Source organism: Vitis vinifera, chromosome 19 (genome assembly GCF_030704535.1).
Source record: "Vitis vinifera cultivar Pinot Noir 40024 chromosome 19, ASM3070453v1".
NCBI classification, from domain to species: domain Eukaryota; kingdom Viridiplantae; phylum Streptophyta; class Magnoliopsida; order Vitales; family Vitaceae; genus Vitis; species Vitis vinifera.
The window spans coordinates 26688880-26967101 of NC_081823.1; the positions used below are offsets into that span (position 1 = coordinate 26688880).

Sequence of the window (278222 nt, forward strand, 5' to 3'; positions counted from 1 at the left end):
AATATCCAGAGAAGGTGGAACAAGAAAGTCAGCCGGACAGAATTCCGGATATGAGATATCCGGAGAAGATGGAACGTCGCAAGGGTGACCGTTTGCGTGTGCATGGTGTAGGTACCCATCCGGAGCAACTCCATCTGGATTCCCCAAGAGGACACACGGTGTGCTCCCCTATTCGAACTCCCTTAGGGAGAAGCACACGACACTCGCGATCATCACACCCGGACGATAGCATATCCTATCCGGATATGTTGTCCGGATCATTGACTAAAGTGCACAAGCCTTGCTACGTCATTCCGACAGCCTGCCACAGCCCACGTTCCGCCGCCCTCCGATAGTGTGTCCGGATGCCCATACTCCTTGCATTCCGGATTTGCTTATGGCAAAGGACTTCAAAGCTTCGGTTCTTCATGTTTCTGAGCTTTCCATTGCTTTGCCATGGATTCCAAAGAACTCTCCTCAATCTCGGATTGCTTTGGTGATCAAAAAGCTATCAAAACACCAAAACTTAACACAATTTGATTAGAATTGATTGCAAGGGTCCTTAATATGTTAATTGGGTTAAAAAGTGATAACTACTACTCAAAAGTGTTTAAAAGAGTTAATTACAAGCTATGAAATAGCACTTTTTGAGTAGTAATCAACCATTCATGTCACTAATTCTTTGCAGGAAATGACAAACAAAAGGAGGTCGTCAAAGCATGAAGAATGTGTGTGTATGGGTGATGGAAGCAAAGTGAAAATAGAATTTTTTTGACATGATAAAGCTAAGATTGACCACATAAAGTTTTTTGTTGTTACACAATGTTGCTTACATACCCTTACTTAGGAGGAATCTGATTTTTGTATTTATTTTAGATAGACAAGGTTACATTTTCCACTTTGGAGGATAAAAAGTGGATATATTTAGCAATTCAGTTCTAATTGGCAATGTTGTTTTGTTTGGCAATCTTTATAGTCTCAGTTTGCATCATGGTCCTTTATGTGATTCATCTTCTATTAATTCTTTTGTTGGTTGCAAGCATGCTAGAATGAATTTAAGTTCTTCCATGTTGTGGCACAAACGCCTAAGTCATATTTCCAGGCAAAGATTAAAGAGATTGGTTAGAGATGGTGTGCTTTTTAATCTTGATTTCTCAGAATTCGAGACTTATGTTGTTTGCTTAAAGGGGAAGATAACAGCTAAGACCAGAAATGAGAAGATTCGTAGGTGTGGAAGTACTTTAGACTTGATCCACAGAGATATATGTGGTCCTTTGACACCAACTGCTTTAGGGGGTTATAAATATTTCATCACTTTTATTGATGATTTCTCTAGATATGGTTATGTTGAACTAATCCATGAGAAATTTGACTCCCTAAATGTGTTTAAGGCCTTCAAGGCTAAGAGGGAGTTGCGGTTAGGAAAACACATTAAAGTTGTGAAGTCTGATAGAGGTGGTAAGTATTATGGGAGATATGATGAGATTGGATGGAATCCTAGACCATTCGCTAACTTTCTGTTGGAATGCAGCATTGATGCTAGATATACAATGTCAGGCACTCCTCAACGGAATGGGGTTGCAGAAATGAGGAATCGCAAATTGTTGGATATGGTAAGGTGCATGTTGTTTAATTCCTTCTTACTAGAATTTCTATGAGGTGAAGCCTTAAGGACTGCAACATATATTTTGAATCAAGTGCCCAGTAAGTTTGTGTCTAAGACACCTTATGAGCTATGGTCATAAAAGAAACCAAGTCTTCGCCATTTTCATGTTTGGGGATGTAAGGTTGAGGTTAGGCCATATAACCCACAGTCAAAGAAACTAGATCCTAAAACCATTAGTGGTTTCTTCGTTGGTTATTGCATTGGATCAAGGGGCTCCGGATTTTATTGTCCATCTCATACCACCAGGATCATTGAGTAAGACAAGATTGTATACTTTGAAGATGGAGTTAATGCTTATCCCAATTTTGTGCCTCGTGAGATACCTTTTGGAAAAGATCATGTTATAATTTTTTTTCCCACAACTCATGTTCCAGATGTGGATGTTCCTATTATCCAACAGTCGGCCAAATCAAGGAGAGCATAGTGATCAAGTGGAACCTGGCATTCTTGTTGATGGTACTATTGTTGATGGGATTCCTTTGAGAAGATCATAAAGGGTTCGTAGGCCGGCTATTTCAGATGATTACATGATTTATTTGTAGGAGTATGAATATGATGGTTATGATGCTTCTGATCTAGTCACTTATCAAAAATCAATTCAGTATCCTCAATTCACTTCTTGGAAAGAAGTCATGGACGATGAAATGAACTCTATGTATATGAATGGTGTTTGGAATTTGGTCGAATTGCCACATGGTTGTAAACCAGTTGGATGCAAGTGGGTCTTTAAGACCAAATGTGATTCTAGCAGGCAAATAGAGAGATATAAAGCTAGACTTGTGGTTAAAGGATATAGTCAAATAGAAGGAATTGATTTTAAAGAAACATTCTCACCTGTGTCGACCAATGACTCTTTTAGAGTGATTATGGTCATAGTAGCTCATTTTGATTTGGAGCTACATCAGATGGATGTCAAGACAGCTTTCTTGAATGGTGATCTAGATGAGGACGTGTATATGGAGTAATCTACTGGTTTTGCAGAAGTTGGAAAGGAAGATTTAGTTTTCAAGCTCAATAAGTCAATTTATGGTCTTAGATATGCTTCAAGGCGGTGGTATCTTGATAGGATTATCACCCAAAATGGTTTTAAAGAGAATACAGTTAACAGATGCATATATTTGAGGGTCAGTGGGAATAGTTACATATTTCTTGTTTTATATGTTGATGATATACTACTCGCATCAAATGATTATAACTTGTTGATTGAGACAAAGCACATGTTGTCAACCCATTTTGACATGAAGGATCTTGGTGACGTTTCTTATGTTTTGGTCATAAAGATATTCTTCATGATAGGGCTAATGAGGTGCTTAAATTGTCTCAAAGAACCTATATTGAGAAAATATTGAAGAGGTTCAATATGCACAACTGTAATTCTACTAGAGCACCAATTGTGAAGGGTGGTGAGTTTTCAAAGGCTTAGTGTCCTCAAAATGATGATGAGAGAGAGGAAATGAGAATCATTCCTTTTTCATCTTTGGTTGGCAGTCTTATGTATGCTCAAGTATGTAAACGCTCTGATATTGCTTTTGTTGTGGCCATGTTGGGAAGGTACTTGAGCAATCATGGGAGTCAACATTGGAAAGCTGCTAAGAAGGTCCTTAGGTATTTGCAAGGAACTAAAGACTTAATGTTGACATATCAGCGCATCAACATACTTGATGTAGTTGGGTTTTGTGATACTGATTTTGATGACTGCATAGATGATAAGAAATCCACTACATGCTATATTTTTGTGATGGCAAGAGGAATTGTATCTTGGAAAAGTGTCAAGCAGACACTTACAGCATCCTCAACTATGGAGGTAGAGTATGTGGCATGTTATGAGGCTTGTTGTCATGCTATATGGATGCGGAATTTTATTTCAGCTTTGGGAGTTGTTGACTCCATTTCTAGACCACTGAAATTATTTTGTGATAATTCCACAACTGTTTGCTTTCTCTAAGAACACTAGGAGTACTTCTCGCTTCAAGCATATTGATGTAAAGTTCTATTTTGTTAAGGAGAAAGTGGCAAAGTCTCTTATTGATATTGAGCACATGTCCACAAAAGGTATGTTGGCGGATCCACCAACAAAAGGCTTACCCATAGTTGTGTTTCATGAACATGTATCTCAAATGGGGTTGTTGGGAGCCTAAGTTGCATTAAGTTAGTGGGAGCCATTTTTGGTATTGTAATATTATGCTACTATTGGAAGGATTGCTATTATTATATTTCCCTATGAATCAAGCAATGAAGCATGTATGATTGCTTTTGATTATTTGTTTTGATGAGATTATATGGGACATTGATTTATGATTATGTAGTCCAAGTGGGATAATTGTTGGAATTTTTTATGTGTGGACTTACATAATCAATGTGATAATGTCATAAATCAATGTTATTTTATTTTTGCATTGTGGTCCATAATGAGACTAGACACATTGTGGACCCCGCATTTCGGCTCATGCGCTTCCACTCGATGGTGAGCTCGATTTTTATTTTAAAAAATGGTTTTATTTATTTAGAAAATGACTTGGACTCACCACTTATTTTTGTTTTATTTTTAAAGGGTAAACAAAATAAGAAAGAAAACCTTAAGTGTAACTCCTTATTTTGGAAAAAGGTGGTCTGTAAAAAACTGGATCAAGGCTCGAGGGTCAGGTTACTTATTGGGTAGGTACGGTAAAGACCGTAGCACCCCTCTAAGTCCCTATAAAAATGGGTCTCTACTAATAAAATGAAGCAATCATGACAATTGGTGAGTAAATCAATGAATACTCAGAACGATCATGCACATATGAGAATCAGAACATGCATAGAGAATGACTAGAGTGAGAGTGGGTGCATACCTGGGCAACGAGCCACCATGCGCTATCAAGAGAAGAGGTTAGTGCACAATAACGATCACAAGCTATGTCACACATGCCACTAAACCCAGTAATAAATCATCAGATATTACAATTCAATCAAATTGATTTTCAAAGGAAACATCCAATAATGTTGGACCCTCACCAAAGCCCATTTATTCTTGCATGAATTAATTCAATAAATCCCATCACTTGGAATTATGGAATTGAATTGATGCTTATTTTAAAACATTTTAAAAATCAGGGAGGTTATGAAAATTGCATGCCATAAAGAAAAAATATGGCATCAACATTTTATTAAAAATTGGACTTTTAAGACCTAAAAACTCTAATGATGAAAGATGGGGAAGTTGGGATTATTTAAAGAAAATCAGAATTTGAAAAAAAAAAATTTACAAAATGGGGTTTGGCAAAATTATTTTTCAATATCAAAGATAAAAAAAAAACATGAGAGTGAGAGGTGACCAAAGGTAGCCATGCAAACCATGTAAATTAGAAGTACGTAGTAGTGGGCCCAAGGTAAAATGATGGTTTGAGAGGACTGAAAAATTGAGTAGAGGAAATAAACCCCAACACAACATGCTCAACACTCATTCCAAGCAGCTGTTGTATTGTGAGGCCAGTTTTCTGAGCTTCAGTAAGATCCACATTGTGCTCCACTTTACCCCCTGAGAAACCCTTAATAATGCCACCCAAAATCCCAGAGGTTTTATCCTGTTTTTTCTTCTGATTTGGAGATGCCAACAACAGCATCAGCATCCTCTACAAGGACTTTATTATGTAGACAAGGCAAACACTCCGGAATCCTGAAGTCATTTTCAGAGGCCAAAAGAAAAATGAAAGCAATTTCACAGCCATTTACCAGAATAATCTGCCCCCTATCTGTAGAACTGATTGCCTTGTCCATCTTAGCCTTGAAATTCCATCTTATAATTGACATTAGAGAGTATTCTCCCACCACTTCAAGTTTTGGCAAAGACCTTATTTCAATATCTCCACTCTGATATAATAAAACCAGTCCACTCTCTTTCTCATCTTTCTTGAAGGTTGTAGTCCAACGACATGGTTTTACAAGGTTGACTTTTTGAATAGAAACATTATCCCCCTGAATCACAAACTTTAAAGAGTACAAGTACAATGCATCCTCACAACATAGTAAAACAAGTAAGCCCATTAAGCTCTACTCAGAATATCTGGCTCTAATAGGGCTGTGGAGCTCAACTTCCAATGGCTTTGCAGGTTCACTTTTAGCCTCAGAATTTCGAGGTGAGTTCAATGTATTTTTTTCACCAGACACTTTGGATATGGAAGTGTTACCCTATGGAAATTGCAGTAGACTCTTATGGGTGTGTCAATTAAGAGCTGATCATGCTACCAGTGGTCCCATCTATAACAACAATATGAGCATCCTTGGTCAAAAACAATATGATCCCATTTCCAGTATCATTTGAACTTTTGAGTTCTGAGTCCTTTGGACTGTTTATTAAGTAGGGACTATCTGAAAATGTTTTTACTGCAAGAGAAATTAGAGGAGAACTTGTGCCGGCTATATAGCTTGTATGAAACAAAACCGATAAGGAATTATTGTCAAGCACAGTGACCTGGCCACATTCAAATCCTACAACCAGTCTAGCTCCAGAAATCGAAAATTGTAGGTGGCATATAGGAGAATTAAGGAGGGAAAATAAAGTTGTGCATTAAGGTTCATTCTCTTGATGCAACTTGTGGACTTCATGTTCAGTTTCTATGACAAAATGCAAATTTGTGTCATCTGAACTCCCAAGTAGCTTATATAGATGAATTAGACCACATTCATTGCCAATGGCTAAGCTTAAGTTGAGGGAGCAAAAATCCAATGCTGATACTGATGCGCCTACACCAGCAACTTCGATACCTTTCACCTCATATTTGAAAGCAAAAACAAGTGACAAGGCTAAGTATGTGGCATCCCAAATTCGAACAGATCCATCTTGATAACCTGCTATATACATTCTCTCAAGCCCATTATCTGCAGCAAAGGAAAGTTTGCAGGGAAGGCCACCAGTCAGAGGCCACTTCCTACTTCCCACTACCGCTGCCATTACCAGCCGGGAAATCCGCCCCGAACAACTCCACCGACTGTTTAGAATATCACCTATTTGTGTTTTCTACAGCTAAGGTTCCACATCTTCGATGCCTCATTGCCTAATTCATCTGAAAAGGCCATCGCATTCTAGCGGCACCATTAAGTCTTGAAATGTCAATGTATGGGACTTATACGCTCACGAATGTAAATCAGGTTCAAAATGTCCTTTTCTGGCAATTCGTCAAACAAGTCTGCATATATCAATCGTTATTCAACTTCTTGCATGCATTTTCAAAGTCCCGTTCCTGCAATATTCATCCAGGTCAAACCCATTATTGTTGGTATATGTTAGTGTCTCTTCCCATATCTCGGATGTTTCTGGGCATAAAGAAGATGGTAACATTGAACAAATGATGATTATCATCTTCTTCATCTTCAAGTTGTATATTCAGTATACCAGGATGATCACTATAATATTTAATACATGCGTTCAACAGGGGCACTCATTTCTCTTCATACCGTGACATGCATATATTCTTGTACCATCGCTCTGAAGATGCAAAAATGAAGGGGCCACATCTGAACTGGGTTTCCATGCAGAGTGATGAAGGATGGGTCTGAAAGGTGCATATCATGTAGAAATCTCTTATTGATCTAAAATGATGGGTGTGGAATTTATGAGGAATGGAAATGCCGGAATGAACGTGCGCGTGAAGCTCCGTATACGTGAGGAGATAGAAAACAAATAGGTGGAGAGGTAATGGTGGAACTGGCAATGGAAGGTGATGAAAGAAAGTGGGTTCGGTTATGGAGCCAGCTATAACATTGGGTATGATGGATGGGTAAATGAAATGAGTATGATAGGTATTGAAAAAAAATGGGTATGAAGAATATGGATGCCATTGATAGAATGGGTAGGAGAAGGAAAAGATTAATGGGTACAAAAATGGAAGGGATAAGTGGGATGTAGGAGATATACCAAAGGAGCTCCAGTTTCAAAGCCTGGTCTAGCCAAAATAACAACGATGCCAGATGGTGGACCCACTCATATACTCATAGCATCCAACTCCACACAAGCCACAGAAGTCAACTCCATTAGCTATTGTGCTGCCACGCAATCAATAGCGAGGACATAAGCCATTCTCCAGGTAACTAGTATCTCGTGGAACTAAAAGGAGTGAAGGAATTTCCTTCCTACATTGCCGTTCTCAGTCAAACAATCACCCCATCCTCAAAAAGAACTAGGCATTCTCCCGTCGATGTCCCTGCTATGTGACCATTATAGACAAAGGAGAGGACTACATCATTAATCCCTTCTAAAGTTGTTATAGTTGCCACTACACCATCGAAATGATGAGGGTCAAACATCCCTTGAAAACGCTCTTACATTCCCTTCATTTTGGCCTTCATTTCCACAACAAATAGAACTTTAAGGTTTGCAGCACCAAACAGTCAGAAGAAGGAGACGCCTCAACAGTAAGATTACTTAGTCTGAGGTACCTTATGCCATATCTAGGATGAAGCGACCTCTTCCATGGGAGGATAGAATACCATTCTTCGACAGTAACAAAACCCATTCAGTGAATACTTCTAACCCTCATGTCATTTCCCCACATCTCTTAGCGAAGCTTAGGCTGCTCTGTCAGCAACATATTTTTCCCATCTCCACTTGATGATACTAATTCTGTTTACCCACAATAAATGAGAACTCAATACCACAGCGTGACCAACTCATGAATGCAGATCTTCATACCCCCCAAACTGAGAACACGTTTCTCACGATGCCTTACCTTTTCATACAAATATAGGAAATCTGGTGTATGCCATGGATGGGTGCCAGGAACAGGGGAAGATAACCAAAAACAGAGCACAAATGGTAGAAACAAAGAGAAATCATACAAGGTACGTTTCATATTGTTATCAACAGACCTTGATGAGGGTAAGTGAAATCAAATAAATATTAAACAAGAACTGAAGCATGACTGCAGACACCTCATGAGGAAACTGAATAAAGCTAACCCAAAATAGAGTGCAAGATCTAGCAGAGGAAGAGAAAAGAAACATATTAACTAAAACACATGTGAAATCCATAATAATCATACCTGAAAGTTTTCCTCTCATGCCAAGTCGACAAGAAATCAGCAAGCCATCCTTCTTCTTCCTCTCCAAGATCTTTCCCTTCTTCTCATTCCCAGCTCGTCTTCCCCTCTCAAGCTAAAAGAATATCCTCACTCCAAAAAAATCTATGTCTGCAACCTCAAAATCACACTCGGCCTCTCTCTGGCTTGCTACCCAAGCTGGCCTCCAAAAATCTCTCTCTGAAAAAACCCCCCTCAAAAAAATATCTCCAAAACTAGTAGCAAAAGCCCCACACACCCTGCAGTTAGCTACGTTCCCCTCTAATGGAAAAACGCTCTTGCAGATTCCACTTTTACAGGTGTCTCCCTCTAGTTGGCTCATTCAAACCACTACCTGATTCTATGAGGATCAATGGGGAAACAACACGTGGCTTCTTGAGATTGTGACACCTGTCAAAATTGAGCTGCAGAAAGGTGAAAAAAAATGAGCCCCAAAATGGGTGTCTACACACATACTATTGCTTGATTTTTTATGGGCTCACCCTAAAAAGAAAAAGGCTCATTAAACCCGGATTTTCATACCATCACGGACTGAGCATATTCTTGGACACCAGTGGAGCACGAAAATGGTTTTCCATGGCATTAATCAAGGTAAGTGAGAAAACAAATGCTATGTTTAGTTAAGAAAAACACCCAAAATGAGGGGTGAATTGGGTTTTTAAAATCTTTTCAATCATAACAAATTTAAACAAAATATAAGCAAAGTAAAGAGATAGAGTTTAGAGAATTCAAACTCGGGTTTATATTGGTTCGGCACTTCCTTGCCTACGTCCACTCTCCTCAACCTCCTAACCGAGTGAGGGTTCCACTAACTTGAAGCTTCAACCAAACTTCCAATCTTCTTACACTTGGATTCCGGTTCCAATAGGCTCTTACACAACTTCTTCAAGATTCAACCCTCTTGAAGGCTTTAACACTTAGATTGTTATAAGATATAATCACTCAACCTAGCTTAAAGAAGGCTCATATACAAGACAAAGATGGGATGACAAACAAGAGTGCACTAAAGGATATGCAAGTGGTGATTTAATGCACAATGAAAGAAATGAGAGTTTTTTTATCAAGAACAGGTAGGTAGGCTTTGAATGCAAGTGTTCTCTTATTAATAAATGAAGTAGAGCTCTCAATTTATAGGTTTCTAAGCTCAGGAGTCAAAAACAGCAAAAGGCAACCTCGTCCGATCGAGCTAGGGGTCGACCGGTTCACTAGCCGTTGGAGCATTTAATGCATGACAGGTTACCGTTGCCTCAATCGGACCTCGACTGGTCCTCGACCGGTAAGAGAAATACCTCAACCGGGAAGAGAAGCCTACTGGGAGAGAGAGAATATTTTTTACCTCTCTCGATCGAACGACCACAACCGATCGATCGGTTCCTCAACCGGTTGACCGGTTTGGCCATAGCCTCGATCGGTTGAGCGTTTTTTGTCCCGAAAAACCTATTTTTTTATTCCTTTCTTTTCTAACACTTAGACAAGGTCTTTAGGAAAATTATTAAGTCAATTTTGAAACATTTTGCCTAAGGTAAATTAGTTAAAAACTCGGGTTTTAATGAAATCGACGTTTTAAATAATAAACCGAGTTTTCTAAGATGCATGAAACGTATGAAAATCCTAAGTGCACTCATGCATTCATCTTACATTAGTTTCCTATGATCACAAGTCTTCCAAGCGTCTCGATCTTGTATCCATTTGATCCTTTGATGAATTTTTAAGTTTATACCCGTGATTCTTAAACGTTAAACCAATTAGTCACTTAACCATGGTTTGTTATCATCAAAACTCGATTAGGAGAACCCTTGGGCTAACAATAAGCATTTCATTTATTGTTATTTAATGCATGTTTTAATGTCTACATGTGATCCTATGTCATTTAAAATTTCATCAAGGGTTACTCTTGGATACCGTACCATAGCATAGAGCAATCATCAATGAGAAAGTGTCTTGTGTTCAATAAGGTTTCATTGCTTGTAACTTCAGGTTGTCATATTTAGATTGCTGCATGTAGCTAATAAAGAACGAAAATGAGAAATTAGTTTTATTCTCATTCATTAATGTATTTTTTATGTTGATACACATATTTATCACATATTTTTTATGTATGTTATATATGAAGGTTTAAATTTATTAATGGTTCTTTTATTTTTAAAATGACTTCTACAATAAAATTAGAAGAAATTTCTAATTTAAAATCTTAAAACTTAGATAAATTTAAAATAATGATTTTTCTAATTTGAAAACCCTAATATTGTAGTAAATTAGCGAGAATTATGCATCTTTCATATTCAAACCCTAGGCACCCATGTGCTACAAAAAGGGTGTCAAAGTTACCATTTGAATTTTATAATATTGTCAAAATAGGGTATAAATTTAACTCTAATATTGATCGAAAAGTTAAATCATGGTATCGAATTGTACTACCAAAAAAATATTGTTAATCAAAGATGTTATGTGTATTCTCTAATTTCACTAAGTCTCCTTACTTTATGCTATGATTCTATCACATTATACATTAATTTCATTGTTTTGTATCGTAATTTATTTCTTTATACCTTAATATTTATACTTTTGATTTCAAATGTTTGCATCCTCGTTGAACAATCCAAATTCAAGGTTTGGATATGATAATGAATTGATATCATAGATTTTTCCTATTCAAAATAATATAATCAAGCTAAATTATTAATGATACATTTTGTCACTAACAAAAATAATATTATTGAATAAAATATTTTAAAATTTTATGGTACAAATGAAAAGCACAACTTTATATTTTATTTTTCAAAAAAAACTAATAATTAAATTCATCACTTAAATTTGTCACCTCTTTTAATTTTACTACTTGCAATATATGTCATATTGTTTATAATTGAAAAAAACAAAAAAAAAAAAAGGGTTTTAATTTTTTAAAGAACCAAGGAGGATGAATTGAAGAGCTTGTGATTTGCAGAGAGCTGAAGCCCCAGGGCGAAGATGTCGGTGCTGTGGGAGAAGAGCGAGACATGGAGATGGATTGTGAGGAAGTCGAGAGACTCCAAGCCATTTTTCTTGGCCTTCGCCACCATATGCGGAGTAGTGCCTGGTGTGATTGGATACTGCGTCATGCAATTCACCAACTCCCGCAATCCAGAGCTCGAAGCCCAACTCCGCAGCAATGCTCGCCCCGATTCCCTCGTATGTTTCAGTTTCATCCCTTCTTTTTTTTTCTTTTTTCTTTTTTTCTTATTAGGGTTTAGTGCTTTTGTTCTTCCATTTATTGATATTTTGGTGGGTATGAATTACGATAAAGTTTTTTGCTTTTCTCTCCACAACCCAATTTCAGGATTCTATGCATCGGATTATTTGTGGCTTTTGGGCTTCTGATTCTGGGGTTTCAGATTATTGATTGTTTTCGTGATATGATTAAGCGCAACTTTCGATTAGAGTTTGTTTCTTTACTTGTTTGAGGATTCTACACATCAATTTCTTTGTAGTTTTAGCTCCTGACTCTGGGGTTTAAGGTTATTGATTATTGATTTATTTTCGTGGTATGATTTGAGTCTAGAGGAGTTTGTTGAGGTCGAAGCTCCAGTTATCGATAAGAGTTCGTGTTTTTACTTATTTGGGGATTCTACTGATCAATTTCTTTGTGGGCTTTAGGCTTCTGATTCTGGGGGATTTGGATTGTTATTTTCATGATATGATTATTGAAATGTGTTGAAATCAGAGGTCCAGTATTCAACCGGAGAGTTCATATTTTTGCCCATTCGAGAAATACGTCAATTTCTTTATGGGTTTAGGCTTGTAACACTGGGGATTTAAACTTGTTTACTAATTTTATGATATGATAATTGAAATCTGTTCATGTCAAAAGTCCTGAGTTGGTGGGGCGGGTGCATATTTTTACTTGTTTGGGAATTCTATACATCAGTTTTAGGCGCCTAATCCTGGGGTTTGAGATTGTTCATTATTTTCACCATATGATCATAGAAACTTGTTTAAAACAAAGCTCTACTATTCAAGCAGAGGATTCATATTTGTTCTCCATCACTTCATATTTGTTATTCAAGCGGAGGATTGTTCATCATGGAGAAACCAGTACAAATACTGCTTGTTTTCCTGGATTTTCACTTGCTTTCAGTCTCTAAAGCCCCAAAGCAAAGGAATTTGAAGTGATGGAGAAGATCCAGGAGATGGTTTCACAAAGGGGAAGTTGCTGGTTTGGAGTTGAATCGAAATCCTTTGAGATTTCAGTGGAGCTAGTCAAGGGGAAGACAGTAGGCTAGATAGTGGAGAGGGGTCGGGGTTTTCCGCTTGGATTAGATTTGGTATGAAGGGGCTAGCTCAGATGCTGGAAGGGGTAGAAGCTTTGTTGTGAAGGGAGGTCTAGAAAGTTCTTCATGATGGGGTGGAATGAAGGAGGAAGGGGCTACAAGCTAGACCTTCATAGCAACAAGGCAGGGAGATTCCTGTTGTGCTTTGTGTTGTCTTTAGAGAAGAAAAGGTTCTCCTTAATTTTTCCTAAGGGATGACATTGGGCGGGCGGGGGGGGATGTTGTGGGTGGAAGACCCTTGCCTCAAATTCAAGGGGCATTGGTGTTGTTCCGAAGCATAGGTGTCCTTTGGTGGAAAGTGGAGGAGGAGGAGCTTCCCTAAAGGGTGGGTTTTTTGCAAAAGTGGTGAATAGAGGAAAAAGGGAATTAGGTGAGGTAGTCTGGATTCAAGGTGTGTTGGATTTGTGGAGTCCTAATGTAGGTTGTTTAAGGGATGAGGCTTGTGTCACGGAGCTCTAGGTGAGGGCATTATGGTTACCTTTGCATTTGTGGGGAGAAGAGTTCTTTAAGAGGTTCGATGATGCTTGTGGAGGTTTTGTGGTAGTTGATAAAGAGATGAAAGAAAGGTGTTTTCTGCAATGGGCTAGGATTCTTGTGAAATCCAACAGGAGGAGAGTTCCACATAAATTGCAAGTAGTGGTTGGTGCAGATGTCTTTGAGGTCCAACTATGGTGGGAGATTATACCTGGGTTGCCAATGGTGGTCCCCAAGGAAAAGTGTAGAGATCCAGAGGTCAGGGATGATAGCAAGGGTCTTTCACAAGTGGGTGGAAGAATAGGATAGGAAGAAGAGAAACGTGTAGAAAAGGTTTTACAAGTGTCTCTTATGGAGTCTAGTCTCCCTGCACACTCAACGGTGGTGACGAAAATCTCTGGGCATGGCGGCAACAACGGTTTGTCGGCCGTGGTGGGAACGATGCCCTCATTGTGCCTTGAGGAGGTTTTTGATGGAATATGAGGCCCTTCGACTTCTAAAGACGAGGGATTCTCCAAGTCAAAAGAGGTCATTGCGTGAGTGGCCAATCTTCTTCTTGTTTTGCAAAACGGTTTTTGTTGGGTCGGCCCATAGCTGTTAAGTTAAAGCCTAGTTTCTCTGGTGGGTTGACTAAAGATGGATCAAGGGTTCTCTCTCTTAGACTTCTTGAGAGAAGTCTTCAACTCTCTTAGTCTAGAAGAGAGAAAGGGAGCGATGACGAGGCTTGTGCAAATCCCCTAATTTGTGAGGGGTTTCAAGGTTCAAAGGAAAGGTTTTCGAGGGTTGAAGATGCTCTATTGGTGAAAGTAGCAAGGTTTGGAGGTAGAAGAGACTATTTTCTAAGGGGAAGGTTGTCTCCTTCTCCTTCTTCGGAGGTTCCTAGTGGGGCTTTAGGAGAGGGTTTTTGTTCGCTAAAAAGTAATGTTCAAGGATGGTTCCTTGCAAGAGTTTCCACATAACATTGCGGAAGGCCCCTTTTGTAAAGATGTTGTTAGATTTGAGGATTCAGACTCTTCCAAGGTGAAGTAAAGTAGCCACTCCACAAGGAAGGTGCGTCCTTCAGATGGTCTCTTTAATAAGATGACCAATTTCAGTAACTTTGTGGGGATGCCAATGGTAGGTTTTGAAAAGGAGATCATCTCCTTGTTAAGGAAAATGGATACAAGGAGAGGACATAGTGTCAAGGCGTCAGGGGAGAAGAGGAAGCCAAACACATCTTCCCGTTTTGACAAGGAGATCCAAAAGTTGGAGTGCCTAGCTAACTGCAACAAGTCTCCTAAGTCAGTTAGGGGCAAGGGGAGGAGCTTCGGGGATCAAGCTATTGTTTAGTGAGGATTTCAAGATGAGTCATTACTTGGGGTGGTAAGTAGGAGGGCTTGAGAGATGGCTAGGTAAATCTATTTTATTGGGGTGTTAGGGGTGGCTGGGGTGTTTAGGGGTGGGTTTGGATAGTTTTCCTCATTGTTCTCTCTGTTTTTCTACTATGGCACATTTTGTATACTACATGTGTACATTGTTGTGCCCTTTCTTAGGGCTTTTAATATATTCTTGCAATTTACCTATAAAAAAAATGATTAATTTTCTTAACTAATTTGTATCTACATACTTTGTTTGCTTTGCTCTATGTTGAGAGAGTGTTTTATCATAAATTAGAGTGAATTGTAAGATTTGAAACATTAGATTGGGTTTTCTTTAGCAGGAGGTTTTAAGGGCTCCCAACACTATTTCAAGGTAAAGCACTTTCTCTGTTGAGATATAATTTTTTGTTACATGGGTTTGTATGCTTAGTCACCTTTTCTTTTCATCCAATCCAGGATCTGAAATCTTGCATGATTTTGTTTGTGAAAGTTTGTTCCATACAAGCTATTTTTGGTAGAGGTCTTTTTGAGGTTGAGTATATTTTCATATTCCAATCCCAAATCCTGCATGCAACGGTATATAAAGTTTTTCATGCAAGATCACTTAAATCTTGTTTATCATCATACGTTATCCTTTTAGACAGGAGCTTAGTGTCACGGACTTAGTCGTTCACTAAGCTCGTGCGGCACTTAGACAAGTCAAGACGCTTGATCTTGCTAAGTCAGCCTTGCTCCCAATACTTAGCTCACCCGGCTAAGACACTCGCGACTCAAAAGCTTAAGAAGCTTGGTAGGCAACTCCTTAAAGAATGGAAGCTTTCTATTACTCAAAGAAGCCTTACAAGTGCTTAGATGCTCACTTGCTTGGTTAGGAAGTGATTTTGGGTGGTGTCTTGGCCAAATGAGGCCCTCACCTATTTATAGGCACCAAGGGAACTCTCTAGAACCTTGGAGGGTTCCCTTACAAATCAAGAATATTCTAGAACATCCTACCCTATTCTATGTACAACCCTATGTACAAGAGATTCCTAGAAGTCTCTAGAAAGCCTTGGACTCCTCCCATGCCTTCCACCATAGTGTAGAGATGTGTGGACATCTCTAGGCATTTCTAGAACCTTCCACACTCTTCCCACCAATGACTTAGTGTAGATGGCTCCAGGAGTCTCCAGAAGCTTCCCTCCTCCTATATAAGCCCATGGGGAGGGTCATTTGAAACATCCTGTGACACTCTCCCCCACCGATGCCGTCGACGTCCTCGTCGTTGCCTCATTCTGAAACCTCTCGATGTGTTTCCAGAATTTTCTCAAGGCATCCGCATGTTCCCAGCTTACCCGCCTCTTAGGTAGTCCTTTCCATCGGACTAGATACTCTATCACAGGAGGGACCCCTTGTCTCCTGGTGACCCGTTCAGCCAGGATATTCTTCACCTCCTTCTCCCGTGAGGCTCCAGATGGATGCAGACCCGTGCGCTTTCGATGCTTAGAGTGCTGCTTCCTCTTACCCATTGAGTTCACCTTTCCCTTGGTGACCTCTTCCATGTGGGTGCGGGCTACCTCAGCTCGCTCCCCTTTTTCCTCCTTTACTTGCACCCCTGCTAGTAAGGAGGTCTCAGGCGTACTAGGCTTCGGGTTGAATTGGAGGGCACCTAGTAGCTGCATTGAGCCCATATGTGCTTCGTCCTCCTGCTCCCTCTCCTCGATCATGGCACTGAGCGCCTTCCTCTTTGGACAATCCCGTGCCCAATGTGGTCCGTCACATAGGAAGCATTTGATTTTAGGCGTAAACTCCTTCCTTTCCGCCTTATCCCTTCCTTCCCGGACGTTAGACGTCTTGCCTGATCCCTTTTTAGGAGCATTGTGGTCCCTTGGAACCTCGTCTCCCCCACCCATGGCGTGGCTATCCTCCAAAGACTCGACCTTGGAGGAGTCTCCTCTCTTATAATCCGTTAAAGATTCTGCTACTGCCATAGCAGTGGCTAAGTCTTGAACACCTCGGCGCCTTAATTCCTGCTCGGCCCACCCTTGCAGGTTATCCATGAAGTTGAATAGCAGCTCCTCTTGAGTCATGTTAGGAATCTCAAGCATGAGCGAAGAGAATTCCTTGACGTAGTCGCGTATTGAGCTTGTGTGCTTAAGACGCCGCATGTTTTTCCTAGCCAGGTAAGCCACGTCCTCGGGGTAGAACTGCTTTTTGATCTCCCTCTTGAAATCCTCCCATGTCTCTATGGTGCAAATGCCTTTCTCCATATCGGCAAACCTTCGACGCCACCATAGAGTAGCTGTGTCAGTAAGGTAGAGAGTTGCAGTTCTTACCTTAGCCGCCTCATCCGTCAATGCGATAGCCTCAAAGTATCGCTCCATATGCCATAAGAAGTTATCCAACTCCTTGGCATCCCGATTGCCACTAAACCTATGTGGCTTCGGCACCTCCACCCTAGATGCCTCCTGTGTGGCCATGACCCGTGCCGACACAGCAGCCTTGTAGATGGCCAACTCCTGCCTCACCTCCTGGTCTCGGGCCTCCATGCGCGCAGCCAAGGCCTCCATCCTTGACTCCATGCTAGCAAGCATGCTTAAGACCTTTCCTTGGAAGGACACAAACTCCTCGTGCGACACTGGTTGAACCTGTGAGATTAGCACCCCCTCGCGAAGGTCTTGGATCTGCTCCCTTAGATCCTCTAAGCCCTTCTCCATGCCTTGCTCGATCAAGTCCAACCCCTCCCGAGTGTCTGCCATGGCTAGCTCCACCTTGGCTAACCTTGCCTCCATGTTGGCTAAGGCGTCACGAGACTTATCCTTCCTGCCCCTGCCCCGTGCAGTAGGCTCGGTCTCCCTCCCACAGGTTTGCTCACTAGTCTCCTCCACGTTGGAACCCGACATGCTTCCTTTGCTATGCCCACCTCGTAACCGCGCTCTGATACCACTTGTCACGGACTTAGTCGTTCACTAAGCTCGTGCGGCACTTAGACAAGTCAAGACGCTTGATCTTGCTAAGTCAGCCTTGCTCCCAATACTTAGCTCACCCGGCTAAGACACTCGCGACTCAAAAGCTTAAGAAGCTTGGTAGGCAACTCCTTAAAGAATGGAAGCTTTCTATTACTCAAAGAAGCCTTACAAGTGCTTAGATGCTCACTTGCTTGGTTAGGAAGTGATTTTGGGTGGTGTCTTGGCCAAATGAGGCCCTCACCTATTTATAGGCACCAAGGGAACTCTCTAGAACCTTGGAGGGTTCCCTTACAAATCAAGAATATTCTAGAACATCCTACCCTATTCTATGTACAACCCTATGTACAAGAGATTCCTAGAAGTCTCTAGAAAGCCTTGGACTCCTCCCATGCCTTCCACCATAGTGTAGAGATGTGTGGACATCTCTAGGCATTTCTAGAACCTTCCACACTCTTCCCACCAATGACTTAGTGTAGATGGCTCCAGGAGTCTCCAGAAGCTTCCCTCCTCCTATATAAGCCCATGGGGAGGGTCATTTGAAACATCCTGTGACATTAGGCTATGTTTGGCAGTTGTTGTCAACATCAGTTTTTTGCTTTTAAAAAAAAACATATTTGACTATAAATTATACCCAAAACGAGTTTTTGAGAATTGTTCTAAAAATAGGGTGTTTTCTAAGAACATATTTTAGTTATTTTCAATTGTTTTTTTGAGGTTGTTTTCAAAAATATTTAGAAACATAAAAAACACGTTGAGAACATTCCAAGTTTTCAAACAACCTTTTGTTCTAAAAACCTATAGAGAATTGTTTTTGAAAACTATTCTCAAAAATTGTTTTTTGATAAATGCTTTCGAAAAAGTTCCTAAACAAGCCCTTATTGTTTCTATTATGGGAACAACTTCTTGTTTGTTGCTGCATATGATGTGTAAATTTCATTTGGATTGTCAATTAGCATGAAGTTTGAGGCTATGTACTTAAGAACTGTTTTATTTAGGTCAAAACTCACCTTAATGTGCTTAAATGGACTGATCAATATATAATCAAATTTATGAGCTGGATACTGTGACCAACACCACCATTTGAAATTTGAAAAAATGAGAGGGCGTTCAAAAATACTGAAAAAACGGATTAAGCTATCAAACAATCTTTTATGTTTTATTTCTAAGAATGGGTGAAGGTGTATATAGGAGATTGCCCTTTGTCCATGTTGGACTTTATTGATTGGTTGAGTTCTAGGTAGGTTTTTTGCGTTTACTGTGATATCATGGGGCCTTTTTACGCCCTTGTATACATTGTGAATACATTAGTGAGTCCTTTTGTTTAGTGCTCTTTCATTTAATGAATATATTGCTTTTGTCGATCAAAAAAATAGTGGGGCGAACCCCAGTTCACTGCAACTGAATTCTTGGCCAAGAGCAACAACCGATGGGAGGCTGCAGGGGAGCCTGAGTGCTGTTGTACCCACTCACTTTCCTTGGGCAAAGTTCCAGTTCAGGCAGCTTAAAAAGATATGCAGAGTCTGATGAACCTACTCAATAAAATGCACCAAAACTCAACCAGAACTTACACCAAGTAAATGAATGCCTAAATGATATACAAATGCTTGAAAGATACCTTCAAAAACATCTGCAAGAACACTTGCACAGGGGTTTTTAAGAAGAGGAAATTCATGAGGATCATGCCCTACTGAAACTCTAGCTCAACATTTGTTCTTCAACTTTAGGAGCAACCAGTAGTCAAATTCATGGAAGACATTATAATACTCATGAAAACTTCATAAGTTGTAAAGCCATGTGACGTTGGATAAGGGTTTGATGCAAAGGTAGGGCCTGGTAGAGGGGTGGTTACCTAGGAGCAGAAGATTCATAAATGTCTGCTACATTGTCCATGCACAACACTTGGTCAGATCTTACATATTCCATTTATGAGATGTATCTTCCATAGTAGAGATGTAACAGTCAAATTACACATGTTCTGTACTTCCCTCTTCCTATCAAGTTCACAATGCTGAAAGAAAATCATGGGTGCTCTAAAAGTATTTCCACATTTCCTATTTTTCTTATTCTGTTTATTCTCCCATTCTCTCCTGAGGGCCACAAGAAATCTGTCAGCATAATTTCTTAGGGCTTATTCATCCCCAAACATCATCCTAATCTTCAGAATTGGACCTATACACTCTTCATCCACCTCAGGATGCCCCATAAGTTAATTTTTGTACCCACATGTGAAAGAGAGATAGACATGACTAAAAGAGTAGTCACTACATAAAATCACACTTGATAGATTGACATACAGTGCATCACCAAGAGTGTGTGGGAATCTGAGCTTTGAGTTCAGTATTAAGGTTATGCACTTTGTATTCGGGACTGGCCATTATCTCTGCATCAATCCCCCCCCTTGCTTGGGGGATTGGGAGCTCGAACCTGAGCGATAGCCCACTTCAGCTAAACACCAATAATATGCTTCAAATCAGAAGGGCTAAGAAAGCTCTGTCCATGGAAGCATTGGCTGGTGGCTCTTTTGCTATGTCATAAGTTGGTGGTGGGTTTGAATCAGGTTCCCCCCTATAGAGGGATTTCTTTGGTGCCAGAGAATGGGTTGGAGGTTTTGATGAAGGGGATAGGGCTGTACTTCTATCATCACGCTTGGTTCTCACTATGATTTGGATCATTTTGTGGAAAGAGGAATGGGGATCTTCAAGGACAGATGGCCAGGTAAATGTGTCTTGTAATACAAGATGAACAGGTGAAGTTTGTTTTGATAAGATTTTGTCTGTCTTCCCTTGGGACTTGGGTGATGAAGGAGTTTGTGTTTGATTAAAGAGGATCTGAAGACAGTGTCTTCCCATATGAGAAGAGTCAATCCAGTGGTGAGGATTGAACTTTGATGATGGTTCTCTTAGCAGCCCAGATCGAATAGGGATTGGGGGTAATTGTTGGGATCATCAAGGAGAGGTGATGCAGATGCTGTTATGATTGAATTGCATGCCCCCTGGAATAGAAGCAGCTTGGTGGTGGTGGCCTACCTTCTTTAGAGAACAATTCATGTACAGCATGTGGATGAGCAATATTGCTGTATTGTTCTCATCCCTTTTTTTCTGGTTTCTGAACAAATGCAGCTGTTTAGGAATTTGCTTCCTGTTTCCCTTTTTCTCCTGCAAATTTTGGATATATTTCATGAAGGGTGGATCAATATTTCTTCCTTGTATTGTTTGTTCATTCTGTTTTTTCTTTTTCTGTGTATGTGTGTTCTTTTTGTCTTTGTGCATCACCCTTTGAAAATTTGGAGCTCATGGGCCGCAAGTAGATGGAAGATAGCCCTTTTCTATCAGTCACTATACATTTACTGGGCTTTTATTGCAACTCTGCATCAGAGTTATATTAACTGTCTACTATGAAATGGGTTTCGATTTTGTGATGGTTCTCTTGAAGTTTTGTTTTCCCACAAACATTTTTGACAGTTTTGCTTGAATCGAATGGCAGATGATGGGGAAAGTAAATCAAGAGAGGCTGGCAGAATTTCTTGGGGAACTGCAGCGTAAAGAGGATACAAATGACCGGTATGTTGCTGCTCTGCGAGGAGAGACATTGACCAGAAAGCCCTATGAAAGGATCCAACCAATCCCAAAGCAAAGCAACATGGAAGCTAAGGAGCAGAAGAAGTAGATAAGTGGTCGGATCAACCAGTGATGAATACTCCCTGTGCAAATCTGTATCCTTTGACAGGAGAAAGGACTAAGAGAGGTTTCCCTCGTTTCTTATTCGATGCAATCAATATCCACAGGAAATTGTGGTTTTGACTACTTTGGAACTAGTATTTGTGTGTTTCAGGCATCATCAAAGACATGAACTTTGTTTCATTTTAGAATTCGTTCTTGTTCTTGTTGTATTTCCTTTTCTTCTATCAGATAAGCCACAGGCTTGGAATTCAGTTTCTTGTCTGGCTCCCATTCAGTTTCAGATATGCTGATGTATTATATCACACCAGGTTTTTGGTAGTAAATTCATGATCACGGGAAGTTTCAGCCACAAACGTATTCTTCATTGAGAAGCTGGAGGTTGCAACATGTACGTACAAACACATAACATGAATTGCGTGTCAATCGAACCCTTACAAAAAACATAAACACATCATCACAGATAATTTTCCAGTCACTAGCAGGTAGGTTAACACTATTTACATGGAAAATTACAGATTGGGGCACAAAGACACATGTGCATCACCAGCACTGAAAGAAAGATCGTCCCATGTACACTGTAGATAGATTTTTATTTGCCTGACTGCAATCACCCGGTGTATACCCTGAGGCGGTTTCTGATGGGCTCCCGACATATGGGGCAGTTTGACACTTTTGAAGCACATTCTCTGCAAGTCTGCAAATTGAATAATCGTTATTTAAATAATTGCAATGATATGTGAAGGTGAAGGATAGAGAACACAAAACGATAGTCTATATGCAGCTCACCATGTGCCCACAGCCAAAGGCCATGTCCTTTACACTGGTCAGGCAAATTGGGCAGGCCTGCATTGAAGAAGGTGAAGGATAGAAATCAGTGATCTAAGAGCTGGAATGAATTGAAAGTTCAGAATGGTTAAAAAAAATGGCCTTTATATTTAAAGGTACGGAAAACCTAAGCATTTTATCATTTATTACCTGGTTTCCTTCATCTCGTGTATTGCTTAGCTGACGAGATGGCATACGAGATGGCATGCGTGATGAGAGGTTGCTTGGCTGATGAGATGGCATTCCATAAGGCATTGCGTAAGGTGGAGGTGCATGGCGAGCGTAGGAAGCTGGAGGAGGGCGTGGAACCACCTTCTTTGCTTTCCCGGTTACCCGTCTTTGGTCCAACAGAATAATTTAAAATAAGAAAGCATGCAAAAACAGGTCGAATCAAATGTCATTCATGCAAAAGCTGCATCGTATTGGGAGCATTCAGAGGTGTGGAAAAAAAAAATCATTCCATGCTTCAGGAGTCATCGTTAAAAATACTAAAATTTTGAAACAGTTTTGCTGTATGAAAACCTGAAAATGATCCTCTACCCATACTAAAGGGAAAAAATTCATCTCAAATTATACGAGAAACCAATAATAATAATTCAATTTTAAAGTAATGGCAAGATGTAATCTAAAGATAAAACAAAAGTTTTCTGTACTCCCTACCCGAGAATACCAAATTCAACAGTTGCTTTGTACTGGATGGGGATCTCCATAAGAGCAGCAAGAGCAAAAGCTGTTTCTTTCTCTGAGGGACTTGCATTTTTCGACATAATTGCAGTGAAGTTGACAAACTGCAAACCAAAGAAAAGCATGTAACCAAAAACCCAAACATATATTTGAGTAAAACCTGATCGAATTCATTTTGCGCCACTGGTGCACCACCTGAAAATTATCAAATCCACGGGCAGGGATCTTGTCATCAAATTTCTTCATGTCATCCCAGGGCCCATCGCCAACCCCAACAAGAATGATGGATAGAGGATACGAACTGTTTACAATAAAAACATTAAAATAGGGACTGTCAGTTCAAGTTCTTTTCCAACTAAATGACTAATGATTAAATACAATTCCACATTGGCAGAGCCATTGTCTATTCAATACATGGTTTTGCTTCTAAGGTTATAGTTTTGCTTCAGAAGGATAACCTTAGAACAATGATTGCGAAACATTCAATAAAAACTGGAGGAAGTGAACTCTCTACATCATAATTTCTAAATTTAAGATGAAGAAAGCACACCACATCATTTAATTGTGCAGGTCATTTTAGATATCAATATAGTCTACCTCCTTTTCATGTTCTGATGCAATATCAGAACTTCATTGCATGTATGGTCCGGTAGTTAAAACCATTGAGGGAAAATGCAACCTTGCTTTAGTAACAGCATGAAACAAAATGAAAAAGCAAGAAAACTAAGATGCCAAAACAATAAACTACAATAATTCACAAGCAAACAGTGGAAAGGTGGGGCCTATATCCAAACCCTTTGGCTATGTTTGGTCCAAAAAAAAATTGAGGGAAAATGGAAGGAAAAGAAATAGAGAGGAAAAATAAAAAGAAAGAAAAATGAAGGAAAATAAAACATAGATTTAAAATTAATAAATTATTTTGATATACTCATTCAAACTTAGTTCTCTTATTTTTCATCTTCTATATAAAGATTAAATAATTTGGAAATGCATAAGTTTTTAGTTAATTTTGATTCTGTATTTTCCGTGGTAAACCAAAGATGAGAAAATCATTTTCTGTAGAATTTTTTTTTTCCTTAGTACTTTCCACAAACTAAACATAGCCTTGATGTCCATAATGTAAAGTACTACAAGTAGCAAAAAATTAGGTGACTTTACATGGCAAAAACACCCCCATATTTGGACTATGGACACTGCCCTGATCCATGACTGTACTCAACCCATCCACCTCCTTCTTCCACTACCCCAACCTATTACACACTTTCAATCTATTTCTGTCTCTTGTACTTAGTGCTCAGAGTGTTTGTTTACTCAGTAAATTTGTCAGGTTGCAGGAGACATCCAAGAAATATGTTGATAAGACACATTCCAGAAAGTAAGAATAGTGAATGACAACATGTCATTTCAAAGAGCAAAAGCCCCAGCCCACTTTTTACCCTATCCATCAGCCAAGAAAGCAGCTAAAAACCTCAACTAACACAACATGCAACAAAAACATGGAAAAAATCTGTGGCAAAAACTGGTCTTTCTGATGTCAAGCTAAAAGGTATAGATCAACATCAAAATAGAATTTGACAAAAGAGCATAAAATGTTGCTGAGCTTATCCAGTAGGCCTTACAACAATATTATTAAGAAAACAATTTCATTAGAGCCATAAACTTGAATTCAACACTACAGCCCTGATTGACACAGCTGTTTGAAAGCTTAAAAGTTCTTTCTGATCAAAAGACTTAAAATGTGCTAGTTGGCAACTAACACAATTCAAAACTGTAAGAGGTTGAAGGCCTAAAAGCAATTTCTAGTAAAGCTGGGAGTGAGATGCTTTGTGCAAAAGAGCTTCCTGGATAAATTTTCAGAATTCAAAATTTTTATATATTAAATAGAAAGCTTTTCTTTACAAACATCTTTTAGAGGCACTTTTTTTTGCCTTTTTTTTATAACAAGGATGAGAAATCCTTCCAAGACGTACACAATAGTCTATAAAGAGAAGGATTGAAAAGGAGGGTAAGTGTATACTAGTTCACAAGATCAAATCTAACTATAATTCACATAGGTATAAAATTTTCCACAAAAGAAACCATATATCTAGCTCCACGTTTAGCTAATGCATCTGCCACATGATTGCCTAAGTGAGGAGCCCGAGAAAAGGAACATCCTAACTCTAAAGAAATATCATTAATTTAGTGCAACCACCCATCAAACTTCCATGGTCCTCTTAAAGGGTCCTTAGTTGAAGAGTTCTCTCTTCCTAAAACTTCATACTTCACTCAAGTATATAGTAAATATTAGCACTCTAAAAATCTCTACATGACTCAAACTCTGTTCTTTAACATAAAACGCGGCCAGTCCAACATAATCCTCTGCATGCAATCAATTCAACATAAATCAAATAGGATAGGGAAGAACAACACTGAGAGTCAATTGAAGTCCACAACAACAAACAAAAATCCATCTATTTGTATGGCTGTACCTTGCAGTAACTATTGAGTTGATTGTTTTCTCTTCCTGTGGACTGAGTTCCTTATCGTTTGCATTGACGCTTCTTGTAACCTTCATGATACAAGAAATCATTTTGGCACAGAATGTGCATGTGTGTGGATGCAGGTATGTGTATGAATCCATGTTTGTTTATGTTCATGCACACATGATTTTGTGTATATGGAAAAGAGAGCTTCAGAAGAGACCTGGCCATCTGCAATGATAACCAAAACATGATATTGTCCACCACTTTTCTCCACAATATCTATGGCAGCCTCAACTACTGGGGCGTAAGAAGTTGGCCCTTCAACAAAGTTAAATATATCTATGAAGTTTCGACTGGCTTGAGATAAGAAAGCCACTATAAACATAATCAAACTATCCAAACCAGAAAACAGTCCACAGTTTTGTTGAGAAAAGGAAATAATTGACTGAATATGAAGAATAAAATCAAAGGAGAAAGAAACCAACCTGACAGCTGCAAGTTTGGAACTATCCTTTTATAGCAGGCCAAAACTTCTTCAAAGCCATGGCAAGGTGAACGATCATCATGGAAGCTGAACACCTCGCTATCATGGGTGGTAGCTAAAACAGGATATCAATCCACAGACTACTATAAGAATCATAAATTGATAAGGGCGAACAAGAAAAAATGAAGATATTAAGTTATGGAGGATCATGGCCTACCATCACCAAAGCCAAAACAAGGAATTAAGTTATCCTCGTCGAAAGGAGCCAAAGTCTTCCCAATAATAGAAATGGCCTTTTCATATGGATTAGGCGTATCACCAATGGCATGCAAACTCCGATTATTGAATGAGGCTTTGCCTTCAATAAAAACATCAATGCGGTGGCTTCCAATAAATGCACATTAAAGAAAACAATACATGCATATACGCATGCATATGTACATACATAAACAAATACATGCGTGTACATGTGGTATATGTGCCACATTTTAATTAATAAACTTCCAATGTCAATTCAATTCCACTGTCATGCCATCATAATGTGCATGAACAGTGTCACAGCATTGTTGACTCAAAATGCTAGTTAATGAGACAAAGAGAGAGAAGAATAAAAATAAAAAATAGAAGTGACTGCTATTTGTGTCATTCACAGACATTTTTAAGAAATTCAATCAAGTGCTTCCCACCCCCAAAGTAGCCTGTGTCAAGTATATACAATGCACTACACAAGATGGAAGATTGTTGATCTATAAGGTTTTAAGTGCAGATTGTAGTATATATAATACACTACCCTAAGTTAGCCTGGAAGTACAGTAAAGATAAAAAATTCTCAATCTATATGGTTTTAAGTGTGGATTGTAGTATCTTTTTCCCACATGGTAGGGTTCTTTTCACAAACCAAAACAAACACCCCCCTGACCCCCAACCCAACATACTTATCTAGATAAAAAATCTTAAATACAATAAGTATGACTAAACAATTCAAATGCTTCCCTGATAGTGTAGAATTAACAATCAATCCTATGAAACAAACAAACAAAGGATGGTGTTTTCTGCCCATTGATTGACATACCTGTCCATTCATTGCTTTTAGTGAAATCGATTCCAATAATAAGATTTGATGATTCCAAACCTGACTCCCTCAATGCATTTGTAACCTGTAATATAAAATAAAAATAAAAATATTTCAAAACTTATAGATATCCATTCCAAGTGAAAGCAAAAAAAATAATGGCATTTGCACATCTTCATCCATGCTATCTATATTATGATAGAAAGAGAAATGTCTCTTACTCCAATTGTTAGCTATTTTAATCTTTAGTTAGTGCATGTCATTGAGTCAGCCAAACCAACCAAGAAATATTTACTCCTACCTTATTTAAATGAAAATGTTTTTGTGACCATTTGCTAACCTATTTGTACTCGCATTTATTGCAGATCGCCCTCACCTAATTATCATGCTTTTGCAACCCAATTGCACTTCTTTTCTGAACCAAAGTGGAAGAAGGTCAAACACGAGGAGCTGAAGCATTATAGCACAATTGAACCAGGGAAATTGGTTGGCCTTCAAGAAAGAGACCAGTTGGTTGTAAATGGATCCAACACCATTATGTACAACAAATCTGACAACATGGAGAGGTACAAGGTCATGTAAATGAAAGAGTTTTACTCAAACCTAAGGAATTGATTACTGGCACCAGGTGATATATTTCCCTAGTAGAAAAGAGATCATCTCCTTGGAGTCTTTGTATATCTGGCACTAAATCTCGATCAATCCCTTTATTAGTTTGTTTTAAGAATGTTTTCTTACATAGCGAACTTGAAAAGGAAGAATATAGGGATATGCCTCCAAGGCCCCCTGAGGAAGGTGTGAAAGCCGAAGAAGAAATTTGAGGATTGGAACACACTTCAAGAGCATGGCTTGAAAAATATACTAAGGCAATATTTACTACTTAGATAGCAATTGCAAGCAATACATTACAGTTTATTTATCATGTATGATTAAAGGCAAGGTAAGTGTCCTCCAATGACCCTAGCAAGTGTTATGAGACTTGCAGGATAATTTATTTACCAAGTGTTAAGAGACTTGTGGGATAACTTATTTACCTTTGGCACACACATACTGACATAGAATGTGCAGTAAGAGTAACCACTGACTAGCTTGCCAACTTCAAAGCTCATGGTTCAGATTGTGTCCTATTCATGTTTTCTCCATAAAGTTGCAGGCTATTTGGTCAAACTTGAAGATGGCCGGGGTATTCAAATGGAGTTGAGGGCAAACTTTTATGGAAAAAATATGGGCCATTATCTCAAGAAAATCCAGAATTAAGAAACAAACTTTAAGCATAAAATTTTAACACCTAATCATTTATTTGCATTTCTGTTTGGAAAAGTATTCAAATAGTCTTGCACTTACATTACCATAAGTCTATGGCCAGTCAAATTAGCAGTTTACCCTCACTTCACTCCCTTAAGTGTTGATCTCCTTACAAACCCATTTGGTAAGGCCAAATTGGAGAGGAAGGAAAGTATTTGGATTTAAAAAGAATAAGAAAACAACTCCTTTCCCTTACTTGGAATGAAAGGAAACATTACAAAAGAGACTGATTGAGAGATTTTGAATTATAATTACCCTTTTCAATTTCACATAGATGGTTTGATTTTGAGGAAAAGAAAGGATTTTAAGGTGCAAATCTCTCAAAATGCTTTTGTTGAAGGAAGACAAATTTTGGATGTGATGATAATAGCCAATGAAACAATAGACTCAAGACTTAAGAATCAGTTGAAAGGCATAATATGCAAGATGGATATAGAAAAAGTAGATGACCATGTGAATTGGGCCTATTTGCTAGAAATCCTCATCAAAATGGGGTTTGGTCAAAAATGGATTGGTTGGATCAAACAGTGTATTTCTACTACGAGATTTTAGTGTTGGTGAATGGAACCCCCAATAGATTATTTCAAAGCTCTAAAGGTATGAGGCAAGGGAACCCTCTTACCCCTTATCTCTTTGTTTACCATGGAGGGGCTCAATTGTTTACTGAAGAGAGCTAAGGAGGAAGGTTACATTATGGGGTTTAAGTTAAGTCGTAGGGGAGGCAAAGGCAAGGAGGTGTCCCACCTATTATTTCTAGATGACGCTCTTTTTTTATTTGATAGGTAAAAAAAAAAAAAAAAAATTGAGTTAATTTCAATGGGCAATATTCCTAATCAAAAGGATTTGGTGGTTGAGTTGTTGTGTAGGAAAGGGAAGCTTCCTACTATGTATTTAGGCCTCCCCTTATGAGCTTCCTATAAATCAATGTCCTGTTGCCATTCAGTGGAGGAAAGAGTCTACAAGAGGTTGGCTATGTGGATAAGACAATATCTATCTTAAGGTGGGAGGCTTACCCTTATTAAAAGCACCTTATCCATAGTTGTGAAAGGCGCGCCTAGGCTCGGGGCGGCACAACGCCACCCTCTGGCGCCTCGCTTCACGAAGGCACCGCTTAGGCGCGCAAGGCGCGACGCGGTCGCTTGACTCGCTTCAAGCCAGGTACGCCCTCTGACCCCTTCTTCTTCTTCTTTGTCTTCTTCAGTCCGTCGGGTTGTAGAGGGCTAAGGCTAAGCCCTAATTTTTTTTTTTTACTTTGTGGGTCCAAAACAACGTCGTTTTGGCCTTTTTAATTTTAAAAAAACAGGCCAAAACGACACCGTTTTGGCCCTGTTTTCCTTTCCAGCCCCCTTTTCTGGTATTTTTCAACCCGACACTACTCCCAATCGTGCCCTAGCCTTAGCCGTGCAGTGGAGAAGTGAAGAAGAAGAAGAAGAAGAGGAAACATAAAGGGAAAATAGTCACGTACCTTCCAAGACCTTGGTATTTTTCTCTTTTCTTCATTTTTCTGCATTTTTTTCCATTCTTATCTCATAACTCTCATTGGCAATTTTTTTTTTAAATAAAAATATTGTATTTTGACATGAAAATTTTACTAAATAAAAATAAATAAACAAAAAACACTCATGCATATTTTTTGTAAATGTGATATGCATTTTTTTTTCAATTTTTTTTTTCTTAATTTAATAATAATTATTTTATTGTAGTATAGATAATTTGTTTGCAAGATGAATAATGAGAGTGAAACTCAAGTGGACTCTAGTGCAAGTGGAAGAAGAGATCTCAGATGGAAATATGCTCGTTTGATTAATGAAAAAGATTTGAACACCATCATATGCATTTTTTGTGATAAAGTAACCAAATGAGGCATATATAGACACAAACAACATCTTGTTGATGGATATAGAAATGCTAAAAAGTGTAGAAAATGTCCGGAATATGTTAGAGAAAAAATGGAAGAGTATATGAGTTCCAAGAAAAATCAAAAAGAGCAAATGAATATGGGGAGCGAAGATGTCAATGAAGATTTGTTTGGTTTAGAAGATGAAGATTTTGGTGAGGAGATTAATAGTAGAATGAATGTCACCAACATTTCTAGTGGAGGTAGTAACCGAGGAGGAAGTGGTGGTAGGATGTTTTCTTCAAAAAAAACCAAGACAAAAAGGTCCTATAGATCATTTTTTCACTCCTAATGCAGAGATGGTTGTTCAAAGTCGAAGAAGTGGGAAGATGAATCAAACTACCATCAATGACGCCTACAAAAAGGAAGCAAGAGAAAGCGTTTGTATGCTTATCACAAGGTGGATGTATGAGGCTGCTATTTCATTTAATGTAGTCACATATCCGAGTTTCCAACCAATGATTGAGGCTATTGGCCACTATGGTGTGGGTATGAAAGGACCAACTTTTCATGATGTAAGAGTTAGTAACCTTAAGAAAGAATTGGCTCTCACAAAAGATTTGATGAAAGATCATATGGCGGAATGGGAAAAAAAATGGATGTTCAATTATGTTGGATGGATGGACCGATAGGAAAGAGAGAACTTTGGTGAACTTTTTGGTTAATTGTTCAAAGGGAACCATGTTCATGCAATCCATTGATGCTTCTTCAATGATTAAAACAGGAGAAAAGATGTTTGTTGGTGAGGAGAATGTTATTCAAGTTATAACAGATAATCACTCAAGTTATGTGATGACAGGTAATAAATACTATTTGTTGAATTTTTATTTACTTTTAAAATTTGAATTATTTATCTTGAGAACTTATGTAAATTTAATATCTACAATGTCACAAAGGAAGGTTGTTAGAATTAAAGCGTCCACATTTGTATTGGACACTATGTGTTGCACATTGCCTTGACTTGATGTCGGAAGATATTGGAAAGCTACCAAACATCAAGAGGACATTGGAGAGGGTTATATCACTAAATAGGTATATTTATAATCGCTCAGGGCTACTCAACATGATAAGGCGGTTTACTAGACAAAGGGAATTGCTTAAGCCTGCTAAGACTTGGTTTGCAACTGCTTTCATCACATTATCGTGATTGCATGAACAAAAAAACAACTTGAGGAAGATGTTTACAAACTTAGATTGATCAGATAGTAAATGGGCAAAAGAGCAGAAGGGGAAAACTATAGTCAACATAGTTCTAATGCCTTCATTTTGGAACACTATTGTGTTTTACTTAAAGGTTTCGAGTCCCCTAGTTCGTGTGCTTCGTTTGGATGATGGTGGAAAAAAAGCTCCTATGGGATACAGCTATGAGGCCATGAATAGAACTAAGGATATAATTGTGAGAAGTTTTAATGGAAATGAAGAGAAGTACAAAGAAATCTTCAACATCATTGATAAGAGGTGGGAGATTCAGCTTCATCGGCCTTTGCATGTAGCAGGGTACTTTTTGAACCCGGAATTCTTCCATAATAAACCAGAAATAGAGCATGATGCAGAGACTATGAGTGATTTGTATAAATGCATCTTAAGGCTAACAAGAGACCCTGCTAAACAAGAAAAAGTTGTGGCCGAAGTGAGTTTGTACACAAATGCCCAAGGACTATTCGAGAATGAGTTAGCTGTTAAGACAAGGAAGACTAGAGCACCAGGTTAATTATTTAGTTTTGTTTATTTAAATGATTAGATTGTATTTTTGCTAAAATGGGTGAATTGTTTCACTAAATTGTTAATATCTATACTACAGCTGAATGGTGGGCTGCATATGGAGCTTCAGCTCCAAATTTGCAAAGGTTTGCAATAAAAGTCCTCAACTTAACATGCAGTGCATCAGGTTGTGAACGGAATTGGAGCATCTTTGAAAATGTAAGTGACCAAAATAATTACAAGTAATAGTCTAATAGAGTTTTGAATGTAACTTAAAAGTTAAAACTTTAAAATATATTTATGAGCTTATGAATTTTTGCAGATTCATAGCAAGAGGAGAAATAGGTTAAATCATCAACGCTTGAATGATTTGATATACATTAAGTATAATCGAGCCTTGAAGAAAAGATACAATGAACGTAACACCATTGACCGAATTTCTTTGAAAGATATAGATGATAGCAATGAATGGTTGATAGGAAGAATGGAAGATGAGGATTCTCATGGAGATGCACAAGATGATTTTGTATTTGATGATGATAATTTGACATGGGGTGATGTTGCTAGAGCTATTGGAGCTGAGGAGGCCAAGTTTGATACTAGAGCTAGAGCTAGAGCAAACTCAAGCATAATACCACCAACAAAGGGGATAGCTTCAAGTTTTAGAACTTTGCCTTCTCATTCACTAATAGATGAAGATGACGATGGAGACATGGTTGATTTAGCAGATGAAGAAGATGGGGAAGGCTACAAATGTGGTGATGGAAATGATGATGATGATGATTTTGTTGATTTAGAGGAGTGATGATTGCTTGTTGTGGACAAATTTGATATTTAAGTGGTTTTTAATGATGTTTTTGAATTGTGGACAAATTTCACGTTTTGGACTTTTGGTTTGGAAACTTTGGATTTGGATATGTATTAGGCTATTAGCAATATGGATTTGGATTTGTTTTTATGCTTGGAGTTCTTTATTTTTATGTTTTTTGTTGATTAATTTGAAGTTTTGGATGATATTTGGTGATTTATGTGTTTAGGACAAATAAATGATTGTTAAATTTGATTATTTTTTATAAGTAAACAAGAATTGCATTAGAAAAGGCTAATCGCCACAAAGCATACAGGGAGTATACAAGACGGCTATAGCCTCAAAAAGAGAAAAAGGACCATAAAGAACTACCTCCCCTCAAGTGGAAGCTATCCACTCCAAAAAACCTATAAGGGAGAAAGACTCCTCACCTAAATGCACTTTGGCCCAATTCCATAAATTACAAACAAAAGAACTCTTTAATCTCTGAATATTCACCACACCCCCCCTAAACGCTAACCTATTCCTCTCCTTCCAAACCGTCCAAAAAATACACAACGGAATGGATTTCCAAATCTTTTTCCTTTTCTTCCCTACAAATGAGCCCCTCCAGGAGATAAGAGTCTCCTTTACAGTTTCTGGGAGGACCCACTTGATATCTATCAACCCAAAAATAATTTCCCATAAGGCTCTAGTCACTATACAGTGTAAAAGAATATGATTTACATTCTCTTCATCACAACCACACAAAAAACAGCAATTTGGGAGTTGCACCCCTCTTATCTGGAGCCTGTCCAAAGTGAGCACCTTCCCCCATGTAGCCTCCCAGGCAAAAAAACAGACTTTAGTTGGCACCTTATCCACCCATATTCTCCTTGCGGGGAACTCAATGGCATTAGGCTTGTCCAACAGCCTGTAAGCTTCTTTAACCCTGTAACGACCATTTCTTCCTTGCCTCCATATAACTGAATCATCCTCCATGGAAGGCCTATGACCCCTTAAAGTAAGGAGCAGATCACCAACCATATCCATTTCCCAGTCATTGAAATCCCTCACAAAAACAAGATTCCAATCTCCTTGGCCCGAATGTTGGTCCCACATCTCCTCAATCGTGGCGTCTCTATGCACTGCAAGAACAAAAAGGTGGTGGAAACATTGGGACAACGGAGTTTCAGTACACCATCTGTCTTTCCAAAATTTAATTTTGGACCCCTTCCCAACTAGAAAAGCCAATTTTTCCCAGCACCATTCAGATTCCTTCATGATTTCCTTCCAGACCCCCACACCAGCCGCCCCACTAGCCTTCTTAGCCCTCCAACCATGTTCCTCTTGCCCATATTTTGTTGAAATCACTTGTTTCCAAAGGTTATCTTTTTCACAAGCAAACCTCCAAACCCACTTACCCAGCAAGGCTCTATTCAAAGTGGCTATTCTCCTCAATCCTAGCCCTCCATTGAATTTTTCTGAGCAGACCACATCCCATTTAACTAGGTGAACTTTTCCCTCCAAGTTTCCACCCCCCCATAGGAAATCTCTTTGGGTTTTCTCCACTCGTTTAGCAACAGAGTTGGGCATACGGAATATAGACATTTGGTAGATTGGCATACTAGCCAAGGTACTCTTTATAAGAGTGATCCTCCCCCCTTTAGAGATGTACTGTCTTTTCCAAAGCGCAAGTCTCCTCCTGACCTTCTCTTCCACTCCATCCCACATAGAAGAAGCCCTATTGGGGACTCCTAAAGGGAGGCCCAAGTACTGGGAGGGCAGAGACCCCACCCTACACCCTAGCTCAGCTGCCATCTCAAGAATCTCCTCCACTTCTCCAACTGGGATGATTTCGCTTTTGGCTAGATTAATACGAAGACCCGAAGCTGCTTCAAACCAAATGAGAATCCAGCTTAAGTGAGAAACTTGATCTTTATTCGCCTCACAAAACACAATTGTATCATCAGCAAAAAATAGGTGGGAGATATTCAATGAGGTTCTACTACCGCCCCGGATGTTGCACCCTGTAAGATAACCCCCCTCCACCGCTCTCCTGATAAGAACGTCCAGAATCTCCATTCCCATCACAAAGAGGTAAGGGGAGAGAGGATCCCCTTGACGAAGCCCTCTAGTGTTAGGGAAGAAACCAGCTGGCACTCCATTAACAAGAATAGAGAATTTAGCAGAAGACACACAGCTCCACATCCATCCCACCCACTTGGACCCAAAGCCCATTTTTTGAAGGACCTTCATTAGAAAGTTCCAATTGATGCTGTCATAAGCTTTTTCTATATCCAGTTTGCAAATAAGGCCCTTTTCTTTTCTCTTTTGCCACGAATCTATCACCTCATTAGCAATTAAAGATGCGTCCAAAATTTGTCTTCCCATAACAAAGGCATTTTGAGCAATGGAGACCACCTTACCAATCACTTTTTTGAGCCTATTAGCTAAAACTTTAGCCAATAGTTTATAGAGACCCCCCAACAGACTGATAGGTCTAAAATCACCCAGATCCTCCGCCCCGCTTTTCTTAGGAATCAACACCAAAAAGGTATTGTTGAGGCTCCTAACAAAGGAGTTATGCTCATGAAATTCCTTAAACATCTCCATGATCTCCTCTTTGGTAAAGTCCCAAACATTTTGCCAGAAGGCTACAGTAAAACCATCCGGGCCAGGGGCTTTATCCCCATTCATCTCCATCAACGCCGAATGAATCTCAATCTCTACAAAAGGGACTTCCAGACTCTCTGCTTCTTGCTGGCTGATACAACCCACCTGAATATTACCAATATCCGCTTGCCAATCCATATCTTCAGAAAGCAACTGCTGGAACGAATTCACAACTCCTTCTCTCACCTCTTGCTCCTCTACCAGCCACTCCCCATTAACCTTAATTCTGCCCATAATGTTGTTTCTTCTGTGAGCACTTGCCATTCTATGGAAGAACCCCGTGTTTCTATCCCCCTCCCTTAACCAAATCTCCCTTGAGTGCTGCCTCCAGTGGGCTTCCTCCAACAGGACCCATTTCTTAAATGAGTCTTTAGCATCCTTTTTTAAACCAGCCTCCTCCACAGTCAGATTTCTCTCACTTTCCACCCGATCCCAGAAGTCTACTTGGTCTAAGGCTGAAGCTTTATTGGTTTCCAGCCTCCCAAAAACCTCCTTGTTCCAAACTTTCAGTTTCTTTTTGATCTCCTTCATTTTAAAAGCCAATCTGTAGCTAGAACTGCCCCTGACATCAATCCCCTGCCACCATGTTCTCACCATGTCTTGAAACCCCTCAACCTTCAGCCACATATTTTCGAATCTAAATGGGGTTGGGCCTCTTCTAATTCCACCCCCCTCTAACACGATTGGGAAATGATCAGAAATTGGCCGGGACAACCTGACCTGAGTAACACCACTAAAGAGATCTAACCAACTGGAGGAAACTAAGAATCTGTCTAGTCTCGCCCAGGCCTGATTGTTAAGCCCCCCATTCCAGGTGAACCCTCCCCCCTGAAGAGGAAGGTCCACCAACTCTAAGTCCTCCACAGTCTCTGCAAATCTCCTCATGGCTGAACTAATTCTTCTTTGGCTGCTCCTTTCTTGCTGATACAGAATGATATTAAAATCCCCACCAAGACACCAGGGATCATCCCAACGACCTCTTATCGCCCCCAATTCCTCCCACATACCCTCCCTTTCCACTTTAGAAAACGGACCATACACTCCCGTAAAAACCCAAGTGGCCCCATTTTCTATAGTTTTGAATCTGCAAGACAACGTGAACAGACCCTCCTCCCAATCCAAAATATCCAAGACCCTCTTGTCCCAACATATCAAAATGCCACCCGCAGTCCCCTCCGCATTTAAGGCTCTCCAATCTATAAATCTTCCCGTGCCCAGACTTCTCACAATACCCTCCGACATCTCCTGAATCTTGGTTTCCTGAATACATAAAAGATCCACCCTCTGGTTCCTTATATAATTCTTAATAACTTTCCTCTTAGAGCTGTCATTTGCTCCCCTCACATTCCAGCTTATAATCTTCAGCTTCATTGGGCAACTATCAATTGATTCCCTTTGCCCTGTGATAAATCTTTCTGCTTATACCCCCCCTCATAGTTGACAGAGCATTCCAATCTCTTAAGCTCCCTTTCAAATTTGGACTTCTCCAAGAATTCTTTGCTGTGAATCTTTTCCCTCCTCTTTCTGATTTTAGTCAGAAAATTCAGTATCTCCCTTTCTAGTCCCTTCGTAGAGAAACCCAGGAACTGGCTGAATTTTGCTAAATCACACTCCTCCCATAGTTCCTCTTTCTCATTTTCATTGTCTTGAGATTCTGAAGCACCAACCTTCCCCTCCTTGTCCCTACCCTTGTCTCTGCTTTTGTTGGCCTCTCCCAACTTCCAGGGTCTATTGTCATTCTCACCATTCCCCTCATAGACTGTCAACCAGGTTGACTTATCCCCCCATGATTCCTCCTCTATTTCCCCTGGGCAATCAAAAGACCCCCCCACTGGAGCCCGATCAGAATTAGAAGAAGAAGGAAGAAATGTCCCCATAACCCCGTATCCTTGAGAATGCAGGACATACCTCTTTGCTTCTTCCTCAAGGGCTCGGTCAGTCAAGGAAAAGCCTGCCTCCCCCTGTTCCCTTCTAATCTCCTCTGGCACCCAGCACATCAATGGGTCCTCTGGGTTGATTATATTTCTGGAGTTAGAACGGCCCAAAAAAAGTGGACCATCCATTACCAAACCATCCATCCCAGCTGAAAAATGGCAGCCCAGATCAGCAGCCCAATTAGATGGGCCTGCCTCTGACTCACCAGCCTCCTTACTTTTTTCTTTTAATTTTCGGCCCAATGGCCCATTTAACTTAGCTAGCCCACCCTCCTTCTCCTGCTCGTTAAGGCCCATGGATAAGCCACATAAGGGCAGCCCATCCTTTATACCATCCACATAGACCCAGTCCCGGGGCATTGGACCATAGGTTTGGTTCCCAGACTTTAGGCCCGGCCCATTCTTCTGCAGCAGCCTCCCATCATCTGTCAGGAGCTGTCCCTCAATTCCCGCTTCTGTCACTTCCTTCCCCACTCGCTTCTCCGCGCGTGAGTGCATGTCACCCCTGATCTCGGTTCTCCTTCTGGTTTCCTCCACAGAAGGAAGCCTTCTCACCTCCGGCCTGATCTCCCACCACAGCGCCAACGTGTAAACCTCCTCCTCTGCCTCAATTTCTAGAATACTCGGTCTGAATTCGCCTCTCATCTTGACCAGTATCCTAGCCCATTGAATTTCCCCCATCGATCTTGTCCGCTCATCAATGTCAACAAAACCCCCACATTCCTCCCCTATTTTCTTCAAAATCGTCGGGCTCCATAACGACATTGGCAAACCAAAAATCTTAACCCATGCCTCCTGTGCTCTCTCCTTCTCTCCCCAACAACCCGACTTTGGGTTCCAAAAATCCAAACCTAAAAAAATTCCTCCCATTACTCTGCTTCCCGAAGAGGCAACTCGGTGAGCCTCTTTTATATCTTCAAACTCCAGCAATGCCCTACCTCGTTCCAGCTTGGCCATTCCTAGTTTACCTTTTAAACCCCAAGACCTTGCCCAAAGGCTTCCCATCCTCTCCAAATCTTCGTCTTCCTTCTTGTTTGATTTCCAGCTCGCGACGAGACAATGTTTCAGTTTCTGTAGATTTTCTGCCATCTCCTCCCTCGCAACCTTCATCTTGATTGCAGTTGCGCCCTTCTGATTTGTGCTCGTGACTGCTTCCACGTAAGATTTCGTCGGAGAGATTTTCCCGCCGGCCCTTACTACCTGCACCTCCATTCTTCTACCCACCATCTCCTCCATTTGTTGAATAATCTCCACCATAGTCGTCCATCCTCTTTTGGCCCTCCTTCCTCTCGGCAAGAAGATGCAGAAATGTTTTCGTTCCAGATCCACTACCCCCAGCCTTAAAAAGCCTCCTGATCTGTTGAAACCCCGCACCAAAGAGAATCTCTTGCCTCTTTCTCTCCACTCCTTTTCCCATCTCCCTTCTTCTTCATCTCGTATACAGTGGATTAGCCCCTCCTTGAAAAGCCCTAAGCTCTCCAGCCCTAAGCGAACCCAAGTCGAGACCCCCCGTTTCTTCTCCACGATGAGGATCTGACATCTTCCCTTTCTTCCGTCCAAGACGAGCTCGAAAGTCTTGGATTCAACCGTGAAACTTCGCTTTCGGCTCGCCTCGCCGGTCTCCTCATCGTCGCCGTCGCACGCGCCTTCACTCTCCCTCACGCCCCCCCTCTCTCTCGCGTCCTCTCTCTCTCTCTCTCCCATCGCTTTCACTTCATGGAACACATTGTTAAATTTGATTATATTATGTAAAAATATATATGTAAATTAGGGTGCGCCTCACTTCACTAAAGCCCGCGCCTTGCGCCTCAGGCTCCAAGACTACTTTGCGCTTTGGTGCACCTTGAGCCTTTTAAAACTATAACCTTATCTAGCCTACCCATTAATCAAATATCTGTTTTTTATCTTGCTTAAGAGGGTAAGCTTAAGGCTTGAGAAGATTCAAAGGCATTTCTTGCGAGGAGGGGGTTCTTTGGAGAATAAGCTACATCTTGTGAGATAGGATATCACTTATAGGGAGAAATGCTATGGAGGCCTTGGTATTGGAAAACTCCCAATTCTCAATAAGGCACTTCTAGAAAAGTGGTTGTGAGATTTGCCTCAAAGAATGGACCTCTTCAGAAGAGGGTTATTGTTAGGAAGTATGGGGAAGAAGAGGGAGGTTGGGTTTCTAGGGAAAATAGGGTAATTTTGGGGTTAGGGTTGTGGCAAGCCATCAAAAAAGGTTGAAACAACTTCAACGAAATAACCTCTTTAAATATGGGCAATGGTAGGAGGGTGAAGTTTTGGGAAGATATCTAGATTCTTGAAATAACCTCTTTCAATATGGGCAACAGCAAAAGGGTGAAATTTTGGAAAAATATCTAGTATAATCTTTTCCCCCTTTATATTCCATATCATTGACAAATGATGTTTGGCTAGTGGATGTGTAGGACCAACAAAGCGAGGAAGAGCTTTTGAATCCCCGTTTTTCAAGGAATTCAAATGATTGGGAGTTGGAGGGTTGAGGAGTTTCCCTCAAGGCTCCAAGGAAAGGCAGGAGAAGGAATGAAGACGATAGGTTGGAATGGATGGACGCTAAGAAAGATAAATTTATACTTAAATCCTTCTAATCATTTTTAGGGCAAGAACGAGCATATGCTTTCCCAATGATAGCTATTTAGAACCCCATGGTCCCAACAAAAGTAGGTTTCTTTGCATAGGAAGCTCCTTAAGGAAAGGTTTAACCAAGGACCAGTTGCAAAGAAGACATTGGTCTCTTGTGAACCAATGTTTTCTTTGTACGGAAGGGGATGAGTTAGTTGACCACATTCTCCTTCATTGTGCTTGTGCTCGAGGATTGTGGAATTTTTTTTTTTTTTTTTTTTCCTTATTTTGGGTGGCATGGTTGATGCCATGTTCAATAAAAGAGAGACCCTATTAGGGTGGCATAGCTCTTTCATGGGTAAAAAATGGAAGAAGGTTTAAAGGATTATCCTACCCCACGTTTTTTGGACTTTTTTTCTTTTTTTGATAAGTAAACATGGAATATATTAACACAAGGCAAAAAAGCCACATAGCATACAGGGAGTATACAAAGCGGCAAAGGCCTCACAACCAAAAAGAGACAAAAAACACACCAACCCTTAAATGGAGGCTAACCACTCCAAAAAGCCTATAAGGGAGCGCGGCTCCACTCCACTATACAATTTTGCCCAGCCCCACACATTACAAACAAAAAAAATTTTAAGTTTCTGAATAGCTAACTACCCCCCCCCCCCCCCCCTAAAAGCTAGTCTATTCCTCTCCTTCCAAACCGTCCAAAAAATTGGACATTATGGAAGAAGAGGAACTAAAAATCTTTCGAAAGAAAAGAAATGTCTAATCATGCCCTAAATTATCATTTCTTTGCACTGTTTTGTTATGGGTTGGGATGTACATTGATGGAGGCTCCTTAACCATGTTTGATTTTATAAAGTGGTTAAGGTCTTCATGAAGGGAAGGTTCCTTTTCATTGCCCTTTCTTTTGTGTTGCTTTCTTTGCTTGTACTCTAGTGCTCTTCAATCAGCACATTCAATATATTTATTTTACTTTAAAAAAAAGAAAGAAAGAAAGAAAGATTTTAAGGTGCAACTTCTAGACCACCTAAAAGCTCTTCATACCTATCAAAGCATTTTATAGTGCATTTACTTGCATACTAGGTGTTGCTCAGATCAACTCTTCGGAAGCCAAAACGAGTGTTTTTTAAGCCTGTAAGAGTTGTTTTTTGCATTTGGATGATTTTAATAAAACTTACCCCAAAAAGGTAAAACAGAAACAAAGACAAGGTTTCTTCTTCTAAAAGCACTATTTTAGCTTGTAAGGAAAGTTGTTTCATATTTAATAAACTTTCATCATATCCAGATTGTCTCTTTGAAATCACGACTTCATCTTTAGCTTCTAGCTTAAAGCACAAACAAAACTATGTCAAACAACACCTAAAGCATCACTTTCCTTTAAAGTTTGGGTTGGTGCCTTTGTATAAGATGTTTTATATAAGAGGTTTTAGAATTTAAATTTGTTTTACTATTAAACAAGGAAGCTCTTCTTCCCATAGGATCAAGGGACAAGAGCACTAATAATCAATTCAACGGAAATGGAGAAAAAAGAAAAATTAACCTTTATGTCCCTTTCCTTTCCCACCCTTGTACTAAAGAGAAATTACATGTGTTCATATTGAAGAAGGTTTACCAAAGCAATCAATTGGTACTTGATGTTAAATGCAATAAAAAATAAATAGCAAAACTAATCTCCAACTCCAAGTCATCAACCCCCCTTTTAAAATAATAGTTTTGGTGGAGAAATTCAAGCCCAAAATTTTTCAATAAAATTCAAGAAACACTAACAAAAGATTAAAGCTTTTAAAAATCTGGTTGTTAAATTTTAAATAAATTAAAGTACGTAGGACACACAACACGTACACATATATGACAACAAAAAATTTCAAAGCTTAAAAGAAAAAAAAAATTACAAAGGAAGTTTTGAAGATTGGGTGAAAATCTTGAGAATTGCATAGAATAAGACATTATTTGGATGCAGTTCCACCCTTTTTTTTCAAAGCCCAAAACATTAATAGTAAACAATATTTTCCTATTTACATAATGTTTTGTTTGGTTTCCAAAAAGTTTGAAAAAAATGAAATAAAATAGAGAGGAAAAGTATAAGACAATAAAATATTTGTAAAACTAATAAAAATTTTCTCTTGTTTTGGTTGTCCAATGAAAAGTTGAGGGAAAGAAAATTAAATCCTCAAATAATGCACTTTCCCCACCTTTTCTTGAAGAAAATAAGGAGAAAACTCTTTTAAAATTTTCTCTCATTTTTTTCTTAGTATTTTTTTTCCTTACCCTTTCCTTTTATATAGCATCCAAACATTATGTTCTTAGCATTTTTTTTTTCCTTCATATTTTCCACACTTTTTCCTTTTCTATAGCATCCAAACATTATGTTCTTAGCATTTTTTTTCCCTTGATACTTTCCAATGTAATTTACAAAAGTCTCTCAAAAGATAATTAATTTGAATTAAAGTTGGGGCAATTATTGAAGGGAACATGAGAATGACAGAAAGGAAAAGAACTGATTCGTTGCTTTCTATATGGTATTGACTTATTGACCTAGATCCAAAGTAGTGACCTAGATCCAAAGCACTGGGATAATATGCTATCTCTTCTTAGGGTAAAATGGTGGGTGGAGGTGGGGCTAAGATATTTCTAATAAATCAAAGAGCCAAGTTGCATTCATTTCAAAATTTCAAAATGCAAAGGGGACCACTGAAAGATCCCTCCTGCACTCATCCGAATTCCGCGTTGACGTCGCGACAACGCCCTTTATCTTCTCCCACAGTTTTTGGACACAAAACTCACTCTCAATTTATAATCTATCCGTCTAGACAGCTACATTTTGGATATTTTATCCCAAAGACCCTTGAGATTAGTGAACCAATTTGAATTATTTCATCTCCAAGAATCAATTTGAATTATTTTATTCCCACCCTAATAAGATCCAATCACAACCGTCGAAATGAAACTACAAGTTTCAAAGCTGAAAACCCTAGAGCCGAAGAAGAGGAAGAAGAAGAAGTAGTGACCTGTTCGATGGTGGAGAAGTTGTCAGGGATGAAGGAGTACTTGTTGGGCTTGGAAGCAGTGGAAGCAGCAGAAGAAGCGTGAGAAGCTCCTCCTTTCTCCTTTTCAGACGACATGGACCTGGCGGTTGTCGGATACCGCGCTGCCACTTCTGCTCTCCTCCGCTCTACCACAGAGTTGCTGCTGTCGCCGTTGATTCTGAAACTGCCATTGATGCTGCTAACGCTTCTGCTGTTTCCGCGACGCCTACGAAATCCAAAAAAATTACCCATTTCATCTTCTCTCCTGATGGCGATGGAGGGAGAGAGAAGATTGAAATCCAAGTAAAAATAGGAAGAAAAAGAAAGAAGATGGGGGATTGGGAAGGGGAAGGGAATGGAAGAGGGACTGTTACCGGGAATGTGCAATAGAGGATTATGCTGAGAGCATCCGACTCCAATTCGCAGAATCGCAGCCAGAGGGGCAAGGGATGCGTGGGAATCGTGTTAAGTTGAGATGCTTTGATTCTTTCCGTTGAGGTTCGGTTGGGCTGTGACCTGTCAATCTCTTTGGGAGAAATACCGGGTGGTCTATGATAAATTGATAATCAGTGGGAAGGGCACTGATCCCAGGAATTTTTAGATTACCATTTTACCCTGGAATATGTTTTGTATATTATCTATAAATGAATGTAAGATTCTCGACGATGTGGGCCGCATGATAAGTGCAGATAATCAATAATATATTTCTCAGGCCACAAAATGTTACTGTTCATTGAAAAATAATTTTTAATATCTCATAAATAAAAATTATATCTTAAGGTTATTATATCATTTTATATATAAAATATATATTTATAAATTTTGTTATCATAATAAAATGAATAATTATTTTTCACAACCACTTATCAATTGAATAATATATAAATATTCAATTGAATAACAAATAACTAATAAATAAAATAACTCGCAACTATTCATTGGGTGATATAGCAAGTGAAAAAATTAAATAAAAATAAATTAAATTATGTTATAACATATTATAATGATAATGTATTTATATTATAAGTATAATGTATTTATGTTGTAACTATATTTCATTACAAAAGTAATATTCTAAAAATGATTATTCATACTCTGTTGGTATTAATACATCGTATCAATATATTAATAACATTTATCCAGTTCATTGAAATTATTTAATAATTTTTGTATATAAAAAAAATAAATTAGTATTTCATTTGGTTTTACAAATGATTTATAATATAAATATGTAATGAAATATGGTACGATCATATAAAATTATCATTTTTATAAAAAAATTTCAAAACTTTTCAAATTAGGTTTTATTGTAATGTATTGTGTATTTATATTGTAATTATAACACATTTTTGTTGTATCTATATTTTATAATAAAAGTATTAATCTTGAAGACCACTTTTTATACATTATTAATATTCAACATATCAAATATATTAACATCTTCTACTCGGTACTTGAGAAAAAAAAAATTATATATGAAAATTAAGAAAAAGAAAACACTATGCAAAGGAAAAAAAATAGAAAAATCATATAAATTTTTAAAAATTATTTTATTATAAAAATAGAAAATGATTAAATATTATTTATCATCTTCTTATTCTTTTTAGTTCGAATAAAAAATTAAATATTTTATCTTCCTTGAATTTAATATAAAAACATAATTTATCAATTTAAAATTATATATATATATATATATATATATGAAAAATCATCATTTTTATTATATAATTATGAAACTTTTTTTAAAATTAAAATTAAAAATTAGAATAAAAAAATGTAAAAAAAAAAAAAAACACACACACAATAAAATAATATTTTGAAAATATTTTTTAAAAGTATTTTTGTTTTAAATAGTAAATTTAAATAACAAATTATACTATCATTATATATAATAATTATAATGGTAGGGGTTAAACCCAAAAAAATTGATCTAAAATTTGAATATTAATAATTACACATCATAAATGTCTTAACAAACCAAATGAGGTGCTTTAAATGTTTGGAATTTTAAAAGTTTTTGTTGAAGGATAATTTTGGTATTTAAGAATGTTATTATTCTCCCTAAAAATTATCAAAAGACTACCCTTTCTAGTAATTATCACATCTAACCCACCTTTTTCCGATAATTCTCTCAATCATTTTTCCCCTCGGTTTCAAGATATTTAAATATGACAAAACTATCTCATACATCCCTCCACCCAATAGAGGACAATGATTTTTTTAAGAATTAATGGGTTAAAACTTAAAAAATGAAATGATACCCAAATTTATGAATTTAACTTTTCTCCTGTTTTTATTTGAAAAATAATTCATTTTTCCTCTTTTTTTAGGTATTTTAAAATTTATCGTCTCTTTTCCTTGGTGCTTTTGCTCATATTTTTTTAATCATATTTAAAAATAATAAAATTATTTTTTTAATGCATTTCAAGGACCCCACAGGTGGGTCTAGGATTAACTTTTAAATATGGTATGAACAAGAAAGTTTGATAGGTTTAAACTTGGATATTTATGTCCGGAATCAATTGCTGGTTCTGATCACTTAAGTCAAAAGCAATATGGTGGGTGTAGCATGGTGGTTGAGGTCAAGTCATCCAAACGTGATAATTAACGTGGAAGGTGGGATTTTGACCAAAAAATAATACCATACTTTATAAAATATGATAATTTAAAAACCATTTTCAAATCCACAACATTTAAAAAAAAATTAAAATTAATAATAAATTGTCTTCTAAAAAGATACTTTTAAATTTGATTTCTTTCCATTGTTATAATTTAAAAATATTTTAGAAAATTATCATAGGTTTTCAAAATTCTATAGATGGTGTATTGGGTTCAGGGTAGTTTATAATTGTTGACCATGGTTTCTAACCTGTACCTAATATTTGTTTGATTTGTGGCTTACCCCAAGTGTGGGGTCATAGTTGTAGTCCTTAATGTTAATCTAGGGAGATTTTGCTTGGGTAGTAGAGCTAAACAAGGAGGTTGAAAGGTGGTTCATTAATTCTTTATGTAGTGGTTTTTCTTTGAGAAACAATTTGAATACAATGAAAAGCACTTTGAAGATAAGAAAAGGAATGGTTGTTAACTCAGGGGAAAATCAAAGAAGAAAAAAGTTCAAAGGATTGTGGTTCTAAGGTAAGTTTCACCCTTTGCATGGAATGCATACTTGACTTCGATGAGAGCTTTTAAAAAGAAGTATTATTTGGTAAATATTTAATAAAATTCCTTATAAATATATGATCCCTCTCATGTAGATATCGTTTGTTCTTGATCTAATAAACCTCTGTAGATTTAAAATGCAATTATATGTTTAATATGTTTAATTTTCTTGTGATGAAGGCTAGATCTTCATCTTATTCACTTTTATTCTTCTCTTCATTTTCTTCCTCAATGGTGGAAGCTTTGAGGATTACGTTTTTCTTTTTCTTGTCTTCTACCTTTTGATGACTATTCATGGTGATATCATGAGTCATCAATGACCCAAGCAATCCCTCCAAAGGTAACTTAGTCAAGTCCTTTGCTTCTTAAATGATGGTGAAAATTGGTGGTCGATAAAAAAAACTAGTCACATAAGAAAACAAGTCTCATTTCTTTATACTTAAATGCCACATTTTGCACCTTCAATGGTCCATATTTCATACACACATCAAGTATTGAGATTGGAAATTCGATATGATACTAAGTTAGTACCTTAAAATTTTTTATAAAATAATAGGGAGAAAATTTAATTTGATACAAGAAATGAAGTCTTAACGTCTTTGGAACAATTTTGTGTCCATATGCACAACCAAAATATGGTGAATTGAGGCAAATCTTACTACCGATGAGAAGGTTCCCGCATATTCTCTACCTTCTTTCTAATTATAACCTTTTGTCATGAGTCAAACCTTATACCTCTCTATCAAGTCATTCGTCTGGCATTTAACCTTGAAAACACGCTTGTTCCTAATAGGTTTACACACCCATATGGAAGTTCAACTTGCTCCTCACAAACTCCATTTCACAAAAGACACACGACATCATCTAGATTAATTTCTTCCAAAATTTTTTTTCTAAATCTCCTGATTTTTAAGTTAATTTTAAAATTATTTTAAGGCTACTGATTGCATGAAAAAAAAAAATTCTAGATATTCACTAGAATTTCTAGAATTATTAGAAGGCTTCATATTTTAAATGATTTTTGAAGTGTTTTAATTATTATAATAAATAATTTTGAAGCATTGAAAATAAAGAAAATTCAATTTCTTATCATTTTGTTTCTAAAAATTTTTGCTCAAATTCAAAATTTATGTATGATGTCATATTTGTTTTTTTTATTTTTTTATTTTTTCCAGTTTTTTACTTTATAAAAAATCATGTAAAATTATTTCTTGGCTCAATTTTTTAGATCAATATTTTTTTTCTAGAATTTGTAATCTTACACTTTTTAGATCAATTTATGAAATTAATTGTCATGCTTATCAAAAATTAAATAGAGGATAAGTTTTAGTTATTTATTTATTATGCAACAAATTTAGGTTTAAAATTAATAATGATTTGGTGTGGTTTAAGAGATCATGGGGAATTTTCTTGTACTTTCGATTTCATGGCCTAGGAAATTATTGATTTTGCTTGTAAGTTTCAAACTACAATAATCTTGAATGTGTATCATAACAATTACCTTATTTTGTGCATTGTCTAGAAAATGATATCAAAATATATTGATCTTAACAAAGAGAAGAAATTGGATAATGATAATTTTGACATATGGCATTGCAAAATCCAATATCTCTTAGAAAGAGGTCTTAGAAATCTTAACATAATCAATGAATGAATCCAAGCAAGGGAATACCAATCAACCCTATTGAGATATTGAGGCCCATCAAAATTGATGCAAGAAAGATTGTTGCACATGCTTTACAAGCTAATCAACATGCATAATAGCTTGATAGATTTATTTGATGCCATACTAAAGAAATATGAAATGCTTTTAGAGAGAAGTTTGATTCTTGGAAGAAACGTCCTAATTGTACTATGAAATAGCATCTAAGGATGATGTCAACTATGAACTGTGAACTGATAAGAACTAGGATTATGAATTGTGGATTGTGATAACAACTGTAAGCTAGATGGTTATTCATTCATCTCTTGATTGGATTATGGATTCAAGAGCAATCAAGCACATAGCAAGAGATCGAGTAGGCTTTGTGAAGTATCATTAGATACTAGTTGGAAACAAAAGAATCTTTGTGGGAAATGAAGTGAGTATACCAATACAAGGCATAGGTACCCGATGAGACCTTAAACTTGACATCCTCGTAGACTTATTTAAGTTTAGATGGATGGATTTTTAAAAATTAAACCCTCACTAGTATTTGTTGTTAGGACTCTTTATTTTGAATCTAACATACTTTGGATATGTTTCAAGGTAAATCTAATGACCTTTGAAACGTAACATAGAATTTTCAATTTTTAGTAATGATATTGCACAATGTTGGCACCTTAACACTCCATAATGCTTTGTATGATATCAAGATTCAGTGAAACTCACTATTAGTTGTAACATTGATTAAGATAAGCTCTAGGTTCATCTTTGAGAATGATGATGGTATGATATTTTTTGAGACAACCTTTTAGGGTAGTAACCCATGTAATGAATGATTTTATTATTTTGGATATTTATTCAAATAATAGTAATGGTTCATTTTCCCTTTGATTTCTACAATTGACTTTTTAAAATGGATATGCCAAGTTTAGCCATATCAAGCATGAAATAATGAATAGGTGAGTTTGAGAAGGCTTATTAAGCCAACTCGTTGACAATGACTTGCCTTTATGTGAAGATTTCTTGGTAAGACAATTTAAAAGGAAACCCTTTGGAAATGGCCTTTATGTTACCCTTTCACTTGTAGCTAGTACACTTTAATATATGTGGCCTAATGAATGTGAGGTCTAAGCATGGTGCCTACTATTTCATGACTTTTATAGATGACTATACATGTTATAGTTTTGATAAGAACCCTGGATTTCTAAACCCTCGATTGTATAGGTATATGCAATCTACCCTAGGCTTCTCTAGAAAGCAATTTAAGTAAAAACATGGCTTTAGAAACCATTTAGATAAACAAAACTAGAGAAAAAACAACTCATACCTAGATCTAAATATTCTCATATCAAATCGATGAGCCTGAAAAAATTTGGAGGTCTTGTACACTTAAGATCTTTGGCCTAATGGCTCTAACTTGATCTTGGCACTTCAAATGTGGGTCTTTGGAAATGGATGAGACTATAACTCTCTTCTCTCTTTTTGAAGGTGGAAGATGACTCACTAAAAAGTCATTAGAAAACCTTAAACCCTAAAAAGATATTTATAGGGTTTTTTAACTAGGCTTAAGTTGACACAAATTAGGTTTTAATTGATTAATTGACCATATAAAGTCATCTAATTAATAAATTAACCCAATCAAGATACCTTGTTCACTATCCTTAGTGCAACCTTACATAATTATCAAAATACCTTTATGGATAAAAGTGAACCTAGAGTCAATCCAACCCTCATAAGTTATGCCATCAAAATATATGAGCTCGAGCGAGGACCACTAAGACCCAGAGGAGTATTGGTTCTCTCATAATCCAATTTTGAAGTTGATTCAATATTCTTTTATAGAGAATCAACTGGACTTCAGTATCCTATATAAATAACAACGAGATGAAGCTCGAGTTTGTTACCTACTATCCACTGAATGCAAACTTCATATGAATTGGTGTTCATAATATAACAAGGTAGTGTTATAACCCATCAATATTACCTTTACAATCCTTGAGTTATAGATCTTACTTATTATATGATCAATTAGCATACTCTAGTTCCAATGAGTATATTTCAAATTTTCACTAAAGAAAATGTTATGACAATAGTCTTTTGGATTACATGTCCTTTAGATCACCTAAGAGGACACATTGTCTCAATCCAAATGAGATATGTTACCTTTATTAAGAATACCTTTTGCCACTAGTCTTTATCAATAGTAACCTGATCCATAAGGATATATGGTCACCTTAGAGTCTTACCCATAGTTAAAGTCTCTTATTGACTTTAGTACAAACTTAATATATTCTCGAGGTTAGGAGTAATTCATGCAGTATAGCAGCTTAGCAAATCATGACAATCGATAGTTTTACGTCATGATTCACCATATGTTTTATCCAATGTGTAATCATGCATACACACTAGTATACTCATCATGAGAAACTCATCTCAACAGACAAGACAAGTCATCCCTCCAATTATGAGGTAGTGTACTACAATTTCAACTAGATTACTCAAATTCATAAACTAATTGTGAACAACTTATCAACTTACAAAAAACTCATGACTTGTATACTTTATGTAACTCCTAATTAATGCACCTAAGTTATGTACAATGTAAAATATATGAGCGCATATGCTCACATAACCAATTAATGCATAAGGATAAAAAGAAACTAAGAGATATAAATAAATAAATTTATAAATGAATCTCAATTTATTACATCATGTCATACTTTTTGGAGCTCAACCCCAACAAGTTTTGTCCATTTGATATCTCCTATGTTAAAAGCATTAGATTGTTTCAAACATTTCATGAGTTTTGTATAAAATCAAAATAGACAAACAATAAAAACATCAAGAACAAACCATAGGCATGAGTATCTATTTAAGAGTTTTAGAGAACTTTATGATGAAAAAAAAATTCCAAAGGCCTTTTACGATTCCAAGGACTTTACAACAAAATGGTAGAACAAAAAGAAAACAAAATAGTGTGGTAGGAATGAGGAACCACACACTCTTGGAAATGGTATGATCTATGGTTTGCAAGTTTGACTTTTAATATCCTTCTTAAGGATGCTTTGGTGACTACTGGCTACATTTTGAATTGGGTGCCCTTCAAGTCAATTACTTTTACTCCATATGAGTGGTGGATAGGTAGGAAGTCTAACCTAACTCACATGTAGCCTTGAAGTTGGTGGGTTATGTTCACACCAGTTCCTATATTCATGGGAAGATAAAACCTAGGATCTATAGTTGCATCTTAATTTATTAGATATTTTGATAAGTATAAAGGGTACTTAATTCTTTGTAAACAAACAGATGACAATGTGATTGAGATTGAGTCACATGATGTAGACTTCTTAGAGAATAATTTCCCATAAGGGGGATTTGTCTGATACTACTCAATTAAGGGATACACTTCGAATCCTACTAATGATGTCAAGAGTGACATGCCACAGAGTGGACATGGACTACTAGATACTAATATAAAAAGTATACTATTGCATAGAAGCAAAAATGAAGCTTTTTGTCAATGTCGCTTTGAGATTGAGAGGGTTTCATGTATAGTCTGCATGATAATGATGAGCCAATGAGCTTCTAGGAAGCTTTCTTATTCCTTGGTAGGTCGGATATCTAAGACTATTTCACGCTACTTGTTATCTTGGTCATTGGTACTTTAAATTGGTGAAAAAAAGTCTAAGGTAGAAACCCTAAGATCCTTTTTAGATTCAAGATGCATTTTGTTTGGGAGTAGAAAGTTATAACAATTGTTTGAGATAGGTAATGTCATTGTGGGATTGTAGAAGGTTCAAGACAAGAGTCCAGATAAGGAAATTATGTTTGTAAAATAGGACATCCTTAGAGATGTAAATGGTTTGAGACTCAAGATCATAGTTTTTAATTTTGTAACCCTTCTACCCAAATGAATACCTTTAAATATATTAGACTTAGATTGACCATCAAACTTATGCCTTTGAGGAGAGAAATTGTGGCCAAAACAAAGACATTCAAAAACTTTAAGATGAGAATAAGAGGGTTGAGTTCCCAAAGGCATTTCATGAGGAGTTATGTCATTTAAGATGAGAAATTATTATTATTATTATTATTATTATTATTATTATTATTATTATTATAAGGTTCCATGTGTTTTAAAGAGCTCTTATTAATCTTTGAATTGAAATTCAACACTATTATCAATTCAAGCACTCTCAATAGGAGAAGTTGAATGTAGTTCTTTAGGAGCAAGAATAAGAGAATTGTTGATTTGGATATTTTTTACTCTTGTTGTGCATATTAGTAACGAAAGCAAATAAATTTTTCACAAGTGACGAACTTTCAAATTAATTATGTTTAATAAAAAAGCACTCAAGTTTAATGAGTAAAAATAATTAACAATTATTAAAAAATAATAAGCACCAAAATTATTAAGAATAACAAAACTTCCCCAAATATCACAATGGATTAACTCAAAAGGAGAAATGGTTTTATAATTGTTAAAAGGAAAAGAAAATTTGACACGTTTTCCTATAGGGCATACAAAACAAAGTATCTTACTAGAAAAAGAAATTTTATAATCAATATTAGAAATGAACTTTGACCAACTGATTGAATAATGTCCTAAGAGCCAATGCCAAATATTAAAAAGTAAGCATTGCAATAGCATAAAAGTTGGTGTGATAATGCAAGTAGTTTAGACCATTACAACATTTACCCACTTTCATCGTTTTCTTCATGTTGAGGTCTTGAAAAATGTAACAATAAGAGAAAAAAGTTACATAACAATTAAGGGCTTTCATGATCAATGAAATTGATACCAAATTAAATTTAAAGGATACGATGAGATAAACATTATCAAAATAAAGTAATGAGTTAATGGTTGGAACATTAATTTATGTTATGAGTATATTAGAGTCATCTACAATTTGTATTTTGAAATGAGGCATGCTAGAAGATGTGGATTGTAGCAAATGAGGTGAAGAGCACATGTCATTTATGCTTCTACTACCATGGTCTACACATCATTATTAAAAGAGTTAAGTGTTGTACTTACAAAATTAGTTGAAAGATCTATTATACCTCGGTATAAGATAAGTAAAATGTGAGCATATTGTTCTTGGGTTATTTGTGATTAGAAGTTGATGAGAATTATGGCTATTTCTCATATGTCATGGTAAGACTATGATGTTGCGACTAAGAATTATTACATGAACTATTGTTTGGGATGTGCTAGATATTCATGCAACTTGTAACATTTGTTAATAGCATGTCCCTTTTGTCATAATGATTGCAACATGTTTGATTATAATTCCTTTGTTCTTTTTTATGTGATGGTTAGTTTGTCCTATATTTAATATAAGGAGAAGTCTAGACATTTTATCAACTATTATTTTATGTTGTTGCTAGTGTTGACCCTTCATGCAAGTTTGGGATAAAAGTTGAGATCTCTTAAAAATTAAACACTAATTTGAGAGAGAAATCAGCCACATATCAATGAGAAAAATAATATTAAGTAGAAAATCATGCTATTAGTTGACTTGCCCTCATGTAGCCTAATATACTTAACCCTCAAAACAAAAGCTATCCTACCAATGATGAAAAACACAAAAAAAAAAAAAAAAAAACAACAACAACAACCAAAACGGCTATTTCGTGCCTCATATTTTGGTAGGTTTCATGCAACAAGAAGGAGATTTGTGAAGAAAATAAAAACAAATGAGGGAATGAAAAAAAAGTGGAGTGTTTTTATCTTTTCGTAAGTCAATTGAAAAGCTAGTAGGTGACTTAGGTTGTTATTTGATAAGAAGTAGAAGTAGGCAATTACAACTTAATAACTTAAAGTGACTTAATAACTTAATTTAAATTATTAAGTAAATAAATATCTTTGGTAAAATAACTTAATGGTATGAATTAAAGTTAAAAACAACTTTAAGTAATAAATAAAAATAATTAATTTATTGATCTTAAGTCAACATCTTCATTTTACCTTTTTATTCTCATTTGTCTTAATTACCTCCACGATCTCTTTTATTATTCCATAACCTCAATTGTTACTTGACATATTTTGCTCTAATTATAATTTGAGAATAAATATGTCAATTTAATGATTTAAAATAAATTTTAAATTAATTTTATCAAACAACTTTAATACTTAAAAGTAATAATTAAATAATAAGTTTTAAGTCAATAACTTAAATATAATTTAATTTAAAATCAATTTAAATTATTAAGTAATAAGTATTAAGTTTTACTGAACACCCCCTAAGTTATTTACATTGTAAACATTTAAACAATTTATTTTCTACATCTATACAATTTCAATTTTTTCTTTCTCATTTATTTGTTACATTTAGACAATTTATTTATTGCCTATTTAGATAAAGTTTACAATGCGATGAAGAAAAAAGTTGTTTTTTGAACTCAATAAAAATACTTACCAAATTAGTTACTAGAAAATCAAATATGATTTTCTAATTTTGATTATAAAAACTAATATTTTAAGAATAATATCGACCATTGAATAGAAAAGTTTAATGGTCAGACCAACAATTGAACTGTAGTCTAATAAATGACATCATAAATATATAATTTATATGTTATTGAAATTAAAAATAATTATAAGAAATAAAAAAGATGAATTCTACCAAAATTTTATCAACATCTCTTCTATTTTTTTTTGAGTTTTTTCACAAACTTTTTTACTTGTAAAAGTCACCATATATAATATCTATAACACAATATAAGATTTTGCACCTTCATCAATATAAATCAACATAATATTTACCAAAATATATATTGAGATATGGTATCTTTTAGCAAATGCTAGACAAATTACAACAAAACCACCACATCAACCCTGTTGTTGTATAATGATCATCAACAATGCCCAATTGGCTACTCCTTTCAATGTGGCGCAGTGAGGAACTAATGTTTACAAATCTTTCTACATCATACCATATTTTCTCATCATCAATTACCAAGGCATGCCAAAAGAAATGGATGATCAAACAGAATAAAGATAATAAAATAATAATATTATTTCATAATCATTAAACAATTGTATAAATACAATGCTGCAACTCTATAATTGCTCTGCATTGATAGAATTTTTTTAATCATCATCTAATTTTTGCCTTTGAATAAGTTGATGACGACTACAACAATACGAACAAATGCATGCATTACTTTCTCTGGAGAGAATACAAATCACTATACTAGTAATCAAAAGCTAAATCTCAGTAAAAATCATTAGTTGTTGGGCTTGAGAAAGTTCATTCCTATGTACTCCTTTTTCTTGACCACTAGAAACATGAAATGTGGATAAAAGTTTAGTAGAATCAACATTCAAGCATATAATATTTTAAGATGAGGGTTTTTAATAAAATCCTCACACTAAAGCTAAACAATAAACATTAACAATAAAGATATTGATTTTGGAATAATAAATTGAGAAACGAGAACACCATTTTTCAATCAATCCTTGGTCAACAATGAATCAAAGAACATCAAAATAATAATAAGGCATCATTAGTTATCCTCCAATCTCCAACTTCTACATTAATCGTTGATCATTAACTCAATTGCATGAAGAATAAGCCATTAACAAGAAACCAAGAATTAGAGATTTTGAAACACAGACCAAGCAAAGGGGTGAAGTGGTGAAAAAAAAACTAATTTGAAATGACATCGTTTGTCTTTAAGCAACATCAAAACTATGTCATTTTGATTGAAATTTTTTTGAAATGCTATACATAGCATTGGATTGTCTCGTTCTTGAAGAATTGTCCAGTTTAAATAGTTTATTAGTCCAATTGTGGATTCAAGTAGTTTGAGACTAGTTCAACTTGAAAACAACTCAAACAAGCCACCTAGATTGAAAAGTTTGTTGGAAGACGATTGGACCACTAAGTTCGGTTTAGTTTTTAAAACATAACTAAAAACAAAAATTAATGAAAAATAATAAAAAAAATACTTTCAAATGATAATACCAAATCAAAGTCTTTATTCTCTATAAATATTTTTGTATGATAAACTAACAATAAAAGATCAAAGTTTGGTAAAAAAAATTTCAGGTTTGAGTCGCTTTATAGAATAACTAATTTTCACTAACTTGGTGAAAATTCTAGGTCATTGGTCTATGTATTGGTCTCACTTATGGCCCTTATGCTCATAGGACTATATTGCATGAGTGTTTAAAAGAGGAATTGAGTGAAGTTATTTCAATTTTTAATTGAAAACACTAGGGTCATCACAAGAGCATATTCAAAATTTAGATGAGTTAACTCAATGGCTAAGATCCCCATCAAATTCCCACAAAAAATCTTTTATAATTTCATTGATTGGGCCATCGGTCTAGATATAGGACCCAATGACAACTAGATGGATGCCATGCAATAAACCTTGTCTTCTTTCTTTCACAAACCTTCTTGTGAGTAGGACTCCAAAAACCACAATGATGACATAGATTGAAAAGACAAGACCCCATGTTTGTCTTTCTATATGGACTGAGATGGTGCGACCTTTTCAGAAGATTGGAACAGTTGAAGCATGACTCAACTCCACATTAGGAATATGAAACCTTCCATTCTATTCTTTTGTATTTCAATCATGTTTGGTGTCCTTTGCCCATATAAGGGCATATCGTGTGTATGCCAATAGAGGGCAATTTGGAAGAATAACCCTCCAATGAGTCTTATTATATTTTAGGATTCTTGTTTGTATCAATTTGCTTATTCTCCATACAGTTCTTCTCATCGTAAGATATTTATATGTCAAACTATTTATCCTCCATGGTGTTTTATTTTGTTAAATTTTGTGTTTTTTCTTTGTTGATCTTAGACTGCTACCACCCTTAGGTATTGGTTTCTTGCTAGATCTTTATACATATGTTAATATTCATACACAATTTTTTTTTTTTTTACTTTGGTAATATTTTTTTTAAAAGATACTTAAAATTGATTTAATTGAATGGGAAAGAAATAAATTTTATTTAATGTATTTGGGATTTCAAAGCAAGTCGAAAAAATTATCATTTATATTAGAAATTTGCTTATATTACTCTAACATGATAAAACAAAAAGACTATGTTCGGTTGACAGGATAAGATAAAATATGATATGTCTATTTAAGGATATTATATCTTATTGAATAAAAAATATTTATTCTAGACATCTAATAATATAAAATCTTGTAAACATGATTTTCAATAAATATGATATACATCATCATTGGATAGGATATGATTTTCAATGAGATATGATATTATTAAATTAACATATCTTATAAATAAGATATTTTAAGATAGTATATCCAATGTGATATATTATATTTATATAATTTGTAAAATAAATAAAATTAATATAAAATATATATTATTTTTATTGTTTAAATATGATTTATAATAATTTTTTATTATTATAATTTATAACAATTTTTTATTTATTTTATAAAACGAGTATATAAAAAAATAAAAAATTTGATAAAAAATAAATTTATGATATATGAGATTAGCCCATATTTTAACATGAAATTAATATATTCTATGTGGAAAGGGTAAAAAAAAAAAGTAGATAACTTATGCTATCCTATCATTAATCAAATATAAATGTAATATTTTTTCTTTTATTTTGTCGTTATATTTCGTAAATTTGGGAAAGGGGAAAAAATTATATATATTCAGGAACGCGTATGGCACGTGCTATTCCTCAGGCCGAGTGGAACTGAAGGCCAAAAGGCTAGAACGATCAAATTTAACGTCCGAGGAAATTGGGGGCCTCTTTGTTTTCTCGAGAAAATTTGGAGAGAAAGAGCGAGAAAGGGGAGAAACCCAAAACCTTCCATACTTTAACCCTAGAATCCACCAACGGTCGCTTGTAGCGCAGTTCCACAATCGGAGCGATATCTGGAGAAGCTGTGGTTGGGAGAAATGGGGCAGCCATCGGTGCCACCACCTCTAACACCGCCGGCGCCACCGCTGATGGGAGGCGGAGGTGGTGGAGGATGCCAAGTCCGGTGCGCGGGATGCCGCATGATCTTGACGGTGGGAGCCGGGCTGACGGAGTTCGTGTGCCCTACGTGCCAATTGCCGCAGATGTTGCCGCCAGAGCTGGTGAGCAGAACCCACCTCCCGCCGGTGCCGGCTCACGGCATCGATCCTACCAAGATCCAGCTTCCCTGCGCTCACTGCAAGGCGATACTTAATGTTCCGCATGGTCTCTCTAGGTTTGCATGTCCGCAGTGTGGGATTGACCTCGCCGTCGATGTTTCTAAGCTCAAGCAGTTCTTCCCTCCACGCCCTCCTCCCGAGGAAGTGAATGAGGTCTCCGTTACTCTCTTTCTCTGTTTAATTTGTTGCCTTTGGAACTCCCTAACGCGGTGTTTGATTGCCTTGGTTGCCTATAAATCATATAAAATGAAATACAATTTGGAATTATGGTTTAGGGCTATTGAATTTTGCATCTTATGGCATGAACTTCATTGGCAACATTGTGCAAAAGCAATGCCAATGGAGTCTTAGCTGGAGTTTTTGGTGATTTGGTGTTGGCTATTTGTTGCTGTTATAAATCGATTTTGTAACAGAATGGAGGTTGACAAGTGTCCAAGGATGCTATGGAGCTTGGAGAAAAGCATAATGCGGAAGCCTTCCATAAATAGTTTCCTGCCTACATCTTTTTCTCCAACTCAGTCACATTTTATGAGGCCCAAGAGGGGAGATGATTATGCCTAGTACGGAGGGATATGAGTGGCCTAAAGTCAAGTAGTACCATTTCGTAAAAGTAAAAATGAAAATGAAAGGACCCTTGGTCAATTGATGGACTGTAAATGAATAGTTGAATTTATACTCACTCATAAAGGGTGGCAAGCATTAACTGATGCATTTATTTATTGACCTAACTAGAATTACATTGTAAATGATTTTGGACATGGCTGTAGTTAAACCAGTCCAATAGATAAATGAGTTTGGATATACTCATTCAACTTGTGTAAAAACCCTAGAATATAAAAGCAAAAAAGAGAGAAGAAGAATTTACATTAAAGCCTGGATTGTTGTTTTCTTGTCCAAATATCACTTGTCTCATAATGACAGTAATGGGACTGAATGGAATAGTTAGATGTCTCCAGGAACCTTTGCTAAACCTCATCCACTCCTGGTAAAATACCAAAAGTAAATACTCCCCAAAAAATAGCCTCAAACATATCATGCATGTCATTAATCTTCTCTTTCCTCCTCTCTCATGATATCAAAGGCTATCTTAGATAGCTTGAATCAACTGAAGATCATTTTTACAATCCATCCTATTAGTATTCCCAAAGAACTTCGGTTTCTCGCATTTGTTTTCCCTCTTATATCTCTTCTCTCCTAATATCATATTTGTATGAAGTGATTTTCTTGTGCATATAAATGTCCCAACAATTCTCTATGTATAATTTCTTAGTGTGGGTGAGAGTCTATATAGGTTATTGCTCAATGTCCCATTTAGACTTCATTGATTGGTTGAGCTCTAAGTAAAGAGAGAGTATTGTTTTTGGTCTCTCTTTGCTTTGTTTGGCCTTTTGTTGTCTTTCTATACACCATGTATACTTTTGTGTACCCTTTTTTGCTAGTTGCTTTTAATAGAATTGATCTTTGCCTATAAAAGGAAAAAAATAAATATCTTGTGCATTTTCACACCCAATGGAGGTACAACCTATGTGATATGACCTTCTCTATCTTGTGAGCAAGTAGTTTCTTACCATGGCTCAAATCACCACATGGATTGTTTGCACTTGTCGGAGAAAAGGTGGTTGTTGACATCAATCATCATAGTGTTCTTAGGTAATTTTTGCATTGTTCTTAGGTAATTTTTGCGTCTTTATCATTTATCACTATCTAGAGGTTCAACATTCAAAATGTAGTTAAATTTAATTACAACTTGAAGCACAATTGAAAGACTAAAAGTGTATGATTGAAATTACTATAGGGCGTATTGTATTTCTTTATCCTTAATTTAATACATTTGTTGTTTTTTGATAAAAAGAAATTATTATAGTGCATATTTGTTTAATACCTGAAACCTTAATATTAGGCTCTATCCAAAGTTGAGAAGGGCCATTAATGTATAATTGTTTTTTAACTATCTAGGAATTTATAATCCTCAAGCCTTACTTTGGCCTACCCTTAGGAGCTTCTTTTAATTCAATAAGGGTCTGAGACATGATGGAGGAGAGATATCAAAGAAGGCTAATTATGTGGAAGTGACAATATTTATCCCTAAGGGAGGGAGACTCACCTTGATCAGAAGTCCATTATGTAATCTTCTTGTTTATTTGATGTCTCTATTCGTTATCCCAAGAAAGCGAGTTTAAGATTGGAGTAGATCCAAAGAAACTTCTTTGGGATGGGGTTGAGTTTGGAAAAAATCCTCATATGGTAAATTAGTCTATGGTTTGCTTGGAAAAAAGTATGAGGGCCTTAACATTGGAAATCTCTTTGCTCTAAATAAGGTTTTCTTTGGCAAGTGGATTTGGAGATTCATAATTGAGAGGGATTCCCTATGGAAATGTGTTATAGCTTAAAAGTTTGAGAAAGAAGAAGGGGGATGGTGTTCAAGGGTTGTGAGAGATGGTTATGGGGTGGGTGTGGAAGGTAATTAGAATTGGGTGGAATCTATCAAGGGCAGTTCTCATTTAATGATTGACAATGAAAGAAGGAATGATAGATGGTGTGGACACTTATCTTTAGAGGAGACATTTTCGTCATTATTTTCTATAGCCACAACTAAGGATTTATGGTAGCAGAGGCTTGGAAGCAAGTTAGGTAAAGAGGTTGGTGGATCCCACACTTGTTAAGACAGTTCCATGATTAGGAGCTCGGAGGAGTGACAACAGTTTTTTAGAACCTGCATATGAGTTTGGTTAAGAGAGATGAGAATGATAGGGTGGGGTGAAAAAAGTCCAAGTGTGGCTAGTTCTCTGTCAAATCCTTGTATGACTCCTGAGTTTAAGGAAGAAGAAGGCCTTTTCCATAAGAATAGCGTGGAATTCCTAGGCTTGCATGGGAAGCAATATGAGGACTAATTTTGGCGATTGATCAACTTAAAAGAAAGGGAAGGATAATGTCAAGTAGATGCTATATGTCTAAAATAGAAGAAGAATCAATGGATCATTTGCTCCTACATTGCCCTAAAGTAAGTATCTTGTGACAACTGGCGTTCTCTCTGTTTGATATATGGTGGGTAATTCACTCTATAGTAAGAGGACCTCTATTGAGTTGACATGGATCTTTCATGGGAAAGAAATACAAAAAAGCTTGGAGGGTAACTCCTTTGTGTCTATTTTAGATGTTGTGGAAGGAAATGAACAAAAGAGTCTTTGAGGACTTGGAACAATCAAAACAAACAATTAAACTCTCTTTTATGAATACTTTTTTTGGAATGGGTTAGACTATATACATATAAATTTTGTTAGGTAAAGAAGAATTATATTATAAGTGCCTACCAAAAGGCGCAAAAAAGTATACATGGGTATACAAGGCGTCTAAGGCCAAAAGAAGTAGAGGGGGCACAAGAAACACCACTCTTGTCTTGTTCAGAGTTCGACTAATTAATAAAATCCATCAAAGGCAAGGAACATTCTCCTATGTGCACCTTAACCCATTCCTAAAAATTGTATATAAAGGATTGTTTAATTGCTTGATTTGTATTTTTGATGTTTTTGAAATCTCTCATGTTTCTCTTCTTCCATATAGTTCAAAATAAACATAAAGGAGTTGCTCTTTATACTTTCTTTCTCTTCTTCTCTACAATGAATCCATGCAAACTTAGAATGCGTCCCCCCCCCACCCCCCCAAAAAAAAATAAAACAAAAAAAAAAAGAAAAAAAGAATCCATGCCAGCTTAGAAGGACATTCTTGATTAAGGATAACATTAGCCATTCAACACCAAATAGAGCGTAAATTAATTGCCATAACATGGCTGCTTTGTAATAATGAAGAAGGATATGATCCGCTACTTCTTTGTCCCCTTTTTATACAAATAACACCTGCTTGACAACCTCTAACCTCTCCTTTTTAGGTGATTCAAAGTCAAAGTTCTTACCAAGAGGCTTCCTAACCAAACAGATTGACCGTCACTAGGACCTAAGGGCCACACATGCTAGATGGAAACTCCTCCATTCTATAACTTGTTAAGGTGGAATAAAAAGGATTTAATTGTAACTTGTAAGTTTTTCAGTCTTTGAAACTCGCCAAACCATGGTATCCTCTACATCCCTTCCAATCATCTGCCCTTGCAATCTCCTTAAAAGTGCCTTCACCTCTCCCAGCTCCTAGTCATTATTTTGTCTTATGAACAAAGGATTCTAACAACCTCCCTTGCCTCTTTGCTCCCACAATTAGTAAACTCAAGCATCTTTTGTAGAGGCCATAGAGAACAACTCAGGAAAGGCCTCTTCTAGGGACTTATCACCACACCACCCATCCAAAATTTCACCTTCCTACTACTTCCCAACTTAAACCTAACCCTTTTATTAAAGCCCCTCCCACCCACTTCTGAAAGCCTTCCATAACCATCCCTTAAAGCTCTTGAACATCAACACCCCCTTTTCTACCCCTTACTTCTCTATAATCACATGCTTCCAAAGGGAATATAATCAAATGCAAATCTCCAACACCACTTTCCAAGGAGTGCCTTGTTTAGAATTGATAAATTTCTTATGCCCAAATCCTCGCTCTTTTTCTCCATGCATGCTGTTAACCAGTTCATTAGATGAGGCCTTCTTTGAGGCTCACCTCCTCTTGTAGGAAGTCTCTTTGAATCTTTTTCAATCTTAAGCTCACCTTGCTTAGGATAACAAATAAAGACATGAAGCAAATTGGTAAGCTAGAAAGGGCGCTTGTAACCAAAAATCATTTTTCCTCCTTTTGACAAGTGCTATCTCTTTCACATAGCAAGTTCTTTCCACATAGCGAGTTGTTTTTGAAATCTTTCCTGCACTACATCCGAAACTTGTAATGATTTGAAGGGAGATCCCAAAAGGAGGCCTAAGTAGGTGGTGGGTAAGGAACAGATTCTGCAACCTAGCACCCTAGCTAGCTCCTCTGAATCAGTAACCTGTTCCATTGGGATCAACACACTCTTTTCTAAACTTTTCTATATTAATTTTTAAACTTGAGATTGCTTCAAACCACATGAAGCCCAAGTCAAGTACTCTATATGCTCCTTGTTGGAATCACAAAGAATATTATCAACAAAGAAATGATGGGACACTTCCATACCCTTTTCTCCTCTCCCACTAGTCCAAAACCCTTTATAAAACCTCATTCCTTAGCCTTTTTAGTATGTAGGAGACCATCTCCATTGCTGTAATGAAAAGATAAAGAGGAAAGAGGGTCGCTTGGTCTTAAGCCTCTAGAGCTCTGGAAGAAGCTTGCTGGGGTCCCCCATTAATCAAAACTGAGAAGCCAGCCAAAGAGATACATTACCTCATGCATCTTATCTACTTAGCACTAAATCACATTTTTTCCATAACTATTGGCAAAAAGTCCCAATTCACATGATCATAAGTCTTCACAATATCCATCTTAGAAATTATCCCACTCTCCAAACCTTTTAGCCTTGAGTTAAAGTTTTCATTTGCTATGATCATTGCATCTAAAATTTGTCTCCCTTCAGCAAACGCATGCTGAAAATTGGATACTACTTTTTCTACCACTTTATTTAGTTTATTAGCCAAGACAGTTAGGAGCTTGTAAAGTTCTCCCACCAAACTGATAGAGCATAAGTCTTTCAAACTTTTTGCTCCCCCTTTTAACCCATTGAACTTTGCAAAAAAAAAAAAAAAAAAAAAGCCATTACATTGTTCTTAACAAAGTCCCAATAAATGCCAAAGAAAAAACATCCAAACCTTGGGCTTTATCCTTTCTCAGGGTGGAAAGAGTTGGGAGAACCTCTTCCTCAGGGAAAGGTCTCTTAAGACCCTTTAATCTTTGCTGCCTAATGAGAAGAAAGACATCCCACTAATTCTCGATCTCTAATCCTTTGACTTGGGCAAAATATTCCGAAAAGCATTGATCACCCCTTCCTTTACCTCTACTTCCTTAGAAAGCCTTCCCTCGTTCACTTTATTTAAAGCCAAATAATTCCTTCTCTAGGCATTTGCCGATTTGTGAAAGAATTTAGATTTTTTATGTTCTTTCAACCACAATTCTCTTGATTTTTGCCTTAAGAGATCTCTTCCATTACTACCCACTTTGTGAACTCTTCCACAATAGCTCACTTGGCCTTGCTCTCCTCTTTTGAAAGACTCAATTTCCTTTCTTTTGCATCCCAGAATCCAATCTGGTTGAGAGTTGTAGCTTCATTAGTGGAAACATACCCCACCACCTCTCTATTCCAAACTTTCAAAATCGGCTTCAATGCCTAGAGTTTATTAGCTAGGATGTGGCTAAACCACTAAAATTGTAGCCTTCCCACTATCTTCTAACTTTTAAAACCTTCCACTTTCAACCACTTTTTCAAAACAAAAAAGCGTTTTTCCACTCCCTATCCCTCCTACATCTAATAAAATAGGGGCATGTTTAGAAGCAGGTTTAGGTAACACACTTTGGGTTAGACATTTGAAATGGCTCTCCCACACTTTTGAAGCAAGGAAATGATTCAGCCTAGTAGAGGACCGATTATTATGGCCTCCACATAAAGTAAAAAGCCCCCTGCAAGAGGAAGATCCCTCAATTGAAGCTCATAAATGATTTCCACAATATGCCTCCTTGCAGCTGAGTTTCTCAAGCAATTTTTCTCTTCCCTCGGGAATTTGATGACATTGAAATCCCCTCTAATACACCAGAGTTCACTCCACCTAATATTGCCTAGTTCTAACCACATCACCTCTCTTTCTCTATTAAAGACCGGCCCATACAGTCCAAAAAACACCTAAACAAAATTATCCTTGTAGTTCTTAAACTGATGTGAAAGAGAGAATGCCTTACTTCCATATCCAGAATTTTCAGCATCCTACAGTCCTAAAAAACTAGAATATGCCCTACTTGACCCTTAGCTTCCACATTGCCCCATTTCAAGAATCTGCAAGCAAACAAGGTCCACCCTCTGCGATCTGAGAGCTTTTCCCACTCCTACTCCCTTTTCCTAACGCCAAATCATAGTTGATAGAGCACTTTAGCTTGTGTAATTCCCTTTGAAATTTGGATCCAGGGCCAAATTGTATATATATGATCATTCCTTGACCATGATAGGCTCTATAGATTGACAGCTCAAAGTAAGGAGAGACAGTTTGCTTTTGTTCTTCTCTCTTCCTCTTGTGTGCCTCTTTTGGTGAAAAATTTATACATCTTCATTGTGCCATTTGCTTAGGCACTTTTAATATATATTTTCTCCTTTTGCCTACACCCCCTCGAAAGATAAAAAAAAAAAAGAAGAAAGAAAACTATCTAAGAATTATAGAAAAGCTTTGGGTCAATGCTAGGATCTTTGAGTCCACGAGGTCCGATGGATGGAGTCTAGGATAAGATTCTCTTTTCACCTCTTTATGTTGGTGTTGGTGACTAAAGAGTTCTTGGGACTCCTTTCAGCATTAATTTGATGGATTAGGCTGTATTTTTTTTGAGGAGCTATAGGAGAGCCTATACTGAGGTAATGAATTCCTCCCCTTTTAGGAAGGGCCCTAAACATAGATCACAACTTGGGTAGGTTTATTCAAGTTAAAAGTCAAAGTTGGACTGAATTTTTTGAGCTTATCCCAACTTAGCCTAACCCAATCTACAACTCCAAATGCCAAACTTGAGCTTATTTTAGGAGCTCAAATTAGGCTTGATTGGTTTCAAGATGATTTAGTGGTATAGGTTACACTAAAAGAGAAGCAAACTAGAGAGGAAAAAACATAGAGAGGGTTGGATGTGATTGCTTGACGATAAACAACAACACTCAATAGAGATGACAATCATGAATAGCAATGTTGATAACAAACAGTGGTGGTGCTGGTGATAGAAATGAGGTTGTTTGACAGTGCGGGTTTTGAGGGCTGAATGAGAAATAGAAAAACCTAAGAGAGAAGTAAGAACAACAAATGGTGCATACTATGTAGGGGGAGTGGAGAGATGAGTGACCATCTGTTTCTACATTGTCTATTTATTTTGGGGTTGTGGCACAAGCTATTCATATTGGCAGGGATGGTGTGTGTTCAGCCTAGGAGTTATTGTGACATGATGACTATCTCTTATATGGGTTTTGGGAATTCCACTAGAGGCAAGACCCTTTGGAGTATTGCTTGTCTCACTTTGATTTGGATTATGTGGCAAGAGAGGAATGCTAGGATCTTTGAGGACAAATGGAGGACTTAGAGATTTTATGGGATTTATTTCATTTCTTCACTTCTTTTTGGGCCTTTTGTATTGATGATTTTAAAGGCATTCCGATGAATGTCCTTAAGGTCAATTGGCATTTGGCATGTACACTGTGAAAAGAGAGAAAATGGAGAATCCCTAATTATTGTTATTGAAAAACTGTTAATAATACACATTGGACTTGGGTATATATATACATGTTAGTGGGACCCACAATACAATAAGGAAAGAAAAGGAAAAGGAAAAGTAAATAACCTAAATAACTGTACACTATCTAACACTCCCCCTCAAGCTGGAGCATATATGTTATATGCACCAAGCTTGTTACAAATGTATTTAATTCTAGGACCTCTGAGAAATTTAGTAAAAATATCTGCTAGTTGATCATTTGAATTAATAAAACTAGTCGCCACACATCCTGATGCGATCTTCTCTCTAATGAAGTGACAGTCAACTTCAATGTGTTTGGTCTTTTCATGGAAGACTGGATTGGATGCAATATGCAAAGCGGCTTGGTTGTCACAGATGAGCTTCATCTGTTTATCCTTTCCAAATCTCAACTCTCGAAGAAGATGTTTCAGCCATATGAGTTCACATGTTGCCAGAGCCATAGCTCGATACTCGGCTTCAGCACTAGATCTGGCCACTACATCTTGTTTCTTACTCTTCCAGGATATTAGGTTACCTCCAATAAAAACACAATACCCGGAAGTGGAACGTCTATCTGTGGGTGAGTCAGCCCAATCTGCATCTGTGTAACCAACAACCTGGGTATGACCTCTGTTCTCGTACAACACACCTTGGCCTGGTGTGCTTTTGATATATCGAAGAAATCAGTATGTTAGACTGTAAATCGGTATGTCATTCGTGTATAACCCTTTCGCCTGATTCCAAAATTTAAAGCATTTTTTGTAGGCCCAAAGATGAAGCAGAATCTTAGGATCAACTGATTGCGATAACACACTACATAACTGTGCATCTATCTTCCTCCATTGTACTCTGTCAACCTCAGGGATATTCGCCTCTTGCGTAACAAGGTGATCCTCATAACCTTGACCCATAAACCAAAGCTCCACAGAGGCAGATCAGGACAAATAATTTTCACTACCAACCAATTTCTCCGAAGTAATCATAGGAGATCCAGATATGATAGAGGAAAAAATGGAACTTTTAGTAGTCATATCTACTTATCTGGAGAACGAAATATATTTGGATTGAAGAGAGCCTTAATACGGCTTCAGATCGCGGCTGAAAGAAGAAAAACCGAGGATCCGCGGCTGTGAGAGACCAAATAGTAAAGAAAAACAAATGTGGCACTACTGGAAGGGTAGAAGAACACTTCCTAAGACACATGCAGGGCTCGGGGTGGAGAGGAAGTCACCGGAGGTCGCCGGAAAGGCTGTTTAGAGGGCCAACATAGACAAAAAACCCCAAAAAAATGCACTTGCAGGGCTCGGAAGGGACAAGCATAGATGGAGGGTGTCTAGACGGCGTCAGGAGAGGCTGGAGGTGGAAGCGCGTGGCCGGAAAGTGCTCCATGCACCCTCACGCGCCGGCGCGTGAGGTTCAGGACGCCGGAGAAGAAACACGCATGGCCGGCGTGTGGTTAAAAATCTCCCTCCGGTGCCTTGACAAAACTTGAAGATCTCCTCCTTGCGCACCTGATGGTATGGTCGGTGTCGGAAAAGGACTTCGTCGGAAAAAGGTCATCGAAAAAAGGTTGCCGGCGGTGAGGGTTTTTTGATGGCTATACGGTTGATCGGAAAGCTTTACGAGATGGGAAAGGTGATCGGAATGAAACACGGTCACTGAAAGATTTCCCAGAATGGATTCACGGATAAACAAAAAATAATTACGGTTTTTTTTTCTCCCTAGGCTCTGATACCATGTGAAAAGAAAGAAAAGGGAGAATCCCTAATTATTGTTATTAAAAAACTGTTAATAATACACATTGGACTTGGGTATATATATACATGTTAGTGAGACCTACAATACAATAAGGAAAGAAAAGGAGAAGGAAAAGTAAATAACCTAAATAACTGTACACTATCTAACATACACCACTAGGGTAGGGCCAATAATGAAAGGAGCCTAGCCCCTTTTTTATGAGGTGAATTCCTTGTACATTCTTTTGTAATATATCGTTTTTGTAAAAATCTCCTTGTATAGTGGAGGTTTTTAGTGTTTAGATTAGGTTTGTGTATTTGTAGGGAGGATTCCTTATCTTTCTCGTGAACTCTTTACATGTAATTAATACATCTCTTGTTTTTGATAAAAAAAAGTAATAACAACAAATGGTAATTAGTGAATGACAATGCTTATGGTGAGAACATGTTTTCCTTGTACAAGTACATAAACCAAGGTTGTGCCCTTTGTTATGGCACTCTATATATTTATTTCATTTTCTTATAGAAACGGTGGTGATCAAGATACATGACAATATAGAATGGTGAGTCTTTACTTGATTTCATTGATTGGTTGGGGTGTAAATAAGTTGGTGGTTTTTTGTGTTTTCCTTCTCTTTTTTAGCATTTTGGCCATGTATACTTCGTGTATGCTTTTAGGTGTATTTTTTTGGCTTTCTTAATACAATTGCATTTACTTATAAAAAAAAAATAGAGTGGTGAATGGCAATACAAAGGATATTGATAATGGTGGTGGAACTCAAAGAGAGGAGAGAGGAAAGAGAGTTCTTAGGGTTTTTTTTTTTTTTGCATAGATGTTTGTTGTCCATTTGCTAGTAAAGTAATGGTTGAAAATTATAACAAAGTAACGACTAAGGATTGGGTTGCACACATCCTCTTTCTGTGCTCCACTCAAATTGAGGCCAGTTTGTTTTTCTTTTTTTTTCCTTTTCTTTTCTTTTCCAACCAAAACCCAACTTGATGTAAAAGGAAACAAATTTTACAAATTCCACCTGAAAGTTGGACTGGGTCAGGGGGCTTGACTGAGTTTCAGCCCTACTTAAACTCAAGTTCAAGTGGGAATCATTAAAGATCACTAGGACATGTGGTTATCGTTTTTCTCCAAGTAGTTGTTATTAGACACATCTTCATATCAAAAGAAGCTCTTTGGTTGTAACTTTCCAGTTTAGCTTGGTCAGTGGGTCATTGGCAGTATGATCATTTGATTAGGGATATTTTACATTTCTGACATGGACTTTTGGCCTCTTTTAGTTGCCTAGATCGGCTAATCTGGAGGGAACTTTCTGTCTATAACTCTTTTAGGGAAAATAATTATCCTTCTGAGAGCTTATGTGGTTGTTGGTTGGTTTTCTTTTGATTTTCATTTGCTGTTATTGAGGTCTACTCATCCTTTCTTTTTTCAAGTGAAATGTCTTTTCTTATCAAAAAATGCACTTCTAGGAACATTTGACTCATAACGAAATAAAGGTTAAGGACTCATGGACAAGAATTAGAGCAGGGATCTTTGTTTGTACTGTGGATTAATTAGGGGTTACCAATGCCAAAGTATGCTTGGATATTAATTAAATTGGGAGGTACTAATGCCTTAACTTTTGGTACATTTGCAACATTAAATTTGTTTTATTGGTTACTCTTGCTATGCTGCAGTTGATTGTATGAATATTTACAACTCTTCATTGACAAGGAATTGAAAGTACATGTGAAGGATGGGCAATATTTGTAACTCTTGCTATGGATGTTTTCATTGGATTATTTTTTGGAGGAAGTTTCTAAAATGTAATTAATCCTACTGTCTTAATCCTTCCAATTCCCAGAAAAAAAGAAAAAGGAATCTAACTATAACTCTGTTAGTTTTGCTTTCTAAGTCCTAGCCTGAGTCACTGATACCTGTCAGGTAGCCATTGAAGTGGAGCGAGAAGAAGATGAAGGTGGTATGGTGGGAGAAACATTTACAGACTATGTGAGTGCTGTGCTTCTTTAAACTTCAAAGTTTTAAGCTTTGTTTTGGCCTTTTTTATATTCTTCTATCAACTTCAATTCTCTGCTTTGGTTTGTCAGCCGGATTAATGGAAAATTTCTTTCAGATGGCTCATGTATTTATGCTTGTTTGTGTTTAAATACAGCGCCCTCCCAAACTGTCTATTGGTCCTCCTCACCCGGATCATGTTGTTGAGACGTCTTCTTTATCTGCAGTGCAGCCACCGGAACCCACATATGATCTCAAAATCAAGGATGATCTGGAAAGTTCAAATGCCTTGTCATGCTTGCAAATTGAGACATTGGTCTATGCTTGTCAGGTTTCCTTTATAATTGAACTGAACTTATGGCCAATAACTGAGTATGCTCCTTCACTTGTGAGATAATTTTGTTTTCCATGGCAGAGACATCTTCATCACCTTCAGAGTGGTGCTAGAGCAGGATTCTTTATTGGAGATGGGGCTGGTGTGGGTAAAGGTCGAACAATTGCAGGGTTAATATGGGAGAATTGGCACCATGGGATGAGGAAAGCATTGTAAGTTTTAGGCTGATTACAGTCTCTGTATGCATGCACATCTTTTCATTGTATTTTATTTAATTAATTAATTATTGATTTTTGATTGTGTATGTTTTGTTTGACCAATTATTGTGTGATTAGGGCATTTGCTTCCAGGCATGAATTTGTCATATGTTGACTCATGTTTTGTAATGCTTTTTCACCTTCTCTGATGGCCTTACACAGGTGGATTTCTGTTGGTTCAGACTTGAAGTTTGATGCAAGAAGGGACTTGGATGACGTGGGTGCAACATCTGTTGAAGGTAAATACTTACATTTTAGTTAATTTGGCATAGATATGTTTGTTAAACATTTGTTTTATCATTTACAATCTATCCAGAAAATCGTTGAATTATAATAATTCTGATTAGACTTTGGCACTATACCAAAATTTTAAGAAATAGCTAGAGTTAATGTTTTAAAAGGTTAAAGATGATCTTGAGGCGTTTAGCCTAAATGAGGTGAGATGTAAGCCTCAAGGCAGAATGAGGCGTAAGCCTCAACTTAAATAAATAAATAATATACAATTAATGCATATCTTTTACTTATCAAAAAAAAAAAAAAAAAAAAAAACCCTCATAAAATCACAATAAAATTGAAAAATAAAAAGACAAAGTTCACACAATAAAAATAATTATTTGTCATTGTTAGTAGTTCTAATTTAATTCATTTTTCTCTCCTATAATTTATCTCTCTCATGGTTCTACCAAATAATTTTCAACATTATTGTTACTATCATTAGGATCCTCCGAGGAATATAATCATATGCAATTATTATATTATCCTCCCCATTGGTGTTAATACCAACCCATCCCTCTTCTTCATCCACCAATTGTATTGGTATCTTTTTTTATCTATCAATTATTAGATTATATGAGATCTAATACAAATTGAGATTTAATAATTAGGGGCCCAATACAAAATTCATGAAATCTATATCAGAAGTCCACAAAAGCATAGATGATAGAATCCATTAAAACTCATTGAATATTGAGACTTAGGTCTCTTATGAAATAAATACCAAAAGTCCATAAAGGTTAAAAACCCTTCAGATGGCCTCATTAGCCTTGAGGCTATAGCCTCAAAGCTATAAACCTCGGTAGGGTGAGGCTTAAGCTTCAGTTATCTTAATTAAGGCTATAGCCTCAAGGCTAATTTGTAGAGTGTCGCCTTGAGGTGTAAGCCTCTATAGCCTTTTAAAACATGGGCTAGAGGTCAGCCAAGAAAAAGGAAAAACAGTAAGAAAGAAAAGAAATAGAAGGATATTGCACAGATAGAGTAGAGTGCATGGAAACTCAGATTTAACTTTTGCTTATGAAATTTGAAGATTTAATCGAATAATCTTATGCCTTTTATTCTCACTGTTTCTTTCATGCTTGATATGTTGGGTGCTGCCAATCATAAGATGATCTATTACCTTTTGTTTTCAGTGCATGCTTTGAATAAGCTGCCTTACTAGAATAATCTTAGGCCTTTTATTCTTACTGTTTCTTTCCTGCTTGATATATTGGGTGCTGTGAATCATAAGATGATCTATTGCCTTTTGTTTGCAGTGCATGCTTTGAATAAGCTGCCTTATTCTAAGCTTGATTCAAAGTCTGTGGGAGTCAGGGAGGGAGTTGTTTTCTTGACCTATAGCAGTCTTATAGCATCTTCCGAAAAGGGTCGCTCTCGTCTGCAGCAACTTGTGCAGTGGTGTGGATCAGGATATGATGGACTTGTTATATTTGATGAGGTGCAATTTTATTTCTTTTGGAAATGATGAGTTTGATGTAATTTACTAGTTCCTTTCATAGTTCCATTTTCTTCATAGGTTATTATTATGTAATTGATGCAAGAGTTGTCCCATGGTTTCAATATCTTTTCCATGTTTTGCTGCTAACGGTCATGACTGCATTGTAGTGCCACAAAGCTAAGAATTTGGTACCTGAAGCTGGAGGGCAGCCAACACGAACAGGAGAGGCAGTTCTTGAACTCCAGGTTTGCTTTTTGGTGGTGAATTGTTGAGACATATTTTGCCTGTTGTTGAGATGCTTTTTTCTTTGTAGAGATTATGTTTCATCTTCTGATAGACAACAAAGAAATTAAAAGAAGGGAGAAATGTTGGGAGAGTAACTATAGAAAGGAAGAGCTAAAATGGAAAAAGGGAATAAAATACAATACCATGACTTAGGTTAAACCTAACTAGAGGAGGTTAAAAGTCCCATAAGTTCTTTATTTGCAATTGTCCCCCTCCCCCTCTCAGCAGCTACAAGTCATCTTCTTCATTGGTGGAATCTGGGACCTAATTATATTCCATCTGCACTCCCTAAGAAAGAGGTACAAATCTTTCATGAGATGGTTGATCATCTTAAATCCCAAATCATTAGGAGAAGTGAATCAATAATGCTGGAAGAATCTCCAAGAATATTTCAATCTATCCAATCTCAGGAGCTTTACTTCATTAGGACATGAAGAAGAGCTCTAACACTAGTGCATAGGAAGTATACAGCTAAGAAGAACGAAGAAACAAAAGGACAGTAGGGAAGGAAGTTTCAAAAGGAGAGTGAAGTTTTGGAAGGAGAGATGGTGTGGGGATGAGCCTTTGTGTTTATCTTTCCCATGTTTGTGTTCTTTTGCAGTATCGGAAGAGGCTTAGGTGGTGGATTTATGGGATTAGACAGATGAGGGGTCATTAAAATCCATGTTTTTTTATAGACATTTGAATGATTGGGAGCTGAATGTAGAGGAATGACAATGAATATTGAGGGGGAGGACAAGGTAGTGTGTATAGATTCATGGAATGATAATTTTTCTGTTTAGTCTTTTTATGCTGCCTTGGAATCAAGGGATTCGATTCCTTTTCCAATGAGTCTAATTTGGAATCCATGGGTACCATCTAAAGTAAGGTTCTTTGCATGAAAAACTAGTTGGGAAAAGTGTGGGCCCTATTAGAGAAAAGGTTGGTTCTTCGACAATAGATGCTTTCTTTATAAAGTTGAAGAAGAATCCATTCTTCGTTGTGCCAAGACAAGGACTCTTTAGCTATTGCTTTTCACTTTGTTTGGTGTTTATTAGGTGTAATCTACCATGTTTAGAGAAACTCTTTTAGGGTGGTATGGTCCCTTAGAGAGGGTTCCACTGTGCCTTTTCTAGACTATATGGAAAGAAATGAATCAATTGGATCAAGCCTTGAAAAGTTCTTTTCTTACAAACATGTTTTTGTGGATGAAGTTGTATGGAGATATAGGTGTTGTGCCTTTAATTAATTTTGTTAATTGGCTAGGTTTTTGCTAAGAGTGAGAGTTGTTTTCTCTGTTCTTTTTATTTTGGTTATGCCTTTTTACGCATGTTGTATAATCCTACGTACTTTGGCACATGGTTTCTTTATATATATATATATTAATTATCTTCATTTATCTTTATCTTTTTTTTTTGATAGGTAAAGAAAAGATCTATTGAAAAGAGACGCCAAAAGAGCGACTCAAGATATACAATACCTATACACCCACCACCAAATCGACCAAAAAGAACAAGAAAATAAGCGCCTGGTCGGGTCAAAAAACAACCTTAACTAGAGCCTAACCAATAAAAAAAACTAACTAAAGTTGGAGGGCGATCAATTATAAACAACTTTGCCTCTAACCAAAGAGAAAAAACAAAAAAGTATTTGAAGGATGTATAAGGATAAATACAAAAATGATGAGCATTCCTTCAAGGATGTGTAAGGAAAGGTTATAAAGTAACTATGTGTCAAACCTAACATGAACAAATCCAACCTTAGAAATAAAAATCAAGGTAGAAAAAATAGAAATATAACACACTCTAGGAGAAAGAAAGTTTACGACAACAGAGGCTAAATGCTTAGCTCCTTGTTTGGCTACTTAATTTGCGGCTTCGCTGAACAAGGAACCTAAGTGAGGGAACAACGCAACTCACTAACATCTATGATTTTGTGCATCCAATTGTCAAACTTCCATGATCCTCTTTCCTTATTAGTTACTTAAGATATAACAATAACTAAATTGCCTTCTACGATTAGGGTGGAAAGGCCTAAAGCTTTAGCTTGTAATAAACCCTTTAGCCATGCTAGTATCTCTGCCCTAATAGCCAACCCCAGTCTTGCTTGCTTATAGAAAACTCTTAACTTTGTACTAGAGTGATCTCTAATCATGTTGCTACATCTTTCACTGGGGTTACCCAAGGAATATCCATCAAAGTTTAACTTCACCGAGCCTAATGGAGGGGGTGACCAACCAAGTAACACTTTCTTCATTGACTTGTTTGAGAAACAAGCACTCTTCCGATCCAACATTAAGAGAAACAAAGGGATATATGCAAAAGGATTTGGTGATTAAGGCCTAAAGGGAAGAGTAAAAGTAAATCCAATCCCTAATGACATCCATAAATTTCCATCTATCTTGGAAAATCCATTCATTCCTCTCTAATTAGGTAAACCATATCAAGGATAAAACAACCATCTGTCACAGATTCTTTGCTTTTATAAGGCTTCCAAAGCCTTTAAAAGAGATTCCCATCATTTCTACTATACCTTTAGGAGGAACGCTTTTAAGATTGGCTAAACAAAACAATCTTTGCCAAAGAACTAGTGTAATGGGACGACAATGAACAAGTGATGATTTGTCGATTCATTATTTTTCAAAAACATTATACAATGATCTGAACTGAGAGCTTTGTAAGGTCTTCTTAATTAAAGCATGTCATTAGGATTAACACCCTTTCATTTGCCACAAACCAAGCAAAGGCCTTCACCTTTAGTGGAGTTTTTGAGTTTTAGATTAAATAGTAGGAGTAGAAGAGGTTACGACATGAGAAGAGGGAGCAACTGAGAGAGTTTTGTAAAATGAGCTGACAAAAAAAAGTATTGAGGATTTTATCTATAAAGGAAGATGATATGTACACATGACCCAAGGAATAGAGGAGGCTAGTCATTTCCTTATCTCCAAATCATAAAAGTTTTTATTAAAGTTGAAATTCTAAGGTGGACTGGTAGAAGATTAATCTATAGCATGAAAGATAATCTAATGACTTGGAACAAATTTGGAAATCGAAGCTTAAGAGGATTCTTGCCCAGCCAAGTATCCTCTTAGAGGTGATTTTTTTTTTGCTTTCTCCCACCAAGTACTGAGTGAATTTGTTTATAAAATCTTTCACTTTCCTATTAGAAAAAGGGAAAAAAAAAAGAAGAAGAAAAAGGAACCATATTTTTGCTAAGGTTTGTACCAAGAAGTTTAGTTTTCCTTCCATTTTCTCGAAGGTCAAAATAAGCTAGGAGGTCCTAACCATATGGGGAGTATGCATAGAACATTGACAACAAAAAGGAAAGCAAGAAAAAGAAAAAATCCCAAAGAAACACACACCCCTCCAACTTGGAAGGACCCATCTTATCAATGCAATCTAGAAAATGATGTCTACCACCTATCATACACTCATGTATTAACTTTCATTGATAATAAAACATTTTTTTTTTTTTTTACTTTATATGCGACCTCTAGAGATGTCAATCCAAGCGAGATGGGTTAGGGGGTGAGTGTTGTTCTCCTTTGATTTCTCATATGTTGTGTTTTGGGCATGTTTAATTTTCTACTTTGTTTAAATATTCATTAGTATTCATAGGCACATTTATAAGTTAAGATTCTAACATACCTATCCAAAAAAAAAAAAAAGCTAAGATTCTAACATATTGATCTCAGTTAATAAAGTTCACATATATTATCTGTGAGACCAAACCAGTCCTTTCTTGTCACATATTGAATTGTGTTTTAACCTTTCCAATCTCACACAAATCTCTTCTAAATACAAGTATATCATGCATGGTCAATACTACCATACCTGACTATGTATTCTTTGTGAGGATTGAGTGATTTGAGTGACCTTGATGTCAAAATATTGTGTGAATGGCCGAATACCTTGACCTTGAGTTTTGTATATTATATATAGACTTTACAAGGATGCTATACATGGAAAGCAAATAAAAGCAAATAAATTCCCGCATGATTCTACCCCTATACATGTAAACTATAATATGTCAAATAATGTATGCTAATTGTACAGAATAATAAATGGAGAAATAATGAAACAATTGTGGACTAAAATAAGGAAAGAAGTGTGGAGAGCAAAGTTGTCCTTTGACAACCCCTCTCAAATTGATGCAGGTTGATCAATAAGCATCAATTCGCTACTTAGCAAGCAATGTCGATGACGAGAGAGAGCCTTGGTGAAGATATTAGCAATTTGTAAGTCAGTGGAAATATGTGGAAGAGTGATAACACAAGCTTCAAAGGCTTCACAGATAGAGTGACAGTCCACTTCAATATGCTTTGTGCGCTCATGATAGACAGGATTGGCCGTGATCTGAATAACACTTGTATTATCAACATGTAGAGGTGTAGGATCGGTCTCAGAAAAATCTAACTTCGCAAGCAAACCTCGAAGCCAAATGATTTCAGAACAAGCAAGAGACATCGCCCGATACTCAGATTCCGTAGATGACTTAGAGACTCTGTCTTACTTCTTACTTTTCCAAGAGATCAATGCATCACCTAAGAACACACACCAACCAGTGATGGAGTGACGGGTATCCACACAACTAGCCTAATCAGCATCACTATAAGCAGCAAGGCGAGTAGAATTGCCTGTAGGGAAGAACAAGCCACGAGTAGAAGTGCCTTGAACATAGCGTACGATCCTACGGACAACAACCAAATGAAGATGAAGAGGAGTCTGAAGGAACTGGCTGACTTGCTGTACAACAAAAGAAATTTCCGGTTTAGTAATGGTGAGATAAACAAGGCTACCCACCAACTTCCTGAATAAACTGGGATCAACAAGTAAGTCGCCCTCCTCTTTGCGAAGCTTGACATTTAATTCCATGGGAGTATCAACAGAAGTAGCCCCTTGTAGACCAGTTGTAGCTACCAAGTCACTCGCATACTTATGTTGATTGAGGGAAATACTAGAGGGACTATGATGCACCTGAAGACCAAGAAAATATGTGAGAGACCCAAGATCTTTCATATAAAAGGACTCGGAGAGATGAGTTTTGAGTTGACTAAGTAAAGCAGAATCGGAACCAGTGATCACAATATCATCAACATAAACCAAAAGAACAACAATACATATGTCTGATTTCCGAAGAAACAAGGAAGTGCCATACTAGCTCTGGCTGAATGAAATTGTAATAAAGTGGTGCAGAATTTATCAAATTAGGCCCTCGGAGCCTGTTTGAGACCATAAAGAGAGTGGCGAAGCTTATACACATGTGAAGTCAGAGAGGGAAACAATCCCGGGGTGACTTCATATAAATACACTCTTTAAGATCCCCATGAAGAAAAACATTTTTTACATCCATTTGATGTAGTGGCCAATCACTGGAAGCAGCAAGAGCTAGAATCGTATGAACAATAGTCATTTTAGCCACCGGAGCAAAGGTCTCTTCATAATTGACACCATATTCCTGATTATTCCCAAGTGCAACAAGCCGAGCTTTGTAACGATCCAAACTTCCATAAGATCGGACCTTGACTGAGTAAACCCATTTGCAACCCAGAGGAACAATAGTGGGAGGGCAGGGCTCAATGTCCCCAAGTGTGATTGGCCTCTAGAGCGGCAATTTCTTCCTGCATAGCTTGTCGCTAACAATCATGCTTGGCAGCATGTGAGTAGCATGTGGGAATATCAAAATTGGACAATGCAGTAGTAAGGGCTGAAATAGAATTGTCAGAACTGGAAGAGGGAAATCCATACCTATTCAGAGGTACAGACACTCGAGGAGAGCGACGTACTAAAGGTGCTAGAGGTGCTGCAATTGACTGAATCTGGAGCGTGGTAAGATCAGATATCGGGTGAGCCACCGAAAGAGATTGTGGGTGGGAGCGTCTCGTATACACAATACTTGGTTGAAAGCGAGAACTGACTGGATGAAGATCTGAGAACTGCTGCTCAAAGGAGGGGAGGACCACAGTAGAAGAGGATACAGGAAAGAAATGTTGATTTTCAAAGAAAACAACTTTCCTAGAAATATGTGTACGATGTAATGTAGGATCATAGCAAACAAATCCCTTTTGACACATATTATATCCCAAGAAAGCACATCGAACAGATTGAGAAGATAATTTATGTGGCTCATGAGGAGGTAAATGAACAAAGCATACACAACCAAAAATACGAAGGTGATCATAACTAGGTTGCTTAGCAAATAAGCGGAAATAGGGAGACTCCATATGTAGGACTTGAGAAGGTAAACGATTAATCAAGTGGGTAGCAGTTTTCAGAGCCTCTACCCAAAGCATGGATGGAACAGAAGATTCTAACAAGAGAGTATGTACCACATGTAAGAAATGACGATTTTTGCGTTCGGCAACTCCATTTTATTGAGGAGTAGAGGGACATGAACGTTGATGAATAATACCCTTAGAAGCCAAGAATGCTTGAAACTTAGTAGACAAATACTCACCACCGGAATCTGTGCGTAATGTCTTAATAGAAGTAGAAAATTGATTGTCAACATACGCTAAAAACTCAGTGAAAGTACGAAAGACCTCAGATTTAGAGCGAAGAAAGTAGACTCAAGTAAATCTGCTATGATCATCAATGAAAATCATATAACATTTAAATTTCTCATGTGAACTAATCGGGGAAGGTCCCCAAACATCACTATGGATAAGATCAAAGCAGTGAGATGCTCTACTTGCATGCAAAGGGAAGGGAAGAGTTTTACTTTTACCAAGTTTGCAAGAATCACACTCAAGAGATAAAGAAGAACGATCCTTATTACCAGGTAAATCGGAGTTCAATACATGAGATAAGATCTGAGTATTGAGATGGCCTAAACAACGATGCCACACCATACTAAGATCTGAAACATTATTACAAGCAAAAGACTTAATAGAAGAAAGTGGAGAAAAATCTGGAACAGGTAAAAATAGTGGAAACAAGCTCCCCACTTTAGGTCCCTTCGCGATCGGCTCCTCCATTACCTGGTCCTGCACAACACAACCATTACCAGAAAAATTAACAGCACAATTGTTATCAACTAATTGGCCAACAGAAATAAGATTCGTGGAAAGTTGAGGAGCAAGAAACACATCAGTGAACTTAGAAGAGGCATCGCCGATAGCAGCTATGGGCAAAGGGCTGCCATTGGTAGTCTGAATGGAAGATTGACCAGCGTAGGGCCGAACATGACACAAAGCGGTGGGATTATTAGTCATGTGATTAGAGGCCCCTGAGTCCACGTACCAGAGTTTAGTAGCATTGTTACCTTGGAACCCCATTGTTGATAATGCTGAAATTAACATCCGTTGCACCATTTCTGGGGTGCAGTAATCTGTAGCAGGAGGTGCAGGAACATAGCACGCAGTTGAAGGAGAGTCGTGTGCTGCAAAAGTTGCTACAAGAGGGACAATAACCAAAGTCTGAAATGCTTGGGTCTGACGATTCTAGGGGCGAATACGACATTCTTTGATAATGTGACCCTTCTTCTTGCAATAAGAACAAAACTTCTTAGGACAAGTGGTAGCAATATGCCCATATTCCTTGCAGCAGAAACACTGCAAGTTTTTAGAATGCATAGGTGGTCCGCGTCCTTGGGCAGCATAAGCTACAGTTGCCGTCCCCGAACTGCCATGAGATTGCTCCAGAATAGCTTGAGTACTAAGGCGTTGCTCTTCGCGAAGTAACTCACCAAAACAAATATCAAGAGAGGGAACGGGAGATCTATTCAGTAAAGAGGAGCGGACAGATTCATATTCTGGACGTAGTTTCATAAGAAACTGATTACACCGGGTAGTCGCATGAATAGTCTGAATAGTTGAGAGAGCAACAATAAGAACATCCGCTGTAACCAAATCAGCATATTCATGCCAAAGAGTCAGAAATGCCGAGTAGTAGTCTTGGATGGAAAGATTACCATGTTGAAACATGACAATCGCATGTTCTAACTGAAAGCAATGAGCATCGTTATCCTGATGATAAACTTTCTTCAAGTAAGCCCATATAGATTGAGCAGAGCAATGGTCCCGCAAGTGGGTGACAATATGAGGCTCCACTGAACCAAGAAGCCAAGACATGATGCGTGCATCAAGCACAACCCATGAAGGAGAAGACCCAACATCCTAAGATTTGTCAAAAGGGGATGGTTTTTCAACATCCGTGCCATCAATATGACCCCAAAGGTCTTTTCCCTTGAGAAAAAGTTCAAACTGAAATGCCCAGGTAGAATAATTTGTGCCTGTAAACTTAACACACACAGGTGCAGAATCCATAGAAAATAAATAGAACCCAAGACAAAAAGATGGACAAAAAAAAAATCTAAGAAGAAAACTGACCCACGATAGCCACAAAAATACCGAGAAAAATGGTTGTGGTTGGGTGCAGCACGGATCAACACAGACTTGACCGAAAGACACCTCCGAAACCGAGAAGACAGAAAAGAACTTGAGGGAAGAAAAATTAGCAACCTTGCTCTGATACCATGTCAAAATATTATGTGAATGGCCGAATACCTTGGCCTTGAGTTTTGTATATTATATATAGACTTTACAAGGATGCTATACATGGAAAGTAAATAAATTCCCGCATGATTCTACCCCTATACATGTAAACTATAATCTGTCAAATAATGTATGCTAACTGTACAGAATAATAAATGGAGAAATAAGGAAACAATTGTGGGCTAAAATAAGGAAAGAAGTGTGGACAACAAAGCTGTCCTTTGACACTTGATACTATGTTAAGCTACTGATTTTCTTAAAAGCTTAAGATGTTAAGACATGGGCTCAAAATGTAAACCGGGCCAATGTATGGTCCTATACCCATGTGTGCAAAGGTAGATTAGTAGTTTTGAGTTATAATTAAGCAGGTGGAGGGATAAATTATAGGAAAGACTCGAACTCAAGACCTCTAATTAATCACGGCCTTGATAACATGTTAGAGAATAAAGAATAGGAGAAGAGGATCTGTTTGTTCTCTTCTTTTTGAGTAATTAGAGAGAAAGAACTATAATACCTAATTTTATATGCGCTTGTATCTTAATGCTCAAATTAATAATACCCTCACAAATAATGTTTATATATATATATTTGTGTCAGTGTGTAAGTTTTAGTAAATTCCTTAACTAGGAAGAAATTCACTTTTTAGAATAATAATTTTAATAATTGGAGGACCTTGAAAGACTCATTTGTTCTCTCACTTGTGCAAACTTGTCTCTATTCATCCTAGATGTGCGAGCTTGATCATTATCTTTTTTCATACCTATTTTTAAAAGTCCTTTCTTGTAGTCCTATCTAATCTATCAGACACGGTTCCTTTCTATTTAGCTCAATTTATTTGGAAATCTAAAGTCTTATTTAAGGTTAAGGTCTTTACTTGGCTTGTGGCATGCAAGAAGGTAAATATCAATGTTATGCTATAATTGAGAAAACGTTACAAAGCTTTTAGTCTTGACCATTGCATTTTGTGCATGGAAAGAGGAGAAACTACTAATCATCTTTTTTTACATTGTCTGTTGACTTAGGGGTTGTATCACAAACTATTTAAATTTGCTAGCTTAGACTGGGTTTCTTTTAAGAGTATGTGTGAAATGATGGCCATCTCATATAGAAGCACTAGTAGAGGCAAGAGGCAAGGTCCTTTGGCAAACTGTTTGTCTCACATTAACTTGGATTAAGTGGCGGGAAAGAAGTGTTAGGATTTTTTAGGACAAATGGACTACGTTAGAGACAATATGATATTTAATTCATTTCTAATCCTCTTTTTGGGCCTCTTAAACCACTACTATTAAAGGCACTTCTCAATTTTCTGCTGCTCGAATGGTATTCGGTGTGTAAATCAAAAGGTTTTGGATAGTAAGGAGAGGAGCATTGTTTGGGTTGCTATTAGAAGGAGATGTATTATCCTCAAAGAGAGATGAGATGCTCTATATTGTATATCGTTATGTGGTACCATACTGATGTATAGGTCTTCTTAGTATATTGGAGGAGTTCAATCATACTTTTTCTGAACAAATTTTTGTAAATAGGGGAGCATTGCTCATCCTTCTCATGTACTTCTTCCTTGGGGACACGGGCAGCTTCTTCTCATTCTCTTTGTGGGACTGGTCTTGGTTTGGAGGGTTGTGAGGTGGCTTTTGCCGTTGATTCTCTGGGAGAGGACAGCGGTCCCCTAAGGATGGTTTTGGTGAATGACACTTTGTTGGAGTTTGAAGAGGCTGGGGTGACCCCGATAGAAGTTGCAGCGGGTGAGATGGATAAGGAAGAGGGATCATGTCTTGGCTTGGTTTTGAGGGCAAAGGTGCCTATGGAGAATTGGTCCTCAAGCAACCTGGCAGTTTTCAGCTACTGGTTGGGCATGCTGATAGTGGGCTTTGAGGCTGAGACATTGGCTCTCCTCAGAAAAATGAAGGCTGGGAAAATAGTAAGACGTTGAAAGGATGGGAAGAGAAAGAAGAACTCTTCTTCTTCAAAATTGGAAGGGAATTAAAGAAACTGGAGTGTTTTGTGAATTACCAGGGACCAGAAGCTAAACGATGAGGGTGTGGATAGGGAGAGTGGGAAATCACTGCAGTGGGTAGAAGATGCCTTTTTTTTTTTCATCTTTTTGGAATGTTAGAGGGGCTTCTGCTATGTTTGGGTCACAGCAACCCTTTTGGTAGGCAGGCCTACCAGAAGGTCGTCTGGGGGTACTTTGTTTTCTCTAGGTCTGTTAAGCTTGAGGCTTGGTTCGGGGGGGCAGGTTGTTGCTGCCCTTTCCTTTGGCTTGCTGGAAGGTGCTTTTTGTATACTTCGTGTGTAGTTTGATGTGCCTCTTTCAAGTGCTTTTAATTTAATCACTCTTTTGACCTATCAAAAAAAAGTATTAATCCTTAGTCTCACCAGTAGTCCCACTGCTTAGTTAAACAACACAACTCTCCTTGCCACACCGAGCGGTCATTCCATGCCCAAGGGTTTCCTTAATTTAGGGTCTCGCAATGGTTACACAATGGCCTTGTTACTCTAGTTCAATCATTTTGTTGCTTTATGGAAATTTGATTTACATTGATTGAATTGGTCCAGAACTGCTGGTTTGAGCTTTATAAGACATCATTTATAGAAAACTGAATTGAGACAATAATTAAAGTAGGGGAAAAGAGACCTGTAAAACTCTCATCTGGCATAACTCTCTCTCTCTCTCTCTCTCTCCCCCCCACCCTCACCCCCCCCCCCCCCCCTCTTCCACACTTCCCAACCACATCCTGATTAAAACATGTATATTCTGGTACCAAATGTTTGTTCTCTTCCTATCAAACTAGTGGAATAACTTTGCACTTTTTTGTGGCAAAAGAGTGTACCATGGCTAGACTTGTTTTCTCCCAACTATTAATTTTCAAATTCTAACATGACAGGCTCGACTTCCTGATGCTCGTGTCATTTACTGCTCAGCAACTGGTGCCTCTGAACCACGCAACATGGGTTATATGATCCGGCTAGGTCTTTGGGGAGCTGGAACTTGTTTCTCTAATTTTCGGGAGTTTCTAGGTAAGATAGTTGTGTATTTTGCTTCTATCCTGCAATTCGTTTTCTAATTGAAGGAATAAATTGGTTTAGTTGCTTGGGTATATGAAAAGGGATAGTCTATCAAACTTGTTACTGTTATTGTTGTGTATTGCCCTTCTATCTTGCGATTTAGTTTTCTAATAGAAGGCATAAATTGGTTTAGTTGCTTGGGTATATGAAGAGGGAGTCTATGAAACTTGTTACTGAAAATACCTGCTGGAGGTAGTCACTTTTCTAATTTCCTTGAAACTTAGTAAAGGAATGAATATTCTTTCAGGTTAGGACTAAGAATCAATGTAGTAGTTTGTTGAGAGCCTTATTTTATTTTATTTTAATTTCAAAATAACTGAATTTGTTAGTTAAGGAAGAAACAAAACAACGAAGGATGGGGTATCCTTCAAAAAACAACAAAAAAGGAATGGAATGTTGCCTCAGGAGGTATTGTGATAATTTGGGATTCAAACAAAGTTCAAGTGCTTAGAGATGGTTTTAGGATCTTTTTTAGTATCTATTAAGTTGAGCTTTGATAAAGAGGGTTCTTTTTTGGGTAACTTTAGTTTATGGTCCAAATAATTCTAACAGGAGGAGGGACCTTTGGGTGGAGCTTCAAGATCTCTTTGGTCTAAACCTTCCGAAGTGGTGTGTAGGTGGGGATTTCAATGTCATAAGAACATCGGAGAAATTGGTGTTTCTAAGTTAACCGCTAGCATGAGGTGTTTCGATGAGTTAATAAGAGAAAGCAAGCGAATAGATCCCCCTCTTAGAAATGCAATTTTTACTTGGTCAAATATGCAAGCTTCTCCTGTTTGCAAAAGAGATTGGATAGATTCTTGTTCTCAAATGAGTTAGGATCAATTCTTCCCTCAAAGTCTTTAAGAAGTGCTGCTTGGCTAGACCGTCCCTTCTTTGAAGAGGTGTGTACGGCTGTTTTCCTACTAAACAAAGAGAAGGCCCCTAACCTAGATGGTTTTAGTGGTGTATCAGGAGTGTTGGGATGTGATAAAAGAGGACCTGTTGAGAGTGTTTTCAGAGTTCCATAGTAATGGGATAATAAATCAAAGTGCCAATGTCATTTTCATTGCCCTAGTGCCAAAAAAAAGTCAAAACAACTAAAATTTCAGATTTTGGACTTATTAGCTTAGTTGCAAATTTATACAAGATTATAGCTAATGTCTTATTAGGGGTGCTTAAGAAGAGTGTTTAATTTTTAATTTTTAAATTTTAATTTTTGATAAGTAAAGCAATTGTATTAAGAGTGCTAAAAAGTGCCTAAAGTATATATGATGTATATAAGACCAAAAAAAGGAGGGATAGACAAAAACCATCATCCTCGCTTCACTTACAACCCAACTAATCTATACAATCTAAAAGGGACAAAGAATTAGACTCTATGCCTAACCAACTCCAAAAACATGTACATAAATGAGGGTAAAATCGCATGGTTTGTAAGTTCAGAATCTTCAAAAGCTCTTTGATTTCTCTCCTTCCATAAAGTCCAACATAGATACAAAGGTGTAGCTTTCCAAGCCTTCTTCCTTTTCTTCCCAACAAAGGCTTCTCACCAACTAATGAGGACATCCTTGATTGAGAACGACATCACCCACTGAACATCAAATAAAGCCAAAATAAGGTGCCACAACATGCTTGCTTTAGGATAATGAATGAGAATATGGTTTGTTGACTCATCGTCACCCTTACACAAATAGCATCTTTTTGGAAGGCTCCACTTCCTCCTTTTTAGGTGATCCAGAGTTAGAATTTTTTCCCAAAAAGCTTCCTAAGCAAAGAAATTGACTTTCATCGGCACCCAAGGATTCCACACCAAGCTTGTGGGGAAACTCTATGGATAACAACCAGCTAAGGAGGATAGTAAGATTTGAGAGAAAAGCTTCCCCCTTTCGCCAACCGTCAAATTATAGCATCCTCCACTGACCGTGTGCCCTTGCAACCTTCTAAGCAAACCTTCCACCTCACCTAACTCCCAATCATTTGTTTGTCTAGAGAACATTGGGCTCCAACTGCCTCTCTCCCCATTTTGCTTCCACAACTAATCTACCCAAGCTTCTTTATTTTTTGATAGGATACCCAAGCTTCTTTATCAGTGGCAATTGAAAGCAACTCTGGGAATGTCACAGCTAAAGGTTCCTCCTCACACCACCTATCTTTCCAAAACCTCACCCTCCTGGTGTCTCCCACTTTAAAGCCAATCTTGTCATAAATCCCCTTCTACCCACAACTAACCGCCTTCCCTACAACCACCTGTTTCCAAAAGGAATCATTCTCAGAAGCAAATCTCCAACACCACTTCCCAAGAAAGCCTTATTTAGAAGAGATAAGTTCCTTACTTCCAAGGCACACCCACCCCCCCCCCCCCCCCCCTTTTTTTTTCAAAGCTAACAATTGACCATCTTACAAGATGAGGCCTTCTTTGGAGCTCTCCTCCCACCCCCCCAACCCCACCACCATAGGAAGTCCCTTTGAATCTTCTCCAATCTAAGATTCACCTTATGAGGGATCACAAATAAAGACATGAAATAGATTGGTGGACTAGATAAAGTGCTCTTTAATAAAATCAGTCTCCCTCCTTTTGACATGTACTGCTTTTTCCTCAAAGCAAGTCTTCTTTGAAATCTTTCTTCCACTGCATCCCAAGCATGAACAAACTTCCAGGGGAAGATCCAAATAAGTAGAAGGTAAAGAGCTCACTTTGCACCCCAACACGCTAGCCAAATCCTGTATATTAGAGTCCTCTCTAATTGGGATTAGCTCGCATTTGTCCATATTGATTTTTAAGCCATAGATCGCCTCAAACCACATGCACCCCCAACTTAAGGCCTCTAAATGCTCCTTGTTTGAGTAGCTGAAAATCAAAGTATCATCGACAAAAAGGAGGTGGGACACCGCCCTTCCCACTCCTCCTCTTCTACTAGCCCAGAAACCTTGAATGAAGCCTCCTTCCAAAGCCTTTTTCAATAAACTAGAAAGCGTCTCCATAGCCAAAATGAAAAGAAAGGGGGAAAGGGGGTCTCCTTGTCTTAGACCTTTAGAACTAGCAAAGAAGCCAATAGGAGTTCCATTAATCAGAATTGAATGGCGAACAGAGGAAATGCACCACCTCATCCACCTAACCCATTTGGCCCCAAAGCCCATTTTTTGCATGACTGCTAATAAGAACTTCCAATTCACATGGTCATAGGCCTTTTCAATGTCCCATTTGCAAATGAATCCCTTATCCGAGCTCTTAAGCCTTGAATCTAAGGCTTCATTAGTTATGAGGACTACATCTAAGATTTGTCTACCCTCCACAAAAGCATGTTGGGAATTTGACACAACTCTCTTAACCACTTTTTTCAACTTGTTAGCCAAGACTTTAGTTAGAAACTTATAAAGGCTCCCCACTAAGCTAGTAGGCCAAAAGTCCCTCAAATCCTTTGCACTCCCTTTCTTAGGAATGAACACAATAAAAGTGGCGTTCAGACTTCTCTCGAAGAGACCCGAATGATGAAATTCAGTGAAAAGACTCATCACTTCAAATTTTACAATGTCTCAACAAAATTAACAAAAGGCCATGGAGAACCCATCTAGGCCCAACGCCTTATCCCCCCACAAACTAGAAAGGGTAGCAAGGATCTCTTCTTTAGAAAAAGGATTCTCCAACGCCCTCACTTCTTCTCTGTCCATAACTGGAAAGGACAACTCATTGATGCTTGGTCTCCACTCATCAATCTCTGACAAAACTCTTCGGAAAGAGATTACCGCCTCTTCCTTTACCTCTTCTTCCCTTGTCAACCTTCTTCCATTTACTTTGATGGCAGCCAAATAGTTCCTCCTTCTCTAGCATTAGCCATCTTAGGGAAAAACCAAGAATTTTTATCACTTTCTTTCAGCCACAACTGTTGTGACTTCTACCTCCACGAAATCTCTTCCATACTTGCCCACTTACTGAAATCCTCCACAACTGTTCTTTTAGCCTCTGTAGGGGATAGTCCCAAATCACTTTCTTTAGCATCTCAATAACTAATCTGAGAGAGGGCAACCTCTTTGTTAGAGAAAACATTCCTAATCACCTCGTTGTTCCAGGTTTTGAGATCTTGCTTCAATGTCTTTAGCTTGCAGGCTAAGATGTGGCTAAACAAGCCACTAAAAGTTTAGCCTATCCACCATCTCCTCACCGGATCTTTGAACCACATGTTCTCAAAACGAAAGGGGGATTTACCATTCCTGATCCCTCATCCATCTAGAAGAATGGGGGCATGATCGAATGTAGGCCTAGGCAACAACTTTTGAGAAAGACCATTAAAGTGACTCTCCCATTCTTTTGAGACTAAGAAACAATCTAGCCTAGACGAGTAACTGTTGTTTGGGCCACCACACCATGTGAAACACCCCCCAGCTAAGGGTAAGTCCCTCAATAGGAGCTCTTCAATGACCTCCGAAAAATGCCTCATTGCAAAAGAGATTCTTAAGCTATTTCTCCTTTCTCTCTAACCACATTGAAATCTCCACCAATGCACCAAGGATCACTCCACAGCCTTCTGATGTTCCCAAGTTTTGCCGACAACTCCTCCCTATCAATATTGCTTACCGGCTCATACACCCTAGTGAACATCCAGATGAAATTGTCATCACAATTTTTAAACTTGCAGGAAAGAGAGTGCATGCCTAATTCCACTTCCAGAAGCTTCAAAACTATACTATCCCAAAAAACCAAAATTCCCCCAGAATGACCTCTAAAGTCCACACTTATCCAATTCGAGAATCTGCCAATTTTCTCACAAACAAATTCGTCATATGCTAAATCTTAGTTTCCTGCAAACAAACCAGGTCTGCCCACTGAGCTCTAATGAGAGCTCTCACCATTTTCTGCTTATCCCTAGCACTTAAACCCCTTACATTCTAAGAGAGGATTCTAATCTTCATCCCCACAGGTCACAAAATTCCCTAAAGAACTCCCACCCTTTTTTCTAGTCCCTAAATTTAAGTCATAATTGATGGAACACCAAAGATTGTGTAATTCTCTCTCAAATCTAGACCCTAGGGTTGAAGCTTTCTTTTTTCCCCGTTGAGAGCTTTTGCCCTTCTTCTTGGACTCCAGTCTTCACCAAAGGGCTAAAATTTCGCAAAAGCTTCAACCGACATTTCCACAAACCTACCAAAGGCTAACAACTTGCCAAAGGATTCCTTGGGAGGGTCCCTCTCACTCAAACCGCTAAATCTGGCTCCGCGATTGCTCCTTGCGCTGAAATCCACCTCCTCTAATGTCATTCTATCTATCTTAACGACACTTAAAGGCCCAGTGTCACAGGATGATTCAAATGAGCCTCCTCATGGGCTTATTTAGAGCCAGAAAGCTTTTGGAGACTCCTGGAGCCATCTACACTAAGCCATTGGAGGGAAGAGTGTAAAAGGTTCTAGAGATGTCCACACATCTCTACACTATGGTGGAAGGCATGAGAGGAGTTCAAGGCTTTCTAGAGAATTCTAGAGATCTCTTGTACATAGGGTTGTACATAGAATTGTGTAGGGTATTCGAGAATCTTCTTGATTTGTAAGGAACCCTCCAAGGTTCTAGAGAGTTCCATTGGTGCCTATAAATAGGTGAGGGCCTTGGCCAAGACACCACCCAAATCACTTCCTAACCAAGCAAGTGAGCTTCCAAGCATTGTATAGCTTCCTTTGAAAGCAATAAAGCTTCCATTCTTTAAGAGTTGCCTACTACGCCTTCTACAACTTCCGAGTCGCTAGCGTTTTAGCTTAGCAAGCTAAGCATTGGGAGTAAGGCTGACTTAGCAAGATCAAGTGTCTTGACTTGTCTAAGTGCCGCACAAGCTTAGGAAGAGACTAAGTGTGTGACACCAAGCTCCATTACCACTCCTCTCAAAGGAGTCCCACTCTTATCCTCCCATGAAACCAACATCCTTGAGGCTTCATCCAACGGGAGCGAGGGAATAGATAGAGAAGGAGTAGAAGAAGACGAGAGCTTAACACGCCTAAGAGAAGTAGAAAAGGGACGAACAGACTTGGAAATTGCAAGGCTTCTTCCACTAATGCTTCATCTATGATGATTATGCAAGTCGTAACTAGGTCTCTCTCCATCGACAGTGCACAAACTTCATTTTCATTCACCGTGCAATTGTGAGAGGAATCACCAGAATGAGGAAAGAGATCTCTCTCCCCTTGCAAACCAGAACAAGCCTTAGAGGAGCTAAGGATAGTTCTGCCTTTAGAGCCAATTTCACTGCTAGGCCGGCCTAAATCCTCTTTGTTTAAAGCCCTTCATGCTTCATCAAGGCCCAACATCCCTTTTTTCTTCGCCCAACATGGGTCTTAAGTGTTTGGCCCGCTCCCCCACCCTACCAACGGGCCAACCCAGGCCTGCTTTCTCATAAATAGACCCAGCTGCACCAACTTTCTGCAACGACTCAGAAAAAGTGGGCTATCTCACATCACTAGTGCTCCCAGCTCCATGGGAGGGTAAGACATATCCTTCTCCACTTTCCAACAAGTAAGAGTCCCAACCCACTCTCACCATTGTGCGTGAGGCAGCACCCACGTCGTCTCCAACATTTTGTTGCTATAATCTTTTGCTTTGCACCATAGCCACTAAAGTTCCCACCACAAAGGAATGGAAAAACACAAATTGCCTACCACAACTTGTACTCTACTCGGGAAGAACCCTTTTGATCTCACCAAGATTCTCACCCATTGTAGCTTGTAGCAATTGGAGGTTTCTTCATCCATCATTACAAACCCACCACAAGCATCCCCAACCTGCTTAAAAAATTCACCGTCCCACAAAAAAAGGGGTAGCCCTAAGATTCTTACCCGAACTTCATTCGTCTGCCCTTCTTTTAAGCATCCTACCTTAAGAGATCATTAAAAGAGCCAAATTGTTTTCCTCATGTACCAGCCACGTCTTTCTCTTAAAATCCACTCCGCCTCAAAACACACCTCAAACTTGAAGGGGATTAGGGTACCGCTCAAAAACGCAAGATGAAGTTCTCCCTTCACATGCCAGTAAGACTTGGCCCACGATCTTAAGGAAGGAATAGTAGGGAGCTCGCCATCACCCATTTGCCCACTAGGCAGAATCTCAAGTCTTTCACTTTGTTGAATTCTTCAATCCCTCCAACTTAGACCCAAACAACCTCAGCTACACCCCTCTTGTTGTTTCTAACTGCATTAGCAAACGAAATCTTTCCAACATAACCTTTATTTGAAACTCCTTGAACCGGGTTAGCATCCTCCAGAACTACTGAAAAAGAGTTTGTGGGTCTCACACCAAGGCTTCTAAGCTTACTAATTAGCAACGACCAACCCCTATAATGAAATAATCTTTCTATCTCAAGGAGCCTTCCTTGAGGGAAGACAAATTTTGGATGTGGTGCTGATACCCCATGAGGTAAAGGGAGGAAGGGGTGGTCTTGAAAATTGATTTTGAAAAGGCCTATGATCATGTGGATTGAGGTTTTTTGGACCATGTGCTTGAAAGGAAAGGTTTTAGCACAAAGTGGAGATCCTAGATAAGGGGTTGCTTGTTTTCAACAAGTTTTGAAGTCCTAGTTAGTGGAATTGCTAGAGCCCCATCACTACCCACCCCACCCTAACACACACACACACGGACACTCTCACTAGCGCATGAAGACACTTGCACTCCTTCCTTGACCTCCAGATTACTACAACCATGCTTTGGTACTACCGCAATCTTCCATGGTGGAAACTCCTATCATTTGTCACCTTAAAATCATGGTAAAAGTTTGTACTCTATATGATTCTAAATCAATTGCATGGGCAAGGTTCTTTACTCCTTGTTCCACATCCGTATGCCAATCCATGTCACTTAAGGCAGGCCTCAAGGGCTCCCTCTCCTTTTTGCTTAGCACAGATTGATATATAAGCTATTCGCCTTTGCAATGGAAGAGGAATGATAATTATAAGCTAAGTAGAAGTTAAATTGATAGGTAATTAGAGATGACTTTTAATTTTGTTATTCAAGAAGGAAAAAATGCCTTACAAACTTCTTTTTCTATTTGCAAGACAAGTGTTATTCAACGAACATCTACAAGAAATAAAAAAAAATATTAGTTGATCTATGGAAGACATCCCATCCTTTTTTGACAACAACCCTAAGTCTCTTACCTATAGGACCCATGCGCTCCTTAAAGGTCCACCCCTTCCAAGGTGCCAACTTATCAAACACCACTTTCCTAGATATATTTCTCTTGCACAAATCTCTAAGCATTTCCCCAGTAATGCTTGTGGTGGGGGGATCAACCTTTGGGTTCTCAATATCCAAGACTATTTAGAGTAGTCACGGATAAAAATAGTCTTATTTCTTCAATTCTCGGATCTACTCATCCCTTTTCATGGAACTTTAACTTTCGACGCAACCTATCCGATCCTAAGATATAAGATTTAGAAGGCCTCATGCGGTCACTTGATTGTCTACATGTGTCATTTTCGGTTCCAGATGCGAGATCCTGGTCTTTATCTTCTTCAGGGCTTTTTACAGTCAAATCTTTCTTTTTTGCCTTATCCCAATGTTCTGGTTCTCCTCCAGTTTTCCCTACTAAGTGTGTTTGGAAATCTCAAGTCCCTTTCAAAGTCAAGTCCTTTATCTGGTTGGTGGCACACAAGAAGGTTAATACTAATGACTTGCTACAACTGAGAAGACCCTACAAAGCTCTTGGTCCTGATATTTGTAAGTTGTGCATGAGGCATGGAGAATCAGCTGATCATCTTTTCCTACATTGTTATTTGACGATGGGGTTATGACACAGATTATTTCAGTTAGCCAAGATGGATTGGGTTCCCCCAAGGAGCATTTCTGACATGTTCATCAATTACAATAGCTTTGGTTTATTGAAGAGAGGGATAGTTTTGTGGCAAGATGCTTGTATAGTTGTAATTTGGGTTGTGTGGAGGGAAAGAAATGCGAGGATTTTTGAGGATAAAGCAAGGAATTCAGAGAATCTTTGGGATTTTATTCATTTCCTTGCTTCTCTTTGGGCTTTTTGTTCCAAGGTTTTTAAGGGGACTCCCCTTATTGTGTTACAACTTGATTGGCTAGCGGCGTGTAATTCCTTTGGGTTTGTCTAGTCTAGAGAGTTTGTTCGTTTTTACTTTATATTTTCTTGTTTTCGTATTCTTGTTGTTTAGTTTTCTTTGGTGGAAGGATTTCTCATCCTTCTCTTGTACTTTTTTTTTTATCAGAAACGAAGAAGAATATATTAATTGAAGAACAGATACATGAGAAAGAAAAGAAACAAAAGAAATAACAGAAACCAAGAGAAGGATGAGAGGTCCTTCCTACACAAATTGAACAAAGGAGAAAACTCCCAACAATAGAACTCTAAAAACAAAGAGAAACCCCAACAATCTTCAAACTTTTGAAGCGCAAACCACAATCCAGTTAAGTTGTAAAACATTTAGAGGAACTTGTCTAAAAGCTTCAGTACAAAAAGCCCATAGAGAAGAATAAAACCGAATCAAATCCCATAACATCTCTTCCGTTCTCCCTTTATCCTCAAAGATCCTATTGTTTCTCTCTTGCCACACGATCCAAATCAAAGTAAGGCAAGCAATTTGCCAAAGTGTCTTGCCTCTTAATGAGTTCCTCAAGCCTTTAAAAGTAATAACCAACATGTCCTCAAGACTCCTTGGAGGGACCCAAACCAACCCTGCTAGATTGAACAACCTGTACCAGATTCCAATGGTAACGGGACAATGAAGAAAAATGTGGTCAATTGACTCTCCATTTCCTTTGCAAAGAATGCACCATTGAGGACAAAGGGCTTTGTAGGGTCTTCTCAATTGCAACTTGTCATTGGTGTTTACCTTCCCATGTGCTACTAACCAAGCGAGGGCCTTAACCTTTGAAGGGACTTTTGAACTCCACAAGAACTTGGCCAGAAGGAACAATACAGGATTTGAGACTTTTGACAAGGCCAAGAAAAAAAATTTCACTGAAAACAATCCTGACAAAGACAAAGATCACGCTCTTGAATCTGCCAAAGAAGGAGAGAAAAACATAGAACTAAGGGAGGACATTAATTTCTGAAGGAGATCAATTTCTGAATCCGTAAGATTGCGGCGAAAGTTAAAATTCCAAGACACTGGAAAGGAATTGCCAAGGACATTTGAGACAGTGAGGTTTTTCACAGAAATAACTTTATAAAGATCAGCAAATTGAAAACACAAAGTTTGGTTACCCCACCAAAGATCTTCCCAGAAACGAATTCTCTCCCTATTGCCCACCACTAAGCGGACAAAAGGGGAAAACACCTGGAAAACTTGAGCAATAGCCTTCCAAGGACATCTGTGTGACCATCTAACCACCATGTTGGTGTCCCATGCATTAGGATGTGTCCCATATATACTCGCAATAACTTTATGCCAAAGACCACTCCTTTCTCTAGAGAACCTCCAAAGCCATTTCCCTAAGAGAGCAATATTTCTCATAGAAGTCTTCCCAAAGCCCAAACCTCCCAACTCCTTTGGTCTACTAACAACCTCCCATCTGATAAGATGATCTTTCTTCCCTTTCCCCGCCCCAGACCAAAGAAAATCCCTTTGCATCTTCTCAATCTTTGAAGCTATTGATACTGGGATTTTAAAGAGGGAGAGGAAGTAGCTAGGGATGTGAGACAGACAAAACTGAATTAAAGTAATCCTCCCTCCCAAAGACAAAAAGGCCTTTTTCCAACCATCCAGCCTCCTCAAAATTCTCTCAACCATCAGATCCCAAAAGCCTATTGTCTTTGGGTTCCCTCCCAATAGAAGGCCTAAATAAGACAAAGGCCACTCTGACACTCTACAATCCAAAACCGAGGCCAAACTAGACAACAACTCTTGCCTAGTGTTAATACCTGAAATGGTGTTTTTTTTTAAGTTGATTTTTAAACCAGATACTTGCCTAAAAACCAAAAGGATAATCTTAAGGTTTTGAAGATGTTCCATAGAGGCTTTAGAGAAAAAAATGGTGTCATCAGCAAACTATAACAAAGACACTCTAGTCCTATCCCTCCCCACAAAGAAACCCTCCGTTATCCCAATCTTCTCTGCTCTGATCATCAACCTACTTAGAACATCTGCCATTAGAGTATAAAGGAAAGGAGAAAGGGGGTTTCCTTGTCTCAAACCTCTAGAGGCCTTAACCCAACCCTTTTCATTCCCATTAACTAGGATTGCAAAACTTGATGAAGACAAACAACCCCTTATCCAAGATCTCCATTTCTGGCTGAACCCCTTCCTTTGTAGCACATGATCTAAAAAGCCCCAATCCACATGATCATAGGCCTTCTCAAAATCGATTTTGAAGACTACCCCTTCCTCCCTTGACTTTCTTTTCTCATCCACCACTTCATTGGCTATCAACACAGCATCCAAAACGTGTCTCCCTTCCACAAAGGCTCCTTGAGAGCCAGAGATTGTTTCATGAAGAACTTTGCGTAAACGCCCTGATAAGACCTTAGCAATTATCTTATATAAACTTGTAACCAAGCTGATAGGTCTATAATATGAGATTTTAAAAGTTTGGCTTTTCTTAGGCACCATAGCAATGAATGTCGCATTTGTGCTTTGATTTATTACCCCCTTGGTTTGGAACTCAAGAAACATCCTCATAAGATCCTCTTTTATCACATCCCAACACTCTTGATAAACTGCTATAGTAAAGCCATCAAGGCCAGGGGCCTTTTCCTTATTCAATTGGAAAACTGCCATTCGAACCTCCTCTTTAGAAAATGGCCTATCCAGCCAGATTGCACTCTCTCCAGAAATAGGGGCACAATCAATTTCTTCAATCCTCCAAGAATCACCTTCAGGTTTGTACTTCTTTTTTCTTTTAATATATTCCTTTGCCGTTTCCTATAAAAAAAAAAAAAAAAAAAGTAATGCCTTGTTAAGGACATTTTTTATCTCCTAACCCTATTTTCCACCAAAAAAACCAAATGGGTTTTGACCATTCTCCTCTCCTAATTGGAGGAAATATTTAGGGCTTTTCGAGACAGTCAAACAAAGGCAAGGATGGCAAACTACACCAAGCAAACTCATGAGGGTGCTTTTAGTAAGTGCTAACCTTCTTCCATTGGACATAAAATTTCTTTTCTAAGAAATAAGTCTCCTCTCAAACCATTCCATCAATGAATCCCACATTGTTATCAACTTGAGAGAAGCATCCAATAGTAGCCTCAAATAAGTGGAAAAGCTTTACAATGATGCAGCCAAATGTGGTTGTAAGGCCTCCAAATTCTCCACATCCTGCACTATAACAATCATACTTTTTAACATAATACAAGTATAAGTTCTTGCCAAAAAAATTTATGGGGCACATAGTAATGGGTGGGATGCTAACACTATAGTCAGGTGATCACATGGTTATCATTGGAAAGCTATTGCACAGATTTTTCCAGATACACTCGATTGGTGGTAGGAGATGGGACTAGAATTCGTTTCTGAGAAGGCTTGTGGTGTGGGGATCAACTTTTGTGTTCTAAATTCCTAGGTCTTTTTAGAATTGTCATAGTTAAAAACCTCACTATTTCATTAGTTCTTGGGTCCACTAATCCTTTCTCTTGGAATATAAACTTCCATCAAAATGTTTTAGATTTTGGGATAGAAGATCTTGAAAGACTCATATCCTCTCTTTCACATTTGCACTTATCTTCTTCTGGTCTTTATTTGAGAGCTTGGTCCTTATCTTTTTCAGGTTTATTTACAGTAATGTTCTTTTCAGTCTTGTCTAACCATATTGATCCAAATCCATCATTCCCTATTGATTTTGCTTGAAAATCACAAGCCTCATTTAAGGTCAAATCCTTTGCTTGGTTAGTGACACTCAAGAAGGTAAACACTAATGACATACTACAACTGAGAAGATCCTACAAAGCCTTCAGTTCTGATGTTTGTTTGTTTGTTGTGTATGGAGAGTGCAACGATGGATCATATCTTCTTATATCGTCCATTGAGTTTGGGGCTATGGCATAGGCTATTCAACATGACTCATATGGATTGGGTCCCTCTTAAGAGTATATGTGACTTGATGATTATCTCATATAAAGGATTGAGAAGTACTAGTAAAGGCAAGGTGTTGTGGCAGTTCACTTGTCTTGCTTTGATGTGGGTTGTGTGGCGAAAAAGAAATGCTGGGATTTTTTTAGAATAAGACGAGAACTTCAAAGGGTCTTTGGAACATAATTCATTTCTTATCCTCCTTTTGGGCCTCTTGCACCACGACTTTTTAAGGGTGTTCCCCTTAATTTGATCCAACTTGATTGGATGTTGGTATGTAGTTCCAAGTGTGTGGGCTAGCAAGGATAGATTATTTTTATATATTCCCACATGGTTTGTGGAACCTCATAGTTGTATAGATGTACTTGAACTTTGGAAGTTCCTACTTTATTTTTGTATAGTGTTTTGGAGGATCTCTCATACTTCTATTGTACTTATTTTTACTTACCTTGATATATTATATTGTTTTTTTTCTCACAAAAAATAATAATAATAATAATAATAAATAAATAAATAAATAGAACTGGAACTACTTCAAAGCAAGGGAATGCATTTGACATAAAGCAATTTGTTCGAAGATGCAACACTAAAAAATGAAAGCACTATCATCAAACCAAAAAAAAAAAAAAAAATGGAATATTCTCATTACCTAACCTCTGTTCCACCCACTTAGAAACCTTTGTTATAGTCACCACCCGTAGTGTTGGAAGTGGAACAACTTAACACCTGCATAACTAAGACAAAAATATAAGGGGGCCTTCTAAACTCCTTAGAGGTTGAGGATTTCCTACATTCTTGGATCGTGGAACCCATTTGAATGTGATGCTCATGCTAGACTCAAGCCTCTTAGCTCTCTTGTAATGATGATCAAACTCCAAGAACCTAAGGTGTTCTTTGAAGCATACTTAATGATTGTTAATTAGTTCCCTTCCACTATCGTCTTCACTTCCCCCATGGAATTAGCTTTTTTAAGGTCTTAAAGGAGAACAAGAACTTCTATCTCAATAGGATCACTCGAATACCTAGGCTTAGAGAAAGTGAACTTTGTTTCTCTCAAATGGTCCTTTAGAGTTCCTTTAATTCTCATTTGGCTTGGATTTCTTGTAAAGCAGTTGTTGAATTTAAATTAGTGCCACACTTTGGCCTATGCACTCCATTCTTTCAAATCCCTCATAGTATTCCTAAAAGGGTTCCTGTGAGTTCTTTTATCACCAAAACCAAAAGAGAAGCAAGGAATGTAATTTTATCCAAATATATATTCATAGTCACAGCTTTATTTGATGATTATAGAGTTTCCCATCCAAATAGAGCAAATCAAAGCCAAATAAATTCAGGCCACAATGGGCTCTTTATCATTCTTCATTTTGAATATCTCTTTGTTGTTTTTGGTTTACAGGGATTTGTGTCCTTTTGAATTCTAGCTTTCTTTGTTTACTACCTAGTATAATGGATTCCTCCTCTTTTTTCATGTGGCCCCTTTTAACATTAGTAACATTTTCTTCATTAATTATAAAATGATTTAAAATTTGCCTTTAATACTGATAATGTAGTTGAAGGCCTATCCAAAAAAAAAAAAAAAAATTGATAATATAGTCAAAGATGTCATATGTTTCAAAAATATTTTGGATGTGGGCAGAATATCTTAAGAAAGTTCATCTGTTTAAGAAAACCATTCAGATGGCGAGATAATGAAATACTGATACCCGATGCTGTGTCAATAAATGTTTTTGGGCTTTGCCTTTTAATATCATGAATCAAAATGTAGAACTCATTCTAATAGCACATGAAGAGTTGCTGATTCGTAGATTTGTGCCGTTTGCAGTCATGCTCTTCCACCCTAACAAAACATATGTTACATTCTGCATGTTTTAATTACTTAATTGACAGTGTCCATTGTAGCATTGGATTGAGTTGATGATCTTTATATTTTTTATGGTTTATTAATTGTTGAAATAATGCCAAAGTTAGGACTTTAATTTAGGAATAAAAAAGGAGAGATCATTTAGGATATTTCCTTATGATTTAGTTTCCTAATTTTAGGAGAGAATTAAGCTAGATTGATTTTTTCTTATTCAGTCATTTGTGTATATATATGTGTATGGTGTGTACCGATGAAGATCAATAAAGGAGTTCAGAAATTTCTTCATGGTATCAGAGCCAGTTTTCTGAAACCCTAATCCCTTCTGGTCATCTCTTATTCAGGCCATCACTCATTCCGGCCAAATCTCTCTGGCCATATCTCAATCCGATCATCTCTCTCTCTCTCTCTCTCTCTCATTCCGGTCATCAGTCCCTGTTCTCAGAGCCAAGGGAGAAAACGCTTTCCGGTCAGTCGAATCGTCGTCAGAAAACACTCACCGCCGGCAACTTTTCCGGCGAACTTTTCCGGCGACGGTTTTTTTCTACACCGCAAGGAGCACCTGGAGGAGATCTCCAATTTGTCCCAAAGCACCGGAACCAGAAACCCATCCACGCGTCGCCCACGCGCGTTTTTCCGGCCGGCGACTGCATCTCACGCGCCGGCGCGTGAGGGCGCGTGAGCCACTTTCCGGCGACGCGCTTCCTCCTCCAGGCTCGCCTGACGCCGACCAGCCACCCTTCCTACCTGTTTGTGCAATCCGAGCCCTGCACGTGCCTCTTTTGGGGTTCTTTTGCTTCCGCGGGCCCTCTGATCAGATTTTCCGGCGTCCTCCGGCTATTTTTTCTCAACTCCAATCCCTGCACGTGCCTTGGGAAGTGTTCTTCTACCTTTCCGGTCCATGACAAAATACGGAATGGCATCATCACAAGTATCCAGCGTCACGTCACCAGAATCAGGGGGCAGATCTGAAATTCCAAACCTTGGTGGAAATGATTCCTCTCCTATTCTCATCACAGGACACAAATTAAATGGCCATAACTATTTACAGTGGTCACAATCTGTGTTGCTGTTCATTTGCGGTAAAGGAAAGGATGAGTACCTCACTGGAGAAGCAGTCATGCCAGAAACTACAGAACCGGGTTTCAGGAAGTGGAAGATTGAAAACAGCATGATCATGTCATGGCTTATCAATTCCATGAACAATGACATAGGCGAAAATTTCTTGCTGTTTGGGACTGCAAAGGACATATGGGATGCAGCCAAAGAAACTTACTCAAGTTCTGAAAATACTTCAGAACTGTTTCAGGTTGAATCAGCTCTACATGACTTCCGTCAAGGAGAGCAGTCAGTTACTCAGTATTACAACACACTCACAAGGTATTGGCAGCAACTTGACTTATTTGAGACTCACTCATGGAAATGTTCGGATGATGCAGCAACATACAGGCAAATTGTGGAACAAAAGAGACTGTTCAAGTTCTTCCTAGGACTAAACAGGGAATTGGATGATGTTAGAGGCCGAATCATGGGCATTAAACCCCTGCCAAGTCTCAGGGAGGCTTTTTCAGAGGTTAGGCGTGAAGAAAGTAGAAAGAAAGTGATGATGGGATCAAAAGAGCAACCTGCCCCAACATTGGATGCCTTTGCCCTTGCTGCTCGGTCATTTAATAGTAGTGGTGGAGATCGTCAGAAACGGGATAGGCCTTGGTGTGATTATTGTAAGAAACCAGGCCATTATAAGGAGACTTGCTGGAAGCTTCATGGCAAACCTGCTGATTGGAAACCAAAGCCAAGGTTTGACAGAGATGGCAGAGCACACGTGGCTGCCAACTCTGAGAGCACATCTGTTCCCGAGCCGAGTCCATTCAACAAAGAGCAGATGGAGATGCTACAGAAATTATTAAGCCAAGTTGGCAGTGGCAGTACTACCGGTGTAGCCTTCACTGCTAATCGAGGAGGAATGAGGCCGTGGATAGTAGACACAGGTGCTTCTGATCACATGACAGGAGATGCTGCCATTCTTCAAAATTACAAGCCAAGTAATGGTCATTCATCCGTCCATATTGCTGATGGTTCAAAGTCAAAAATTGCCGGGACAGGTTCTATAAAACTTACTAAAGACTTATATCTTGACTCTGTCCTCCATGTTCCAAACTTGGATTGTAATCTTTTGTCCATTAGCAAATTGGCTCATGATCTCCAATGTGTTACTAAATTCTATCCAAACTTGTGTGTTTTTCAGGACTTGAAATCGGGGAAGATGATTGGCAGTGCTGAACTGTGTTCCGGGCTCTACCTCCTTTCATGTGGCCAATTCTCAAACCAAGTCTCTCAAGCAAGTTGCGTACAGTCTCAGAGTATGTCAGAGTCTTTCAATTCTGTGTCAAATTCTAAGGTCAATAAAGATAGTGAGATTATAATGTTACACTATCGCCTTGGTCATCCTAGCTTTGTTTACCTTGCAAAATTGTTTCCCAGATTATTTATCAATAAAAATCCAACATCTTATCACTGTGAAATTTGTCAGTTTGCAAAGCATACTCGAACAGTATATCCTCAAATCCCATACAAACCTTCGACTGTTTTCTCTCTAGTACATAGTGATGTGTGGGGTCCCTCCCGGATAAAAAATATTTCTGGCACTCGATGGTTTGTGACATTCGTTGATGATCATACTCGGGTAACATGGGTTTTCCTTATGAAAGAAAAGTCAGAGGTCGGGCACATTTTTCAAACCTTCAATCTTATGGTTCAAAATCAATTCAATTCCAAAATACAAGTCCTCAAGTCAGATAATGCAAAGGAATACTTTACTAGTAGTCTCAGTACTTATTTTCAAAATCATGGCATTATCCACATAAGTTCTTGCGTTGACACCCCACAACAAAATGGGGTGGCCGAACGCAAGAATAGACATCTCTTGGAGGTTGCTCGGTGCCTTATGTTTTCCTCTAATGTTTCAAACTATTTCTGGGGGGAAGCTATTCTCACAGCTACCTATTTGATTAACCGTATGCCATCCAGAGTGCTTACCTTTCAATCCCCACGTCAACTTTTCTTAAAACAGTTTCCTCACACCCATGCCGCCTCTTCTGATTTACCACTCAAAGTATTTGGTTGTACGGCATTCGTTCATGTGTATCCTCAAAATCGTAGCAAATTTGCTCCTCGAGCAAATAAGTGCATTTTTCTAGGGTATTCTCCAACCCAAAAAGGGTACAAATGCTATTCTCCAACCAACAAAAGATTTTACACCACCATGGACGTCTCTTTCTTTGAACATGTCTTCTTCTATCCCAAATCTCATGTTCAGGGGGAGAGCATGAATGAACATCAAGTTTGGGAGTCTTTTCTTGAGGGTGTACCTTCTTTTCACTCAGAGTCACCAAATCCTTCCCAATTCGCGCCCACTGAGTTGTCTACACCCATGCCGCCATCAGTTCAGCCAGCCCAGCACACAAATGTTCCTTCTCCCGTGACCATCCAGTCTCCCATGCCTATTCAACCTATAGCCCCACAACTTGCTAATGAGAACTTACAAGTTTACATCAGGAGGAGGAAAAGACAGGAATTAGAGCACGGATCACAGTCAACATGTGGCCAATATATTGACTCCAATTCAAGTCTTCCTGAAGAGAACATAGGTGAGGATAGGGCTGGAGAGGTGTTAATTCCCAGCATTGATGATTCTACTTTGCCAATTGCATTGAGGAAGGGTGTTAGGAGATGTACAGATCATCCAATTGGGAACTATGTTACGTATGAAGGGTTATCACCATCTTACAGAGCATTTGCTACTTCTCTTGATGATACTCAGGTTCCCAACACAATACAAGAGGCATTAAAAATTTCAGAATGGAAGAAGGCAGTACAAGATGAGATTGATGCACTTGAGAAGAATGGGACGTGGACTATCACAGATTTGCCGGTTGGGAAGAGGCCTGTGGGGTGCAAGTGGATTTTCACCATAAAATACAAAGCAGATGGATCAGTCGAAAGATTCAAGGCTCGTTTGGTAGCTAGAGGGTTTACACAATCCTATGGGATAGACTATCAGGAGACTTTTGCTCCTGTTGCAAAACTGAACACTATCAGGATCCTTCTCTCATTGGCTGTCAATCAAGATTGGTGCTTGCAACAACTGGACATAAAAAATGCGTTTCTAAATGGGGACCTAGAAGAGGAAGTCTACATGGAAATACCACCTGGTTTCGAAGAAAGTATGGCAAAGAATCAGGTTTGCAAACTCCAAAAATCATTGTACGGCCTTAAACAATCTCCTCGAGCCTGGTTTGATAGATTCACAAAAGCAGTCCTGAAGCTGGGCTACAAACAAGGTCAGGCTGATCATACTCTATTTGTCAAGAAGTCTCATGCCGGGAAATTGGCCATATTGATAGTCTATGTCGATGATATTATTCTATCTGGAAATGATATGGGGGAGTTACAGAATTTGAAGAAGTATTTGTCAGAAGAGTTTGAAGTTAAAGACCTTGGAAATTTGAAATATTTCCTTGGTATGGAAGTGGCTAGATCAAGGAAGGGAATCGTAGTCTCTCAAAGAAAATACATACTCGATCTTCTTAAGGAGACCGGTATGCTTGGATGCAAACCAATTGATACTCCTATGGATAGTCAGAAGAAACTTGGTATCGAGAAAGAAAGTACACCGGTAGACAGGGGGAGATATCAGCGGCTTGTCGGGCGCTTGATTTATCTCTCACACACTCGGCCAGATATTGGCTTTGCAGTGAGTGCTGTAAGTCAATTCATGCACAGCCCCACTGAGGAACACATGGAAGCAGTCTACAGGATTCTTAGATATTTAAAAATGACACCAGGGAAAGGCCTATTCTTCAGAAAGACAGAGAACCGTGACACTGAAGTATACTCAGATGCGGATTGGGCAGGAAACATCATTGACAGGCGGTCCACTTCCGGATATTGTTCTTTTGTCTGGGGAAATCTTGTTACCTGGAGGAGTAAGAAGCAATCAGTTGTAGCCAGAAGTAGTGCAGAAGCTGAGTACAGAGCTCTTGCACAGGGAATCTGTGAAGGGATTTGGATAAAAAGGGTTCTTAGTGAACTGGGACAAACGAGTTCATCTCCAATTCTGATGATGTGTGATAATCAGGCAGCTATAAGCATAGCAAAGAACCCCGTGCATCATGACAGGACCAAGCATGTTGAGATTGACAGACACTTTATCACAGAGAAAGTGACTAGTGAGACGGTCAAATTAAACTATGTTCCTACCAAGCACCAAACCGCAGACATCCTCACCAAAGCTTTACCTAGGCCTAACTTCGAAGACTTAACTTGCAAGCTGGGATTATATGATATATATTCTCCAGCTTGAGGGGGAGTGTTGAAATAATGCCAAAGTTAGGACTTTAATTTAGGAATAAAAAAGGAGAGATCATTTAGGATATTTCCTTATGATTTAGTTTCCTAATTTTAGGAGAGAATTAAGCTAGATTGATTTTTTCTTATTCAGTCATTTGTGTATATATATGTGTATGGTGTGTACCGATGAAGATCAATAAAGGAGTTCAGAAATTTCTTCATTAATGATGAAGGTGGATCCATTTTTCAATCTCATTTTGGTTTGTTTATCATACAATCCTTGTTTTCTTCCTCCCTCTCTTTTCTACTCTTTCTTCTACACTTGTTTCTTGTCTTCATGATTACTTTAGGTTAAGTGAAAATAAAAGTTTTATTTGCACAAAATGTTATATGCAGGTGCTCTAGATAAAGGGGGTGTTGGGGCACTGGAACTTGTTGCCATGGACATGAAAGCAAGGTTACGAGGTTTTGGAAATTTTCTTGTTTAACAATTTTTATAGTATATAATATGTGACTACTTCATGTTGTCTCATCTATCAGGGGTATGTATGTCTGTCGTACACTTAGCTATAAAGGGGCAGAGTTTGAAACTGTTGAAGCACCATTGGAAGGCCAGATGACGGTATGGAGCAGTCTTTTGCTTTGCTATTTAAGACACAAAGTTAGCTATTAAGTTCAGTACCCCCACTTCCAGGAATTATTTTGCTGTTATTAGTTTCATGAAAGGAATTATTTTGATGGCTTTGTTGTATATTTTTCTCTTTCCCCCTCTTTGGTACATATGGATGATTACTGGGATCTAATCCTTAACAGTTTCCCTAATTGGATTGGATTTGGATCAACCGCAATCTTATGTATAACCCAATCCATTTATGGTGATATTGACGTTTCTTTTCTGTTTAGACTACACTGCATACATAGAACTAAAATCAGTATAATTACTGCTAAAGGTTTGTGACTAATAGTATACTACTTACAATGTAGGAGGATTGTGGAGGTTCCATCTGCTAGAGGGCTACCTCAAGCTCAACTTTGATGGTTGTTTGCTAGGCTATCCTGAAAAACTAGGGACTCATGGTTTATTTAGAGATCATAAAAGACACAAGTTAGTGCCTTGTTCAAACCTGCAGGGGTGGGATTAACCATTGAGGTTGTGACCCCAGCTTGGTTGGAAGATGTACATATTGCCAACTCATTAGGCTTTTGCAACTTTATGTAGAAGGAGACTCCATGTTGGTGATAGCATGGTCATGTCATGGGAAGTGTGAGCCTTGGAAATCATATTCATGCTTGTGTAAATTTATGATTGGTTAGATGTTTAGGACATTCCCATATTGCAGATCTGTTGGCTAAGCAAGGAACTTACCAATTTGCAGCCTTTTGTTTTGATGGGCTAACTACTCCTGTTCATGTTTTGATTTGAGGTGGTCCTTTCTAAGGGTAACTCATGCTTTTCTATTGTATTCATTTCTTATGAGACAAATTGTTTGTTGATCCATAAGAATGTTAGTAGTAAACTTCTACCACAAGCTAGTTTTGGTGATCAAGGATCAAAATTTCCCAAAATTTCAAAATTTAGAAGGCTGAAATGAAAAATGCAGAAGAAATGTTTGTCCAAGCAAATTTCGCCATTATTTTCCCAATTTTTCAGGATTTCGCTTATTTTATGGGACTTTTCCAAATTTTCACCAAAATTTGGCAATTTTTTTTATGGTCAAAGCTCCAAAAATTATGTATTGGGAGGCTAGGATTTGAACCTAGTTCTCCTATATGAGAATGAAGGTTCTTTGCTAAGTGGGCAAGTTTGCCCTTAATAAGTTTATAGGTAAAATATATTTGGATGTATAGTTAAACTTTTTTTTTTTTTTTTATTAAAATAAAACTTTTATCAATAAATTTAGTTATTTTATTTTCAAATTCAATTTAACTAAGAGTTAAAAATATAAAAACCATCATATCTTAATTAGTTTTTCTTTATGCCTTTTGTATAATATTAAATATAAGAGAAATATAAACTCGTAAATTAAATTATAAATATTTTTCAACAAAAAATGAATTATATACATACAAACATGTAGGAAAAGTGAGTTGATCCCTGTTGGAGATGTTTCAAACTTGGAGGAGCTTGCTATGATTTTAGGTTGTAAGGTAGGTGTTCTTCCTACCACCTATTTAGCCCTATCATTGGGAGCCCCTCACAAGTCCTATAGGGTTTAGGAAGGAGTGGAAAAATGCTTTTAGAAAAGGCTTACTTTGTGGAAGAGACAATATTTTTCAAAGGGGGAAGACAAACTTTGATAAAGAGCACTTTGTCCAGATTACCAATTTATTTCATGTCTCTCCTCTTTGCTATCTTTAGTAGCCATGAGAGTGGAAAAGTTTCAGAGATATTTTTTATGGGGAAAAAGGTGAGAAAGGGGGGGGGGGGGGGGGTTTGACTCACAAGCCGCATTTGGTGAACTGGTATGTTTGTTGCATCGAAATATAAAAAAGGGGATTTGGGCATTAAAAACTTATCCATTCTTAATAAGGCTTTGTTGGGAAAATGGTCTTGGAGTTTTGTGAGTGAAAGGAAGCCCCTTGGGAAATGGTTAATTATAGGAAAGTATAGGCAAGAAGATGCTTGGGTGGTTGGCATTTGGGATGGTAGCTAGGGCCCTAGGCTTGTTAGATAGTTTCATGATTGGGAGCTTGAGGAGATGGATGTATTTTTTAGGAGATTGTATGATCACTCTATTAGGGTGGGCTTTGAGGATACTGAGGTGTGGTTGAAGTCAAAGAATAGTACTTTCTCTATTAAGCCTTTCTACTCCTCTTTGGCTAATAGCAGAGTGGAGCATTTCTCTCATGATGTAGTTTGGAATTCTTAGGTCCTAGTGAGAGTTGACTTTTTTGCTCAGGAACCTACATGGGCTAGGATTTTGACTCTAGATTAGCTCAAAAGGAGGGTTGGAGGATCCTTAATAGATGTTACATGTGTAAAGAAGATGAAAAAACGAGTGATCATACTCTCCTTAATTGCATGAAAGCACACAATTTGTGGTAGTTGGTTTTTGCTTTGTTCGGTGTACAATGGGTGATGCACTCTTTAGTTAGGGGATTTCTCTTAAGTTAGGGTGGTTCTTTTATTTGGGAAAAAAAAAAAAGCCTAGAAGGTTGCTCTGTTATGTGTGTTCTGGACCATATGGAGGGAGAGAAATAGGAGAACTTTCAATAATTATGAAAGCCTAGATCAAACAATTAAAAATTCTTTCTTGAACATTTTTTAGGATTGAGTTAAATTGTATATCAAGGATGGTTCTTTGTCAATATTAAGATTTGTGGATTGCTTAAACTCTTTGTAGGGTGTAATTGCTGGTTTTTGTGTCTTCGCGCTTCCTTTTGAATCGTATGGTTCCTTTGTATACATCGTGCATACCCTCTTTTATTAATACATTTTCTTTATCTATCTATCTATCTATCTATCTATCTATCTATCTATATATATATATATATATTCTTTTATATTCTTAAATACATTCAAACAAAGTATTTTAAATGTATTTTCAAGTTCTATAAAATTATCGTCGATTGTCACAAATTATATCATACATACATTGTTTTACTCAATAAAACAACTTCAGTATGTGTATTATTTTTGTTTTTTCATTTCTTGGAGTTTTTCCCTTCATTTCTATGAGTTGTAATCAATTTTTGTCACATCAATATATTTTTTTTCCAAATTTCCGTCTAATATTTCCAATATTTTCTGATATGTCCACAAAATTCAACCACTGATATTTCCCGCAATTTCCAATATTTTAATCCTTGGTGGTGGTGCGGCATGGGATTGAAACTAAATGAATTTGTTTCTTCTCTAGCTTAGGTTTTCTCTTAGGCACATTAGGAGAGTGTTACCATACAAAAGTCAACATTTCGTTGCCTCATATGGAGCTTACTTTTGCTGTGACGATTCTTGCTATATTTCTTTCTTTCTTTCTTTTTTTTTTTCGTTCACTTTTTTTTGTTTAATTTTGGGTATACATAGACCTTGTCAGAAAGGCACTGTTAGTGTTCATTTGTACCTTCTTTTTTTTTTTTTTTTGACAAATGCAGAGTTGTGAAAGTAAAAAAAAAAGAAAAAAAAAAGGGTAATATGATTGCTTGAAATACAAGAGTGCTGTCTGTGTGTACAACTTGCCTGTAGCAGCTGGAAAACTTATAAAGACAAGAAATTGTGTGTCATGAAATTGCCTTAATTGGTGTGGAACTCCCCAAGTTCCATATTTCTGTGAAGTTTTGAGGAGCTGCCTATAAGAATATTGAAACTATAGATTTCTTTAGAATTTTTCTACCAAAAGAGAGTTCTCATTGGACACTAATCTATGCTTTTCTTTCCATTGAATGTATCAAGGTTGAAGTTGAACTACTTAAAAATAGTAATGATTGATTTAATCATTGAACATATGGAGGGTTGCCTAACGTTGTTGAAGTTTGGAATTGTGAGTTCGCTCTAGGACCATCAATATGAATTGCATCTTTTGAATCCTGTTGCTCAGTCATTAGGGAGAAAGTTGTGTCAGTCATGTACATCATTTTTCTAAGTTAATGTCTACTGGATTAAATGTATATTTATTCTGTTGTCAAGGATATTTTTAATCCTACATTTGGATGTTCTAGCCTCAAGGCATAATTGACTTCCTGCCCTAACATATTTTCTGTTCCCTGTCCTTTGTAACTTTTTGAGGGATGTATGTTTATTTCAGAATCACATGGAACAGCTATTTCGAAATCGTCAAGAGGGTATACTTGAGAGCCACACACACACACACACACAGAGATATGTATACACACACACACACGTGCGCACACGCACACTTTTTTATTAATACTTTCTATTTCAACTTCTCTGCAGACTGCAATATGTTTGCAAATTTCTCATTTTCAATGGTATTCTACTCAGGAAATGTATAAAAGAGCAGCAGAGTTTTGGGCAGAGTTGCGGGTGGAGTTGCTATCAGCTAGTGCCTTTCTTACTGATGAGAAGCCTAATTCTAGTCAGGTGTGGCGGGTATACTGGGCAAGCCATCAGGTATATTATTTGTGGGATTGGTGGTAAATGCTTGCTCTTGCACCTCTTTTTATTTTGTTTTTTTCTTTTTTCCCAAAACAATTCTGGCATCTCTTATCTATTTTATTTATTTATTTACTATTTGCCTTTTGTTGTCTGTATGTATGATTGTAGCGTTTCTTTAGACACATGTGTATGTCAGCTAAGGTGCCTGCTGCTGTAAGGCTATCTAAGCAAGCTTTGATGGAAAATAAGTGTGTGGTCATTGGCCTCCAGAGTACTGGAGAGGCAAGAACAGAGGAAGCAGTCACCAAATATGTGGGTGCTTGATTTTGTGCTTTGTGGTGTATTCATTTCTACCTAAGCCCATGTGATTTGTATTGTTTAGCATTCTTGTGTCAATTTTCCTTTTTTATTTTTTGTTCTTTATTTCATCTTGTTTTGACTAGGGTCTTGAACTTGATGATTTTATCTCGGGACCTCGTGAGCTGTTGTTAAAATTTGTGGAAGAAAATTATCCTTTGCCTGAAAAGCCTGAATCACTCCCAGGTATATATATGGTACATTTCCTGGACTGTTTGTAATTTCATATCTTTTACCCCTAGAGGAGTCTTCACTTTCTAATCTCATTACAGGAGAGGAAAGTGTAAAGGAGCTTCAAAGAAAGAGGCACTCAGCAACACCTGGTGTTTCCCTTAAAGGGAGAGTTAGAAAAGTCGCCAAATGGAAACCTGCAAGTGATGGTGAAAGTGATGAAGATTTTGAACGTAAGCTTCTTGAAATTAGATAGTGAGGATCTGTTGCATTTATCAGTGCATGTCTATTTCCTTTGATGACATAGCTCTGTTTTTCTATCGATCATTTCCACTTTCATTCATCATACTTCATCTTCTTCAGTGTCTGATATTTTTAATGTCGTTCAGTTCTTTATTTGCCCTCCATTATTCTGTCTTCACAATTACATTTGGAGTCTTCTTAGGCGTCACTGAGCGTACTTTCACTTATTCAAAATGTCCTTGTTTGTTTGTGTATTCTTCCTTTTGGAGCACTGCTGCTGTCAATCAGCATGCTTCTTTTATGAGCTGGAATACCTACTTGTGAATGTGCAATTAGTTGTTTTATTTTATTTTAATTACTAAATTTTTGTCTGACCAATGCAGCTGATTCTGAACATGAATCTACTGAATCTGATGATGAATTTCAGATTTGTGAGATTTGCAATACTGAAGAGGTAATGCCTTCCATCGTCTTTAAATGGTTTGGGTACTAGCATTATCTTTACTATCTTCTGTATTCTTAAATGTAGGAACGGAAGAAATTGCTCCAATGTTCCTGTTGCGCCCAACTAGTCCACCCATCATGTTTGGTCCCACCTATGATTGAGTTAGTATCTGAGGAATGGTCATGCCACTTGTGCAAGGAAAAAACTGATGAATATCTTCAAGCAAGACATGCCTATGTAGCCGAACTGTTGAAGAGGTTTGTATTTCAAAATTTCGGTTTCTTTTATCCCTCTTTTTTCTTTATTGTTTGATTAAAAATAATTATTAAAAGCAGTAATACATATTTCCTAAACATGATATTAGGTATGAAGCAGCCATGGAGCGTAAGTCTAAGATTTTGGAGATAATTCGTTCTTTGGATCTTCCAAACAACCCCTTGGATGATATTATTGACCAGGTAGTGACCATGTGTGGCCTGCTCTGTGTGTATGTGCGGACAAAACAAAACATGAGTTTAGTCCTTATTGTTGGTAAAATATTTTGTCCATCCGATTTAAAAATCCCTTTCTTGTCCAGTGTTCATAAATATATGATGTTATTTGAATCTTTTGATTTTGTGTGGTTTACTTCATTTATCTGTGTCATCTCTTCAATGTGCTGTAACCATTGATGATCCTATCAAGGACAGTAACGGGGCTGTTTGGAGTGGGTTAGTAGATGAACATAGTGTAAACAATATATTTCATTTCCCCTCCTGTATTTGTTCTTTTATTAATATAATCTTCTTCGTTTCTGATAAAAAAAAAATATATTTCATTTCCCAAAAAAGGTAGGATGGGATGGAGTTGTTGGGGCAAAAAGTTTGATGTATATTGGAAACTTTACTGGTGATAGGTTCATATGTAATATGCACATCGTCCTCAGCACATGAACAAAGGGCCTTACTGCCTTTATATTTGGGTGTGAAGCCCCCCTTTCCTTCTCTTACTAGTATATGGAATTCTTTACATTGAATGCATGAAAGACACAATGTTGAATTGGGAAGAACGCAACATATAAGCATATAGCAAATAATGTTGTTCTAGTCAAAACTCAAAATGACAAGCCTTACGTACTTGTCTTTGGCTATTTATCTATTTTCCATGTCGGGGTTTTATGGGCTTCTCTACCTCTTTTTATTAAGAATCTTAAGTCCTTTAACTTTGCAAAGTTAGAAAAGTTACTTTTTGAGTATTTTATCAAGTGAATACATCATTTTCCTAGCTGTTTCAGTGCAGGACTATTAAAACCATTGTCCCAAAGCTGATGCAAGTTGGAGGCTAAAGTTTTATCAATCTCCATACTACGTGACATCATACCATTGCTGTTTGTTTAAATTGATTTAGTCTTTTAGGTGTTTTGCCATGTTTATGTCAAATGTATGCCTACTGTCATATTTTTCATAGAAGAAGAGAGAAGGGGGGGGGGGGGGGGGGGGGGGGGGGGTTGGTTGTTGAAATCTTACCTTGGCCTTATCATGCTCAAGCCACTATGCATGAATCATAACTGTGAGTTCTCAATCTTGCAGCAAGAATAATGTGTACTTTCCAAGGTAAGAATTTTTATAATGATTGATTATTGCTGTCCAATAATTTTATTTTATTTTTTGCCTCTCTTTTGGTGAGGTTTATGTCACCTATCATTAGACGAAACTTGTTAGACGTGACTCTTTCTGAGTGGGTATTATGTTTCTTCTAGTACATTTAAGATAATCAATGCAGGCTTTCACATTTACACAAGGTTGCCAATATTTCCCAAAAAATTGATATAAAATTGACATTTGCTTATGAAATTTTCCATTTTAATGTGTGTGAAATTTCACCTTTTAGATCAAAGAATTTTCCAGACATTCAAGAAAGTGCACATCTTTCATGCAGTGCATCGTTTGAATTTCTATTGGATAGGAAATGCTTGGGGAGTCAACCCTCTAATAAATCCTTACAGGAAAAATATCCTCCTAAGCCAAAGGTTTACTGAGTAAAGATTTATCCTCGTCTTTGGATCTTTTCTTATAAGGTTTGGGTTTCAATATCATACTCAATGACTTTACTTTTGTCAGTATGACATTAGATGCAAAATTTCAATCAAGATTTAATTGTCTCTACTTTTTATACTTTTGAGTCACACGTGTGTGTCTGGCTGCTTGTGTGATTCCAGAAGTCCTCACTGCAAGAGATCCTTGCATTGGCTCTTCTATCATAAAGGCATCCCTTCTTCTATGTGATGCGTAGTGTCGGAGTAGAATCGGATGTTTGTTGGAATAGAAGTTTTTGGTTAATTCCTGGCGGGGCTTCTTGTAAGTCTTGTGGAATCTAAAGCATAAGAGAGCATATGTTGTATATGTATGTCTGCGATTCTTTCAGAAAACACAAAAACATGGAGTTTCTTAGTTTTATGTGTTTGTATTTCAAGAACTGATTTTTTGTAAGTTTGTAATTGTGAATGTTCAGCCAGAAATGAATTGTATTTTGTGCTGTTGCCTCATATATTGTTGTTTGTACATGTTGCACACATTTACTTTTCCTTTTGTTTACACCATAATAGTTGGTTACTGAAGATCAATTTCAGATATCAAATGGACAGCTACTGCCGCATCTGATGATATTCTTCTTGCTGACCATACATGTAATATCTGCAGCTTGGAGGTCCAGATAATGTTGCAGAAATGACAGGGAGGCGAGGCATGCTTGTGAGGGCCTCAACTGGAAAAGGTGTTACTTATCAGGCACGAAACACGTGAGTTTGTGCAGGTTTTTTCTTTCTTTTTTTATTTTTATTTTTATTTTTTGTTATTTTTGTTTAATATTCAACTTAATCTTGTGGTAGCTGAATTTCTCTCTTATTTTTCTCTAGAAAGGAGGTGACTATGGAAATGGTCAATATGAATGAGAAGCAACTCTTCATGGATGGTAAAAAGTTTGTTGCTATCATATCCGAAGCTGGATCAGCTGGTGTTTCTTTGCAGGCAGATAGAAGAGCAGTAAATCAGGTATATTTAACGTATGAACCTTTTACATCTTCATGCCATTATTATTTCAGTGTCTTAAATTGGATGCTACAGGCTGTGATGGACTTTGGGGAACTTCCTGCCACCCTGAACCTCAAAGCCCTTTTGGGCCTTGGAAGAAAAAGGGGGGCCTTATTGCTTGTGTAATGCAGATGTCCCTATCAATGGGTTAACCTGCAAAAGTCCTATCTAACAACTTTGTTTTTTGTTTTTGTTGTTTGTTTGATTAAAAAAAAATCAAAGTTTAGTATAATAATATGATAAAATAGTAAAATACGAAATCAAAATTTTGTCAATGTGGTTTGACAAAATAAACTATTGCTCTTCAACTTGAAGATGTGGTAGTTCTCATCCCTTATTCCACTTTTGAGTTTTATTTATAGAAGACATCTTTCATGATTTATGCTGCTCTTTGACTAATTTTACCGCAGAATTTTCTAAAATTTCTTAGTAGTTCTTGAACTGGGTGCTCTTTTGGTTTTCTAACATGATGTTAAATTTTCTTATTAAAATTTTTTGATGCAATGTTTTATTCTTTTAATTTTAATTGACCTTTTGCATAAACAATTATTAAAACTATTGAAATAATATTTGATGAAATTTTTACCTTTTTATCTTTTTATCTAAAAAGAAAAAAAAAAAAACCTTCCTGAATTATTAAAGTTACTAAAACTTATGTTTGTAACATTTTATTTTTGTTATTTTTATTGGTTAAAATGGTGTTACGGAAGCTCTTCCTTACCAAAATGTTTTTCTGTTGCTTTTTAATTTGTGTGTTATCATGCATACAGTAAACAATAGCCATCAATATTTAAGTTTATATATTTAAAAGTTATAACGTAAATGAGAAAAATATTTTATCATAATATCATAAGAAATTGCCCGACCTCTCACAAACAATTTTCTGGCTCCGCTACTGTTCATGGCATTATAAGAACCAATTTGTAATTTACAGTGAACTGTTCAAATCTGTGTTGTGGAAGATCACATGCTTTTCAATTTGTCTCCTTTATTTTCACTACATAGCAGCTGACTTCTTTGTTTTTACTTTTTGTCTCCCTAATGCTAGAGAAGAAGGGTTCATTTGACTCTAGAGCTTCCCTGGAGTGCTGACCGAGCAATTCAACAGTTTGGAAGAACTCATAGATCAAATCAAGCTTCTGCACCTGAATACAGGTGGACTATTCATTATATTTATTAATGTTCCATATGTTCGAATTGTGGCTGGATTAATTGGGATTACCTTTTTCGTTATTTGAATTTGATTCATAATAAGTGTGCTCTCTTTAAGATAGTATTTCTAAGTCATGATTTTGCAACGCCATGTTGAATCAATATAAATTGTATGGTGGTATGAGGATGGTTGTAACCCATGGAGATCCTGTTAAATTCAATCATCTCATAGGAGAATTTCTTTTGTGGAACTCCATATTTTCTCCTTGTGTAAGTAATATGAATGTTATCACTAATAATTAACTGCCAATGGTTTTACAATAATTAATAGATTGCATGGAGCTTTTTATCAACTTTCTAAATCTTGTAGGTAAGATATATTTATTCTTGTGTATGTTTTTCAGGCTACTCTTTACCAATTTAGGTGGTGAACGCCGCTTTGCTTCTATTGTTGCAAAGAGATTAGAAACCTTAGGGGCCTTAACACAAGGAGATCGCCGGTAACTGGATTTCTATTTAGTTTTTTGGTTATATCAATGAGCTATTCTGAAGTGAATTGTATCATTATTCTCTTATCAGATTATTTCTTGATTGATTGTGTCTTACCTCATTATTGGATGTATTGCAGGGCAGGTCCATCATTGAGTGCTTACAACTATGATAGTGCCTATGGAAAAAGGGCCCTGATGGCGATGTATAGAGGAATCATGGAGCAGGTTTTGATAATCTTATTTGGATATAGTCATGTTCGCTCTAAATCATGCTTAATAAATTTTGTATGAACTAAAATTTAGTTTTCCAGGATTCTCTGCCAGTTGTACCTCCAGGATGTTCATCTGAAAAACCAGAGACAATCCAAGAGTTTATTATGAAGGCAAAAGCTGCTCTAGTGTCTGTAGGAATAGTTAGAGACTCAGTTCTAGGTAATATTTTGTCTTTTTTGGATTGTTGCCTAATTGAATTGAGTAGAATAAGGTGTTAATTATCTTTCATTTTTCTTATTTCTCTTAGCATTCTCAAAAATGATCCGTAATGTAACTTTCTTCTTTAATTTTAAGACATCTTAATGTAAGTTTTCGTTTTAGCTGTATTTCATAATCTTTCAACCATCAATCTTTAAGATGTTTGTGATAAATATTGGGTTTCTATTATTTTCTGTAGGTAACGGGAAGGATTCTGGAAAGTTGTCTGGCCGTATAGTTGATTCAGACATGCATGATGTTGGACGTTTTCTCAATCGACTCTTAGGATTGCCACCTGATATCCAGAATAGGTTGGTTTTTTGTTAATTAAAAAGTGATATCCTTGTTGCAGTCGTAGCATATTAAACGTCACTATTAAAATACAGGCTCTTTGAGTTATTCGTCAGCATCCTTGATCTTCTAGTTCAGAATGCACGTACTGAAGGGCATTTTGACTCGGGGATTGTTGACATGAAAGCTAATGTTATTGAACTACAAGGAACACCAAAGGTAATTTCTATGGCTAGGATCCTGTTGGCCTGATTTTATGCAAATATATTAACTTCTGTTCTTTTTTTTTTTCTCCTTTGTTTTTCTTTTGCTTTTTTTTCTTCAGACTGTTCATATTGATCCAATGTCTGGGGCATCTACTGTAATGTTTACTTTCACTATGGATCGTGGAATCACATGGGAGGTAATTTTCCTAGGGCACCGCTGCACTTTTTATAAGTAGTATATTTGGAAATAAGTTCACAATTGGTAATTACTTTATCCACATGTAGTCTGCAACTACTTTGCTTGATGAGAAGCAAAAAGATGGACTTGGTTCAGCCAGTGATGGATTTTATGAATCTAAGAGGGAATGGTTGGGAAGACGACACTTTCTTTTAGCATTTGAAGGGTATGATAGCTAGATTCTTTTCTATCCATATCTTTTTTATCATGATCTTCTCAAGTTATCTTACATTTCTATGATGGTCATAACTCTGGATAACAGACACAAGGTTACCTTATCTAATAAGAGACCTGCTGATTTGTTGGGGATTTTTTGCCTTCTGAGTTTTTTTTTTCTTGATGTTCTGGTGGTAGCTTTGTGCCTAGGCCTTGTGGCTTTGCTTTGATGGTTTTCTACTCATCTCTTGTATTGTTCTTTTTACCTCTGGTTTAGAAGGATAACTCATCCATCTTTTTAACTCTCTTTCATGTGATGAATAATGTTGATTCTGATTGGGGATATTGTTGGAAAACCGAAACTGATATGGAAAGAAATAACTTTGTAAAGCTATAAATTATTTATTAGTTGTCAATCTTTGTATTTTTAGGAAAGTAATTGTTAGGAGTTATTCTTTCCTTTTAATCAGTGATTTAGTTTCCTAATTTGAAGGATTTGTATATGCTGTAAACTCTATAAAAGAATAATCTCAATGAAAGAAAATTATTCCCGTGAAACCTTATTCTTCAACTTGGTATCAGAGCTAGCAATTTGCTTGCCGAAATCCTCCTTCTTCCTCTCTTTCAATCCCTGTTCTCTGAAACCATGTCAGATATTTCAAACGAGTCCACTACTGTTCCTCGACCTTCTCTGAACAATCCCATCATCACTAATTCTTCAAAAATCAGTCCTACCACCTTGGAATCTCACTCTGTCCAAATCACCACGATTCGCTTGAATGGTGACAACTTTCTGAGATGGTCTCAATCAGTTCGGATGTACATCAGAGGACGTGGAAAGATGGGCTACCTAACGGGTGAAAAGAAGGCTCCTGTAGTAGATGATCCGAACTATGCTATATGGGATGCTGAGAATTCCATGGTGATGACATGGCTTGTGAATTCTATGGAAGAAGACATTAGCTCTAATTACATGTGCTATCCAACAGCACAAGAGCTTTGGGAGAATGTAAATCAGATGTATTCTGATTTAGGGAATCGATCGTAGATCTTTGAATTAACCCTCAAACTTGATGAGATACGACAAGGGGAGGACAACGTCACAAAGTACTTCAACTCCTTGAAGCGGATCTGGCAAGACCTTGACCTCTTCAACACCTATGAGTGGAAATCTGCTGAGGATGGACTTTATCATAAGAAGACCATGGAAGACAATCGGATCTTCAAGTTCTTGGCTGGCCTTAATGTCGAGTTTGATGAGGTAAGGGGGAGAATCATTGGAAGACAATCCCTGCCTTCAATTGGTGAAGTTTTTTCAGAAGATAGAAGAGAAGAGAGTCGGAGGAATGTGATGCTGGGCAAGAAGGGACCTGGAGTTGCTATTGAAGGTTCAGCTTTGGTTACCACGGGTGGAGGTTATAATAAAGTTGTTGCGTTTCAGCGCAAATCAGATGAAAGACCACAGGTTTGGTGTGATTTTTGCAACAAACCTCGCCATACTCGTGAGAACTGTTGGAAAATCCATGGGAAACCTGCAAATTGGAAAGGAAAAACAAGTGACAAACCAGGCCGAGCCATTATTCCTACTGCTAATGAGGCTGAGACTAGCCCCTTCACCACTGAGCAAATGGAGCATCTTCTTGCACTGCTGAAATCCAACTTGACATCCGATACTTCTAGTGTTTCTTTGGCGCACACAGGTAATGAATTATATGCTCTATCTTGTTGTTTTAAATCTACTCCATGGATAATCGATTCTGGAGCATCCGACCACATGACCAATTCCTCAAACATGTTTGAATCCTATTCACCGTGTCCTGGAAATAAAAAGGTTCGGATAACTGATGGTAATTTCTCACCTATTGCAAGAAAAGGTCTAATAAAAATCTCTGAGGGAATAGATCTTAAATCTGTTCTCCATGTTCCTAAACTTACTTGTAATCTCTTGTCTGTTAGCAAATTATCTAGAAATTCTAATTGTTGTGTTATCTTCTATGAATCCCATTGTATTTTACAGGACCAGAGCTCGGGGAAGATGATTGGCAGTGCTAGGATGATCAATGGTCTCTATTATTTCGAGGATAATTTACCTAGTAATAAAATTGCTCAAGGACTAAGTAGTATTAGTTCTCTTTCTTTTCGTGATCAAATAATGGTTTGGCATTGCAAATTAGGCCATCCTAGTTTCTCTTATTTAAAACATTTATTTCTAGTGTTATTTCAAAAGGTTGATCCTTTATCATTTCAATGTGAAAGTTGTTTATTGGCAAAGAGCCAACGAAAAACTTATATTCCAAAACCCTACTATGCATCAAAACCATTTTATCTTTTTCATAGTGATGTTTGGGGACCTTCAAAAGTAACCACAATTTCAGGAAAAAAATGGTTTGTGACCTTTATAGATGACCATACATGTCTTTGTTGGGTATATTTAATGAGGGAAAAATCTAAAGTCGAAAGGATTTTTAAAGAATTTTATAGAATGATTGAAAACCAATTTCAAACAAAAATCAGTATTTTGAGATCTGATAATGGGACTGAGTACTTTAATAAAGTTTTGGAAACCTTTTCAAAACGAGAAAGGAATTTTACATCAATCCTCGTGTTCTGATACCCCTGAACAGAATGGAATAGATGAACGTAAAAATAAACACTTGTTAGAAGTAGCATGGGCTATGATGTTTTACATGAATATTCCAAAATACTTATGGGGGGATGCCATACTAACTGCTTCATATCTAATCAACAGGATGCCTACAAAATTTTTGCAGTATACCACTCCTTTGGAGTGCTTGAAAAAGGTATTTCCAGAATCTCGAATTAATTTTGAATTACCCTTGAAAATATTTGGTTGCACTGCATATGTACACATTCCAAAAAGGTCAAGATCTAAGTTAGACCCAAGAACAGAAAAATGTGTTTTTGTAGGATATACTCCTAATAAAAAGGGTTACAAATGTTTTAATCCCCTTACAAAACGTTTTTACACAACTATGGATGTTTCCTTTATGGAAAATGTCCCATATTTTACCAAAAATTTACTTCAGGGGGAGAAATTAGTGGAACCAAATTTTTGGGAAATTGTTGAACCTTTGCCTAGTGTAATTCTTGATATCTCTCTTGAAAAAGAAAATAAGGAAACTAAGCCTACTGAATACGAATCTGAAATTGGTCTATCAGAAGAAGAAATACTACGAATGATAAAAAATAGAAACAATCTTGAGTCTGTGGTTTATTCAAGGAAAAAAGTCCTTGGAAGAAGTAAAGACTAGCCGATCATCCCAACACATGGTCAACCGAAAGCCCTAAGCAATGGCTCTCTAAATGTCTCAAGTAACCCTCCTTCTATTCCTGCTCATATACATGCTTCTTCTTCTTCTGTTACTGATCTAAGTTTACCATCACACTTTGGTCCAAGTCCAAAAATATCTGCACCCGAACCCGGTTTAGGATTAGCCCCAATTGTTCCTGCACAGGACCTTGACCTTGATCTCCCTATTGCTCTTAAAAAGGGAACCCAAGCTTGCACTAAACATCCCATTGCCAAATATATCTCCTATAATAACCTTTCTGACAACTATAGAGCATTCACTACAAATATTTCAAAACTTGTGGTACCTAGAAATATTCAAGAAGCACTAGATGAACCGAGTTGGAAATTGGCAGTGTTTGAGGAAATGAATGCCTTAAAAAAGAATGGCACTTGGGAGGTTGTAGATTTACCAAGGGAAAAAAAAGTTGTAGGGTGCAAATGGGTGTTTACAATAAAGAGTAAAGCAGATGGAAGTGTTGAGAGATACAAAACCAGACTTGTGGCAAAGGGTTTTACTCAAACCTATGGGATAGACTACCAAGAGGCTTTCGCCCCCGTAGCTAAAATAAACTCGATTAGAGTTTTGTTGTCCCTTGTAGTAAATTCCAATTCGCCCTTACACCAATTGGATGTTAAAAATGTCTTTCTTAATGGAGACCTAGAGGATGAAGTGTTCATGAGTCCTCCACCAGGTTTTGAAGAAAGTTTTGGAGTTGGGAAAGTGTGCAAATTGAAGAGGTCCTTATACGGACTTAAGCAGTCGCCTAGAGCTTGGTTTGAGTGCTTTGGCAAAGTAATAAAGCATTATGGATATACTCAAAGTCAAGTTGATCACACGATGTTCTACAAACATTCAAATGAAGGTAAAGTAGCCATCTTAATTGTGTATGTTGACGATATTGTGTTAACTGGGGATGATTGCAATGAACTAGAGAAGCTGAAGGGGAAACTTGTTGAGGAATTTGAGATTAAGGACCTGGGAGCATTAAAATACTTTCTTGGGATGGAGTTTGCCAAGTCCAAAGAAGGTATCTTTGTAAATCAACGGAAGTATGTTCTTGATCTTCTTGATGAGACAGGTATGTTATGATGTAAGCCTACTGAAACACCTATAGAGCTGAATGTAAAACTGCAGCCTACAAAAGCCAAGAATGTGAAGGACCGGGATCGTTATCAGAGCATTCTCAGTGAGTATGGTTAGTCAGTTTATGCATGCGCCTGGACCAGAGCATTTTGAAGTTGTTTACAGGATTCTAAGGTATCTAAAGGGGACACCAGGTAGAGGTCTTCTGTTCAAGTCACGAGGACACCTACAAATTGAAACCTACACCGATGCAGACTGGGCTGGAAGCATAGTGGATCGAAGGTCCACCTTTGGGTACTGTTCATTTGTAGGTGGCAACTTGGTTACGTGGCGAAGTAAAAAACAGAACGTGGTTGCTAGAAGTAGTGCTGAAGCTGAGTTTAGAGCTGTAGCTCATGGTATTTGTGAGATTATGTGGATAAGAAGATTACTGGAAGAGTTAAAGATGACAGGTTCATCTCCTATGAAGTTGTATTGTGACAACAAGGCAGCAATTTTAGTAGCTCACAATCCGGTTCTCCATGACCGCACCAAACATGTGGAAGTGGACAAGCATTTCATTAAAAAGAAGATAGACAACGGATTGGTCTGTATGACCTATATCCCTACTGAGGAACAAGTGGCTGATGTCTTCACCAAAGGATTACACAAGAGGCAATTCGATTTTCTAGTTGGCAAGCTGGCTATGGAAGATATCTTTAAGCCAGCTTGAGGGGGAGTGTTGGAAAACCGAAATTGATATGGAAAGAAATAACTTTGTAAAGCTGTAAATTATTTATTAGTTGTCAATCTTTGTATTTTTAGGAAAGTAATTGTTAGGAGTTATTCTTTCCTTTTAATCAGTGATTTAGTTTCCTAATTTGAAGGATTTGTATATGCTATAAACTCTATAAAAGAATAATCTCAATGAAAGAAAATTATTCCCATGAAACCCTATTCTTCAACTGATATATATATAAACTTGCTGATATTATTTTTACCTATACTGAAGGTAACATGCTGAGTTTGACCATCAGAATTATTCAACTTTTATAATTTAATAAATTCCATCAAATATTTGTTTTTTTAATGACGAAGAAACCATTCATATTGAGATTTCTGACATGGTATACAAGCATACCATTCACTGAGTGCTGAAAGCATACAAGTATATTGAACCCTCCATTCCACATATTATGTTCTTTTTATTAGAAGCCTAGATTGTCTAATTAGATTGCAAGTCAATTGACTAAACAAGGAGCTACCCTCTGATTGGTTTTCTATTGGGTGTAAGCTTGGGTACTGGTTGGTTGTTATGGTTAGCAACTTCGCTTTGTTAGATCTTTGCTTTTCTTGAAGGATATCTCATCCTTATACTATATTACTTCCTTTCTAGCAAATGTTGTTGTATTGGTTGTGATCTGGATAGCAGTTTTGTGCAGTACTTTGTTGTGCTTGAAGGTTATCTTATCCTTCCTTGCATTATACTCTTCTTCTTTCAACCAACTGTTGTTTCTTGTCAAAATACGATTCATTGAACAGGGGAGTTCTCTGGAAAAAATGATCTTGCAATCTTCCCATTACCCTTTGCCAATCAAAAGAGGAAGTATCTAAGATTCTCCCATTTCATTTTCTTCTGTATCACCTAGAGCTTGTCAAAAATGTAAATCTTCTTCCAGAGCTTCAATACAGGGCCATAGGCTTTAATACTCTACTGGTTGGAAAACTTCCCTAGAGAAGAATGGATTTTGTCCAAATAATATGAAACTAGATGTGATTGACCAGTGGATCTGTCTTTCTCTTTAAAATTAGTTTATATTATAATTCAAATGGTGAATTGAGATTGATTTTAGATGGAAAAAAAATATCTTCTCCCAACAGTGCTGACATGTAAATGTTTTTATTGACAATGTTTAGTTGTTCTATGCTAGGATACAAGTGGTCAGAAACTCCAGAGGGTCAACTTTCTCTTTTCATTTTAAGGGAAGAGTTGTTGAACTGACTTAGCAAGTGCTGTTCTAAACATATATAGGGTTTAAACCCTCATATTGTAAATACAGAGGACTATGTACTCCTGGATTTTAAAATTAATGGCATATTTGAATGATAAATTCAACCATTGTGCTTGGGCCTTATTGGCTCTTCATTTCTTTTTCATGCCCTTTCATCTCTTTCATCTCTTTTTCTACTCCTCGTGTACTTGGGGTGCGGCCCCCTCTTTCATTAACTGCCAATTCATCTTAATGAACTCCTCTTTGCCCATCAAGAATAAATAATTTCAACCATCTCAGGGGCTATATAAATTGAGAATTTTTTTTATGTGGGCTGACAATTTGTTTTGTAAGAAAAATCTATCATGTGTGCTATTTGGAAATGAGACTGATATCTTTGTTATTGTTCTCCCATGTGCTTCTTTTGGCTTCAGCCTTGATCCTTTTCAATTTGTTATTGTATCCAAATGATGTTTTTTTCAGTATTGATATATTTTCAACTAGTGAAATCCCCTGTTGACTTTCTGTTTTATTGTTTTTATTGTTAAATGTGTTTCAGTTCTGCTTCTGGAATGTTTAAGATGGTTCGTCCTGCGGTTGGGGAGGCACTAAGGTATCGACAGTAGTAATATCGGACTTCCCCAAGCTTTGAAGCTTTAGCTTCTGTTCTGCCCAATTCATTTTCTTTTTTTTCTGTAGGGAAATGCCTCTAGCAGAACTTAAAAGCAAGTACAGAAGAGTTTCTTCCTTGGAGAAGGCTCGTAGTGGTTGGGAAAATGAATATGAAGTTTCATCTAAACAGGTGAAGTTTCTTGATCACCTAATTCTTCTACGATATAGTGATAAGCTTTGTAAATGGCTACTTCTATTTTTTGTTAGATTAGTGTATGACTAAATGAGGCATGTAGGTTACATAATTGGATATCTAATGATTCTTTGGTCATGCTGAATATCAAAGACAGTTGATTGCTCATTCATTACTTTTTAAGTGATCCAACACAGACAAACAAGTTGTACCTCAAACTGATATTATCAACTGATGTGGCTTATCTATTCTTCCTTAATTCAAAAGAAAATTACTGCTATTATCCTATTAATTTTTAAATTCTCTTGCCACATCAGTTTAGTACAAGTTAGTAAGAATAGTAATTCTCCATGTCTTCAGTCTTTTAAACTTGCATGGTAGTAAATATTTCATTTAAAGTGATCTGTGATAAATGTTTCATGTCCAATCTAGGCATTTGTTTGTATTGAATTCTCTGTTTACTGTAGCATATCTCTAATCGCAGCATTTATTCAGAATTAGCATGTTTATTTTCATTTTTTTCTTCTTTTTTTAATTCATGTGGTAAATATGCTTTTCTTTCTCCATTATTTCTTGTAATTGACAGGTTGGCTTCAGGTTGGTATTTTGGTAATGCAGAAAAATGAAATGCTTGTTTCTATGCAATCTGCTAAAAAAATTGTACTTAAGCTACTGCAAGAATCACTATTATGGGTTTTGTTTTTTCTAACAAACAATTCCATATGTTGTAGTATGGGCAAATATACCATTTTGCTGATTTTACCTTACCTTATATTTTCCCATAGCTTACAGTCATCTTGAACTGCAGTGCATGCATGGCCCCAATTGTAAGCTTGGTAACTTCTGTACGGTTGGTAGAAGGCTACAGGAAGTAAATGTTTTGGGTGGCCTCATTCTTCCGATTTGGGGAACTATTGAGAAGGCACTTTCTAAGCAGGTAATCTGACCTCATATGCAGCTTAATTCTCACTAAGATCATGACATAGAGTCCTTTCTAGGGAAATACTATAATCTGGATTCCTAAGACAATAATTGTTGGTTTTTCAAATAAACATGTGTTTCCAGAATATAGATCTGTGGTATCTCAATTTTAATATTATACTGCATACAAAATGTGTCATAAAAAGAAGTGGTCTTTATACAGTTCATATGATAATTTTTTATGTCATGGGTTTTGTTCCACTTTCTAATCATCTACTTGATGCTGAAAACTTTTATACTAATAGTCACTTCAGGACTTCTCTATTAATAGTATCAAGTTTGTCAACTTGCATTGTTTTTTTTCACTAATTCTAACTTTGAGCATATTTTATGAGATTATGTTGCAAGAATTTGAGCTGGTTAGCAGCCCTTGGAAGCATTTTTATGGTAATGTGCAATTAGGTAAACAGGAATAGTAGTGTCCTTTATATTGGGATTTATTAGCTTACTTTCGTTGACCAAATTGCTGTTCCAAGTTCCATTTAAGTTAAAAGAGCAGGTAGATCTGCTTTTGAACCCCGTTGGTTGATGAAAGCGGATCCTTGATAAATGTCACTGGAGAGTGTTGAGAATGACTCCTTATGGAAGAGGGTTTTGTTCAGTAAGTGTTGTGTTACTCAGGTTCAGGATTCAAGGATTTAGGCAAGTTTGAAGAGATCAAGTTATGGAAGAACTAATATGAGGGATTAGAAAGGTTTATTAGAAGGGAGGTTGGCTTGCCGTTGGCAATGATCTTTTTGGGTGAAAGACACCCTTTTAATTTGGATATATGGTGCTGTAATCATTGCAAATCAGAAAAGAAGTTTTAGTTTAAGGGTGAGATTTTGGTATAGAGGATAAGATGGTTTGACAGCATACAAGATGTGGCAATTTCTCATTAAGGTTTCTGTATTCTTCCTTTGCAATTGAAAGTTTAGAGGCGTTCCCTACAAGTTTGGTCTAGAATCATTGGGCCTTAGTGAGGGTGGGCTTTTTTTGCTTGGGAAGATATTGACATCAGAGGAGGATATTGACATTGGACCAGCTTAAAGGAGGGGATAAAGAATCCTGAATAGATGAAGAAACAATTAATCATATCCTCTTTTATTGTTCGAAAGAAGTCTCACTATGGTTCATTTTTGCTATATTTGGGATATGGGTGATGCACTCCATAGTAGAGAGGCCATTTTAAGCTAACATGAATCTTTTGTCAGGAATAAGAGGAAGAAAGCTTAGAAAACTGCTCCCTTGTACTTATTTTGGACTATCTAGAAAGAAAGAAAGAAATTAGAGAACTTTTGAAATCATTAAAAAAAGAGGCCAAGCTATCAAGCATTCTTTCATGTATACTTTTGTGTGTCTCTGTTTGGGGCTTTTAATATATTCTATCTTTGCCTATCAATAAAAAAAAGTTAGTCTGCTTTCAAGATATTTAAGGAATGCAATGGCTTTTTGAGGACACTTGGAAGATGCCAGAGATGATGTGGGATGAGTTTCATTTTTTTGTTTCTTTTTGGGCTTACTGTATCGACATTTTTAAACCCTTTCATCTGAGTGTAATTCAGCTTAGTAGGTTTTTGATTTGCACACCTTAGGGTAGGGTCTACAGGGTCAGAAGTTGTTACACTTGTATAGGCTTTCTGTACATTTTGTATTGCCCCTTGCATTGAGGAGGTTTACTTAGTTCTTTTTTATCAGGTCTGTATTTCATGAGGATTTCTCATCCTTCTCATGTTTTATTTATTCTTAATTAATACATATGTCTGTTTCTGATAAAAAAATATATATATATGCAATGGCTGGGCAAACAAAATATAGTTTGGAGGTTTTTTCAGTTTCCTGTGGTGTCAAGTAAGGAGTAACTGTTGTATATTTTGAGGTGTTTTTTCCCTGGTCGAGCAAAGAACAAAGAGGAAATGGCTGAGTAAAGACTTGTATAGTTAAGAAGTCTTTTAGGAGGAAGGGTGCAATTGCTTGGTATGTATTCTACAGATTGAACGTATTCAATTTTCTTTGGCGGAGCGAGGTCTGGTGCATTGTGATTCTTGGATTGTTGGCATAATGTGAAGTTTATGTTTGAGTCATCCCTCAGAATTATTCTCATTTAGTTTGATGTTTGAGTTATGGACATAATTTAGAGAGAATGTGAAGTGTATGCTTGAGTCATCCCTCAGAATTATCCTCATTTAGTTTGATGTTTGATATGGACATAATTTAGAGGGTATGTTTAGTTACCTCTCCATGAATTGGCAGGATTACTTTATTATTTTCCAGATTTAACTCTGATTTTTTGTTTTAGGCGTCATTGACATTCACTTTGTTTAATAGGTTTTTTTTTATCCTGAATAGGTAGAACAAAATTATTATTAACAGCACTTTGACAAAAAAGGGCACTCGAAAGTACACATGATGTACACAAAGATGATGGAGTAAAAGGAGAAAAAAAAACAGAAAAAGAAAAACCTTCCCTCCCTTGAACCCAATCAATCAATCAGATCTAATAAAGACATAGAATCCTCATCTAAGAACTTTTCTAATCTACAGCCAAAGAGTGCTCAGGAATGATCTTTATGGCCTGGTCCGTCTGATCACTATTTTCCAACAATTTGTAATTTCTCTCTTTCAAAATGATCCAGAACATGCACAAAGGAGTAGCACTCTGTCACACGTCTTCCCTGCAAAACTCCCATGCCAGCTTAAAAAAATCTCTCTTATTGAATTAGTATGGATAAATTAATTATTAAGAGCACATAACAAAAAGAAGCAAAACCCATGTATGGATTGATGTATACGGGCTGATTAAAGGCAAAAGGAAAGGAACATAGAATTAGGATCCTTAATCAAAATAACCAACACCAAAGCTACCTATAAAATCTAAGAAAGAAAAGTTAGTTGTTCCTATCTCCCCTTTAGAGTTTAGACCTTGAAAAAAAAGGTCTTTAGAAACACACTTTTCATACCAAAATGAACTGCTCCAAGGTTCCACAGTTGGCTATTTTCAAATCATGTTTAAAAAAAAAGGTCAGAAAAAGGGGTTAGCCTCCATACTATCATCTGCACCCACAACAGCACCTTGCCAACTAAGCCGAACATCTGTTAGACATGGTGAAAGACCCACAGCATGCTGAACAATGAAAACGCCAAAGACCTTAACAGCTGGCACTTTCAGTACATGTAAATATGATCTGTAGATTCAAAATCTTGTTTACAGAAACAGCACCTGTTAATCAAGGGCATCCTCTACTTATAAGCTGATCTCTCAATGCCTTTTCCATTAATAAGATGAGACTCCTTTTGGATTCTTTCTTGTTATAAAAAAATTTCCTATCCTTATTCATCATTCTTCTTGAGATCTTAACAGATCCCAAAGAGTAGAGCTCAATCACAAAACAATTATTTACGAGTTTCCAAGCTGGTACATCCATTTTTTCTGCAGGATTATTGCATTCAGTTTATAATAGTTTAAATTCTTCTTGTAAAGACTGAAAATTGGCCTTCCATTTTTGTTACCACTCATACACCTTCAATTTATGTAAGGTTGTCCTTCAACAATGATATCTGAAATATTATGTAACATCTGTACAGGCCCGCCAAAGCCATAAACGCCTCCGAGTCGTGCGTATAGAGACCACCACAGATAACCAGCGAATTGTAGGGCTTCTTGTCCCCAATGCAGCGGTTGAATCCGTCCTTCAAGGTTGACTCTCTCTCTTGCTCAATATGTTCATTAGCCTTTGTATTATTGCGTTGCTTTTATGGATTGTATTGTGGAGAGGAAAAAAAAAGAGTTGCAGCTATTAATCACTCAAAAAATTAAGAAAAAAGGGTTGAAGAAATGAACTCATGATTCTTCATATTCATTAATTTTCTTCATTTGATTGGGATCAGTAAGTAAAACCTTAGATAATGGCGTGAGGGGAAAAACAAATATTCTTCAAGCTGTTAGACATTGATCCAAATGTTTGTATTTTAGAATTCTTATGTTTGTCACCAATCTAATCTTGCCTTGATAACCCTTTTGGCAGATCTGGCATGGGTTCAAGATCTCGATCCTTGAGATGGGAGGATCCAATTTTTTGTCTTTTTGATTGAAGCAAAATGACTGATCAAACTTGTCAGTAAGTTGCCTCTATCGTCCCTGTCAAAAGGTGCAGGGCTTTTGAAGTTTGGAAAACAGTCCGCGGGGAACTGAAGCCAGCTTCATTTGGAAAATGGAAAAGAAAGAAAGTCTCTGCACATTGTAGTTACAGGGTGCAGTTTCATATTTATTGATATGTGATTTTTTGTCACTCCATTTTTTGGGCTTTATGTATTCTGTAAATTATCCAGGATAGGAAAAAGACTACAGTTTACTGGCTGCAGTCTTGGAAACTAATTTGTATCTTTTCACCCGGATATTGTAATCCAATTTATAACTGAAATGCAATGACTTTCTGCTCAAATCGTTTATTATTCGAAAACAGTACACAAAAGTACAGCACAAACACTCAAAACACCCAAAGAAAAAAAAAAACCCACATGGATCCACACAAAAAGCATTAATCCACTGCCCTCGTTTTAAATGTCGCAGATGAATGGAGCATCAGCATGGTGATCGCTGCAGTAGAGTCCAGGGCGCTGAGTGAAGCCCTGGCGCTTCAGCGTCTCCCTGGCCTTCAAAACAAGCTCCTGGTTCCGAATACTTCCGTCCGATTCTTCAATTATGGTTTGAATGGCGTTGCTCAGAGCCCCATAAGCTTCAGCAGAGTTTCCAGATGGGCTGGCATCCGCGGATGTCTGGTCAGTCTGGCAGCCGCTGATCAGAATCCCATTATCTGGCAGTGCCCTCTTCCCGGACCCTGCATAAACCTCTTGCTTGCTTCCCACTTCTGTCTCCAACGCAGGTTTCGCGTAGTCTTCGTTGTTTTCTTCAAGCTTTTGCTTCAGGAAATCCTGCGCCAGGCTCCCAACCATTCCCAAGAACCCTCCGCCCTCGCCTCCACCCTCGCCGCCTTGTTGGAGCTTGTTCATAACAACATTCATGAACTTCTTCACCTTGGGACTCGCATCTTCACCGAAAACATCAAAAAGCGTTGGCCTCAGTTTCCCGACATCAATGTCATCTTTACCAGTTTTCTGCTTGAGTATCTCGATAAGAGTTGAAAGCGGCAGAGATCTGCTCTTCACATAGCCGCGATCTCCGTACTCCGCATCCACTCCTCCCTCATCCACATCCTCCTCGTGGTGGCGGCGGCGGTGGTGGCGGTGGTGTTGCAAGGCCGAAGGCAGCTGAATTCCGCGAGATTCAATCGCACCTTGCACGGTTTGGTGCAGGAAGCTTTTGAATCCGAATCCAGATCCCGATTCTTGCTCTTGTTGCAGCCTGGTGCTCTCCCCGATCTGCTCTTTAGCCTCATCGATCAGGCCACCGCTGTGGCACGAATCCGACACTATCGTAATGCGGCAACCCTCCGGAACCTTGTCCACAAAAGACCTGAAATCGTCATCTGAAAACAAACCGTCACAGTCATTACTTTGGCTCCCAGAATTAGAGAAAACGATGAGATGAGAGGGAAATGAAAGAAGAATTTGTGATTTTGACCGGTAATAAGATTCATGTCAGTAGGGACGATGCACTCGTCGTAGCCGGTGTCGTCGTCCTCTCCGGTCTCGGCAGGGAGTCGAGTGCCGTGGCCGCTGTAGTGGACGAAGAGGATGTCGCCGGGCTGGGCAGATCGGATGAGATTAAGCAGGGCGCGGCGAATGTTCTTGCCGGTAGGCTGAACGCCATCGGGATCGGTGTCGATGAGGACGGTGATGTCGTCCTGGGAGAAGCCGAAGCGATTGACGAGGGAGTTGTACATTCGGTTGACATCGTTGATGCAGCCCTTGAGCTCAGCCTTGGTTCCCTGGTAATTGCATCCTATCAACACTGCCTTCTTCCCCATGATTTGCTGTGTGTTTCCCTCACTTTGTCCTCAAACGGTAGGGTATTCTGTCCTTTATTTTGTTTGGCCGGTCCCTGCGTGTCTAAATCGTGTCGAAAACTCTAAATTGAAAGGGGGTGGACCGGGTGGTGAGGATTGGGTGAGTACCCAACTATCTTTGAAAGAATATAGATGTGAATGTCGGCCATTAGAAAAGAGATTTTTCGGGGGGTCTCCCCTTTACTTTACTCTCATCAGCCCCCTTCAATCCTTTACAATTATTTCACATTTGGTTTCTTCCAAATTTCATCAATTTCTGCCCCACCGAATGCCACGTTTCTCTTATGAGAAAGATATGGTCCAAACTACCCCCCTAAATCGTGGCACAACTTTTTGTAAAAGTTATTTTTTAGCTTTTATAAAAAGAAATCCAACGTTTGGCATATGAAAAATACCTCTTTAAAAAAAAAAACAAAAAAACGACATGTTATACATATATGAAGAAAATATCTTTTTGTGTAATGAATACGCATGCCATTTGATCAATAATCAGACCCAACATAGCAGAAGCCAGCAGCTTCAATTATTCCAATGAAATTAAAATTTGAAATGCCAAAAAACAAGAGTAATTGCATGTATAAGACCCCATGATCAGTAAGGATTAACCAAATTGCAGTTCCCTCTTATTTCTCCATCTTTCTTCCCGGTAAGAACTTGGACATTGCCCAGCTTCACCATCGACACTGCAAACTGGTTCGTGAAAAGCTCCGGCTGAGTTGCCAATGCCTCAACAATCGGTGAAGTTCTTGAATCCCTATACAGTCCTTGATCCGTCGACAGCAACCCCATCTTCTTCCCTAGATTCTTGTAGTATTCTGTATCAAATTTCCTCGGAGTTGTACCATCTAGATCCACGTAGTTGTACCTCCTCCCACATTTCCCCTTCAGCACCCTCAGGTATGTGGCATTGAGTGAGGGATTGGGCTTGTATGTCCCATTAAAGTTGGAGAGCCTGTGTTGAATGGAATGGCAGGTGCTCCTGCCGATGGTGTGTGAGCCTGAGAGGATGACCAGATCCAGTATGTTCAAGCCTCGAGCTTGGAAGAATTGGATCAAGTCAGTGACGTTTTCGTGGCCCTGAGGAACCCTGTTGGCTTCTCTGGCAATGGAGACCTTCCCATCTTTCCTCCCGAAAGGGACTTCCCAGAACGGACCTCCAATGAGGACGGTGGCATCTCTTGCAGCAGCTGTGAGAATGTCCGCACATGAGACTCTTCCGGGACACCTCTTCTCAACCTCTGCTTTGATCTCCTCTATCACCTGGAATCCCCTCAGTGTCTTGCTGGCCTCAGCCCTCCTCTCACTCCCTGCATGATTTAGCAAAATCGATGCATCGCATCCCTGCAATGCATTTTATGGTTTCATCGAATCTTTTAGTTATACATTATTATTATTATTCCATTAGTGTCATGTTGTACTATTTTAATATACATTATCGCCCATTACTTAAGCTTTATATAATATATATTGTTAGCTAGATTAATTTGTAGAGATTGATTTTTTTCACAATGAAGATAGATGTTAGAGAGAGAGAAAGAAAAACTTACCCTAACGGCACAATCATGGAAGTGCAAGCGGATAATGCTAGCAGCCAAGGTGTAATCCTTCTTAACCCAAGCCCTAACCTTGTTTTGGATGATGCCTTCAACATCGGGGCATGTGTTGAGATAGTGAGTGAAAGAGAGTAAATCTTGAGGAGACGACACCTTTGGCGATGCTGTCTTTGGGGTCGCAAGTGCTCCGCTCTTGGCTAACCCATCCAAGTGAAGAACAACAAGGACAAGGACAAAGACAAAGGAAAAACACCACCTCATCGTCTTGAATTGGTGAGTGTTTGCTTCTGAAAAATGGTGATGAAAGCTGTTTCTGAGATGGGTTTTAATTTATAGAAGCAAAATACGTGAGAAGCACTCTCCATTACCAAAGGTGACATGCCACCATGTTGGAAATGGGGACATAATCAAAGTCAAAGAAACAAAGACTCATAATATTGTAAGATCACACCTTAGGAATATGGTGGTCTCGATCCGATAAATATTCTAAAATTTATTTTCTAGTCATATTATTAAAATTAATATACATATGGTCACATCTTTATTTAATTTCTTCTCCATTGGTTTCGACACTGGAAGAAGAATTAAAAAGTAAACCATGGGACTAGCATTTCTCCATGGGATGTGACTTGTGAGCAAGGAAGAAAATGTCGCGATATTTCGGCGATATATCGTGTATCGAAGGGTATCGACACGATATTTCATGGAGAAATATCGGTCGGCGATTTTCCCCGATATATCACATCGTCAACGCGGGTCAACGAAAGTCAAACCCGCCACAGTGCAGTCAACATGCTACAGTGTAGCTACAGTGCTCTCCCATTTGCTTGCTGCAGAGGGGATTTGAACCCCAAACCAAGAGGTTTGGGGTTCACCCGCGTTGCGATGCGATATATCGGGGAAAATCGCCGATTTATCGCTAAAATCGCCACTTAGGCTAACTTGCCCTTTAATATATAATATGCAATAATTTTATATATACTTAAACTCATTATATAAAGAAAATATTAAAAGAATATTTTAAAGAGCAAATTAATTATAATTATTTTATAATTAAATGAAAAATCTTTTAATTAATTACCAAAAATATAAAAATTATATAATCTTCTTCATAATGTTTTTAATATAATTAATAATTAATTAAATATTAAAAAATTATATATATATATCATAATTTATTTTATATTGTTTAACACAATTGAATTACATGAATCATATTTTAATACTAATATATATTTTAAAATTAGACATATTATAATTAAATATCATAATATTAGGTGTAATTTAATAATAAATGTACACTTATAAAATTCATATTTTTATCGATGCATACGATATTATTATCAAATATGATAAATCATGTTATACATATATCAAAATTTTCAATAAAATAACTTTAAAATGTTTATTATACTTCTAATTATATTATTATGATATTTTCCTTATATTTTCATGAGTTTTTAACAATTTTAAGCTTACCAATATATCCGTAAAATCGAAGTACCGATATATCCATGATTACCGATATTTTCATCCTTGCTTGTGAGGACCGCATTTATCTAAAAACCCACAAAAGTCCATGGCTAAACTCAAAAGGGCCTTTGGACTCCGGATTTAGAGATCTCCATGGTACTTGTGAATTTTCTATCATGACCTGTAAAGGAATATTCGTTTTTATAGAGATTATACACAGCTAGATAATAGGTTACAATCTATAATTTCATTTCATAATTACTTTCTGAAATGTACAAATGACACAAGACCAAACCACTCAAAGGGTAAAAGAAGGCTAAAACAAAAAAAGTCAAATACACAATAAGCCACACCTATTAATTTACACACACAAACATATTCACATGGAAGGAGGAGAGGTGCTCAACATATTGGTTTCTGATCACGCTTTGCAACACACGAAGCGACCAAGTCCTTTAGGAGCATGAGCTTCATCATCCCCAGAAATCTCAACCATGTTTTTCTGTGAATGCTTCATCAGAGCCTCATCTTTAGGCACTGTAACAATGAGTACCCCATCATGCATTGAAGCTTTTATCTCCTCAACCTTGGCATCTTCTGGAAGCCTGAACTGCCTGGAGAAACTGCCACAGCTCCTCTCTCTGCAGTGCCACTTTTCACCCTTCTCTTCTGGCTCTTCTTCTCTGCACCCACTAATGTGGAGCACCCTCCCTTGATGAACCTCCAGTTTCACCTCATTCTTTGTGAGACCTGGGAGATCCACCTGGAAGATGTGGGCTTGGGGAGTCTCTTTCCAGTCCATATGGACATACCCAGATGATGCAATCCCCAAGTTTTCAAAGAGGGATGAGAGCATGGACATTTTGGCTCTTTGGGGCTGTGTCTTGACTCTTGAACTCTTTGATATTCCTAGTGAATGATCGGCTCGAGTGTGTTAATGGATGTGGGTGGTGATAGATGGGTATTTATAGTTGGGCGAAACGGGGAGGAGTATGAGGGGAGTGGGTTCTTGAAAATTCTGGACTCGTGTTGTCTTTGCTGGTGCTCTTGAAAAGTAGGAGACCCTTGAGAAGAGTCCAGAATGATCCTGGAATAATTGTGCTGTGAAAAGAATCCAAGAAGTGGCCTCATTGTCCACCTCATGGGACCCAATCCATTTGCCGTATTGTCACCACAAAATTAATCGATCCTTCTCTTTGAAATTTGAATAATGTTGAGACAAGTAAATCAAGCAAAGACACAAAATAATGAAGTAACTAGTAAATCAAGCTTACCTTCAATTAAAAAATGAGATAAATTTGATGCTGGTTATAAATATCGATTTTTGTGAATATATCAATAATTTTATTTTATAAATATATTAAGATATATAAAAAAATATCAATATATATTTTGATATCAATGGAGTAAAAATTAATTAAATGATACACCGAATAGGTTTTGCGTTTTTCAACCTTTATAACATTCATGTTTTGATTCGTGATTTTCAACCTTTGAGAATAGATTGCAATTGAAATATTTGATTTATAATGGTCTTTGGAAAAAATGATATTAGATAGGCTTCATCTTCCTTTAGGGTAAGGTAGGTCTTGAAGTGTAGCTCATTCATTGGAAATGATGGACTAGTTTTTCTTTTACTTCTTTTGTTTTTAGATTTTAAGTAATAAACGTATTGTAATTTTGATTTTTCTCAAAATGAATTATATGCTATTTTTTTTTCTTTTTTTGTTTTTTGTGTTTCGATTGCTATTCATACTAATAATCGAGATATTGCATTGGTTTACGATGGGAGAGTTATGGGAGGAATCAAGTGTTGGTATTGTTCTAATTTTCTAATTTTTTTACTAAATTTTTGGGTAATTTTTTTATCCAATTTAAGTGGATTTTTACTCATGAATTGAAAGAGATACTTTTAATTGCCCTTTTTTATATATATATAATGTGGTACCATTGTTGGTTGTTTGGAAGCTCTTAAATTTCAAAATTACTTCTTGAGATTCACTCATCGCGTTTTTTTTCTTTTACCAATTTTATGCGCGGGATTGATTAAGTAGGTTAGATATGTCCAAATTCATTCAAAATAAATTTATAAAATTACAGGTTTATTAAGGAGCAAATTTTGTTGTCTTCTTGATTTTTGGAGATCATTTGTTTAGTGAGAAAAATGAAAATTTTAATTTAAAAATAAAAATATAAAGAGAAGACTATAAAAGTTATTATGCTTTTGAATTTTTAACTATTTGATTGGATGATTAGGCCACTATTTTTCTCAAGGAGTTTTGTTTGAGTGAACTAGGATTGGACCTATGTTATAATTGTTAATCTAACGTCATAAAATTTATCATATATCTATATATATAGATTATTACTTGTTTTATTTTATTTTATTTGAAATTATTTCAATATTTTTATGAATTTCAATTAACTTCTTTTTTATCCGATTTTTTTTTTTTCAAATTTTCCTTGGATATTTTTTTATCTTTTATAGAAACCAAATCTTAGTATGTTGGTAGTGTTATAGAAACCAAATCTAACTCAAACTTAAAATCAACCCAAACTTGAAAAAATGCAATTTCAAAATTACTGCTTGAAATTTACTCATTGTTTTGTGTGTGTGTGTTTTTTTTAACCAATGTGTGAGATTGATTAAGTAGGTTAGATATGTCCAAATTCATTCAAAATAATTTTATAAAATTATAGGCTCATTAAAGAGCAAATTTTGCGATCTTCATGATTTTTGGAGATCATTTGTTCTATGAGAAAAATAGAAAATTTAATTTTTAAAAAATAAAAATAAAGAGAAGACTACAAAAGTTATATATATATATATATATTATTTGTTTTATTATTATTATTATTGAAATTATTTTAATATTTCTATGAATTTTGATTAATTTCTTTTCTATTGATATTTTTTTTCAATTTTTCCTTTGATATTTTTTATCTTTTATAGAAACCAAACCTAACTCAAACTTAAAATCAACCCAAACTCAAAATGCACTCGATCCTAAAACCCTACCTTATTTTTATTTAATAATTAATTTATTATCTATCAGTCACTATATTTTGTTTTTGAGAATAACAGTGTATGCTTTTCACTCTATTTATGTGAAACCTGAAAAAATCATTCGAAACTGAATTGGGCCTTGTTTTTGCGTCCACTTGGGCCGGGCTTTGTCTGTTCACGGAGATTGGCCTGTGCTTTCCGCTTGCAGGGGCAGAACTGTGTCGTTGCATATCAAATCTTCCATTGCCGTCGATCAAGCCATCCACCACCCTCGCTGCCGCCGGTGAACGTTTTCTGTTTTCTTTGTGAGTCAATTAGGGGATTTTTTTGGTGATTGAAAATTGTGCTTTTCTTGATTTTTGCCGCAACCCAACAGTGGGCAAACCCAAAAGTGGTACAACCATTTCATGGTTTTTGAAAAATTTAAATGTCTGTTAATAAGTTATGGATTTATTCAAATTTTGTTTTCATATTTTCTCAGCAACCAAACGAGATTGAAACAATGTTGAGAAAATTATTTTAATCAATTCTTATAATTTGAGTTTGAAAGCGAGTTTTGGTGGTTCTTGATGTAGAGTTTTTCCGTTTCTGTCGCGATGGGGATAGATGCTGAAGAAGAGATTGAAATTGAAGAAAACGAAGAGATTGAAGAAGAGGAAGAGGAAGAAGAAGAGGTTGAAGAAGATGGGGTGTACACTTTGAGATTTGAAGATGGCATGAACCCCTTGGATTTTACCGAAAACGATGCTTCTGGACTCCAACCTTATGAGCAATTTGAGCGTCTAGAATACGAAGCTTTGGCTGAGAAAAAGAGAAAAGCACTTTCACAATGCCAATTGTGAGTTCCTTTCTTCAAATTTCTTAGTTGTTGCAGAAGACAAGTTGGTTCTGTTTAAATTTTAATGAATGAAAAATGATAAAAAGAAACTTTTATAAATAGTACTTTGTTCTTGACTTCTGGTTGATTGGGTTAGAGGCCTGACCCAATTTCAACCTTCTTATGGTTAGTTTAGCTGAACTGAGATTATCATACTTGACCTATTTTTGAAAAAGTGGAACTCCAAACAGTTCTGGGGGGTTCCAGGTTACCCAAGTAGTTCTTAGGGTTGCTTGATCTATTTATGAAAAAGTGGAACTCCAGACAGTTCTGGAGGGGTTCCAGGTTCCCCGATTCCCCGATTCCCCGAGTAGCTCTTAGGGTTGCTAGGAATTGCTACTACTACCACTACTGCTGTTATTATTATTATTATTATTATTATTATTATTATTGTTATTAGTATTATTATTATTATTATTGGTATTAGTATTAGTATTATTACTACTATTATTATTATTATTATTTGGGACTCATTTCTTTTCAATTTTCTTTGGCAGTGAAGGGTTGGCAAAGAAGGCCAGGCATGAAGATGATTCTCAGGCAATATTTGATGAAATAATGGAAACAATGAACCATCGCCGTCGAAGAAAGTCAAGGAAGGTATGCTATTTTCTGATGATTGATTTTGGACTTGTACTCCATTTAACAAAGCTTGAGAAGAAAAAACACCTAATTGTACAGCTCTTGGTATAGCTTTAGAGGTGATTCACTATTGCTAAAATTGAACATGGGCTTTTGTGTAAGCCTGATGTGCAACATTGCTTCTTTCTTTTATTTTCTTTCTATATACTGTCTAATGGGTGTGATGATGAATACAAGCCAAGTGCAATTAAGGAAAACAAAGGGAAATTTAAAGGAAAAGAAATGAAAAATAACTTACAAGTGAACTATGTATTTTTAGGTCTCTTGATTAGATCCTCTTAAAGAATAAAGAGCCTACCTCCCCAAAGTACTTCAATGTGCTAAGAAGCATGGTGCTCAAGTTGCAAGCAACTTAACCACGAATAAGGGATGACCTTTTTTTAGAAAGTTGCTTCTATCAGGAAATATGGTATACCTTTGGAAGGTTTCAGCTAAATTTGTTGGAACTCATATAGAGTTGGACCTTCTTAGGTAAATGGACCCTTTTCACAAATGTACCGGATGATGAGGCAAATTGTCTCCTTGGGTTCTCTAGATAAGCAACTACATAGCAAAGTGGAGAATTTAAAAGATGTCACAGCTGTCTAGCATGGTATAATGAAGAATGTTTGTTATTCTCTACCTAAGGCTTGACCATTGATGGATCACAAATTGTTGCATTCGTGTGATTGCCATTTCTGAATAAAATGTTCCCAAAAACGGTTCTAGTTCTTAATGCAATGTTGAAAGAGTTGGAACTATGATGGAACTTCTGATTTAAAAAAAAAAAAAGTGATTTTGCAATATAGGAATGCAGGACGGTATTTGATACAGCCCTAGTTTCTGGACTTAGGTGCTACCTTCATTGTTGACTATGACGCTTTATTTAGGACTTTTGATAACACACTATCATAATCACTGAAATTTCCATTTTTGTTGAAAATGGGGCTGGAAAATTTAGTTGCACTTTGCTAATTTATTGCTGAAAGATGAATGGGCTTTTGTGATTATCAACAGCTATTCAAAATCACAAATTTCCCCTTAATCGTTGAAGAGCTCCTTTGCTAGAAGTCTATCATTACGAGTTAGAATATAAATAGTGGGAGGACCAATACCTTTTTAATTGATTTTATAGATTGGGTGAGATTTGGTTGAGGGAGGGAGTAGTTTTTTGTATGACCCAACTTGTTTTGGAACTTCCTTTGTCCATTACTCAAAACAGACTACAAAACAGAGGTTTCTTCAAAATCAAAGAGAATGAGTGCACCTCCGAGGAGGGATAGTGATGTAGGACAACCCTAGGATGGTTGCCTACAGTCAAGTAGATGGACTAGGGTTTTTATTTTTAAGGTGTAAAGAGAGGAACAATGAATAAAGTTTATGGTAAAGAAATAAAAAATAAATAAAAAAATAGAGAGAAAGAAAATACGATGAATAAAAGATGGAAACCTTGTGTATTTCAAAGTGCTATTTTAGCACTTTTTGTTTATAATACACGCTTGCTTTACTCATAAAAAAAAATGGAAACCTTAGAATCTCACTAAGGCCTTCTAGAAGTCACTTATAAAAAAAATAAAAAATAAAAATCTAAGGCCTTCTAGAAGTCTTACCTAGAAGAAAATCAATGAAGTCTTACCATTAAGGATTGCAACACTTGCAAAAAAAAAAAAAAAAAAACATAATGTTATTAACATCAATAAATTCATTGCCTTGATTTACATCAATTAGCCTTATTTATAGGTTTCTCTAAGAAATTCAAAGTCTACTCGGATTCTAATAATCTATTATGACTCTAGTTCTTATTATAACATCCAAAGTCTAGGATTCTAATAACCTAATATAACTCTAATTCTAATCATATTATAACCTAACTAGCTAATTCTAATTTTACTCTAACAAATATTAATCCTAATTTAATTCCAATTAATATTAATCCTTTTTTAAGTTTATTTATGTCTTCTCTTTCCTCCTTTAATAAACTTTAAGAAACTTTCCCCCATCAACTACCTCGTGCTTGAAAAAACTCGGATTCAATGAGTTAGATGCTTCATGCAATTCATAGAGATCAGGGTTAAGCTTTTGAAAATCTATTGTTGCAATCCATGTATTTCAGAGTGTGGTTTGTCTTGCCATTTCACCAAAAAAAATTTGTATCCACCTTGTTGAGTAGACACAAGTTGATCGTTAAGAACATACTCAATCTCAAGATGTGGGCTAAGATTAGGTGGCAATTGAAGATCCAATTCTTCACTTGCCTCATTTTGATGACCATGGTAGACAAACTAATCTTCCATATTAAATATTGGACTAAAATGCAATTTTGAAGGAAGCTTTAATGAATATGCATTCTCACCCAACCACTTTAGTACCAAAAATGGAACCATTTTCTTAGCTTGAAGCTCTTGATATGTGCTCGAATGAAATTTTTCTAGACGCAAATGAACCCTTATTAGATCACCTTCTTGAAACTAAATATATCTTCTACCTGCTCTTGTTGCCTTTCCATTATTCTCATTGTTGATTTTGATTTTTTCTCGGATCTTTTCAAATTGATGCATGGTAAGCACCTTTTTTGGTTGTGCCTCCTATGACTTTTTAATTGGTGAAACTTCTTTCAATGGATGAAGGACCTTCTTACACCCCTTGTATATGAAGAGCATATGTATTTTCGTAATCGTTATGTTGAACTCTTCTATAAAAAAGCCAAGGTCTTCCAAGTAAAATATGACTTATTTTTATTCGTAAGACCTCACACCATACAGACTCTTCAAAGTCCTTACCAAAAAGGAAAGTGACCAAGCAGCAAAAACTTATCGGAATAGAGGTGTTATTAACCCATGTTATTCAGAATGGATTTGGATGTCTCTCTGTTTTAAGGTTTAGCTTCTCAACAAACTCTTGCGAAATTATGTTCAAACTGCTACTTCCATCAATGATCACGGTGCATAACCTTCCTCGGCAATAAATACATGTCTAGAAAATGTTATTAAGTCGCCGATCTTCTTCTCCTTTTACCTTTGGAATAGCTAATAAAGGTCGCACTACAAGACTATATCCTTCTGTCATACCATCATAGTAATCACATTCTTCACTAAGTTCATCCTCATTGTGGGTCTCTTCTTCCTTTGGGTAACTCTCCAATTCAGATTCTGGTTCTTCAACACAAAAGTGTAAACCTTTGCTTGAGCACACAACAACATAATGACCATGCCCACCACACTTAAAAGCATAAGGGAGTCACGTCTACTTTTCTATCTCCAATATTATTGAAGTTTTACCCTTATTATCATCTTTATTAGCCACATTTGAAGTTTGTTGATTGTTACCCCCACTACTCGCATGATTAGAAGTTCTGAAGCTTGATGTACTTAAAGATTTGCATGTTGTCCGATTGGAGAAAGTGCTCCCAATTTGTGAACTTAGATGTCTGGAAACTCGAAACTTGAGGTCTTCTTCTATTTTGAGGGTGTTAGCTAAGGGTTCTCCTAATCGCGTTTTGATGATAATAAACCATGGTTAAGTTGCTAATTGGTTTAAATTATAAACAATTTCAGGTATTAGTTTGGAAATTCATCAAAGAACCCAATGGATGCAAGATCAAGACAATTAGAAGACCTTTAATCATAAGAAACATATGTAAGATGAATGCATGGGTACATTTAGGTTTTTCATATCTTTTCATGCATCTTTAAAAACTCAGTTTATGCATTAAAGTTACATTTCCATCAAAACTCGAGTTTTATGAAATGAACCTTAAGCAAATCGTTTCAAAATTGACATATTAATTTACCTAAAGACTTTGCCTAAGTGTAGAAGAGAAAATAACAAAAAAAGATAGGTTTTCAGGCAAAAAATGGTGAACCGGTTGATACACTGGCCAATCGGCTCAACCAGCTAAGATATTGGTCGACTAGTTACACCTTCCCGGTTGAGGTCCGATTGAGAGATGCAAAAAATCTTCTCTCTCTTCCAATAGCCTTGCATTCTCGATCGAAGGATATGCCTTCCCGATCGAGGTCCGGTCAAGGATCGGTCGAGGCCTAACGATCACCTACCATGCATTTATTGCCCAATGGCTAGTCAACATGTTGACCCCTAGCTCGACCGATTGAGACTGCTTTTTGGCATTTATGACTCTAGAGGCTAGAAACTTATAAATTGAGAGCTCCACTTCATTTATGAGTAAGAGAACACCTGCATTTATTTGTTTACCTAATTGTTCTTGCCTCAAAGCCCTCATTCTTTCCTTAGTGCATTAAATCTCCATTTGCATATTCCTTAGTGCACCTTTGTGATTTTTCCTAGCATTTAAGTTGTATTTGAGCTAGGTTGAGAGATTTTAACTTGTTATTTGAGTTTTAGAAGCTTCAAGTGAGTAGAGATTTGAAGAGATTGTGTAAGAGCCCATTGGAGTTGAAATTCAAGTATAAAGGTGTTAGAAGCTTGGTTGAAGCTTCAAGTATAGTGGAACCCTTACTCGATTAAGAGCTTGAGGAGAGTGAACGTAGGCAAAGGGTACCGAACCACTATAAAATCTGAGTTTGCTTCTTCTAACCCTATCTCTTTATTTTTGTGCTTCCTTTGCTTGAATTTGTTATGTTTGAAAAATGATTTTTAAAACCCAATTAACCCCACTCTTAGGTGTTTTCCCTATTAAGATTAGCCTTTGTTTTCTCAAAGGGCTAGTTGATAAACATCATCTACGGTATAAGTGTGTATAGCTATCATCTCGTTGAATCTCCATTTGAAGTCCAGCTTTATAACGGGCTGCAAGTTGAGCATCACTTTCCTACACTTGATTTTGAATGCTCAATTCATGAAATTCTTTTGTATATTCTTCAACGGACTTGGTACCTTGTTTAAGGGAAAACAATTTTGTGTACATGAGTTGTTCATGATCAGTTAGGAGAAAGTGCTCCTTCATCTTCAACTTTATCTCGTCTTATGTGTCTATAGGTGGTTGGCTAATTCTATGAAGTTGATTCTCAATATTATGCCACCATAAATGTGCTGCTCCTTTCAACTTTGCCTTTAAAAAGCAAACTTTTCTATTTTCGGATATTGCATACCAATCAAAGTAATGTTCCATCAACATAATCCAATGAAGAAAAGTTGTTGGATTTAACTTCCCATAATATTTAGCAATTTTAAGGCGTACCTTTTTTGTCACATCATCATCTTGCTTAAAGAGTTTGCCTTTTCTTGGATTCCTCATGATAAAATTGCATTGTTTTTCATGTGATCTACTTGGTGATTGTCTAAATTGATGGCTTGCAGTTTCATCTTCATTTGATTGTTTTTCTTGACTTTTTTTTTAATGACTTCATGATCTCGTCAAGTTTACTATTTTGTTGTATTATAGCATCTTGATGGAATTGTTATGTGGCTGAAATTTCCTCTAAGCGTGTTGTAGCGACATCTTGATTGTTAGAAGCATTTTTGGAACTCATGCTTGCATAAGTTGCTCCACTCCTTAATCACATATGCCTTCAAGCCAAAAACTTTCGCTCTAATACCAAAACTGATGTAGGACAACCCTAAGATGGTTGCCTACACTCAAATGGGTGGGCTAGGGTTTTTATTTTTGGGTGTAAAGAGAGGAACAAGGAATGAAGTGGTAGAGAAAAATAAAATTAAAAAAATAGAGAGAAAGAAGATACAACGAATAAAAGATGGAAATCTTAGAATCTCATTAAGGTTTTCTAAGATTCTCACCTAAAAGAAAATCAATGAAGTCTCACCATTGAGGATTGCAACACTTGTAATAATATTATATATATATATATATATATATAATATTATTAACATCAATCAATTCATTACTTTGATTTACATCAATTAGCCTTTATTCATAGGCTTCTCTAAGAAATCCAAAGTCTACTAGGATTCTAATAATTTATTATGACTTTAATTCTTATTATAACATCCAAGGTCTATTAGGATTCTAATAACCCAATAAGACTCTAATTCTAATTGTATCATAACCTAACTAGTCAATTCTAATTTAACTCCAACAAATACTAATCCTAATTTCATTCCAATTAATATTAATCCTATTTAAAGTTTATTTATGTCTTTCCTTTCCTCCTTGAATGGACTTTAAAAGACTTTCCCTCATTAGGTAGCCTCAGCCCCAACCCACCCCCCTCCTTTTAAATGTCAAGCCTTAGTAGCCCACCTCTTCATTGAAGGAAAATCAAGAACAGGATAAAATTCTTGTCTTGGTACATTGAAGAAGAATGTGATCAATTAATTTTTCTTGGATATGTTTGTTGATTTTGATTGATTTATCTTTTTATTTTCAACTTCTTAGTGGATAATTAAACAGAAAAAAGAGAGAGTTTGCTTGAAAATCAACTTTTATAACAATATTTAAGGGTAATGAAAAAAAAGACAGGGATAAAGGAGAAAAGAAGGGGAGTTTTTTACCCAAGTTTTATTTGCTTTTGATTGATTTTTTTTTTTTTTTTCCTTTTATTATGTCGTATCCAAGTATTCATACCTGTAATTGGAATCCTTTTTAGCCGAATACTTAAATCCTAAAATTTGTAGGTGTGAAGAATAAGACAACTAGACACAACCACACTCAACACCCGCACTCCATCCCATGCAACATTGTTTGTACCCTGCAGTAAATCTAACCCCCCTTCTAATACTGTAGGTTGTCAGGAAGCACTTAATGCCATTTTTTGATTGCTGGTTAACACTCATATACATATATTTTGTTTATTAATATATTTTCTATTTAATCTATGCCACTTATTATTCTGTTCATGTTTTTTATGAAGCGTAAGAAATCAGGTAGACGAAAGGGATTGAAGAATAAACTTAGCCCTGAAGTCACAAGAAAGCTGGGTGAAGCTAATCTTCATTATGCTCATGGTCGTTATGAAGAGGTAATATGCTCAATCAATCACCATTTATATTTTTAGTACCAGAAAATTGGTTGGTTTAGCATGGGCTTCATTTATTTATTTATTTTTCTTTTTAACATTCAATCACTTAATGTGGTTATTCTTGGTTGATACCAATATAAGTTCTTGATGGACATGGTGTGATGTGCTGGCTGATCCATTCTAATTGAGCCATACTTTGGTTTGCCTCTTAGCTTTCATAGTTTTTCCTCTCCCTGCCTGTCACTTTTCTTTTTCTCACTACTGTTGTGATACAATTTTTCAGCTTGAAAAATGATGCTGCTGATGGGTGTGTACTTACCTTTATACTATAGTCCAGCTGCTCACCCCCTTTCATGTCTCTGCTTCATGTGATCTTTGAACGTTTTCTTGAGTTCTCAATCCCACCATTTAGGTGATCCAACTGAAAAGGAACACGTAGATCTTTGAGGACAAGCAAGGATCAGTGGAACAGAATTTGATTAGAAATCATTAGAGATTAGTATACTCTACTTTGATCAGGTTTTGTATGTGTATGAGGACCCCTCATCCTTCTCTTTTTATTATATCAATAAAATTTATCTTCGTTTCTGATAAAATAAAAAAATAAAATAAAAATAAATAAATCATTAGAGATTAAAGGATAGACATAATGGGTGTCTAAATTGTTTTAGGATGAGGTTGGGATAGGAATTGAATCTATTTAGCTTTACAGGAAGGTACTTTTATGCTTATTAGGCATGGGAACTAGGAATCACATTATGGAAGGGGATTTTTTTGTTATTTTCTCTTGGGCATCAATAGGGAGTAGAGACCCTTGGGGGCTTGATTATCGTATGAGGATTCTTGGGTTAGAGGCCCAGGTTGACCAATTATGAGCTTGATGGTTTTGATAAGAGGGATTTAGGACTTTGAGGAATTTGTTGGGGACTATTTCCTCACTTGATGTGATGTGAAGGTGATAGTTTTGTTGGTTGTTTTGTTGTTTTTCTGAGAAAGTATACCTTCCATTCATTTTAGGCAAGGATCATATGATGCACCACACGGAGCTTTTGTTAAGACAGTTTTTTTGTGATTGTTCTCAGGGTTAATGGAAACATCTTGAAATTTTCTTGTATGATGAGAATTTTATAGGCTTATTGCTGTAACACAACTACCATTTTTATCTATGAATTATGATGGTTACTTTCCTCATTTCTTTTGGTTAAAATTGCATTTTATCTTAGCTGCATCATGATTATCTTTATGAGCCATGGATGGATTTTAAAAGTAGCTTAAGATCCAACTTGTAAATCCTCTATTGTTGGGAGTTAGTTTCTGTTGCATTGCAGGTTGTGTAGTCCGATTCACAAGTTCAATCTTAGATTCTATCTTGAAATGGTTTTGCTGACTGTGCTCATTTATTTTGACTTTAGGCTATACTTGTTTTGAAAGAAGTGGTTCGGTTGGCTCCAAATTTACCTGATGCATATCACACATTTGGACTTGTCTATAATGCATTTGGAGATAAAAAAAGGGCCTTGAACTTCTACATGCTTGCTGCACATTTGACACCAAAAGATTCATCCCTCTGGAAACTGCTTGTTACCTGGTCCATGTAAGCTTTTTTCTGCAAAATTGTGGATGTCATCATTTCAGGTGTATATTCTCATGAAGTAGAACGCTTTCCGTTATACTTGTGGTTGTACTGAATTATAAAACTGATATATACAAAGTAATTATTTGCTTCTATAGAGATAGATTAAAAGATGCCTAACAGAGAGGTAGAGGGTGGTGAAGAACCTTGCATTTTCTATTCCGTCCCCAAGCAATCTAGAAAATAAAATAAAATAAAAACTTAACTTCATATTATCCGTTGACACTTTGAACATAACTTCTGAGGATTGGTCAAGTACCCAAGGTTTTCAAAAATCCTATTGTTGCCATCCCTCCAAATGGACCAGAACAACCACTAAAGAATTCATCCTCCACACCTTAGATGCCTTGTCTCCTAAAAACTGCTGTGCCTTATAAACAGATCTTTCTCTGATTGTGGAAGTACCTTACAAAACCCAATTGAAAAGAACAAAAGACACCACGTCATGAGCCTCTTTTTAATGGATGAAATTGTGGTTTGCCACTTTCTCCTCCCATTTGCACAAGTTGCACTATTACCCAAGGATTAATCTCTCCTCATCCGCTTATTAGTTGTCAAAATTTTCTTTAGCACTACTTCCTAAACACAATAAACGAAAAGACAACTTTTGAAGGAGCCTTTGAAGCCCATGTATTTTTCTTGGAAATATGACAACCCCAATGAGAGATGACGGTTTACGGAATAATTTAACAAAGAATATGCTTATTCATAGGACATTTCCACACCAACCTGTCTAAAGGTGCCTAAGCCACTTCTGACCAAAGCCTATCCTATCCAACATTGGATGAAGGAAATCCCAATTGGTTGGATTATGGGCTTTCTCTATATCTAGGTTGCAAGCCACTCCTATGAAAGCTTTCTTAGCCCCAATTAGTAGAAAACCTCTCCCCAAATCTCTTTTCCACTTGAAACTTGTGAATTTTAGATGAGGGATCCTTTCTCTTTCCCTCGCAACCTTGAAGGATTCCCTTCAGACCTTTTTTTTTTTTTTTTTTTTTGATAGGAAATGACAAAAGGATATATTGATAGAAAAAAAGAGTACAAGAGAAGGATGAGGAATCCTCCCACCAAAGAAAATTAAACTACAAGAATACAAAAACAAGAAAATACACAGTAAAAACAAACAAACTCTCTAGATTAGACCAACCCTTTGGAATTGCACACCGCTAACCAGTCAAGTTGTAACACATTAAGGGGAGTCCCCTTAAAAACCTTGGAACAGAAAGCCCAAAGAGAAGCAAGGAAATGAATAGAATCCCAAAAATACTCTGAATTCCTTACTTTATCCTCAAAAATCCTCACATTTCTTTCTCACCACACCACCCAAATTAAAGCGATGCTCGCAGCTTGCCACAAAACTATCCCTCTCTTAGATAAACCAAAACCATTATAATTGATGGACAACATGTCGAAGATGCTCCTCGGGGGAACCCAATCCATCTTGGCTAACTAAAATAATCTGTGCCACAACCCCATCATCAAAGAGCAATGTAGGAAAAGATGATCTGTTGATTCTCCATGCTTCATGCACATATTACAAATATCAGGACTAAGAGCTTTGTAGGGTCTTCTCAATTGTAGCAAGTCATTAGTATTTACCTTCTTGTGTGCCACTAACCAGACAAAGGACTTGAGAATTCCAAATGAACTTAGTAGGAAAAGCTGGAAGAGAACTAGAAAATTAGGATAAGGCTAGAAAGAAAGATTTGACTGAAAAAATCCCTGAAGAAGATAAAGGTCAGGATCTCGCATCTGAAACCGAAGGTGATAGATGCAAACCATCAAGTGACCGCATGAGGTCTTCTAAATCTTCTATCTCAGAATCGGAAAGGTTATGGCGGAAATTAAAGTTCCAAGAGAAAGGACGAGTAGAACCGAGAATTGAAGAAATAAGAATATTTTTATCCGAGACTACTCTAAATAATCCTGGATATTGGGATCCTAAAGGTTGGTCCCCCACCACAAATCTTCCCAGAACCGAATTCTTTCCTCATCTCCTACCACGAACCGAGTAAACTAGGAAAACTCCTGAAAGACTTGTGGAATAGCCTTCCAAGGACAACGATGTGACCATCTGACTATATTGTTAGCATCCCAACCATTAGAGAGTGATCCATAAATGCTTAAAATGACTTGATGCCATAGAACTGAACCCTCTCTAGGGTACCTCCAGAACCATTTCCCTAAGAGAGCGAGATTCCTTAGAGAAATCTTCCCAAATCCCAAACCCCCTTTTGCCTTCGGATTACACACTACATCCCAACTAATTAGATGATCTCTTTTACCTTCCCAATCCCTTACCATAAAAAATCCCTTTGCAATCTCTCAATTTTTTCAGTCACTGAAGCGGGTATCTTAAACAAGGAAAGGAAGTAACAAGGCATGTGGGTGAGGCAAGATTGGATAAGAGTTATCCTTCCTCCAAAAGATAAATAAGCCTTTTGCTACCCATCTAATCTTCTTGAGATCCTCTCGATCACTGGATCCCAAAAGCCACAAGCCTTGGGATTCCCTCCCAAAGGAAGACCCAGATAGAGTGTAGGCCAACCAGAAGCCTTGTAATCAAGCAACTCAACCAACCTAGAAAGATGATTCTGATCAAGATTGATGCCATAATTTTCCCTTCAGACCTATGATTACTGAGAACTTTTGTTGAAGATAGTGTATAAGCATGTCAACAATTTTTTGAATTTCATCACACATGTCTATCAATTTTTTAGTACATATCTATTCTCGTCAGTGCCTACTATACTGTTGGATGAAAATTAGATTAATTAACTGAAATTTTGGATCAATTTCTTAAATGCAGAGAGCAAGGAAATACTGGTCAAGCTAGGTACTGCCTTTCAAAAGCAATAACAGCAGATCCTGAAGATATATCACTCAGGTTCCATCGTGCCTCACTCTATGTTGAGCTTGGAGAGTATCAGAAAGCTGCTGAGTCATATGAACAAATATCACAACTCTTTCCTGAGAATGTTGAAGCACCAAAGACAGGGGCAAAGGTGTTACCTTTATGTTTGCTGTGAAGTGGACTTATGTTTTGATGTGTGCTAAATTAATTCAGTATAGCATAGGTTCTTTCCTATCATTTTTGGCTTACAAGGAAAAGTGATTTTTTGCCTGCCTTTTCAGCTTTACAAAAAATGTGGTCAGGTTGAACGTTCTGTCAGCATTCTGGAGGACTATATTAAAGATCATCCAACTAAAGCTGATTTAAGCATTGTTGATATGCTAGCTGCTGTATGCATGGAAAATAATGTGCATGATAGAGCTCTTCAGCACATTGAGCATGCACAATTGCTTTACTGTTCTGGGAAAGACTTGCCACTGCATCTAACAATCAAAGCAGGAATTTGCCACATTCATCTTGGAAATATTGAAAAGGCAGAGGTTGTTACATCTTTATTATAACAGCATTGATTTCTTATATTGATTTAAATCCACATATGCTGATTCATTTCCGTCCTGCTATGTGTTTTTTTGCATGACAAAATCTTCTAAGTCTGTTTGAATGTGCACGTCAATCTCAACCACAACCCCCCCCCCCCCAAACACACACACACCCAAAATCTAGAAATGTTGAGAACGTGAATCAGGCATATTTTTGTAAAAAAAAACAACAAAGAAAAGAAAAAGAAAAAGAAAAATAAGGCAAACTTGCTTTGTTACAATTCCGTAAAGGGATGATGAGTTGATAAGAAGCAAAGATTATTCAAATAACCTAAAGGAACCATGAAGACAGATGAGATATTCATATCTTGAAAAAACTTAAGAAAGAGGAGTGAAAAAATTTGTAGTTTAGTAAATCCAAAATAAAAACTAAGTAGCCAGCATACAAGTATAATTTGAACATGTAAAAGCCCTACTCAAAGAGGACTTGCTGGTTTTCTATGGTATATTTTGTGTGTATGGACTGCAATCTCTTGGTGCTTTAGTGTTTATTTGTATTTGCAATTAAAAAGCAATGGTTCTATCACGTTTCATTGTTCTTTTATTAGATTGTTCAAAAAAATTATATTCTAGTACTTTGTACCTTGGTATTAAGTATTAATGAAGACGTTATGGACACTTTTACTTTTCATGTGGGATTTAAACTAGTTTTACCTGTTACTGAAGATTTTCTAATGTTTTCTAGGCTCTCTTCAGTGTTTTGCAACGGGAAACATGTGATCATGCTGGCTTAATTTCTGAAGTTGCAGACTCATTTATGAGTCTTGAGCTTTATGATTTTGCATTGAAGTATTATCTGATGTTGGAGGGAAATGTTGGACGTGACAATGTAAGGGAAACTATTATATGTTTATTCTTCAGTTTGTTGAACAGTACAATATGATGCATCACAAAACAAAAATTCACATTTCTGTTTGATTTTTTGGATGCTTTATTTCTTATTGTCGGTTGAGACTTGAATGAGGTATACCTGTTGTAGTTGTTCATTTAAACATGTTGTACATGTCATACATTGAGATCGGTAATAATTTGTTGGCAGTATAATAGGATTCTATCTTTATTTTTCGATGTTCTAGTACTTACAATTCTGCACTATATAGGTTGCATTTTATCAGAGGACTTGATTGTTGATGGGTTATCTGAATATCTGTTTTAACAGTTGAAAAAAATGTCTATGCAACTTTCTGAATGTTTGTACTGTGCATACATGTATGTATGGTTAGGTAGGATACAGAAATGACACTCCCTATAGATAATGTTTGACTCCAATTATAAGAATTATTGCTGGTGCGCGTTTTTCACTTTTATGAAGTTCTATTTGACTGTTGACAAACTTTGTCATTGTAGTGGAGTTGCATATTTTGGAAGGATTCTCATCCTTCTTGATTTTTTGATTAATAACAAAAATCTAATGTGTTTCAGATTAAAAAAAAAAAAAACTTTGTCCCTGCAGTTATTGTTTTGTCTTTCTCTCTCTCATTCCCTTATCTGCTCTTTTGCTCTTTCTATATGGATCCAAGGGGTGTTTATAATATTCCCAATACTTTGAGTTTCACATAGTTCTGTATGTAGTTTCTTTTCTGAAAGCACTGAACGCCTATTATCTTGGATATATGATCTTGTAAATCACGACATTTTACCTATTTGCTTCTTTGGCCATTTAGCAATGCTTCTTTCCATTTCTTTTCACCAATTGTACAACTTCATTGGATCAGAGAAGAAAACATGAAGGTGAGAAGGTTTTCCATCCAAAGTACAAACAGGCCTGATTTGTGGAGAAAAAATAAAATGCCCCTGATAGGGACAAATGATGTAAACCCAAACAACTAGAACACCTAGGAAGTTAGAAATGCCCAAAGGTGAATGCCTATTTAGTCCCTTTCTTGGCCAAGAAGTGCACTTCTCTGTTTCCAGTTTTATCAATTCAAAGGAAGGACACTTGCACACAGTCAGTCCTATCAATGATCTGCCTGACAATGTGATAAAATCTCTTGAAAATTTTCCCTTAAATTTTCCCCATTCACTAAACTGAATCTTCCTGAATCATCATCTGCCTGATCCAAAATCTTCCATGTTGGTGTCACAACTCATAACTTGATTAGGAAGCTATGACTCTCCTCCTTTTTGGATTTTGTTGGGGTTACTACGATTGAATGACCTGCCCTTTCCAACCACAGCTGAATATCTTGGTTTTTTCTTTGTATTAGGGGGTGTAGGATGTTTGTTGTTGGGAGCCAGCTTTTCTCCAGGCTTCATTTTATTTTTATTATATTCTTGCTTTCAAAGGATTTCTCATCCTTTTGACTACTTTTTGTTACCTAATATAATATTATTAGTTTTTCATTTAAAGAAGGTTGCTTGTTAGTTTGAAACAAAGACCAGCCCCATAGAAATAATTCTGTAGGCCTGCCTCTCATCCCCATCAAGGAAGTCTTTGATTTATTGGTCAGGATTAAGTGAGGGACTAAGGCACTGAGTGAATAAGTGGAAAGCCAAACGGATGTGGCTCATAGCTGGGATGGTAGGCATGATTATTTAAAATTGAAAAGAAGATGTGTTCTTGGCTCTGAATGATGAGAGGAATCTGTGGCTGACCATATGTGAGATCTGACCTCCTAAGGACAAGATAGATATATTAAGCTTGCCATAGAGTCTCTTCTTGTGAGAAGCCTAACAGTGATTTGGATGGTATGATGGGAAGGAAACGCAAGGACACAAGTGGTGGGCTTCAAAGGAGATATGACATCTAATCTGTTTCTATTCATCTTTTTGGGCCTCTACCACTAAAGCTTTCAAGGGCACTCCTTTAAAATTATTCAGCTTGATTGGATTTCGATATGTATATCATAAGGGTTATATTAACATAAAAGAGATGTGCTTCTGATTTTGAGATCCTCGATGTAAGAGATGAAAGGGGGGCAGTGCTGGATTGGGGTAGAGTTCAAATCCTTCACAATCTCAGTAGAGGTTGTCAACGAGAGGGTGGACGGTAGAGTTCTGGAAAGAGACTGGTTTCTTTATTTGGATCAAGTTTGGGTAGAAGAGTCTTTCCCTTTTGCTGGAGGATGTGGAGGCGTGCTGCTTTGGGAAAGGGGAGAAGTCTTTTCGGAATGTCTGGAAGGAGGGGGGCAGGTGGTAGAAGATGGAACATCGTAGCAATGGAGCAGGATGGTTTTCCGGTGCTCAGTTTGCTCTATGAAGAAGTGGTTCACTGTGGTGATCTCCAAAGGTAGGGGGTTTCTGGGGGGATGGACAACTTTCACCAACAAGCTGCAAAGCCTAGGGGTGACTCCGCCATCGTCAGGCTCCAATCCTTGTCCAAAGGGTTTTGTTGGGGATGGTACCATGGTAGCACCATCCAATGGGAAATCTTTTGCAGAGATTTTGAGAAAGCCCAACATTGAAGTAAGCAACGCTGTTTGGCTGGAGTTAGGGGAAGAGGAAATTGGCAACAAGATCAAGGTTATGAAGAGATGTTTGGTGGGGAGATGGGGATAGACTTCAAACTATATTCTGAATATAAAGGTGCTTAAGAGATGGGTTATGTATGGTTAGAACTTGAAAATGGACTTACAGGTGGTTGAGTTGGGGGGAGACCTTCTTTTGTTTGATATTGAATCAGCTGCTGAGGCAGAGATGGTTCTTCAGTAGGGGGTGAGGAGTTATGAGCAGAAGGATTGTTGTTGATAAAGTGGAGCCCAGATGTTGGTTGTGTTAGGGTTGGTAATCGTGTAAATTAAGTTTGGGTGAGAGTAGTTGGATGACTGGTGCACTTTTGGGATAGGAATTTTTTTAAATTGCTGGGGACTCTTGTAGAGGCTTTATGGCAGTAGATGAAGATACTACAGAACAGCAAAATTTTTGGTGGGCAAGTGAAGTTGTAAAAACCAATGGGAGAAAGATGCCTGGATCAGTGCAGGTGGTAGTGGGATGCTGGAAAATTTCCATTCAATTACGGTGGGACGTGCCACCATGGGTGCAGCCGGTAGTTCTGGTGGTGGGAGCAGAAAGCCGGAGGTTAGGGAAAGAGTAGTTGGTCATCTGGCTTCATCCTGAATGTGTCATGCATAATACTAAGATTTGCACTATCTTCTTTTTGATAAGCACATGAGAAATAATATTATAAATAAGAGGAGATAATATATGAAGGACTTGCCCTCAATCTACTTTGGTTGTTATGCATAATTATGTAAAGTACTACTTTTTTTGGTGGATAATTATGTAAAGTACTATAATCCATCAGCCAGTTAGGTTGCCTCACAAAGATGAAGAACCATTATCCAGGTCTATCTGCAAATAGTTTTCCAAGTACAACGGAAAGCAGTTGTTGCATTTATATTTGAAAGGGGGACTCCGTCATCTTGAAAATTCTTAGAAGAATGCATCCCCTCAAAGTCTATTAGTAGGGATATACATCTATTGCTTCTTATTCTCAATTTCTCATCCATCTTTGGATTTTTGTGATGATGAATCTATAAATGTGTCTTAGATTTAAGACTATCCAGTTTTAATTAGACTATCCGGGGGATTGGCGCCCTCCTTAATCCGGGCTACAGTGCGATACGTTGCAAAATTTGAATGTTGATGCTTTGGAGGTTCCATTCACAGAAGAGGAGGTGCATGGCACGCTGGTGGGCTGTAGTGGGGATAAAGCTCTAGGGCTTGATGGCTTTACAATGACATTCTAGCAGTTTGCTTGGGACTTTGTGAAGGAGGAGGTGATGAGCTTCTTCGGGGAGTTCTATGAACATAGTAAATTTGTCAAAAGGCTAAATACAACTTTTTCTGGTTTTAATCCCAAAAAAGGTGGGGGTTGAAGATTTGAGGGATTTCAGGCCCATAAGCTTAGTGGGAAGCCTGTACAAGTGGTTGGCTAAGGTTTTAGCCAATAAACTTAAAAAGGTGGTTGGAAAGGTGGTTTCTAAGGCTCAAGGGGCTTTTGTGGAGGGTAGACAAATTCTAGATGCAGTGTTAATAGCTAATGAAGCCATTGACTCGGTTCTGAAGAATAATGAAAATGGGATCATGTGCAAACTTAACATAGAGAAGGCATATGACAATGTGGATTGGTCTTTTCTTCTCACAGTTATGTAGAAGATGGGTTTTGGGGAGAAATGGATAGGGTGGATTAAGTGGTGCATATCTACTCCAAGTTTCTCTATGATGGTTAATGGAACGCCCGAGGGATTCTTTCAAAACTCAAGGGGATTGAGGCAAGGTGATCCTCTCTCACCTTATCTCTTTGTGATTGCGATGGAGGTCTTTAGCTCTTTTCTTAAAAGGGTTGTGGAGGGAGGTTTTATGTCAGGCTATAAGGTGAAGGATAGGAACGAAGAAGGGGTTCAAATTTCCCACTTGTTGTTTGCTGATGACACCTTGGTGTTTTGCCAAGCTACTCAAGATCAACTGACTTACCTAAGTTGGTTACTCATGTGGTTTGAGGCCGTATCGGGGTTGAGAATTAACTTGGAGAAGAGTGAACTCATCCCAGTAGGAAAGGTAGAGAATATTGATGATCTTGCCTTCCTTTGGGTGCTCCGTTTAAGTCAATATCAGTGTGGGATGGAGTGGAAGAGCGTTTCCGTAAAAGATTAGCTATGTGGAAGAGACAATACTTATAAGGAGGGAGAGCAACTCTAATCCGAAGTACTTTGTCAAATCTGCCTATTTACTTTATGTCCTTGTTGAGATTACCAAGTTCGGTTAGACGAAGACTAGAGCAAATTCAAAGGGACTTCCTTTGGGGTGGTGGCAACCTAGAGCGAAAACCACATTTAGTAAGATGGAAGGTGGTATGCTTAAGTAAAAAGAAAGGGGGATTAGGGGTCAAATGTCTTTCAATTCTCAATAAGGCTCTCTTCTCCAAATGGAATCGGCGATACGCAAATGAGAGAGGCTTTGTGGAATCAAGTGGTTAGAGGAAAATATGAGGAAGATAGAGGGGGTTGGTGCTCTTGGGAAGTGAGAAAGGCGCATGGCGTGGGGCTTTGGAAAGGAATAAGGATGGACTGGGAGTTGGTGGGCACACAGATTTCCTTTAGTGTTGGCAATGGAAGGAGGGTGAGATTTTGGAGGGATAGATGGTGTGGGGATTCCCCTCTATGTGAGTCTTTTCCTTCCCTTTTTGCTTTGTCTGCTGAAAAGGAAGCTTGGGTGGCGGATGTTTGGGATCCCTTGGCTAAGGGTGGTAGGGGGGGTTGGAACCTCTGCTTTTCAAGAGCCCTAAATGATTGGGAGGTGGAGGAGGCGGAAATCTTTTTGAAGCGTCTTCACGGGAAGAGAGTACTTGAAGATGTAGATGATATGGTGGTTTGGAACGAATCAAAGAGCGGCAATTTCTCGGCCAAGTCTCTATACCTTGCTCTAGAAGTGGACTGCCCTGTTTTGTTTCCATCTAGCTATATTTGGGATGTGTGGGTACAACCTAAAATTAGTTTCTTTGCGTGGGAGGCTGCATGGGGTAAGGCTTTAACCCTAGATCTTGTTCAGAAAAGAGGATGGTCCTTGGCAAACAGATGCTTTATGTGTCTTGAGAATGAGGAGACCATAGACCATTTGCTTCTTCATTGTTAAAAAACAAGGGCCTTATGGGAGTTACTTTTTACCTTGGTTGGGGTGTCTTGGGTGTTGCCCTCTTCAATTAGAGAGACTCTTCTTAGTTGGCATGGTTCATTTGTGGGCAAAAAGTGCAGGAAGGTGTGGAGAGCTGCTCCTCCTCATATATTTTGGACGGTTTGGAAGGCGAGGAATAGATTGACATTCAAGGATGATGAGTTGTCAATCCAGAGATTGAAATATTCCTTTATCCTCTCTCTTTGGTCTGAGGTTAAGATGTTTATAGTCGAATGTCCTCAATCTATGGTTAATTTTATTGATTGGTTGGGATCCTTTTAAGGCTGTTTTTTTGGGCTAGTTGGTTTTTGGGTCTCTTTCTTTTTCTTTCTCCTTTTTGGTGGTGGGTGTATAGGTTTGTATACCTTGCATAGGTTTGTATACCTTGAGTTGCTTTTCTGGCGTCTCTTTATAAATGAATTTTTCTTTACTTATCAAAAAAAAAAAAAAAATTTCAGAAAATCTTGACTTTTGTTTGCTTTTCAAATGCCTAATGCCTACTTTAAGATATGTATCTGTCAGTGGGGAACTTCTTTCAGCTTTCTCACTTTTGAATGTGTCATGTTTTCCTTACACATGTTTGGTTGATCATACTTCTTTTTCCTATTATTAAATTTTTTTCAGACATTGATTTATTGTGGATTTCTGACCTGTTGTTGCATTGAGACCTTCTACAGGGCTTTTTACACCTCAAAATTGCTCAATGTTACTTATCCTTGAAAGAGAGAGTTCAAGCAATTCCTTTCTTCTATAAAGGTAAGATGAACATCTCTTGAGATGAAAGATTTTGACGGAATTGGATTTAATATGAACAATCACAAAGTAAAAACTTGTAGGAAATCTAATAATTCTTTTTTCTTTTTTTCTTTTTTTTTGTTGATAGGTGAAAGCAATTTTATGAAAAAAAAAAAAAGTATACACAATGTATACAAGAAACCAAAAACAAAAAGGTGCGGACACACAGGAAATCTAATAATTCTTAGTGGCCTCGTATTGTTTCTTTGAACTAGAGTTCCATTAAATCTCAATAAAAATTTTCGGTTCATAAATCAATTAATTGGATTTCTATGCTTGGTCTGGATTGAACAAAGATTGGTAATCTCATGAACAATTTGGTTTCCCTAGAAAGCCAAATCCCATAAGGGGGAGTTGTGAGAGAAAGACTACATTTTAGAAATGGAAAACACTTTGATACATGATAGGCTATTTAGTCAGGGGTAAGTAGAATGAAAGGGTTGGTTACTCCCCCAATGATCTCCAAAGCCCCATTCTGTCATGGGGTAGGGCAGTCTATCTAGTTCAGAATCTTTCTCCAAAGCCTCCCCTGATTTGGATTTTAGCTGGCCATGGCCTTTGGTGTGCAAACTAAATTCAACCCTACTTGATGGTCATCATTCCCTTCCACAGTTCCTCAGAATAAAGGAATCTCTATGGACATTCTTTAACCTACTCTTCGTAGAAACTGTTTATGAGAATCTTAGAAATGGAAAAGTGATAATTGGAGCTATAAGCTTAGCCAAGATTGGATTAGGATGATTCTAACTCCTTTAAGAGAATAATTTTCTGCAGGTTCCTAGCTGACCGATGGATACCTATTTTATATCAAGGGTAGATTAGGTGCAATAAAGAGGATTTTGGTGTCATCTTAGTTAGCAAGCCTTGGATGTTGGAGAAAATTTAGTGGAATGTGAAGGAAGGGAAGGTTTTGGTGATGTGCACTACATTTAGGGGAAACCTTTTGTGTTGGCATTGCTCATTCATGAGCTTGGAGGACCACTCCCTTATGCTAGTTTTGGATCTTATGGATGAAAAGAAATTGGAGGTCATTTAATGACGTTGGATAGTCAAGCCCAGTAATAAAATCTTATTTTATATCTATTTTTGGGGAATGGGTTAAAGTGTACATAGAGGATCATGGCATGTCGATGATAGACTTTGTAGATTGGCTAAACTTCAAGTAAGGAGGGAGAGCACTTTTTTTTTTTGTTTTCTTCCCTTTCCTTGGTTAGCCTTTAGATATGCTTCTTTGTGTACTTTGGTATGCCTCCTCTTAGGCTCTTCTACTATATTCTCTTATTTGCCTATCGATAAAAAAAAGAGGGGAAGGTGGCTTGCCTCAAATGGAGGTGGTTTCTAGTTTGAGGCAATAGTCTTGAGGTTATAGCTAAAATAGGGTATTTGAAATGCTTGTTGTAAAGTCAACCACATTGGAAAGCTTTATTACCACATGTGGGGAAGGGATTGCAGGTGTAGATGAAATCAATCAAAGTGGGGTAGTTCAATTCTTTGGAGGCTTTATTTTCACTCTTTAAGAGGGTGCTTTATGACTCTGGGATAAATATGTTGTATTGTTTTATTTTTTTACCAGAAACCTAATATCTTTTCTATTAATTGAAAAGAACAAGAAGGACAAGACCAATATCTGTGTTGTATTTGCAAATTAAATATTTCAAGTTGATAATTGTTTAGTTTTTGTCCTAGAGAGTCAACATAGAGTGGTGCTATAAAGTTCAGTAAACTCTTAACACTTGTTTGAGTCTTTTAATATTTGAGAATTGTGTTCACACTTTCATGATGTTGGATTTATATGCATGCTAGCCTAGTGGAATATAATATTAAATAATACATAATACAAATTTTTATGCTTTATAAATGCTCACCATTCACTAACTCCTTTAGGAGGGAGGTTGTCAGATTTGAGTGGATTCCTCCACCAGAAGGAAGTTTTAAGCTTGTTGGGCGTTCCTTCTGTAACCTTGATTAGATGGGTCTTACCAATCTTTAGCAGGATCATAGAGCTGGTACCATGCTTGCTTGAAGTCATCTTGGTTTGGGCTAGGCATTGAGGCTGAGAGTCTGGTTTAACTTAGAAGGTTGAAGAAGGCTGAATTGTTAGGCACCTCCAATATTTTAACAGAGGGTGATTTTGCACAGGTCTCTCATGGATGTCCCAGTATAAAAAGGTTCATGGAGGTATGGTCATTGGATGAGGAGGATTCTGGATCTCTCTAGAGAGATGTGTTGCTCTTTTTTTCTAGAGTATGTTGAGAAAATCAGGAAGCTGATAGGTTGGCCAAAAGAGGAGCTTCTATCCCCATCAAGTGTAGTGAGGACTTCTTTTTCTCCCTTGGTAGTCCTTGCAAACTTATGATTGTTATTCTTTTCCTAGTCTCTATATTCTTCTATAGTTTGCTTTTATGAAAGATTCCATTCTTGTATATGTATTGTTTTATATATTATTATTGCAGTTTTGGATAAAAAGGTGTTTTCATTGAAAATTCAGTTTCCTTTCTGTTTTGACTTGAAATTTCAGAAAATTATACCCAATGCTTAAGCTGACTAAAGTTTTGCTGCAGCATTAGATGTGCTTCAGGACAATATTGACGCCCGGTTAACTTTGGCTACCCTTCTCCTTGAAGGAGCTAAAGAAGATGAAGCCATTTTGTTGCTATCTCCTCCAAAAAATTTAGGTAGTTTCTATTTGATAATTGTTATCCCTTACTTTGTATTTGCATCCATGCAGAAAAGTATTCTGTTAACTTTCTTTTGGCTTATATTTCCAGAGTCTACAGTGGATCCAAATTCTGATGAATTTCAGCCATGGTGGCTTAATGGAAAAGTGAAATTGAAGCTTTCCCATATTTATAGATCTAAAGGGATGTCTGATGAATTTGTCGATGCAATATTCCCCTTAGTTCGAGAGTCATTGTTCGTTGAAACATTAAAGCAGAAGGTAACAGTGGGTCATTCAATTTCAGAAATTGTGTGTGTGTGTGTGTGTGTTTTAAAGCAGTTTTTAGGGGTGTGAATGTGAGTGAATTCTGATAAATGGCATACTTGTTATTAGTCATCCTTATGTGTTAATAAGATTTGGCTTCACAAACCCTTTATTTTATATATTCTAACTTTAAAGTAGGAATTTGTGTAATAGTGTTAGGTTTCCTAATTTTCTCTTCAGGGCTACCAAAGACCAAAACTATATCTAAAATATAAGGGCTTCTTTCTATAGATTAAGGACTTCTAGTCATCTTCTGCCATGTTTATAAGCCTGTGAATCCTTGTTACCTATTGTCTAGATTGGTTCATTGCTTTATGACTGAAGCTATATATAGACTTATAGAGTACATGGAGGCATACATGGGATGCTTGAAAGTAGGTGCAAAAAGGAATACAAATTAAAATATAAAAGTGCCCAACGACGGCCTGCAACAAAACTGAGGAGGGTGTGTCAGGCCATTTTAGTGCAAAAAAGGCCATTGATAAAATCTAAAATGCAAAGCCTCTAGTCTCCTCTTCCAATGGAAGTTCAGAAGAGGTCAACCTGCCTCTTTTCTGAATTTTCTGGGTGATTGGCATTGTGCCTAGCTTTATTTATCTCTACTTTTTTTATTTCTTTTGCAGCCTAGTTTTGATTCTTTTTGTATACTGCCTGTATACGGAGGATGCGCCCCCTGTTTTGGCGTATTCTTAATTCAATCTGCCTTTTCTATCAAAAAAGAAGAGTTCAAGCCAAAATGCAATCTCCTAATCACAAGAACTGAAAGGAAACAAAGGTGGTCTGCCAACTCCATAGAGCCTCTAGTCTCTTCTTCCAATGGAGGTTCAAGAGAGGTCAAGCCAAAATCTAATTTTCCAATCACGAGAACTGAAGGAAACAAAGGAGGTTTGCCATCTTCATATACTCCCCTTCTCTTTACAAATGTCCATAGTCATTTACCCTACAAGCCTTATTGAACATGCTTAGTATTCTCACCCAAGAACAGCATCCCACCCATTAGGATAACAATTAAACTCCTACCTGAACAATTGCAACTTCCTAACCCCCTCTAAGACTTCCCACAAGAAGTTTGTTGCAGTTCCTAAATCTGTTCCTGACCAACATCAGAATAGAAAAAAAGAAGATAAAAACCTCTTCCTAACCAACATGATGATAAAACCAAAGAGATAAAATAGACCCTGGACCTTGACTTATGAATCTCAAAATCAACCTGCAACCACATGGTCCACATCATTTATTTTACTGTATTTTATTTTTTTTACATTTGATGTTGCCATGCATCACCTTAACCAAGTCACTTGAACTTGAAACATAAATATTTGCCATTCTAACATGTTTAAAAAGTCACCCCTTTTGACACAATATGTGATCTCAACCTCCTGTTAATATATTTTTTACTAAAAATATTTTTAAGGGAAAACTGCCTCTTTTTTCAGGTTTTTGATAGTTCAGAAACATCCTCTATAGTTTCTAAAACATCCTTGATCTCTCTTTTAGTATGGTTATTTTAGTAGAAATCTTCATTCTTTTAGAGCATGATTTACATTTTGGGCTCAAATTCTAACAGCTTAAGTTTTTAGGAAAATTGGTCATTTAACATAGTATGAGAACTCTGGTTAATTGAAGATCTTGGTTTTAATTCCTGCTCCCATCATTTATCTCTCCAATTGTCTGTTATCACATAATTGTGATTTGTGTTTAGCTCTTAGCATCTATGCCTCCCATGTGCGGGTAATGGGCCCACACATGGCGGGAAGTGTTGAGCATGGTATGCGTTATGGGCCCAAATCTTAACCACTTAAGCTTTTAGGAAAATAGTTGTTCAACAATTTTATTTGACTAACTTGTTGATCTTTCTACTAGGAACAAGGAAATGACATTTTGGTTTATGACCAAAACGAATACTAAAAAAAGGTGTTTTATTTTCAACTTTTGGCTTCTTTGACATTCCTTGAGTTTCTTCAGGGATAAAAATGAACATATTGAAACAGAATTTATTGTGAGACGAAATTTTGGTGTTGTTTAAATAAAACTTAAAAGAGGCTATTTGCCTCTTTTTGGCAATTTTTAACCCACTATTTTCGCTTTTGAAAAAAGGCACAAATCACTTTTGCAAATAAATTGGATTCTAAATCTATAATACTATTTCCTTCACGGTTTTTTCAAAGTTCTAGGGGCTTAAGGTAAGGGGACCCGTTATCTCCGTATTTGTTTGTTCTAGCTATAGAGGCGTTTGGTTGCTTTATGGGAAAGGCAAGAGAGGGTGGCTATTTGACTGGTTTCAAAGTGTTAGGAAGAAATGGGGAGGGCTTGGAGATCTCCCATTTGTTGTTTGCAAATGACACTTTGGTTTTTTGTGAGGCCACCTCTTCCCAAATCACTCATTTGAGTTGGTTACTCATGTGGTTTGAGGCTATTTCGGGTTTGAAAATCAATTTAGATAAGAGTGAGCTTATTCCGGTTGGGAGGGTGTCAAATGTAGTGGAGTTGGCTTCTGTAATTGGTTGCAAAGTGGGTGTGCTCCCAGCCACTTATTTGGGCCTCCCTTTAGGAGCTGCCCATAACTCAATGGTGGCTTGGGATGGGATCGAAAAAAGGTTCAGAAAGAGGTTAGCATTATGGAAAAAGCAACATATTTCTAAAGGGGGAAGGCTAACTCTGGTCAAGAGCGGGCTAGCTAGCTTGCCAATCTACTTTATGTCACTATTCTGAATGTCGAGGAGAGTTCGCTTAAGGTTGGAGAAGATTCAAAGGGACTTTTTGCAGAGTGGTAGGGCTTTAGAGAGCAAGCCTCACATAGTGAAATGGGATATTGTCTGTTTAGACAAAAGAAAAGGAGACCTTGGAGTTAGACATCTTAACTCTCTAAATAAGGTTCTCCTTTGCAAATGGTTTTAGCTCTATGCTAAGAAGAGGGATGCCCTTTAGAGAGAAGTTATTTGTGGTAAATTTGGGGAATTGGAAGGGGGTTGGTACTCTAAGGAAGTGAGGGACAACTATGGAGTTGGGCTTTGGAAGGCTATAAGGATCTTGTGGGAGTTAGTCTATTCCAGAACTCTTTTTGTCGTGGGATGAGCCTTTATGTGTGTCCTTTCCCTCCTTGTTCGCTTTACCTAGCTCAAAAGAGGCGTGGGTGGCGGATCTATGGGTTCAATCTCCTGAGGGGGGTGGATGGAACCCGAGCTTCTCTAGACCTCTTAATGACTGGGAGATTGGAAAGGCGGGGTGCTTCTTGTCAAGGATTCAAGACAAGGTGGTGGTGGAGGAGAGGAAGGATGTGGCGTTTTGGGCGGACACGAAGAGTGGATCCTTTTTTGTTAAGTCCCTTTATTCTATCCTTGAGGAAGTAAGGGTAGACCTTTTCCCTACTAGAGTGGTGTGGAATGCTTAAGTTCCTCCTAAGGTCAGTTTTTTTGCTTGGGAGGCAACCTAGGGGAAAGTTTTGACTTTAGACCAATTGCAAAGGAAAGGGTGGTCTTTAGCCAATAAATGCTCCCTTTGGTATGTTAATGAGGAGACAATTGATCATATTCTCTTGCATTGTGGAAAGGCAAGGTTGTTATGGGAGCTCTTATTCTCTTTGTTCAAGGTGAGTTGGGTGATTCATTCTTCGGCTAGAGAGACCCTGTTAGGGTGGCATGACTCGTTTATTGGAAGAAAAAGGAAGAAAGTGTGGAGAGCAACGCCTTTGTGTCACTTTTGAACAATTTGGAAGGAGAGAAATAAAAGATCTTTTGAGAATGTGGAGCTTTTTGTTCAAAGACTGAAGTTTCTGTTTTTATGCAGCTTATTATCTTGGTCAAACTTGTTTGTAGAACATTCACCTATGTCCTTAGTTGATTTTATTGATTGCTTAGGGTCGGATTGAGGGAGGGAGTATTTTTGTTTTCCCTATCTTTAATGGTGCTTTTAGGTGGCCATTGTATACACCATGTGTACCTTAGTGCACCCTTTTTGGCATTTTTATACAATTTACACTTACCTATCAAAAAAAAATTGAATACCATCTATTAGAAACAATTTATTGTTAGAACCTGATGCTTCTGAGGTATTTTCATGATTGGAAGTTGGAGTTGATGAGTCCATTTTATCCACTCCACCATTTTTTGTGTTGGGTCCTTTAGATTGTTTAGCAGGTGTCCTTGAATAGTTGCTTCTTAGTGAAGGCTTTTTACAAATCATTGAGCTTTTGCCCAAATTTCTTTTATAGCTGAGAGGTGTGGCTTTCTAGTGCTCCATCCAAAGCTTGTTTGTTTGTTTGTTTGTGTGGGTGTGTTTTGGCTTTTTTGGGGTCTAGGAATTGGTGTGGGAGAAGATCCTATTGACAGACCATCTTATAAAAAGGGGTTGGTCTCTTGTTAATCATGTTTTTTGAAAATATAGGGAGGAATAGGTGAATTGCATTCTCTTCCACGAGGAATAGGTGACAGACCATCCTCTTTGTACTCTTCTCCCTATCTGGTGTGCATTGGGCATTGCCTTGTTTTATGAATGACACATTGTTCAGGTAGCATGGCAGCTTTATCAGGAAGGAATGGAAGAGGGTGTGGTAGATGAAACTTTGTGCTTATCTTGGTGTGTATGAAAACAGACTAGGAATCTTTTAGAATACTTTGGGGAGGGTCTTGGCCCTGCTTTATGGTTGTAACAGTTTTTCCTTTTTCCTCTAGTTTTGGAGCACCTCCTTTTTAACTCCTGCATACTAGGTTGTGTGCTCTTTTCATATGCACCTTCTATCTTAAAATACTATTCATACATTCCCTATCAGACAAAAAAAGATGCTGGATTTCTTCTCCATCCTAATAAGATACAGAATGGCCATCAGTTTTCTAAATGGGTTAGGGGAGAAAAAAAGAAAGAAAAATGATCCTAGGATTCAGGGTACTCCCTCTTTTGGAACAGAGATTCTATATGCAATGTCAATAACATGGAGAATAGGGTTAAGCACTGGGTAGGCCACGCAACCAGAGTAGACAAAAAGATGCATGCAGAGGTAGGCACATTTTGGCCATAGCCAGTGTGGATGTATAGTTAAATTATGTAGTGGAGCCTCCCAAAGAAGTTCAATCTGTCCCCAAGAGTGTGTTGAAGCTTAATCATTCAATTTGTCCCCAAGAGTGTGTTGAAGTTTTATTTTTATTTTTACTTTTTTGTTAATTCAGTTGTAAATCTCTTTCAAGTGGAGCTGTCTTTTTCCTAGTTTAGTACTTCAATTTAGCTAATATCTTCTCATGAGCACCTGAATCATTTCTTTTGGTGCTTCCTTATCTTATCAAATATTTAGTCTTTTTTTTATATTCCAAAAATGAATTCACTGCTAATTTTGTCACTGTTAGTCCTTCTGTTTTTCCATTTCAATGTCCTGAATGATGAATAGAAGGGACAAGGTAGGTGGCAGTAGTTATCCATGTGGTAGAAGCTATTATTGTGTTCCAAAAAAACTTTTAAAAGATGGAATTTTAGTGCCAATTCCAGCTTCATTTCCTGAAATCTTTTGTGGCTTCTTGTATAGTTGCTTTCAAAAACTTATCCTGGTGGAAGTTTCATGGATTTTAATGTTTGATGTAGGAAAAATGCCTAATTTACAGAACCGTAGAGTAACATTGCTTTGGAGTTATATTGCTTTGTTGTATGGGATAGGCATATTACTTTAAGAAATAATTATAAAAAATATACTATTTTTTTTCATGTTCATGAGAGGGATGAGGAATTCTCCCCACAAATACACAAACCTGATTTAAACACTAAAAACCTCTGTTATACAAGGAGATTTGTACAAAAAGATAGATCACAAAAGAATATACAAGGAATTCATCTCCTGAAAACCAGCTAGCCTCTCTCATTATTGGCTCAACCTTAACAGTGTACATTCCAACTGCCAACTGAGCCAAATGACATTCTAAGGAATGCCTTTAAAATCATTTATACAAGAGGCCCAAAAAAAAAGCAAAGAAATGAAATAAATCCCATAACATCTCTAACGCCCTCCATTTATCCTTAAAGATCTTGACATTTCTCTCTCGCCACACAATCCAAATCAAAGTGAGATAAACAATCTTCCAAAAGGTTTTGCCTCTAGTGGAATTCCCAAAACCCATATAAGAAATAGGCATCATTTCACAAAAACTCCTTTAACAACTATTTGACTTCCCCTTATTCCTATTGAGGGCAATTGTCAGCCCCTTAAGCTATGCTGTTGAAGTTGGTTTTATGTAGTTCTAGAAATTAATTATTTTCGAAAATTTTAACTTTGTGTATCATTTGTGTGATGCTTGGACCTTACTACTTATGGAATGTTTTGGAATTAAATAATATGTGCACATCAAGTATTGTGATATGCTAATACCATTATTCTCAATGTTGGAAATGTCCATGTGCCATCATCTTTTCATCTGGTGTTAATTGCTTTCTTCATTCATCTCTTTGATAATTGGTTCTTGTTTTAGGTGAGAGTAAAGAAAAGGCTTTCAAAAAGTGTTCTTTTTGAAAGAGTCAAAGTTCTGGATGATCATCACAGTGATAATGTATTTCATGGATTTAGACCAATGGCCTCTACATCTGATTTGTGAGTATCAATTTCACCATGTTATGTCTTGAAAATTGATATTTATAGCAGCATTCAGTCGATTTGATAGTTTTAACATGTAAAGTTCTTTATTTTGTCATTAATTCTTCAAAAAAAAAAATGTAGTTGAACAATAGGACTTGATAATTGTTGAATTTGTTTAACTTATTTTTACATCTTATATTCAGGTTTATATATATATTGGAAAATAAATATTATTAATAGAATTAGGGAAAGTACAAGGAGGTGTGAGTGGTCTTTTAGGCAGTACAACTACAGACAAAAAAGAAAATAAAAAATAAAAAACCTCCCAAAAACAGAAAATCTTCCCAAGAAAAACCAAGACAACACCAAGGATGAATGAGCTGAGGTAGAAAGTCACTAACAACCTATGGATAAGTAAAGCTTCCTTTGGCAAATCTATGGACTTTGTAGGTACTGTCCTGAACCTTTCTTAGCAAGTTGTACTTATCCAGCTTGAACTTGGTCCAACTTATTGTAGTCTGAAGGCACACACCATGTGCTTATCTCACCTTATTTGTGCACCATCATCTAGCTTACCAAACTTCATCTAGCTCACCAAACCTACCCTTAATTATCTTTCTCAATAAGCTATCTTGCTCTATAGTGAACCTCCATACCCAGTTCCCAAGAAAGGTTGTGTTTAATGTTTAAGTGGAAAACCTTCTTATATCCGATCACCACTACCTTCTTCCAACCAATTTTACCCAACTTTGGAATTACAAACAAAGCCATGAAATGAAATGGGGGACTTGATATAGTGTTATTTATCAGAATCAATCTTCCTCTTTTAGCCAGATACTCTTTCTTCCATGAAGCCAGCCTTCTTTTCAATTGCTCATCCCCCAAGTTCCACATTGATCGGGAATTAAATGATTCTCCAATAGAAGGCCTAGATGAATGGAAGGTATGCTTTCCACCCTACTATCAAACAAAGAGGTTAGTCTTTACACCTTCCATACCTCACCCATTGGAGTTAACTCACCTTTCTGTATGCTCACTTTCAAACCAGACACAAGCTTAAAACAAATGAGAACCTGTTTAAGTTATAAGAATTGCCTATCCCTTGCCTCATAGATTCCATCCCCTTGCAATTAGACATTTAAGAGCTTCCATGGCTAATACAGTAAATGGGGGAGGCTTCACCTATCTCAAGCCTCTAGAAATCTAGAAAAGCCTATAAGGATGTTCACCAAAAACAAAAAAAAACTATGGCTTCAATATTTAACTGACCCTATTCCCCTTAACCAAGCTAAGCCTAAAGTCCTTTACATCCTCAACCACGCACCCCCCACCCCAAAACCCCAATCTCCCCCTCCCTTGCCGACCCCCCTCTTTGGGGATTAACACTAGGAAAGTAGCATTGGAAAAGGATCCATTCACTACAAATTCTCCTAAGAACTTCATAATAATAGACCAACAACACCCCCAAAAAGCCATCAAGAAATTCTTCAGTTCCAACGCTTTATTCCCCACTCTCACCTCCCTTGAGAGAGCCATCAATATTCCAATCCCCTTCTTTAAGCCACAAAACCTCAAATTTTTATCTCCATGAGTTAGTTAATTGATTGAATTCATCATTTCAAGCTTCCTGCATCTCCTTTTCCCTTTTTGAAGGAACTCCCCTCACTTTCTTATCCCAAAAAATTTGATACTTTAAAGTCACTTATTTATGAAAACCATATCCCTGGAGATCTCTGCATTCCAACACTTTAAGTTCTCCTTCAAGGCATTTAATTTCCTTTTAAGCACACTGCTGGGAATGTCCCTGAACTCAAAGCTCTACCACCACGACTTTATTAAGTCCTATAAACCCCAACTCTCAGCCACATGTTTTCAAATCTCAATGGTTGACAAAGAGTTTGAGACACAATGACAAAGTACATGGTCCAATCACCCTGTCCTGTATAACCATGTGGCTGTTCTATCCCAGCCTTGGAGAGGATGGATGAAAGAAGAAACATATCCTCAACCACTTGGTACAGTTAGTCCCCTCTGAATAATGATCTTTTGAGTATTTGTCTCAATGAAATCTTTGTAAGTATGCCTATCACAAGCCAATTTAAGAATGTGTTCTAACCATCCAAACTTCCTTATAAAACCTTGTTTTTGGTCACTGTTGGAAATTACTGTAACTGCTCACCATTCCATATGCTCCCTCTTTCTCAAATGTCGAGCACCTAAGTCCATTCATAGTCATCTACCGAGTTTTCTCCATTTTCTTGTGATTTGGATTTTTTTGCTTAGGACATTTAAAGTATAGGTTTTGACCTGATAAAACAAGATGTTCATTATTTTTATTTTTATTTTTATTTTTTGTCTCGACCATCTGTTTAGCAAGTTGCCTAATCACTTTCAGTAGTTGTACACTATCTTGTAGCTAATTATTTTAGAAATGCAATTCATAGCTGCAATAAAATTTTGAATTGTTTATTTCCCAAAGTTCCATTACTAATCATCACCAGTAAAGGCCCATAAAGTCATAAACTGTATTTTTGCATTGTTTTTCTTTTCTTTCATTGTTTTGTTTTTTCCTAGTAGGCAAATGAGAATCAGTATTAATAGCACCTAAGAGGAGTGTGTGGATGTTTTCAAGGGTAGAATTGGTTTTAGGGTGGACAGTGGGTATAAGGTGAAATTTTGGAAGGATTGGTTGTGTGGTGACACTTCTTTGAAGGAGTTATTCCCAAAGATCTTGATAGCCTCTTCTAAGGATGCATAAGTTGTTGAGGTGTGGGAGGTGGATAGTTGAAACCCTAGGTTTTTAAGATAGTTTCATGATTGGGAGTTAGAGGAAGTGGAAGCCTTCTTTAGGAGGTTGTATGAGCAGTCCATTATGAGGGACATGGAAGACAAATTGATTTGGATGAACTCAAAGAGTGACCATTTTTCAGTTAAGTCTTTCTACTCCTCTTTTTCAAATGGAAGGGTGGAGACATTTCCTTTTGGCTTTGTTTGGAATTCTTAGGTATCATCGAGGATTAGGCTTTTTTGCATGGGAAGCAATGCGAGGCACAGTTCTTACTTTAGACTAGCTCAAAAAGAAGGGATGGAGGATCCTAAACAGATGCTGCATATGCAAGGAAGATGAAGAAACGACTAACCACATCCTTCTCCATTACTCCAAAGTAGTTATGTTATGGCAGCTGATCTATGCCCTTTTTGGTGTCCATTGGGTGATACACTCTTCAATGAGAGGTGCCCTTTTGAGTTGGCATGGGTCTTTTATCGGGAAGAAGAGAAAAAAGGCTTAGAAAGTTACTCCTCTATGCTTGTTTTGGACTCTATGGAGGGAGAGAAATAGGACAGATTTTGAGAATATTGAGGAAGGTAACCAAGCTATTAAACATTCATTCATGTTCTTTTTGTTGGATTGGGTCAAGGTGTATATAGGAGATTGTTTCTTGTCCATCTTGGACTTGGCGGAGTGGTTAGATTTTAAGTAAGGAGTGGTATTGTTTTTTGTGTTCCCCTTACCTTGTTTCTTTTTGCCTTTTTGGCTTATGCGTATGCCCCTTTGCACCTACTTAGGTGTTTTTACTACATTTGCTATTTTACCCATCAGAGAGAGAAATACACACCAAAATACACATGATGTATATGGTAGACACCTAATCTAAGAAGAGGACAAAGAAAAAGGCACCTCTCTTTGAAGCTAAGCCAATGTACAAGATCTATCATAGACATTGATTGGTCCTCTATGTATACCTTAACCCAATTCACAAAAGTATACATAAAATTAGATTTGATTGCTTGGTCCAATTGCTTAATATCATTAAACAACCTTTTGTTTCTTTCCCTTAAAGGAGTTCAAAATAAGCACAATTGGAGCAACCCTCTAGGCTTTTTTTTGCTTCTTCCCTATAAAAGAGCCATGCCACCCCAAAAGATTCCCTCCCTCAGAAGAGTACATCACTCAAACCACTCCAAAGAGAGAGAATATTAACTGCCTAACACACTAGCTTTGGTACAGTCTTCTTATCAGCTTTGCACAAAAATACCTATTCGGTATTGTCCATCCCCTCCTTTTGAGTTGACCAAGCATTAGAGTTCTGCCCCAAGGCACTTCCCAAGAAAAGAAACTTGCCTTTGTAGGTGCCAACATTCTCCACACTACTCTTGCCGAGAAGGGCTTGCTATCTCCCTTGGTTAAAGATGCATGGGGAGATCTAAATGAGAAATTGCCACACTTGGTTTCATTCCAACTCAATTTGTCTAGCACTTCCCCTCTAGTTGACAAGGCATGCAGTTTTTGTATGAAAGTCTCCACTTCCACAAGTTCCCAATCATTGCACCGCTTAGAAAAGTGGGGATTTTTTTTATTTTTTTATTTTGATATGTAAAAAAAGAAAATTGGGGATTGTTGCTTGTTGTCCAGCATGCTTGGCTTGCCATCTTTGAACATGTGTTGTGATATCCCAGAGTAGTTTCAGTCAATGAAATTTTTATTATATTGCAATCATAGTTTATCACAGGAGAAATATTGTGCTCAGTTATGGTCATTTTTCAATGAACAATCCAACTTGCAAACAATCTTATCTCTAAATAAGAAGCAATTGTACCCAAGGATTTGTATGTACAATTGAGATTCTCATACACCATGAGCCACCCCTTTGTGGATTCCATTTCTTTCAGAGGTTCTTTTGTTATTGCTTACTCTAAAGCAAATTTTATAGATAATACTTGCATGACACTACTCAAATTTTTGGTTCTTTTATTCCTCTTTAGCATGGTGTGAAGGGTTTTGAGTGTCTGATTATACTTTTTTCTAGCATTTTGATATTTTTTCTTTAAAATTTTTATCCTCTAGAAGTAGATTATTAACTGTTGTAATTAATGCTTTGAGATAGGTCGAAAGCTTCCAGAGCAAAAAAATTGCTTCAAAAGAAGGCTACACGAAAGGAGGAAAGGAAAGCTGCAGCAATGGCTGCTGGAGTGGATTGGTATAGTGATGAGTCAGATGATGAGTCTCCGGTAAGCTGGGTTTATGTTATGCCTTGTATACAGGTGTTAGTATTTTGCCTAATAAATCAGGACTTTGACCTGACTAACTGGTTTTATGTTACTTGGGATATTATTCAGGAACAAAAATTGAGAGAGCCTCCTCTCCCTAATCTTCTCAAAGATGAAGAGCATCATCATCTCATCCTAGATGTTTGTATTTCTTCTTTTCTTGTCCTACATTCTTTGCATATATTTTTTTTCCCCACTCAAGTTTCTTGACTCATATTTTATATATTCTTTTTATTGGACTTCTATGAAACTACTATTTTTTATGTGATGCTTCAACTTTAGGTTGTGTATTTGCTGGTTTTCATATGCAGTTCAACAATTGCTCTGAACAAGTTTTCCTCTTCATTTTATTGCTTATAGTTGTGCAAGGCATTGGCATCCTTGCGGAAGTATTGGGAAGCATTAGATATTATTAATCTAACTCTGAGGTTGGCATACAACATAATGCCCATTGAGAAGAAGGAGGAGCTTCGATCTCTTGGAGCTCGTAAGTCCCTAAAAGAAATTTTAAATTCTCTTTGAGATATCTTTCTCCCACACTCACTATTATGAACTTCATTGTTGGTTGAAATGCCAGGTTGAACTTCTATTTTGATGGTTACTTTTTTTCTCAAGTGAAGGGTGTTACAATTTGTAGTGACACACTGAAGCAAATATTTTGTTTACTTTCCACAGAAATAGCATACAACATCACAGATCCTAAGCATGGGTTTGATTATGTAAAGTACATTGTTCAGCAGCATCCACACAGCCTTGCTGCCTGGAATTGCTATTACAAAGTAATTTCAAGGTATGTAACCCTTCATATGTGCATATAATAATAATTTTCTGCTGTCATGAATAGCTAGCTTCTTAGTTGAGATGCCTCAAATTATTACTAGCCTCACTAAACTTTATCAACCAGGTTAACAATATGTTCTATTTTGTGGTGTGAGTTAGGTATATCTCCATGCATAAAGCATGTTTCTAGTGATGACATATGTTATTGGCTGTATTCATGGCCAGAGTTGTCTGAAGTTGATTCCTTTTTTGCTTTCTTATGGTGGCAATCATAATGTGCCACATTGCTATCATTTGACTAAGATGACAGCATTTCTGAGGAGTGAAAGAAGAGCACAAAATCTGACTGCTAACTGACAAATTTCTTATGGTGGCAATTATAATATACCCTTCTATCTTATTGATGCAAGCATTGACCTTCAAGTTCATGCACCTTTCCTTTTATGCTATTGATCAAAGAGAAAAAATAAATAAAATGTTGTAGGATGACAAGAAGACACAAACCTAGCGCAAGGCAGTCTCCAGTCACTTTGATCCTTTTTTTTTCCCCTCTTTTTCTGTTTTCTCGATAAAAGGAACAAAAACCAGACTTTGTTATAAAAATACAAGTGAAATGACCTATCATTGATTAACTTAGGATTTGATTGCTGATCCAAGTTAAGCCAGTGTAGAGAATTGCCTTGTTGCTTAAGCTACTTCTAGTAGAGACCTCCATTTTTGTCATTTTTCTAATTTCCTTGTGACTGAGTGCCTTCTAAAATCACTAATCCATAAAAAATAACCAAAAGTAAGCATTTACTGTCTGTGACTTCGTAAATTGTTGAAGGCATTGTATGCAAATCCAAAGCCATAGGTTGTGATTATGTTGTCTTACCCCAATATCGAGTTATGAGAAATCCTTCCAAATAACCACAGATAGTCTTTTAAATATGCAAAGGGGATAAAATCACTGGAACGTGTAAATAGGAATGACAACTATTTTTTATGTACAATGGGTAATGCCTTCCTCAATCAGGGATGCCCTCACTAGTTGGTGGGGTGTCTTTATTGGGAAGAAAAGAAAGAAGGTGTGGAAAGCAGTTCCATTGTGCTTATTTTGGACCTTATGGAAGGAGGGAAACCGAAGAGCCTTTGAAGACTTTGAACTAACAGACCATGCTATTTTACGCTCCTTAATGTACATGTTTTTGGAGTGGTCAGGATACATTTTTTTTATATATATATCAGAAACAAACAAATGTATTAATAGAAAAACAAAAAAAGGATGAGAGGTTCTCCTCATGAAAAACAAACCTGATCAAAAGTAACTAAGCAAACCTCCACAAAACAAAGAAGGCCACACAAAAAGAACAAAAAAGGCCTATACAAGTAAACCAACAGCAGCCCCTATAACCCAACCCTAATGTGTACAAATCGAGAGCCAACTAAGCTGAATTACACTCAAAGGGTAGGGTTTAAAAATGTTTGTACGGTAAGCCTAACCAGGATACATTTAGGGTATAGTTCTTTGTCCCTTTTTGACTTCATAGATTGGTTGGGCTATAAGTGAAGCAAGGGTGTTGTTTTTAGTCTATCCCTCCTTTTTTTGGCCTTGTATACATCGTGTATACTTTAGGTGCTTTTTTTGGCTCTTTTAATACAATTGCTTTAGTTTAAAAAAAATATATATATATATTGTCTAAATAGGAATGACAAATGGATAATGGTCGTAACAGAAGCCAACCAAAATAGATGTAGCTTCTGAATCCAAGTTGGGTTTTTGGGTTCCTGAGAACCCATTCCTTGATTACATTGATCTGGAACATGTGTCCATAAGAACAAGCTTATTACATTTCATTGGATTACTTCTCCCATTGCTATTGCTGTATGTGCAAAACCTTGTTGGAGAATCCTATCAATGTCAGTGATCACTCATTAAATTCAATAAACTGACAAACATCATTACATAGTTTATTTTACTAAACCTAACGACATTCCGACCATGGATTTAAAAAACAATGGTTGTGGGGCGTAATATTTATGAATTTTTTTCCCCTGTTGTAGCTGGCAGGCAGGGGAGGTGGTTGGTCTGGTTTTGGTGGTCCCGATACCCTGCACATTAGCATTATCAAAAAAATTCATAATTTTTACTGGTGTGATGGAATGTTAGCTGGTTAATTATTTTAGTAAAGCTTCTATTGTATTCTATGGAATGTTTTCAAATTTTTTATATCAGACAGGAGCTGTTCAAAAGAGAATTAATATTATCTTGTCAAAATATTGTGTGAATGACCGAATACCTTGACTTTGAGTTTTGTATATTATATATAGACTTTACAAGGATGCTTTACATGGAAAGCAAATAAAAGCAAATAAAATCCAACATGATTCTAGCCCTATACATGTTAACTATAATCTGTCAAATAATATATGCTAACTGTACAAAATAATAAATGGAGAAATAAGGAAACAATTGTGGGCTAAAATAAGGAAAGAAGTGTGGATAGCTTGTGGGCTAAAATAAGGAAAGAAGGGTGGACAGCTTGTGGGCTAAAATAAGGAAAGAAGGGACAACAAAGTTGTCCTTTGACAACCCCCCTCAAATTGATGCAGGTTGATCAACAAGCATCAATTTGCTACTTAGCAAGCAATGTCGATGACGAGGGAGAGCCTTGGTGAAGATATCAGCAATTTGTAAGTCAGTGGAAATATGTGGAAGAGTGATAACACGAGCTTCAAAGGCTTCACGGATAGAGTGACAGTCCACTTCAATATGCTTTGTGCACTCATGATAAACAGGATTGGTTGTGATCTGAATAGCACTTGTATTATCGGCATGTAGAGGTGTAGGATCGGTCTCAGAAAAATCTAACTCCGCAAGCAAACCTCGAAGCCAAATGATTTCAGAACAAGCAAGAGACATCGCCCGGTACTCAGATTCCGTAGATGACTTAGAGACTCTGTCTTGCTTCTTACTTTTCCAAGATATCAATGCATCACCTAAGAACACACACCAACCAGTGATGGAGCGACGGGTATCCGCATAACCAGCCCAATCAGCATCACTATAAGCAGCAAGGCGAGTAGAATTGCCTGCAGGGAAGAACAAGCCACGAGTAGAAGTGCCTTGAACATAGCGTATGATCCTACGAACAGCAGCCAAATGAAGATGACGAGGAGTCTGAAGGAACTGGCTGACTTGCTGTACAGCAAAAGAAATGTCCGGTCTAGTAATGGTGAGATAAACAAGGCTACCCACCAACTTCCTGTATAAACTGGGATCAGCAAGTAAGTCGCCCTCCTCTTTGCGAAGCTTGACATTTAATTCCATGGGAGTATCAACAGAAGTAGCCCCTTGTAGACCAGCTGTAGCCACCAAGTCACTCGCATACTTATGTTGATTGAGGGAAATACCAGAGGGACTATGATGCACCTCAAGACCAAGAAAATATGTGAGAGACCCAAGATCTTTCATATGAAAGGACTCGGAGAGATGAGTTTTGAGCTGACCAAGTAAAGCAGAATCGGAACCAGTGATCACAATATCATCAACATAAACCAAAAGAACAACAATACCCATGTCTGATTTCCGAAGAAACAAGGAAGTGTCGTACTTGCTCTGCCTGAATGAAAATTGTAATACAGTGGTGCGGAATTTATCAAACCAGGCCCTCGGAGCCTGTTTGAGACCATAAAGAGAGCGATGAAGCTTACACACATGTGAAGTCGGAGAGGGAAACAATCCCGGGGGTGGCTTCATATAAATACACTCTTTAAGATCCCCATGAAGAAAAGCATTTTTTACATCCATCTGATGTAGTGGCCAATCACCGGAAGCAGCAAGAGCTAGAATCGTACGAACAGTAGTCATTTTAGCCACAGGAGCAAAGGTCTCTTCATAATTGACACCATATTCCTGATTATTCCCAAGTGCAACAAGCCGAGCTTTGTAACGATCCAAACTTCCATCAGATCAGACCTTGACTGAGTAAACCCATTTGCAACCCAGAGGAACAATAGTGGGAGGACAGGGCTCAATGTCCCAAGTGTGATTGGCCTCTAGAGCGGCAATTTCTTCCTGCATAACTTGTCGCCAACAATCATGCTTAGCAGCATGTGAGTAGCATGTGGGAATATCAAATTTGGACAATGCAGCAGTAAGGGCTGAAATAGAATTGCCAGAACTGGAAGAGGGAAATCCATACCTATTCAGAGGTACAGACACTCGAGAAGAGCGACGTACTGAAGGTGCTGCAACTGACTGCATCTGGAGCGTGGTAGGATCAGATATCGGGTGAGCCACCGAAAGAGACTGTGGGCGGGAGCGTCTCGTATACACAATACCTGGTTGAAAGCGAGAGCTGACTGGATGAAGATCTGAGAATTGTTGCTCAAAGGAGGGAAGGACCACAGTAGAAGAGGATGACACAGTAGAAGAGGATACAGGAAAGAAATGTTGATTTTCAAAGAAAATAACATTCCTAGAAATACGTGTACGATGTAATGTAGGATCATAGCAAACAAATCCTTTTTGACACATATTATATCCTAAGAAAGCACATCGAACAGATTGGGCAGATAATTTATGTCGCTCATGAGGAGGTAAATGAACAAAGCATACACAACCAAAAATACGAAGGCGATCATAACTAGGTTGCTTAGCAAATACGCGGAAATAGGGAGACTCCATATGTAGGACTTGAGAAGGTAAACGATTAATCAAGTGAGTAGCAGTTTTTAGAGCCTCTACCCAAAACATGGATGGAACAGAAGATTCTAACAAGAGAGTACGTACCACATCTAAAAGATGACGATTTTTGCGTTCGGCAACTCCATTTTGTTGAGGAGTAGAGGGACATGAACGTTGATGAATAATACCCTTATAAGCCAAGAATGCTTGAAACTCAGTAGACAAATACTCACCACCGGAATCTGTGCGTAATGTCTTAATAGAAGTAGAAAATTGATTGTCAACATACGCTAAAAACTCAGTGAAAGTACGAAAGACCTCAGATTTAGAGCGAAGAAAGTAGACCCAAGTAAATCTGCTATGATCATCAATGAAAGTCACATAATATTTAAATTTCTCATATGAACTAATCGGGGAAGGTCCCCAAACATCACTATGGATAACATCAAACCAGTGAGATGCTCTACTTGCATGCAAAGGGAAGGGAAGAGTTTTACTTTTACCAAGTTTGCAAGAATCACACTCAAGAGATAAAGAATAACGATCCTTATTACCAGGTAAATCAGAGTTCAATACATGAGATAAGATCTGAGTATTGGGATGGCCTAAACGACGATGTCACACCATACTAATATCTGAAACATTATTACAAGCAAAAGACTTAATAGAAGAAAGTGGAGAAAAATCTGGAACAGGTAAAAATAGTGGAAACAAGCGCCCCACTTTAGGTCCCTTTGCGATCGGCTTCCCCGTTACCTGGTCCTGCACAACACAACCATTATCAGAAAAATTAACAGCACAATTGTTATCAACTAATTGGCCAATTGAAATAAGATTCGTGGAAAGCTGAGGAGCAAGAAACACATCAGTGAACTTAGAAGAGGCATCGCCAATAGCAGCTATGGGCAAAGAGCTGCCATTGGCAGTCTGAATGGAAGATTGACCAGTGTAGGGCCGAACATGACACAAAGCGGTGGGATTATTAGTCATGTGATTAGAGGCCCCCGAGTCCACGTACCAGAGTTTAGTAGAATTGTTACCTTGAAACCCCATTGCTGATAATGCTGAAATTAACATCTGTTGCACCATTTCTGGGGTGCAGTAATCTGGTGCAGGAGGTGCAGGAACAGAGCACGCAGTTGAAGGAGAGTCGTGTGTTGCAGAAGTTGCTATAGGAGGGACAATAACCGAAGTCTGAAATGCTTGGGCCTGACGATTCTGGGGGCGAATACGACATTCTTTGATAATGTGACCCTTCTTCTTGCAATAAGAACAAAACTTCTTAGGGCAAGTGGCAGCAATATGCCCATATTCCTTGCAGCAAAAACACTGCAAGTTTTTAGAATGCATAGGTGGTCCGCGTCCTTGGGCAGCATAAGCTACAGTTGTCGTCCCGGAACTGCCATGAGATTGCTCCAAAATAGCTTGAGTACTAAGGCGTTGCTCTTCGCGAAGTAACTCACCAAAACAAATATCAAGAGAGGGAATAGGAGATCTATTCAGTAAAGAGGAGCGGACAGATTCATATTCCGGACGTAGTTTCATAAGAAACTGATCACGCTGGGTAGTCGCGTGAATAGTCTGAATAGTTGAGAGAGCGGCAATAGGAACATCCGCTGTAACCAAATCAGCATATTCATGCCAAAGAGTCAGAAATGCCGAGTGGTAGTCCTGGATGGAAAGACTACCATATTGAAACATGGCAATCGCATGTTCTAATTGAAAGCGACGAGCATCGTTATCCTGATGATAAACTTTCTTCAAATAAGCCCACATAGATTGAGCGGAGCGATGGGGCCGCAAGTGGGTGACAATATGAGGCTCCACTGAACCAAGAAGCCAAGACATATAGTTTTTGCCATTGAAACGAACAATAGAATATTCTCCAGACATTATGAAGACAGAAATAGCCTAGGAAACAAAAAAAAAAAACATTGTCAAAGTGCCTAAATCTGATAACAAACCTCCAAATAATCGAAGATCTCCAAGAGCCTAGAATCGAAGAAACCCAAAGAAAACTCCAAGATCACATCACAGATGTGTTGTCACAACCACTAGAAAAAAAAGAAAAAGAACCGAAAAGTTGGGCTAGAGTTCGAGAGCCCCTAGGGCTAAATCCGAGAGCCCTTAGGGCTAAATCCGAGAGCCCCTAGGGCTAAATCCGAGAGCCCCAAGGGCTAAATCTGAGAAAACCCAAAGAAAAACTAGAAAGCGTGTAAACTCTAGGTTCAGAACACAAGCTCTGATACCAAGTCAAAATATTGTATGAATGGCCGAATCCCTTGGCCTTGAGTTTTGTATATTATATATAGACTTTACAAGGATGCTATACATGGAAAGCAAATAAATTCCCTCATGATTCTAGTCCTATACATGTAAATTATAATCTGTCAAATAATATATGCTAACTGTACAAAATAATAAATGGAGAAATAAGGAAACAATTGTAGGCTAAAATAAGGAAAGAAGTGTGGGTTAAAATAAGGAAAGAAGTGTGGACAGCAAAGCTGTCCTTTGACATGTCAAAGGACAACTTTGCTGTCCCTTCTTTCCTTATTTTAACCCACAAGCTGTCCACCCTTCTTTCCTTATTTTAGCCCACAAGTTGTCCACACTTCTTTCCTTATTTTAGCCCACAATTGTTTCCTTATTTCTCCATTTATTATTCTGTACAGTTAGCATATATTATTTGACAGATTATAGTTTACATGTATAGGGCTAGAATCATGTTGGAATTTATTTGCTTTCCATGTAAAGCATCCTTGTAAAGTCTATATATAATATACAAAACTCAAGGCCAAGGTATTCGGTCATTCACACAATATTTTGACATGGTATCAGAGCAAGGTTGTTAATTTTTCTTCCCTCAAATTCTTTTCTGTCTTTTCAGTTTCGAAGGTGCCTCTCGTGTCTTTCGGTCAAGTCTGTGTTGATCCGTGCTACACCCAACCACAACCATTTTTCTCAGTATTTCTGTGGCTGTCGTGAGTCAGTTTTCTTCTGGGATTTTTTTTGTCAATCCTTTTGTCTCGGGTTCTATTTATTTTCTATGGATTCCGCACCTCTGTGTGTTAAGTTTACAGGCACAAATTATTCTACCTGGGCATTTCAGTTTGAACTTTTTCTCAAGGGAAAAGACCTTTGGGGTCATATTAATGGCAGGGATGTTGAAAAACCATCCACTTTTGAAAAATCTCAGGATGTTGGGTTTTCTCCTTCATGGGCTGTGCTTGATGCACGCATCATGTCTTGGCTTCTTGGTTCAGTGGAGCCTCATATTGTCACCCACTTGCGGCCCCATCGCTCCGCTCAATCTATGTGGGCTTATTTGAAGAAAGTTTATCATCAGGATAACGATGCTCGTCGCTTTCAATTAGAACATGCGATTGCCATGTTTCAATATGGTAGTCTTTCCATCCAGGACTACCACTCGGCATTTCTGACTCTTTGGCATGAATATGCTGATTTGGTTACAGCGGATGTTCCTATTGCCGCTCTCTCAACTATTCAGACTATTCACGCGACTACCCAGCGTGATCAGTTTCTTATGAAACTACGTCCGGAATATGAATCTGTCCGCTCCTCTTTACTGAATAGATCTCCTATTCCCTCTCTTGATATTTGTTTTGGTGAGTTACTTCGCGAAGAGCAACGCCTTAGTACTCAAGCTATTTTGGAGCAATCTCATGGCAGTTCCGGGACGACAACTGTAGCTTATGCTGCCCAAGGACGCGGACCACCTATGCATTCTAAAAACTTGCAGTGTTTTTGCTGCAAGGAATATGGGCATATTGCTGCCACTTGCCCTAAGAAGTTTTGTTCTTATTGCAAGAAGAAGGGTCACATTATCAAAGAATGTCGTATTCGCCCCCAGAATCGTCAGGCCCAAGCATTTCAGACTTCGGTTATTGTCCCTCCTATAGCAACTTCTGCAACACACGACTCTCCTTCAACTGCGTGCTCTGTTCCTGCACCTCCTGCACCAGATTACTGCACCCCAGAAATGGTGCAACAGATGTTAATTTCAGCATTATCAGCAATGGGGTTTCAAGGTAACAATTCTACTAAACTCTGGTACGTGGACTCGGGGGCCTCTAATCACATGACTAATAATCCCACCGCTTTGTGTCATGTTCGGCCCTACACTGGTCAATCTTCCATTCAGACTGCCAATGGCAGCTCTTTGCCCATAGCTGCTATTGGCGATGCCTCTTCTAAGTTCACTGATGTGTTTCTTGCTCCTCAGCTTTCCACGAATCTTATTTCAATTGGCCAATTAGTTGATAACAATTGTGCTGTTAATTTTTCTGATAATGGTTGTGTTGTGCAGGACCAGGTAACGGGGAAGCCGATCGCAAAGGGACCTAAAGTGGGGCGCTTGTTTCCACTATTTTTACCTGTTCCAGATTTTTCTCCACTTTCTTCTATTAAGTCTTTTGCTTGTAATAATGTTTCAGATATTAGTATGGTGTGACATCGTCGTTTAGGCCATCCCAATACTCAGATCTTATCTCATGTATTGAACTCTGATTTACCTGGTAATAAGGATCGTTATTCTTTATCTCTTGAGTGTGATTCTTGCAAACTTGGTAAAAGTAAAACTCTTCCCAAATCTGATAACAAACCTCCAAATAATCGAAGATCTCCAAGAGCCTAGAATCGAAGAAACCCAAAGAAAACTCCAAGATCACATCACAGATGTGTTGTCACAACCACCAGAAAAAAAAGAAGAAAAAGAACCGAAAAGCTAGGCTAGAGTCCGAGAGCCCCTAGGGCTAAGTCCGAGAGCCCCTAGGGCTAAGTCCGAGAGCCCCTAGGGCTAAGTCCGAGAGCCCCTAGGGGTAAGTCCGAGAGCCCCTAGGGCTAAATCTGTGAGCCCTTAGGGCTAAATCCGAGAAAACCCAAAGAAAAAAAAAAGAAAGCGTGTAAACTCTAGGTTCAGAACACAAGCTCTGATACCATGTCAAAATATTGTATGAATGGCCGAATACCTTGGCCTCTATGTTATTTAATTATTTTATATCTTGCTATACCGATGGTTTCTCTATTTTATTTGCATGTGTAGCCACAAGAGAGTAAAAGTCAACAATTAAAATACTTCCTATTGATGATGAAAGATCCTATATAAAATTCATTGCCGAGGGCCAATAGATGTCCCAAAATTTTCTAAGAACATTTGTAGCTGAGGAATCCAGGGTCAACATGCATAATGAGTGGGCAGAATGTTGGTAGTCCCAAAAAATCATGGTTTACTGTATTGGTTATCCAATGCTAAATCTCCATTATTTGCCAATTTTTTGAACCATGACCATATTTTGTGATATGGCTGCAACAATGATATAAAACCTTGAGAAAACCAACTGGGAACCAATTGGTTTTTCAGTATATTTTACTTCTAATTGTTCAGTGATTTATTTGCTCACTATGTTGTAGATTGGAAAATCGATATTCAAAGCATTCTAAACTTCTACATAGTATGCGAGTCAGACACAAAGACTGTGTACCACCAATTGTAATTTTCGGGCATCAATTTACCATGATCAGCCAGCATCAAATCGCAGCGAAAGAATACTTAGAAGCTTATAAACTAATGCCAGAGAACCCCCTCATAAATCTCTGTGCTGGTATGTTCTTTATTTTTTAGTTTTTGTCTTTGCTCGTCTTTCCTTCTTTTGAAAATTCACATATTCCATGCAACTTCTGTGCTCTTTTTATTTTTATTTTTAATACAGAAACATCACTTTATTTCTTTTGTTGTTTTTTCCTTTTGTTTTGCAGGAACTGCCTTAATCAACATAGCCCTTGGGTTTAGACTTCAAAACAAGCATCAATGTCTTGCGCAAGGCTTAGCATTCCTCTACAACAATTTGCGGCTTTGTGAAAATAGCCAGGTTTCACTCTCTTTCTCTCTCCCTCTCTCTAGTACTGTAGCAAACATTTTTTTTTTTTTTTTTTGCATACTCAAACAAGGTTTCTCATGATAGGTCTTTCAATTTCCTCAAAATTTAATTTCAGTGTCGGTATAAGAGAATTTTTATATGTTGGTAGTATTAGGAGTCCAAGATGCCTAAGATGAGGTCTAGAGATATATAGCCTTACAAGCATGAGGTTGAGTTCCTAAAAATTATCGTTAAATTGTCTCAATCATTTGTATTTCATTGTGAAGAGACAATTGAAGAGAATTCAAAACTTCATGGTTTTTGTTGTTGTGATTATAGCGCTAGTGGCATGTTTCAATGATTACATTTTATTTTTTTTGACAAGTGTTCAATGAAAATGATTACATATCATAGACATAGGTGAAATTGAAGGTAAAGAAACTAAACATATCTAGATTCTAAAAGACAATGTCTGCTTGTGTCACCAATCACTTTTCCTAAATACAAAACTTGCATTATTCCAGCTTGAAAATTTAGTCAGCAACAGCATTTTTTGAATGTCTCCCCTCCCATTTGATGCATTTTTCTTATTTTGCTTTGATCTGATAAACTTGCAGATACATGGATCTAGCCTCGAATGCATATACATTTTTTACTTTATGTATTTACTCAAACTACATGATTGGATGTTTATGTATTTTCATTGCTATATCTTGTCTATGGTTATTCCCTGCAACATCTTAATGCATATATATATTCATTTGTTACTCTTTATCTTTGCTTGTCATGGCACCTACCTACCATATGTTCATTGTTACAGCTTGATTCATCCATGCTCATTTTGTTTGTTGTAATTTTTGCAGGAAGCCTTGTACAATATTGCCCGGGCATATCATCATGTTGGCCTTGTTTCTCTGGCAGTTACATATTATGAAAAGGTTCTTGCAACTCATGAGAGAGATTACCCGATCCCCAGGCTTCCATATGAGAATACAGACCTTGTGGAAAATAGGAAGCCCGGTTACTGTGATCTTCGCAGAGAAGCAGCATATAATTTGCACTTAATTTACAAAAAAAGTGGAGCACTTGATCTTGCTAGACAGGTCTTAAAAGACCACTGCACTATATGAGCAACATGGGCTATAACCTAACAGCTATTAGTATGCAACTGATACAGGGATCGTTTATTAGTGCTCATACATCTGTGTACATAATTAACTTTTCCAGTTTAGGGATTATCATATATCATCATTCAATAGTATACATGTTAAGGTTATTCAGGGTTATATTGCCTCTATTGTTTCCTGCTTCTTAGGGCTCCGTGGTATGAGTTGTCATTCTCTACCATGATGGTGTAACCATTTACAAGAATAATAAAATATAGTTGGCAATATTTATTCGCGATCTATGTGATTGGCTGCTGCCTTGATTTTTATTTTCCATATGTTTATTTCTCTAATATTCTTGCCTTACTAAGTTCATTGGATTAGTACTTTTTGTAACAGATCTGAAGTAGTCTTCGACAATCAAGTAGTTTGGAAGAGGCCAGGTTGTTTCTGCAGTTGGCGTGCCATAAAATTCAGGAGAAATTTGAGAATCTGGAAATATGGTGTATGTGCAGTTGAGAGATCTAAATTGGTTGTTTAATGTTCCTTTCTACTGAATTTTGTGATAGAGTAGTCTTTTCGCACTCCTAGTTTTGCAAGGAAAGTCCCGTTATTTATTTTATGCTGCAGAGCTTTAACAGATGCTGATAACATTGTTTCAATTTGGCATTTTCAGAGCCTACCACAGTTGTATCAAGTATGACCAAGTCGATTGCAGAAGAAGATGATCAACACAATACTTATAAATTTCACCAGCGGGGATGAAGTTTCAAGCAGCAAGCTGATGATGGAAGTCTTTATAGACAGGTTCACGAGTCTCATCCTCCTTTCTCTCGCATACTGATCTAGTGCTTTGCCTTTGTCTTCACTTCCCTTGAAGCCAGCCATTTCTTAGATTACCTTAGCTTGAATGACACTTCCATCATGAAGCTGAAGGATGAGAAATGAATTTTCTGATCCAAATTCACTCCAAGCATCCTGCATCGAAATTTTATCATCCCCACTGGTAGTTCGTTAGCTAGGATTTCCAATAGAACTGCCCATCTTAGGCATCGCCCCTCTCCATCCCTGTAAAAGGCCAGCATGTTGACTCATTTAGTGTTGTCATGCATGAAATTCATGAAAGAAAAGAGAATGATTAAGACATACCCGATTGGTGTTTCTTGGAGCCAAACAGATTAGTTGATATTTAGTTGATAAGAACTTGGTATTTTGACATTAAGGTTTTGTCACTGATTTCCCCGGATGTTATGATACGTCTTATATTAATTTACTTAGGAGTGTGTATATTGTATCCTTTGTTATCAAGGCAACTAATACTAGTATGAAGGATGAAAGGTTAATTACCCTCTAATAGGAATAGGTGTTTCCCTTAGCTTTGAGCCCACACTCCAAGCTGATCAAGTGCACGCCAACCATTAGTCTGAATGCCTATTGCTGGTGCCCTCAAAGTCTCAGCCCTTTCCATCACCAAACTGCTGATACCCTTCCTGCAACCATTTCCCTGATATACACATCTCAACTTAATATTGATTGAAAGCCAATAAGGTAAGAAGAAATTAAAATATCCTTCATAAATCAGGACTTTGTTTCTTTTCTTCTATTCTCCTTTTTTAAAGGAAAAATGAAAACTCAAAAATATTCAATATCCGAAGTAAAATAGGAGTATTCAAAAGGATTTGAACACTTAGGTGGTGTTTGTTTTTTTACTTAATTTTAAATAGAAATTTAATGTTTAATAGTGTTAAATATTAGGTTGTTTGTTTTTGTAGTATTTTATTTCTATTAAGTATTAAAAAGTAAAAAAAAAAACTAATATGTTATTTTTTTCTATTCAATAAAAAGTTTATAATAAGTTATGAAAAAGTAGAAAAACAAACAACCTAAATTCTGAAAACAAATCGCTTTCAGTAAAAAGTCAAAAAAACAAACACCCTCTTAGGTGTCAACACATTGGATGTTTAATGGTTGTTTGGTAAAATTTAATATTTAGTACTTAATTATTTAAGTTGAGTTTAAATTAAATTATTTTTAAGTTGTTAAATTAAAATTTATTATTTATTTTTTAATTTAAATATTAAGATTATTTGATAAAATTAACTTAAATTTTATTTTAAGTTATTAAATTGATGAATCTACCCCGTTAGTTGTAATAGATATCTATTATTATAATATTTAATTAATATTTATTTTCATTAATCTTAAACAATAAATTTGTTTACTAAACATTCATTTTTAAAGTATCTTAAATTTATAAGATAACTTTAAAATGTTTATTATAAAAAATAAATCATAGATTCGGAGTTTGGTTGTGGAATATGTTCTCATTAAATATGGACAAATAAGATATAAAAAAATTAGAATTAAGAAAAAATTAACTATTTTAATTTAATATATTAAGTTATTTTATCAAATATATTTAATCTATTTAATAATCAAGTTATTAAGTTACTTTTAAATCATTGATTTGATTTAACAAAGCAGAATTTTAGAAATAAAGGCTTTCGGTTTTCCCAATTAGTGTAGTATGAGACTTGAGTATTGAAGTCAGGGCTATAGGCCATTCCATGACCATCCTACGACTTATCAACATTGCCCCAGACTCTAAGCAGACTAGCAAGAGATCGTTGGCTTATGTGGAATGTGAATAAGGTTGCTGATTATAAAACCTTAAATCCAAAAAGAAACTAAGAAGAAGAAAAGAAAACGAAAAAGAGAGACCTGTGAAGGGCCAGTGCACTGGCAAGGCCACAAAATACCACCACCAACTATTACTCTCTCTTCTCAACTCCTTTCATCATCATTTCTCTTCTGAATTCCCTTTTTCTTCTTTTACTTTATTTTATTTTTGCAACGGAAACTCTTGTCACGCCCCAAGATCCACTCTAAGGGCATGACGGTTATTTCACACCTCAAACCTGAAGGCTTAAAGTGTAACTTGACTCAAACAATTATTTTATAACTGGAAGTTACCAATTACCAAATATTTGTTCAAAGCAGCGAAACAAAATTCTAAAATATTCAAAACTTAACTTTAAAACTAAGCATTCATCAACCAAAATCCATTATCTAAATATATTGCAAACTCAAATAATTCAAGTGCTAACAAAATTTTTATAATCTCCAAATCTCAACTTCAAACTATCATAAAAAAAATTTAAAAGTTCAATATCTAAATAACTTCCAAAAACCGAATACTCCAAATGAACATAAACTTATAAGCTAACAAAGTCTAAAAATAACATCCTAAGTAAAATCCTAATGATGACCACTCCCCGACCTAACCATCACTCCTCGCCCGAACTAAGGGTACCTAAAAAGTAATCAACAAATAGGAATGAGTTCAAAGCCCAATAAGGAACATTAATACAGTCCATGGATCAAATATTTCAAGTTCTCTTGCAAAATAGGAGATATTATAACTAATTATTTTCATAAACCTTTAAGTTAGTTTTGCCAATACATTCAAAACTTTTAACTGTACACTTTCATTTCTGATTCAAACATTTTCATATCAAATTCAGTCAAAACATTCAAATCATTTTTTTACTCTGGTCATCAAACATCAAATAGTGTCCAATAGGGTGGGACTTTCCAAATAAGTGACTAGCTTTAAATTGTTCCTTTAAGGTGGACGAAACAAAACACTACTAGTATTAATAACCTCTAACCAAACCCTTAGAGGCTGAGGTTCAAATCAATTACATTCCCCATCAAGAAATGTAAAGATCAACTATTATATCCCGTTGACAAGAACCAAACAAATCAGAGTCAAACACTTATTTCAATTATTCAAATTTGCAAAACATAATATCTCCACATTTCTCTATTGTAAACAAAATATAAGGTTCTAACATACTTTTCATGCAAAACATATTTGATTCATGCATAAAACCAATGTTTTAAAAACCGGACCGGACCGGCCGGTCGGACCGGTTCAACCGTCGACCGGTCACAAATCCGGTCCGGCTTGCCCTATTGAACCGTTTAACGATCAAACCGGTCACGAACCGCCTAAACCGGCGGTCGGACCGGTGACCCGGTGGAACCGGACGGTTCTAATCGAACCGAACAGTTCCAGTTAGCCACCCTTTTAAAGGTTTTCTTATATAAAAGGCTTGGGCAAAAGCCCATGCTGGGGGCCTTGTCTCATAATGACACAGCCCACATCCCACTAAATCATATTATGGGCTTAGACTTGAGCCCAACTGATGATGTAATGCATTGCCCATTTGCCCCTTAATGTGGATGGCTTTTATAGGCATCCTTTGCATCCTCATTTCACTTGGAATCCGATGTGGGATTGCTAACCAACCTAATCAATGAAAAAAAAATAGCAAGTCCCACCGTGAGGATTTGAACCTTGGACCCCAAGGTCTATAGGCATCCCAAGACACCACTCAACTACATAGCTTTTGTTATCTTATATGCAAACAAAATAATATATATTAGATTTTAAATTTTTTTATAATATTAAATAAAAATAAAATAATATTTTTAAAAATGATAAAATTAGTTTAAATTTTCATTTTTAATATATTCACATTTAAATATTTTACATATTCCATTTAATAAAATTAAAAATATTAATATGATTTAATTTGATAATATTATTGATTTTTAATTTATTCATATATATTTTAAAATTTTTATAATTATTTTTTATTTTAATAATATATAAATTATATATTTATGACGTCACCGGTTCAATAGCGGTTCGATAGCGGTTTGACCGCCGGTCCGACCGGTGAACCGTGAACCGGTAACTTTTCCGGTTCGATTACCGGTCCGGTTCTGAAAACATTGCATAAAACGAATAATAACTCAAAACGTTTCCAAATGATGTATATAAAAATTTGTTTTAAAAAAAAAATAATTGCATTAATTTTCCTTACCTCAAAAAAAGTCCTCAAAAACTTGGGAGAAAAATAATTCTGGAAAATCTACCATTCACCTAACAAAGTATAAGAGAAATACCAATTATTATTTATCTAAAATTATAAATTTGACAATCCTAAAATTTTAGATATTCAAATTAATGTTTTTACTTATGAAAAATAATTTAATCTATTCATATTTTAGAAAATTAATAAATTTCTAATTCATATAAAACTTAAATTTTATTTTCAATTTATTTCTTATGATACAACATAATTTAATTAAACTACAATTTATTCTATTAATTAAATTTTATGTTACTTATTAACTTACACTCATCATTAGTATAATAATATTGATAACTTCTATTCGCTCACTTTCAGTATTTTTTTTTTTTTTTCACTAAACATAAACATTATCCCCAACAATTCTCCATATTTGCTAGCATAATAATATATGTATAAAGTAACCACCAACACATTCCCCCCCTACATATCTCCCTTATTATTAATATTATTAATATTATTATTATTATTTTTATTATTTTATTATTTTATTTTTTTTCACCACTCTTCATTTTCCATGCATGCACTCTTCTCTTTTTTTCTTTTTCTTTTTTTAATCTATAGGAGTTATGCACACATAGAGATCACACCTTTTTTCTTTTTTTTTTTAATAATTTCAAATCCCTTAAGCCACATATATAAAAAATATAATTATTTACTCATTTAATTTTTTTTTTTTTTCATTGTTTAGATCTAACCATCTAAGAAAATTTTGAATTGCCCTATTATCACCGATGGAACAACCTATATTCGTAATTTCAATATTTTGACCTAAAAAACTTAAATAGATTAACCCTAGCCTAAATTGAAATCTTCCAGAAAATCTTTTTTTTTTTTTTTCTTCGAAAACTTAAGATTTCCCAATTTCTAACAATAAAACCACCAATAATCCTAAATTTCCAATATTTTGATATTAAAACAAATTAAAAAAAAAAAACCTAACCCTAATCTCAATTAATTTTTTTTTTCAAAGAATAACTAACGTGTTTAGAACTAACTAATGAATATAATATATTAATTTAGGGTTAGAATCTTACTTGAGAAGACCTAAACTTCAACTCTAAACCTCTAACCCTTGAGCCCTACAATCTCCAATTCCCTAATTCTGATTGATAGGGTTTTCTGAATGAACAAGAGGAAAAAAAAATCTAATTTATACCTAGAATTTTTAATTGTAAAAGAACTTTTTTACTCTTAATGAATTTAATTAATTACTTTATAAATTACTATTTTACCCTATATTAAATTTTGCGGTGTTATATATGGTTGGCTTTGTATTTTATACCTGATAATCAGTCATTTCCATTTCTTTACAAAAACCACATCTTTTATTTGTTTTCAATTATTTTTAATTATTTTTACTTTTTTTAAAAGGTTATTTTAAAAAATAATTATACACACATCTAAAATTATTTAAAAAAAATATTAGACATAAAAATTATTTTTTCAAACAGACTTTTCTTTTACAAAACATCAATAAATAGTTTTCAAAAATTATTTTTTTAAATTATTTTCAAAAACAATTACCAAACATAATATAGGGATGTCAATGAAATGGATATTGTCTGGGACATATAAATGGGTTTAGTAAGTTTTAGGAAATTGTTTTTGACTCAGGCCCATTTGATTGTTATTTGGGCCTTTTCACCCCACTTATATATAAAATAATATAGTATAAGATTTTTATTTTATTTTTTTTCTAAAATCCATGGAATACAAGTTGAAAGTTTTTAAGATAGAATATAAACAACATTTAAAAACTACATTTTCATATCATTGGAGGAAAAGGTAAATATTCCTTTTCATCAAATCATCCTCTTCAAGTATTTGAAAAATAAAATAAAAATGCATTCTCTGTTGTGCCCTTAAGACTTTGACATTTTCTCTCGTATTGCCTATATTAAAGCCAATATTGTTAATGTAAACATGAGATATCATAATAAGAGATAAAATAATATATCTTATCCTTGATTGAGAATATAAAAATAAATAAATAAATATCTTATCCCATTTTTCATCATATATAATAATTATTATGTTTAATGAAGAATCTTTCTCATATGTGTTTATGCAATTTAAAAATCATGAGGGAAAAGGATGAGACATAGAGGAAGAATGTAAATTCTAATTTCCTCTCATCCATTTCCTTCTATATTATATATATATATATATATAACAATTGCTCTACTAAACACAAATAATAATAATAATAATAATAATAATAATTAAAAAAATTAAATCTTTGGTTTGAAAATGTAGTATTGTTTATTTATGAAATGTCAAAATTATTAATGAAGAAATAAAATTACCAATTCAAAAATAAATTGGGGGAGAGATTTTTAAATAGTATTAAACACAAACGAGATTTTGTATTTTAGAAATACCAAATATTGGCAACACAATATTTTTATTTAAAAAATAATTTAATATTAGGATAAAATATGTTTTCCTTCCCATTTTTATTCCTTTTATAAACCAAATACTAGGTTTGCAACCAACTAATCATACACATGGTCTTATATACTTGAACATTTAAAGTATATTTACTACTCTGTTTGGCTAGTCACATTTTAGGGAAGGAAGAGGTGACATTTTCAATATTTAGATCAACTTTAGTAAAATGCATTTGATTTTGTTTTATACTTTGATTTGGGTTCACTAATATGGTATGGTTTTATCCATTTGGAATATATGTTAGAAACTACAATTTGGGTGTGAAACACCACTTGAATCTCGGAGGTTTTAGTAAATAAAAATTGTAGAGAAGGCAATCGTACTTAGAGCCCGTTTGGCAGTGATTTTTAAAAGTGTTTCTACCCTTAAAAACACTTTTAAGTGTTTTTGGGATGAAAATAAAGTGTTTGGTAAATTTTAAAAAACACTTTTGAAAATCTGGAAAAACACTTGAAGTGATTTTTAGAGAATCACTTGACAGGTGTTTTTTTTAAAAAAACACTTCAATTTTTTTGAAATATTCCAAAAATGCCCCCAGTGATTCCCGATATCTTTCTTCCCTTTCGTTCATACCTCTCTCCTTTTTATTAAAAAAGTCTTTTTTTTTTTAGAAATTAATAGGTAATCATATATTGTTTTAATTTTAAAATTATCTTTTATTCAATGTTATTTTTTTTAGTGATTTAGATGTTTTTTCATTAATAAAAAAGTTTTTTTGTTTATCATACCATTTTTTTTAATTAAAATTGTATGTCCTTTTTGGTAATTTATTAATATTAAAAGTGTTTTTATATTTATACAATATATTATCAAAAACACTTTAGAATCATTTTTTCTGATTATCATAAAAGTGTTTTTCACAGAAACATTATAGCAGAAAACACTTCAAATAAAAACACTTCCACTAGAATCACTACCAAACGGGCTCTTAATATGTCCAAGTTTTTTTTACATTTTTATATTAATTCTCTTTCTTTTTTTTCACCATTTGAAGACTCCTTATTCGAGATCCTTTCCTTGGTTAAAATTTCTTCCCCTTGTTATGCCCAAATTCAATAAACTCTTTGAACTTCCTTGTGATGAGAGTAAAATTCTCATCTTCTTCACTAGCTTCATTCTCATCATCTTCTTCATCAATAATGGAGATCTTGAGAGCAATGCTTTTTTTCCATTTATCTTGCACATCTTGATGACTCTTCATAGTAATTTCATAAGTCAATAAGGATCTAAATAGTTCATCCGTTTTAGGGATACAACACCCACTCCGTGGTAACCAACTCAAGTACACTACATTCAAGATCATTGACATGACAATTACACAGTTGGCATGACTGTTAGGATAATTAGATAGGTAGTTTCCTCCTGTTATAATAAATTCCAATAACTGTTATGAACTGACTGCTACTTAAGGAAGTCAACACTTTAATAAGAAATTGTTAATATTTACTTTCATTCGTTTTATTTTGTCTTCTAACATGGTATCAAGCAGAGCTCATCCACCATAGGGGATCCCTCAAGGACCAACAAAATTATCCCTATCTCTTTTCCACATCTTATCTCATCCAAGCTAGATAACAACAACTTTCTAGTTTGGAGAAAACAAATACTAACCACTTTCAGAGGTCACAAACTGCAACATTTCCTCACTAAATCCTCAAACTTACCATCAAGATTTATGTCTCAAGAAGATGAAGCTCAACACCATACAAACCTAGTATTTAAAGACATGGAACAACAAGATCGGCTCATTATGTCATGGATTCTTGCTTCCATATCTTATACATTTCTCTCACATTTGATGAAGTGTGAAACTTCGGCTCAAGTATGGAGAATCCTAGACCTCTATTTTGCTATGTGTTAAAGTAACTCAACTGCACAACACCAAGAAAGGAGACCTAACTATAAATGAGTATCTTCTCAAGATTAAAAGCACAATTGATCTTTTTACCCTAATATAGCATAAACTGGCAATTAAAGAACACATTGATGTAATCTTTGAAAGACTTCCACAAGAGCATGAAACATTTTTCATCTCGATAGGTTTAAGAATTGATCCTTATTCTGTAGAAGAAATCAAAGTCTTATTTCTTCCTCAAGAAAGTTGTATTGATAAAAACATAAAAAATTCAAATTTCATTGGTTTAATTAACTTAGCCACAACTAGTGAATTTTCACAGTTCAATCAAATAACTGGGCACAAGAATAGCTATGAAGTTCAAAATTCAACAAGACCTCAAGAATTCTTTGGTCATGGCAAGCAACATACCAAAGGAAACTTCTTCCAAAGAATATGTGGAAGATATGGTAGGAGCTCATGGGGAGAAAATAACAAACCCCAATGTCAACTATGTGGAAGGTTGGGATATGTAGTTATGCAGTGTTATTACAAATTTGATCACTTATTCGTAGACCCATCTCAACTGTAGAATCATCCATCTCAAGGAAACATTGCTCGAATATCTCAACAACCTTTGTGACCATTATCTTAACATGAGAAACTTTCAATTGCATTCCCACAATAAACTCTTTCATATGCTACATAATACACCTACTAATACCCAGACTTTGGAGCAACACATCATTTAATGCCTAAGTTGAATAACATTGTGGATTATTCACAATTCTTTGCACTAAACCAAGTCTTCATGGGAAATGATAAGGGTTTTCTAATTCATCACATTGATACCATATCATTCTCATCCCTTCTTGATCTGTACAAAACACTTGCAATAAAACAATTGCTTCATGTTCCAAAAAACACCAAAATTTTGATCAATGTTTCTAAATTTGCTAATGACAACCATGTATACTTTGAATTTCATTCAACCTCTTGTTTTGTCAAAAGACCTAACCATCAAAATAGTTATATTCAAAGGCCAACTTAAAGGAGGATTGTATGTGTTTAAAAACTTAAAACTCAACTCCTCACATCTTCAATACTTAGTTGCTCCTTGCAAGCCCAACATAGCAGCCACAAACACCAACTTTCTTCAAACCTTTCACAACAGCAACCATAAAAACATCCTTTGAATTGTGACATAATAAACTTGGTCACCCATGTGATCAAGCTATATCAAAAGTCCTCAGCAAATGTAATCTTTCACACCTTAATAAAACAACTTCTCCAGTTTGTTTTTCATTTTGCTTAGGAAAAATTCATAAATTTCCATTTCATTCATCCATATCTTCTTACACTACACCCTTAGAACTCATACATTCAAATTTATGGGGACCTGTCTCAATACCTTTTTCCAATGGATATCAATTTTACATTCATTTCATTAATGCCTACTCAAAATATACTTGGATTTATATGCTTAAGCAAAAATCAGATGTCTGCCAAGGCTTTCTAATTTTCAAATCTCAGGTTAAACTTTAAACAAGCTACAAATTAAGACCATGCAAATTTAGGATGGAGAATACTGCGACTTCACACGCTATTTTCTTTCTAATGGCATTAGTCACTAAATCAAATGACCCTACACTCACGAACAAAATGACACAACTAAGCGTAAACACTAACGTATAGTAGAACATAGCCTTACTTTCTTAGCACAAGTTTCTCTACACTTCAAATACTGGGATGAATATTTTCATACTTGTTTCTTTATCACCAATCAGTTGCCCACTCCAATCTTAAAACACAAAACACCTTTAGAAACCCTTTTCCACACTGCACCAAACTACTCTCAACTAAAAGCATTTGATCATGCATGTTATCCTAATCTCCAACCCTACAACAAAACCAAGCTCCAATATTGTTTCACTCCATGCACATTTCTTGGTTATAGCCTCACCAACAAAGGGTACAAATGCCTCTGCCTGGATGATCATGTCTACATTTCCCAAGATGTTATTTTTTATAAATACACTTATCCATTTATGTAATTATCACTTTCATACTCATCCACCCCATCATCTTCATCCACATTCCCAATCTCAGCCATATTTCCTTCATTTTTTTTGTTGTTGGTTCTCCATACTTCATCACCTTTTTCCACCCCTTTATAAGTGTTTCCTTTTATTCCCCCAATTAACACTACCAATCACAACTTTCAACAACCACATATCTTTCACCAAGATATTTCATTATCTATACAACTTCCTTTACCACCTCCTACCTCCACTTATCCCATAATCACCCACTCTATGCTTAACATTTTTAAAACCCAAAGCCCTCATTGCTTCTATAGTGTCTGCATCAGTCCCTGAAGTCTTTCATCTTAGTCATTGGAAAAAAGCCATGACTGATGAATATCTGGCCTTCTATGGAACAATATTTGGTATCTTATCTCACCTCTTTTCTGATCACAAGATAATTGAATGCAAATGGGTCTTCGAAATCAAAGAAAACCCTAGTCGCATGATTAACAAATAAAAAGCCTAATTAGTCGCCAAAGGCTTTCACTAGGTTATTGTCGGGTTTGATTACAATGAGACATTTAGTCCAATTGTCAAACTGACAACCATACAAACTATTTTCATCATTACCTTAACAATGCAATGGAAGATTCACCAATTAGATGTTAACAATGTCTTTCTTAATAACGATATCCAGGAGAAAGTTTACATGACACAACTAGCAAGGTTCATTGATCTTCAAGCTCCCAACCATGTTTGCAAGCTCCACAAATCCATTTATGGTCTCAAGCAAGCCCCTTAGGCTTGGTTCGATAAACTAAAATAAATTTTCATTCAACTCGGGTTTACATCCACCAAGTCTCATTCATTTTTTTTGTTCAAATCACTCCCCAAGATTCAACCAACATTTTACTATATGTAAATGACATATTACTCATAGATAGCAATGAGATGTTCACTTATCGAGTCATCACTCAACTCAACCACATCTTTGCTCTTAAAGATCTTAACGAAGTTAATTACTTCCTGGGTATCTAAGTCATAGCTACCTTTGTCAAATTGCATCTTTCTCAAACAAAATATATCTTAAATATTCTCCAACACACCAATATGATCCATGTTAAACCGGCGGTTGCCCTCATGACATCCAATAAAAGACCATCCTTAATCAACAGTAAACTATTTGAAAACCTTGAGCTCTACCGAAGCACAGTTAGTGCACTTCAATATGTTACCATTACCCAACTTAAGCTCACATATAATGTCAATTGAGTCTGTAATTCATGTAAGTGTGTGTGTGTGTGTATTTTTGTTTTAATTTTTTATTTTTTATTTTTTATTTTTATATTTGGGTTGTCATTAAACACATCATTTGCTACCTAATAGGCACCCTACACCATGGGCTTCATCTCCGATGCAACACCAACTCCCAACTTAACATCACTAGGTTCAATGATGAAGATTAGGCATCAAACATTGATGATCATCACTTCACATTTGACTACTACCTCTTCCTTGGGCCAAATCATGTTTCCTCACACTCTCGTAAGCAACACATCATTTCTAAATCTTCAAATGAAGCGGTATATTGCAACATGGAAACCTTAGTTGTAAAAATCTCATGGCTACAAACTCTTCTTTGTGAACTGAATATCATTTCCTCTAGTACTCCCATAATCTAGTGTGACAATCTTAGCACCATTCATTTAGTAGCAAATCGAGTTCTTCATGCCTGTACTAAGCGCATAGATATCAACCTTTACTTTATTCATGAAAAGGCTTTTTAACAGCAAATTTATATTCAATATATTCCCTTATTTGCTAAAAATGTTTATAGTACTCTGTTTCTCATCATGAGAGACAAACTCAACGTTACAACCTATCTCTATTAAGTTTAAGGGGGGCTGTTATAGATACAACACTAGCTCTGTGGTAAACGACTTGTTGGAAGATCGGAGGGTTGACCACAGTCATCAACTCCCCTTGTGTTCGAATGTCATGGGCGCTTGGGTGAATGCACTATAAGGCTAGGGTATACACTTTTCCTGACAACAATTACTTTTAGGAGAGTTGGTAGCGCCTAAGGTCCTACAAGTGATATCAGAGTTGTGGTCATGAGTTCGAACCTTAGGGGTGTCGTTGAGGGAGAGATTATTGACAAATTGGAGGGTTGGTTGTGTCCATTAACTCCCATTGTGTTCGAATGTCATGGATGCTTAGGTGAATGCACTACAAAGTTAGGGTATGTACATTTCCTGACAGTAATTGTTTTTAAGAGAGTTGATAGCGTCTGAGGTCCTATAAGTTTAGAAGAGTTGCTTTTAGGATGGTTGTTATTTATGTTATTTATGTTTGATTATATTGTTTTGAGCACCCTTAATATACTCCTTGAAGTTTCTAAACTTGAATATTTTTTAAAATTCACATGAGCATATATTGAGAAGGAGCTTTTCAGTAACCTTGGTTTTGTCATCATAAAAAATCAAGAGATTGTGAAACCACAGTTTAATTAATCTCGGTTTTGATAATAACAAAACAAGGTTTGGAACTAATAATAAAATTTCAAGTGTGTTTAGGTAAAAACATTTTCAAAATGACAATTACAAAAACAAAATCAAGGTAAAGAGAAATTCATAAGAAGAAAAAGACTTCAAAGATAAGTATTTTTAAAGAGTTTAGTTTCATAAGGATTTTTTTGTAAGGTTGTTGATGTATTAGGTTTTTTATGCATTACTTTATTCATTTATGCACCAAAATTATCCAAGAGTTATTTTGTTTTAAATCTTTTAAAAATTGATGATATCATATTTTCAACTAAAACCTTATGTCAAATGCTTTTCAATCTTGTTTAAAAGTTTTAAGTTGAAAATAATGGTTGTTAAGCCAAAAGCGGTTCAAGTGGTTGAACCAGATGAGGAACCAGTCAACCAGTTCAGTTCAACCGATCGAAATGTGCAAAAACCTTTTCTCTCTTTCAGAATGTTTGTTCAACTGATCAAAATTGAACCTCAACCGGTCGAGGTTGAATCTCAACCGGTGGAGGTTGAATCTCAACCGGTTGATGAGTGGTTAAGGGGCGGTTGAGATTCATCGATCACCTGCCAAATATTAAATACTAATGGCTAATCAACCAGTCGAACCGGAGTTAGACTAGACGAACCCCCGATGGCTAGTTTGACATTTTTCCTCTATAAAATGCTTCAATCTTCATTGTTTTAAGATCTTAACCTTTCTAAACATTTCTTGAATATATTTGAGCCTTGGGAGAGTTTTTTTTAGTGCACTATTTTTCTAAAACTTGCATATCATTAGTGCACCATTTAATCATATTTTTCTTGTATCATTTCAACCTTAAAGTTTTCTACTAAGATTTTGTAAGATTATTTCTTATCTTCATTTGTAAATCTTTAAGAGGAAGAATCTAAGTATAAGGTATCACTTAAGGATTGTCAAGTGTGAGGTATCACTTGAGGGGTTATTCAAGAGTGAGGTATCTCTTGAAGATTGTAAAGGATGCTTGGAGCCAAAATAGTGTATTGGAACTATAATCCAATTGTATGCTTGCAGGCTTGATTTTGAAACCTTGAATTAGTGGAACCTCAAGTTTGGGATTAAAGTTATAGGAGAGTGAATGTAGGTTGTGTTGCGCCGAACCACTATAAAAATATTGTGTTTACATTTTCTCTTTCTTACTCTTTTACTTTATATACAATTGTCTTTATATTGTTTTATTACATATTTACATATAATTGTCTCTTGCATTCACATAAATTAAATTGTCAAAAAGAGACCCTCATCCTATTCACCCCCCCCCCCCCCCCCCCCCCCCCCCTTTAGGGTGATTACCTTAAGTTGGATTAGTCTAAGTTTTCTAACACAACTCAAGTGCACTACATTTAAGATCATTGACACAACAATTACACAATTGGCATGATTGTTATCATAGTTAGCTAAGTAGTTTTCTCTTAATATAAAAAATTCCAATAGTTTTTATGAACCGACTACTACTTAAGAAGTCACCACTTGTATTGTAAACTGAAAAGTAATGAGAAACTATTGATATTTTCTTTCATTTGTTTTTATTTTTTATTTTTTTATGTCTTCTAACATTTCGAACAAAGCTTTGTTAGGCCATTTGCTTCTTTAATGGTAAAGACGACTTCCCATTTCTTTGGAAGAGACATTATAATCTTGATCACTTTCTCTAATTCTTTATAGATTTTTCCCAATGCTTGATGTCCATTTATGGTATTGGTGAACCTATCCCTACTAACAAGATTAAAAAAAGTCTAATCATAGTTTTTTTTTCTTTAATGATGTGCTTCCTTTTAATTCCATTTCTATGAGTAATGTATTTGCATCGTTCATGATTAATATGAATTCGTTAATTGATATTTGATATGTCTAATTTGTAGATTTTGTAGTTGCAAATCAAAGTATTACCTTTTATCATTTTTTTGTAATTTTTTTATATATTTTATTTTGTCATAGATATGCCTTTTTCTCAATCACCATACTCTTTCCAGAGCATGCCTTAACCAAAACCCATAAGTTTTTCTCCTCCTCATTTCTATTCATTTTTTCTTAGGTTGTTATTTGTTACAATTTTAAACCAACCTCCTCCACTATTTTTTCATTATTGTAATTTGGTTTGGTCACTACCAAAAATTATAAAAGAAATTAATACCTATGATTGAATTATTGCTCTATCTAATGACTAAAAAATGGAGGGTATTGTATATCTTCATGGCACAATAGCATGACTTAAAAGTTTTGTTCAGTAAGGCTATGTTTGGTTCTTGGAAAATTTGAGGGAAAATGCAAAGGAAAGAAAATAGAGAGGAAAAGTAAAAGGAAAGAAAAAGTGAAGGAAAATAAAAAATAGAGTTAAAGATGATAAATTATTTTTATTTACTACTTCAAACTCATTTTATTTATTTTAACTCATTAATATAAAGATTAAATAATTTTAAAATGTATAAGTTTCTAACTAATTTTAATTATATTTAATTTTCTTTGGAATATTTTATAGGACAACCAAACATGAGAAAATCATTTTTCTTAGCACTTTTTTTCTTTCCTTTGTACTTTCCGGGAACCAAACATAACCTAAGGGAAAAAAAAAATGTAACCATAAGAAGTGATTTTTGTTTGATTTAATGACTAAAAATGTGACACAAATTCCGAAGAAAAGGAAGATAAAAAAAAAGCAATATTTAGTCATTATATTTGATTTTTATATGATTTTATGATTTTATGAAATGGAGGGTATTCTGTATATTTGATTTTTGTTTGTTAAAATGATTGGGAAAATGGATTATTTTTTATTCAAATTGAACATTTAGTCAAACAAAATACAAGAGTTTGTTTTGTTGGTTGATTAAAAAATAGAAAACCTTTTTTGAAAATAGAAAACTATTTTTAGAAATTCGTTGTTCTTTATTTTCATTTAAAAAAAATAAAATAAAATTAACAATAGGTTTTATAAAACAAGTAAAAATTTCATTTTTAAAAATAAAATAAATTTAAGAATAGGTTTTATAAACTAAGTAAAACTTTTCACCCCAAAGGAAAACATACAAATTTTTAAATAAAGAAAATTGAACATGATATTCTTCTTCTTTTCTCTTTCCATGATCCAATACCAAGACTGAAAATCTTCAAATATTATCTTCCTTTAAATTACAAATGTTTTTTTTTTTAAATTTTTTTTTATTTCTATTAACTTTTGGCAAAATTTTCATCAAAAAAATAAATTTAAAATCAAACTATACATGATATATAAAATTTATTAATTTTCAAAAATAATTTTAAACTTAAAAACTAATTTAATTAGAAAGCCATCCAGTTATAAACTAAAATCCATTTTAAATGACTTGGTTTGTTTCTTCTTTACCTATATAGTGTATTTTATAAAAAAATTAATTATGTAAATAAACTTCAAATCACATACCTAACATGTTAGATCATTTTTACTAGTATAGTAATTTCTAAAAATAATTTATAACTCAAATAGTGATATAATTAATAACAAAAATTTATGTTACAAAAATTAGTCTAGAATTACTTTATTGTTTATCTTTTATATATAATCATATTTTTTCGATTTCTTTCACTAAACAAATAAACTTCAAATTAATAGGTTAATAATTTTTAAAAATAATTTGAAACTTAAATAGTGAACCCATTATTACCATTAATTTATTTGGTTCATAATGACCTTAATATTATTATTATTATTTTGCATGTAACTATATTTTTATAAATGGTATCATAGGAAAAATTGACTTTGAATCAAGTGAAACTTTTTATTAAACTTGGTAATTGGTTTAACAATTTTCAAAAATAATTTGGAACTAAAAAAAAAATATCTTATTACTATACAAAATAATAGACTAAAATTGATATACCACTAATAATGACTTTATTGTTTCTCTTATACAAATAACTATATATTTTTTCAAATTTTTCATTAGGTAAATATTCTCTAAATTAAGTAATATATAATTAATAATTTAAAAGCATTATGGAATATTATATTCATAATTGAGTATAAAATGTGCATATAATGAAAAACTTGGCTTATTGATATGTTAAAAAGGTCCAGCTTTATCTGTTAGTCATTTCATATAAATATTATAAATAATAATAATTTTTAAATTATTATTATATTTTTTAACAAAAAGAAATCAATAATGCTCTTATCAACATGCTAGTATCCTTATTTTTTTTTTTTATGAAAAATATAGTTTATGAATTTATTATAATATTATTATTCTTATTTTACTAAAACAATTTATTTGTAATTATAAAATTCTTTCATTTTTAATAAGACTTTAATTAAATTTAAATAATATTATATAAATTGAATTTATACTATTTTTACAAAATCAAAATTAGAAAGATTATTTTTAAAAACAACTTACTCAAGTTTTTTGTTTTTTATTTTTGAAAGTGTTTTAAAAAACAACTTGTCAAACATCTTTATTTTTATAAAATATTAAAATATCTGTTTTTATTTTTTAATTTGAAAATAGTTTTTAAAACCAAGCATAAGAAAAATATGCCAAGGGCCTAAGTTTTGGACATATTTTGAAATTATTGTTCAAATTAACCCTTATAAAAAAAAAAATAGAAGATGAAACATGAGAGAGAAATAGGTCATTTGGACAAATATTCGAAAATAGTTCCTAAATGCATATTTCTATGATTAAAATGGTTATTTTGAACCAAACTCAATATGATTGCATGGTAAAAAAAAAAGGGCCTAAAACCATGCCCAAAATAAAGGCAGCCCAACTGGGGCCTTGGGTGAGGCCCACACAAAAAGCAGCCCAAGCTAAAGCTGGAGTATACATAGGGCAGCGATGCTCGGCTGGTCCCTCCAAATTCCCTCTTCTTTTTTCGATTCTTCTTTCCCTTTCCCTCGAATCATTTCCTCTCTCATTCAATCTCATGGTCGATCGATTCCTCTGGAAGTTTCTCCATTGAAATCGCCGAGATTCAGAGGAGATGCCGCTCTTCATTTCCGACGAAGAGTACTCCCGGTGCTCAAACGACGTCGCTTTGGTCGCCGAGAAGGCGGATTCCTTCATCAGAGACCTCTACAACGAGCTCCAGACCGTCAAAGCTCAGGCCGATGCCGCCTCCATCACCGCCGAGCAGACTTGCTCTCTTCTTGAGCAGAAGTACATCTCTCTCTCCCAAGAATTCTCCAAACTCGAATCTCAAAACGCCCAACTCAACTCCTCTCTTCAAGAACGACTCTCAGAGCTCGCCCAAATCCAAGCTGAAAAGCACCAGCTCCACCTCAAATCCGTAATCTTTTCTTTTCTGTATCTATATATTCATTTTTGCGTTTTTGTATTGTATAGCTGATTTGTATGTTTCGGGGTTTGTAGATTGAGAAAGATGGAGAGATTGAGCGGTTGTCTACTGAGGAGTCGGAGCTTCATAAATCGAAAAGGCAGTTGCTTGAGTTTTTGGAGCACAAGGATTTGGAGATTAGTGAGAAAAATGCTACAATCAAAAGTTACTTGGATAAGATTGTGAGTTGCAATTTTGCTATTTGCTTTGGTTTTTTGTTTTATCTGGTGATCGGATGTTATGTGTTGCATTTGTTCTTTAGTAGCACACTATGTGATTGCCTGAGCAATGAGAAAATGCATATTCCTAAAAGAAGCAGAAGAGAGAAAAAGAAAAAAAAGAAAGAAAAAAGGAGCCTAGTTTGAGATAGGTGGCACGATGCCATGAATTGCTTTGTTGACTAAGTCAACATGGAACATAGAAATGAAAGTTTGCATCTTGGGGGTACCTTTTCTGAAATGTCATAATTGGTGAAAGGGCGGCACTGTCCCATGATGCTCGACTATCCTTACCTGCAAATCTTAGGAAATTTGGTGATAACCTTTATTGCAGTCTTGGTTTCAGTTAATGTTCTGGCTATGTTTTTGCCTCTTGGAATTTTTTTTTTCATGGTAGTTGGTGTTATTATGTTGAGCATGATAAGCTATCTCTCACTGTATTTACATATTGGGAAGTATTGATTCAAAAACTATGGGTGCATTTGGGACACATGTTATGAGAATGAAGTGTAGAGCTATATATACCTAATTCAATTTAATATAGTAAGAATGGGTTGGTAACTATAGGCATTCATCGATCATACATATTGAAGCATTGTACTATAAAGTTGTGGTGATATCAATTTATCGAAGTCTCACATTTTAATTCATTGATTCATAATGAAGTATGTTACAAAATAAACTTTCTAAATGGTTAACTATAATTTTAAGTTTAAGGCCCATCTAGTCCACTATTAAATGCTGTTACAACCATGTTCCAAGTTTGGACAAATCCCAAGTCATGATGTCGAGAAACTGTGACTATAAACAATTTGACTATTTGCTTGGATTGTTTATGGGCATATATGTGCGTACATGCCATGTTCAAAGGTGGTAACTTCTCATGTTTATCGCCATCTTGCTTCCCTTATAAAGAAAAAGAAAAAAAGTTGAAAAAACTTAAAAACATCAAACACTAACTTCTTAAGCCAAGTTTTATTATGCATACATCATCCATATACCACAAGATAATAATTCAAGGGAAAAGGATACTAGTACCTCAACAACTACTTCAAATAGAAAAAAAGAAAGAAAAGAAATAGGAAATGAAAGTATTCTAATCTGTTTAACTTTAGAATACGTTTTAAATAATAGCATACAAAATTTTTTAAGAAAAGAAGATCAAATCAATTTTTCCAAAAAAAGCTATTAACAATAGTCAGTATGCATGATTCAATGTAGAATGCATCATACCTGTTACATTCATCAGATATGTGTTTTACATGAAGAATATGTCTTATTGGGTATCATATAGTTTTTCTTTTGACAACTTATCCCTGTGATTATGTTGGTTTGTATCTTCTCTTTGTTCAGAAGCTAACTGATGTATGTTGTCAATTTAATGTCATCCATCTTTATTTTTCATCCTTTTTGAAGGTTAACATGACAGACACTGCTGCTCTAAGGGAGGCTCGACTGAGTGATGCCGAGGCAGAGTTGTCACGTTCTAAGGCTGCATGTGCACGTCTTTTACAGGTCACTTTAATGCTTTACTTCTTGTCACAACTTGCTGCCATTGTGTTTAAATATCTTTTTGTAACATCTTCCTGAAAGCTCTTTTGCAAAAGAATCTTATGTGCATCTTTACTAAGCAGACTTTTTAGGTTTCAAACCTCTTTTGCTTCAACGTATTTCAGAGTGTAATGAAACCCAATTAGATGGAGGATAATAATAAGGGAAAAGATAGAAAAATAAATGTGTTTGAGCATTAGTACAAGTTGGATTGATACATATTGTTTCTTTTACCTAACAAGTAATGATTTTGGGTCAAATTAGTAATTTAAAAACATGGTGTTAGAGTCTAAGCTTTGGGAAGGTCATGAGTTCAAATGTCATTACTTCTCTATTTCTATCCTTTATTGAGTCCATGTGCAAACCTATAGAAGTTTTTTGGTGAGGCAAGGTGTTACGATTTTAGACCAAATTGACTTGAGATGCATTGCTGACCTAATATCTAACCAAAGTTAAAAGTTTTGGGAAATATCAGCGATATTTCCCCGAAATATCGGACTTTCACAACTACCGAAAGGATATTTCAGTGGAAATGTCTTTTGCTTGATATTTCCCGATTTTTTGCTGATATTTCGGGTTTTTTCCTGATAAATGCCTATTTTCTCGATTTTTTGATGGTCAGCATTTTGGTCAAAGCTCAAAATTTTTTGCTTACAATGCTGAGACTCGAACCCTGCACTTTTGTAGGGAAGAAAGGATCTTGGATCACCTGGACTGATGCACTATCTATTAGATGAAATGCTAACAATAATTAAGTTTCTATCTCATTTTAATTAGAAAAAAAGAATTTTGAAGATGAATATATTTTTAATGCATTCTTATCAAATACAAAATGTTAAAATAAAATTTTAATAAATAATTAAATTCAATTTAACTAAGTATTGAAAATATAAAACCATTATCATAATTTTTTAACGAGTCATTGTTAACATTCTAGATATTAATTAAATACATTGATTATAAATTTAAAAATAAAATTATAAACATTTAAAAAATCTTACATATAGAATTATTTCTTTTGTATCATTAATCATCTAAATTATATATATATATATATGTATATTTTGTATGAAATGTATTTTTAAGTACTATGTATTATTAATTTATTATCGAATATTACAAATTGTATTATACATATATTATTTAAGAGTAACGACTTGAATAGGTGTATTATTTCTTGTTTTATTATTATTTTTTATTTTTTTTCAAAATTTCTTCCACCAATATTTTGTATCAAAATATCTATTGATATTTCTCAATATATCCGTAAAATTGAGTTATTAATATATTTGTTGAAAGTGATATTTTTGTCTTTGTACCTAACAACTTAAGCTTTTGGATCAAATTGGTAGCTTAACAAAATGAATTTACTTATAACATGGAGGTGGCTTCAAGCCTCCAACTAAAATCGAGATAGGGAAAAGTGTCAAAGATGCTCAAGCCATTTGTATGGTGAATATATGAAGGCACTAGTAGGGAGGGGTAAGGTGTGAAAATCATAGGAGCAAGGTAAAAGACCTGGTTAGACTTCCCTATGAATGCATTATTGTGGAGGTTAAGCCTAAACAACAAGAGGAAGATAAAAAATGGATGTAAGTTGGATCCTCAAAAAAACTTATGGATGCACCATTGCTTATATGAGAATGTTGTCCCTTGATTCAAATTACCATTCTCACCCATAGTTGTTACAAACTCAATTCTATTACATGCATTCCTTGATCTTGTTTCTTAAGTGGTTAGCATTCTCTTCCCATTTTCTTATATAAATAGGTTTGGGTTTGGGAGGAAGGAAGTGGTCACCAAGGTCTCTTTATAGGTCATATCATTTTCTTTTGTTTAGGCCACTACAATGGAATCATTCCCCACAATATAATTGGAAAGATCCTAAGCTCTGGCTTGCGATAAGCCCTCCAAAAGTGCTAAGATCTTTGCCTCAAAAGCCCAATCCTATCTACTAATTTAGAGCAGGTTCTTAGTACTATACCATCTCCTTAATCACATTTCCAATTCTTGATTGGCTTAGGTTACCTAGAGTATACCCATCAAAGTCAAACCCAAATAAGGTGGAGTCCATACTAAGAGCATCTTACAACCTACCCTTTTTAACTTGTAAATCATATTTTGATCAAGCTATAGATTGTTTAATGGAATACCTTCAAAAGCTAAAGACGAATAAACGCGGAAGGATGAGTAGAAATGCATTAGATCCCCAATAGATTCTAAAGTCATCCATTTATCCTAAAAAATTCTTGCATCCTTTCCCCTCTAAGCTGTCCATGGTAACTTAAGGCAAGCCTCATGTCAAAGTACCCTTCCTATGGGGGTATCCTCAAACCCTCTAAAAGAGAGAAACAACATATTTATCACATTAGGGAGAAGTCTAATCAACCCTAGTAATATTTTTGATAGGAAACGATAAATAGATATATTGATAGAAAAAAGAAGTATAAAAGAAGGATGAGGAATCCTCCCACCAAAGAAAAAACTAAACAACAACAATAAAAGAACAAGACGCTACAAAGTGAAAACTATGAACAAGCTCTCTTGGCTAGACCATCCCGTTGGAGCTACATACTGCTAGCCAATCTAGTTGTAACACGTTAAGGGGAATGCCCTTAAAAACCACAGAACAAAAAGCCTAAAGAGAAGCAAGGAAGTGAATGGAATCCCATAGATTCTTTGAATTCTTAGCTTTATCCTCAAATATCCTAACATTTATTTCCCGCCACACAACCCAAATTAAAGCAATGCATGCATTTTGCCACAAAACTATCCCTCTCTTGGAAATGCCAAAACCTTTATAATTGATGAACAACATGTCGGAAATACTTCTCGGGGGAACCCAATCCATCTTGGCTAGCTGAAATAATCTGTGCCACAACCCCATCGTCAAAGAACAATGTAGGAAAAGATGATCTGCTGATTTTCCCTGCTTCATACACAACTTACAAATGTCAGGACTAAGAGCTTTGTAGGGTCTTCTCAATTTTAGCAAGTCATTAGTATTTACCTTCTTATGTGCCACTAACTAGACAAAGGACTTGACTTTAAAAGGGACTTGAGAATTCCATACAAACTTAGAAGGGAAAAGTGGAGATAAATCGGGTAGTTGGGACAAGGTTATAAAGAAAGACTTGACTGTAAACAATCCTAAAGAAGATAAAGACCAGGATCTCGAATTTGAAGCCGAAGAGGATAAATGCATACAATCAAGAGAACACATGAGGCATTCTAGATCTTCTATCTCGGAATTGGAAAGATTATGACGGAAATTAAAGTTTCAAGAGAAGGGGCGAGCAGAACTGAGAATTGAAGATATAAGAATATTTTTATCTGTGATTACTCTAAATAGTCTTGGATATTGTGATCTCAAAGGCTGGTCCCCCCACCACAAATCTTCTCAAAAGCGAATTCTTTCCCATCTCCTACCACAATTCGAGTATACTTAGAAAAATCCTGAAAGACTTGTGCGATAGCCTTCCAAGGACATCGATGTGACCATTCGACTAAAGTGTTGGCATCCCAACCATTGGAATGTGCCCCATAAATGCTAAAGAATGACTTGATGTCATAGAGCTGTGCTCTCCCTAGGAAACCTTCACAACCACTTCCCTAAAAGAGCGAGATTCCTTAAAAAAATCTTTCCAAAACCCAATCCCCCTTTTACCCTCGGTTTACACACTACATCCCGACTAACAAGATGATCTCTTTTACCTTCCCCAACCCCTGACCAAAGGAAATCCCTTTGCAATCTCTCAATTTTTGTAGCCACTGAAGCGAGAATCTTAAACAGGGATAGAAAGTAGCTAGGAATGTGGGAAAGACATGAATGGATAAGAGTTATCCTACCATTGAAAGATAAGTAAGCCTTTTGCCAATCGTCTAATCTCCGTGAGATACTCTCAATCACTGGATCCCAAAATCCACAAGCAATTGGATTCCCTCCCAAAGGAAGACCCAAGTAGAGTATATGCCAATCAGAAGCCTTGCAATCAAGCATCAAGGCCAACCTAGAGAGATGATTTTGATCAAGGTTGATGCCAAAAAGGTTACTCTTGTCAAGATTGACCTTAAGCCCAGAAATTTGCCCAAACACTAACAATAAGCTCTTGAGAGTTTGCAATTCTTCCGCACAAGAGTTAGAAAAGAAGATGGTATCATCTGCGAATTGCAAATGGGACACCCTTGTTCTATTCCTACCTACCCTAAAACCCTCCAACATACTTCTTTCCTCAGCTCTCAATAACATCCTGCTCAACACATCTGCGACAATAGTAAACATAAAAGGAGATAGAGGGTCACCTTGCCTTAATCCTCTAGATGCCTTGACCCACCCTTTAGCATTTCCATTCACTAGAATTGCATAAGAGACCGAAGACAGACATCCTCTCATCCAGGTCCTCCATCTAGGCCTAAACCCCTTCATCTTCAGCACATGGTCCAAAAAATCCCAATTCACATGGTCATAAGCCTTTTCAAAGTCAATTTTGAAGACAAGTCCTTCCTCCCTTGATCGTTTTTTCTCATCCACTTTATCTCATTGGCTATAAGAATCGTGTCCAAAATTTGTCTCCCTTGAACAAAAGCGCCTTGAGTAGAATGGATAGTTTCATGTAGTACTTCTCTTAATCGCCCTAATAGAACTTTGACTATTATCTTATAGAGACTAGTGATCAAGCTAATAGGTTTAAAATCTGAGTTTTTCTTTGTCTGGATCAACTCTAGTAATATGAAATACCTATTCCATAGGCTCAAAGTTATTAGGCAATGTAAAAATAGGTGATCAGTTGATTGCCCATTCTTTAGAGACATAAAACAACGATTGATCTAAGATCTTTGAAGGACCTCCTCACTTATAACAAATCATTGCTATTAACTTTCTTATTGTCCATCAACCATGCAAAGGCCTTAACTATAGATGGGCCTTTAGACTTCCAAATGAAGTTGGTGGGGAAAGGAGGACTCATAATCAAGGGTTCAAGAAGAATTGAGAAAGAAAGACTTAACAAAAAATAAGCCTAAGAAATTCAATGACAGAACTCTCTCATCTAAGAAGGAAGGCGTAATGGCCAATGATCAATCTATTCTCCACTTCCCATATACAAAGTGCAACAATCGATTTGAAAGGTTTTGAAAGGTCTTTTCACCTAAAGCAAGTCATTGGTGTTAACCTTCTTATTGACCCCTAACCAAATAAATACTTCGACCTTTGATGGGGCTTTTGTTTTCCATATGAATTTTATTGGAGAGAAAAGAACTAAAATTGATTGATTGATTGGATAAGGCTAAGAAGAACGATTTGATGGTAGATAAGCTAGAAGATAATAATGAACAAACTCTCTTATTTGGGGAATATGATGATAGGTTCACATGATTAATAATGGATATGAGACTCTTAAGATCCTCTATATTCGAGTAAGTGGGTTTTTGTCGAAAGTTAATGTTCTAAGCAAAAAGAAAGAGAAGCCAATGATAGTGAACCTTTGTGTCATGATAACTTGACTAGAAAAATCAGAGAAAACTTGTGAAATGGTTTTCCAAGGGTGATGGTGCGACCCCTTGACTACATTGTTAGCATCTTGACCATTGGCGTGTGACCATTGGATGCTTAAGATAATTTTATGCCATAAAAGCATGACCTTCCTTTGGGAATCTCCAGAACCGCTAGTGCTATATTTCTCAAAGAAATCTTTCTTGAACTCATCCCCTTTCCTCTTTTGGCTTATTCACTTGGTCCTTAGTGATGAAGTAGTCCCTCTTGCCTTCTTTAACTCCTAACCAAAGAAAATCCTTCTATAATTTCTCAATTGTGAGTACTACTTTTGAAGGGATCTTAAATGTTGATAGCAAATAAATGGGTAAGAGAGATAAGCAAGATTGTATCAGGGTTATTCTACTACCTAGGGACAAAAAGGCTTTCTTCCAACTATCTAATTTATGGGAAATCCTATCGAGTACTAGGTTCCAAAATGAAGAGCTCTAAGGTCTCCTCTCAAGGGTAGACCTAAATATAGAGGGGCCAATTTAAGGCTACACACCCTAGCAAGGTGGCCAAAATAGTAATATGATCTTGACTCACTTTGATACTTAAAGGTGTCTTCTTCTCTAGGTTAATCTTTCTTGAACTCATCCCCTTTCCTCTTTTGGCTTATTCACTTGGTCCTTAGTGATGAAGTAGTCCCTCTTGCCTTCTTTAACTCCTAACCAAAGAAAATCCTTCTATAATTTCTCAATTGTGAGTACTGCTTTTGAAGGGATCTTAAATGTTGATAGCAAATAAATGGGTAAGAGAGATAAGCAAGATTGTATCAGGGTTATTCTACTACCTAGGGACAAAAAGGCTTTCTTCCAACAATCTAATTTATGGGAAATCCTATCGAGTACTAGGTTCCAAAATGAAGAGCTCTAAGGTCTCCTCTCAAGGGTAGACCTAAATATAGAGGGGCCAATTTAAGGCTACACACCCTAGCAAGGTGGCCAAAATAGTAATATGATCTTGACTCACTTTGATACTTAAAGGTGTCTTCTTCTCTAGGTTAATCTTAAGGCTTGAAATGTGTTCAAAAACCAACAAAATGAGCTTAAAGCTTTGTAGATGTTTTGTTCTAAGTTCTTGTAAAAAATAGTGTCATCCATGAATTGCAATTGGGAAACCCGAGATTTACTTCTACCCACCAAAAACCCTTCCAAGATGCCTTGCTTCTTAGCTCTCAACAAGAGATTGGTCAAAACATCAACCACAATGATAAAAAGGAAGGGTGAGAGCTTATCTCCTTGTCTTAACCCTTTAGAAGCCTTAACCCGCTATTTGGCACAACCATTCTCTCAAAGAACAAAATTTACTGAAGACCAACAACCCTTAATCCAATGCCTCAATCTTGAATTTAGCCTTTTCTTTTTAAAGCATGGTATGAAAAACCCCGATAAACATGATCGGAGGAAGTATTTTTTTTTTTTGAGGAAGTATTCTTCAAATCAACCTTGAAAACCATGCCTTCTTCACCTGAGTACCTTTTCTCACCCATTACTTCGTTTGCCGCTAAGACTGATTTGATTTCCTTCAGAAAAATCTCCTTGCGAAATATGGATAGTTTCATGTAACAACACCCTTCAAATGCAACGTGACGAACCCTTGGCTATTATCTTGTAGAGGTTTGCCACAAAACTAATGCGTCTGCAATAAGATATTCTAATGGTTTATGACTCCTTTTGGGGATAATGGATAAAAATGGCATTGCTATATATATATATATATATAAGTACAGCACCTGCACTAAATGCACATCAATTGCTACTCTTATTGATGAATGCACTATTGTAGAACTCTCAAAAAACTTTCATCAAATCTTCCTCAACCACATCCCAACACTCTTGATGCACAACTATGGAAAAAACCATTGGGTTTGGGAGACTTCTTCTTGTCCCATTGAAAGACTGCTTTGTGAACTTCCTTTTTACAGGTCATAAGATATTCCTCACCCCCACCCCCCATTTTTTTTGATGAATTTTATATTATTCAAACTGTTCATTCTTAATACTTACCAAGCTTTGTAGGATGCTGCTTTTGCAGCAGTTAATGTCTGAAACTTTTTGTTCCAAGACACATTTTTCCTTTTTAAGTAAGAAGACAACATTTCAGTAAATGAAGGACAAAAGATTCCTAGGAAGGCTGAATTATCTTTCAAGCAAACCACAGGATATGAAAAACTAATGGCAAACAAGTGTGTGCACTAAGATTGCACTCCCTTTTGTCTTAGATGCCTTGCCTATCTAAAAAAGGAGGGAAGACAAATAGAAGCCCCAGTGCCCAACAAAAGAACCCATAGGCGTGAAAAAAATGCTGAAGCAGAAGGATATCTCCAACATAAAATTTCATAGCAGCTTCTAGTGTAGCCAAAAGATTTTGTTTCCTGGTTGGTCAACCTAGGCTTCCAACAAAAGGAATACACTAAACCTATGAAAAATCAACAATATGGCAAATTCAAGCATCAAGCTTCTGAGGCCACCCCTTGCATCAGTGGGACACCCTTAAAAAGTTAATTGGTGAGGCCCTCCATCAAGAGGTTCAGAGACTAGTTCTTTCTTTTCTATTGCTTCCTGCAATGCAAACAGTAGTCATGGAATAGGATCAGCTCCCCCTATTTGTCTTAATACCAGATTGATGGAAAAAGACATTAGTTACCATTAACATGATTTGGATATATATGTGTGTGTATGTATTATGATTTAGGTTCTGTAGGCTACATAGAGGATAGCATGATGGTTTCTTTGTTTGGAGAGAGACTAAATGTGGGAAGTTTTCAGTGAAGTCTCTTTACAAATCATTAGTATCAGGCCATCCAGTCTCCTTCCCTTCGTTGGCTATTTGGAAAGTCTCGGTGCAGCCTAGAGTGAGTTTTTTGGGTGGGAATCAACTTGGGGGAAGACCCTTACCTTGGATCAGCTCCAAAAGAGAGGATGGGCTCTAGCGAACAGATGTTACCTTTGTCAAAGGCACGAAGAATCAATAGATCACATTCTCCTCCACTGTGAAAAGGCAAGGACTCTTTGGGTGTTGCTTTTCTCTATGTTCGGGGTGCAGTGGGTGTTGCCAGCCACTGTTAAGGAGATGCTTTTGGGGTGGAATGGGACTTTTGTGGGAAAGAAGAGGAAGGGTGTTTGGAGAGCAAGTCCTTTGTGCCTCTTTTGGACGGTTTGGAAGGCAAGGAACAAAGTTGCTTTTGAGGAAGAAGAGCTGTCAATTCAAAGGCTTAAGTTTTCTTTTGTTTATTTTCTTTGGTTGGAGATGAAATTGTCTATAAAAGATGGTCATTTGACCTTAGTTGCTTTTGTTGGTTGGGTGGCAACCGGTTAAGGGTGTGGGTAGGGAAGCTCCTCTGGCCTTGGCGTTCAGCTAGGGTGTGAGGGGTGTTTTTCTTTCTTGTAAATTTAAGCCACTGCTTTGGTGGTTTTTTAATACAATCTCTTTACTTATCAAAAAATAAAATAAAATTATGGTTTCTTTGTTTAATCTGATGAATTTGCATGCAATCAGGAGAAAGAACTTATTGAAAGGCATAATGTTTGGCTTAATGACGAGTTAACATCTAAAGTTAAGAGTCTCACTGAGCTACGAAGAACACATGTTGAACTTGAGGCAGACATGTCTACTAAGCATTCAGATGTAAGTTTTTATGATGGATATTTCATTCTACTCATTCTATTTTTTGTAAGTAAGAAGAAGCATATTCATTCTATTACTTATGCTTCTTTCTCTCTCTGTTCTTCCAATTGTTACAAAACTTATGAATTTGTTCAGGTTGAGAGACGATTGAATGAATGCTCTAGCTCTTTGAAATGGAATAAAGAAAGAGTGAAAGAGCTAGAAATGAAGTTGACATCAATGCAACAGGTGGGGTTTGTTCTGGTTGTCCTTTTTGAACTATTGTTTCATGCCATTTCCTTTGTATCAACTACCTCATGGATATTTCTTTATGTCACTTATGAAGGAGTTGTGCTCATCAAAAGATGCTGCTGCAGCCAATGAACAGAGGCTTTCTGCTGAAATCATGACTGTGAGTTTTCTGAAAAAGATATTTACATCTTAAATTTTTGTTTCTTTGCTGCTGTATGTGTATAAACATGTATACATGTGTGTGTGTGTGAGAGAGAGAGAGAGAGGGAGAGATGGAGGATAGATCTGAATATTTTTAACTCCGGTAGTTTAAAATGGCAAATTTTCCAAGCACTCTAGGTGGTTGTTTTGGTGGTCTTACTGGTAGCAATTGTGCCAGTATATTTCAAGTGTGGTACTGATTTAAGGTGAAGGAAAATCAGTACATCGGGACGGTTAATGCAAATGGTATGTTGCGGCTGTCTAGCAACAATGAATTTATAGGTAGATTTTATCTTTTGAAAGAATTAAAATTGAATTCTATATTGATCAACCAGGTTACAAAAGCTTAATACACACACCTACCCTCCTAGATTAAATGGGAATAAACTATACAAGAGAAGTATTACAAAGACAATCCCTATAATTACTCTTAGCTGTTAACCTATTCTAAGATATATACAATCACTAATTAGTTCTAATTTAAATCAATAAAGACTTGCAATAGAAACAAGAATCAGGAAATTAGCCACATTTTCTGACACTACCCCTCAGGTTAGCGCATAGGTGTTATGCATTCCCAGCTTGCACACAATAAAATCAAACATGGCGTTAGTAAGTCCTTTTGTAAAGATGTTTGTTAACTAATGTTTGGTAGTTACAAAAGGAGTGGTGATTTGTTGAACTTCAATTTTTTATTTTTTTTATTTTGTTTTTATAAAGTGTCTATTCACTTCAATTTGTTTGGTTCAATCATGCTGAATTGAATTGTGAGCAATGCTGATGGCGGCTTTGTTGTCATAGTAGATCTTCATTTGTTCTTTAGGTTCAAAGCTTAGCTTTTTAAGTAAGGTCTTTATCCACAAAACTTCACAAATCCCTTGAGCCATGGCTCTATATTCGGCCTTTGCACTTGATATGGCTACGACACCTTGTTTCTCACTCCTCCATGTTACAAGGTTCTCACCTACAAGGATGTAGTAACTTGCAGTAGACCTTCTATTATGTCCAATTTGCATTTGTGTATGCCTCTACAAGCAGATGATATTTCTCTTGAACATCAATCCCTTTCCAAGGGAAGATGACCTTGAGAAACCGTGCTCTCTTAGGGAAGCGACTTTGGAGGTTCCCTAGGAAAGTTTTGGTTTGTGGCATTAGGTGATTTCGAGCATTTATGGGACACACACTAATGGATGGGACACCAACATTATAGTTAGATGGTCACACAAATGTCCTTGGAATGCTATTGTTCAAGTCTTTTAGGACTTTTCCTCTTACATCTGTCTTGTGGTAGGGAATGGGGAGCGAACTCAATTTTGGGAAGATTTATGGTCAGGAGATCAACCTTTGAGTTTACAATTTGCAGGCCTTTACAAAGCTATTTTAGTGAGAAATATTACCATCTTTCAATAAAATATTTTTTTATGGTCTTGTCCAAGCCCTCTAATCCAATTCCATTCCTTTCGACTAATTTTGTTTGGAAATCAAAAGCCCCATCAAAGGTTAAGGCCTTTGCGTGGTTAGTGGTGCATAAAAAGGTTAATACTAATGACATGCTACAAGTGAGAAGACCCTACAAATCTCTTAGTTCACATTGGTGCCTTTTATGCAGGGAGAGTGGATAATAAATTGGTTGTTTTTTTCTACCTTGCCTAATAACATTGAGGCTTTGGCATAAGCTCTTCGTAGTTAATTTGGATTGGGTTTCACAAAGGAGTATTGGAGATATGATGATTATTTCATCTAGAGGCTTAGGGAATTCAATTAAAGGCAAGACGCTTTGGCATATTGCATGTATCGTTGTATTGTGGGTTGTGTAGTAAGAGAGAAATGCTAGGATTTTTGAGGAAAAGTGTAGAACGAAAGGGATGTTATGAGATCTTTTTCAATTTTACTCCTCTTTTGGGCCTCTTGCATTATCGCTTTTAGAGGAATTTCCCTTAATGTTATTCTACTTAGTTGGCTTTTAGTTTGTAATTAGAAAGGGGTGGATAACTTTTGAGAGTTTGGTTTTGATTTTTGAGAGATTTTGTACATGCTGTTATCAGTGTTTCTCTTTATATAGTGGAGGGTATACTCTTACTTTGATAAGGTTTTGTACCTTGTGGGAAGGACCTCTCATCCTTCTCTTCAACTTTATTATTATCAATATATATTTTATTTTTGATAAAAAAAGAAGTGTAGCTTTCTAATATCTTAGAATCCTTAGTACAACTTCCATGCCACACTTTAATGGTGAGTACATTAATTGGCTTACAGTGCGCATAACATGTGCTATATTTGGTTTGGTGCGTGGGCAAAAAACGCAAGAAAGTTTGGAGAGCGAGCCTATTATGCATCTTTTGAACGGTTTGGAAGGCAAGAAATAGAATTGCTTTTGAAGATGATATGCTCTCCATCCCAAGGCTAAAAGCCTTTCTTGTTTGCTTTCTTGATTGGAGACTATGATGTATATAAATCCTATTATGACCTGCTTAAAATACTTTCTACTGAAGATTTAGGGTGAGATGAGAGCATGGGAAGAAGTTGTTTTGTGGTGGAGTCCAAATCCTTTGAGATTTTGGTTGAGGATTTGGGAGGAAAGCTGAAAGGCTGCATTTAGGAGAGAAGCAGAGGTGTCTCCTCTTGGATTAGATTCGGGGAGGCTAGTTTACGTTACTTACTGGATGGAGTAGAAGCTTGTTGTAGAGAGGCTAATAACCAAGTTTGGGTTATTGGTTGGGAGGAGGGGAATAGGAAGTACAGGTTGGAGTGACGTTTAAATGAGGCAGGAAGGTTCATTCTTTGCTCAGTTCGTGATATTGAATAAAAAAGATATAACATTATTTTTCCAGAAGGGAAAGGACAGTCTTTTGGTTGGAATTCCTTGGCCGTGAGGTTGAGAGGCCTTGGTGTGGCCCCAACAGGTGGCTTATAGGTAACCAGAGGTTCAGAGGATTTGTTGAGGGCGAAGGGGGGCTCGAAGGTCCTGTGGAGGGAGAAAGGGGTGGAGTTGAAGTCTTACGTAGATGCTGTTAAGTCGAGCCTGGGAAGGGTAGGTGAGTCAGTTTGGTTAGAGGTGGGGGAAAGAGAAGTGCAAGGAAGGTTAGATCAGTTGAGACAATGTCTGGTAGGCTGGTGGGGTATCAATTCAGCTTCTTTTCTTGAGTTGGATTACGTAAGGAGTTGGGCTCTGCAACATTGGGCTTTGAAGGGGAATCTGAGGGTTGCTGTGTTAGGCAAAAGTCTCTTGCTATTTGACTTCGAGTTGCCAAGTGAGGCTGAGCGTGTTCTAGCCAGAGGCTTAAGAAATATAAAGGAAAATTTTATTATTTTGGATAAATGGAACCCTGAGGTGGGGTGCCTTTGCAAGGACTCCGTTGCTAACGAGGTTTGCGTAAGGGTGGTTGGGCTTTCGCTTCATTTGTAGAGTACGAAGGTGTTTAAAAGAATTGGTGATGGGTGTGGAGGATTTGTAGCAGTGGGTGAAGACATTGTTTCTTCATCTGAGTTGCAGTGGGCTCGGATCCTTGTGAAGCGCACGGACAGGGAGTTTCCCAACTTTGCTCATATTGTTGTGGGGTTGCGATGTTATTCTTTTCAGCTTTGGTGGGAGTCTTTACCTTGGTTCACGCAGGTGGTGTCGGCGGGAAGCCTCGGCGGGGAGGGCGGCTCAAGGGAAGGAGAAGAAGATGGTGGAACATCATGCGCTGTTTGTTATGGGAGTCAAAGGGAGAAGGTGGAACAATTGAGGTTGCAGCAGGGAGTACAGAACGTGTCAACTATTGGAGGTGTTCTTTCCACCCCTCCTGCTGTGGCCTTTGGTGCAGGGACTGTTGTGGAGGGTAGGGTAGGTACTTCTGATGGACCTGTGAAAGGGGGCAGGGAGACTTCTTTTAAAAGGTCGGATGTCTCTCTTCTAGGGCCGAAAAGCCTTTGTATTGGGCCTAATGTTTTAGAACATGGGGAGGTCCAGGGCCCTTTAAGCGAAATACAGGTGGGCTTGGGCTAAGACTCCAGGCCCAATGACTTATTCGTTTTGAAAGGGTGCAGCGAGGGGGTGACAGGAATGGGCCTTGGGCCTAAAGGCTCTGACGCAATGGGTGGAGGGGTTTTATTTGGGGAAGAGTCTTCTATCACTCGTCCTAGGGCACAAAGTGTGAGTTCGATAAGCAAGGAGAGAGGCGCAAGTGGAGACGCTGACCCCCTTGTCGGCATGACGAGGGTTGCAATGTTGATGGAAGTCTTTGCGGTGGTGAAATGGGGGTTGATGATTGACAAAGTGCTGCGACATGAAGCTTCCAGGTACATCGAAACTTCTTCGCTTTTTGTGGAGGGTTGGGAGCTCTCTTCTTCTACTTTTTCTTCTGGGTTTGACCGAGCTGTGTTGAAGGAGGGGGCCTTTGCTGGTTTTGCCTCTATGATTGTTGGAGAGGAGCAGCTTCCTCTGAGTATTATTTTGGTTGATGGCAACAATGGGGAGATGGTCTTCGAGGGGGAGAAGTCTTTGGTTGGTGAAGGAGTGGGGGGTGAGTTTGAGGATTTGTTACAGGATCTGGAGGGGAAAGGTTGTCGATGGGACGATAGCTGCTTGGCAAGGTTCAACAAGTTTCTGGGTTTTTCGACGGAAGGTTTTGAAGGTGAAATTTTGAATATGCTCCTAAGGACCAAGAGAAGAAGAGAGCAAAATAATAAGGGAATCTCGGGGTCCATTAAGTTTGATCGTGAATTGAAAAAATTGGAGTGGTCCATTAATTATAATGGTGCGAGAAAGGAGAAATCTTTGGTTAGAGAAGGTGGGGCTAGAATCTCGAACCTTAGATGAAGATAAAGATTTTATCTTGGAATGTTAAGAGGGGCCAATGATAGAAATAAAAGGAAGGTTATTAAGGCTTTGATTAGATCGCAAAGAGTGGATTTGGTGTGTCTGCAGGAGACCAAAATTCAAGATATGTCCTAGGGGATTGTTCAGAGTCTTGGAGTGGGAAGTTTCTTAGGTTGGGGTGCTATGAGTGCAAGGGGGGCTGTTGGTGGGGTGGTAGTTTTCTGGGATAATAGAGTTCTGGAGTTAGTAGGCATGGAGGTGGGTCTCTTCTCAATTTCGTGTCGTTTTAAAAGTTGCGAGGATGGCTTCTTGTGGATCTTTACGGGGGTGTACGGACCTAACATGAAACGATATAGAGAACTGTTTTGGGAAGAGTTAGGTGCCATTCAAGGGTTGTGGTCTGATCCTTGGTCTATTGGAGGAGACTTTAACGTGATTAGATTTCCCAGCGAGCGTAGTAGAGAAGGAAGAATGTCTGGAACCATGAGAAGGTTTTCGGAGGCGATTGATGAGTTGACTTTAAGAGATTTACCTATTCAGTGGGGCTGAATGGTCTTTTTTTGATGTCGGAGGATTGGGAGAATCATTTCAGTGGGGCGATCTAGTGTACTCTCCCGAGATTGGTGTCTGATCACTAACCAATTTTGTTAGATGGGGGTGGGGTGAGGAGAGGTCCAATTCCGTTTCGGTTTGAGAATATGTGGTTGAAGGAGGAGGGGTTTAAGGAGCTGCTAAAAGGCTGGTGGCAAGGTTTCAACTTCAATGGGTCTTATAGTTTTATCTTGACAGAAAAATTAAAGGCTTCAGAAATTAAGTTGAAGGGTTCCAATAAAAAAAAATTAAGTTGAAGGGTTGAAACAAGGAAGTGTTTGGAAAAGTGGGGGTGAACAAGAGGTTGGCTCTGGACGAAGTGTCTTTTTAGGATGTTCAGGAATGGCTAAGTGTTAAACGAGCAGGAGTTAGAGGCTAGAAAGGAGGCTAGGGAGGATTTCAAGAAATGGGCGCTTATGGAGGAGATTTTGTGGAGACAAAAATCAAGAGAAACGTGGTTGAAGGAAGGTGATAAAAACATGAGATTTTTTCATAAGATGACAAATTCTAATAGAAGGAGGAATTGCTTGAAAAAGATTAAAGTCAATGGCATTTGGCTATAAGAAAATCAAGATATTTAGAGGGGTGTGGTGATGGCCTATCAGAATCTGTCATCGGATTCGAGTGGTTGGCGCTCTTGTTTGAATAGTCTTGAATTTGACAGTATTGGGGTTGAGGAGGCAGCCAGGTTGGAGGAGATGTTTTCTATGGAAGAGGTGTTTTCGGCTCTTTCAGAGCTGAATGGGGATAAGGTCCCTAGTCCGGATGGGTTCCCCCTTGCTTTCTGGCAGTTCTGCTGGAATTTTGTCAAAGATGAGATTATGGGTTTTTTCAAAGATTTTTTTGAGAGGGGAAAATTCGTCAGAAGCTTGAACACCACTTTCCTAGTTTTAATCCCAAAAATAGGTAGGGCTGAAGATTTGAGCGATTTTAGACCCATCAGTTTGGTGGGAGGTCTATACAAGCTGCTTGCAAAGGTCCTAACTAATAGATTAAAAAAGGTAGTGGGAAAGGTGGTGTCTTCAACCCAAAAGGCCTTTGTAGAAGGAAGACAAATTCTCGATGCTGTGTTAATTGCTAATGAGGCCATAGACTCCTTGCTGAAAAGGAAGGAAAGTGGGGTGTTGTGTAAATTGGATTTAGAGAAGGCTTACGATCATATTAATTGGGATTTTTTGCTGACAGTGTTGCAAAAAATGGGTTTTGGGGAGAAATGGGCTGACTGGATTAGATGGTGTATATCCACTGCCTCGTTTTCTGTTCTGATTAACGGTCCTCCAACGGGGTTTTTCAGGAGCACTAGGGGGTTAAGGCAAGGAGACCCCCTTTCCCCTTACCTTTTTGTTTTAGGAATAGAGGCATTAAGTAGCCTCATTAACAAAGCATTAAGAGAGGGTTTTTTAACAGGCTGCAGGATAAGGGGAAGGGGTGGCAATGGGATCCAAGTTTCGCACCTGCTGTTTGCTGATGATACGTTGGTCTTTTGTGAGGATTCCCAAGAGCAAATGACTTTTTTAAGTTGGTTGTTACTGTGGTTTGAAGCCATTTCTGGTCTGTGTATCAATTTGAACAAGAGTGAAATTTTGCCTATGGGTAGAGTAGAGAATGTTGAGATATTGGCTGCTGAGCTTGGTTGCAAAGTGGGATCTCTCCCTTCCACTTATTTGGGGTTCCCTTTGGGTGCTCCGCATAAGTCGGTGGTGGTGTGGGATGGAGTGGAAGAGAGGATGTGGAAGAAACTTGCCTTGTGGAAGAGGCAGTTCACTTCTAAGGGAGGAAGAATCTCTCTCATTCGAAGTACTATTTTGAGTATGCCAATCTACCTTATATCCGTAATGCGTATGCCAAGAGTTGTTAAATTAAGACTTAAGAAAATTCAAAGGGATTTTCTTTGGGGTGGGGGAGCATTGGAGAAGAGGCCCCATCTTGTAAAGTGGGCTGTTGTTTGTTGTCATAAAAAGAAGGGTGGATTGGGAATTAGAAATCTTTCTACTCTCAATAGAGCCCTTTTGTGCAAATGGAGTTAGCGTTTTGTAGTTGAAAGGGATTCCTTTTGGAAGCTTATAATTGGTAGGAAGTTTGGGAAAGAAGGAGGAGGGTGGAGTTCTCGTGAGGTAAGGGAGGGCTATGTGGTGGGGTTTTGGAAGGAAATCAGTAAGGAAGGTTTGTTGCTGCTCAAAAATGTTTCCTTTTTTGTGGGGGATGGCAAAGGGGTGAGGTTTTGGAAGGATATTTGGTGCGGGAATAATTCCCTTTGCGAGGCCTTTCCCTCTTTGTTTGCCTTAGCGGTATCTAAAGATGCATGGGTAGCGGATTGTTGGGAATCAATGGGGGAAGAGGGGGATTCTTTGCAATTGAGGAGACCCTACAAGTCCTTCTGTCCTCAATGGTGCATTCTTTGCAAAGGAAATGGAGAGTCGATTGATCCTTTTTCTTCATTGTCCTGTTACCATTGGACTCTGGAACAAGTTGTTCAAGCTAGCTGGGTTGGATTGGGTCCCTCCAAGGAGTTTTGTGGACATGTTGGTTATTGCTTTTAAAGGCTTGGGGAACTCTTTAAGAGGCAAGACTCTTTGGCAAGTTGCTTGCCTTACTTTGGTTTGGATAGTGTGGCAAGAGCGAAACAATAGGATTTTTGAGGATAAGGGGAGATCGGAAGAGACGTTATGAGATTTGATTTTGTTCTATTCCTCTCTTTTTGCTTCTTGTTCTGCAGCTTTTAGAGGAGTTCCTCTAAATGTGTTACAACTCAACTGGAGTGAGGTTTGCGCTTCAAAAGTTTGAGTTTGTGGGGGTTTCTCTTTGTTTTTAGCTAATGTTGGGTGTTTTTTCTGTTGTTCAGATTGTGTAGGAAGGACCTCTCATCCTTTTAGTGGTTTCTTTTGTTTCTTTTTTCTTTTCTTTCTCCTGTATCTTTCCTTCTATTAATATATTTCTCTTCGTTTCTGATCAAAAAAAAAAAAAGAAGAGGGGGGGTGGACTCCCCGATTCTCTAGACCTTTCAATGATTGGGAGGTGGAGGTGGTGGAGAGATTCCTTTTGACCATTCAAGGAAAGAGGCTGAATGCTGATGTGGAGAGAGACGAAGAATGAGATTTTCACTATAAAGTCCCTTTATAATTCTCTTGATCATAGCTGTGCAGTCCCGTTTCCGTGAAGCATTATTTGGAGCCCTTATGTTCCTACAAAGGTGGGTTTTTTTGCTTGCGAAGCTTCATGGGGGAAGGTTCTTACTCAAGATCAACTCAAGAGGAGGGGCTGGAACTTAGCTAACAGGTGCTCCTTGTGTTGTGCTAAAGAGGAGACGATAGATCACATCCTTGTTCATTGTTCCAAGGCAAGGGTTTTGTGGGATCTCGTGTTTTCTTTGTTTGGTGTTAATTGGGTCCTTCCGTTTACGGTTAGAGACACTCTTTTAGGTTGGTTTGCTTCCTTTAAGGACAAGAAACATAGAAAGGTTTGGCGGGCAACTCCTCTTTGTTTATTTTGGACGGTTTGGAAGGAAAGAAATAAGATAGTTTTTGATAATGAGGTTTTGTTGATACAAAGATTGAAAAATTCCTTTGTTTATAATCTCTTCTCCTGGGCTAAGTCTTGTATAGTTGTAGGTCCCTTATCTTTAATTAACTTTGTGGACTGGTTGAGTTCTTGTTGAGGGTCGATGAGTGCTTGTCTCTTTTGTTTCTTGTTTTTAGGTGACTCTTGTATACTCCCTGTATGCTTCGGGTCGCCTTTCAAGCACCCTTTATCTAGTATATTTTATGTGGGTTTATCTATCAAAAAAAAAAAAAATGTTGGTTTTTCGATACTAGTTAGTTTCATTAATTGGTTGGGCTTTCGTTGAGGGTAGGGTTGTGGTAGTACCTCCTTTATTGCAACTTCTTTTTTGTTTGAGTTGTTTGGGGGTAGGTGTATCATTCTTGTATATCTTGGGTCGCTTTTTTGGTGCCTCTTTCTAATATGTGCTCTTCTTCACTTAAAGAAAAAACAAAAAAAAAATCCGGTTTGGTGTGAGACAAGTAGACTAGATGTTGTTTGAGAAGTGTTTTAAAAAACGGTTGTGAAAAATAGTTTTTGAGAATGGTTTTTGAAAACTGTTCTTTTCTTTGATGTTTTGTAAAAAAAAAGTTTGTTTAGGAACTTGAAATATTTTAAACTTGTTTTCCATGTTTTTAAATTTGTTTTAAAAATAATTTTTATATGTAGTATTTTATTTTTAATCATTCTTTATATTTGTATGATTGTCTCTTAAAATAACCCTTAGAAAACAAGTGAAAATAACTAAAATATGTTTTTTTTTTTTTTGATTGGAAACAAAACAAATATATATTAATATAGAAAAGGAGTACAAGAAGAAGGATGAGAAATCCTCCAACCAAAGACAACTAAATTACGTGAAAAAACACAAAAAACAAACGAACACCCACTAAGGACCAATCCCTATGGAGTACACACCGCTATCCAATCCAGTTGAATCACATTAAGGGGAATCCCCTTAAATGCCTTGGAACAGAAGGCCCAAAGGGAAGCAAGGAAAACTATAGAGTCCCAAAGGTACTCTGAATTCCTTGCTTTATCCTCGAAAATCCTTGCGTTTCTTTCCCACCACACCACCCGAATTAGAGCTATGCTCGCAGCTTGCCACAAAACTATCCCTCTCTTAGAATTACCGAAGCCTTTAAATTTGATGGACATCATGTCATATATGCTCCTTGGGGAAACCCAATCCAACTTAGCTAACTGAAATAGCCTGTGCCACAACCCAATCGTCAAGGAACAATGAAGAAATAGATGATCTGCTGATTCCCCGTGCTTCATGCACAGGATACAAATATCAGGACTAAGGGCTTTGTAGGGTCTTCTCACTTGTAACATATCATTAGTATTCACCTTCTTGTGTGCCACTAACCAGACAAAGGACTTCACTTTGAAAGGAACTTGAGAATTCCACACGAACTTTGAAGGAAAGTTCTGAGAAGATCCAGAAGATTGAGATAATGCTAGAAAAAAGGATTTGACTGAAAAAAGCCCTGACGAGGATAAAGGCCATAATCTGGCATCTGGGACCGAAGGAGAGAGATACAAATCGTCAAGAGACCGCATGAGGCCTTCTAAGTCCTCAATCTCAGAATCTGACAGGTTACGACGGAAATTCAAATTCCACAAGAAAGGCCGAGATGGACCGAGAACTGAAGAAATAGAAATGTTTTTGTCCACGACTACTCTGAATAGTCTTGGATATTGGGTTCCCAAAGATTGGTCCCCCCGCCACAAATCTTCCCAGAACCGAATTCTATCCCCGTTTCCTACCACATACCGAGTAATCAAAGAAAACTCCTGAAAGACTTGAGCAATAGCCTTCCAAGGACAGCGATGAGACCATCTGACTACAGTGTTAGCATCTCAACCATTAGAGTGTGAACCATAAATGCTTAAAATGACCTGATGCCAAAGAGCTGAACCCTCTCTAGGATACCTCCATAACCATTTCCCTAGTAGAGCGAGGTTCCTCTAAGAAATATTCCCCAAACCCAAACCCCCTATTGTCTTTGGTCTGTACACAATATCCCACCTCACTAAATGATCCCTTTTGCCTTCCCCAACCCCTGACCATAAAAAATCCCTTTGCAACCTCTCTATTTTTGCAGCCACTGTAGCGGGCATTTTAAATAAGGATAGGAAGTAACTTGGCAAATGGGTAAGACAAGACTGGATAAGAGTTATCCTCCCCTCGAAGGATAAGTAGGCCTTTTGCCACCCATCTAACCTACTTGAGATTCTCTCAACCACTGGATCCCAAAATCCACACGCCTTAGGATTCCCGCCCAAAGGGAGGCCCAGATATAGAATAGGCCATCCAGACGCCTTACAATCAAGCATCTCAGCCAATCTTGAAAGATGAGCCTGATCAAGATTGATGCCATAAATGCTGCTCTTGTTAAGATTGACCTTGAGCCCAGAAATGTGCCCAAACACTAACAAAAGACTCTTCAGAGTCTGCAGCTCTTCCTCCCTTGAGTTAGAAAAGAATATGGTGTCATCAGCAAATTGCAAATGGGACACCCTAGTTCTATTTCTACCCACCCTGAAACCCTCCAACATATTTCTTTCCTCAGCTCTCATGAGCATCTTGCTCAGTACATCTGCAACTAAAGTAAACAAAAAAGGGGATAAAGGGTCGCCTTGTCTTAAACCCCTAGATGCCTTAACCCACCCTTTAGCACTACCATTCACCAAGATTGCAAAAGATACTGAAGATAAACACCCACTCATCCATTTCCTCCATCTAGGGCTGAACCCTTTCTTTTCTAACACATGATCCAAAAAATCCCACTTCACATGATCGTATGCCTTTTCAAAGTCTATTTTGAAAACGACACCTTCCTCCCCTGACCTTCTTCTCTCATCCACTATCTCATTCGCTATAAGAACCGCATCCAATATTTGTCTCCCTTGAACAAAAGCACCTTGAGTATAGTGGATGGTCTCATGTAGAACCCCTCTTAGACGCCCAGAAAGCACTTTGACTATTATCTTGTAGAGACTAGTGATCAAACTAATGGGTCTAAAGTCTGATATTCTCTTTGATAGACTCTTTTTGGGTATTAGAATAATGAAAGAGGCATTAGTGCTCTGATTGATAATTCCGCTCCTATGAAATTCAGCGAACACTCTCACCAAATCCTCCTTAATCACATCCCAACACTCTTGGAATATGGCAATAGTAAAGCCATCTGGCCCCAGAGCCTTGTCCCTATCCAACTGAAAAATGGCCTTAGAAATCTCTTCTTCGGTGAAAGGGGATTCTAACCTTAACGCACTCTCTTCTGAAATAGGGGACCAATCTAAACCTTCAACACCCCAAGACTCTCCTGTAGGATTTGTGTAAAGCTTCTCAAAGTAATGTAAAATCTCCTCTGTGATACTCTCGGCATTCTTCAGCACCAAACCCCTCTCATTCTCCAACTCCTTGATATATTTCCTATTTCGCCTGCCATTAGTCACTTTATGATAAAACTTAGAGTTACAATCCCCTTCCTTGACCCATTTCACTTTGGCTTTTTGTCTCCAATGTATTTCCTCCCTCAATATTAATTCCTCTAGCTCCCCTTTTCTTGAGACTCTTTGACTTATCAAGTCAGGATTGAGACCCCCTTCTTGCTCAATGGCGTCAAAGTTAGCTAAATCATTGAGGATACTTTTTTTCTTTTCTTTAAGCTCTCCAAAAGAAGACTTAATCCACTCCTTCAATTTAGCTTTAACATATTGAAGTCTCCTCATGAACTTATAACCTTCCCATCCGATTCCTTGAAACCCACTCCACCAATCTCTAAAGTTCTCCTTGAAATTAGTGTGTTATAGCCACATATTCTCAAACCGAAAAGGAGTTGGCCCCCACATAAACGGGTTGGTATCCATAACGATTGGCCAGTGATCCGATGTCCTTCTGATTAAGGCTTCTTGAAGGCCTTGGGGAAAGAGCAACCCCCACTCATTTGAGTAGAGAAAACGATCCAATCTCTTACACACGGGAGACTCTTGCATATTTGACCAAGTGAATGAAGCATTCCGAAGAGGTGGGTCAAGTAATTCACACTCACTAATAAAACTATCAAAGTCCCTCATACTTGGAGTAAGGCTAGAACCCCCCATTTTTTCTGAGCTTCTCCTTATGACATTAAAATCACCGCCCACACACCATAGCGGATAAGTTAAACCATAAATGTCAAAAAGCTCCACCCAAAAATCCTTCCTAAGTGAGGGGCTGTTTGGACCATAAACAACAGAAATCCAAAGGGGTCCACAACCGTCTAAAGAGAACTTGACTGAGACCGAGAAAGATCCTATTACCACCTCCTCTCTACTCAGAATTTTTGAATCCCAGATAATCAAAATCCCACCTGAAGCCCCAGACGCCGGAAGAGCAACCCAATCCTTATTTCTGACCGTCCAGACACTACCCACGAACCTTCTATCACAGTTCTCCTTCTTTGTTTCCTGAATCATCACAACATCCGGATTCTCTGATCTAAGAAAATCTTTAATCATCCTACGCTTATTCCTTGAACCCAAACCCCTAACGTTCCAGCTGATAATTTTCATGGGAAAACACAAAGACCCTAGCCTACCGAGCCAAAACCAACATGTCTCAATGCCCTGTGGGGCCTCTGCTCTTCCTCCTAGAATACACCTTAATGTCAAGAGAGCATAAAACCTCTCGCACTTTGGCCATTTTCCGGGGGGACAGGCCATCAATAAGGAAATCACCCGAAACCTCCTTGTGTGACCTGACAATAGAATCCTTAGGGGTACAGCTCTCTGACATCTGGTTAGATAAAGCACACTGGTTCTCCTCCTCAACACGGTTGGGACTGTCACCGTGGTTTAAATAGTCAACATCACTTTTTTCAAAATTTTTTTTTGAGATGCCTTGGTTTTCCGAAGGATACTGAGGAAGAGAGACTGAGTTGGGAAGAATTGGGCCAGAGGGATTCTTCAAAGGAGAATCCGGACTACAGGAAGGAATAGAGGGTGACTCGGGTGGCTGAGAAAGAGAGGGCTGACATACCTCCAAATTTTTGGCTCCCGGAATTTCACAAAACCCCTCGCAGATGAGTCCTTTACCTCTGATTATTGAATTAGAAGGTGAACCCATGTCTGAATAGCCACGAGGATCAAACCCCACTCGTCCCGATAGCCCTCCTTGGACTTCCACGCGGCTCGCCGAGGTGTCCTCCTTCGAGAGCTTACCAGAAAGATGACATCTGGAGAGAGGATTCACTCTGATTCCTCGGTCCATCTGAAAGCCCATCCCAAACTCCTCTACCATGTTGCGGTCTTCACTTGACGACGACGAACCCCGAGTGAAAAAAGGCTCACTGCAACACCGATGTCCCTGTCGTCGATCTGCGCTTGGAGGGAAGAGGGTAGACCACGTCTAATTTGAAATTGCCGTTTCTTCCTCCTGCGTAGCATCTCTCGTGTAAACCGCGGGGGCTTTCCCCTTCCTTGCTTCGATTTCTTCCCTCCGCGACCTGGCTTCCATACCATAGGGCTTCGATCCTCCTAATTTTTGGCCCAACCCCGACGGGCTTTTGAACTTACAGCCCACGATGTTGTCTGACAATGGCCTAGAGTTGGGAAAGGACTGGGCCTTTAGCTCATCGGCCCGACCTTCTTCTCCAAAGAATACCTCGACGCCGGCCCTTGCTCCGTCTTGACAGAGCGTCGCGGTCGCCTTTGTAGAAGAAGCAGCTCGCTGGGGAGAAAGGGGCGAAGCCGATGCAGACTGGTGGTCTTGAGGCTCATCTGGGCCATCTTGAAGCCCACGATGCCTCATCCCACTTTGGGCCCTAACCTGTTGGGCTTTAAAAGAAGACTCATGCTCTGGCCCAATAAAAATTGCTTCAGCTTGGCCCGATCTGCTCCATCTCCCTCCTGTCTCCCCTTTGTCCGCCAAACACGTCCTTGACTGCCGATAACGTGCCCGGGGAAGACGCCTCTTTCTGTAGCACTCAATGTCCTTAACGCTACCTCGTAGCCCTTCTGCAACTTTTGACGACTAAGAGACGCAACCTCCCACTCTCACCCACTCGTTCCTGCTACGGTTTACCTCCGACGTGACAGCATCGACGTCTTCGTCTTCTCCGGCGACTGAAACTGCTACTGTATAGGACCATTCCCCATCTTCCACCTCAAGCAACGCTGGTAACACTACGTTTGGAAGCATCTCCACCCACAGCTTCGCCCTCGTTAGGTCCACCAGCTTCAAGGTTTCCTTTGCCACCTTCGTTACCCTCCCCCATTTCTTCAAAATGAAATTCAACTGAACTTCATCCCACAAATGGAAAGGGAGACCTCTCAATGCTAACCAGCCCCTCCTGAACTTTCCTTGAACCACCATGTTTTCCTTGGGCGACCATTTCCTTAGTAGAATCGTCCTCCCTTTCACTGAAAGTCTTCCCTGATCATGAACACTTTCCGCTCTCCTTATTGTACTCACAAAGAAGCATCCTTTGAAAGCGGAAATGGCATTTATGGACACCATTCCTTTCATCCCCATCATCCTCGCAATGGCTCTTCCTACATGAGTCCAGTCATGGACTTCTTCTTGGCTTTCACATATTACAGCTCTGGCCCATTTTCCAACTGACCACGTACCTCCAGTCCTCAAACCAGCCTCTGCCACCACTTCTGCATATGACCTTCCTCCTCTGAAAGTGTCCCTATTCATCCGGATATCACCATTCTTCTCCTTCGAAGCTCCTCCGTCTCGTTCATAATATTCTTGCACTGATAGGATCGCCTTCCTGAGATCTTCCCATCCTTTCCCTTTTACGCCCTCGGGGACGACAAGAACTAGAGGTTTCCTTTTTGTAACGAATTCTGTAATTTTCATGAACCTCCCTCTGTTATTGAAGCATATCTCCATCAGGAGGGTCTTAGTCTTACCCCTGATCTTTCTTACAAAACCCATAGAAGCCTCCACCTCCACAGCTTTCTTCAAATGCTCCATCAACCAATCCAGCTCCTCCATGTCAAATCCTATTGAAACCACGAAATCTCGGCTCCTTTCTGTTACCGATACCCAAGTTCCACCATTCAAACCTTCAAACTCTACCTGAAAATACTTTTTCTCCACAGTAATACTTTTTCCCATTTTTTTTCAAAATAACTAAAATATGTTATTTGAAAATACCATATTTTCTATTTTTAAGAACAGAAAGTTGTTTTTTTTTTTTTCACATAAAAAAAATTGTTTTTTGTTTTCTGATTACCAAACAATTTTTACTGTTTTTTGTTCAAGCGAATAGAAAATTGTTTTTGAAAACAGTTACCAAAAAAAGCCTTAGTTTTCCTACAACTATTGATGTCTTCCTTTATCCACCGGAAATCCTTCAAACTTAGCTCCTAATTTATGGTTAGGATCAATTGGAGTGTCTATTAGTTTACAACCAGTCATCCCAGTCTCTTGTGAAGATCCCAAACATACTTTTGTTTGGAAACAAATATCCTTTGTGGTTTTGTTTTTGTGAGAAGGATCTTTTATCCTTCTTTTGTACTTTTATTATTATTTTTTGATAGGTTCTTTTGTACTTTTATTATTATCAACATATATATTTCGCTTCTGATTAGAAAAAAAAAACAGATATACCTTGTCTTGATCTAGCCACTTACATGCCCAGAAAGTATCTTAAGAAAGTCTTCAAATTTTTTATTTCCTCTAAATCATCCGCTTTTACAATTATGTCATCTACATTGACAATAAGCACTGTAAGTTTCATTAGTGAGGATCATTTAAAAAACAATGCGTGATCTCCTTGGCTTTGAGTAAAACCATATCTTTTCAAGGACTTAAAATCTCTCAAACCAAGCTCTATGAGATTGTTTGAGAGCATATAGGGACTTTTTAGTTTACAAACTCTCTTTTTATCGAACAAGTTTTCAAAACTAAGTGGAGCATCCATATAGACTTCTTCACATCAAACTGATGTAGATCTAGGTTGATCACCATGGACGATAACATTTTAATTGAGTTCATTTTGGCAACTAGGGCAAATGTTTCTTGGTAATCAATGCCAAAGGTTTGAGTGTATCATTTTGCCACTAACCTGGCCTTATACCTTCCTATGGAGTTATTTGCTTTAGAGAAAACCCATTTACACCTTACTGTTCTATTCCATAAGGCAACTCTACCACTTCCCCAAATCTTATTCTTATGCAAGACTCTAAATTCCTCAAATACAACTTTCTTCTAGTTGGGAATTGCATGAGCTTCTTGTATGCTGTTGGGAATGAGCTCTAGGGATAGGTTTGTTGTAAAGGCTTTGTAGGTGGGGTAGAGACGGTGATATGACACATGGTTGGACAACAGGTGTTTGGTACAAGTACTAACACATTTGCTAATAGCAATAGGAATATCTAAATCAATTTTAGATGAAAGATTTGAAGGAAAGATTTTAATACCTATCTCCGGAGTTGGAGGTTGGCCAATTAAAGGAGAGATAGGGATTGTAGTATTTGGTACAAGTTCTAACACCTTCCCTAATAACAATAGGAATATATAAATCAATTTCAGATGAAAGATTTGAAGGAGAGTTTTTAATACCTGTATTCGGAGATGGAGGTTAGTCGATTAAAGGAGAGATAGGGATTGCAATATTGTCCCATTTCCTTCTTGAGTAAACCAAAGGAGTTTTTTCATCCTCCTTTGTGATTGCTTTCTCATTTTCATTTCCCTGTACAGTTGGGTCCACACCATGTTTAGTTCCTAGCTCAAGTACTTCTTGGTTAATAATCAAAGATTGGCCAAGTTGATAAGGTTCTGTTTGGATAAAATCATCCAACATTGGATAGACATGTGCCAATCATTACTGATTAGGGAAGGACGAATCTTCCATTCAGTACTTCTTCCCTTGAATGTCTATCTCTGCATAATAGGATAGATTTTCAAAGAACTTGACATCCATAAAGACAAAAATTTTCTTGGTCGGAGAGTGAAAACAGTTAAAGCCTTTTTTTTGTTTTTTTTGATAGGAAACGACAAAGGTTAATTGGAACCTTTGAAGCAAGAATTTTTGAGGGATGGTGATTTTGGACATTAGTAAATTCTGAGTGGATGGAGATTTTGTTTTGATCTAATGAGTTTATGAAGAGGGAGCATGAAGATGTGACACATGGATATGGAAGATCTTAGATCTATTGACAAAAATGGTTTATTGCTTTTCTTGGGATGCTAGGGTCCACCCACAAGGTAGCGGATCAGTTGGTTAAGAGAGGAGTCGTTGCTAGAGATGTTTACTGGGGAATTAGCCCTGTTTTATCTGGTTGATTTGTGCCCTGCTGGTATTTAGGATGCTTTAGTTTCTCATATTGGGGTGGGTGGTGCTGCAACCTTCAGCAAAAATCTTTGCCTCATTTTTTGGCCTGGAGGATTGCTCCTCCTTTTTGCCCACAACTTTATCTTCCTAACATGGTGGTTGTGACATTAAATAGGATTTTTTAACATTTTTTATTTTCATCAACTTTTATTGCCAATTGTTTATATTCCTTCTGTGATTTTCTCAACTGTGTAGGTAAACAAACTTGTTGAACTGTACAAAGAGAGTTCAGAGGAATGGTCCAGAAAGGCAGGAGAGCTTGAGGGTGTGATCAAAGCTTTGGAAGTGAGATTTTATCTGTTAATTGGGTGTATTTGGACTTGAGTTGTTAAATATTCTAATGAGTGTTCTTTCATTCCATTTTATTTTTCTTAATTCTCTGTTTTGAATCAGACACATTTGATTCAAGTTGAAAATGACTATAAAGAGAGACTTGAAAAGGAAGTATTTGCCAGAAAGGAACTCGAAAAGGTATGCTTAGTATTCTATTTTTTATTCTTAGGTAAATATATAAAAACAGTAATAGTTGAATTCGTTTGGCAATAATTGATTTGATGATTTTTTTAATTCTTATGATATTTAAACATGTTCTGAAGTTTTAATTTTTTTTAACTCCAGAATTGAATTTGTGATCTAAGAAAATAGTAATTTATTAAGTTGAAAGGGTTAAATATTTGTTCATTTTGAATATCTTGTTCAAAACCTAGAAATGCTTCTGCTAACAATGGTTTGTGAGCATTAATGAATATTTTCTTTTATTTCAACAACTTGTTTTATGAGTCTGAATTTGGAAAAAGATAATCATTAGTTAATTAACAAACTCTAAATAAAAAATTCAGCCTTAAATTCTGAAATATTTTCAAAATAGCTTACAATCTTTTGTTGCTGTTATATTTCGATAGGTTATTTTTTTCCTGTTGTATGTTATTTTTTATTGTTAATGCTGCTTTGAATTTCATGATACTGATTTGTGAAGAGCAAATGATTGGCTCGGTTCAATTTATGTGTGACTTGCTTTGATATGTCTTTCTTTCTCTTGGATATCAACTCACTTATCTTTTGGAGGCAATATTTAATTTTGGGGAATGTTCTTTTCCTTGGTTCAAGTGATGACTTTACCCTTCATAACCACATTATCATTTTTGGTGGTTGTAGGAGGCAGCAGATTTGAAAGGGAAACTCGAAAAGTGTGAGGCTGAGATGGAAACTAGTAGAAGAGCAAATGAGCTAAATCTTCTTCCACTCAGCAGTTTAATTACTGGAACCACGTAAGCCTTAGTTAAATATGTAAAAAAAAAGCAGGTTTAGTGTCCATTTGGGTACACTTCTTGTTTTCTGTTTTTAAAATAAGAAAATAGTAGTAATTTTTATATAAGATACAAGAACTCTTAGAGGTTTACATGAAAAGGTAATGCTTTTAAAAATTGAGGTATCAAAAAATTTTTTACTACCTCAAAATTTAACATTTCTAAAAGAGATTTTTAAAGACATAAGGTAGATCTATACTTTTTATACAAGATGTTCTACTTTTATATAGAAGTTTCTAATTTTAAAAACACTAAACAGGAAGTGCATCCAAACGGACACTTAATTATCTATTTTCATTTATTTTTGCAAGATAGCCAGTTTTAGGTCTCAATGCTGTTCAGTACATGGATGTGACATACAACATGCTCGACCTTGTTGCATATGCTCTATAACTTGAATATCAATTCTTAGCGCTAATATTTCTGATGATTTCTTATCTGCTTTGCTCATTTGCTTATATTCAATTGCTTGGAATAAAAAGCTTGATGCATTGTGTTTCTTTAAAAGTTTACCTACTTTTGGTTTTGTTTGTAGCAGTCGGTGGTAGTTTCTGAAAATTTATTTGTTCTAATTTTATTGTTGATTGAGTTTCTATTGTTTGGGATCTAATTTGGATTATAACTTTATTTGTTAGGCTATCAACTGTTTCATAAGATCTGTTAGATTATGCTAGTAGTTTGGAAGTTGTGTTGGGATGTACTGGGTCACAAATTAATATACAATAATACAAGGCATCAGAAGATACCCCCAAGGATTTTTAGGGGCTAGGATTGGAAGCAGATATCATGGAAAACAGGATCATGATTTGTTGGCTTTTGTTGTTTCTGTATAACGTAATCTTGAGAATTAACTTAAGCTTTGATTGGCATCAAAGACCTTCAGGGCATGCTTAATTGTAGTTCTGCATCAGTTCTTATAATGAGCCAGGGACCCAAGATAAAGAAAATATGTAACAGACGTTGTTCAATTTGTATGAATCAAAAACATCTTAAATTCAGTGACAACACATCTAGAGAAGTACCTGTGCTTCATATTTTTACTGAGCTTTAACCCTGAAGCTTCATATTTCAGTTGGCTGTACCTTAATCCTGAATCCTTTATTTTAGTTTCATAATATTTTGTGTTTTGACATCTACAAACCTCTGTGTGTAATCAAGTGCTAGCCCATTCTAATATGATGTTATTCTGTGATTTAAGCATAAAATTGGAAATTTCTTTTTGTATTATAAAACTATGTTCCAGTAATGCATGGAAATTTTGAGATGCTTCTGATGTTAGTTAATTATATGTTACAGATGGTTGGATTCTTTTCAAACCAATGACATGGTTGAAGATAACTGCATGCTTGTCCCCAAGATTCCAGCGGGTGTTTCAGGGACTGCATTAGCAGCTTCGCTTCTGCGCGATGGCTGGAGTGTGAGTCATTTATATTTTACTTATATTTCTGGTTTCATAATTTAATCATTACGATTTTTTTTTTAAATTTTTTCTCATCTCTCTCTCTTCTCTCTCTTTCTTTGGTGGTTAAAGCTGGCTAAGATGTATAGCAAATATCAAGAGGCTGTTGATGCCTTGCGACATGAGCAATTAGGAAGGAAGCACTCTGAAGCAATGTTGGAACAGGTAGCATTGGCATTTTGCTTTTATTTCTCTTTGCACAATATGTTTGAAGTTTCTATGCTCCCAATAAGGGCCAACGTATCTGATAATTTCATAAGACTAGATGGTGCTTTAGGGGTGGTGCTGATGAGGATGAATCTCCAATATATACATCAGGAAATGGAATTAGTATTAGTTGCAATTAAAGTACGATAATAATTACTTGGAATTAAGTTAGGATTAGTATTTGTTGGAGTTAAATCAGGAGTAGCTAATGAGTTATAGGACTGTAGGAGAATTAAAATTAGAGTCATAATAGGTTGTCGGAATCCTAGTAGACTTTAGATTTCTTAGAGAAGCCTATAAATAAGGCTCATTGATGTAAATTAAAGTAATGGATTGATAATTAATAATATCATATTTTCTTGCGTGCTTTGCAATTTTCAACGGTGAGGTTCTATTGATTTTCTTCTAGGTGAGACTTTTGGTAGGCCTTAGTGAGACTCTAATGTTTCTATCTCTTCTTCTTCGTATCTTTCTCTATTTTATTTTATTTTATTTTTCTCTACTATAAGCTTTAACCCTTGTTCCTTTCCTAAAACCACCCTCTCCCCCCCCAAAAAAAACCCTAGCCCACCTATCTGATTGTAGGCCACCAGGTGCACTCTAAATATGCTTGATTCATACAACTAGGCAGTCAATGTCTACCAATATTCAGATGAATATGATATTTGCCTATCAAAAATAGAAAAAAAAAATTCAATGTAACATGTGCCATTTTTTTGGTTCCTAGTGAATTGAATAAGGTGAAATTTTAGTTATCTTTTAAGAATTAAAGAATACGTCTTCTAGTGCTTATTCTCTTGTGTCTTGACAACAGCATAACTCATCTTTCTTGTATTAAGTTCCACGGGAGAGATGGGATATATATATCCCATGGATCATAAATAGCTTTTATCATCTGATAAAAAATAAATTTCTTATATCCATCTTCTTCTTCTTGTTTTTTTTTTTTTGGATTTTTTTGCATGTTAATCACTTTGTATCAGAATAAGTTATACTTATAATACAGCTCAAAATAATAATATTCATCATTTAGTATAATAATTAAATTACAAAAAATGCTTTTATATATTTAGTATATAATATAATTTAACATATATTTTTGAACAAATAATTGTTGATATTATTGGTAAAAAAAAATTTTGGATTAAAAAATAAATTGTGAAGAGATCTCCAAATCATTCTAAAATATGAGAAAGATTTCTTATTTTTTTCAAATATTAAAATTTTGAATGCAATATATTTTTTATTTTAAAAATACGAGATATTGACATAAGATATGTTTTCCATTGCAATTTTTATTCCTTTGAAAAATCGATATGCAGACTGTAACTTTTTTTGTTTGTTTATATGAAGTTCTATTTGCCTTCTCTTTCTTCGCATTCTTGCTATATGAAATCAGACGTTATAGTCATAATTTCTTCTTATGTTTGGAAAAGTATACATTAGAGAAATTTCAGGGTACACGTGATGGTAAACTTTGACCATCCCTTTTGTTTTGAATGCCATGCGACACACGTTTGTTGCTTTGTTATTTAAGTCCGCCGCAATTACTGTTATGCTTCCTATTGCTTGGGTTTGTGAATCTTTGAGTTATTTTTTGTGATTATAGGCTTATATTTTTAAATTTTGCTACATCTTATTTACCTATCAAAAAATATTTTAAAATTTTGCTCTTGCAGGTCCTGCATGAAATAGAGGAGAAAGCTGTAGTCATTTTGGATGAGAGAGGTATACACTGATATTAAATTGATTATTTATAAATGCCTATCAAGAACTTTAGGTGGAAGGATTTTGTTTTGTCAGGAATTTGGTTGGTTTCTCTTAAATGAATTTCTAGAGGTCCAGAAGTTATATTGCTCTTTTTGGATTGCTTTTGCTTCAAGTTTCTGATGGTAATATCTGGATTAATTTATCCATCTAATGAAAAATATGGATGCTTAGTGTGAAGAGCTCCATAATGTAAAACAGGAGACATGTATTTATAAAGATTAAGACCCTCATGAGATCCAAAGGTGAAAACTCCCAGTGATATTCAGAATAGGGGAAACACACAATTTTACTGGATAAGAAGCTAACACCAACTGGTATATGTGTGTGTGTGTGTGTGTGTATGCTTTCTCCTATTGGTTGGAGGAGAGTGGCCCTGGAAAGCTGCAAATTTTACCTCACTTCCATTGGACTCAACTCTCTTCCTTTGTTTTTAGTTTTGGTGACACATGGTTAATTTCTTTGGTTTAACATTGGGAAAAGGAGGTTGCTTCCTCTACTGTTGGTCTTTGATGCCAAATGGTTCCATGCATCAATGATGGACGATATTAAAATGGGAGATGTGAAAGCCTACTGTCTAACAATCATTATGTTATAGATGCTTGCAGCAATATCTCCTCTTTGCAGGGACAAAACAACCTAGGATGGACACTTTCAATTTAATGTTTTTCTTTGGTTGTGCAAAGGTGCATTTGATAATCAGTAGAAGCTTATATTATAAAAGAGACTTAAGAAATGCTGAGAAATGTTCTCCCAATAATTGTTATATTGTGATTCAAGTTTGCTAGTTATAAAAGTTTTATTGTCTCTATAAGCTTCATAAATGAAAGATCACTGATATCTACAATCATCTATTATTATTACTCTATATCTATAACCATTACCCAGTAATAGTGATGCTAGATGGGTTTGGTCAATTCAAATTTTTTTTCTTATCCATGATCATACTTTGATTTACTGAATGCAACATTGTTGCTTATGCAGCGGAACATGAGAGAATGGTTGAAGGATACTCTGCAATCAACCAAAAACTGCAGCAATCTCTTTCTGAGCAGTCGAATTTGGACAAAACAATCCAGGAACTTAAGGTTTATAGGTTCTCATCACTGTTTTGTGTACTTAACTTTGGTTTTATAGAGTTTGTGTTCATGCATTTGTTTCTCAGGCTGACTTGAGGCAGCAAGGACGTGACTACGCTGTGGCTCAGAAAGAGATTGTTGACCTGGAGAAACAGGTAAAAATAGACAGAATGTCTGATAGCTGATTATTGAATATCTTCACGGTTTGATTTATTTGCCTAATATAATCTTTGAATATGATTTTGTGCTTGAGCATTTCTTTTTGCCTATATTTCTTGGGCATTGACATGCACTTGGACGTGAGACATAGCAAGCTTTTAAAAAAATTGACACTAACATGATGAGGGCATACTGATAAATATATAACGCAGACACGGTGGAGATACCAATGAATTAGAACATTGATTTTTTCAATATAATATGCAATTATATAGTTTAAATTTTAGATTATTTTGTTTGTAGCTGGAACCTACTTTGGTTGATGCCCTCGTGTTTTGATCAAATGTCTAAGTTGCAAAAAGAGTAAGTTGCAATGTGATAACCATAGAAGTAATGTGTCCAAAAAAGAGAAAGATGGTAGGCGTAGGGGTAGAGTGGGGTACAGTTGGAGGGCTCCCCATTCAAACTCATTCAAATTGCATTTTGAGTGGTTTCAGTTTTAACCAGTTCGGAATTATGTGTCATGATTGTGAGAGGGGAAAAATCACTAGATGCATTTTAAGCAAGTCTCTGGTCTTTTAAGAAGTTGAGCGAAGCTGTGGGGGCTCTACTTAAAAATCACCCTGGGTCGCTCAGAGATAGCCTAACATTGGTGAAGGGCCATCTACAAATACCCAAAGCAACTTTACTCCTTATGTCACAGACCTTTTGGGGCATGTTTGGTTTGCCTACATCTAAGCTTGGAAAATCATACTTCTGGCACAGGCTTCTTAGAATATACTAAAATTTTGATTTCTTATTCTAATATTGGGTTAATCTTATTCTAGCATTGGGTTATCCTAGAAATTTGTTGATATTCATGCAAATCTTCAAAAGAATTCTTCTTATACTTATTTGAACTCTCACAAATGTAACCATAAATGTAGTCACATTTCAATTGAACAACAATACACAAATGATACGAGTATTTGGCATAAGGTTATTGCGAGTATATATGGGACACATCCTAATGGATGGGACGCCAACATGGTGGTTAGATGGTCTCACAGATGTCCTTGGAAGGCTATTGCTCAAGTTTTCTAGGAGTTCTTCCATTTTGTCCGCCTAGTGGTGGGCAATGGGGAGAGAATTCGGTTTTGGGAAGATCTTTGGTGGGGAAACCAAACTTTGTGTTCTCAATTTGTTGATCTCTACAGAGTTATTTATGTGAAAAACCTCACTGTCTCAAATGTCCTTGGCAATTCCTTACCATTGTCTTGGAATTTTAACTTTCGCCGCAATCTAACGGATTCAGAAATTGATCTCCTTCAGAGATTAATGTCCTCCCTTAATTCTGTGCTTCTTTCCCCTTCTTCATCAGACTCAAGAGCGTGGTCTTTGTCTTCGTCAGGTTCGTTTTCAGTGAAATCTTTTTTCAATGCCTTGTCAAAAGTTTCAAATCCTTTAATGTTCCTTCCGACCAAGTTTGTATGGAGCTCAAAAGTCCCTTCAAAGGTTAAGGCCCTCGCTTGGTTAGTAGCACATGGGAAGGTAAACACTAATGACAAGTTGCAATTGAGAAGACCCTACAAAGCCCTCTGTCCTCAATGGTGCATTCTTTGCAAAGGAAATAGAGAGTCGATTGACCACCTTTTTCTTCATTGTCCTGTTACCATTGGACTTTGGCACAGGTTGTTCAATCTAGTAGGTGTGATTTGGGTCCCTCCAAGGAGCCTTGAGGACATGTTGGTTATTTTTTTAAAGGCTTGAGGAACTTATTAAGAGGCAAGACACTTTGACAAATTGCTTGCCTTACTTTGATTTGGATGGTGTGGCAAGAAAGAAACAATAGGATCTTTGAGGATAAAGGGAGAACGGAAGAGATGGTTTGGGATTTGATCCGGTTTTATTCTTCTCTATGGGCTTCTTGTACTGAAACTTTTAGAGGAGTTCCTCTAAGCATTCTACAACTCAATTGGATTGGGGTTTGCGTTTCAAGAGTTTGAAGATTGATGGGGTTTCTTTTGTTTTTAGAGTTCTATTGTTGGGTGTTTGTCCTTGGTATTTGTGTAGGAAGGACCTCTCATCCTTCCCTTGGTTTTTTTCTCTTTCTTTTGTCTCTTTTTTCTCTCCTGTATTTGTTCTTTTATTAATATAATCTTCTTCGTTTCATAAAAAAAAAAAAAAAAAAAAAAAAAAAAAAAAAAAAAAAAAAAACAATACACAAATGATACTGAAGGCAATACCATTTGGTCTCTAATGAGCAATTTTTTTTTTTTTTTTTCAAAAAGAGAAATTTTCAAAAGTTTTAAAAACTCATTTTTTTAAAATCAAAATTATCATTTTTAAAATTTAAATAAGATGAAGTATGTGTCTCAACTTCTTAAATCTCAATCGTCTATCCAAAAACAAAAAAAATTCTTAAATCTCAACCGCCTCACAGACTCCATAACATTTGTAACTTGTAACTTCTCAAATCTTCTGTAGCAAATTATTTTCTTAAATTTCAAAGTTCATTTTAAATTTTCCAATTACATTTATTAAATAAATATAGATACCATATTAAATACATTCATCATATATGTCTTTACTTCTAGTAAATAAAAAAGGAATAAAGATGTACGCATTTATGTTCTTTCCTTTTTCTCCGTATCCTGAGAATATGAATAAAAATAGCAAGAATGGAAGGAGAGGATTCCATACCCAACATCTTCAAAATTATGTATGAACTTAATTTGGGAAAATGAAATGCTCAGGGAGTGTGGTTGACATGATAGTCATAATTTTTGGGGATTAATATTACCTGGCCCAAGTGGTAAAGGGTTGGGAGGGTTTGTGGGAGGTTCCAGGTTCAAGTCCCAATGGGGGTGATTAATGTTTCAGGTGACGGTGCTTTTAAAGGAATGCCGAGATATACAGCTTCGTTGTGGATTGGTGGGTCATGATTTCGCTGATAACGGTACAATTACTGCTGCTGATGAGATGAATGCAGAGTCTAATTCTGACGAAGTAATTTCAGAACGGCTTGTAAGTCCAGTTGTTTTCCCTTCCGCAGTATGGCTTCAAAGTTGGACCTGAACTTTTGCAAAAATAAACGATTTTTTATTAACATATTTTTTGACAAACCAATACAGTTGACTTTTAGGGATATAAATGGATTAGTTGAGCAGAATGTCCAGCTCCGAAGCCTTGTACGCAGCCTTTCTGACCAACTTGAGGATAAAGATATGGAGTTGAAGGTAATAAAGAAATTTTGTTTGTGTATGAAGCCTGTGATATTGGATCACTTTCTCTTGGAGTGGAGTAGTACCAATTTTGCTTGCATGGAGACTTAGTTAATATTTAGCTTGGGTGCTGTACTATGGAATTCAGGAGAAGTTTGAACTGGAGCTCAAAAAGCATACTGATCAGGCTGCCTCTAAAGTTGCAGCAGTGTTAGAAAGAGCTGAAGAGCAAGGGCGCATGATTGAATCACTTCACACCTCTGTAAGTCTCTTCAAACCCAAATGTTTTCTTAGTCCTTCTTAGTTAGCTAGTTCATTATTTTTGTGACATAGGTATTTTTGTTTGATTTCTCTCATTTTTCTTTGCTTAGGTTGCAATGTACAAACGGTTGTATGAGGAGGAACATAAACTTCATTCATCTTTCCCCCATTCTGCAGAAGCAGCTCCAGGTTCTCCCTTTCCTCTCCCTATTTGGATTTTATCTATTGATGAAATGAATAGGACAGTTTACATTGTAGTCAAACAGTTGGTGGGCTGAAGGAGGACAGGATTTAAGAAAAGAAAATGGAAATCTTTATGTTTTTTTTTTTTTTTGATAAATAAGCACGGATTGTATAACAAAAAGCCACAAAACATACAGGGGATATACTAGGCAGCTAAGGCCTCACCATCAAACAGGGAAAACAAAAAACTCACTAACCCTTAACTAGAGGCTAACCACTCCAAGAAGTCTATAAGGGAGAGCGACTCCTCTCAAATATATAATTTAGCTTAACCCCATAAATTACAAACAAAAGAATTTTTAAGCTTCTAAATTGCTAACACCCTCCCTCCCCTAAAGGCTAGTCTATTCATTTTCTTCCAAACCGTCCAAAAAATGTACGGCGGAATTGATTTCCAAATCTTTTTTTTTTTTTTTTTCCCCACAAAAGGGCCCCTCCAGCTAGATAAGACATCCTTTATAGTTTCTGGAAAGATCCACTGAATACCAAACAAATCAATAACAATATCCCACAACACTTTGACCACTGTACAGTGTATGAGAATATGATTTACAGTTTCCTCTTCACAGTCACACAAGAAACAACAATTAGGGAGTTGCCACCCTCTTTTTTGAAGCCTATCTAGGGTAAGCATCTTCCCCCAAGTAGCCTCCCACGCAAAGAACGCAATTTTGGTTGGAACTTTATCCACCCAAATGCAACTATTCGGAAAAACGGAGACAATGGGGCTGACCAACAAGCTGTACGCTTTCTTGACTCTGAACTGCCCGTTTTTTCCTCCGTAGTAATCCTGTGACCCCTTAAGACATGGAACAAATTTCTTACCATATCCAATTCCCAATCATTAAAGTCCCTAAGAAACCTTAAATTCCAGCCTCCATGGCCGAAATTCTGGTCCCACATCTCATCCATTGTGGCATTCCTATGAGCAGCTATGGCATAGAGATGAGGGAATCTTTGGGACAATACTGTACACCCGCACCAAAGATCAGTCCAGAATCTGATTTTGGTGCCTTTTCCCACATTAAACGCCATATTTTCCCAGCACCACTCAGTTTCCTTCAAGATCTCCTTCCAAACCCCTATTCCAAACGCCCCATTTGCCTTGTTTGTCCTCTAGCCAAAATCCTCTTGCCCATACTTCGCTACAAGCACTTGCTTCCAAAGATCATCTTTAACACAAGCAAATCTCCATATCCATTTGCCAAGCAAGACTTTGTTCAAAAGGGTTAGCTTTCTTAAACTAAGCCTCCCCTTTTCCTTATCCACACAAATCACTTCCCAGTTGACTAAGTTGACTTTCCTCTCCAGATTTCCTCCTTCCCACAGAAAATCTTTTTGTAACTTTTCTAACCTCCTTGCCACTGTCTTGGGCATACGGAAAAGGGACATTTGATACAAAGGCATATTAGCCATCGTGCTCTTTATAAGAGTGATTCTCCCTCCTTTGGAATTATATTGTTGTTTCCAAAGCGCAAGTCTCCTCCTCACTCTCTCTTCCACCCCATCCCAGACGGAAGCAGCCTTATTAGGCGCCCCCAAGGGCAGCCCCAAATAGACTGAAGGCAAAAGCCCCACCTTGCATCCTAGCTCCACTGCCATCTCGTCAACCTTTTCCACCCCACCAACTGGGATAATCTCACTTTTGGCCAGATTGATCCTTAACCCTGAAGCAGCTTCAAACCAAAAAAGAATCCAGCTCAAATGCATTAAGTGCTCCTTCTTTGCCTCACAAAAAACCACTGTATCATCAGCAAAGAGTAAGTGTAAAATGTTGAAAGCCGGCCTTCTACCCCCCCGGATGCTACACCCAGAAAGATAACCCCCTTCTACAACCTTCCTAATTAGAACACTCAGCACTTCCATTCCCATGACGAAGAGGTAGGGGGAGAGAGGGTCTCCTTGGCGCAACCCCTTAGAACTTGGAAAGAAACCGGCTTGCACTCCATTCATCAAAATTGAAAACCTGGCTATAGAAATACAACTCCACATCCAACCCAACCATTTAGACCCAAACCCCATTTTTTGCAATGCCTTCAAGAAAAAATTGTCAGTTAATACTGTCATATGCCTTCTCGACATCCAATTTGCATATTAGGCCTTTCTCTCCTCTTTTTTGCCATGAGTTGATCACCTCATTTGCAATTAAAGAGCCATCTAGAATCTGCCTACCCATGACAAAAGCATTCTGATAAGAGGAGACCACTTTTCTTACACCTTTTTGAGTCTATTAGCCAGCACCTTAGCCAACAATTTATACAGCCCCCCTAAGAGGCTAATAGGTCTAAAGTCCCTAAGATCCTCAGCCCCCCTCTCTCTTAGGTAACAAGACCAGAAATCTCTTGTTAAGGCTCTTGAGGAAAGAATTTTGCTCATGGAACTCCTTAAACATTTCCAATATCTCCTCTTTTACAAATTCCCAACAGCTTTGCCAAAAAGCCACAGTGAAACCATCTGGTCCAGGGGCTTTGTCTCCATTCATATCCATCAAGGCAGAATGAACCTCAACCTCAGAAAAAGGGAGCTCCAGACACTTTGCTTCTTGTTGACTGATCTGCTTTAACTGCAGTCTCCCTATATCCGCCTTCCACTCCGAATTTTCTGAAAGCAATTGTTGAAATGCATTCGCTACCCCTTCCCTCACTTCTTGCTCCTTTGACAACCACACCCCATTTATCTTTATTCTGTCCAGGGAATTACTTTTTCGATGGGCAGTTGCCATACGATGAAAGTAGCTCGTAATTCTATCCCCTTCCCTTAACCATAACTCCCTTGATAACTGTCTCCATGGATTTCTTCCAAGGAAACCCACTTAGTGTACCACTCCTTGGCTTCCTTTTTAGAAACTGTTTCCTCCTTTGTCAAACTTCTCTCACTTTCCACCAGATCCCAGTAATCCACTTGTCGCAGAGCTAAAGCTTTATTGCTCTCTAGCCTCTCGAATACATCCCTATTCCAAACTTTTAAATTTTGTTTAAGCTCCTTCATCTTTACAACCAATCTATAACTAGCCCTGCCTGTGACCTCTATCCCCTGCCACCAATTACGAATAAGATCTTTAAACCCCTCCTCTTTAAGCCACATATTTTCGAATCTGAAAGGAAATGGTCCTCTTCTTAGGCCACCACCCTCTAGTAAGATGGGGAAATGATCCGAGGTAGGCTGTGGCAACCTTCCCTGTATAACATTGCTGAACTGATCCAGCCAACTGAGAGTCATAAGAAATCTATCCAGTCTAGCCCAGGATTGATTATTCAAACCCCCACTCCAGGTAAATAATCCCTCTTGCAGCGGGAGATCAACAAGCCCTAAGTCATCAATTATCTGAGCAAATCTCCTCATTGCTGAGGTTATTCTCCCTTGTCTACTCCTTTCCCTTTGGGAGAGAATAATATTAAAGTCACCCCCTAAGCACCAGGGCTCTTCCCAAATTCCTCTAATTGCCCCAATCTCTTCCCACAAACACTCTCTTCTTTGGAAAAAGAACCATAGACTCCCGTGAAAACCCGGACAACACCATTTTCCACATTCCTGAACCTATAGGAAATTGAGACCTATCCCTCCTCCCAATCCAAAATTTCCAGGGACCTTTTGTCCCAGCAAATCAAAATACCTCCTGCCGATCTAGCAGCATCCAGAACCCTCCAGTCTAAGAATTTCCCCGAAACTAAACTTCTCACCACCCCTTCAGACATTAATTGGATTTTTGTCTCCTGGATACACATCAAATCCACCTTCTGACTTCTTACAAAAGACTTGATTAATTTCCTTTTAGAGCTGTCATTTGCTCCCCTCACATTCCAACTCAATAATTTGAGCTTCATTGGACTTCCGCTAGTTGGCACCCTCTGCTCTGAAGAGGACATTTTTTCTTTTTTCCCCCCACGTAGTTAATTGAACACTCAAGCCTCTTTAACTCTCTCTTGAATTTTTATTTCTCCAATAGAGCTTTGCTATGTATCCTTCACCGCCTTTTTCTGATTTTGACCAAAAAACTCAGGATTTCCTTTTCCAGGCCTTCTGTTGAGAATCCCAAAAATGACTTAATTTGGCTAGACTACTTTCTTCCCATCTAATCACCTTCTCGCCCCTGGTTTCTTAGGGCACGACCTAAGTTGAACCCCACTCCGTACTCCTTACCTTGTTATCGACACAATTAACCTCAACCAAGTCCCAACATCTATTGCCAGACTCGGCGGACCTGTCTGCATCTAACATTCTCAACATATTTCCCTCCTGGATATCCTCCCTAAGCACCCCAGAATGGTCGTAATATTCCCCCTCTGGAGTCCGACCAAGAGAAAAAGAATTAGAAGGAGAAGACCTCGAGACTCTTAAGCCCCACGAATTTAAAACAGTCTCATACCTCGAAGCTTCTTCCACTAGCGCACGGTCTATCGTTGAAAGTTGGGTTTCCTCTTGCTGCTTCCTCTAGGTTTCCTTCTCCCGGAGCTTAAGAAACTCAATCTCCAAGTTGCATCCACTGCTGGTACCAGGGCGAATTGAGGAGCAAACCTTCCCCGAGAGCCCACTGTCAAGAAGCAGGGTCTGGGCCGGGCCAGGACTGTCCCTTATCAAGACAGATGGCCCAAAAAGCGAAGAAGGCCCTTCAACGGCAGCCCACCCCTTCCCCTTAGAACGCGACGACCCAATCGCTGGCCCTGCTCCAACATCCACAACCCTCTTTAGATTTTCTCCCATTGATGGGCCTTGCGAAGAGGGCCCACCATCTCTCTTCGAACCCAACATACCCTCGGCAAGGGCTGACGAGGAAGGCCCAGCCTCCGATGGGTCTATAAAAAACCGGGTCACCGACTCAACTTGAGCTCGTTTTACAATCACTTCACAACCCGCTCACCTGCCCACCAGTCCCATCTACTGACTGGAGAGGTGCCTTGAGCCTCGCATCTACCAGTTCTTCCACTCACTGGCCAGCATGTGTGGCATCGTCACCCCTAACCTCTCCAATCGTTCTACCGTTCAAGGCTTGACTGTCCACCGAGGCTCTCCTCAGCGACGACCTGATCCCCCACCAAAGGGAGAGGGAATAAATCGCCTCCTCAACCCCAATCTCCAACGTGCTCGGCAAGTCTTAGCCGTTTGACTTAGCTAATAACCGAGCCCACTGAAGTTCCTCCATTCTCTCCGTCTGTGGGTCCATGGTGATGAAACCCCCACACGCTTCCCCCACTTTTCTTAGAATAGACGGGACCCACAATGAGATTGGGAGTCCTAGGATCTTTACCCATGCTTCGTTTCTTGCTTCACCTTCTTCCACACACCCCAACCTTGGACTCCAGCGCTCCAAACCCACCTGAAGCCCTCCCACCAATCTTTTCCCAGAGATTAGGACACGTCTGGCTTCTTCCACAAATTCGAATTCCAAAAGCACCCTACCATTTTCCAACCTTGCCAACCCTAGCTTTCCTTTCAACCCCCAAGAACTTGCCATTAACCACCCCAACTTCTCCAAGTCATCTCCTCTTACTAAACTAGGGTTCCAGCTTCCGACCAGACAATGTTCCTATCTGCTCAAATTTCTGCTTATTTCCTCCCCTTTTACCTCCACTTTGATTGTTTTGCTATCCTTGCTCCTCGGCTTCTTCACCATTTCCACATACGACCTTCCTATAACCCTCTCTTCTTGTTTATTCTCCTTTCTGTCGAGATTTACACCCAATTTTTGCAACATCTCCGCCATGGAAAACCAATCCCCCCTTTCCCCTCTGCTTTTCAGAATGCATATGCTGCATCTCTTCTTCTCTAGGTCGACAACCCCTAACCGGAGAAAGCATCCCGCACTGTTGGCATCTCGCATTAGAGAGTAACTTCTCCCCATTTCCTTCCGTCCCTTTTCCCATTTTCCTTCTTTCCCGTCCTTGATGCACTGGTTCAAACCCTCCAGAAAAAACCTTACACTCTCCGACCCTACCCTCTCTTGCTTTCCATGATGATAACTTGGGGTTTGCCTTTTTTCTCCTCAATTCCAATTTCAAACACCTTCGACTCTACCCCAAAGCTAATCCCCTTCCATTTTCTCCGATTCTCCGCTCGACTTTCTCTCTCAACACCTTCGCCCTCACGCTCTCGCTCACTCTCACTCATCACCTCTTGCTCAAAGGCTATTTTTTGGATGGTATGAAAATGGGAATCTTTATGTTGGAAGACAATGGAGAAGAAAGTCGTAGGAAAGAGATGATAGAGAAGAGAACAAGCAAAATGGAATAATGGATGTGAGGTTGAGATGTTTCACCTTAATAAGGGCAAGAGTAGTACTTCTTGGAATTGGGGCTTATGAAGTTTTGGCCCTGTTGGGCCAAGAGGTTGTATGTCATCTCATGACACAGTTGTAATGGCATTCCTTAATAAATTAAAGAGTTATTGTTAATTTAATTGACATATAATCCTATTCAAACTTTACAGAAAATAGTAACCGTAATATTTTTATTTAGAAAGAGTTTTAAGAACATTTTATATCATTAAAAAAGGGTCGAAAATCTTGCCTGAAATTAATCAAATCCTCTCATTGTCTTTCTTATACAGTTCCATATTTATTCTTCATTAGTTTATGTTATTTTATATGATGAGATGAAGTTGTGATGGGGTATTGGATATCAAAAAAATGTTGCAATTGGTTATCTTTAGAGGACTCTTGCAATTGATTTGTGTTTTAGGGGGAATATTGCAATTGATTTGTCTTTTAGACAAATGGAGATATGCTGAGGACAACATGGGCACTTATATGACTTAAAAGCTATTACATATGAATGATTTGCTACAAGCCACATTCCTGGATAGGCTTCCAACTGCTACATTTCATGGATGTTGCATGCATTCAAAATTCCAAAATGAGTTCTCTATGCATGGCTACAACACTAGAATGGGAAGAGTGGGAATGGGAATCCATTCCCACCATTCTATCCTGTGAACAGATAATTTATATTCTCATTTTGAGTTAATCTCACTTCATTTTCTTGATTAGAATGTTATTTGTTTTTGATCCTTATTCCATGTATATGACTCTTTGCTTTTGCATCTGCTGATGCAATATACAACTTGGTTGTTCTAGAAAATGGAAGGAAGGACCTCATGCTTCTTCTTGAAGGTTCTCAGGTATGAATAATGGATGGTATTTCTTTTCTTTGGAAATTTCCATTCTCTCTCTCTCTCTCTCTCTGTGGAACATGTGAATCCAGTCTCCTAGTCCATGGCATAGGTTCTCACCCCTTCCCATGTCCTGGAAGCTAAATTCATGACCATCCCACAGCCCATGGATCAGACCTGTCATTCAATGATCTATTCATCCAGTTGCTTGTGTTCATCTTTTCATTACTTTTTAAAATCCCTGAACTTAGATGAACCAATTCCAATAAATGGTTGTTTACAAGAACTTGTATCTCAATCTACATAATGTTGATTAACTTAATTTGTTTCTTCCAAAAGTGAACATGCTTAGGCAATACAGAAATATTTTTTTGTGACAAAAAATTAGATCTCAAAAGAATATGTTAGAATATAACTTACAGTGCTGGTAAGCCTGGAATTTTGATTGTAAAACAGAATAGTCAACTGATTTATTGTTTTCTGTGTCAACTGAATGCATTTGAGGCCAAGAAATCCTGCTGTGTGTGACAAGCATTTACGTCCTATTGGTTCAATTATTAAATTTAAATAAGGAAATACTCTAAGTTTGATGTTAATAAATAAATAAATGAATGAGTTTTAAATGAATCAAAATCTCATTTTCATAGTTGTGGTTCACAAAATTTTGTTGGTGGTGAACCAATAGAAGTCAACTTTAAAATTATCCCTTGAGAAACATAGAAGAGTGGTAAAAGTATTTCATGTCTAAATTATATCATGTCAAAATCAATATCTAGGATTATCAAATCTAATAGAATACAACTAAGCTTGATGTGGGCTTGCAGATTGCAATGAGTCAGCAATATATTCTATGCAATGACACCCTCTGCTACCAACTCCCTAATAAAAGATATTTCTTATTTAATGTGTTATCACAATTGAGGGTCATTATGCTTCCTGTATTATATTTTGGGATACAATTTTGTCTAAAAGCTGGGTATTAGTACATCCACCAAAAACCCCTCCATCTTTGTTATCTCAGGACCTGCCTTTGATAGAGAGCCAAGAGACACCACTGGCCTGCAAAGGCTAGTGTTATTCTCATTGTTGTTATTATTAAGGTTATTGTTTTATTTCTAATATGTAAGTTAATTATTATAGGAAGCTACGAAAAAGGCCCAAGAACAAGCTGCTGAACGTGTCAGATCTCTTCAAGAGGATTTGGCGAAGTCTAGGTAAATTTAATATTCCTCCTGTCCCCTTTTTTCATGGATTTTTGTTTGGAGGTTTTGTTGATTTTAAGAAACTTACAAGATTAAGGATTTTAAGGTTTGCTTTTGTTGGTAGGGCTTTTTTGTTTTCTTTTGATGGTTGGAAAATCTCCCAACAACGTCTAAATCTCCCAAGCGCTTAACTATCTTATTGTTGGACCTCAAGATCCTCAAAGAGCAAATATCTAACTCTTTTGAAAGGTCTAAGATCTTCCTTATTCATGTATCCCTTTCCCTTGAGAAATCCCCATGGTAACAATATTCAAGTTCCCTTCAACTCAAAAGTTTTAATTCCCATAGATAGCTCTTCTGTCAAGCCTTATCAATGCTAAGATTATGATCTTTATTACGAATCAAAATCCAACTGCATAATTGAATCCAACCATCCTTAATTGCCCTAGGTTACCTAACGGGCCCTTATCAAAATTTAATTTGAAAGTTCTGAAGGCAAGAGTTTATAATTCTGATCAAATGCTAGAATAGCTATCTATTCTAAAGAGAAGAAAAACCCACCACCCTAACAACAAACAACCACTAAAGTAACTGAGACGCAAGAGAAAAAAGAAACCCCTATTGGGCACTAATGCTTCTTGAGCCCAAGCTCAACCACTTCCCTAAAGTGGTTACAAATATGAATTCAATACTTATGAGGTAGATATATTTTTATTGCCCTTGAGGTTTGGCTCAAGTGGTAAAGGGATGGGGAGGGTTTGTGGGAGGTTCTAGGTTCAAGTCCCAACGAGGACAAAAATTTACCTATAAAAATAAATAAAAAATAAAAAACTTATGGGGTAGAAAGCCTCATACAAAAGAGATCAATTGAGTGGCTCCTCCCTTTTGCTAACGTATCCACCATGTGATTAGTTGCAAGAGGAATCTAACAAAAGGAACATCCCAAGTCTGTTTTTTTTTACATAGGCAAAAAGAGGACATATTAAAAGCAGCTTAGAGAAGGCAAAGCAAGTACGCACAGTATACTATCAAAGCCCAGTATAGGCATCCCAAGTCTATTGTAATATAAAAATTTGGCAAAGCCAACCATCAAACCTCCAAGAGGCTCTTTCTTTCTTATTTACCTAATATTGGACTATTGCAGATTCTCCTTCTACTAGAAGCTTGGATAGATCCATAGCTTTAGCTACTTTTAGACCTTCATGTGAGTAATATCTCTGCCTCAATTGCTAGACCCACTCCAGCATTTTTAGAGAATGCTCTCACTAGTATTCCTCAATGATCCACAAGTGCTCCTCCAATTCCCATCTGTCCTGCGTTATCTAAGGAGCACCCATCAAAATTCGACTTGATGCAGCCACCCACTGGAGGAAGGGGTTTATAGGTAGTATCTTCTCAATCAGCCTAGCAGATCTACATAGTAGTTCGACCACTGCATTCCCCTCCAATTGAACAAAAATAGTAGACAGTCTTCAATGAAATAAGATAGTAGACTGCCTTATCCTTGAAAAACTCTGCCATATCCTTGAAAAACTCTGCCATATCCCTCTGCCTGTTTTGTCCCTCTGTCTTTTCTCAAATTCTTAAATGAGATTAAACTTTGAATGCTTGCCTGTGGGATTTTGTTTAGTGCTTCGTGTTTTGTACCTTACATTTGTTTTTTCTTTAGAAATTTACTTATTAACAGACCTTTCTTATTTATCATGGATTAGATGCATTAATCAAACCTCTTTCTTTGGCATATATGCAAAATTATATATAAAAATGTATGTCAAATATTTTCATGTCTTCTTGATATTTGCTGCTCTTGCTTTTTAGGATATATGGGATCAGTGTATGCATGGTCTCACTGAGTCCAATGGCCCTGTCCTTGTTAATGCATTTATGTGCTTTTTGCCTCATCTCATTAGCAGATGTATTCTATCTATTTGATGTCTCATGTCAGGAGTGAGATCATATCATTGCGATCAGAGCGTGACAAATTTGCTTTGGAAGCAAATTTTGCACGAGAGAGACTTGAAAGCTTTATGAAAGAATTTGAACATCAGGTGAACGTTCTTTCTGAAATATTTTCTACATTCTCTCCTCTCTTTTTGGGTTTGCCTATTATATGCTAGTTATGCCACAAATATTTTTGTTGGAGGTATAAATTTTTTCTTAATTCGCTTTGGGAGAAAATATTGCACGATAGTCTTGATAGCTTTACAAAAGGATTCGAAGATCAGGCGAACTGAATGTTTAAAATATGTTATCCATTCTCTCACTTTTCTGTCTATGGGCATGCCATTGTCTGGTTTATATAGTATCCATTGCACAAATGATGTGGGTGCTTGTTTATATTGCTCTCTTATTACATATGATGGATATCATGTCAGAGAGATGAAGCTAATGGCATCCTAGCAAGAAATGTGGAATTCTCTCAGCTAATAGTTAATTACCAACGAAAGATACGTGAAAGTTCTGAATCTTTGCATACCGTCGAGGAACTTTCTCGAAAGCTAACTATGGAGGTGAGAATTATAATTATTGAAACTGTTGCCACTGATCTCTCTTTGATAAGTCTTACTATATGTGTCTTATGCTAACTATATTTCTTGATGCTTCACAGGTGTCTTTTTTGAAGCATGAAAAAGAAATGTTGTCAAATTCTGAAAAAAGAGCTTCTGATGAAGTTCGTAGTTTGTCTGAGAGGGTCCACCGTCTGCAGGTTGGGTGCTGATGATTGAAGTCTTCTGTCTTAATATTTTTATTTCATTTTCTTACTTTATTTTTTACAGGCGACTTTGGACACTATCCATAGCACTGAGGAATTTCGTGAGGTAGCTCATCTAGTTAATTTATGTCTTTATCTTTCCATTTTAGTTGCACAACCTTCACATGTCATGTGGTTATACAACTTAGCTGCTTTGTGGGTGCTGCAGGAGGCTAGAACTGTGGAGAGGAGAAAACAAGAGGAGCATATAAGACAGATTGAGGTGTGTCTTGATAAGTATTATTACTCGAGAATAGATAGTTAATAAGAGGATCATTTATATCTATCTATCCATATCTATCTAACACAAGCTTGTGCTCGCACATGTACATATATCTGGGAATTTTTGTGTATTATATTCTAAATGTAGATACTTGCTTTTGATTTCTAACTTGATTGGCATGGTGCTGCTAATCTCACTCCATTATATATTTGAACTGAAATCTATCTATCTATTTATCTACTACCCACTCACAACTTAATATCTCTCTCTCTCTCTCTCTCTCTCTAACACAAACACATTCTCGCACATGTGTGTGTGTGTCGGAGCATTTTTGTGTATTATGTTCTAAACATAATTTTGTAAGATCTTATAAATGTAGGTGGTTGCTTTTGATGTGTTATTTCATTGGCATGGTGCTGCTACTCTTAGTCCATCAGATATTTGAACTGAAAAGTTATCTATTTAAGATGATATTGTTATTAAAATTTCTTTGTTTGACTTAACAAGTTCATTCCAATTATATTAGTTTGTTTTTGTTGGCCTGAACTTGTTCATGGAATTACTGAATGATAGGTCTTCAAGATTATCAAATTGCTTATGGATCATCATCTATTAAAGAACTCTTGATACATGTTTCCTTTTGTAGTTTTTGTTGCAGACTTGCAGTTATCACATGGCTTGGGATTGAATGGAAGCCTATAAGGCTATTTATTATATGAACATATGGATAAAAATGAGAAAATCCAACAAGCTTTAAACAGTTGAATAACCAAATACAGTGGGAAATGCTTATTTTATTTTTGGGTGTATTACTCTTTTGTCTAGTTCCTTCTAATGTTCATTCCTGTTCCATTTTTATACATCGATGTTTGTATGAATTAGAGTTTGCAAGATTCTTTCATGCTAAAGAGCATGGATTCTACTGTACATTATTACACCTAAGTGGTATTTATACAGAGGGAATGGGCTGAGGCAAAGAAAGAGCTACAAGAAGAACGTGATAATGTTCGGACGCTCACACTTGACAGGGAACAGACTATAAAAAATGCCATGAGACAAGTTGAAGAAATGGGAAAAGAACTTGCTAAGGCCTTGCAAGCGGTTGCAGCTGCTGAGGCTAGGGCTGCTGTTGCAGAGGTTTTTGTTAACTTTGAAAATTTATTCAATTGAAGTGTTGTCTTTTTCCTGAAATATTTATTAGGGTCTTAGGATCTTCAATCCTTTCTTATCCAACCAATAGAAGAAACTTTTTTATTATATTCTGAATATAATTGTTTTTCAGGCTCGATACTCTGATCTGGAGAAAAAGTTGAAATCTTCTGAAACCAAGGTATCTTCTCTAATATTCAAATTTACGTTTTATTAAAATTGCCCATTTTGAAGCACATCATTTTCATTGGCCACACAGCCTCAACATAGTCATTTTTCTTGCTTTTTATACCATGATGTTATTGTCATTCTTTACAAATACTGTAATTACATGTAGATGAAACTTAAGGTGTAACGGTCATCATTTTAGTCCTTTTGTTTGGTGGGCTGACTTTCTTGACTTTCCACCTATTTTTCGAGTAATCCAACTGAAGTAAGGAATTAATTATTCTTATTCAATTTTGTGAATGAAGTTGTATAACACATTTCACCTTCATGACATGACAATGTGCTTTTAAGTTACATCATTTTTGTGACCGAAGTCAATTCTTCTTCTTCTTCTTCTTCTTCTTCTTTTTTTTATATTTTTTTGCTGTTTTTTTGTTTGTACCTTGACACTTGTTCTACTCCTCAGGTTGTTGAGATTAATGGTGAATGTGGACCCTCCTCGTCCTCAGCTCATGAGGTAAGCACTCATTTCCAGTAATATTTCTCATTGACTACTCTTATTAGGAATGTGTACATACATTGATCTCATGGTCAATGTTTGTTTGTTTTTTCATCTTTTGGGGCTTTTATTGTTTGATCACTCCTGAATACCTCCTGTTGTACTTGGTTTGTGTCCCTTTTTCTTGGTTGGTGCCATTTATATATTTCCTATGCTTGCTCTATTGAAAAAGAATTAATCTCATGGTCAATAATGACTTCACTTATTTGTGTGGTTTCTTTCGTTCACAACAGAGAAAGATTGTAATAATGGTATAGACAAGGATGAGAGATCCATCATCCTAAAAAAGAAAGGAGAAGAAATAAAGAACTAACCATACGCAAATCCCAAACCATTATACCCTAACTAAACTAAAGGGAAGCAACTAAGCAAGTCCCTAAGAACTTAGTTAGAGAGGAGGCATCCCTCTTAGCAAAGCTATTAGTGCTTGTTTAGCTCAGGCATTCCGAGTGGAATTGAGTGCCAAGTTTCTCATCAAGTCATATGATCCAATGCATTTATTGGTCACATGTCCATGGTCCTTTCCTTCCCTTAGAAGAACCACAAAATAACAGCAACTAAACTTCTTGCCATTGTGAACGACTTGGCAATAACAACTCTTTGTTTGTTTTGAACCTGTTAGATAGTGTACAGTTATTTCAGTTATTTACTTTTCCTTTTCTTTCCTTATTGTATTGTGGGTCCCACTAACATGTATATATATACCCAAGTCCAATGTGTATTATTAACAGTTTTTCAATAACAGAAATTAGGGATTCTCCCTTTTCTCTCTTTTCACAGAACCATTTGGCAAGAGCGGAGTTGTAGGACCTTTGAGGGGATGGATTTATTTGATGCAAACTTTGAACGATGTTTTTATCCATTCCATGTTTATGTGAACTAGAGATTGCTTGGGAGTTGGTTGTCTCTTTTTGTTTCATTTCATGGATTCTTTAGGATCCCATTAACTTTTTGGTTTCTATTTTTATAGCCTTTTGGTACTCATTGTATACTCCTGGTATGCCAAGGGTGCACCTCTTCTTGCTTTTTTTTGTTTTTTTTTCTTGTTGGTGCTTGTCAATAGATACACTTTGTTTACCTATCCCAAGAAGAAAAAAGAAAAATTGTGGATGACCCATCTCTCATTGTGGTGGCCTCTTTCAAACCTTGAAATTGGGTTAGAATCTTTGCTTCAATGGCTAGGTCTTAACTCGCATGCTTAGAGAAAGCCTTAACCTGAAGGCACTGAAGGGTTTGGTTATCCAAGCTCTAATGGAAGCTTTCATCTGATGTGGTAGATAGCTCAATCTTGTGTAGTAAGATGATACTAATTCATATACGGAAAGACTTTGGGACTGAACCTTGATGGACCTACCTTTTCTAATGGAAGATCCTAGTGTTCCTCCAACTTAAATAACCTATAAGATGGCTAGTAGAACATGATGCCAGGAGACTCTCCATAAGAGTCCTTGTTAATCCATGGTAGGAAATAGGTTGCCTATCTACAATGCCATTGAGCCTGTCCACACAATTAATTGCTTCAATTTGTTTAACCTCATTTGGTTGATTTCTTTTATTCCATAAGTAGCGTTAATGGTCTATTTGGGAAGAGGCCTAACATAGAGTATTAGATTGATTTTTACTTTATCATAAATCCCCTTGGAGTTGATATCTAATCTCATATGCTTCTAAACTAGCACTATACGTTTAAACTCATCTTAGCTTTTGTCACTCTAGAAGTTAAATAGAAGTTTATGGAGATTTAAAATTGTGTTCACTACCAAATTAAGATTCCGCTAGCATAGATGATATTAACTCTATAATTATGTTTATGGTTTGATCAACAATCAAAACCAAAAATTCCCTAGCTTAATTTAAAATCTTTAGAGTTGAGGACGCATCAAAACAATTCAATACTTCCAATGGGTTTATACTGTGCTTTTGATGGGTAACTATTCAAAAATAGATTGAGCTTGACCCAAATAATTTTTTGATAGGTAAATTGAGAGAATATATAAAAAATGCTTGGAAAATGATGCATCAAAGTACACATAGAATACAATTAAAGCAAAAAAAAAAGCAAGAGAGAGAAGGGAAAAGAAAATACCAACCAAAAAAACAAAAACCAACCCCCTACACCCCTAGAAAGTTGGATTGTTCCCAGTAGGTACCCCAAACTTAGGCCAACTGAAAAACGTTAAAACCTGGAAAGAACACAATCTGCTCCTTGAGCAAGTTTGCAACATAATACCCTCAACCACACTGAGAGCCAAAAAGCAACCTCACATAATGAGAACTAAATCACCATTGCTCCTCCCTCTTTCTTTGGTCACCGTCAGAGGAGAACTATTGCAATTAATCGGACATTCTAGTTTTCAGATTTCTCTCTCAAAGCAGGATGATGAGAAACGTTTCCTCTTTCCTTCCCTCAGAGACCTTAACACCACACCCTTTTCTTGCCTTCATTTTCCTTAGAAAGGGGCTAATTTCCTTATCAAAACCTGTAGAGGGCATCCCTACAAAGCTATTGAAATCGGTCAACTTATTGAAAAGGCAGTCAGAAATAAGCTCCCCCCCTTTGTAGCGTTCCTCGGAAAATCCAACAAACTGCTAGCTTGAAGCATCATTCCTAGTGGTCAAAAACCAGATCCCAAATGCCTAAAAGAAGGCCTCACCTTTGATTGATTTGTTGGCCCATTGCCAACAGTAGGTGACTTAGCTGAAGAAAAAGGGGGAGATGATGACCTACCTTCAAGACTCGTCGTCTCTTCCAAGAGGGCGTCATCAACTCTTGAAATCCACTCCATTGGGCTTTAAGGTGATGCACTCAAAACGGGGTCGGTGAAGGTTGCCACGGGGCTAACACATGCTCCATCGACAAGGGAACTCTAAAGACCCTCTCTGCCTTTTTACCCATATTCCCTTTGCTGGGTTTGGAAAAAGGACCTTTGGGCTGGCCCTCTGAAGGGTAAAAGACCTTTGAACCTAAACTCAAAGGGAACAACCTAGTCTTGTCCAGCCCGCTAAAGCTCCCTCCCAAAGAGCTGAAATTTGTTGCTATGGGTTGGCCCAATAAGGACATGCAATGGCTCCCTTCTCCCAAATCCTTGTCTTTAGAAGACTTGAGGCTCAACGACCTGCAAGGAGACTCAGTAGGTTCAATGACATGCTACTGTCTATTCCAGAAAAAAGGTGCCTTCGTCATTGTGTGCATTGTGAAACTTGGATCTGGACCCAATGCCTGCAAGTCTTCATCAACATGTTTCTCTTTGTCCCACTCCTCTCTCCCTACTCTATGTGCACTTCCCACCTTTTCATCCTTGACCTCTAGATCTTTGTAACTCCCCTTAGAGACCATCATCATCAATCATGGTGGAATTTCCTATCATAGTTGGATGACAAGGACAACTTCCCTATCCTCCTTCCCTGCTTCTTCCAAGAATGCATGTAATAGAATTACGTGGAATAATTACAAAGCTAGACTCAAACAATACCCAAAGTACTGGCATGTAATAGAATAATTATAAAATAGTCCAATTGCCTTACTCTTTTGTATGTGGAAAACGGACAAAAAAAATTCAATGAACATTTGTCTTCAATTGAAGGTGACCTAAAATGGAGCCTACATCAAAGATCATCCTGGCTGGGATTCATGGTCAATGATCTTTCCCCATCGAATTTGGTACCTGCCTAGTCAATAAATTTGTATCGGGTCAAAAACCTTGTGTTATTTAGGAGTATGCCATTTGGTAAATTGTTCTAAGTCCTTAGTTTTGGGCATTATTAGGATGTTTCATGTATCAGTCCTTTTGGCAGAAGGGAAGAGGATGAGATATTCAACCACCTCCCTCTAAATATAACTCTGTTTATGTAGTATAAGTGTATCATCCTTCAATCTAATATCTTAACGCTGATAGGGGTGTGGGATAACACTTGGTGGTAACTACCCAAGTAAAGGTGAGGTAACTAATATAATCTTGTAAATAATCAATGGGTCCTCTCTCCCTAACCTGAAGATCCTGTTGTTCCTCTCAAGCTGGATAATGTAAGGGGGTAACTAGCATATTTCCCTGCCGCAGGAGTCCTTCCTGAAATTCCTTCCAAAACCCTGATAAGGAATAAGAAGAACATCCTTCTCATCTCTAGATGAAGCCCATAAAACATGAGCCAAACCTAAAAACTCTACTATAAGTACATGGAAACTCTGCTTTGGAGGAAAAGATGGTTGTAAACCTCCCTGCTCACCTTGCACAAAACACACTGCCCATGCCTGGTGGCTTAACAAGGTCTCTGGATATGCATTAACTCATTAGTGTTAACCTTTTTTTTAGCTATGGATGAACTGAAAGTTCCGACTTTTGATGGACATGATAGGCTTTCTTCTCATCTCGTGATATGTGAATGCCGTTTTTCTTTCCCTTTTTATTTTCACTGGCATCCCAATATGTTCAATTTTTTAACATATTTGTTGATTTACAACCAATATGATTCGTTAGTCTAATTTTTGTATTGTGTAGTAATCTTTATCATGTTACTCATTCTTACGATAGATTATGACACACATGCCAATTTATTGGTGTAAGTTAAAGCTAGAATTTTAGATAAATTAATCAAATCTTGATCTTTTCTTAAAGAAATTAATTTTAATTTTTTTAGATCAGAAAGTTATTGTCACTGCTAGCAATGTTGTTCCATATTTTGAAAATTTCTCATGCCAGTAAGTACTGTATTGAATACATGTCCATGCTACATATAAGTCTGATCACCTTCATCAAACCTTGCTCTAGGCTGTTGTGGACTTGCATATTGAGAAAGAAGAGATAGAAAAATTGAAGGAAGAAGCACAGGCTAACAAAGCTCATATGCTACAGGTTTATCTTGCATCCCGATATGTGTATTATTTTGGTAAAGAAAATGTGTTAAACTAAATTGCACTTTGCAGTATAAAAGCATAGCAGAGGTGAATGAAGCTGCACTGAAACAGATGGAATATGCTCATGAAAACTTCAGGATTGAGGTAAGTTTGGTGTTACATGAGAAACTGAAAGACAAGTTTTCAGAAAGTATTTTCTATCTTTATTCAAGTCTCCTTCTCAATATTCATTAGGCAGATAAGCTAAAGAAATCACTGGAAGCAGAGGTTATGTCACTTAGAGAGAGGGTTTCTGAACTTGAAAATGAAGCTATTTTGAAGTCCAAAGAAGCAGCATCTACAGCTGCAGGAAATGAAGAGGCTCTTGCTTCTGCTTTAGCTGAAATTGGTAGTCTAAAGGAAGAAAATTCAATCAAAATGTGAGTATTTTCATGCATGTTGTTTGATTCTGAGTATGTGAGTATGCTATTTAGTGTGTGATTTTGAGTTTTCCATTTGCTTTCTCATTCATTTTTCCCATATAGGTCCCAAATTGCGGCGATTGAAATTCAAATTTCTGCTTTGAAAGATGATTTGGAGAACGAGCATCGACGTTGGCGTTCTGCACAAGACAATTATGAAAGACAGGTTACTTATACTTTTTTATGAAGTCGTATTGTGCTCTATCTGCTTATGGAATTTGATGGTATTTGCTTTCCATGTGTCTGATCACTTTTGCTCCAAACTTCCTAAGAGTTTCCATTTTAAATTGTACATGTTTACATGCTTTACCATTAGATATTTAGTCTGAAGATAAACTAGATGAAAATTTGTTAATCGGAATAATGTTTCACAATTTTATCTTTTCAGGGGAAGTTGTGAACAACAAATTTATTGAAGTCCTGGGTTGATATTCTTTCCTATGTTGTCTTTTTCCAATATATCAGTTTGGATAAGCTTTATTACGAATGACTATAGATTTAATTTCTGTGTTGATATTTTTCACTGTATCCTACTCTTATCAGTTGCTATTCTTTCTGAATTGCATTTTTGAATCGCATAATCTAGGTCGGCGTCACATGTTGTTTTCACATCTAACTTATTATTAGTGGCTGCTCAAAAGTTTGGAAGTAACCATCTTGTTTGAACTCTATTCACTTGTTTTTATTAAAATGCAAATGAATATATGCTTGCTTCTCTTTTTCCTTTTTCAATACCTTTGCTTAAACTTCTGCATGCAAATGAACATATTCATTCTTTTTGCCAATTCTTAATAAAGGAACCAGGCTGTGGAAATTCTTTAACCTCCTACATTGTGCACAGCTGGTGAGTGTTTGCCTTTTTGTTTTTTGTCTTTTGGTTTCTCGTGTATACTCCCTGCATGCTTCGGGTTGCCTTTTAAGCTCCCTTTTCCTAATAAAGCTGCTGTGGGTTTATCTATCAAAAAAAAAAAAAAAAAAAAAAATTGTGCACAGCTGGTCAGTTTCTTGGATTTTCCTCATAACCCTTTCATATTTTGTGGGAGTTGGAGTACATTTGTGGTGGTGTTCTTTTGGTTGTTCTAGGGGAGGAAACATAGTTTTAAAAGGTGCAAGGTGCACTTAAGGTACAAAAGTCTCCTATAGCTTAGGCATAAGGAGCAACACAAGCTGTGTGCTTGAGTGAAGTGAAATGCGGCTTGGGATGCATATCAATTTCATAAAATATAATTTAAAATCTAATCCAATTAATAAAAATTTTAATATTTCAAACATTTAAAAGAAACATTCAATAAAAAAGTACTGAAATTATATAAATTTCAATATACTATTAGAAATTTCAAGAATAAAAGTGTTTAGAAAGGAAGAGTAAAGTCGACAAAGCTCACCTCTTCAATAAGGCACATGTCTTGGCAAGCAAGACACTATAACTAGGGAGTGGTTGGGCCTTGAGCCTAAGCGCGCTTTTTAAAACTATGGGAAGAAAATGGTAAGGCTACGACTAGACAAACTACTGGAACTGCTCTTGGAAGCATTGGTTGGATTGTTTTGGTTGTCAATGATTGCTTCCTTGCTCTTTTTGAAAAGATTATGTTCTTATATTTCTGATTAAAATAATTCGGTTTTCAAAAATATTTGTTCTTGTGTTTCTCGTCAAAGAAATTTGGTTTTGTAAAACTTTTTAATACAATACATTTAGTCTTTCTTCTTCATTAGTTGAAGCTAGAAAATCTCTCAAGAAATTCACCCCATATGAGGTCTAGCCTGAAAACCTTAAGACCTGTGCCATTAAAGCTTGATATGGAGTTGTCTACACTGCACATAAAAATATGTTTGAATGTTGAACCTGTTATACATCTTTCTTAGATCTGTGATTTATCTAAAAAATGTAATGTGTGAATATCACATTCCATATACCCAACCATCATTATGCATAAGTTTCTTGCCATTGTCATGCTTTTTTAGTGTGGTTGTAATAACTTCTATATTTTTCAGGTCATCCTACAATCAGAGACAATTCAGGAGTTGACAAAAACATCACAAGCTTTGGCTTTGCTGCAGAAGGAGGCTTCTGAATTGCGTAAACTGGCAGATGCAAAAAATGCTGAAAATGTAATGTCCCGATTCTCACTTATTTCTCAGTTATTTTGGAAACAGAAATTGTCATGTTGGTTTTCTACATCTTGCACCAAGTGGAAATAAAGGCAAAAACAGAAGATGGAAAAAAAATTATAAAATATAATTGGTTACTTTATTTTTTTTATTTATTTGATTAATGGGCATTTAGATTTGGTGGAAATATTCAATTGCTTTTTTCCCCACTTTGTTAGCTATGCTTTGTCTGTCTATTAAACAAAAACAGACTGTTGACCTTGATGAAATGAATAACATTTCTAGAATATTTTTTCCACATTGTCAATTGAGGTGAGTATACAAAGCCCTTAAGTCTTTAGCTGTGTATGATGTGCATAGGCAGTTGGGAAATGGTGAATTGCCTTTTTCTTCATTGCCCAACAGCAATGAAGTTATGGAATAAATTCTTTAGACTTGCTAGCTTGGTATGGGTCCTTCCTAGGGAGTCAAAAAGATATGATGGTGACTGCATTGGGTGGCTTGGTAGCAATGCCAAGAGTAATCTTCTATAATGTGTACCCATACTTGCTTTATTATGATCTCACTTGTTAATTGTTCTGAGGGTATGTTTTGAGTGGATCCCTAATCAACTTGGACACCTAAGCATTAATTTTGATGGTTGTTTTTATGTTTTTTTTGGGAGTTGAGGGCAGAAAATTCCATGTTTAGAGAAGCCAGAAACTCTTTATAAATTCAATAGGAAATATTATGCCTATTTGAGTAATTTTGTTAAGAGAGTTCTTGGCTTATAAAGAGCTTAATATAGAAGTCATGAAAAGATTACTTCTTGAAGAAACTTTATTTTGGCTTGTACAGAAAGTTATGTTATATTTAATGAAACTTCTACAATAGTGGTGCTGGTTATGCTCTTGGCATTGGCTTCAACTTTCAGCTAAATCCAAGAACAAAAAGCTATTCAAAATGGAGCCCAAGTGGTGATGGAGTATTCCATAATTATGTGGGAGTTACAGCTTTTTCTGTGCTAGTTGGGTTAAGTCAGTCTATAATGGCAAAGGTGTTTGCATTGTTAGAAGAACTCATGCAAGCAAACTCCATGGATGTGTTTGGTTTGCCAACATCTAAAATCAGGAATGGAAATTGTATGTTGGGAAATGATTTATGAATGTAATAGATAGGAGATTTTCATTCTAATGCTTGATTAAAGCCACCAATTTTTATTCTCATTCTGGCGTTTGGTTATTTTTAGGTTTGCTTAAAAATTAATGCAAATTCACATAATAACCCTTAAAATAATTTTCATAAAAACTTGGATTTAATTATAAATAAAAAAGAAAATAAAAAGAGGTCATCCACTTTCCTTTTATTTTAAGCCTTAGGAATTGGAATGAAAAATTACCATGTCCTCTAATTTTCAGGGAATTTTATATCCAAGGAAATAAAATTTTTCAAAGTTATGTGCATTTGAAAAATGGTATCTTATACTTGGATAGGGATAGTGATTTCTCAATTAAGATACCTATGAAAACCCTGCAAGCTTAAGCAACTTTTTGGAGGTGGGTGACCAAAATTTTATATCCTGGGTATTGCAGTGAAAAGAGTTCATTGGAAATTGAATTTGTTTTTGCAGAAGATGTATTATCTAAAATCGGTGTTGGGTGATCTTTGTTGTGAGTCCACACGCATCCAACTAGTTAGCAGATCCTTTGGCTAAGTGTTGTAATGTCTAAGGTTAGACATTTTTGTAAGGGAGTTTATGACTCCCTACTGGAACATCAAGTTTCTGTTGGGCCTGGGGAGCATTCAATAAAATTTAAACTGTTTGAGGCAACTAGGTTTTCCTTATTCATGGGCATCGACAAATTTCACTAACCTGTGTAAGTGTTGAGAGTTAATTTGTATCTAGTGTTTTTGTCGACTTTCTGTAACCTTTATTACAACAATATCTGTTCTGAAAAAAAAGAACAGATATTGTTGTAATAAAGGTTTGGAAGGAGAGGAATAGATTAGCCTTTAGGGGAGGTGTGTTAGATATTCAGAAACTCAAGAATTTTTTTGTTTGTAATTTATGGAGCTGGGCTAGATTATATATTGGAGAGAAGTCTCTCTCCCTTATAGGCTTTTTGGAGTGGTTAGCATCCACTTAAGGGGTGGTGAGGCTTTTTTGGCTCTCTTTTTTGCTTGTGAGGCCTTAGTTGCCTTGTATACCCCCTGTATGCAGTGTGACTTTTTGCCTCTGGTTTAATTCAATTCTGGCTTACTTATAAAAAAAAAAAAACAATATCTGTTCTGAAAAGAGGCTTATATCTATACAAATATAAATTACCCAATTCACTGGCACATATTGGTTGTAATAACCTACATGTTTATAGCTCCCCATGTTTACAATATCTTGAAGGCATATAAATTGCAAAATTTGAACCCTGGTTCAGCGTTTGATGCTGACTTCCTTAAACTGTTGTGTGCATGCATGCTTGCACACTGAAATCCAGAAAATTGCTCCATATACTTGTTTCTGATGCGTTTACATTTTCCTTTTATGCCTACAGATTTTCAATAGAATTACCTGTAAGCTCATTTGCCCATATATGTGTTTACAGTCCTTTAAAAGAAATCCATTTGTGATGTTTACATCTAGGAAGCTGAAATTTGATTCTTTACAAAATCTGGTTTGTGTACATCAACAGTCAGTCTATGTAAGTAAGAATCAATTTGTGTTTCAAAGAATCTGTGCATAGAGCAGCAAATAATTATTAAAAAAAAAAAAATCAAAATTTAGGTTAAAAATAAATAAAGTATTATTCTTTGGAGAATTGGGAAAGTCTTTGAAGAAGTCTTTGAAGTATTAGTTTGATTTGCATTCTTTCTTTCTTTCCTTTTTTCGCCTTTTTTTTTCCCTTTCTTTCTCACAATTACTTGAAAAAGAAAACTGTGAAATGTTATCCTGACTTCTTTACTGAATCTTTTCTAAGTGAATATAAACTAACTCACCTGCTTTGGGACCTTTTCAGAACGAATTAAAGGGGAAGTGGGAAGTGGAGAAGTCAATGTTAGAGGTGGCAAAGAATGAAGCTGAAAAGAAATATGATGAGATTAACGAACAGGTGATTGCTCAAAATGCTGTGTCAATGTCTTGTGGTCTCTTGGATCCTGGTCACTCTATACATTTGTTTGTATTTTTTATCGGATTACATACTTGATGAGTACCATTAATTTTGTGTGCTTTTTTGATAAACAAAGTACAGATTGTGGCAAAGTGCGTTTTTGACATGATGACCATTAATTACATGGGTTTGGGAAGATCCAAGAGAGGCCTAGTATTGTGGCAAACTGCGTGTATTACTTTAATTTGGGTTGTGTGGCAGGAAAGAAATGTTAGGATATTTGAGGATAAGGCAAAGAATTCAGAGGTTCTATGGGCTACCATTTAGTTCCTTACTTCTTTTTGGGCTTCTTGCACCATGATTTTTAAGGGCATTCCCCTTAATGTGGTTCAACTAGATTGGCTAGCGGTGTGTAGCTCCAAGGGTGTGGACTAGTAAGGAGAGACTGCTTTCTGTAATTACCAAATAGCTTTTTGCTTTTGGTATTCATTATGTTTAGCTCTCTTTTGTGGGAGGATTCCTCATCCTTCTTTTGTACTTCTTAAATCCTTTTTCAATATAATTCATTGTTGTTTCCTATAAAAATAAAAAAAATAAAAAAAAAGATTGTCCTTAGTTGTTATCCTTCAAACAATATAGAAACTTTTGCTACTAGTTTGAATATTTATTAGGAAAATGCTATGCATTTTACCTCATGTTGATGAGACAAGTGGTGATTGGTGGTGCATAGAGGATACCAGGATGAGATAAATGCATTTTTTTCTTTTTACCTTTTATACCACCAATATTCCTTGCCACACCAACAGGTGGGGTGATAAAAGTGGTGGTGCAAGTAATGTTTTCATTGCTATTATATGAATAAATTTTGTCGGTACTATCAGTAAATATTTCAATATGCTCATATTAAGTACACTCTCCTGCACTGATACATGAACTTTACAGCATAGGCTCACTTTCTTGTTTGGGTTTGTAAAGGTCCTGACAGATTAGGTTTGTTTGTATACTATATTTTGGATCTACCCAGTGTTTTGATCAAACTAAATATATTAGTGTTGCTTTTGATTTATCCGCAAAATATGTGCTATTGTGGTATTCGTTACTGCATTGTTTTCATCTGGTCCTCCATCTACCCTCTTCAGAACAAGATCCTACATAGTCGGCTAGAGGCTTTGCACATCAAATTGGCTGAAAAGGACCGCAGATCTGTTGGAATATCCTCGAGTAGTGGTTTGGATCCACTTGGTGATGCTGGATTACAGAATGTGATTAATTATCTACGTCGCTCGAAGGAAATAGTAAGTATCTTTCTCTTTGCTCTCAATTGCTTTACTTTTTATTTTTTGTAATATATTTAGTCCTATGCACTCCATCCTTTTCATGCTATGAGCTGCTCTGATGTTCATTTACTTAAAACAGGCAGAAACAGAGATCTCTTTGTTGAAACAGGAAAAGTTGCGATTACAATCCCAAGTAGGTTATCTATTTTCAATTATTGTTGGCTTCCTTTCTGTTGTGTTTTTCATTACTAGTTTCTAATGTAGCTATAGGCATATATTGGCTCTTGCTATAGTTATGTCCCTATCAAAATATTGTCTGACTCTCAGCATGGAGTGTGGATGATTTTTGTTCATGTTCACTGCATGTATCCTGTTCTGTTTAAATGGTTATCGTCTGCACCCTATGTTTAAATAAGTATATCTTATTGTGTTTTATTGGGTGGCTTTTATTGGATGATGTTCAAAAGATACTGTACCATGTAAATTATTGAGCTTTGTTTTTTTCTTTTTCCTTTTGTTGTTTGCATATCACATGGATGTTTTATACTACAATATCATTTGCTGACGATGTTGCTAATATTTGACCATTATTTTGTTTTATTGAATTGTTGTCTTCTCATTACAAAAATAAAGTATCATGATGCATGTAAGTTAGTTATACATGGTGCAGATATGTTCTATTGTCTGGCTCCATCTTCACCTTGGTTAAATCTTGTGCTAATATCTATATTTGCAAGGTCTGTGGTAAATTTACTTTAGTTATCAGTAGTTGCTCTGATGTATAGCCTCCTTTGAATTCCATGTAGCTTGAGAGTGCTTTAAAGGCAACAGAGACAGCCCAAGCATCACTTCATGCTGAGCGTGCAAATTCAAGAACATTGTTGTTCACAGAAGAAGAGATCAAATCCCTACAACTTCAGGTTAAGTTCTATTTCTGCTAGAAGTGCTGAACTTTGGGAATTATAAGGCCCCGCTTGAACTGACTTTTTGGAGGCAAAAAGCAGTCCTTTAAGGCCAACAACAGCTTGTACTTCTTTTTGGATGATTTTAGTAAAACTGCTTTTGGCTTCTAATAGAGCTGACAAAGGATGCAAGGACAAGATTGCTTCCCATGGAAGTCATTTTTTTAGCCAAAGTTTTTAAAGGCGTTCTTTGAGAGCGCCTCAACGTGCTTCAGGGTGAGGTGGCTGCCAAATGCATTGAGGCATAAGAAAAAAAACGTAAACCCTAAAATGTGTATGCCTTGGGAGTTAATGCGTGGCTGAGGCGCGCCTCAAGTGCGCTTTTCACACCTTCTAGGTGAGGCGTAAGCCTCAACAGAGTTACTGAAGTGCCCAGAAAAAAATAATTGAATAGAAATAGATCAAGAAAGAGAGGGACAAGAAGATCCTCATTGTTTCAGTCTGCTTTTTCTCTCATCGGGGTTGCAACTTTTCTGTTTCTCGGGTTGCAGATTTTCTCTTTGCTTTTCTCACATTTCTCTGGTTTCTCCACTCATCTCTCTTGTTTTCTTTCTCTGTTCTGTTTCTCCCCCCCTTCATCTCTCTTGTTTCTTTGTTTAATGTCTTTTTTTTTTCTTTTATTTGTGTGGAAAAAGTCAAACCGCCCTTTTAATGCATCTAAAATTCTAAATCATTATTTCCTATTTACTATTTTGAATGGTTGAATTTCCATTTTTTTTCCCTTTTTTATGATTAAATTTATTGAAAGAATATTTTTTCCATTCCATTAAATCATTATAAAATTTATACGAATATTATAATAAAAATAGAAATACAGGTCACTTATTTTATTAATTATTATTATTTTATTTTCTTATTTTATAGTAAATTTTTTTCTATATTCAATTTTATGATTTAATTATTATTTTTATCAAATAAAAGTAATTATGTACTGCAATTCTGATTATTTTTTAATTTACATTATGGAATTATTAATATGGTTTTTTATGAAAAATGAATTTATTATGAAATTTATTATTGATTTAATTTAATTTTATAGATTTAAAATTATTTTAAATATTTATTAAATATGAAAATTAGAGTCCTAAAAGGCTTACGCCTTGCCTCATGAGACTAAAACACTTTACCTTATACTTTCGTCTTTAAAAACTGTTTTTTAGCTTATGAGGGAAGTTATTTTTGTTTAAAATTTATATAACACTAAGATTATCCTTTTGAGGTAATGACTTAAGCTTCAGCAGTGGCTTCTGCTTTTGCTTGAGGCAGAAGTCAAAAGCTATGCTAAGTGAACCCTAATATTATCATCTTTGTTATTATTATTTTACACTTTTTTCATGAAAAATTATTTCTCTTTTGCTTATTCATCTTATCTTCTGTGTCTCGTGCTTAGGACTCATTGTAATGCAAGGTGGTCTTCTTCAAACCTCCTATATAATTTCACATTTCTGCTTAAAGCTTTGTATTCTAGAGTTTCTTCCCATGGTAAATAATTAGCTATTTTCATAAAACATTTTTTCAGGTTAGAGAAATGAACTTGCTTCGGGAAAGCAACATGCAAATCAGAGAGGAGAACAAGCATAATTTTGAGGAGTGCCAGGTGTGCCTGCGAGGAAATCTATAAATTTAAGATGATCTGTAGTTTTCAAGTTAACTAGTTGCTTACAATTTTGTGCTTTTGATTTGGGTTTGCTCATAGAAATTACGTGAAGTAGCTCAAAAAGCTAGGATTGAGACTGAGAATTTGGAGGTTCTACTGAGGGAGAGTCAAACTGAAGTGGAAACTTGTAAGAAAGAAATTGAAATGCAAAGGACGGAAAAAGATCAATTGGAAAAGAGGGTTGGTGAGGTATTATTTCTTGTTTGCACTGATTTTTACCTGATGTTTTTTCTTTTTAGTCAATGATCTAATTTCTACTACTCCTTGAAGTTGCTTGAGCAGTCCAAAAATATTGATGTGGAAGATTATGAGCGCATGAAACATGATTTTCATCAGATGCAGGTAACCTAAATATATGCATTGTCTTTTAATTAACTGTGTTTGGTAGATTGATGATTCTTTTTTCATATCCTTGACTTGAATGCCTTCTTATCACTGAGGCACCTTAGCAGTCATTGCATGTGTAGTATTTGCCACAAGTCTAGCAAGTTATAAGTTGTAGGAAGCAGATAAAGTAGATCAAATGCTTAAACAATCATTTACATATAATTTTTTGGAATGGGCTAGGGTGCGTATCGGAGTTGGTTCATTGTCCATGTTGGACTTTATTGACTGGCTGAGCATATGGATGGGGTTTGTTTCTTGTGTACCCCTCCACTTGGTATGGCCTTGTGGTGCCTTTGTGTACACTGTATTACTTCAGTGCACTCTTTTATTTGGTATTATTAATACAATAGATGTTTACCTATAAAAAATAAATAAATAAATAAATAATTTTCCTCATCCAAAAGCGGCTCATAATGTTCTCATAAAAAAAATAAAAATAAAAAAAGAAGAAGAAGGGCTCATAATGAGCTCTTTATGTTTTTTACACCAGACTGAATATACAATCAGAATTTCCTTGTACTTATTAGTTAATATTTATTCTTGTGTTTATTCCTTTTAACACTTCCTACAATGTCCCTGGTAGATACCATTATTGTATTGAAATTTAGCCTTCAATATCTTCTATATTGGCTTAAGATTTGGCATCAGGATTAAGACCTCTTTGACAATTGCTTAATCTTTTGCAAAAGTGAAAAATACTTCATTTTCTCCTCATGAAATAATTGGTTTTTGGCAATGAAAAAAGCAGCATGTCATAAGTAATTTTCTAGAACACCCTATGGATGGCAGAAACTGAACGCACATCATCTTAGTATGGGAAATTGCAATAAGAAATCCCATTCTTTGGTGGTAGAGTTTACTCCGTGGATGGATAGGGATGTGGAAGGTCAATTGTGGAAACTGCATTGCAGTCTAGTTTGAATCTGTCCCAATTCAAGCCCATATCAAATTTGGGCAGGCTTTAGTGATGTCTAATGATAGTTAAACTTGGCATTGAGTTGAAACATCACAAACCAACCTTGAATCAATAGTGAATCATATTATATTTTATGTTCTATTTATGATTGGCTAAAGAAGCATTTGTAAGTTAATTTCGCACATGACCCAACCCTCCCAAGTTGCATTTGTAGTGTAGAAAGGTAGGATAGGTTTTTTTGGTGAAGAGAAAGTAGTAATAGGTTTTTTTGATGAAATCCTTTTATTCTCAGAGACCATTTGTGTGGAAGATTGACATGGTTGAGAAGGAGACAATTCTTGAACTGGCTAACCATATCCACAAGAAAGTGAAAGATGTTCATCAAGTTGCTATATGATATATCATATTGGTTTTTCAGGTGAAATTGTTTTATTTTCCGAGACCATTTTGTGTGGAAGATTGAACCGGCTAACCATAACCACTAGAAATTGAAGGATGCTCATTGAGTTACTGTATGATATATCATATTTGACAATTTTCTACATCTTCCTAGTAACTCTCCACTACATTTGAGGCTAGATAGATGAGAACCATGCCTTTTCTTTATATGTTAGCAGTGCATAGTGAAAAAGACTGAAAGTTCTCACTACAATATAGAGCCATTGCATTAGCGCATAACTTTTAAGAGTTCCATCATAGTTGGTGATTTTGTGATGCATGCTTCTTATATTAAACATTGAATTGAATGTTGAAACTATCAATATGACAACTTTTAAAAGCCAAATTTAATATTTATTATCTAATTACATGCTGAGCTGCTTTTCCTTTTGTGACAATTTCACATATCTTAGTTTTATGTTTTTTTTTTCCCACAAGATAAATCTAAGAGAGAAGGATGCTCAAATAGAGGAAATGAAGAGACATGTATCTGAGAAGCAGGATAGAATCTCAAAGTTGGAACAAGACATTGCGAACAGCAGGTTGGAACTAAGTGAGAGGGAGAACAAGATAAATGATATTTTGCAAGCTGAGGTATCCCACTATACTCTCTTCTAGAATAGACTAGATGCAGACTGCTGCTTATGGCTATGTTTATTATATCGTCTGTACATATCACATGAATATGGTTAATTTGCAGGCCAATATGAAAGCAGAGTTAGAGAAGCAAAAGAAGGTGACAGCTCAATTAAAGGTTGTTAAGTTGTCCATATATTCTTACAAACTAAACATTGTTCCAGTGCTATGATTTTTTCCCTAGACTAATCCTGATTGCTTAAATCTAAGCTGTGCCTAAGTTGCATATGTCTTGCATTTTCTTATCCCTTCTACAATATTTAATCGGCAACCTAACATTCTATTTCATTCTACAGAAGAGGTTGGAGGCCTTGTCAAGGGAAAAGGAGGAACTGAGCAAAGAGAATCAAGCTCTTTCCAAACAGTTGGAGGATTACAAACAAGGTACTAAATTTTTCTCAAGTTGAAAAATTAGTGGCATTATGTGGCTACGAGGTTTGCCATCTCATTCTTCAATTGTGAATCATAGGGAAAAGGTCCATTGGGGATGTTTCAGGTGAACAGGCCATGAAAGAGAAGGAGAAGGAGAAGGAAAAAGATTCCAGGCTACAGGTTCATACAGCAATAAACTGTCTTTCAACCTTTGGTTCTCCTCATTTGTTCACTTTTCATGCTAATATAATGTTGTCCAGACTCTGGAGAAAGCTCTCGAGAGGCAGAGGGAGGAGTATAGGAAGGAGAGGGATGACCATCGAATGGAGAAAGCAAAGCGCCTGAAGACTGAGAAGACAATCGTGGATTCTATTAAGAATGTTAATCAGGTGAGTTTGATGTTCATCGCTGATCAAATATCTATCTATTTTGAAACAAGCTATTGACTTGGTCATGGAAGAACTGAATGTTAGTTCTTCTCATTTTAATTAAAGTTCCAACTTTTTGGATTCACATATTTCTGTCTGTCTTACAAATGGATTTCAGTCATTATTATGTTGTGCATAAATGCTAAAGAACCAGTATTATCTACAGTTTGCATGCGCAAAGTATTTGACAAGACAATTACTTCAGTGTAGGGTTACTTTACTGATTTAAAATAGTTAACTTGTACTCTTTTATGCATTTTAATGATCTCAGAATCTAAAAGCAGTTGCACATGCAAGAGTGTTTGCATATAGAATGCTGGATTTGTTTCCTACCAGTTCATTCTCTGTTTCAGTATATGTCATTTGGTCCTAGTTGCTGGATTAATGTTTCCTTTTCTCAACCTTAGGAGAAAGCAAAGCTGGTAGATGAACTTGAGAAACATAAGCTGGCTCTTAAGAGGGTCTCAGACGAACTCGAAAAACTCAAGCATGCCAAAGGCAATCTACCTGAGGTAAAAGTATTTTTTTTTTCCTTCTATTAATCAATAGAATGTTTTATCTTTTTGTCATATTCAGATGCTGAATCTTTATGATTAAAAGTCGCTAAACATGGATTGTTCTTCCTATTAAGCATTATGAGATCTGGTTGCAACTTCTGAACTGCAGTTTCAACAGTTCTGTTACTGTTCTTTTGCTTTTATATATTTGGTTTCAGGAATGTGGTTTTTGGGTTTCTCCTGCTTACTGAGATTAACTAATGTTTCATGGGAAACAACAATTGTGTGTCCCCCATCTTAATCCACATATTTCTTCAAGCGTTCCCCCATGATGCTAACTGGCAGTAGATTTGTTTCAGCTGTTGTTTGAGTTCTCTATTGGAATTGTGCGTACTGGTCTACATTATTTGTCTTCTCGGATTGAATGCAATGTAAATAATATTGGAGGTCATATGAAACTCTTTTTAAAGGAGGTTAAGAAAACTCCAATCACAAAGATTGATCCAACCTTTTAATGTGGTTTGGCAGTGACAGTGCAAACTGAAATGAGTTCTGTAGCATGGGTCATAAGTCTCACAGAACAAAACATAGTTACTGCCCATTCAAGAGGATTTCACTTATTCTTTGTTCAGCATCTGAAACTATGATTTCTTTCAGGGTACCTCAGTGGTTCAGCTTCTTTCTGGGCCTCTCTTGGATGATCTTGCTGCTGCCTATGCACTGACTGTAGAAAATTTTGAGAAGTTGGCACATTCAGTTTTTAGTGAGCTTGGAGCTCGTGCTCTGCCGCTAGATCCTTCTTCAACTGTTGATACTTCTTCTTCAGCAGCTACTACTGGTCCTTCTCTTTTCTTTTCTTCTCTTTCCCTTTTCCATCTTCCACTTCTAGAATTACTAGTTTCTTCTTTACCTGCTGTTCTTATTTAATCTTTTGAACATGTGATTGAGTACTTCTCCCTTTCCCTATGCAGGTTTAACAGCTCCTGCCCAACCTCCAAGTATCTTGACTCCAGTGGTTCCTGCAACCAGCTATTCACCAGCCAAAGCTGCCGAAGAAAGAGAGAAGAGATTGGCTATTCTTAAAACCAATGCTGAAACGCGTAAAACTGGAAGGAAGTTGGTTCGGCCTCGTCTTGTGAAAAGTGAGGAGCCCCAAGGTGATGTAGATATGGCTGAGATTGAGGGGCCTAACAATGGAGGGAAACCTGCACCTTCTCAGGACACAGAAACTCAAACTCTACCCCCAGTTCGCAAACGTTTAGCTTCTTCATCCACTTCTGATTTACAAGAAGATACTCAGATTCAAGGGGAGACTACCTCAGATGTGGCACCACCTGTGCTAAAGAGATCCAGAGGCTCAGATTCCCCACAAGAGGCTGCTGAAGGACAGGCTGCTGCTTCTTTGGAAAATCTTGAAACTCTTCGGGCCATCGAAGAATCTTTTGATGCCATTGCTGATTTACCTCAAGGCTCCAATGAGGAAGCCATCGATGTTGAGAAAGAAGAGGCAGAGATTTCTGAAGGACAAACTGAGGAGCCAAAGGAACCAGCACAAGTAGATGGCACGAGTGAAGTTGAATTGCCGAATGAGAGAGCCAGTGCTGTGGAAGAGGTTTTGGTTAAGCCAATTGAAAGAGAAGTGGTGTTTGATGATGGACCAAAGGATCAGGCTGAGCAAGACATTCAACCATCAATGATAGAATTGGGAAGTGAAAAGGAAGAGGGAGAGCTGGACCCAGATGTTACGGATATTGAGGGTGGTGGTGACATGTGTAATATAACAGGGGGCACAACAATAGGTGAGGGTCAGCCTGAGACTGTGGTAGTTCCTGTGACTTCACCAGCTGGGGGTGATGAGGAAGGTCTAGTCACTGCAGCAGTGGACATTGGTGATATTAATTCCCCTGAGATTCTAAATGATGAAAAAACAGCCGAAGGTGATGTAATGGAAGAGGTTGCTGAGGGTTCTGATAAGTCGAATGATGGTAATGAGCAGATAGCCGTGGAGACTGACCAAACTCCTGAAGCTGCTATGGGTTCTGAAAGTACTTCGACTAGTACTAGTACTGTTGTAGATGTTGGTGTTTCAAAACAAGGTAGCCCCACCGTACCAGCAGATCCAGAAGAGGTAAAACAGGCATTGCCTGTTGGTAGCAGCTCAACTACCATAAATTTACAGGAGAGGGCTAGACAGAGAGCAATGCTTAGACAGGCTGGAGTTCTTTCTCCTTCAGTTGGTAGAGGCCGTGGAAGGGCAATAACTCGTGGTCGAGGTGTGCGGGGTGGACGGGGACGTGCTGGACGTGGACAATCATCTGGTGATCAAGGTTAAGCTTGAAAGTTGGTATGCAACCGTTTACACTAGCCTTGCCCTTTTCTCCTTGTGGAGGTTTTTTTTAGCTCTTCATGAACATATTGCTTTTGAGTTATCACATAGGTATTGGATTTAGACCCTTGAGGGAGCATTTTGACTATCACTGTTAATATACATTGATGGATGAATAATGCACTCCATATCCTTGGAAAATTTTTGTCCTCTCCTCTATTAGTTATGATAGGCATTAGGGATGATACTTTAACTGTCCCTTTAAAAAAGGGAGAATTGTGCTTTCGACCCGATTGGGCCTTGAAATTGACCTTCAATCCATGTAAGTGACATAATTGATAGGAAAGAATATGAAATTTTAAGAAACAAAAATATCCATGAAGATGACACATCAAATTTTTTAAAAAGCTGATTGGTGTTGCACACATGACAATGACATGGAAAAGACCCTAATTTTTTATTTGATTAAATAGAAGGAAATGTTATTTACAAAATATCTTTTAATCTTTTTATTTTTTGACAAAAACTAATTTCTATTTGAATTTGAAAATATTTGTAAAAAAAATTATGTTTTAAAAAAAAAACTCTCAAGTTTATTTAGAAAAGTGTTACTATTTTTTTTTTTTTTTTAAGTTATCACCGTTTTATCCCAATAAAATATTTTAAATTAATTAATAAAAAAATTAGGAGAAAAAAAAGTTCAAATTTATTAAAGAAAAAATGTGATCCAATTGACTAGTGAGAACAAAAACTCAAGTAATGATTAAGATGATTCCAAGCCAATGGGATTGACATGACCTGCAAGTAGTTGCCTTGCCTAATAGCCAATGCTTGATCAGAGAAGAGAGACTATTCTACTGACTATAGACCAGTGACGAGTGGCCATCAGGGATCGACGAGGCAAGACAAGGTGTTAGAATAGACAGGCACATCACAAGCCATCTTACTTAATATTTTCGAAATTGGAAGAGGCAATGTCAATTGACGAATACTCAAATACTCAATATCGGAATCAAGAAAGCAAGAAGGAAAGCGAACACTTTCTCCCAGTCAAAGCTAGAAATCCTGTCTCTTCTTGTGAAGAAAAATATTATATTGGATCAATAAAAGATATTTCGGGAAATATTGAAGTTTTATATCTTTCTTCTCAATTTTCATACTTCTGATGAGTCTTGGGCTTAAATGGACAGGTTTTATGGACTTAAAGGCCAATTTTTTTGCCCACTCACGTCCAAAGCATAATTTTCTATTTTAAAAAACAATTAATTTTGTTTTTAAAAATAGAAAATTGTTTTTAAAAATTCATAAGAGTGTTTCATTGTTGTTCTTTGTTTTTAGAGAATAAATAAAAGTTTTTTTACACAATTTTCTATTTTAAAAAATGATTTCTTTTGTTTTTAAAAATAGAAAATTATTTTTAAAAATTCATAAGACTGTTTCATTGTTGTTGTTTGTTTTTAGAGAATAAATAAAAGTTTTTTTTACACGTTTTTTGAAATAAAAGAAAAACATTAAAGAATTAAAAACAAAATCATAAAAAAGAAAATAAAATTGAATATGATATCAATTTTTTTTTCTCACTACAAGATT

The 278222-nt window shown here is 36.9% G+C and overlaps 9 protein-coding genes and 1 pseudogene across 14 annotated transcripts; 4 read left to right on the forward strand and 6 right to left on the reverse strand.

The window, feature by feature from the left end:
• Window positions 1-4986: 4986 nt before the first annotated feature.
• On the reverse strand, window positions 4987-6575 carry LOC109121795 (uncharacterized; annotated as a pseudogene).
• Window positions 6576-11495: 4920 nt separating this feature from the next.
• Window positions 11496-21715, forward strand: LOC100246650 (uncharacterized). Its single transcript, XM_002266745.5, has 2 exons — window positions 11496-11868; window positions 21268-21715. Exons 1-2 carry the CDS (start codon window positions 11668-11670, stop codon window positions 21448-21450), a joined length of 384 nt encoding a protein of 127 aa, XP_002266781.1. The 5' UTR covers window positions 11496-11667; the 3' UTR covers window positions 21451-21715.
• Window positions 21716-21804: 89 nt separating this feature from the next.
• LOC100250108 (E3 ubiquitin-protein ligase RGLG4) lies at window positions 21805-43582 on the reverse strand. Of its 2 annotated transcripts, none has more exons than XM_002265520.5 (12): window positions 43293-43582; window positions 42901-43183; window positions 26995-27079; window positions 26140-26280; window positions 25924-26037; window positions 25659-25756; window positions 25445-25524; window positions 23169-23274; window positions 22950-23077; window positions 22440-22626; window positions 22251-22307; window positions 21805-22158 (listed from the first exon to the last, which is right to left on the reverse strand). In XM_002265520.5, exons 2-12 carry the CDS (start codon window positions 43168-43170, stop codon window positions 22072-22074), a joined length of 1353 nt encoding a protein of 450 aa, XP_002265556.2. In that variant the 5' UTR covers window positions 43171-43183; window positions 43293-43582; the 3' UTR covers window positions 21805-22071. The 2 variants fall into 2 exon arrangements, with proteins under 2 accessions (XP_002265556.2, XP_010645087.1); XM_010646785.3 differs by having other exon boundaries at window positions 42901-43144; window positions 43293-43530.
• A 13831-nt stretch (window positions 43583-57413) lies between these two features.
• On the forward strand, window positions 57414-129168 carry LOC100267281 (protein FORGETTER 1). Of its 3 annotated transcripts, XM_003634768.4 has the most exons (32): window positions 57414-58025; window positions 69861-69926; window positions 70090-70263; window positions 70348-70478; window positions 70686-70762; window positions 72053-72234; window positions 72402-72479; window positions 83881-84013; window positions 104646-104706; window positions 104790-104871; window positions 109192-109320; window positions 109474-109617; window positions 109749-109848; window positions 109935-110066; window positions 110460-110530; window positions 110606-110778; window positions 110886-110979; window positions 113200-113297; window positions 113415-113550; window positions 114638-114744; window positions 115146-115241; window positions 115370-115457; window positions 115544-115664; window positions 115903-116014; window positions 116090-116213; window positions 116320-116397; window positions 116486-116604; window positions 123521-123574; window positions 123661-123763; window positions 124575-124703; window positions 128312-128423; window positions 128752-129168. In XM_003634768.4, the coding sequence occupies exons 1-32, from the start codon at window positions 57633-57635 to the stop codon at window positions 128781-128783; spliced, it is 3729 nt and encodes a 1242-aa protein (XP_003634816.1). In that variant the 5' UTR covers window positions 57414-57632; the 3' UTR covers window positions 128784-129168. The 3 variants fall into 3 exon arrangements, 2 of the variants coding, with proteins under 2 accessions (XP_003634816.1, XP_019072693.1); XR_009465200.1 differs by lacking the exon at window positions 128752-129168 and having other exon boundaries at window positions 124552-124703; XM_019217148.2 differs by lacking the exons at window positions 116486-116604; window positions 124575-124703; window positions 128312-128423; window positions 128752-129168 and having other exon boundaries at window positions 123661-123738.
• A 99-nt stretch (window positions 129169-129267) lies between these two features.
• On the reverse strand, window positions 129268-130660 carry LOC100241522 (metacaspase-5-like). The gene is made up of 2 exons (NM_001281098.1): window positions 130308-130660; window positions 129268-130212 (listed from the first exon to the last, which is right to left on the reverse strand). The coding sequence occupies exons 1-2, from the start codon at window positions 130651-130653 to the stop codon at window positions 129284-129286; spliced, it is 1275 nt and encodes a 424-aa protein (NP_001268027.1). The 5' UTR covers window positions 130654-130660; the 3' UTR covers window positions 129268-129283.
• Window positions 130661-131090: 430 nt separating this feature from the next.
• LOC100262115 (peroxidase 7) lies at window positions 131091-132541 on the reverse strand. The gene is made up of 2 exons (XM_002265631.4): window positions 132240-132541; window positions 131091-132033 (listed from the first exon to the last, which is right to left on the reverse strand). Exons 1-2 carry the CDS (start codon window positions 132504-132506, stop codon window positions 131284-131286), a joined length of 1017 nt encoding a protein of 338 aa, XP_002265667.1. The 5' UTR covers window positions 132507-132541; the 3' UTR covers window positions 131091-131283.
• A 1402-nt stretch (window positions 132542-133943) lies between these two features.
• LOC100263791 (17.6 kDa class I heat shock protein 3-like) lies at window positions 133944-134739 on the reverse strand. The gene has a single exon (XM_002267919.4). The coding sequence runs from the start codon at window positions 134578-134580 to the stop codon at window positions 134140-134142; it is 441 nt and encodes a 146-aa protein (XP_002267955.1). The 5' UTR covers window positions 134581-134739; the 3' UTR covers window positions 133944-134139.
• Window positions 134740-136853: 2114 nt separating this feature from the next.
• Window positions 136854-184928, forward strand: LOC100257006 (uncharacterized). 2 transcript variants are annotated; one of them, XM_010646783.3, is made up of 19 exons: window positions 136855-137030; window positions 137301-137563; window positions 138100-138202; window positions 145012-145119; window positions 146532-146713; window positions 149562-149757; window positions 149888-150145; window positions 150891-151034; window positions 157495-157573; window positions 160174-160287; window positions 160381-160550; window positions 167042-167160; window positions 172032-172155; window positions 172264-172335; window positions 172555-172681; window positions 172870-172984; window positions 183077-183267; window positions 183422-183534; window positions 184386-184928. In XM_010646783.3, the coding sequence occupies exons 2-19, from the start codon at window positions 137322-137324 to the stop codon at window positions 184650-184652; spliced, it is 2724 nt and encodes a 907-aa protein (XP_010645085.1). In that variant the 5' UTR covers window positions 136855-137030; window positions 137301-137321; the 3' UTR covers window positions 184653-184928. The 2 variants fall into 2 exon arrangements, with proteins under 2 accessions (XP_019072906.1, XP_010645085.1); XM_019217361.2 differs by lacking the exons at window positions 183077-183267; window positions 183422-183534; window positions 184386-184928 and adding an exon at window positions 181974-182204 and having other exon boundaries at window positions 136854-137030.
• Window positions 178175-179589, reverse strand: LOC104877791 (uncharacterized). Its single transcript, XM_059735267.1, has 2 exons — window positions 178684-179589; window positions 178175-178405 (listed from the first exon to the last, which is right to left on the reverse strand). Exons 1-2 carry the CDS (start codon window positions 179534-179536, stop codon window positions 178368-178370), a joined length of 891 nt encoding a protein of 296 aa, XP_059591250.1. The 5' UTR covers window positions 179537-179589; the 3' UTR covers window positions 178175-178367.
• An 18332-nt stretch (window positions 184929-203260) lies between the features above and the next one.
• LOC100251875 (nuclear-pore anchor) lies at window positions 203261-276833 on the forward strand. Of its 2 annotated transcripts, none has more exons than XM_010646780.3 (48): window positions 203261-203704; window positions 203788-203934; window positions 205387-205485; window positions 214556-214684; window positions 214820-214912; window positions 215010-215075; window positions 233585-233674; window positions 233783-233860; window positions 234545-234657; window positions 235993-236113; window positions 236228-236320; window positions 238042-238090; window positions 239114-239217; window positions 239295-239363; window positions 242230-242373; window positions 242481-242585; window positions 242719-242832; window positions 242942-243020; window positions 250144-250187; window positions 251319-251392; window positions 253326-253428; window positions 253756-253890; window positions 253989-254087; window positions 254158-254199; window positions 254302-254355; window positions 255313-255492; window positions 255638-255685; window positions 256139-256189; window positions 260998-261081; window positions 261153-261227; window positions 261318-261502; window positions 261608-261710; window positions 263537-263653; window positions 266644-266736; window positions 267876-268031; window positions 268153-268206; window positions 268820-268933; window positions 270495-270572; window positions 270672-270821; window positions 270903-270974; window positions 272812-272967; window positions 273074-273127; window positions 273306-273393; window positions 273479-273561; window positions 273642-273770; window positions 274217-274321; window positions 274964-275144; window positions 275278-276833. In XM_010646780.3, the coding sequence occupies exons 1-48, from the start codon at window positions 203399-203401 to the stop codon at window positions 276636-276638; spliced, it is 6267 nt and encodes a 2088-aa protein (XP_010645082.1). In that variant the 5' UTR covers window positions 203261-203398; the 3' UTR covers window positions 276639-276833. The 2 variants fall into 2 exon arrangements, with proteins under 2 accessions (XP_010645082.1, XP_010645083.1); XM_010646781.3 differs by having other exon boundaries at window positions 273506-273561.
• The last annotated feature ends 1389 nt before the right edge of the window (window positions 276834-278222 follow it).

Bases quoted from the DNA above. Each gene is read 5' to 3' on its own strand.
- LOC100262115 (XM_002265631.4), bottom strand. From the start codon at position 132,506: ATGAGGTGGTGTTTTTCCTTTGTCTTTGTCCTTGTCCTTGTTGTTCTT. The intron at 132,034-132,239 runs GTAAGTTTTTCT...AATGCATTGCAG, and splicing joins TCCATGATTGTGCCGTTAGG to GGATGCGATGCATCGATTTT.
- LOC100241522 (NM_001281098.1), bottom strand. From the start codon at position 130,653: ATGGGGAAGAAGGCAGTGTTGATAGGATGCAATTACCAGGGAACCAAG. The intron at 130,213-130,307 runs GTCAAAATCACA...GTTTGTTTTCAG, and splicing joins TGACATGAATCTTATTACCG to ATGACGATTTCAGGTCTTTT.
- LOC100246650 (XM_002266745.5), top strand. From the start codon at position 11,668: ATGTCGGTGCTGTGGGAGAAGAGCGAGACATGGAGATGGATTGTGAGG. The intron at 11,869-21,267 runs GTATGTTTCAGT...ATCGAATGGCAG, and splicing joins ATGCTCGCCCCGATTCCCTC to ATGATGGGGAAAGTAAATCA.
- LOC104877791 (XM_059735267.1), bottom strand. From the start codon at position 179,536: ATGTCTGGAGAATATTCTATTGTTCGTTTCAATGGCAAAAACTATATG. The intron at 178,406-178,683 runs GTAACAATTCTA...TGTGTTGTGCAG, and splicing joins ATCAGCAATGGGGTTTCAAG to GACCAGGTAACGGGGAAGCC.
- LOC100250108 (XM_002265520.5), bottom strand. From the start codon at position 43,170: ATGGGTAATTTTTTTGGATTTCGTAGGCGTCGCGGAAACAGCAGAAGC. The intron at 23,275-25,444 runs GTACAGCCATAC...TATTGTAAACAG, and splicing joins AACTCAATAGTTACTGCAAG to TTCGTATCCTCTATCCATCA. The intron at 23,078-23,168 runs GTGGTGCACCAG...TTTGGTTTGCAG, and splicing joins GTGGATTTGATAATTTTCAG to TTTGTCAACTTCACTGCAAT.
- LOC100267281 (XM_003634768.4), top strand. From the start codon at position 57,633: ATGGGGCAGCCATCGGTGCCACCACCTCTAACACCGCCGGCGCCACCG. The intron at 109,618-109,748 runs GTGGGTGCTTGA...TGTTTTGACTAG, and splicing joins AGGAAGCAGTCACCAAATAT to GGTCTTGAACTTGATGATTT. The intron at 123,764-124,574 runs GTGAAGTTTCTT...CTTGAACTGCAG, and splicing joins ATGAAGTTTCATCTAAACAG to TGCATGCATGGCCCCAATTG.
- LOC100257006 (XM_010646783.3), top strand. From the start codon at position 137,322: ATGGGGATAGATGCTGAAGAAGAGATTGAAATTGAAGAAAACGAAGAG. The intron at 146,714-149,561 runs GTAAGCTTTTTT...TCTTAAATGCAG, and splicing joins CTGCTTGTTACCTGGTCCAT to AGAGCAAGGAAATACTGGTC. The intron at 172,156-172,263 runs GTAAGCTGGGTT...GATATTATTCAG, and splicing joins AGTCAGATGATGAGTCTCCG to GAACAAAAATTGAGAGAGCC.
- LOC100263791 (XM_002267919.4), bottom strand. From the start codon at position 134,580: ATGTCCATGCTCTCATCCCTCTTTGAAAACTTGGGGATTGCATCATCT.
- LOC100251875 (XM_010646780.3), top strand. From the start codon at position 203,399: ATGCCGCTCTTCATTTCCGACGAAGAGTACTCCCGGTGCTCAAACGAC. The intron at 233,675-233,782 runs GTGAGATTTTAT...GTTTTGAATCAG, and splicing joins GTGTGATCAAAGCTTTGGAA to ACACATTTGATTCAAGTTGA. The intron at 270,822-270,902 runs GTATTATTTCTT...TACTCCTTGAAG, and splicing joins TGGAAAAGAGGGTTGGTGAG to TTGCTTGAGCAGTCCAAAAA.